Source organism: Amaranthus tricolor, chromosome 1 (assembly GCF_026212465.1).
Source record: "Amaranthus tricolor cultivar Red isolate AtriRed21 chromosome 1, ASM2621246v1, whole genome shotgun sequence".
NCBI classification, from domain to species: domain Eukaryota; kingdom Viridiplantae; phylum Streptophyta; class Magnoliopsida; order Caryophyllales; family Amaranthaceae; genus Amaranthus; species Amaranthus tricolor.
Window position 1 is genome coordinate 40,986,773 of NC_080047.1, and position 248,175 is coordinate 41,234,947.

The following is a 248,175-nucleotide window of genomic DNA, read 5'->3' on the forward strand; positions in this document are numbered from 1 at the left end:
CTGTTTTCGACTTCACATATTTGATAGTCTTTAAAAAAAGACTATTAAAATTAAAATTGCAAAGATATAAACACACTCATTAAAAATGATAAATGTGAAATTATGAAAGATAAAGAATAATGACTATAATATAAAATTTATTAGTCTATTAGGTCCTACTTGATTATATTTTTTTCTTATACATTATTCGTATTACATAAAATAAGCTTAAATGATGAAAAATGTCAATAATGAAAATGTAGCGAGTATTTCAACGGAGGAAGTATATCATATTACTAGGGGACAAAAGCCAAAATTACAAAAGATTATATTTTCAGCAAGGAGACCAGGAAAGCCCAACACTGATGTGGCTTCGCGTATAAGTATAATAAGTATTAGAGTCTCGACTATCAACTTAAATTTTAGGTTTAGTTGTACGACCTTTAACACCATCCACACTCGAAAGTCTATAAATACATACTCATCGTTCATAACTCCATACACACTTCCATTTACCTTTATCTCTTTTCCTCTCATTTTTTCTCCTCATTAATTATCTATCAATAATGGAGATTTTACCAAAACATTCCCATCCTCATTACCTCTTCTATATTTCTCTCCTTCTCCTTCTCTCTCACTTCAACTTTTCCGACGCCGATATCCCAGCGTGCAACGCCCAAGACGAAGCCGTCCTTATAAAAATAAGAGACCATTTCGGTGGCCCAAACGGCCCTCTTTCCGACTGGGATTCCGACTGCTGTTATTTCAACTATGTCGGGTGCGGCGGAGAAGGATCATCTTACGGACGGGTCACCGCCGTCACTTTCCCCCTTAACGGAATACTCTCCGGCACTATTCCTTCAGACTTCGGTGACCTCCCTTTCCTCGACTTCTTAACCATAGCTAATAACGTTAACGTCACCGGAAGTATCCCCAAATCTTTAGGGAATCTCAAGAAACTGTACCATCTTGATCTTAACTCCAACAGTTTAACGGGTCCAATTCCAAATGAAGTTTTACAGTTAACGGGTCTTAAAGAAGTTGATCTTTCTAATAATAAATTGTCGGGCCCGATTCCCCCGTCGGTATCCTCATTGAAATCGCTTACTATGTTTAATGTCTCACATAATCAGCTTTGTGGACAAATACCAAGTGGGTTGAACAAGTTTGGTAAAAGTAGCTTTGTTAGTAATAAGTGCCTTTGTGGTTCTCCTTTGCCTCCTTGCAAGTGATGCTGTTTGAATAGTTTAATTACACCCCTGTCGGTTTTCTCATCTTATAATATAATATTATCAGTAACAATTTTAAGGAGATCAGATCATAGAAATATAGAAGTAATGAATAAGGACTACTCATACATAAATTCTCCTAGGAGGCCTAGTATTGGCTATATTTTTTCGTTTTATTATACTTGTTATATTTGACTTTTTATATAATTTTATATAATTTAATTATTTATATATTAAATTATGCATAATTAAAATCATAAAAAGTTAATATTGTGAAAATATACTATTAGATAATTTAAAAAGAATCTACTTAATTATTATATTTTTTCTTACATATTAATATCGTGAAAGTTATTAAAATATGCTATTAAACAATTCAAAGAAAAATATGATATTAGCTAAATTTAAAGAAGAATATATAAAATAAATTTGAAAGATGATAAATACAGGGGTTCTTTCCAATTACATATTCTCTTGTCGTATAAATGATACCTTTATCTTTAAATAGTTGGCTTATTAATTATATTAATTTTTGTAATTTTGACCAGTCGTTTAATACAAAAATTCCTAAGCAATAACCTTAATTTGTAAATCACCACAAAAAGATAAAAAAATAATAAGAAAATTAATAAAATCAAAAAAGATAAATTAAAAAAACAAAATTTCCACCCTATCAAATCCTACCACATATAAATGATTTGTTATCTTACAAATAACCGTTATTTACTTAGACATTCTCCGTTCAATACTTCTATTTTGTTAGGGCCTTGAGTAAAAGTTAATATGAGTGTTACTCTAGCTCATGAGGTACAATTAACGTGCATATATATCCTATTATATTTATTGACAATTTATAACTACTAAAATTTCAATTTGAAAAAAGCACTAATTGCTGAATTAACTTAATTAATTAAAAAATACAATAAAATAATAATATAATTAATTAAGAATCTAGACAACGATTTTAGCTGAAAAATATAAAATGATGGCCATTAAGTAGCCACCCAAAATCAATATCTAAAAAACAAAAAAAGTCAATAATAAGGTAATAAATGGTCACTAATTATGTAAAATTATTGCGCTTGTTCCTATTGAAGGTAAAAATATACGTACATATTGCAGTTTTAATGTATAAAATGAGATATATTAAAAAATTTAGCACTTTAAAATAGTAGACTCTGAATCATCGCTCATGCCACGCTCATGCCACTATTGCAACGGAATAGAGCTGTTTATGGATGGATTATCTGTCATGTTCGATCTACTCAACTCAAAAAATGAGTGAGTTTGGACAACGCTTTTCATAAAATATTAAAATTTGAACGGGTAATACCGGCCCTCCAAAATAAATGGGCGGGTAGCGACACCAGAAAAATACTTGTTGATATACCCGCCCGCTAGCTTAGTTTAATAAATTAATTATTAGATAACATCTATTAGTTTTTAAGTTGCTCTAGTCCACTCATCTACTATAATACCAATTAAATAATAATTACCCAACTTACTTTAATACTCATATTACTAGTTTACTACTCTAGTTAGTTTACTCATCATCTACCGTCTACATTACTCCGTAGTAAGATGATGATAATCAAATGATTGCAATGCTTTGGTTGGATTATTCAACATAATGTTAATATTTATGTAACTTGAGTATTTTTGAGACTTTTTATGTATTTGGAGTATTTTAGATAATGTAATGTATTATTTTAATTGTTATTAAGACTTAATCAACTTCATAATTTGTATTGTATTTTTAATATTTTATAAGAAATGCCCGTTTACCCGCAGGTCCCACCCACTAATGAATGGGCGGGTAGCGACAAAAAAAAAGTCCACAAATGCGGGTGGACTTTAGAATATTTGAGCCCGTAGGTAGATTTTTAATGGATTATCCAGTCCGCTACCAGCCGTAACCCCCCATGAACAGCTCTACAACGGAGCTAACCCTTGCAGTTCATTATCTCAATATCATTAATTGGCCTCTTTCCAAGGTGAGATTATATTAGAGGGATCAGATTGTACCAATCTAACCCTTTTCTAATAACACAGATATTAATTCTGATTGACCGTTGGTATAAAACATCAACTACAACTTTTATATAAATAAAAAGTGCACATAATTTAATAAGCGAGTTATTTTGCTAGATATAATCCATTATAATAAATTACTAAGAAGCTATACTCCATTAAAATTAGACATTAAGTTTTTTTGATCTTATTATGTAATTATTTGAGTTATTGATAAAAAAAATCGGATTAACCTTCATAAGTAAATAAGAATAATTAAAATTCAAATATATAAAAATAATTCAAATTCTCAGGGACATCTAAAACTAATATTCTGACACAAAGTAAAATTAATTTGAAGAGAATAAGTTTAAATTGAACTCATCTCAAAAAAAAAAAAAAGTTTGAATTGAATTGAGCACAGTAGTGCATCTTAAATATATTCTATCAACTTCATCTTGAAAATATAAATTATTATCATCATCATTATATATAGTGAATCTGTTAAGGGATTTTTGAGGAGATTAGGGGTTATTATATCTTCTGTGACTTTTCATATATTTAGGTGATTAAGTGTTATCTTTTTGTATTCCATCTTCCTCTTTGTAACCTATTTATATTGATCAATGAATCAATGAGAAGGCAAGACAATCAACACCAAAATCAATTCTATCATGGTATCAAATGCTCAGGTTTTTCAAAACCTAATTTAAAAAAAAAAAAAAAATAATAATAATAAACATTACCTTACCAGCAACAACGTCTTGCCATGACCGAAAATCAGCCACCACCGCCGCCACCACCACCAAAACTTGACCTCTTTTCTCCATATTATCTTGGCCCTCATGATAGACCCGGTGATTTCATCACTCCAACTCGACTTCGTGGAGACAATTATGATGAATGGGCTAATGATGTTCAAATGGCTTTACAAGCCAGAAGGAAATTCGTCTTCTTCAATGGCACAATTACTGCTCCTTCTTCCCCTTGTACACAGGACGATTGGGATACTCTTCAAGCTATGCTTATTTCGTGGCTCATGAATACTATTGATCCCGAAATTAAGGCCACCCTTTCTCGGTACAAAGATGCGAAAAAGCTTTGGGATACCCTTCGATCTCGGTTTTCCATTGTCAATGGACCCCGGATTCAGCAGCTTAAATCATCTATTGCTCGTTGTGAACAAACGAAAACCATGTCAATTTCCACGTATTTTGGGAAATTGACAGCCTTATGGGAGGAATTGAATAATTACGAACCTTTGATTCAATGTTCTTGTTGCAATTCCTGTACGGCTGGGGAAGAACATAAGAAACGAAGAGACACTACCCGCCTTCATCAGTTTTTAATGGGTTTGTATCCTGATAATTTTTCCCAAACCCGTGCTCATATATTGTCTCAAGATCCTCTTCCTACTATCGATCGTGCTTATCAATTGCTTGTTCAAGATGAACGGGTTCGATTGACCACTCCGTTCCCGGAAGACAAACCGCCTCAAGCTGTTGGCTTTGCTGTCCGTACGCCACCAGGTCGGAACAGGTCCGATCAGCGTTCTTCTCCAGCAGGTGCGTCCTCTGACCAACGAGATAAATCTGCTTTATTTTGCTCTCACTGCCGGAAGTCCGGCCATGTCATCTCTGGGTGCTTCGAATTGCATGGCTACCCTGAATGGTGGCCGCCTGGTTCTTCAAAGCCACAATCAGCACCGTCGGGAAATTCAGGACGCGGTAGACAGCCTCCAACCACCGCCAGAGGTCGTGGTGGTTCTGTCAAAACTCACGCCGTGGGCTGCAGCAACACGAGTGGGTCTTCTCACCCGCCTATAGGACCATCCTCTACACAAGTTTTTTCTCCAGATCAATGGAAAATCCTTGCTTCTTTTATTGGTAATACTAAAGTTTCTGATGATCGATTAACGGGTGAGTTTGATTGCAATTCTTGGTTAATTGATACGGGGGCCTCTCGCCACGTTACCTGTAACGATTCATGGTTATTTAATACTCATAATGTCACTTGTTTGGTGGGTCTTCCTAATGGAAAATCTGTTGTTGCAACAAAGGAGGGATCCGTTTATTTATCTGACAATCTAACCCTTGAACATGTGCTTTTTGTTCCGGAATTATGTTGTAATTTAATTTCGGTTTCGCAAATTATTGACAATTTGAAATGTACTGTTCAATTTACTCCTACTACTTGTGTTATACAGGACCAATTGAGGGCGCCGATTGGGACGATCATTAGGAGGGATGGACTTTTTTACTTCAAGGGCGTTAATCCGGCGCCACAATTCTTGGTGAATGCGGTTTCCTCTACTTTGGATTTATGGCACAAAAGGATGGGTCACCCCTCTGAAACTGTAGTGAAGCTTCTTCCTCATGTCTCTAGTTGCAAGGGTAGTTTAAATAAAGTCTGTGATGTTTGTTTCCGTGCAAAACATTCTAGGGATAAATTTCCTTTGAGTGACAATAAGGCCTCTAGAATATTCGAAAAAGTTCATTGTGATTTGTGGGGTCCATATAGACACCCATCTTCTTGTGATGCAAGATATTTTTTGACTATTGTTGATGATTTCTCGAGAGCTGTTTGGCTTTATTTATTGATTGATAAAACCGAAGTGTTTCATATGTTTATGTCTTTTGTGGCCATGATTGATCGACAATTCTCTCAAACCATTAAAGTTGTTCAAAGTGATAATGGAACGGAATTTAAATGTTTACTGGATTACTTTACTGATAATGGGATCTTATTCCAAACTTCTTGTGTTGGGACACCACAACAGAATGGCCGGGTTGAACGCAAACATAAACATATCTTAAATGTTGCACGGGCTCTAAGGTTTCAGGCAAACTTACCAATTTATTTTTGGGGCGAAAGTGTTTTAACCGCTGCTCATCTTATTAATCGAACACCTACGCCTTTACTCCAAAATAAATCTCCCTTTGAAATTCTTTTTAACAAAACACCCTCATATGATACTATTCGTACCTTTGGGTGTCTTTGTTTTGCTCAAAACCAAAACACGAAGGGGGATAAGTTCGCTAGTCGGAGTCGTAAGTGTGTTTTTATGGGTTATCCTTTTGGTCAAAAAGGGTGGAAATTATTTGATCTAGATTCTAAGCAATTCTTTGTCTCTCGAGATGTGAAATTTTTTGAGGATGTTTTTCCCTTTCTTGATCCGGATACTACACATATTACTCCCGAACATATTGTCCCAATTCATAATCATGTTGATTACGATTTTTCTGATTGTTCAATTGATTGTCTGCCACATTCTAGCCCAAACACATCTCAGCCCAACACTACAAATGCCACTCCTTCTTCCTCATCACATTTGTCCAGCCCACCACGAATGACCCAATACCAAACTTCCCCGCCCAATTCTTCACAGTCCATTTCAGCCCAGCAGAACACTCAGCCCACTGTACCTGATCAGCCTATATGTCCATCCTCGGTGCAGCCCACTGTTGATCAAGATCAAGGAGAAATGAAATTTGGTCGTGGTTTACGACACAAGTATCCTAATGTTCGTCATAAGGATTATGTTACTCATACTATTTTACAGAAAAGTCCATCTTCTTCCACTGACTCGTCTCATGGGCATCCCTCAGGTACTTTCTATCCTATATGACATTATGTAAATTGTAACAGTTATTCTTTGCGTTATCGAAATTTTCTTGCAGCTATAATTTCTGGCAAAGAACCACGATCGTTTAAGGAGGCCATGAAAGATGAAGGGTGGAAACGCTCAATGCAGGATGAAATACAGGCTTTGAAAAAAAATGGCACCTGGACTATGGCAGATCTTCCTCCGGGTAAGAAGGCTCTTGGTAGTCAATGGGTATATCGTATCAAATATAAATCTGATGGAAGCATCGAACGCCTCAAATCTAGACTGGTTGTTTTCGGGAATCATCAAACCGAAGGCATTGACTACAATGAAACCTTTGCCCCGGTTGCTAAAATGGTAACTGTACGCGCGTTTCTTGCCATTGCCGCGTCTAAAAACTGGGAGTTGCATCAGATGGATGTTTATAATGCCTTTCTTCATGGTGATCTTGATGAGGAAGTATACATGATGCTTCCACCCGGTTTTCAATCATCATCTCCTAACAAGGTCTGTCGTCTGCGAAAATCTTTATATGGTTTAAAGCAAGCTCCTCGGTGTTGGTTTGCAAAATTAGTCTCTGCACTCAAAGACTACGGGTTTCTACAGTCTTACTCAGATTATTCCCTATTTACTTACTCACGCGGTTCCGTTCAAATAAATGTTCTTGTTTATGTTGATGATCTGATTTTATCCGGGAATGATTCTGCCGCTCTGCACACCTTTAAAGCTTATTTGTCCGACTGTTTTCATATGAAGGATCTTGGTAGTTTAAAATATTTTTTGGGCATTGACGTCGCTCGTAGTGCTTCGGGTATTTTTCTTTGTCAAAGAAAGTATACTCTTGATATTTTGTCTGAAACTGGTTTATTAGGCTCTAAGCCTATTGGGTCTCCAATTGAACAAAACCATAAACTTGGTTTGGCTACAGGCGATTTCCTTTCTGATCCTGAATCTTATAGAAGGCTTGTTGGCAGGTTGATCTATTTGGCGGTTACTAGACCAGATCTCGCTTATTCCGTCCATATTTTATCTCAATTCATGCAACAACCTAGAGTTGATCATTGGGACGCTGCCTTACGCGTGGTAAGATATTTAAAAGGTACTTCTGGACTGGGAATTTTATTAAGATCGGATAGCGATCTTACTTTGCAGGGTTGGTGTGACTCCGACTGGGCAGCCTGCCCTCTTACTCGTCGCTCTTTAACAGGGTGGTTGGTTTTCCTTGGTCACTCGCCTATTTCATGGAAGACTAAGAAGCAAAATACTGTTTCCCGTAGTTCTGCAGAAGCTGAATATCGATCCATGGCTTCTATAACTTGTGAATTGAAGTGGTTGAAAGGTCTCCTACTCAGTTTGGGTGTGCAACATCCTAAGGCAATACCGTTGTTCTGTGACAGTCAGTCTGCCTTACATATTGCTCGAAATCCGGTCTTCCACGAAAGGACAAAACATATTGAAGTTGATTGTCATTTTGTTCGTGATGCGGTTTCTACAGGTTTGATTGCTCCTTCTTATGTTCCCACTCATACTCAGCTCGCCGATATCTTTACGAAGGATCTTGTTAAGTCGCAGTTTGATACTTTATTGTCCAAGTTGGGCATCTTTAATCCAGATGCTCCACCTTGAGGGGGGGTGTTAAGGGACTTTTGAGGAGATTAGGGGTTATTATATCTTCTGTGACTTTTCATATATTTAGGTGATTAAGTGTTATCTTTTTGTATTCCATCTTCCTCTTTGTAACCTATTTATATTGATCAATGAATCAATGAGAAGGCAAGACAATCAACACCAAAATCAATTCTATCAGAACCACGCTTATAGAATCTTAAACATACAAATAAAAAAATAAAAAATAAAATCGGAGGAATTAAGTTGAATTTAATAAAAGTAAGTTTGATACATTATTAATAAGTTTAAATAAACACAATCAAAAGAATTTTATACTAGAAGTATATGATGTAAAATATTTCAAGAATTATTGTATAATCCAATTATTTTGTTTGATGTGGACATGTAGTAAACAGGACAAAGATGAAATTTTCCTCATATCAGTATCCCTACACATTGAAATTTTATGTGATCTTCTAAAACGATTCAATCTGAAATATCTAAAAAAATTCGGACGAATCGGACTAATATCTGAAATTAACTATTTTGACTTGTTTTTAGTTTCACGTCGTAATTTTTAGTTCTATATTATTGTTTTTTGTTGGGATTCACTAATCACTGTACTTATACTAGTTGTTATATTTTGAGTCAATTTTTTTTATTATAAGGTTGAAATATGTATATTAATTTTTTATAAGAACATATTTCTTTAACAATTCAAAAAATTATTATTTGTATTTTTTTTAAGAAAGTCAATGATAAGTTTTTTGAAAAAAAGTCTAAACCCATAGGGTTATCTTGAATCAATTCGAACCCCTACGATCTACCTAAAAATGACCAAATTCGATAACCCGTCCGTCCAATTATTTTGATACCGCTATGACAAACTAAGAGTTCAAAAATGTCAATAGTCAAGGGTTTACTTTTTGACCGGTGTTTTTCACAAAGGTGCCTTGCAACTTGCAAGGAATGGCATACAAATTGGACTTATTCTAATTAGATATTTAAGGGTCGTTTGGTATAAACTTAGCACATGTAACGAAATGAAAATAAATAAGAATGAAAACGGTAACGTTAAGCGTTATTGTTATTATTTGTTTGGTATAACATGAAAAATGAATCATATTTTTTTCTCTTGTTTTAAATTCGTGTTATTACCGATCTTTGCAACAATTGTTTGAAACATCATCTTCAACCTATGGTGTTCAATCTTTGACTCCATCATTTGAAACTCCTTCATCTCAAAAATTGCAGAAAATGGACAGGTATTTTAGGGCTTTATTTTGAATTAACCTTTTTAGTGGACGAATATAAGAAAGTCTCATATATTAGATTTCATTCTTGTTTTTGCAATTCTTTGTTACCGCCTGATGAGGAGTTGAAATAGAGTAATGGTATCAATTATCCTAGAATAACGGATTGAGTTAATGAAATACCGTACTAAATAGTGAGTAACGAAATGGGTTTCTTGTTTTCGTTACCAAGCCTTAATTTTTATATATCAAACGACCCCTTAGAGTGACTTGTTTATAGATAAGATAGAGAATAGAGGAAAGGAGAAATTATTTTTTTTTTGTAGCGAAAAAAATTAAATTTTTACTATAAGAATGAAGGGAACTTTTTTTAATCAACTAAATTCACTTTTTTTTTTACCAGCTTGAATACTTTTTTTTTTTTTAATTTTAAATTCTTTATCAATTTAAATAACACAAAGTATTAAATTTTTCTCCAAAAGAAAGACACTTGGTACGATCCTCTACCAAAGAAAAGTGCATTTCATTCCAAAGACAATCACCTTTGTTGACATTTAATACCGAAACTGATAGCTTAATCTTGTTGATTTTTTTGGCATAGACGTATGCTGCATTTCTACTTGTACTAATCCTCAAACAAAATATCACAACACGTACGCACATTTATTTAATACCCTCTAAGTATATCCTTACATATCACTTACCAATGAGCTAATTTTATCAAGAAATCAATTCAATTAAAACCCTAAATTGATAGTTGAGATCACATGATATAATATATACTTTAACACGTTCCCTTATTCGAGAACCCTTAAAGCTAGAAGTATATAGGCATCATAGGTCTTCTTCATATACATAACGCTAAATATTCCATTTTAAATGAGAGGTGATTGAAATATAAACTCGCTATCTCTTATGTACGCTGACTAACAAATTCCAACTATATGTGAAATGAAAAACTGTTAACTACCTAATAAAATAATTTTTCTTATAAAATTACCTACTCCCTCCGTTTTTATATGTTATTTTCAAACAGGATTTACGAATTTTAGTGTCAAACTTCGACTACGATTTTTCATCGATCTATAAGGAAAAACATATGTGAGATCATATTAGATTCGTCTCAATTTATACTTTTTAAATATTAACTTTTTAGAATTTTTAAAAACTCACAATTAAAATTATTTAATTTTAAATTTTGCATTGGGATCTGTGTCAAAAATAAATGAGAAGAACATTTAAAAATAAAGGGAGCAATAATTTTTTTTCAATGACTTTCCAATGATTTTTTTTCCTATGAAAGACTACGTAATACTCTTAACAGCTAGTTTGGTAGGTGGTATTACATGGTGATAACGGGAATGAAAATTAGTATAATTTTGGTTGAAAAATCTCTTCCTATCTTATAGATCATGCTTGTCCAACTTTAATCATCTCATTTTCTTTATAAATTTCATTCTAATACAAAGTGGCGTAACTTACGAAAGGCTAGAAGGGGCTTGCCCTCGAGATTTTGCCGAAAAGCTTTTCTATTATAGACAAAATTACTGGTTTTACAATACATTTTAATTGTCTTAGTACAATATATTCTAACTATGTCTAAAAGAAATAGAATAAAAAAAGAAAGTTCATAAAAAATCAATAATATTTAATATCTCTACAAATTTATTTTTTTTGTTAGTTCTTTTTTAGCTAATAAGGATAATGATAATAATCAGGTAAGTAATTTTAGTATGTGATATGCTTCACTTTATTTTTTATACATAGGGTATACTTATATTGAGATTAAATATTTAAAGAACAAATAAAAATTAAACTATATAAATAAAAATAAGTAGAAATCAATTTAACAGAAAAGATAAACATGATAAAGAATATAATAGTATGAAAAAAATTAGGAAAATGATCTTATTTTGGAGAGAAAGAGTAAAATATTTACCCCGCATCACACTAAGGTAACTATTAACCCCAAAGTTATGGGATTAATTCTTATATATCTTTTTCTTTATTACTTTAGAACTATTTTTTTGACCTTTGACAACAATAATAATACAATGTTTTCTTAATTTTAACTATATTTTCTCAATTACTAATCTTCATATTCATAGACTTAATCTTAAACTTGGTAGAAAAACCATTTAAAAAACATACGAATCTGTTATAGTAATCTCGCCCCCCCTAAAGTTTTATCGAAGTTCCACCACTGCTAATGCATTACCATTAAGAGATGTGATATTAGGTGGTAATGAAAATTTGTACATGATTAAAGTTTTATTACCATGAAAATGACATGAAAATTTTAATGAAAGTACACTATAAATTATTTTCATTATCACCATTTAGTATCACTGAACAAATAGACAATTAGTATTAACAACTGTCCAAATTTGTAGGGCACTCTTGAGTTTTGAGGCTTCATGATTCATCCCGAAAAAAAAACCCAATCTTTAAAGTTCGCCACCCCTTTTCATTTTTTCGCCACCCCCCTCCTAAAATTACGTATTTGCCCCTGTAATTTAAAAAATTACAAAAATGTCACTCCTTACAAATTTCTTATTTATAATAATAATAATAATAATAATAATAATAAAAACAACAATAATAAAATTAAATAATATTAATAAATAAAATTAATAATAATAATAACGTAATAATAATAATAATAATAATAATAATAATAACAATAATAATAATAATAATAATAATAATAAAAACAACAATAATAAAATTAAATAATAATAATTATTATTCAAAAAAAAAAAAAAATGAGTCGCCCAAAATTGGGCGACTGAACCATGGTCCAGTCGCCCAATTTTGGGCGACTCAATTTTTTTTTTTTCTTTTTGGAAAATAATAATAATAATAATATTAATACTAATAATAATAATTTATAGATTAATGTGGTTTATTAGTTCAGTTGGTTAAAGTGTTGTACTAATAACGTGAAGGTCATAGGTTCGAGACCTGAACAAGCCATTATTTAATAATTATTAATTTTTTATTATAAATATGATAAAAATTTAATAATTATTAAATAATGGCTTGTGCAGGTTTCGAACCTGTGACCTTCACGTTAATAGTACAACACTCTAACCAACTGAGCTAATAGACCACATTAATCTATAAATTATTATTATTAGTATTAATATTATTATTATTATTATTTTCCAAAAAAAAAAAGGGCGACTCGACCATGGTTCAGTCGCCCAATTTTGGGCGACTCAAATTTTTTTTTTTTTTTTTGAATAATAATTATTATTATTTAATTTTATTATTATTATTATTATTATTATTATAAATAAAAAATTTGAAATGAGTGGCAAAATTGTAATTTTTAAAAAATCAGAGGCAAATTCGTAATTTCATTTGGAGGGGGTGGCGAAAAAATGAAAAGGGTGACAGAAGTTTAGCAACATCCAAAAAAAAAAACCCTTCCCATATTGGAGTAAATTGGTTGCGTTAAATATCAAATGCCATAATTATTATGATCAGAATTTGAGGCTAGCTAGTCATGATTACTTTGAGAACGTTTCTATCTTATCAAAATAATGGACGTAGTCTTTCCATGTTTTATACTTTTCCGTTATAATATAAAGTATGTGTTTTATTGACTTTTTACAAACTTTAATATATTATTTTAATTATTTATACATTTACCTCTACATATCTAAAAATTTCAAATGAATTTATAAAAGTATGTGATTACACGATTTAATTAAGATTTCAATTGACTATAATTTTTCTTACATATTAGCAGCAATATATAAAATAAACTTAAAGGATGAATAGTGTCAATAACCACAATATAGTGAATATTTCACAGCAGAGGAAGTACTTCACAAAAGTATCAAAATAATCAACTTACTAGGCTGCAAAAATAAATAATCCCTCTTATTCACTATTATTATCCCATTTGGTTTTCGCACAATTGCCTACGTAATGTTTCAATTTTAAATACTTCCTCCGTTCTATAATACTTATACCATTTGACTTTTTACGCAGTTTAATGCGCTAATTTAATCATAAATATCTTTAATTATGTATATTAAAAAATTATAAAAATTTAATATTAAAAATCTTTGTATTAAGACGAATTAAACAAGATTCAAATTCACTATATATATTTTAACTTATAGATTAAAAATTAATTACAAATCAAGGGTGATGAATTAATAGTGCATTATCTTGTAACATAGCAAGTAATATGGAACGGAGGAAGTATCTCTAATTGTACTTGAGTAAAAGTTATAAAAAATTAATATTAATAATATTTACATTAAGATTAATAAAACAAGATATCACTTGACTATGTTTTAATTTATACAATAAGATCAAATCCGAATGAGACAATAATAGTGATACCTTGTAACAACAACAATCACGTATGAACACACTCCAAACCCAAACCTATTATTATCTCTTCTATCTTACCTAACATTTGTAAACCTCTCAGAATCCGCCATTGTATGCAACCCACAAGACCAACAAGCTCTTCTAAAAATAAAATCCCATTTTCAAAACCCACCATCATTCTCCAACTGGATTCCTATCACAGACTGTTGTCAATGGCGGAATGTTCAGTGTAACAACGATTTAAGGCCGGATCGTGTAAACTTTCTATTTTTGGATGGTCTAAATGATATTTCTGGTACAGTACCCGATGCTGTTGGGGATTTGGCTTACCTTAATGTTCTTCAGTTTTCTAAGTTACCCATTTTAATTGGGCCGATTCCCGATTCGGTAACTAAACTATCAAACCTTCAGGTTTTGGTTATTAAAGAGAATAAGAATGTTTCGGGGAGAATACCTGAGTTTTTAAGTAAGGTGAAGAGTGTACTACAACTTGATCTTTCTTCTAATGCTTTTTCTGGGTCTATTCCTTCTTCTTTGTCTATGCTTCCCAATGTATAAAGTCTTGATCTCTCCGGTTATGTGTTAAATTGAGCTGGATTTATTGTTGATGTCACTATATATAAGATAATCGGGGATGTTAAATTGAGCTGAATATATTGTTGATGTTAGTATATACTCTCTCCGTTCATTGAATTTGCATCATTTTTCATTTTGATTCATCTCATTTAATTTGTATTATTTCTATTCTTAAACAATATAAAATGAATAAGAGGAAAGTATATTATACAAAGATTATAATATGTATTTAAATTGTACAAAGAGTAATAGTATAAGCATACAAGCTAAGCAATCCATTTTTGGGAAATAGGGATGATCCTAGGTTCAATTATTTGTAGAGTAATAGTCTAATTAAGGTGTATGACGCTTGAACCTTCAATCCAAATTTACATCCCATTGTATTTTAAGACGACCTCTAAGTTTATAGTTAGAATTTTATCTTGTTTTTATATATTTATTTTATTAGCATATCTACCTCAAAAAAACAAGGTTAAAGTTTTAATACGTTTAACGTTTCCCCTATCGTTTATTGTTTCCACCGACAATGAACATGCTACTCAAATATCTTTTTAAGCCACATTTTCATAACTTTTGCTTCCAAAATATCTTAAATTTCAAATTTATTTCAACAATAAATTCTTATCAAACTCAAATAATTGAGTTTTCTGTTTGTTCTATTTTTTCATTAATTTTATTTTATTTGGTAATAGTTGAATCATTATTTTAATCACTATCACAAATTAACATCTATAAATATAACTAAAACAAAAGACACTCACATAATTTTTTCTAAATTGCATAAGTGTTACTTTGTCATGCAATATTCCTCTCCAAAATGGCACGATGTTATCAAAAAATTATCGTGATTAATACAATATTTTGTTAATTAATATCAACTTTTAATAAACTATAAATAACACCAACTTATGTGGTTTTTTTTCCTAGAATAATACCAACTTTAATTTAATAGCTAATTTACCAAATTATTTTGTCATATAATCTGCTACAGTTAGATTTTTAACATATAAAGGATATTCTAGGAAAAATCACCTAAATTGATATTATTTATGGTTGACATTATTAAGGAAATAAGCAAATTGTTGTACTATTATTCCTGGTAATTATTATTATTATTATTATTATTATTATTATTATTATTATTATTATTATTATTATTGTTGTTGTTGTTGTTATCATTATTATTATTATTGTTATTATTATTATTATTATTATTATTATTTTGTACCCTTAATTAGCAAATACTTATTAAAATTTTTTAAAATTAAAGATGATTCTTTAAAATTAAAGATAATAAAAACAGTAATTTATATAGTAATAATAATATTATTTTCTTAATTTTCACAAAAACTTTTTAAAAGATTATCATCACCATGTATATATCATACGAATTCAAATTAGCTGCAACATAATTTTTTAATATACTTTAATCCATAAAACCATATAATCTAACCTAATATAATCTAAGTATCTAACCTAGTATATGATAACTGCATCACTCACATTACCACATTATTTTGTTACCGTGATCGTGACTCTTACCGCATTTTTACAGTATGTGTCACTAATACTAAAACCATTTACTCAATGCAACAACAAACATAGAGGTACAATCCCAGAAAGTAATTTGCATTGCTATGAATAGTGTGACTTGAGTGCACAAATTTAATGTGTGCATTCATGAGTGGAACTAATGGGACGGAATCCTATGGCATTGGTTAATAGGAGTATTAAGTGAGTGACTTAATGTTTGTAGTGTTTAAGTGTGATTTATTTGGTGAAGTAATCATGGGAGTTATTGGTGTTTAATGAAGAAGTGCAAAGGATTTTTGGAAGATGCTTTGCTCGAGCAGAAACTGTCAGAAGGATACCGAAGGTCGCTCGACCAGCTCGCTCGACCGAGCGAGCTCTTGGGTGGGTCGAGCGAACAAACATAATGTATCCAGAAGCTACCTTTAGCCCGCTCGACCGAACGAGTTTTCTATTCTGGTCGAGCGGATCCTCTGATACGCCTAGGATGCTGTTTTTTGTCTTTTCAAATCCTTGGGGCTGTTTCAACTCATTCATTATTCCGCATTAAGCATCTATTAAGTGAGCAATTATCATTGAGTGTACTTAGTACTATAAAAAGCTCTCATACTCTTCCAAGAGTATCATCAAATACAACCCCTAAGCCAAACACATAACCTATTGTTTTATCTCTTACTCAATTGTAATACTTCATTTTTAAGAGTGTTTTACTCCATTGAAATAATATAAACAAGAAACTACACACCACGGAGGACGTAGCCATCATTGGGTGAACCTCCTTACATTATTGTGTCATTTTGCAAATTTTATTTTATCAAACAATTGTTAGTTCATTGAAATTATTATCGTTCATCAAAGTTCTTAACATCGTATCGATTTTGGCAAATATTTCATGCATCATTCAAATCAAATGTAGATCTCAAATTAGCCAACAACAAATTATCCGGTTCGATCCCTAAATCATTAGGTAATGCCAAGCTATTAGGCTTGGATGTATCAGAAAACCAGTTTACAGGAGACGTGTCATTTTTATTTGGAAAAGATAAACTTCTTGGGGATCTCACTTTAAGTAAGAATCACTTCAAGTTTGAATTTACCAACATTGAGCTTCCCCAAAGATAAAGGACACTCGACATATCTTACAATGAGATTTATGGGTCTATCCCTAAAAATATAGGGTATTCTGAAAACGATGCTATATTAGATTTCAAATGACGTGTTTCAAACTCCAATATCACCAAGATCGAGTGTATGAAGTCTTGTGATGAACAAATTGCACTTTCAATTAAAACGATGTTTGTAAGAGAAAATAATGCAATAAAAATGACACAATGATTTACGAGGTTCATCCAATTTTGGCTACTTCCTCGGAGGTATGTAGTATCTTACTTATATTATCACAAAGGAGTTCAAAGAACTCTCAAATTGGAGAATTATAATAAAGAGATATAGGCTATGTGTTTAGGCTTGGGGTATTTTATGGATGTGTTACAATGACATATGAGACCTCTATATATAGAGGTTTGTACATTAATGAGTATAGCATAATTAAGGCTAAGGATTAATGCACAATAAACAACTTCAAGGAACATTAAGAGTTAAAAACCAAATCCAATGCTCGACAAGGCAATGCTTCATTACTTGAATGCCTCATACAAGAATCTTCATCCTTTAGTCTTCTCATTAACTATCATTTATCATGCCTTAATTACCATCATAATATGTATGTTTAAGTGCCTCCATCAACACACCATTTACACCATGCATTGATCACCAACTTAAACACCATCATTAACACACAAATTAATCCACCAACTTAACTACACATTTAATCACCCATTTAATCCTTCCATAGGATTCCATCTCTATGCACACATAATACGTAGAATTTATTTGGTGCACTCAAGTCACCAATTACATCTAACAGTTGCTAGTTTTGCAATCTATTGATTTCAGCAACAATCAGCTTTGTGGGCAGATCCTCTCGGCTTTAAAGCAACAATCTATTGTTCTGTTTGTTATGTACTAATTTATATGTTCAAAGCATTTTAGACCTTAAGTCTTAATACTTATATGTCCTACATGTGAAATGTCATATTATGCTGTAAATGTCCAACATATCCAATAAAATGTACACCTGTTGTATACCTAATCCTATTAAATATAGCATTTTATAAGAAGTATGTTTTTTTGTTTGTATCAAGTGAAGTTTGGACCCTAATAAATAAGATTAGTTTGTTGTATCAATAAACGAATTTATGGGACATCATTGATCATACATGTATACTGATGTACATATTGTTGTATGAGGTTGATTCTGTTGTTAGTGTGTCTCGTATACGGGATTAAGAAAGTCGCGGCTCGAGAGTTCAGAAGCAAAAAGCTACTGTTTTTGACGCACAGACCATTCGCGGCCCGCGAGTAATGGGGCGGCTCGCGACACCACTATGCGAATTTTGCGGTTTTGTTTTTTCGTGGCATTTTGATGGTTACCATTATTTGTGGCTGGTTATTTGTGAATATTTGGAGCCCAAATTTTCTTTTAAGTTGGTTTTATAATATATACTCCTCTTATTAGTGCTAGGGTTTATTTTCACAATTAGAGAGAGATCACAAGAGAGTCATTATTATTTGTGAGAATGATTCATCTTGTAACTTCTTTGCAATCATAGTGAAATTATTTGTTCTCGGTGCCGGTGGACGTAGTTATTACATTGAGTGAACCACGTTAAATCTCTTGTGTCATTTTCTTATTGTTTGCATTGAATTTCTTTATTATTTCATTATTGTTCATTGATCCGATTTCTGTTGTCGCACAACAGTTTCAATAATGTAAGACGAGTCTTATACATAGATTATACAATCTTACTAATACAAATTATGATAATATGAATTTTCTGTTTTTAAGATGGTCTCATTAAAAATGATCTCACAAAAATAGTTATTGATCATATAAATAAAATTTTTTTTTATGAGAACATAACTATAACCGCCAATAATGAAAAATGAGAATCTCATCAAATAGGAAAAAAATAAATGTTTAATTAAAAATTGAATTGTTTTTCTAAAATAATTGAAAACATAAATGAAATAATTATATAATTACTTATATAACCTAATGTCAAAAATCATAATGTATAGATTGGAAGATTTAATATATTATAATAATAAGGGAAATTTACAAAGAAACACCTTTTAAAACCCCTTTTTTTGTAAAGAAACACCTTTTATAAATTTTTTTTGTAAAAAAACACCTTTTAAGAGACTTTTTTTTAAAAAAAAACACCTTAAATAAGTTTCCGGTGACTTTTGTCAACTTTCCGGCGTTGACTATGCCATTTGAGCTCAAAAGTCAACGTTGGTAAGTTGACAAATGGCATAGTCAATGCCGGAAAGTTGACAAAAGTCACCGGAAACTGATTTAAGGTGTTTTTTTAAATAAAAAGTCTCTTAAAAGGTGTTTTTTTACAAAAAAATTATAAAAGGTGTTTCTTTACAAAAAAGGGTTTTAAAAGGTGTTTCTTTGCAAATTTCCCTAATAATAATAATAATTAGAAAGTATTTCCACATGGTGAATTATACGATAGTCAAATAAGGCATAAACTGGATACTACCATGTGAAAAAATCTTACAAAAGTGATACCACAAGCATTTCATGAATGTTCGATACTACAATATAAAATTTTCATAATAATTATAATATATGGGCTGTTGAGAGAGAAACAAGGAGTGCGCGGGAACATGAAAAATGACCGTTAATATGAGCAGGTCGAGTTCGTTACTAAATTAACCACCAAGATCATCTCGAAATTGGTGTGAAACTCGTGTTTTTTTCATTCGCAATTTTTATTGTCTTTCATTTTTACATTTTTGGAAACTTATGTTGTAAATGCAAACCCTAAATTTTTATTGTTTTCACTTTTCATTTTTGGAAACTTATGTTGTGAATCCAAACCCTACAATTTTATTGTTTTTCAGTTTTACATTTTTATGTCTGTTACTTTAAAAACATTGCGGAATGATGAAGAGCAATGATTATATGATGAAGGGAATAGCTCTGTTTTGTTGATTTTGTGCAATATGTTAAGTCGCACACCACGCGTTTGATGAAATGCTTCTATGAAAATTTTTGGGATCTTTTGTTTTTCAGATAGCCATTTTAATGATTGCTGGCTTGCTGCAACAATACTACATTGTCTGAGGCTGTTAAAGTGGCTCTGCATAGGAGAGGTAGGGGGTCGGGTGTACAAGTTGAAAGGAAATAATTCGAGATAATTTTCTTGTTTAGATTATTAATATTATACTGTGTTTCTGTCAATTGAATCGCCATTTATATTAATTTCTCGTACAAAACACATGATGAAGAAAACCCCCACAAATCGAATCGTGGGGCAAGTTCATACAAAAGTATGTAATAAATTCATGTAATTCTGTGACAGCTACGTTGTCAATCGTTTTGTTCTCGAGAGCCCCATACTCCCATTGAAGTGATTAATGGTTGGTTATTCTGAACCACTCGTTCTTGATGATAAGGTAGAACTTATGTCCAGCTTAAGCCATTGAGGTCCAAGTGCCTGATGCTTGTAGGGGCATCAGTTTCATCTTGTGCATTCAAGTCAAGATCTCCACTAAATGAACTGAGTTTGTAGTTCAGATTATTGTGCTGAAATGTGTTTTTCTCAAGCTCATCCCGTGTATCTCCTCCAATCCCAACACTCATAGACAAATCATTGCAGGCTCCTTCCACTCGGAACATCATTTTGTCTGTGTCTTGCTGTGTTGTTGTAGGGAATAGCATGTTAGCGTGGTCTTTTAGATTTTCATTATTATCATTTCCTTTCAAGAACCCGGAATCATTATAAGGTCTTAGCCCTATCTCACTATTTTGCATATCAGGCTCTAATTGCTGAATTCCATCACAGGAGGTTAAGCAACTATCAATCGAACAATTGCCCATCAGTTTGTGGGGTTGGATTTGCTGCTTAGGGGTTATCCCCTGCTGTTCTTCTGCCATCTCTGCAAGGGCCAAGTTTAAGCACTGGTTGGATACTGTCGAAACTAATTCTGAGAGCTGCAGTTTCGCTGCTTCCAGACCAACTACGCCAATATTCTGCTTACCAAGTGTTTCCTCGGCTTTTTCCAGGACCGACTGAAGGTATTTTCCCTGAGCCTCTATACGCAGTTGTAAACGTCTCTGTACCTAATTCCACATAAATTCATAATGGATAAGTATGTCTTGATTAGTGTCTCGAATTCTTTATAATTAGCTCATTGAATCTGCGAATAATGAATATTCTCATATGCAAGCATTAAGATCTAATGAAGGAGCTAAATGTGGAAATGTTTTCTGTTTTCTTTCCTCTTTTATTACATAACATTTTTTTGTGATTTTTTTTTCAATGAGAAATGCATAGGATGCAATGGGCATGTATTGGGACAAAATATAACAAAGTTCATTCTTCATTTTTATACCCCACATCTTTGTCACGACTGTTCTTAGGATGATGTCTCTGTAAATTCTGAGCTGCTGTTGTTGTATCCGCTTTAGGTGAAAGGCCATTCTGTTTGAATTGGAAGTAGACAGGATCATGTACCTCTAGCTGCTCGTGTAGCCTTCTTTGAACCTCGATTTGCATCTGCAATGCTTCATTTATATGTAGGTTCCTGAATTTTGAAACAATCAGCACTTGCAAGTTAGTGCAAAATGTGAAGCATAGTAGTTCTTTAAAGTATCTAATTAGAAAATAGAAATCATATTTACTTGTTTGGTTGGTGAGTAATGTTGATGCTACTTGTATGGGAAGGATTTGGCTCAGGCATTTTCTCAGCTGACATGACAACTGTACATGAGTATTTTCAGTCATGAGGTGAACTTTCTTCCTAGAATATGATCAAGGAAATTGATGATTAAGTTATCATACCAGCTTTGTTGGGCCCACTAATGGTTTGTCCATGTACATTCTTGCTTAGTCTGTACTTCTAAGAAGAAGAGAAAGCGATATTAGAAATCAGACATCATGTTCATGGTTCCCCAGAAAATTTGAAAAGTTTATAATCATGTTTGTTCTTTCTTTTGATATAAGTTTAACTTGAAAATCAGGTGGTGAAACCTGAATTGTGGCTGGTACGATATGATTTTAGAGAGAGCAATCACCTGAAGATGGCTTTTTAGGTGGTATAAAGTCAGTCCTGGAATTCCCATAAGCTTCATGACTGTTTTCGGGGTAGCCTCTGCAAAAAATGATTAATACAATGGATTAGCTGACACATATTATGCTACTACATATTCCTGTTAAATATTCAATGTGATGTTAAACTATACATACTATCTGCACCCCCGAGCTGATTTACTGCTTCTACGAATCGTTCATGTAGATCATGTGTCCATTTCAATCTAGGTTTTGCATCAGTTGAGAGCACAAGGTTTGAATCTCTTGAGCCATTTCCACCTTGCAGGAAGAGCTGCCTTTCTTGGGGAGCCGACATTCTAGGAGAGGAAAACATCGTTGCTTGGTTTGGTGATGGTTCACGTCCTGTCTCGAATATCATCATTCAATCTTAATTGGACGTCAAACTATAAAATATCAATATCTCTTATCTTGTTGTGACTTTTACCTGAGAAGATAGATGTTTGCCTCTGTTGCAAAATTACAAGGCAGAGTCTTGGTTGTTCTGAACTTTGCTCGTGCTTCTTCTGCTTAATATCTTGTATAAATTCTTGAGAAATATGATTATCTTCTATTCTTTTTCACCAATCCTTATAGGGAAAAGAAAAACAAGCAATGGGAAGCTTTTATAGGGAAGAGAGGAAGAAGTGATGAAAAGTTGAGAGAACATAGAATCTTGTACACAGCCAACAACGAACGCAACCTAATCTAATTTTCGTAGCAACTCAAAAAAGATATTGTCCTTCCTGTCCTGTGGTCCACTTTCTCAACTGAGAACAAAACTTCCAGTTTGAATCCTCTGAACTGAACTTTTAAGAACATCTCACATATTGCACTAAGTACCAGAATAAATGCACAGAAATTTTATATTATATCTGCAAGTTATATTCTTTTGTTTTGGAGCGGCTCGTTTTTTCTTCCCTTGTTTATATTCTTTAATCTGGCAAATTTAGAACCTTATTCCTCAATGGTATATAGGAATCCTCTGACTTGGACAGGAGAATCCACTAACTGTATTATCCTGAAATTTTCAAAGTCTTCCCCATCTTGTACAATATATGATGAACATTGAACATTGTAACTCCTAGCCTTGTGTAGTTTCTTCTTAAAACTATTATTCAGTTCTCCATTACTTTGAACTCAATGCTTTCAGGGATGAACTTAAGCATAAAAATATTAACTGTTTACAATATTGAAATGACAGGGGAAGATTCTGTTGACTGGAGCATAATTAAACTTTAGTATTTGACATTGACAAGCAAAAATGAACAAGATGCTCAACATGGGACATTGTTTGCGGGAAAAGCATGGAATATGGAATACATACTATCATATCTCCTTCTGTAAGTATGGTACTTATTCAACTCATATATTGTAAATACATGGGTGGACCCAAATCTTTCTCCACTGCCTAGGAGAACTTGTCCCACACCGATAATATTGGAGACTAAGGGTCCTGCAAAAAGTTTGCATTTTACTTGTTTTCCTTGTTTTTTCTGGATTAGTGTAACAATGTTCGCTAGCTAATTCGCCTCAAAACCGACTATGATTTGCTTTTTTCAATTTGTGATTCATGGGGATATTAGCGAATCATTTGACATTGTTTTGGATCATAGGGTGGGCTGAGGAATGGCTAGGTGAGATTTGATCCCATGACCTTGGTTGGAAAAGATGATACTTGCTCCAACTAAGATAAGACCCAATTCTCCTGATTTAGAAGTATATGAATGCATACATTTATAAAATATAAATTTGTGTGATGTTTCTGCAAGCATGATCTTATATACTAGCATGCATTATTTGGAAATAACACATACTAATTGCATCTTGGATGGTTCAGCATGTCTGCTGCCTTTGCTAATTTCTCTGTATTTCTTTCTTCTTGATGTCTATACATGTGCTGTGTGTTTGTCTCCTCCTAGAAAAACGTAGAAGTAAACCGAAAATGTTCATTTTTATGATAAATAGTTCTTCCTCGTTCACTACACATGAAAAATACTTTCTTAAGGTGCTACAGAATGCAATGAATTGGATCATAGTACAAAAATGTGGTAATAGTCGCGACCACGATAACAATACACGATAACAATACAGTGATATGTGGCTATCGTAATGCTAAACTCTAAAATATTGTCCAAAAGCATGAGATGTTCCTTGAAACGTCCCACAACACTTTTCTTAAAACTGTGACAATACAATTCGGTTTTTTCTTTGAAAAACTCGTACAACGCAGCTCATGCGATGCAATGCGACCTTGTTTTTACACTATGATCGGATAGGTGTTTAGAGTCCTTACTGTAATTTCAAGTTATTCTCTATACTTTTTCTAAATTAATTTCTTGAGAATGTTTATTGGGTAGGAAGTCTACTTTGTAATAGTGACTAGTGACTACCCATCAATTATTAGTAGCAGTAAAAACAGATGAGTTGTGACTAATCATGATGATAATGATGATAAAAGCACTATCTAGTATTTGAACTCTATTTAGTCACAAACACGCAGATTCGCGTTTAGCTGTCGATTCCATATCAGCACATTATCTTATAATCCACATAAAATAAAAAGATACATTACTGCCTAATCAGTATTTAACAAGCCATATTTTGCATCCAAGTAGCTAAATATAGGGAGCATTTCTCTTTAATATTTGCTTGGAAATTGCAGAATTTTGAAATAATTTGATTCTGATTTGTCAGTATTTATTCGGAATCAATTGTTCTTTTCCAAAAAAAGTTTTAAAAGTGACTTTCTTCACTAGTTACTTGGCATGTGGAAATATAATGCACTTCATAAATATACTTTCAATGCATAGCGCAAAAAAAGGTCGCATTACATTGCATCAACTGTATTGTAAAGAGTTTCAAAAAAATCAAATCAATATTTCCGAGTTGTAAAGGTGTCAAAAAAACTACATTTTTGGGTGTTTCAAGAGATATCTCATATTTTTGGCTGACTTTTGGCCTTAGCAGTGTCATTTGATTTGCTAGTTAATTCGCATGTCTCGATTTGAGATTCGCTCAAAATGGAACAAAAATAGCCTAAAAACCAACCAAAATTTGCGTTTTTGATTCGCAATTCACAGAGAGATTAGCGAATCATGTGACACTGGGCATTACGATAACAACAACAATCTCGTTACCGCATCAACGTGTTTGTTATCGTTTTTTTCACCATTAATCCCTCTTTTCTTAATGTTTGCCTCATTTGACCCAAATCTCTTGTTATCATTCATACGATTGTTTAAACAAAGAGGAACTTGAGCTAGGATGAACAATGCATATAGTTGCAGTAGAATACTGGACTCATAATTGTGATGTTTTTTTATTTTCCTTTTTTATGGGACCAACATATGTGCAGGGAATAAATTCTTATTACAATCAGATGACCATTTTGTATCTTCTTTAATATTATACTCAAAATCTTCCTCTACACATTGTCATTTAGGTGACACACAAACGCTGAGATGTTTAGATGAAGAGAAGCTGGCTAATGTTTGCTCACTTTTGTTTCTATTTTCTTAGTTCTATCTATTCTTGATGGAACCAGAATTTTATAGTTTTTTGGTTTCAGATCAAATCGAGTATAGTAAGATATCTCATTAAATCATTTGCGTTTACAATTAAGTTCAATTAAAAATAACCTCGTATTATTACAAGACACCACCCTTGATGAAAGCCAATTGCCAATGGGTAATGGTTTTATTTTACCTGATATATTAATATCACAACACTTCTTTCTTTATATTATTGATTGTGACATGTTGTGTGGGAAAATATTACTTTTCAGTTGCAAGTATGATAGAACAGAGGATGTAATAGCTTGTGCAGATGTGCCCCTTGATTGCATAAGATTGATCCCCTCCCTCCCTCCCCCCAAAACTCGTTTGCTAGTCTACTCAGAGTGAGTCCGTTTCACTTGAATAGTACTCTTCCGTCCCTTTGAAATTGCTGCATCATGCAAATCGAAGTGAGCATTTTAGATTTAGTGTAGCAAATTTAAAGGGACATAAAGAGTAATGAATACCCTTAGTCTACGATGACAAAAACGAAACTGTCCCTCACATTGGTTAAGCATGCTTGGTATGACTGTAGTCTGTAGGTACTTGGCTAATTATGCTATTCAGGCCAATCATATCTGGGAAATATGCTTTGTTTCTACTTGACAAACAAGTGTCTGTCTTAATTTTAAATAAACAAACGAATGTTAAGAGGATATCAACTGTTCTTTGATGTCCCAGATTTTTTCATCTTTTCTTTTCTTACTTTCTTTACTTCCTTTGCAGGCTAGGAATATGAATGTTTCATGTACATTTGGGACCCCGCCTTCTATGGTCGTTTCGAGTTACTATGCATGGTTATCTTCCGTTAAAGCCAAACGATTCTCCACATTCGAGAAAGAAGGGAGCACATAAGGTATTGTTCGTTTGTTGTACGTTCATTTACTTTATCGACCTGTTTGGTTGTTTTTGTTGCGTAAAGACATAAAGTGCAGTAAAAAAACTAGAAGGGTCAGGGTCGTTATTACATGCTCTAACTTTAAACATGGCCTCCACCCCACTTCCCCATGATGAATGAGGAGTCCAATCCTACAACTCGTATAAATAACCAAGAGTAAATCGTGAATTCAGAATACTAGTATGGGATGGATCAACTATTTATGTTTGCATGTATATTGAACTAACTCGATTGTCATTCTTCCGAGTTACATATTACACAATTAAACACGATTCAAAACTTGCTCAATTTAGCTAGGATGAAAAGAAGCATGGTAAACGGTGATGTTTGGTACAAAAAAGTGAAATTGAACACAAACATGTGTTGAGATGCTTGATGATTGCTACTTGTTGACAACACAAGGGTGGCCTATGGTGAAAAAAGTGAGAAATGACCACGGAATGGAATTATATTCCTTAGTGTAAAGATAGTGGGGGAGAGAAGTATAAAGTGTTACAAAATTCTTTAATTAAACCGTCTCATGATTAGACTATTTCTATTGAATTGCACCATATATATTTAGTATATTAAAGTCATCATTTATAATTTTAAAGTAATTAATTATAAAAATAAATTAATTATATGAGCATGTTTCATAATAAGACAGTTTTATACAAGATGAATTGTAAAATGTTTTCTATTTTTTCTAAAATTCTCTTGAGAAAATGAGAATAGGAATATTAGAATCACGACTCAAAGTAGAGCCGGCGGGTTTTATTCTCAACTCGAGAATTTTTATTTTTTTTATTTTATTCTCGCAATTTGAAACCACTAAAAATGGGTGCGAACCTGTACTTTCATCCTTTACCTATTTTTGTTTTAATTGGATTTCTTTTCTTTTTTGAAAAATTTATCTTTTTCCTAACTGTGTTCATCATTGATAATGGAGACAACCATTGAGAATAACATCTATTATTGATAGCAAATGTACTCCTGAATGATATATGAGCAATTAGGGTCCTCACCATCCTATATTTGAAGTACTATAAAGTGCATATATAGGTGTTAGGTAAATGGTTCTTTGACTTTTTTAGTTGTCATATTTGACTAGTTAAAAGTGTTGATTAATATTGTTATTTTTCCGCTAGCTGAATAAATTAGTTGTCTAGGTAGATATTTAGTAAAATTAGGTATTCATTGTTTATTAAGACAAAAGGGAGTCAGCAAATCATAAGTCAATACATAAAACCCAACAAAAGTAAATTTTATTTTGGATTAAAAGTGAGGCTGAAAAGGTATTTATCAAATGTCGTTTTTAGCTTTTTAACCAACCAATAAATCAAAATTAATAGTCAATTAAAAAAACCATATAAAAGACATTTCCCAACATTAAAGCCAACATGAATAATGACAATCAAGAGTATGACTGAAAATTGTTTCAATTTTGGTCATGGTGTATTGGTGTTACATGATATTTGCATTTAGATGAATGTTGACCCTTAAAGGTTGGTGTAACAAGTTTAACCAAACTTTGGGCATGTGAAAACTTTGGTAAAAAAAATGTTTTGATTAAGATATGGGATTAAAAATTACGTATAGGACATGAAACAACTCTTACAAGGAATTTTGGATGAAGAGGGACAAAGAACATACGTGGAATAACAAGCTAGAACAGAAGTTTTAGCCCCATTCTACTTGAACGAACAACAATATGCTTGAACGAGCAGTTCAGTCTAGCAAAATGCATTTGTTGAATTGTTGTCCAATTACTACATAACCCTACTTTAAGCATAGTATTCCCTTGTATTTGTGAGCCAAGCCAATAGCTTGACCTCTAGTCTCTAATACTAATTAGTTCCTCACACTCAAATGCTCCATGTGATGTAATTCTTTCATGATTGCATTGAGCTTTCAAGCTCTTCTATTTTTTTAACATATAAAATAATGTGCTAGCTATAATAGTGAATGTAGCCTATAATTTGGTAAACCATTTTAAATTTTTGTTGTTTGTATTATTTTATACTTAATCACTTTATTACTTGCAAAAATAGTCTAATTTATAATTGGACTTTTCAAACTTTTTTCAACATTTCTTGGACACCTTAAGCTACCTCTTGTTAGGTCTCTCTAACAATGAATTAAATGGGACATTTAAATATGGAGGAAGTATATTTTTAGTTCAATTATTTGACTTGTATTTTTATTTATCAATATATATTGAAAGAAAATGAAAATTATAGTCTTAAGTTTAACGCAATTTAAAAATTGAAGTCAGAATTTTTTTAAATTTCTTTGAAAAAAAATGAAGTACTAGAGGGTAATTTGAAATAATTAGAATAAATTTATGGCTATTAATTGTGAATTACAATGCTACATGTATACCATTAAATAGGATAATTGTACACTACTAAATGACGGAAAGATTAAAATCAACATTTCATGAGATTTGATTGTTCAGATTTGAGAATATTACTCCATATTTTGTTAGAGGCAACAAAAAAAGCAATAAGTGTAATTATTTAAAGCGTCAAAAGAGTTTTAATAATTTCTAACTTTTTAAAAGTCTTGTTCATGAAATCTTTAAAAATTAATAGACTTTTCTCTATATGTTTTTTAGAATTTTTTATACGTTGTAGATGTTTGTATACAAGTTGAGTTTATAACTCTATCGGTTATATTTCTTCATGTTGACTTATTTATTAATTTGACCTTTATCATAAAATAACAAACATAAATTTACATTAAAGACGATATAATAATTAAAATACTTATTTTTAAAATGTGAGCTCTTTATATGAATTTGCCAAAACAATTTCATATAAGAATTGTTTAATAACCATATTTTCTTTGTGCTATTCATATGGGGCCTTTTTACTTTTTTAGTGTTGATGAATAAGAAATTAGAAGCCCATAAGCTTGACTCAAGCCGTGTAATCGGTCATATCACTATACTTCGAATAAATATTCGCTCAGGGCAATTTTTTAGATTGCCTCGACCTTTTATAATCGTATAAGGATTGTACATTAATCGGTCATATCACTATACTTCGAATAAATATTCGATCAGGGCAATTTTTTAGATTGCCTCGATCTTTTATAATCGTATTAGGATTGTACATTTGGCTACTTAGGGGACATGGCAATTAGTTGTTGACCAGTTAAAAACTTTATTTGTTGACTTGTTCAAAAATGATATCATCTTAAATTGTGTTGAAATATAATTTACAATTATAGTAAATTAATAAGTTTTGGTGTTTCTTTAGAGCAGTTAGAATTTTTTTTATTGAAGTTGTAATTTATTATATTATTTGAACTGTAAATTTTATTATAGAACATGACCTTCAAAATGTTAAATTGGCCGGTTGTCTTCATTTTTTTATATTTTGTCGTATTAATATTGTAATCTTACCGACTAAAAGTGTTTGTGGCTCAATGAATAGAGCATCTGCATGTGGAGCAAAAGATTTATGGTTCAACTCTTACTGGGCGCAGGTATCAGTTGGGTGATTTCTTTACTGTCTCTTTACTCCCTCCTTGGGAGAACATGTATGATTTATCCGCATCTTTCAGGAAAAGAAAAACCCTTCATCCGAACCTTGCTTTGTGCAGAATACTAAAAGTGCCTTTTTCTTTTCATTGCAATTATTGCCAAAATAATGCACATGATAATTGGATCTTCCTTCCCTTTCTGTTGTAATTGGTTCCCAAATTCTTGAAGGTGGGAACGTGAGGTCATGTTCATTATTGAAGTTAGGAGCCACGAGTTCCATGCTTGCCATCCATTTTAACTAAATTAATGGAAAAGAAAAAAATATTCAATTGGGGTTAGACTTTTTAGTGCCTTCACACCCAAAAAAAAAAATATTTTTAGAGTTTTTTTTCAGTGAGACGACTTAATAACAGAGTTTATATGTTAATAACTTGTATTAGTTAGTGTATTTAACCCATATACGAGGCACATTTTACGGTGAAACCATCTAATACAAAAACAAATATAAGTCCAAGTAGTTATATATCTTTTTTATAACTAGAATTGCATTATATTTTTATAATCCCTCTTAATTTGATATATAATTTTTAAAATTTCATGCACAAATTCAATCACTACTCATTTCAAAGATGAAGGTTGAAATCGGCAAGATATCAAATCGCACATGTCCCATGAATTCATTATTTTTATATTAATTTTTTCATAAATCGCTTTTAGAAATTATAGAGAATTTTTACTATACGCATCCTCATTCTATTAATACATTTCATTTATCTACTTATTTTATCTTGTTTTTCCACTTACTACTTACTATAATTAATATTACCTTCATTCTGAAATACTTACAACTAATTGTGAGATATTTTTGTGCGAAAAAATGTCACTATTAATTTCAACTATAATGGAATGGAGAAAGTAATAATAATAATAATAATAATAATAATAAAACACCATGTGTCAAAAATCAATAACATATCAATTAGTACCTCACAACTCACAAGTAAGGACTAGTGATGCCCTATATAAAAACCTTTCAAGATGACAAAAGAGCCAAAACCAAAAACAATACACAAAATTGGGATTTTTCAGCAATGGAAAATCCCATCAACCCTACCTATTATTTGTTCTTATTTTTTATTTGGTTCATTTCTATTGTTTCCATCTACCTTAAAAATCAACCCAAAACAAGCAATGTTGGTAATGGCATTCCTCAATTGCTTCAACAAGGCCAAATTATGAGTACAGCCACATTTACAGCTTTCTCAGTTCATTCCATTATCCCATCTCTTCATCATTGTCATCATTTTCCTCAATTTAGTGCTACAAATTTTAGTTAATTTATGACTTATATTTTAGTTAATAATTTTGGTTTTATTTTACATGCCTATATGAAATTATTTAGACCACCCACAAGACTTGCGGGTTCAACTACACTCATTCTCTCTCATTGGAGTAAACTCTCTATTCGGTGTCTTTCTTGAGCTGAGGGGCTCTGTGGCCGTATTTTTCTTTTGGGTTTCCGTCTTCCATCTCTTTCTAAAATTTCAGCATATATAATTTCTATAAACGGAATATACTGGATACGATAATAATGATGATATATGCAATAATGTAAAAAGTTAGGCTTCTTTACTACGTTTTTGTTACAATTAGATCAGATTTGTGCAACACTTCCTCTTCTAAACAAAAGGGATTGTTTATTGCAAATCATGGGCCACAAATATAATCATGGTTTAAAGGTTGAGCCAAGCTACTCTTCAACTTTGTATTTTTAATTTTTATTTTATTTTTCTTTTTTTTGTAATTTTTAATTTCATGATCAGTTGTACAAGTAATGTGTTGTCTGCATTAGGACTACTGGACTAGATCTTTCTATAGCACCTGGCTGTACGATGTGCAAAAATATACTACAGATGTTTAGATGCCCCTTGTAATAAAGAGGATAATAATATACTTAATTCTTACATTATATACTTTTAGAATTTTTGTTATTTATTATTTATTATTTAATGGTATAATAATTTTTTTGGAAAGGTAAAGGAGAAATTAAAATTTTTTAATCATAATAATCTAAGCTAAAAAAATCCATCCCGATTTCGGAAGCTATATTTGTTGTTTAAATTTGTATCTTTTATCGAAATAGAATTAGAATTTCTAATTAAGATGAATACTAAAAGCAAGGATATGGAGCTTGAAATTTAAATTAGGAGCACGAATATGAATCAATTTAAAATTCTATGTATTGTTATTACTTTTTAGTAGTATTTTTTATTCTTTACTTATTTATTTTTTATTTATTTATATGTATATTATTTATTTATATGTTTTTGACTTTTAAGGTTTTTATGAGGATTTGTAGGTGGATCTTTCTCAATCTGTGGGATTTATTGTCGCACTCTCTTTTACGGATATAAGTTGTCGTTTTCTTTTTCTCAGACCCTGATCATAGTTTCTATAAACGGGATGCATTGGGCATGATAATGATGTATTGTTAGTACTTTAAAATTGTAGATTTGTACATATAAAAAATCGAATCTCGTCTCAATTAGAGTCTTAAAAAACAAATCAATTATTCAAGTAAGATTCTAAATTCAATTCTCAATTAATCATACTCTTCTCTTACCTCACCATATAATAAAAAAATTGTATGAGACTTTGTATTTTTATTTTTTTTAAAAAAAACATGGCATATATAAATCGGACCCCCATGGATAATGGGCACTGGGCGAATGCCGCCTTACCCAATATGAGAGTTTTGGTTATAATTTTATTTTGGCAAAAGTTAATTGATTATTGACGAAGATCTTTGCGGCATTTAAGGATTGCACTTATGAATACTGAATATTATATTAAATTTAATTGATTATTGACGAAGTATGAAACAACGATATCAAAGAGGGTACGTAATGATATTTTATGTATATATTTGTAATTCTAATGTAAATATTATATAATATTCTTTTATATATGAATTAAAAGTACTTTCAAAAACACAAGTGTAGGATTTTAATTAATTTGACTATTTTTAAAATATATTTCTGTCTTTTAATATTTGTCCATGAGGTAAAAAGGATATAAAATTTGGAATAGTAAATCATGTATTGTAAATAGAATTTTTAATTATAAAGAGTATAGATATAAGTTAACAATAAATTATTTTTTTCCTAGCTATCCGTTATTTTTGAATAACAATCTACCTCTTTAAGCCATAAATTTGGTCTCTATTGATGACAAAAGTATGAACTATAAGAATATAATATGATAATGAAAGAAAAATAACAAAATGATATCACCGGTAGAAATTAAAAGTGGAAGAGAAATAATAAGAAGATAAGAATATTTAATAAACCCAAAATTAAATATACGGTTAATTATTACCCTTAATCTTTCAAATTGTTTTGTATTTTTTTAAGATATTCATTAAGTTTGTATAATTCTAGTATGTCTTACAATAAGTTTTTGAGCTCCAATTTTTTTGAAAAAAATCCACTTACATAATAATTTTATAAAAAACATGTAGATATTAAGTTTGATGCCTAACATACTTCCACATTTTGCACTTTTCATTCCACTTAAAGTACGTTCAATCCCCCATTTCAAGTTTTAATGTTAATTTTGACAAGATGTGTTATATCATTTTTACGGTAATGAAATTCTCATCTTTAAAAATAATAATTTTTTCTTCACAATTTCTCATTATCAACTAATACCATACCACCTTTTCAAGTGTTAACCATCTAATTAATTTTTTAGCTAAATTACTTTAAGGCAAAATTACCTAGAATAATGTTATTTCATGATTTGCCTACAATAATCTCACCTATTGATTAACTAATAAATAATACCAACTTTAGGTGTTACTTTCCTAAAGTAAACTCGGATAGTTAGATGACCTGCTATAGTAGATAATTTACCAAAAAAATAAACTGATAATTAATATAAAATTAGAGAAAAATATTTAAAATTTGCATAAAAAAATTCTAAACAATAAAAAAATTTAAAAAAAATTAATTTTTTTAAAAAATGTTAGATTATTGAAGGTAATTTTTCGTCATTTTAATACTTTAACTTTTGTTACCATTTTCACAGTATGTTATAAAAAAGTAAATGGATCATTGCTGCCCTCCCAATACAAAAACTTCATTTAGTTTTGGTAAATCATAGTGCGTGCCCAATACAAGGGTGATTTGCATATCTTTTTGGTATCTGTTTTTCAGATCAGTCTTGTTCAGATCTCTCTATCTATTGATTTTGAATCGAAATTAAATCTTTTTAGCAGATTCTTCGAAGATTTAAGGAATTAAATTATTTATAAAAATTTTAAAAATATGACTCAAATAAATCATGAAGGTTGGTGATCTGCGAGAGATGCCCACGAGCTGCACGAGTATTATCAAGCCATTGACTAAATGATCCAATGGCTGAAAATTTTCACTATTTTACCAAGTTTCATGTAGTTTTTATTATAAATATAAAGAGGTAGACACCATAATTCTATTGGAAATTTTATAATATATATTATTTTCCAACTATTTATTTTAGGATATCTTAATCCAAAAATCACACTTCAAATGGGTTCAATTTTTGATCCTAAACAATTCCTTTTTCTTTTGTTAACTTGCCTTGTTTCCTCACAAAATTATTGCAAATCCAAGGTCCAAATCCCATGTATTCATATTAGGTTGTGTGACTAAAGAAGCATGCCTCAATTGCTTCAACCAAACGTACGTTCTTAGGCTCGCGCCCACTAGTCCATTGACGAGGGTGCACGCTAGCTATTGGCTCGTTCTAACTCGAGACAACCAAGCTATGATGTACTTATTCTTAGGAAGTGCGTACACTTACCTTTGTGCAATTATATTTCCTTAGAATGTTTTTACTCTCATATAGCATTGACATACCTAATTCCTAGACAACTCTCTTATTCTCATGTGGTTTCATGCCTTCAAGAGTATATTGGATGATGTACAAGCAACAAGCCTAGTGTTGACACATACATATCCGCACATAAGCTACGCTAATACGTCAATGTTGTGTTTAGGAACTATGATTTCATTTGAAAATCTGAAATTGAGTGAAATTTAGTGTTTGACGCTTCAAAAAATTATAATTTAGATTTGAGTCAATTTTAAGCTTGCTTTTAAAATTAGTCAAAGTTAAGAATTTAAAAATAATTAATCAAACTTAGTCATACTTAAATTCTCTATTTATGATTTTGTAATTGACCATCAATAATTTAAAATGAATTACTTGTTTTCAAACACAACCTAAAAGTAGTGTATAGTGATTGAAGTTTATTTTTGGGTTAATAAAGAGTTAATCATCGGTCAAAAGCAACGTACAACTTATACCTCTAGAGCATAAGGCTAATCATCCAACCTCCCTAGTCACAATACAATATGCACATACTATCCTCTGTATCTTTTTAATGGAAAGGAAGAAAAGGAATGGAAAGGAAGGAAAGGGGTAAGGAGCGAGAATGCACATTGCTTGTTTAGAAGGGAAAAGGAAGAAAAATGATTGTTTCCTTCCAAATCTTTCCACTTTAACAGAGATTGTATTCTTAATAAGATTTGTCCATGTTTTCCCTACAAACTCCCCCTCTTCAAATACCTCCCATCCCTTTTTGTTATCCAAACGAGAGATTCTCCATCCTTCCTAAAATGAAAGCTTTATGAGGTTATCTCAATGAAAAACAGGATGAGAAATGCAACAAAAACAATATAACAATGGCACAATGAATTTATAAGGTATCTTGGATACTCAACAACGGTCTACTTATGATGATTCAACAATACAATACAATACAAATAACCCCTCCCTATCTTGAGAACAACTTCTCAAGATCACAAATACTAAAACAAATGCGTTGTTTGTGTTGTTTGTGGTAATGTTTCCATGAATAATGTATGCTTTATATAGAAGTTCTTACATCATTCTAAAACCCTCTCTTAATTCACCATCAATACACATTAACATTAAGAATAAACAAGAAGTAATGCACCATTTTAATGCCCCAAACATATGTGAAACTAACCATTGGAGTATCCTAGGCAGCAGCTTGAACGAGCTGCCCTATTGCTCGAACGAACAGCAAGATCAGAAATCTACTGTGAGCTGCAAGCCAATGTGCTCGAACGAGCACTTCTCTTTTGGTGCCTTCTGTTTTCTCGTGTTTGCCTTGTACGAGCAACCTCATTCCCATATTCCTTGCCTCGTTCAAGGCATGGCTCCTCACCCTATTGAAGTCTCATTATGCATTGTTCAAAGCCACCTTGCCCAATGCACCTCATATACTTCACATCACTTTATGTAACGTTCCAAACCTCAACACATCAAAACTCGACACATCTTCATCACTCTTCTCCTAAGTACAAGACAAAGCATGTTAAATTATATGTTCAAATTCATTATCATTATTAAGAGTTTTGGCACTTGCACTAACACTTCTAAATCCCTCCCCTTCTTTTCTCCCCATTTCTTTCTATCCAAACACATTGTAAGAGTTATTTGATAAAAGTGTAGCTATTAAAATATACGGAAAATAGTATATGTGGAGAAACAAAAAGATTAAATCCTCCTCGTTTCTCTTATTTTGGCCAGATTTAGAACTTTTGCTAAGTAGGGTCCAATGTAAATTGTTAAAAAATAAATAAGGTACATGCAGGGCCGTTCCTGATCATAGGCAAGATAGGCATTTGCTTAGGGCCCAGAGTTAGAAAGGGCCCTAAAATTAGAAAATGCTAGTTAATGGAAGTAGACACTTAAAAATTTGCAATTTGTGAATAGTTCTTTTAGCATTTAAGAATTATATGACACGTTTACATTTTTAATGCTAATTATAATATATAGGGTTCGTCTTTATTATTTTTGCAAACACTCGTTTAGTTCAAAATCGACCCTTCATAGGGAGGGCCCGTTTCTTTCAGTTTGTCTATAGCCCATACAATGCTAAGAACGGCACTGAGTACATGCAAATTAAGTAGAATTGCCTAAGTTTAATAAACAAAATTTTCAATTTCAAAAATGTAGATGGATCAAATGATCCCTGCATTGTTCATTATGTGGCTCCACCAATACCTTCACACATCATTCTATAAACAGGCCATAGCTAAATTTGTGTCAATGTTGTAAACTTGCATTGTAACAATCAAAAGAATATGCTCAAGCTAAGCCCAATACCTTAATTATTATTTAGTATTATATACATTTTTTTCATCAGCTAATATTGGTATTAAATTATCAATAAACCGAGGAGAAAACTAAAACATAAGTCCAACGGTAGCAATGGAATCAGATTTTATGAGTACTATCCAAACTGTAACCCACAAAAAGGTTCATAAGCATACTTCAATAATAAGATCGCATTGCATCATCCGCATTGTATTAGAAAAAATCAATAGTCTCATGTCGTGAAGGGGTAAAAAACCTCATTTTGAGACGTATCAAGGGATATTTTATGTTTTTTTACCTTTATTTATATATTATGATATCTATCACTCACTTTACCACATCAGCCTATTGGTTGGAATCTTTATATTTCGCACCCTTAAGAGAAGGGTTTTGTGTTGACTAAATTATACAAACTCTACCGTGTTATTGAGACCATCTTGATATTGTTTGACTCAATGTATATTTAACATTTTAAAGTGGCTAATTATAACTTTAAAGTGATAACTTATAACAGTTAGAGTATAGTATATCCTGAGACGTAGTTGAGGCTCTAAGATATATGTTATATACCTTAACATGTTAGAATACATAACATATCATGGGGCCTCAATCATCAACTTAAACTTTTGGTTGAGGTCTCAGAATATTTTATATACTCTAATAGTTTGACCAACAAGAAGTCAAAGTTATTAAAAGAAACCAATGTAAAGTTGATTGCCAAACATCCATCTAGATTATATAGCTTTAAATATAGACAATCTCACTCATAGTAAAATACTACCATGAGGCTACAATCATAACTTAAGTTTTCTTAATAGATTAGTTGCTGCATTATCAATGGTGTTCTTGGTTTTTTAAAACTCTAGATTCTATGAGAATCGAGTCTTATCTTAATGACGACAAATATCATATTGACCAAGCAAGACCTAGATTTTAGGTTCAATCATCATCATCTAGAAATTTGCAAAAGGTAAGGAGATTGATTGTAGCTTAAAAACATCATAAATAGAAAAAATGTACTCAAAAAGCTCTATTATTGAGATGCATTGTGAATCCCAAGTAGGGAAATTTTCTGGTTTGTATACAGAGTACTTAATAAGTTTCTGAGATCTCTCTTTTTCCTTCATAGCATGGGCAACAATAATTTAACAAAAATCTACACTGCTAACAAGGCATTCAAACATTCTCCTTATCCTTTGGACAAGAACAAAAAGAACCTGAAGTACACTCCACATTTCCTATATATTATGTGTGTACAAGATTGCCATATTGCTCCTGCCGCGGCTGCCTCTTAATCTACAATCTAATCACATACCCGCGTGGTAACTGATCACTATGCTAGGCTTTCGAAAGTTTCCGATCTACCTTACACATTTGCACTTGGCTCGAATATCGCTCAAAACCTGCAAAAGGGACATCAAATGTCGTAAATTTTGGATATATGATACACTTAATGAAGTATATTGATAGTTCTTTCATAAGAAAAAAGCTTTGTTTGCTAGAGGTAGTCGATCGGATTGCTAGTCGTTCGTGACATTTCTAATGAATACCCTTATTAAGAACACCGTATGAAATTTTGGGCAATGAAACGAAAGTGAATCGTTTCCAAGTCGTTGAGCATTATGGAAACAATTGTGCAAATAATATCTTCTCCAATTACCAATAGATCTTATAACATATTTTGAGACTTCAACCATTCATAACAAATTCTACGCCTTTTATCTAGACATGGTTTAGGGTCCGATATAAGAAAATATTGCCTCTGTAAAAATTCCCATTGATTCTTAGTAGCATAATAACTGCAACTCAAGTGCACATAATTAAATGAGCTAATCTTATTGAAATCAGTTATAATCTAAAATCAAAAAACTACAAATTTGTTATCGAGATTATAGATTATAGACGAAAAATTTATATACGAGCAACTAATCAAGGGGACAAACTCTTTTTACCTTGTATTGATTTTGAAGGTTTTTGATGTAATCAACAGCGAAGTCCAGCATATCTGCTGTGTTGGTTTGCTATATCAGAAAAGAGAAATTTATCAGACTTCGAAAAGTAAAAACATGTTGATTCTCGAGTTAGCATCAAGTTGTACATGATCCAACCTTGTCCATATTTGGAACTAGTTCTTGTAATTTCCTCATCCGTTCACTGATCCTGTTTCTTCTCATCTGAAATTGAACCGTAAGAGTTCATGTCACTATGAAGAAAGCAGTTTATCTGTCAAATTACGTCAAGGAACTAACTCAACCAAAAGCTTAACCTGATGGTTGAGACCCCAGGATATGTTATATAATCTGACACGCCCCCTCACACGAGAGCCTTTAGTCTAGGAGTGTGGATGCAACACACGTCTTCTTATACCTGACGCTGAATATTCCACTTTATATGAGGGGTGGTTGAGACTCGAACTCGTGACCATTTGTCACACTAGCTTCTGATACCATGTCAAGGAACCAACTCAACCAAAAGCTTAAGCTGATGATTGAGGCCCCAAGAAATGTTATATACTTTAACAAACTACGACCAAAACTCACTGAACTTACCCTCTCAGCAATACTTCTAGGATGTGTTGCACAACCCCTTTTCGCTCTGACCTTACAAGGAACCACGTCTTGAAAATGTAGCAGTTTCTCGACAGCAGCCATCTCAGCCGATGTCTTAGGCAAGCTCATATGGTGCGACAATGCAGGGCGATTTGAGAGCCCACTATTCTAATAATTCACCAGTTGTAAATTACAGTTAGAGTACTATTATAAAAATCTACTCCAGATAGGAACATTCCATGGCAAAGATATTAACCTCGGAAAGACGAGATGCATCAGATGTCGAATCATTCCAAGAAACAAAGGAGTATCCAGCTGAACTACTGTCAAACCCGGCATCTCCATCTGGACGTGAATCTTTGATATTTTCGTTCCCTAGCTCTGGAATTCTAGGCAAATGGCTCTTATTTAACCTACTCGTACGAGGACTAGATTCACCATTTACACCGTTGCCTACTCTGAAGTTCCCGAGGCCCCTCATGATGGTGTACCCTATAAGTTAAAAATAAGAAAATTTCACATTATGCTATCCATATAGTAACTCATAATAACATTTCCTTCAAAGGGTATAGCAGTGCAGAGTTTATGGTCATACTCGTCTTATGTGTTGGTTAAATTTGCGAGCTTATATGCACATTAGTTATAATTTAAGGAGTCTAATTAAGCAACTAGATGAAACTCGATTGTCTTTATGAAACAAAGAGCATCTAACAAATTCGATAAACATTATAACAACGATTCACGACAATGACAAATTGGGAAGGGAAGAGTCAGAGGAGCAAAATATTTTGTACTCCAATTCAAACAAATTTAAATACCTAATTCACATTAAAATCGATTGCCTTCATTAGAAGTTCTAAGCCAGTATCACATGATACGTCAATCTCCCCGCGAATTGCGAATCGAAAAAAAGCAAATAATGATCGGTTTTAGGCTAGTTTTCAACAATTTTTAGTTAATTCCGAATTCAAAAGACAGATTAGCTAGAAAATTATGTTACACCGTTCTGAGCTAATAACTACAGAAAAAACCTATGATAAAAATATATATACAAAACGATCATAAAAATATCAAAAAGTAAAATACTTTTTGGACCAGTGCCCTTTCATATGGGCTCCGAAAGGCACTTAGGTCCGCCCCTAGGTATGGGGCCCTCGGTTACATCCTATTCACCTTACCTTAAGTAACCATGTAAGAAGTTTGATACTCTTGGAGTCTTGGTCACTTAAAATGGACGGAATATTCAAACACTTGGACACATATCTCTATGAGACATAAATATACAAGTCCGAGCAACTAGATGGCTCCTACTTTAGAACTTAGGTTGTAAACTACTAGTATTTATTTTTATGGTTAAAAAATTTAATTTACAAAAACAGAAAAAATGGTTCTATCCATATCAATTTTCCAGGTCATATACCATTGAACAATTCAAGTCAATCACAACATCTAGAACAAATGATCATATATCCAACAGAGTTCACGTGATATAATTATGTAAATTAGACCACAAAACATAAAAAATAAATAAATAAATAAATAAATAAATAAATCCAATAGTGATCAATTGCATTATAGATTGAAATGAAAAGCAAACAATTGACATGTACACTCTCTGTCTTATTGAATTTGTCCCAATACTAATCTCGTATAAATCAAGGAAAAAAAGTGATAAAAATACTTTTTTTTAAATGGGAAAATAGTAGAATACATAAATAATATAAAAAAAGATAAATTAATTGTGTTTGATGAAAATTGAAAAAAAAAAGTCTAATAATTGGTCATGCCCAAAATAAATACTCCATAAAGCAACATTAAATGGTACAAATGTCTTAGGACAAATAGAGTTTATAAGCATAGAAAGTTCAACCAAAGATATAATGAATTTAGCCTAAATTTTTAACATAACATGATAAGAAAGGAGAGGTCTTTATGTCATTACCGAAAAATAGTAACTAAAACAAGCAACTTTTACTTTAGCCAATATTTCTACAAATAGTATCCTTAAAATTCACATCTTTCAACCTACTTTTAACTTGAGTAACCTTGAAGATTTCCTAACTTTGCAATTATGCTAAATTCATATCACTCTACAATTATCCTAAATCATACTTCATATAGCAATTTAATCTACATTTATATTTAATAATCTAATTATCTGAAAAAGGACGAATTCATAAAACTAGTATAAAATAAGTACAGATACCATTGTGGCATACTGGCCGCAGCATGTATGTTGATTCAAATCAACTACTTTTATTATATGTTATTATACGGTTTCATATTAATAATATTTTTAATCAAATAACACGAGTTAACCTAGACAATATCAATTTAAATTCCTCTTCTTATAATGATTATCATCATTCATCAACATTATCAATCAACTCAGTGAGTCTCATCCAAGACAGAGTCTAAATTAATAGAAAAGCAGACAGATTAATACCCTCGTCATGTCAACCTTCTTATAATGATTATAAATACATATTTTTATCAAAAAAAAGTAGAAAATGAAATAGAAAAAATTGTGAAAAATTACCATTTTGGGTATTAAGTTGATTGAAAAATCCAGCAGGGGAACTATTTTGGCGATTAAGATTCAAACCACAATTTCCTTGTCTCATAGAATTTGAAGTTTCGATTGATGAAGATATACTAACATGATTTTGCTTTGGATATTGAGGAGGTAAATTTAATTGGGTATTAGGAGTATTACTCTGTTCACAACCCACCATTTGAGCTGAACTTAAAAACCCACTTAAAGAATCCAATCTTTGAGGTTTTTTTTCATATGATTCACCAAATTCATCACTAATTCTCCCATTAAATTTACCAGAATCACTGGAATTTTGTGTGAATTCATTGAACAGAGAACTGGGTGCAGAACGAAATCTTAATAACCCAGAATTTTGGTGTTGTTGTGGTTGATGATTATGATTAAGAAACTGGGTTTCCATATAAGAATCCATAAGCTAAATTGGGAAAGTACAGAATCAGAATATCTTTCTATTTTGGGGAATTTTGATTCAATGATGGATCTATGAATATGGAACTGAAAAAGAGGAAGAAGAAGAAGAATTAATGGGTAAGATATTAGGATTGAAAGGTGAAAAAGAAAGAGATAGGAATAAAGAAAAGAAATGAAGGGGACATGGGGGGCTTAGATTTTGTATAAACCGAATCTAATAGTTGGATTAAGCCATTTGGGTTGGTAGTAAATATGAAAATAAGATTGGATTAAAGATGGGTAATGGTTTAATGTGCAGATGATAATGGAAAATGAGAGTAGGAGTAGGAGAAGGAAGCAGGAAAGGGGAGGGAGAGAGGCGGTAGATGAAAGCGAAGGCTGCGGGGGTGGGACTCAATAACAAAAAAATGGGGCTGCGTGGTGGGTTTCGGTCTATGAATGTCATCACACTCGCCAACAACACACCTATACAAATATGAAGTAGATTAGTGTGAAAAAGTACCTAATAATTTTTTTTTTTAAAACATATTTAATAAAAAATGTTTTGTCAACAAATGCTTAACAATATTTTTCTTTTTCAAAGAGTATTAATTAACGTTTTCCTTCGGTTAACTGTCAAATGTAACGATTGACTGGTCAAATTTTGGACAAAAATAACTTTGTCCATCCTTATTTTAATATTTTAATAATAATTATGATCCCCACATATCTTCCACCAACTTTATAAAAATATTTTTTAATTAGTTGTAGTCCTCATATTTTTTTTCCACTAACTTTCTTTTAATATTTTTTTAATATTTATAGTTCCCACTTTTCCTCCTTCAAATTTACTATTCAATGAAATAATACTTCATTCCACTATCTAAAAGATTCTATTTTTCTTAATTTCCATAAACATTCCTTATGAAACTTCATTAAGAAACGGAGAAAGTATATTAAGATGGAGAGAGATTACTTTCTTCTTTTCTCCCAAAATGACATAAAAATCTCTCTTTTTCTTCCTTCAGGTTATTATATTGTATTTGAATTATGTTCTCTTATTTTATTAAGATTTATTTACTTTATTATCATAATTTAATACTTATTTTTCCATAAATATTTATCCTTAATACTCCTTTTGTTTTTATATTTTTTTTCAAATAGAATTTACGAATTTTAGTGTCAAACATTGACTATATTTTCTCATCGATCTATATGAAAAATCATATACATGTGGTGGGATCTTAATAGATTCATCTCAATATATACTTTTTAAATATCAATTTTTAGAATTTTTATAAACTGATAATTAAAATTATTTGACTTTTAAATATACATTGTAATTCTTAAAAAAAAATGAGAAAAACAAATAAAAATAGGAATAGTACATGCCTATTAATGTAAACATCTAAGGAAGGTAATGTAAAGAGTTGAGCTGAAATTTGGTGTTTTGTTTTTTTTTTTTTTTTTTTTGAAGTAATTAATGATTTGAAGCCCAAAAATGGGTGTCTTTTAAAAAAGAGATAAAGGTTAGATCTTGTCTTTCCCAAAGAGGAAGTGTTAACTGAAATGGCGCAGGAATGCACAACAACCAACACATATACAGGCAGTAAGGCTATGTACTCTGATTCTTTAGTTTCATGTCTACCGCCGCCCTTAGCCTTATTTTCTTTAGACTTTTTGAGTGGAGTAATATTTTACTCCTATGTTTTATTATACTTTATGCTTTGAAAGAAGTGAATTAGGTAGGGCATTTATTCATTATCACCTCAAATTAGGTAGGATAGAAGTGTTTAAAATAAACTCAACAATTTAAAGTTTATTCGATTTATAATTAAGCTTGATTTAATCTAACTTTAAAATAGATTTAAAATTATATAAAAATTAATGTAGACATTAGACTTGGATTTTAATACTTTCTATTAGATGTTTGGAGTCATCGAATTAATTTCGAATTAGATATTTCGGGTCGGATAAAAATAGGTTCTTGTGTCCATGTTGATTTTTACATAAATGTTTAATATATTTTTAATGTCAGTTCAAATCGAGTTCTGTTATAAGGTCGAGTAAATATCGAGTCATCGATTCTGTTTTATACACCTATACTAATAATCTAACATCTGCTATGTATAAGTTCCCAGCATACCCAGTGATCTGAACCATAATATCCCCACCCCCCTGAACCACCACAACCCCACTCCTCACCTCACACACTAGGTATGCTAAGAGTAAATACATATTAAAGATGAGATTATTAGAAAATAATCAATTAGTAGGATTATTTATAACGAATTAGTAAAAGATTAAATCATTTTCAACAATATTTTTTAGAAAAATACCCCTCTAGTTTTTTCTAATTTGACGGAAATTGAGAAAAGACAAATTCTTTATTAAGATCGTCTCATCGTGAGACGACTTAATATGAGATGACCCAATATTTAATTTAAAAAAAACTAAAAAAAAATTTATTTTTCATTTACTTAATTAAATTTTTTTAAAAAAACATTAATTAAACTACATATGTTAACTCGTATCATGATATAGAGTATTTATTTAAAACACGTAATAAGTCACACTCAATACGTATATAAGTTAAATGAAAGAAACTATTAATCGATGATCCCTTCAACTTTATGCATGAGAAAAATCCACTTGGATTAGTATATCCTTTTTAGGAAGTAGTTTGCCTCAACGTCCTTAGACAATTTCTATAGTTTAATTCAAGTCATAATTCTAAAATTATTACAATAATTTGCATGGAAATAGGTAGGTGAAACCATGAAAGAGCCAATTTGGTCAACCTTCATTGTGGTTGGATTTGGCAACTAATTTCTTTAAGAATATGTCAAATCCTCCCAATTGACCAAGACCACATATTAATATAATATTAATAATATCAGCTCATCTTGTATGGGATCGTCTCACCATGAGATAGGCCTATATAATTAGCCTATTTTTTAATTGATTACTTTAAGATCGTAAATGATCGTTTTAAGGTTATAAGTAATCACTCTAATACTATAAAAGTGATTATTTTAAAATTGTAAGTGATCACTTTAACGTTGAAATGATCACTTTAAGACAAAAAGTGTATATTGAGCCAACCCAATAGAGATGATTTCACCGTAAGACCGTCTCATTTAAGAATTATTTATATATCAAACTTATGAATGTTATGATTAACAATATTTGTGTTGCAATTTTATTTTTAAAATAATTAACTTTTAGAATTTTGACTTTTTTTGCAAATGGCAAGAGTTATATTATACTATTTCATATTATTATTATATTTCGAATATTTTATACAAGAAAAGAGCAAGTTTGAACAAGAATTTTAATGCATATAAAATAGTTCAAATATATTCTTATCAGAACTTATTAGATTCATCTTGATATATATAGAAATATTTTTTATGATTTTTTAAAATGTGTTTATAAATACTAAAGCTTAAATTATACTTAAAACTGTATAAAAAAAGCCAAATGTGACCAGCATCTTTAAAGCTAGTATTAAACAAATTGGATATTTTGTAAATTTTGAGGAGACTTTCATTTGACTTGTTTATGTTGACTTGGAATTTGAGAGTGATTTCTTTCTAAAATTAGAAAAATTTGGGTTTTTTTTTAACATAAGATCAATTGATTAAGTTTATTTAGAATGATAATGGTTTTGAGCTATAATAATTGGATCCATTTTAAACTCGCTTCTATTTTTAGCATGATAATACAGCTAAAATAGTATGAATAAAACATAAAAGTTATGTTATTAGTTTAATACAAATTAATAACAAATTTTTATTTTCAAGACACTTACTCAACTTTTATTTCTTTATGTCCTTCTAAATTTACAAAAACTTAAACTTTGAACTTATTAATTATAGTTATATTGCTAGTGTATTAGTCTTTGCTAGTATATCTATCATTCGACTATAGTATTGTACTAATGTAGGGATCATTTAATAACAATTTTAATTATTTTTGAGGAAAATTAATAATTTTTAACTAGCATATGTGTCATTAACTATTTTTTTCCTTTGTATATCGGCTATCTAGCCCCATAATTTTAATTAATGGCTTCACCCCTAACTAATCTAAGCATTATTATTATAAATCTTTTATTTATGTCTTTATGTATAGAAGTAATAGTTTAAATTAATACTAAATGCATGCGTTATTTATTATGACACATGTTACTCATATTAATTTTTCTCCCGCTTAAACAAACAAAACAATTAACAAATAATCTGTAAATATTTGTTTCAGTTATAATAAAGTAAATAATTTATTCTTCATAGTATATTAAAAGATATAATCCATCATAAATATATATTAAGATCAATATAGAATCAATTATTTACCCCAAATATTTATCATAATAATCAAATCAAGTTAATTTATTTGTAAGGAGCGAATAGCTAGCATTCATATAATTTACCCATCTATACGGAAAGTCAAGGTAGTTTTATACTATTAGAGTAGAAAAAGTTTGACGGTCAAAGCCTTTTCTGCTTCTTGGTGAAACAGTCGTCATACTAAAAACTTATAGTTCAAATAATTAAGGCTCTTTTATGAGATTTAGGTGGTTTGAGCGAACTTAATATCAAACTTTAATATAAATACGTTTTATTATGCTAATGACGTTAAGTTTTTTCAGCTATATATACGTGCAGGAATCCCAAATAACAAATAAAATAAATTTAAATAAAAGTTAATTGATAAACTTTAAATATATCTAATTTCCTTTGATTGGTATTATAAATTTTATAAATTATAATACAGATACTTCTAGTAATATTTGTTTTCAATTTAATGCATAATCTAATTAAGTCAAGTCTATTTAAGTTTATTTAGAGGAAGATAATAAGAAGTGGTTACATCAAAATGATAACGAATATGATTTAGTTATGGCGGACAAAAGTCAAAAATGAAAAGCAAAGATGATTAAGGGTGTTGTATTTGCTTCTCTTTTGGGGATTGAAATATATAAAGTATATTATACGAAGTACATCCTCGGTATTGCACCATTGACACAAGTACTAAAAAGTTAATAGAAATTATTAAAATGTCTCTATGAAAATAAAAATGAGAAAAATTATAAATGATGTTTGAATAAAAATTAAAAAAATAATACTAATACTATTTAAAATAAAAATATTATTTCTTCTTATTCACTTTAAATGTCTTGTTTGGTTTTTTAACACTATTCATCAATCACTCTTAATCAATCACTCTTATTATTTGCTTTGTTTTTAATCTATAAATTAAAACAGTCAAGTGAGATCTTATATGAGTTGTCTTATTGTAAATTTAATTAATATTAACTTTTTATAATTTTTACTCAAACATATTTAGAGATATTTAAGATTGAAAATGTACATTGGTAATGTGTCAAAATCAAATGAGACATTTAAAGTGAATAAGAGGGAATATATAGTATAAAATTAAAAAGACGAACTAAAATAAAAAAAATAAAAGGGAAATTTCACGTGATGACGCTGAATTTTTGGCTTTTTCACAAATATTTTTTTAAATCCACGTGGTGACCTTCAACTTTCAATTGATAAAATGTTAAGTTTTTGGTTAAATTAAGTATTTAATTCGACTAAATTTCAAAATATGTGAATCAATTAGAGTGATCAAGACATTTATTTTTTGAAAAAAATGTCATTAAGTTGGCAAAATAACGTAAAATTAACAAAAAAAAAAAAACTTTCCAAATGTCTATCATGTGAAAAAATAAAAAAGATCACTATATAAATTAAAAAAATAAATTTACGTATCATATAAAAAGTCAAAAATACAAAATTACTATATAAAATTTCCCAAAATAAAATATAAGATGTTAAGAATAGATATGCTAGACTTTATTTCGAAAAGAGCAGCCAGCAGGCAATGTAAAAATAAGTGAATGAAATCAAATGATACGTGAATGAATACAAACAGAGACAGATACTCCGCATAAGGCATTAAAATGAGGATATAACCGCACACTAAATTAGATGCTTTACGTCACCGTTTTAATGCCCGTGACAATGAGAGAGAAAGAAAGAGACTGTAGGCTTTAGCGCACACATTTCAAGCTATCCCTATTCTTCCGCTACTTTTTTTAGTAAGGCCATAGCAAAAGTAACAAATCGGCCAATGTCAAAAGATACTATAAAATCACATAGAATTCCTAATCGAAATTATATACTTCAGAAAAGTCAATATTTACTTTTTATAATATCTTGCTTGATTTCTTTTAATGCAAAGATTATTAATATTTACTTTTTATAATATTTTGTTATGTATAATAAGAGATATTAAGCATTGAATAAGTACATTGAATAGTGTGAAAAAATAAATGTTCCCTTTCTATAAATTGGAGAGAGTATATCTCAAAATTCTTGTCTAAGATGATCTCACCGTGAAATTCTCTCTACATAATATATATACTACAGTCTTATAAGCTATAGCTAAAGTACTTCATTCGTTTCATTATAGTTGCTACATTTGACTTTTTACGTAATCCAATATATTATTTTGATCATTTATATATCAAACTACACACGTCTAAAAATTATAAAAATGTAATATTATGAAAGTATGCGATTAGACGATTCAAACAAGATCTCACGTGACTTTATTTTTTTACACAATAACCGCAATATATAAAATAAGCTTAAACGATGAATAAATGCCAAAAATTGTTATGTTGCGAGTATTTTAAAACGAAGGATGTAACAAATAGGCCAATGTCAAAAGAACCTTAAATTCACATACCAAAATATATGTAACACCCCAGGATTTCCGACCCCTTAACGAAACCAAAACCGTAAAGGACGGGAGGAAATTCGGGTGTTACATAAAAGAAAAGGAAAGAGAATTTAGATAAACGTTAAATATTAACTTTAAAAAGGTGAGTGGAAATTTCGACAGCATCTCTTCTAAAAATCGAACATGTGGTAGAACAATTAGCACAATAAAACATTAAACTAATCTAAGACATCATTGCCTTTAAAATCTCACACCACGGCGAGATGATTCGTCGCCGGCTTCTCAATCAACATGCCAAGCATGAATCGTGGTTCCAGTGTCGATGTTTGCGTTTTAAAAAGACTTAACTCCTTAAAACCATACAGAGTTATAAACTACGCAGCGGAAATACAAATATACAAGGGAGGACACCAGGCCTCATAACAAAACACATACAGCCAAAGTTTACAAAAGATAATAAGAGCTACAAAATCGAAAGATAGCGGTATGACACAGGTTATGCTTAGCCCTCATCACTCTCCCCCAATGCAATGCAATGCAAAAGAAGCTCCAGTACCTGCTACGCCTGTCTATGATCCTCCTGCTGCTCGACATTAGACCAAAGGCCAATGTGTCATAGCAGGACAATCATAGAAAGTCATCAACAATCAAACATAAACACAAACACGTATAGTATCAACTCGACTAAGGCATTAACAGAATACCTAACACATGACCTTATAGAGCTTGTCTATCTTAAGGTAAGTGTGATCATAGTCTGTAATACCCTTGAGGTAACTTAACTTAGGCACACTTCTCACTAGCATAAACTATTCTATCAATACGTAGATGTTCTATCAATGAGTAAATATTCTATCAAAGAGTAAACGTTCTATCAATGTGTAAGCTTTCTATCCAAGAATGAACCTTCTATCATTAATTAACTTTCGATCAATAAATAAACTTTCTATCACTGAATAACTTTCTATCAGTGGATCTTTTCTCTACTTCCTGGCATAGTGACACGGCCAAGGGCGTTATCGGCCACCCGACGCCCATGGCAAAGTATGAGCTCATGCCCCCTCCAGCTGACCCTCTCGGGTCCTACCTTCGGGAAAAACTAACACATTGGGGTACTAAACCAGTGAAGAGGCCACCATATTGGGGTTTGCAAGGCCCGCATGGTAACACCTCGGTCAAGGGGCGGTATCGGCCACCCGGCGCCCAGTGACCCAAGCATGCTCATAGCCCCCTTACGGTGGTCCCGTCGAACCTCACCTAAGGGACTACTAAATCAACCGGACATAATCCAGTTGAGTCACGCCAGCTAATCATAATCTAATACTTTATCAGATGGGAATAACTTTCGCTTTCGACTATAATGAGCGCCCTGGGATAGCAGCACGCCAAAACCCACTGAGCCACTCAACAAAATATGAAATTCACCTCTAAAGTAGTCATTCTAACTCCAAGTAAGGCATAATCCAATTCTTAAATAGATAAGGGGGTAGTTCTCGCCTTCTATTAACACTCTCATTCTCTAAAATATTCTAAGCGCAAGGATTTCATAGTCGATAGCTCTTCATATAAAGTGTACTCACTAGTACCTCATAGTTTCGATACAATGCATACTATCACAATAAACAATAATGTCTTAAAGCAAATTGCATATAAGGGTTAGTTACTGCGTGTACGTACCTGTAAGCGTCACTGCACGATCAAAGTTAAAAATCACCCGACTAAGGCTCTACTTTCCTCTTACAAAATGGGCACCTATATAAGTTATGAGTAGAACTAATAAGCTTCCTTAACTACTTTGCCATACCAAACTAAATACCAAAGTAACCGCTATCACCCATTCAACATGAGTTTCCAATTACTCTAGCACGCACACAACTCATTCAATACAAGTCAAAATCATTAACTCAACACAACATAAGTCTTTCCATCAATTTAAAGTAGAAGTATGTGTGAATCGTTTCTTTACATTAACTAATTTTGAGCATATCGGCTCGCGTTACCCAAAAATAACTAATCACAACTAAATCTTACAATTTTAATATAACATTAATATAACGATAAGGCAAATCTTAGAGTTATCGTATCGGGATATTATTTGTTACATTCTCCAAAGCTATTAAGAACCATAGTCAAAACAACACGACAATTAACTTTAGCAACCATCAACGATAAGTTGACGTTATGCTCTTGGCTTACTAATATCATGTATCTATAACTTCAATAACAACCTAATAAGGGTATTTGTAATTCACAACAATCAAAGCACAACAATTAATAGCTATTATTCTCAATTTAACCAATCAAAATCACTTTCATAGTCAACTAACATCATCACCATTACTAATTATTCACAATAATAACCAACCGACCAAATCTTAAAACAACTTTTAAAGTTATTTAATCAATCATCACGAAAATATAGTATAAAACACACATTATTTGTAATTTCATTTCTAAATTCAAACCCTAGTCATTTCGTGTTCATAGATAACATATTTAATTAGTACCCATACTAAGATTCATAGAAACTAATACAAACCAACACATCACCCATAATTTCAAATCACACTTCAAACCTTAAGTTATAAACATGTTTAATTCATCAATCAAATTCTTACCCACAAAAAAGATTCAATGAAATTAACACAACCAACCTCAAACTCAATACACTTAATAAAACTCCAATTAAAAGCTAAAAAAATAAATTAGAGAAAAGAGGAAATGGCTCACAATGTTAAAACTAACAAAAAAGGGGAAAGAGGTAAGTTAAGGTTGTGCTAGTGGTGGCACGGGACCGAACCGATTGGAGAGAGGACCCCAAACTGGCCACCGTGGCTGGCGGCACGCGTAGCAAATGCAGCACCCTAGGCTGCTGCTGTCGTGGCTATTTAAAGGGGAAGAAGCAGCTGCGTCACAGGGAGGAGAGAGGGAAGACCGGTGGTGTTGTGGGAGACCGGTTGCCGCCGCGGCTGGGCTGCTGGTTGGTGGTTTCGTGGCTCAGCAGTGAGGGAGAGGAGAGAGAAGAGAGAAGAGAGGAGGAGGAAGAGACGTGACGTTTTTGTGAGTGAGGGAAGGAATACTCACAACCCTAACACATCCTTTTATATTATTTATCTATTTATTTATTTATTTATTTATCTAGATTCATCTTTTTGCGAGGTCCAATTAAAAACTCACCTCCGTATGCTCACACATTTTAATAAAAAAAAATAATTATTTTGATTCGAACCTCTTTATTTAGAAATCGTAATTGTATTTTTAATATAAATATATGTTAATATTTAAATTCGTATATGAAAGGACTTTATTAAAACTACTTCAAAATTAATTTAATATAATTATAAAATACCCAAAAGTCATTAAAATATTAATTAATGACGTCAGAAAATCTCGGGGTGTTACAAAATACCTTTTTCTAAAACAAAACTAAAAGTAATCAATAAATATATATATATATATATATATATATATATATATATATATATATATATATATATATATATATATATATATATATATATATATATATATGAAGAAGTTTAAGTGGGAACCATCCTTATATGAAAACCAATCCATCTGACAAAAAAGTGTTACTTTTCTATTAAAAAGATCGTTACTTTTAGGCAAAAAACTCTAGAAAAACTTACAAAAAGGTGTTACTTTTTACATTAAAAAGTATTACTTTTCGGAAAAAACGTGTTATTTTGTACACCCTTCGTCTTTTAATTTCTTCCCATTAAGAATATTCTATTTTGAAGAGAGAAATTTGATTAAGATTTTTAAGACATATATAGATGATAAAATATATCCATGCCAGATCTTGTTATATTCGTCTTGAAGTATACTTTTTTATTATATATTTTTTATAATTTTTTATAATATATATTTAAAGATATTAACACTCAAAGTTTACTTTGAAAATTGTGCACAAAGTAAATGAAAAGAACATTAGAAAACTGAGGGAATATTTTTTTTTTTAATTTTTTTCTGAAAATAACACTTTTTTTTGCTATAAAGTACCAACCTTTTTTTAAAAAAAATAATATTTTTTTTGTCCGAAAGTAACATATTTTCTATAACAAGTAGTACTTTTTATCAGGTCGGTTGGTTCTCATATAAGCTTGGTACTCATTGAAACTTGACCCTATATATATATATATATATATATTTGATTAGCAGTTCTATATGATTTTATAGTATCTTTTGACATTGGCCAATTTGTTACTATCTGTGACCTATAAGAAAGCCCTTCGAAAAAGACTTATTTTCATTCAAATTTTTTAGGTTTTAAATTGATATAAAGATGTAAGTAATGGACAACATATTCAATAAACAATAGTCAAGTGCAAAGGTGTAGAACAAAAGTTCAAAAAAAACAAGAGTATTTCATAGTACCGCAATATCCTATGTACAAAGACCAATAGTGCCGATATCTTACATATCACAAAGGGTAAGTAGGCAAGCAAACTATTGCACGTCCACAAAAAACTCTACCGTGCAAACATTGAAGCAAAGCTTTACCCCTTTGATAACTTAGGAAAGACCACAGTTCACAAAGTTCCCATGAATCCTAAGAACATGCAAATTCATAAAGTACCCACTAGTATCACATGATTCGCTAATCTAATCACGAATAGAAAAAACAAATTATAATCGTTTTGGAGTATTCTTGATTCATTATGAGCAAATGGAGAAACATAAATTAGTTAGCGCATTATGTTACACTATACCTACCTACTCTCGTTAATTTATAGTGCTAAATAAGAGTCTAGGGTGCTCAACTATACCTCAATAACTGTTGAAGTTTTGAGAAAGAGAAGGTATAGGTGAAAGCCAAATATGGCGGCAAAACAAACCAATATCACCTTTCTATTGCATATACTTTTTACAATCTAAGACGGTGATCAGTTGAAGGCCTGCTTCCAGCACAATGTCGTGTATAAAAGCTTCTAATTGATTCTAGCTAGTAGTCGAGTCTGTCTTGCAAGATAAAGCAGCCACTAGCTTTCATTGCCATGTAGAGATAAAGGTTTATCAGATTTAAGTTCATTCTGCGAATTCAGAAAGCGGCATGTCATAAGATCAGAACAGAAGTCAAAGCCATTTAGATAAAAGCTTTATTTGTAGGAATGCTGTAAACAAGGGGGGGTCACTTTGCAAAGAAAAACCACGCTGCATTTCTGAGGCGAAAGTATTTTCTCTACTAGAAAAGTTATTGGAACTATATCTTCTAGACTTACCTCAATGCCAACTGTAAAGGAGCAAGAACCAACATCGAAAAAAAGACCATAAGGGATCGTAAAATGTGTCATGCAACTAAAGCACTCACAAGAGCATGGTCATACAAGTGTTCCAATTCACCCCTCCAATTAATCTTCCAGACTTAACTCAATGATGAAAGGATTCGTTTTACATAAAATGTAAAGGAATTCTCCCTTCCAATTCTCTTCCCTCCATTTCCCTTTCCTCTCCTTTTGGTATCCAAATGAAGGATGTATCATCCCTTTATTTTCCTCCCCTTTTCCCTCAATTTCCTCTCATCCAAACATAGCATAAATCATGTAGGTTTCTTTTATCTCTTTGTAATTACGAGGATAAGGTATTGTACATCTTCCCCCCCACCCCCCTCTTAACTTTGCTTAGAAGGGAGCCATTGTGGCATTGGGATAATCTCCAACATATAAACAAGAAATTGAGTGGAAAACGCAATATACTGATGACAATCTGAAGAATAAATAAATAAATAAATAACCCTCCAACTCTAAGGAACCAAGCTAATTATAATAGAAGACAGCTAAGAACTAGGGGACAAATTGAGTGTTTATGCCTTGATTGCTCAATAGAGTAAAGGTTCTAGTGCTAAATGGCATGATGTACAGTAAAAAGATAAATCAACTGATCAACAGAGTTAAACCATTAACTGAAAGGAGAAATTTCATAGGATCATCAACATCCTACATGTAGAAATTAAAGGAAAAGTAACACTACAAAATGGAAATAAACCAAACTAAATAACAACAGACATAATGAAGTTCAAATATGAGCAACAGCACAGAAAGACCATCATCGAGCAGAAAAAAGCAATGGTCGCAGAAAATCAATTAATCAGACTGAAAGTGGTTTTTAAGTTTGCTCAAACTCAGCAAAAAAAAGAAAAAGAAGGGGATGCCAAATATTAACAGAGAATACAGAGCCCTCAACTCAGATTGAAGCCCTTCAATTTTGATTATAAGAAATTAAAAAGGAGCAAAGTTTCTGTTTGTCAAATATTCCAATATGATTAATTAAAATCTTGACAAAAGTAGGAATATATTCAGATCACCTGAAGGATTAACTTCTACATACTTTACAAATTTCGTAAGTTGACATCCATCGGAGAGAACATGAAATGTGAAAATGCTACGATTTTGCTTTTGATTGAGACAGGTAGTTTATGTGAGCGAAGGAGAAAGTAAGGAGAGGAAGTATATAAATAGAAGTATGAGCTGAGAGAAGTGCATGTTTCTATCTGTATAGAGAGGGGTAAACATAGCGTTGAAGTTTGAACAGTCATGCATAAGCTATGTATCAATTTGTTAATTGTTAGACTGCAAATATGCATAACAAAATCATGACATAGTTGGAACCTGGAGTCCTGGACATAGATTAAATAATTGAATACTAAGAAAAATCACTGACCTCATATTCCATGATAATTAAACCCTTCTCCGCTTTGTTGAAGCAACACTTGTCTCTAACTTATTTGAACCACATTTCTCCACTACACCTTTACCAACTATATTTTCATGAGCATATGTACTTGAACTTTCGATAGGATCCTTGCTATGGGTGACTTGAGTATCTTTGTTCTTTCTGATCTCTTCCAACTTCATCAAAGCAGCTTGACGACATGCCTTTTCAAGCTCAGCCTCTGCTTCACCACAGTCCTGACAGCTAGAGTGCGCTGCACAAGTCTCCATTTCTTCAGATGTGATACACTCTTCGTCTCTTCTGATAGAATCATCTTTTGACAGGCCAGAATGATATAGTCTTCTCTTCTGTCCATGATGTCCCAGTCCCTCATCAATACTTCCCCTATGTCTCTTCATATCTGACTCATTCTTGGCACAATACCTTCTACTCTTCTGGGGCCTGTTCTTAGAACTTATAAGACTATCTCCATCAAATGTGTCATCTGATGACTCTGCATCAATTTTCATCTTCTTTGAGTGTGTTTTACTATGTATATGCCGTATATCCTCATCCTTATCACTCTTTGTGTCAGTGAACCCTGAGTGTCTTTTTCTTTTACTCTTTCTATCATCCTTTTGAGGCTTCTTTTTATCCTTGCCAAGCCTACCTCTACCATCAGTACTATGTTGCCTACTTCCACAACTATCTTGACTGTCCCCATTGTACTTGATTTCTGAAGTGTATGTCTTGTCCTTTGACCTTACAAGTTCTTTTCTGTTCGTGTGTCCCCTCTTCTCGACCCTCACATGGCTACTCTTATCAGAAGCACTACTGGATTCTTCTTCATCAATATTTACCTTTCTCAAGTCTTTCCTACTATGCCTGTACTGACTGTCTTCCTTGCTGTCTGGACTATCACCATAAGAGTCATTGATGGAGGACCCTGCTTCCTCCTTTTTTGGCGAGCAAAGTTCAACTTTACGTCTGTGCAGTTTATCATGATGCTTGTCTGCATAAGAACTATCTCTTTGACCCCAATTTTTTGGTTTGTGTCGATTATGGACTGAATATGCAACGCTTTTATGCCTACTTGAGCTTTTACTAGCACGTTCCACGTATCTGTCACTTGCTCTTCCCTTTGTAGACTCAGGACTGGAAGAAAGGGATTGGACTTTTCTGCTCTTGCTGTCTTGTCTTGTAGATTCTGGTTCCCTTCTTTTTCTCGAACTTCTTTTCTTGCCATGACCATCACTACTCCCATCTGACATATCATCATTACAGGTTTCTCTGTGCTTGACACTACGGTAATCTCGATAGGTACTTTTCCTTCCTTTAATCTCCCCATCAAGCTTGCTGACCTCTCTGCCATCACCTCTGTGCCTCCTGAAGTGCTTTCTTTGATGACCATCATCCTCATCAGAAAAAATTGTTCTACGAGGACTGTCCAACACCTTGGACATGGACCTTGACCTTGACCTTGACCTTGACCTTGACCTTGGCCTCGACCTCGACCTTGACCTCGACCCTGTATGATAGCTGCTACAAAAGTGAAAACATGATTAATTTGCATTGTCACAAAAGAGCTGTAAGGAGTAAGGACATTAAAACCTATACCAGGGGATAAAATACAACCAAAATTAAAAAGGATTCCTCATTCATAGTACCACCTAAGGATTCATCTCAAGCTGGAAAAGAAAACTTCTAGTCAAAAGAACAAAGGTAGAACATATGATTTACTTTTTGACATGTCCTGTTCAGTCATGAATTTAGTTTCGTCCTACTAGTGTAAAAAATATTCAAAAACATGCAAAAAGTTTGCTCAACGTCAAGTCTCGTGAGCTTAGGGCTATTCTCCTTTGCTCTTTATTTTTGTGCTTCAGGGAGAGGTGGTGGGTATTTATAACCTCGGACATAAGTGCACAATAACATGTGTCATGGTTAAAAGAAAATCTTTTGCCATGTGAAAATCATACATTTCACTAATCACTTAAAACATTTCACAGAAGCAACCTCATCCAAATGTGGATTACTCAAGGGTAATCAAAAGAAGGTCAAGAAGTATTGGATTACTAACATGACAAGTACACAACTCATACTATTGGAGATTTATCAGCACTTATCTACCAGGAGGATGCAACACGAGGCTACCTCCAACAAAGATAATAACCAAAAATCAATCGAACTGAAGATCAATATTTTCGAGTTAACCCCATTAAAAACGTTTCTTTAAATTTTATCCTTAATCACAATGTCTGTCAGTCCACATGACCAGGGAAATTAAATGATTATCAGGTCCAGGATAGGTCTCCTCATCAACATATAAGACAGCACATCCATTAGGATATAGGATGTTCTCTTGTACACTGCAACTGAAATCATTCAGCACAATACTTGAAAAAGAGCTAGTTCTTCACCTCATCATTTTACACAAAATTTTCTAATATATCTCTTAAATCCTCAATCCCCTTTTTAAGGAAGCATAATGCCATATAACTTAGTACAAATAATACAATTGCACATTTTTTAAAACAAATAGAAACAATTGTTCATTATTCACACACAAACTAATAAGCCTAGTTCAGGCAAATATATCCTCACTAGGAAACATTGAAAACAACATAATTTTGATATACACATTCATCTTCATGGAATTTCTCACATACCCTGGACTATGTTCATCTGCATATCCATCATTAGTGTATCCAAATAAAGCAGCCATCTTCTTTAGCCAATATCCGGGGGCAGGTTTATCCCAGTCAGCCCATTCATAATCCCCACCAGGATTACGAAAACAATGGATAAAATTGCAAGCAGAACCCCTAGAACAGGTCTGTTCCAGAAAATTCAAATTTATCAAGGAAAAATAGCATAGTTAATTATAAGACATTGAAGACCAGAGTAAATGATGATTAAGGTATTAAATATCGGCCATATCACTGAATTATGACCGCAGTGTAAAGGATCAGGTCTCTGCGACTGGAGACTGGCAACTGCAATATTAGCCCTAAACCGTTATTGCGAGATTGCAATCAGATCCGAAAAGGCATTTGAGATTTAATACCCTGTGATGGAACAAGGTGAAAATTACCAACTTTTAAGCATACCTTGAGCCTTGACTTCATATACTCTCCACAAATAGCAATCCTCCATCTCGTCAAACTAACAAACTCACAGGTTAACTGTTGAGTATAATTTTCAGTTAGTACATTAAATACTTTGCTAAAGAACAGAGCCTCCACTAACACATGGATCTACTGCAAATATCAAACTAATTAATTTGAATATATTTAAAATATGTCAAAACTGCAGCATAATTAAATATTTTACAAGTGTCTTATCCTAATTCTCAACATAAATCTAATCTATGTAAAACATCAGATAGAAACAAGGCAACGCATTTTTCAATCTTCAAATAGTTACTTTGCGCAAGAAATTTCTAAGTTGCAACCCAGTCCCACATGATTTGGTCCTCAGAACCAAATGCATCAAATCCTTGGAGAAATCCAGGGGCAGATGTTTGGCAAAGAAATGCTATCAACTGACAACATCCAAGCTATGTACAATTTACAAAACCATATACCTAAAGATATCAATATGTGTGTTGGTTAAGTTGGTAGGAGTTTTCCCCTTTGACAACATTTACTATGTGCATGTTCTTTTCTTTTTTTAAAAGGGTTTTAAATCAATTTCCCCATTTTACATTATAATTCTTTGGTTCTTCAACCAAAACAGCAAAATTCACTGCCTCACTGGTCACTGCCCACCCAACCATAATTGCACCGCCACATCAGCAGCCAGCAAGCCAACATCAAACGTCACTGCCCACTGCCCGCCACTGCAATTTGCAAAGGTATTATTGTTTGGTTTTTGTTCTTCCTTCCCAAAAAAAACTATTTTTTTTCAATTGTTCTAAATTTGTTTGATTGCTTTGGCTTATGTTATACATTGTTTGTTGATTCTACAGTTGTCTATTAGCTTTTGTTAATTAATTTAGCATTTATTGGCTAGCACTTATCAAAATGAATTAGGGTGTTGGAATTTTAATTGATTAGTCAATTGATTTAGTTTGAATTTGTTGGAATAAAAGTTCAAATAATCAAACAGTTTAGGATAGCAATATCAAGTTCTATTTTTGTTTGATTGCTTTGACTTATGTTAAACATTGTTTGTTGATCCTACAGTTGCTCATTAACCTTTGTTAAACAATTAAGGGTTTTTAATTTGTTAATTTGTTGGAATTTTAGTTAATTAGTTATTTGATTTTGTTCAATTTGTTGGAATAAAAGTTCAAATAAATAATTAAAACTCCATAATTCCAGCTTTCCTTAATGAAATGGATAGGTATTTCAAAAGAGTGGCTTCTTGATCATATTTAGCATCTATTTCATCCGAAAATTCACCTACTCCTCTTGATAACACTCAACTTCAAGATTCACAAGTTCCATTTAATCATACCCCTTTACCTCGAAAGTATTTTTTGAATGACACAATTATAGGCTTGTAGCTTATTTTACATGTACTTTGTTACAAAGCTTCACAAATGATGATATTATGCATCGTTTTCAATATATGAAAACTCAAAGTGGACAATTGTCGTAATTAAAACGTTGATGAATGTAATTTTATTATTTTTATTATCTACATCATTTGATTGCATGTAGGATCCGCCCTTGGAGAATACTCCATTGTTTCTTAATTTATGTGAAAAAGTAGTCTACATTTTTCCTAGTTTTTGCAATTATTCCAGAGAATTGATTGTTTCTATTTTTAAAAACAAAACTTTTGATTCAAAGCAGAACATATCTTACAAAAATCAGAGGTTCGGGGACTGACGCAAAAACTTTCTTCCTTAATAGTTTGATATAGAAGGATAGGTATACTAGGTAGGATATACTTAACCTAACTGCTAGATATGTTGAACATTAACATTGAAAAAATACCATTTTATTCATTCTTATAAAAATTCCAACCAGTCACCTAGGTTCTTCTTTGTGTACAAACATTGGATCTCTAGAACCCGACCCAGATGTCAAGAAAAAGCTATTAACAAAATTATGTTTTTAAGAATAATAAAGGCACAAGGAGACCATCATACCAGTTTCCCAGCAAAGTAACGACCATTGATTGATTGGTAAGCAAGCGTTGCTGATTCCAATGACTTGTAATGCACATATACATTGCCCCGCAAATGGGATGAGCCATTTTTGCACACCTATATAAGGCAAGTACCCATTATTGGCTTATCGCATTTCACTGGGAAAGCAACTATATCTAAGTATTTAAAGGAACAACTGAAACATAAAAGAGTTGGAACTGGTCACTACTAATCTCAAGATACCAAATTCAAGTCCACAACTTACAAATTTACAACCGTATACACAATAATTTATGTTTAACTGAAATTTATACATGATGATGGGAAGGTCAACTGGCATACTACATTAACTATGCCAAAAGTTAACTTATCTCCAAAAATCCCTCCCACAAAAATAATGATGTCAAACAAAACCATGACTTATAAATAGATGGTATCTTCAGAAAATAAAAGATCAGTTCGAATCACCGTGGCCATTTATAAATTAAAGTACTCAAATGGAGAAATAATATAGACTGTAAGCATTCAAAACACCTTGAAGTTCACAATTTCTCCAAACTTCAAAAATTCTGTGTGAACATCCTCGTAGAAGTCTTCAAAACACCGCTCAACCTCCTCGTCCGTATGCTGACAAAGGAACAAAACATACAATAACCATTTCTAAGAACAAATGCGAATGGGGGTAGACACAGAGAGGTAGAGTGATGTACTGTAATTCAATCACTCAAAACACAGTATGGAACAAATAAAAAATAACTCCACAGAAACAAATAATTTCCCCCACCACCCCCCAACCTCCACACCCCTCGAAAAAAAACAGAAAGAAACAAACAGAGCATGAGCTGCGTCAGGTATGACAAGCAAATGAGAACATTTCTAGCGTTTGTCTCAGCTTCAAACGCTCGCATCTTTGTCTGAAAGAATTAGCTTAATCGTATCATAATTACAAGGGCAAAGAAGAATAAACCTGATGTAATTTGGAGAATAAAAGGAGTAATTCAGTTTATTTAAGACATCCACACTCCATACTCCTTTTCACACTCATAAATCTTCTTTCCTATTTCTTTTCTTAATATATGCTCGTTTTTTCTTTTTCTTGGGGGAGAAGGTGGCAGAAGAAGGCTAAAGGAAAGAAACATCCAGTCATCCAGCACAATAAGTGGAAGGGTAAAAAGGAGAACAGGAGATATTGACCAGTAGCTTCTTTAGTTTTAAATTGCAAACCAACCTTCACCAATGCCTAAACCTGAAACCTAAAAAAAATGTACTTTGTGAACAAAAATGCAGACAGTATACGGTAGAATTCATTTTTATGACTCACACTTAAGTAAAAGTCACAAAAATTAGTGGCACAGAACTAAAAGTGCATGCTAAAGATATAAGTTTTTCCTAGTCATTATGATTAAGCATGCATTACCCATAATGCATATTGGACAGCGTTGCCAACTAATAATTCCTTCTCCCTTTATAAAAGGTCAACATAGAAACCTTCAACTTCCTTAAATACACTATTAACGTCCCTCCATTGCAGCATTTGATAGAAAGCAATGGAAAGAAAACCCATCATGGCGGTAATGAGCTCAAGCTTCAGTTGTTCATCTTCAGCACCAACGGTATTTCCCAGTAGACTACTAACTGTTAAGGAAAGTACCACCCATACGAGCGGAAACAGAATCTGATTACATCAAAAATATAGGACAGAATACTTTTGTTTCACAGTCAATGCACATATTCAAAGCATAGAATCCAGACTACAGTAATCACAATAAACTAGCAAAGCAAGATGTAGACTCTCAAATTAACAATATCCAACTCATATAATGCAATTGCGAACTAGGTTGGAGCTACCTCGATAAACAGAGGGCGCCATTGTGAATAATCTTGATATTTTGCTTTCGAGTAAAAATTAACTTTTAAAAAGGTTGTTTCTTGATCAAAAAAGTCAACTTAGCAAACACACTACATAATAACTTAACCAGTAAGATTGAAATCATGCAAAAGCATAACTCAAGGCTAGCATCAGGATACGAGAACCATCCAATAGCTTCAATAACAGACCTCAAGCCCTTCATCTTGTTCCCAAGCAAGGCCAGGCCCGTTGTACATGTTCTTAATCAATATTGTACAAGCTTTATCTGGATAGAAGTGAACTCTGCTACATCGTGCTCCAAAGCGACAAACCCCGGTTTTAAGATGGAAAGGGCAATGTGCTTTATCCTGCCATCAAAACAGCAATTAGATGAAATTTGTTAACCATCCACATGGTCATCAACAGAGATTCGGGGAAGGGAAAGAAAAAAAATTATTCTTCTGTATCGAACAAAAACATTACACCAGGAAAGAACAAACAACATCAAGAGGTAATAAAAAAGGTACTAATGCAAACCTGCTCAGTTCCAAAATTAGGAACTTGTTGTGCAACACTTTCTAGAACCTCTTGAGCGCTCCTATAATCTTCATAAGCTTCAGACTGCGGAGCAAGAGGGTTTGATATAGGCCTTTCACTTTCCTGAAATGTTTCCTTAATCCTTAAACTTCAGAATTAATGCTATTCACAAACACCAAAAACACAAACTTAATTCCCAGAGATTACCTGTTTTTCCTTCTGAACGTCTAGAGATTTCTTTGGCACTCTGATTTTTTTCTTTTTAACAATAATCTCATTTCCTTTCCAAATAATTTCTGCTGGTCCTTCTTCAATATATTCCCAATCATCATCTTCGTTCACCTCTTTGTCGTTCACAGCATTAACCTAAAAACAAACATAAAATAAAGCATACTTAACAAACACACACAAATAACTTATTATCAATTAAACATTACTCAAACTTTACCCAACTAACACAATGATTTCCAAGAAACATGAAAACGGAAGTTGTGATTAAACAAATTAAACACTCATTGAGTATCAAACACGTACAGCTATCACCTTCATCTTGATCCGCTCTTCCATTATTACCAAAACGGAAACCACATTGATAAACAAGCTTCTACTACATATACTATAACTAGTCCACATTTCTGCTAAGTGTATATGATAAAACAATATAAGTAACATCATATATAAGCAAATTACTTTGTTTTTTTTTTTTTTTGAAATAATATGAGCAAATTACTTATCAATCACAATTAACACAACATCACCAACAAAAATCCACAAACATCGATTCAAAAATCCACTAACCAATTTAGTTCAGTCCATATTTCTACCAGAAGTAAATAATACAACTATACAATTAACACCATGTATGAGCAAATTGATAGAATAGATAAAATATGTAAATATTTTTCTTTCTTGTATGTTTCCCTTAATAACCCAAGGTTTAAGTTAACATTGTAAGTATATATACTCTCTCTTTGGTTAGTAAGAACCGACCAAAAACATTTCTAATATGTTATCATGAGGTTAGGTTTTGCATCCTAAAACTCTAATTTTCTTTCTTCTCTCTCATGCCTCTTTCTTCCTTCTCACGCCATTTTCCTGTTCCTCTGCATTATTCTTCATGCTCCCTTCTCATTTTCTTTTATCTTTTCTATTTGCATGATCAGAATTGATTCCTCTGCATCTTTTTTCTCATTTTTTTCTTCTCATTATTCCTCTGCAATTTTTATCTTTTTTTTTCTTCTTCTAATTGCTTTTGATAAGGACAAATTGGATCTTTTCTGTTTGATGTGGATAATTTTTTTGTGGTTTATTTGAAAATTGGTTTGTGATGATTCAAGATTTTGTTGGATATTAGAAGATTTATGAAAGTTGGTAGGGTAATTGTGTTCTTCTTTCCTGATTTGCCTAATAAGATTTCTGCAATTTTGTGTTTGATTTTTGAAATCGAGTTGAAGCAGTCGTGTTTCTGCTAGAAAAGCAAGGGTCTGCAATTGTGTTTTTTTTTTTTTTTTTCGCTGCACTTCATCATTATTTTTCAATTCCTCACTTTGACTCATTCTTCACACTACAATGACTGAATAAACTTAACTCCATCCCGCCACCTTGGTCACCAACATCATGAATTGTATTCCAGTTACTCTTGACTATGATAGTCATCATTACAACACATGGTCCGCCCTCTTCCAACTCCATTGACGTAATTATCTCGTTCTTGAACATATCATCACAGATGACTTCTCTACAACCCCGGTTTTCGAGGACACTTCATGGCAACGTCTTGATGACAGTGTTCGTACATGGATTTACGGTACTATATGAGTTGATCTCATCAAAACAGTAATTGAACCGAAAGATACCACGCTTGATGCTTGAAACTGTCTCTTTAATTCGTTCCATAATAACAAATCGGTGAGAATTCTGAATCTTGAGGGACAATTTATAATCGTCATCCCTCCAACTTTCCCCATGTGAAAGCATATTGTACTGAATTGAAAATTATTGCTGATGATCTCAAGAATTCGGGTGCTGCGGTATCCGACACTCGTATGTCTTTACCGTTGTTACAAGGTTTGATTGAGGATTTTAAGTCTTTTCGCTCTACAGTACAACACATGTCTCCATTACCTGTTTTGAAACCATGAGATCTATGATTGAACTAGAAGAGCAAACAAATGGAAAATCCACTCCCTCCAACAGACTCAGCTTTGGCCACACATGTTTAGAACGTGTCTTAAACTTCTTCCCTATGCATTCTTCCACCGTATCTTCTCAGCAGCAACAATCATGGTTTTAACCTCCCTTGGGAATATTGGGCTCCTCCATTGGGCCTCTCCACCTTGTCCTTATCCTACCAACACCATTCCCTGGCAACTTCAAACCTGTGGGGCTTCATCAGCTTCTTCTTCTGATCAATCCAGCATCTTAGGACCTAGACCAGCACAAAATTTCTATATGGGCCATACCACCTTAACTCCTTCTCATTGTTATGTTCTCATTGATGTTGATCAAGCAATGCACACTCTCTCCATGTATTCTCCTGATTCTCAATATTACATGGATACAAGCGCAACATCACACATGACCAATTCCCAAGGTGAACATACAAAGAAGATAAAGATTTACTATTTTATCCATTCTATCACAAATGACTGATCAATCACCATTAACACACCGTCAACACAATTCACACAAACAATAAACCAGATTTGATTAAAATAGTTGATATTATGCTAAAATAATTCAATTTCAGAGGATCACTCCAATTCTGTTCGGTCTATATTTCTGCAAGCAATATAGAATACAACTACATAGGTAACATCATATATGAGCAAATTATTAATAAATCGTCATTAACACAAGATCACCACAAAAAATCCACTAAATTTCAATTAAAATATTTAAAATCATGCTAAAACAATTCAAGTTCAAAAAATTACTAACCAAATCAGTTCGAGACTCTTCTTCAAGACGTTTTAGCCGCTCTTCTTCTTCCTCCTCTTCTTTCTTCTTCTTCTTAACCTCTAAGTCTAGAAGAAACTGCCGCTCTCGTTCCTCAAACTCTAAACGATCTCTCTCCATTCTCTCAGCTTCTTCTTGCTCAAATCGCAGCAACTTCATCTGCTCCTCAGGATTATTCAATCGAGCTTCTTCTTCTTCTTTTTCCTTCAATGCAATCTCTCTTCTGATTTGCTTCCTTTTCATCTTCTTCAACGCTTTTCTCTTATCCTTTCGGCTCATTGATGATGATGAGTTGCCATTGTTGTTGGAGCTGCTTGTTGTCATTGTTGTAAGCGTGTTTTCTTTGAGTTCTCTCTCCTCCTGCTGACGGTGTTGATTGTCTACCGCCTCCGCCATTGTACAAATTGAGAAGGGCGGAGCGAGGTACCTAGGGCTTGTTTGTATAATTGGAATTGTTGATATGGAAGGGGTAAATTTTATTTTATTTTTTTTAATAATGAGAGGAGATTGTATTGTTAACACTTAGCAATATGATTTTTCTCAATCCTAAAACTCATCTTTTAGCCTATTTTTATAAACAATAATCTTTTGTAAAAGTTTATTCTCTACCCCCATATTTTATTTTTCTTTATTTATCTATTATTTATAATTATTTTCTCAAATATACTATATTTTTATCGAAAAAAAAAATTTTTTTTTGTCAAAATTAAGCTATTTTTTATTAAAGGCGCATTTAAAGTAAAATTTAATTATTTCTGTTAAAGTCAAATTTTTTAGTTGGGTTTATAATTTAGAAAAAAATAGAAAATAGCAAAGAAAATAAGAATTTTTAAAAATGTGTCAAAAATATGAAAACTAATCTTACTTTATATTTCTCGAAAAATATGACCATTGGTCTTTTAAAAATTTATTTAATTCAAAATAGTCATTTAAATAATAAGTGACCTTTTTGGATGATCTTTTGGAGACTTGCCCTCTTTTAGGTCATTGTTAATAAGCAAAAGGTGATTTATATGATTATGCAAGGGGTGTTCAAAACTGGATACTGGGTCGACACGGATTCGGAAATCCGGATATCCGATTTTTCGAATATCTAAAATGTGATCTGGTTCCAACCCTAATCAAACCGGGTCGACACGGATTCGAAAATCCGAATATCCGATTTTTCGGATACCTAAAAATGTTATTCGGTTCCAACCCTAATTAAACGGGTATCCGAATTTTGGATATCTAGTTTAAACCGGGTCGGATCCGGATACCCTGTTTTATTATAATGTTTATTTATTTATTTTTTTGTCTTTTTTTCGTTTAACCATGCGTTTTTTATCTCTATTTTTATTTATAATATTTTTTATATAAAATTCAAATACTAACTCTTTAAAAATATTTATCTTAATTAGTCATAAAAGACAAATTAAGAAAATTAAAAAATAATATTACTACACATTGGTTTAACTAAGAACAATCATAAAAAAAATTTGTAGGAGAAAAATTATATTAAAATTCAACTCACGGTTAGCTTTATAGATACCATCATTATTTTATTTACGAAAAAAATATAAATAAATAAATAAATAAATAAATAAAATCGGATACTAAATATCCAATTTCCAAAAAAATGCGAGCCGAATCTGAATTCGGTATCCGATTCGAATTATCCGATTTTGGAAATCGGATACCAGGGATATTTCACATTTTTTTCACACCCCTAGTTATACGCATGATTATATGAACATTAAAAAGTCATTGTGAACTGCTCTTATTGCACACTAAAATAAACACTACTATTAAATATGAAGCTATTTTTCTATAAAAATTACGCTAAATTTGTAATATCATTTTCACTACTTTAACATATCAAATATCAAATAGAATTTTACTCCTATTCACGGAGAAAGTAATTCACATCAAATGTATAGTTGTTTGGAAGTTTCTTTCCTTATCAAATTTAGAAAATAAGTTTTTCTCGTTTTATTCTAAACATAAAATTATAATTAACACAAAAATTTAGAGTTATTATTAAATCCCTACACTTTGTAGAAGATTTTATAATTCTTATGCGTACTAAAATATTCTCAACCAACTAATTGTTAACATAAGCAATTATCAAAAAATTAAAATTTTAGGAAAATTAAAAGGCAACCAAACAACCTCAAAATCTCAATTATAGATATGTGCTTCCTTAATGATAATGTAGATTGATCAAAAGGATTTGATACTCTTTCTTTTAATTCTCATTCTCTTAACCCTAACATCTTATGTTATATACCCCATAAATAATGCTAATAATAAATTTTTTCATAATAATACCAAAAAAAAAATTAATTCCTAAAATATCCTTTTCATAAATTCATGTTTGGAGACAACAACAAAGTTAAGAAAATTGATGATAACATTATCATTTTTAATGATATCGTTAAGACTATTATAATGTCGTCGTTTCTTATAAATAAAACAACTAGCAGTATTAGCTATTTACCGATCATTTTTAATAGTAATTAAAAAAATTTGGTTGAAATAATAAAAACCCAATATAAACATTAGTGGAAAATGTAGATAAACAACCCTAGGTAATATGGGTTTCATGCATCATGAAATTATTTACTCCCCTTTACTTTCAAGAAAACATCAAATTGTTATCTCCACACAAATGGAAGGTTCTTCAAACCATTGCTTAGCCGCTCTATATGGGTTTCAACCTTAGATTTGATTTCATCTTTAAGGAGTCACTATTGTGAAAGAATATCCTTCAATAAGACTACTAAGTCCTTATTCTCATAAAATATATATTAGACGAGCTATTTAACTCATATACCTTTCCTAAAATCTCGTTAATTAGAGTAACACTGCGTCGATGTAATCTAAAGACGGAGTGTAATGTGCAATTAGAAGATTGCTAAAAAAAACCCTATGGCTCAAGAAGAAAGACCGAAAATCAGCACATTATTACTTATATACTTCCTCCGTTTCATACAACATTGATAAAAATGACAATATTTATTTATCACTTTTAATTTGTGATTAGTTTTTAATCTATAGGTTAAAATATAGTCAAGTGAGATCTTGTTTGATTCGTCTCATTGCAAAGATTATAAATATTAAATTTTTATAATTTTTTATTATATATAATTAGAGATATTAAAAATTGAATTATTGCATTGGACTGCGTGAAAAAGCAAATAAATTAAAACGGAAGAAGTAACAGGGAAAAAGCAGAGCTTACGAAAGATGGTTGCATATTTGCATTGCAATTAATCGAAATCAACACATGGAACCCAAAAAAGGGAGCATGGTAAAATGTATAGCCTCTTGTCTATATTTAACAATTACCCGAAACTATTCACAATTCAAAGAGAGTCTGCTAGAACCAGCAATGGGTTAAAACCGACATGATAATTATGACGCACATTGTTTCTTCTCGACAGCCTCTTTGAGCTTCCTACCCAATGCAAATGCCAATGGTGGCGGAACTGCATTGCCAATTTGCCTGTGCCTGTGTTGAATGTTACCCGCAAATTTGTAGTTATCCGGGAAACCCTGCAACCATAAATCATACGTATTATTATTAATTATGACTTTTTATTCACCGAAAAATTGATTAAGATAGCATTTTCTTATGTTATCAGCAACGGTGTAAATGAGACCTTGAGCCCAAACTTGACAAGTCGTGAAAACGAAAAATCAGAACAAAGAACAAAAGGTGCTGAATTTTAGGGGAAGAGACTTACTTGAGATCGAGCGCATTCACGAACTGTGACTATCCTATCTTGATCGGGATGAAAGCACATCCCAACCTTGCCCATAGGTTGGGGGTCGGTAATAGAGGTTGGGAAGTTTCCTTCCCAATCCAACCTTCCAAACAGACCCTTCCACTGGTTGTGCCTTTCTGCAGTGTTTGGCAGGCACCAAGGAACCAAATCCACCAGCTGTCCGGTGGACAGCTTAACCTGCAAAAGCCATCCGAAACAAACACCATATGACATAGTTATTAGTTTATGAAGACCGATAATCGAAACATTTTTTTGTTTTAATTACAGGGTAGGCTGAGGAAAGGAGGAAAGCTAGGTGAGAATCGAACCCAAGACATTTCTTGAAAAGTGATACTTGCACTCCAACTGAGACAAGACCCGATTTAAGGTGCAATGGAAACTTAAAATGTCGTGTTTGCGACTTTTTAGCAATCAGCTCAGTATAAAATAATTTTCATACCTTCTCATCTGGCAGGTCTCTCCAATCAGCACCTGGGCGTTTCGGAATTTTTTGACAGCGAATCAAATTTAATTCATTCATTTCTTTTGATATATGATCAGTTAAGGTCACCATATCCCTTCTGATCATCTTCTGGAACCAAGAAATAGGCTCGGACTTGTACTGTGAAATGAAAAGACAAAATTTTGATGAAATTGGTCAAACTTTTGAAAAAAAAGGCAATTCATAAAGGATAATAAGGCAGGAAGTACAGAACCATGAAGTAAGACATTTCATCTCACCTCCATAGTGGCTAAAGAAGCCCCATTTTCTACAGCAGGAAGATCACCAATAGTATCTCTGACTGTAATTGAACGGAAAGGGGCTCCGGTTGCTGTACTTCGCACTGCAGCGTACTGAGTATTGCCGTCCAGATTGATTTTAAGCTCAGAACCCGCAAAAACATGCATTGGCTCAGGCCAATCAGGCAGTATTTCTTCAGGAGACGCCGCCCAGATAAATGCACGTTTACGTGATTGTGAAACACCACAAGCTCCAGCTTCAAGAATTCCAAATCGTACCTGACAAATGATTTGACAATAGTTTCAGGAAGTTGCACGTAAGAATCATGCGAACCATAATATGATTTTTGCTGAAAGATTCTATGTTAGCAAACTGATCTCTGCTGATTACTGAATATGAATTTAAATTGAAACAAACAGGGCCTAAATGAGACCTAAGCAGATTCTCAGGAAGCCAAAAATGACAGTAAAGCCGCTACCTGATAACCCATCTCAAGAAGGGATGCCAATGTTAAGCGAAACGTCTGGCATTTGTTGAATGACACGAAATTTCTCACGTTTTCCAAAAGAAAATATTTAGGCCGAAAATAATCAGCAAATGACAGAAAAGCCAGGATCATTTCACATTGAACCTTACTCCAAGCACTTTTGTTAAACCGGTTCATTCCTGAAAATCCCTGCAACATAAGCAAGTTCAAATTATTACTCACTTTTAAAACTCAAACAATGTCGGGAAAAAGGTTTGCATATACCTGACATGGTGGTCCCCCATTAATGAAATCCACTTGACCAGGTCTAGGTAAATCACTGATAGCTTTATCATCAAGCTTCTTCGCCTCTTCTAGAGCGTCAGAGGTTGATATACAATCATCTTCATCTCCACAAGCAGACATAATTGCGCTGTTCAAGGTGTCCAATGAGTACAGATAAATATAATGCCACAATCCACAATCCCAAATTTTTTAGATAAATTTTCCATTTGCATATTTTGGTATAGAAACAACGCTACGCAGAAGCAAAAAGCGTAAAATTCGATCAGCGTTTTAGAACGTGTGCACACCTGAGGATCACATTGCAGTTGTTTATAAACACTGAAGCTCCTGGGTGATTAAGCTTAAACGCTTCACCAGCAGGTTCTTCGTATTCGATTGCCCATTTGGTCTGTGACACACCTGCCGACAATTGCCAATAGAAATAATTACATAAAACACACAACGGCGAAACAACAATGAGCGAAAAGTGTGCCCTCGAGCAAGTTTTAGTGCGGATAGCAATCGAGTATTCAAGTTACCTGATTGCTCCAAACCTTCAGAGAGTCCACCACAGCCAGCAAAAATATCAAGAGTGGCCAACTGAGTCTTTGGAGTATCATCTTCTGACTTGATTAGTTCATCATCCTCAATTTGTTTACCTTTTCCCTTCTTTCTAGACAATGACTCATCGTCCGTTGAGCCAAGCTTGACATTTCCAGGCAGCTGCAACGATATATCATACATGTAACAGAAAGTTAGGACTTAAGAAGGTGCAAATTACCCAGCCTTTTGAAACTACTGATTTATAATTATAATTTGATGTATATATTGACCAAGACGGTGCCAAAATAATCTAGCCAATGTGTAAAAGGAGACACCTGTTTGGTAGCTCCACTATCCGGGTCATAAAGATGTTCGCAAAAGAAGACATGCTCGTAAAAAGCAGGGTAATTTGAAGATGGCATATCATGTTTTCTTCTCACTTGACACTTCCCCTGGACAACAGCTACACTCAACAATTGAGTTTGCTCACTGAAGTAAACCTGAAAATTAAGAGTTGATGACTTATTGCAAAGAATTTCGGAATCAATGAAAAATGCCATGGAGCATAAAAGAAAATACAATTTGGCAAGTGAAGACGAATCAATTCATGACATGCTTATGCGTACCTCACGAACATCAGATCGATATGCTTTTTCTGCTGAAATGTCTTCGGGTCTAAAAAATCTCCGTGCTTTAATTTTTATGGACTCGGGATCGGATTTTCGAGAAGACTTGGCCGGCTCAATTCCCAAGAGCTGACAAATAACAAAGGGTTTTAGACCCACATTCCTACTACTCTTGAATGTTTCACTCTCTTTCTCGTCTTCAGCAAAATACCGTGGGCCAACATAGAAAAAATCCCCAATATTGTACTCAACTCCTTCATAACTAAAGCAAGTTTTTGATGGATTAACCTTTAATGACTTGTGTTCCTTCTCAGTTAGTCTGGTTTCGCAAGCATGACAAATACCATTTCCATCTCCCATTGAATTGTGAGGAAGACAAAAGAATGCTCCTTTATCAGGCTGATAGAAGCTTTTGCAGTAATATTCTAATGGTAACCCTTTACTTTTTTTCTCCGCATTTGATCGATCAATCTTATCCTTTACAGCATTAGCTTTCCGATGTTGATATCCCCATTCCACCCGGAAGAATTCAACATGTACACTACGTTGAATACCCCCCAATTCAAAGTCCATACAGTTTTCGGTCAAGAATACCTCACTCTCATTGGCAGCATTACCAAGAACTGTTTGAGATCCTCTCAGCAACAGCCGTCCATGAACCATTTTTTTACCACCTGATTTCTCATACAAATACTCCACAAAATAGATAGGCGGCAGTTCTTCTGACTCGTCCGTTTCAACAAGGACACAGCCTCCAACAGCAATTGATTCTCCAAAAACATTAGCCTGTTTGTATAAGGACTCACTGGAACCAGCTTTCTGAATAACCTCTCCTTCCCATTTAACGTCCTGAGATGAGCTGAGCTTTCTCTTTTCACTTGTCCGACATTTTTTGTTAGATTTCTCAACCGAGACTTTCTCTTCTTGCTCCTCTTCAACGTCTTCTTCCTGCTCTTCCTCCTCTTCCAGAATCTCCTCCTCTTTGATTTCCGCAACAACCTCTTCTTTCAACTCCTCTGGTGCATACTTTGAATAAAACTCACCCCATATTCTGTTGATCAATCTAGTGGTTGTGGCGGGCATCAGTTTCCTTTTAGCGATAGGAACCAGTTTAGCCACTGGATTCAAGTTTGCGCCTCTCCTTGTCACAGCCTTTTTCTTGACTATCCATTTTGTGTGATGCCTTGTCAACATTTTATCATAAAGCCCACTAACAAAAGGACTGTTCCGAATGCTATTATCAGGATATTCCGCAAACTGTTGGAGTAGTATCTGGCCATGGACCACCACATACTTTTCTACCATAGCTGGATTTGATGATATAAAAGCAGGGTGGGTTTTGTCGAATTCTGCCACTCTTTTGATGATTTCGGAAAAGGACAGACGTGCAACACGACTCTGCTCCTTTAATAGTGTAATGATGCCAGTTGCGAGCCTTGCTGTTTTTATAACTGTTTCATACCATGGAGCATATTGCTTCGATGGTTTGCCGAGCCTATACCTGTAGAGAAAAGTTAATAAAATATATAACCACAATCAGTGGCGAATTTAGAAAATTTGTTAAGTGGGGTAAAGATACAATTGTTAGAAAATAATTAGTTAATTTGCATCTTTTATTAGTAAATTTGGTTGTCAAATTTAATAAGCAAAAATCTAATTTTTTTAAATTCAAGTGGAGTCAAATAACCTCTTTGTTCACTACGTGGCTCCGCCAATGACCACAATGATAACTAACAAGAGAACATAAAACTAAGAAAAAGTGTTTGCAAAGACAATAGGAATATGCTATCTAATTGTCAAACCATATCAAATACAATACTTCCAAATAAATGCAACATTAATAAACCCTCAAGTAAATCAAGTAAACTTGATTTTAAAGGGAAAACGAGTTTAAAAGGAAAAGAGATCCACATAAAGGCTTTAGATCATACACAGGGAATCACAATAAGCTGAAATTAGGATTCAAAAACGTTAAACTTCAAGTAATGATGGCGTAAATTAAGTCGAATATGCCATCCTTATCGTAAATTTTGGCCCGAAAAAATTATCAGTCTTACCCCAATTAGACCCCTCCGACAAAAAACATGTTAAAAAAACGGCATCCATCGTCAGTTTTTACGATAACGTTAAATCTAAGCAATCAGAATATGAGCTAAATCTTAAAAAGTTAAGTTTGTATATACCAGGCCATGTCGGTTCTGATAGATATGAAGGCCATGGAAGCTCCGATTTCGATCATCCATTCCTTTATTGCACTCAAATAAACAGGGATTCCACCCACATCCTGTGCCTCAGAAGAAGCTGATGAAGATTGAATATCAGCATCGAGACAAAATCCACTTCCGTCATCATCGGTAACAATCCCAGACCCGAAAATAGCAACATCAATGTCATCACAAGGTTTCATAGGAAGAAGTTCCAAAGAGACCAATCGTGAATCGGAGTTATAAAGTGACCAATTATGAAGCATGCTTCTCGGCAGCAGATCTGGATCAGTGACATCCATGTCATTATCAAAGATAATATACTCGTCAGTCTCTTCACTGTTGGGTTTGTAGTATGCAGGGAGGGGATAGTCGATGGCAATTTCATCTTCATTAATCTTGACATAGTACTTATTTGCAACTTGGCGTCTTCCTTTCCTCTGATTCATAGACCGCCATTCTTCTTCTTCCTGTAACAATCTAGCCAATTTGGCATCCTCATCCTCTTCTGCGGCAAGCATAGATGAATCCGAGTTGTTTTTCTTTTCGACATCCCCGATTTTAAGACTCCCACCAGTAGCCAGATTCATGGGAGCGGCAGTGTCTTGCGCATATGCAACATTCTTTTTACACTCATCACGGAGGGACACGAGCACAGGGAGATCAGAAAATTTCTGGTCTTTCTTGTTGGATGTAATGTCCAATCCAATTAACTGATTGTAGATGAACTCACCCCGTGAAATGATGAACTCTTTGATTGATGCACCAGGAGGGAAATTTTTACTTCCACTCATAGATCGAACTAGTAAAGCGATCAATTCATCAAGAGCTATGTCAGGGTTACCCCCCGAAGACCTTGACAATTTCTTGTAGACTTCAGTGCACGCACGTGCCTTCTCATAGAAAAGTCCATATATTTTCTTGTACGAAGCAGCGGGCTTCCAACAATCGTAATCACCTATATCGGTGGATATCCAAATAGTTGGTTCACCATCTTCATAGCCCGATATATCCCATGTCTCAATCCGACCAAAGCCCTCGCATCTTACTCCCTTGTCTTTGCTTGGATCACCACTAGGCTCTAGCGGCAAAATTACACCCGTAATAAACAAATCAGTAACTTCAAGAATCTCCACTGGTTGTGCTTTTCCATCCTCATCATGAAAAATAAAATCAATGAGGCGTCGATTGGGTCTAGGATCATCATGGCCTGTAGTTAAGCCAATCGCAGCTATCTCACTTTCAACAGTGGGCACCCTTTTTGCATCCACAAGGTGATCTTTTTCCGATAGAGGGACATTCTTTTCCTTAAAGTCCAAACATGCTGCAGCTCGCTTGGGCATTCTCCGAGAACCCAAAGCATTTTCCCCATTGGCCTCGTTTCTATCTCTCTTTTTCTTCTTTCCTTTCAAGGTTTCAGTATTAGGTCCATTTGCTTCGGCGTTACTAGAAGGCACTACTTCCGCACAAGCATTTTCCCCATTGGCCTCATTTCTATCTCTCTTTTTCTTCTTTCCTTTCAAAGTTTCAGTACCAGGTCCATTTGCTTCGGCGTTATTAGAAGCCACTACTTCCACACTAGCATTCTTTTTTGTCCCCATTCCTGAAGATACCAGAAAATCAAAACCGATACACATCAATTAAGGAAAAAGCACTCAAAAGGCAAGTAATGAATTCAATGTTAAGACATGATTAAAAACAATACTTTTCACTTCTATAACAATTTACAATTCCCCCATTGCACATGAAAAGTGAGTTGGGAAAACCTTCCTCGAAAGTGGGCCCTTTCTTCATACTAATGCATAATCCAGGTGGCTGATGCTCTACTTCTTAGTGTTTGTATATGTCTTTGTTTGGTGCAATGGAAAAATTTTTCATTCTTCTAAAAACAGACAATTTACAATTCGCAATTACCTAATTATTAGGTATTAACTCCGCTCATTTTGCATTCACTTCTAAGAACAATCAATTCACTCCAACTTTCTCTAAACATCTAGCTTGAAAGTCAGGGTGATTCGAGCAGAAAACCCGACCAGTCATGTGAGTTCATTTTGCAAAGCAGGCTAATTCAGACATTCTACAAGATACTATAAAAAGAAAAACCAATTTAAGGAATAACATATACATATATATAGACCACCATTACCTCATTAACAACCCTCAATACCACAAAGGTACAATAAATTTTTGAAAAAACAAATCAAACCCAGAAATCACTATATCAAAAAATATACACAACAAACCCTTTATTCAGAAAACAACCCAAATCAAGTAAACAAAAGGAATCAAATCCAAAACTCAAAATTCAACAATCATAAAAGTTCAACAATAACAATTAATTTTAGGGTCTCACGACAAGGGCAAAACATCAAAATAAAAATCTTTGATTTTCTCATACTAAAGGAACAAATTACTTGGAAAAACAAATCAAACTCACAAATCACAACATCAAATAATCTACAAAACATCTACAAAACACACCCTTTGTTCGTAAAACAATCAAAATCTAGTAAACGAAAGGGATCAAACCCAAAACTCAAAATTCAACATTCATGCAAATTTTAAAAATAAAAATTAATTTGAGGGTATTTGAAAAAGATATAAAAAAGAAGTCGTGTTATAACTTAACAGACGGAATACCCAACAACTTCAACAGTGAAAAACTCACAGACTGTTATGTAGGCGGGTCTTGAGAATGACGGTGGCTATTGCGACAGCAATCGGCTTTGTGGGTAGTTTTGTTAGGGCAAGGACTGAGGAACAAATGGGGAGATTTATATGAAATGCATCCCTAAAATTTCAACTTCCCGCCATTTTAAGTAGATATACTTTGTGAGGGAAGCAAATATCGGAAATGGAGGGAAATTTGGCTTGTTTCAGAATTTAGGGCTTACTCCTAAAATTACTGCCTTTTTGGTGAGTTTATCTTACCATTAGAGCTAAGAGAAGTTAATCAGAGAATGGAGATCAAAAGGGTTTATTTTGCTATTCTTTTAACACCCAAATGACAAAAGTTAAGGGTTCCTTCTACTTTACAAAAGGTTTTTGACATCCTTAATTTTTAACATTATTATAATAAAATTTGTTAGGTTGATATGAAATTCAACTAACATGGAAAATTTTATTTCATAGGAATTCGTAAATTCGTTCAGCACCCTATGAAAATTTTGATCTGCTATCTCGGCCGCCGTAAAATGACATGCCATGATAATCAAGTCTAATGAATGTCATGTTTGACATCTGGGGATGGGAATTATTGCGACACATATGTGGGATTCTAAATTGGTGATCCCTTAACCTTGTAAAAGTTGATGATGTATATGATTTTTTCTTCTTTGTCTCCGGTTTATCTACCTTGGAGAATTCATTGTCTCTTTTGGAGTCGTTGCTTTCTCACTTGTCCCATTTATGATATTCTTGGAAATAACCCATATGAATAAGGTATTAGATGTTATTTCTCACAGCCCACACTTTTCCATCCAGTAGCCTAGACATTTGTAGAACTCACAATATATCCTCGAATCATGCCCAACTTTGTCCTGGTGCATAGACTTATTCCAATTGTCATCATTTTTATACAATTGGGAATTTTTGGCTCTAGGCTATGTCAACGAGGTGTATTCTATATGAACGTCAAGGTCTTCTTCACTATGGATGTTTTTGAAGTCCTTCCCATAAACATGGTACTAGGCATATTCCTATATGTTCGACATGGTCTTCAGATGAGATCGTTGGCTGTTAAATTTTAAGGCCTCACTCTCCAACCTATCAGCATTTAGACTATGTCCCAAGGCGAAGGTCAATATATTCTCCTTAAGATACAAGTCATAGAGACTCTCCTTGTCAAAGCGAGATATGTAGGCCTATTTTGCCTTGAATGGGGGTTTGACTCCCCATGACTATGGGCTTGGTTAGTGTTTTGCCCATAAGGAGTTGCTCGTTGGTTCTTGACATTTATATAAATAACCATTTATCTTTTCATCCAATCTATCACAAACACCGTAACAACATTGCTCAATTAACCATGCATTTGATGTTACGCCCTTACGAATATTTGAGGTGATTGTCGCATTACCCAAGATAGGAGACACATACAATACATTATTCTATAAGTTTGAAGTTTATATTGTCTAATAAAAGTAATGTCGATGGAATTTAAAACTTTTCTTAGAACATAATTAATTAGTTTCAAGTAATCTTACAAAATTAGTAAAGATATAAATGATTTTGTGATCATAAATATGCCTTATTGAGCGGTAACCAGATTATATTCATTGCAATCATTTTATCTACTTCTGTTTTAGTTATCAACAAAAAAAAATTAGTACCACAACAATTACTACAAATTTCCTTCTTTTTTATCGATTTGTTACCAAATTAATTTTCTAGATGAATTAAAATAGTATATACTCCATCCATTCGTTAATGATGTTTACACATATTATTTGGATCATTTTATTTATTGTTCTCGTGAAGAATATTTTGATTTATATTATATTTTTTGGACATATATAAATAAACTTGTTCATCATAATTTAAATATTTTATTAATGCTTATGGTTTTCTATCTTGCACCAACTTTATTTTATCATTTTTATATTGCTTACGGTCTCCACATATTTTCCATTAAAACTGTAATCTTCATAATTTTTCCTTTAATTATATACATTTTAATAACTTCTAATGTTTATGGTCCTCGATTTTAAGATTTGATTTTTCTTAATTTATGTGAAATATTTGTTGTTATTCAATAAAATAATAAAAAATAATATATACAATCCTAAAAGCTGTATATTAGAAAGAATCTGGTATTTTATTTATATAATTTAATATTATTTTACTTTGGAAACATAAGAATTTAATTATACTTTATTTTAACTTGAGAAATTAAAATAATTATATAAAATATTGATTGTTTTTCACTTTTTGGATTAGATTCACTTGAAAAATTAAAATTATTAATAACAAAAAAAAATTGTAAATTTTTATGTAAAGTTCTAAGGGCGGTAAATTAATATCATTACCCTAAAATAATATATCTAGTTATGTACTATATACAAAATTAAATTTTTCTTGATTTTATCATATATCAGTGTATTAAATTGATCACTTTAAATTTTAGGAAAATTTCACGTGTTAACCCTGAGGTTTTGGGGTTTCCACGTGGTAACCAAAACTTTTAAAAAGTCCATGCGGTAACCCTGAGGTTTAGCAAATCGTTCCACCGTTACCTTTTTGCACATAAAACGTTAGCAAACGTATATTTCGAAGCTTTAAGGTTACTGTACGCCTATTTATGTGACTCACCATTTTAAATGTCATCAGTCTCAATCTTTTCCTTCAAAACATAAACCCTAACTCTACCATCTTTAATCTAAATATATGTTTAGGGTTTCTGTTTTTGGGAAAAATGTTGAAAATAATGACATTTGAAACAGTCACATAAATAGGCGTACAACAACCTTAAAGTTTCGAAATTAATATTTACTAATGTTTTATGTGCAAAAAGGTTGCGGTGGAACAATTTGATAAACTTCAGAGTTACACGTGAAATTTTTAAAAATTTTGATTATCAGGTGAAATTTCATAAATTTTAAAATGATCAAGTAAATAAATTTGACTAATTATATAAGTTTATTCCATAAGCAGGGTATCAATGAAATGAATGAATGAATGTTCATGAAAGTACTCGAACCTCGCCAACGGTATTTACCACCGTTTTGTAAAACGCCCGACTTGAATTTATACTTGGGTCTGTGTGGTTGGTATTTGGCAACCCATTTCATCATCAAATCAAATTCAGAAATCTTATTCAACAATCCGCCATTGAATACTCATCAAGCTACCTTTTGAATTCTTACATTATACAGCAAGGAACACACAGGTATTCTTTGCGTCCCTTCCTTCCTTTATTCATTCATCTCTTTCCCCTTTTGTATGTAATATTTTCTTTTCCTTTCCTTTTATGCTATTTCTGGGATTTTACTTTTTTTATGATACGAGATACCATTAACTTTTTCGAGCTTCCTTATCTTAATTTTGTGACAGTTGGGAATAATTTTAGTCCCTTTTTCTCTTGATTGAACATCGCCATTGTATCGGAATTCATGTTAAGTTTGGATTTTGATTGCTCTTGTTGATTCATTTTTTCTTCTTCTGCATTAGTTATACCTTGCTTGATTTTCTTTGATTTCTATCACTGATTGAAATGCCTGCACTTTGAAATAAGAATTTCGTAGCTTTATTGAATCATTTTTAGTTGGCGAAATTTGAAGGAGGAATTAGATTTCATGCAGACTACAAGGTGGACTGATCTATTGGTTCATATAATGATTCTAATCTTTTGGGATTAAGGCTTTTAACATTGTTATTGTTGCAACTTGCAATTTGAATTTCCTATTAAATTAAGCATAAGGTTTATGTACATCAGAACTAAGGTACTTGTTCGGATTCCAGATAGGTGTAGAGGCGACGCAGAGATTTTTTAGAACCATTTTATTTTATAATTTTACTAATTGTTGGGCCTAAAAAGAAATAATTGTATTTAAATTATGAAAAGGCAATGCAAACTGATATGAACTAATATTTGAGGTCTTTAATTTAGAAGGCTTTGACCTATTGGGCATCTTGCACATGCGCAAAACCGCTGTTCATAAGTGCACTTATCATTGAAAGTATTTCCTTGTTCTTATAAACTTACAGGTCAAATCAAGGGTTTTGTGCCCCTTTTGTAACACCACTTTATCTCATCATATTGGCCCATAACCTGTGAGCTTTATTGATCAATGGACGAAAGGGATACATTTGCAGGAGAACAGATCATAGTTTTTTGTTTTTGTAAGATATATTTGTTCACTTGTTCTTAGACTACTTGTCCCCCTAGTTACGACAACCTTATGTCATGGAAACGAGTAAAGATGATTGATTGTAACTCTTACAGACAATTCTACACTATTTGAGGGTACTCACTAGTCACAGCTTTCAGGACAAAATGATTTTTCCAGGAAATGTGTCAAGCTTATTCCATATGTGATATTTTAATTTACCTTATCTGAATTTGTAGTCCTTGTTTGTCCAGCTGGGAACTTATTGTTTGAACATATCACTCCTTGTCTATTGTGGTCAGTCTCCTGGTCAATCCTTGTCAGTTTCGAAAACTAATTTTACAAAGTGAATTATCTATCTCATTAGTGATACTTCATCATGTAGCTTGGGTGGTTGTTATTTTCATATCACTCAAATTTTCTGTGTTTGTGCATATTTCTGTAAACTAAATGGACCAATGTGCACATCATAGTATTCTATTTTGTACTTGTAAAAAAATTGGCGAAAGGCATGAATTAAATTTCTCTTTTTTCGTTCTTGTCACATTTTGTGCATAAGATCAGCCTCATTTTGATCTAATTTGTTGTCATTGGTATCTCTTGCTTGTTATGCCTGCCAGTATCCAGACCTTATGAGCGCCACTGACATAAATGTCCTGATGTTTAGCCGAGAACTCCTTGTGGTTTCGTAACTGCTGGTGATTCCATATTCTAATTTCTACCGGTGTTTTGTGACATTGACTAAAGGTGTGTGTGACCTTACATAATTAGCTTGGAAATAAAGTTAATATTATTAACCATAAAGTCTTAGCGTAAGGGTATCTCCTAGCATATCATTGGAGCCATAAAGCTCAAACACCTCAGGAAAAGCAATAGCAAAGAGCTTATGTCTTGCTTGCTTCCTCTAGCACTTTGAACTACCTAGAACCAAGCTACAGATTGGTAAGTAATTCTTCAAGGAGAAAGGCCATACCATCATCATCAGTTTACCGAAGTTTTATGTTGGGGATCATAGTCATAGTCATAGTCATCAACCCAGTATCCCTCCTAAGTCGGGTCCGGAGATAGAGGAAGGTAATGGACATACCCGTACCCCTCCAAGGAGAGGGCAAATAGGAAAGCGCGCATTGAGATACTCCCCAAATAGATGAGCCTTGCAAAAAAGAGAGGTGAGTGACATACAATTCTCCTGGGGAGGCACTTGAAATTGCGGCTAAAATTGAAAAAACTACATTAGACTTGTAACTGGGCAATAATAAAAAGTAAATGCATAGCACAAAAAGGTAACTAAAAAGATGAAGAAATAGCTAGGGTTAAAACGGGAAAAGGGACAGGAACTAACAAAAGTCTATGACACGAATATTACATCTCCAGCTCTTCCTATGTCTGGTCAGGTCCTCCGATAGATGCAACTTTCGCATGTCAATTATTATTTGCTCCTCCCAAATAAAATTTAAGAATTAGCTTTTGGATGATGCCTATATGTCAAGCGACCACTTTAACATTACAAGTCAGTCATATCAACCAATATCAAAGCCTTGCCTTTCTTGTGTAGCTCAACATGCTTTTATTTTTTAGCTGAACTGAAAACTTAGAAACTACTTGATACATATGTAGTGTCTGAGGTTGAGTTAGTATCAACCTTACCAACCCACTAAATGCACCGATACAAGTTGTATATGCTCTACTATTTTTAAAAAGAAAAAGTCCAAAGAGATTATGATTGTTGAACACCTTTTGATACTTCCTTTATTTGTTGGAAAATCAAGTCCAATATAAGAAAGTAGTGTTGATGTTTCTCCTGAATGGCTTATATGTACATTGTACATAACTTTCATTAGGATACAAAAATGTTGTTAATCTTGAGTCTCATTGTAATTCACGTCTGACTAAGAATTTAGTTCAAATTGAGTGCACCCTGGCGTTTCTAAGGTCATATGGCTCTGGTTAATAGTAACTTTTTTGTGGTGGGGAAAGGGAATTCCATTAATTTCATTATGCTAGATGAATAAAACCATGTATAATCAAGTCTACAGAACATGAAATGAACAACTTTTGTTGTGAAAAGCGTCTCTGAGGCATGTAATGTAAATATGCTCACATTTATGTATGAAGACTAAGTAGTTCGCTCTGTTGCTTAGCTGGCCTGGAGTACTTGTTGGGCTGCTGAAGTTGTGCTTTACTAGGATTCTTTCTTAGCTGTCCACAGGTTGTTAGCATCCAAGTTATTTAACTGTAGCAATTTTCCTCATTATGGTGAAATGAGAATGTAGGGGGAATAATAGTAACACTGTTCATTAATGAGCTGCTTTCTGCTTTCTGGTGATGATCAGGTGGTATTGCTATGAGGCATTTCTGGAATTAGTTTTGCAAAATTGTAACTTATGGTAGAGAACAACTCACGATGATGATAGTATGCTCTCCAATTAAAACTTGCACCAAAAATGTGCTTCCGATAAGTGGGTATTTTCAAAAGCAAATGAGAGTCCATGTAAATAATATTGCTTCCCCTACCACATCCAGGTCATGTTGTCACATTCCGAAACAAGGGATCTCCAGGATTAGATATCCTCGAATTTCAGCCTCTAGCAGTTCTTCATGGTTTTCCAATTGTAGCATCCGTGCATTTCAATGGGTTCAGTACAGATCTGGTTTGTGCAGTAAGAAGAAACCATGTCCTTTGTTAATGGTCAAAAGTAGTTCTCACAAGACATCGATTGGTTTCTCATCTTGGCCTCAAGATGTAAGCATTAAAATTTTGGTGCCAAAACGAAGAATGCTTTCTGATTTCAAATTTGATGCTGGACTATTCTCTTGGTTGAAAGGATATGGCGCTGCTGGTTTGATTTCCGGATTATTAGTTTGTTATTCGACTTCAAATTCAGCACATTCTGAAGCACTGGAGGAAAAAGGAGCCAAAAAGGAATGCACTGATTCTTCAGTCGACCATTTTGCACATGGAAAGAAAGTCTACACTGATTATTCTGTCATAGGTAAGAGTAAGAACTTGTTTCTATTTATAATGCACGTAACCCTATATATTAGAACATACTCCCTGTGTCTCGTAAAGTTGGTTTTACTTAACAAATTTAAAAAGGAAGCAAACATTTTTTCATTCTTTCGCTTACCATATGTGGTCTTGACATATGCAATATTTGAGCATTATTTATCTGCATTTAGGGGCAACAAACGATAGAACTTTTGTTAACTTTAGAAGACCGAGGGAGAAATTGATACCGTATTGCAGATTGCTCTAAGATGTGTATGTCTTCCTCACATGTATACTGATAGTTGATATAGTTGCAGGTATATTTCTGTATGTCTGCTGTGTATAGAGAAGTTCCATACACATCTTCCATGCCTATTGTTTCTTTGTTTCTTTTTGCTCTTCATGTTATGTTGTTATTAAATTTCCAAAACAAAGCATACGAATGCAGACAACTTATGTCTTAAAAGAGTTGTTATTATATTTCTTTTGAAAGGCTTAACATGATTATACTTCTATACGCATTGCCAATTTCAAAATATATTTTTAGACAAAAAAAAGGCCTACTTGTTGCCTCAAAATGACACTAAGAGATTGTTATGTTTTTTTATCTCGATTAGTTTCTTAGCATGGCTAACATGTACCACTGCTTGTGATGCAGGCATACCTGGAGACGGAAGGTGTTTATTTCGTTCTGTTGCTCATGGGGCTTGTTTAAGGAATGGCAAACCTGCTCCAAATGAAAGCCTTCAGAAACAATTAGCTGACGAGTTACGGGCTATGGTATGTCTATCAAGTATATTATTGACTATATGTTATTTTATTTTATTTTTTTTTTGAGATAGACTATATATGTTACTAGCAAGTAGCAATTATCTGTTTGGATAGAACTGAAATGCAGTTTCTTTACATTACATATTGATGAAGAAAACCTCACCTAAAATAGTGTGTGAAATTCTATGTAGTAACCCTGAACTTTTCGACTTTTTCACGTGGTAGACAAATATTTTTTTTTAATTCACGTGGTGACCTTGACCTTTCAACTTTTTCATGTGGTAGATAAAAGAAAAGTCTTTTTGTTAACTTTACGCTATTTTTATTTTTTACCCAATGTAACGACATTTTTTCAGAAAAACAAACGTCTTGATCACTTTGATTGACCACATATTTCGAAATTCAGTCGAAATAAATACTGTTCAACCAAAAACATAACATTTTGTATACGACATAGAAAACTTGAAAGCTCAAGGTCACCACGCGGATTTAAAAAACATTTGTGGAAAAGTCAAAAATTCAGGGTCACCACATGAAATTTCCCAAATAGTATTCTTACCTTGTCAATCACCGGGCCCTCAAGCTTTAAGCTAAGCGGAATTGCCCGTATTAATATACTGCATGTGGCAGGAGAGACTATTCACGTTGTTCCCTTGTATGGCGATAGATTTCATTTTCAATTAAAATAATTCTCAGTCCTACTTCAATTGGAAACAACTCCTTAGTTATCATATAGGTACGCTTGCATAAATCCAACCCCCTTGAACCCCTTTTAGGTGGGACTTGGGAGTCACTTGACATTGGGGTAATGACAATGTAGGGTTACTCCCTGCCATCATATAAACCCTTCAATTTTTCCATTGTCAATTGTCATCCATTGCATGAAGTTCTTTCTATTTTAACTTTAATTTTTGTTTGTTAAAGTTTTCTCCTTTCCTACCCTCCATGGCCTCACTTGTTTGTTCCATTTAAATTCCTTCTCTAAACGACATTCTCTCTCCTATGAGCCTATCTTAAAAGCAAAAGATGGCCCACATTTATGCTGTACAATGGCTTCTTTCACTTGGTTAGCTACTGTACCTGGAAGATACTCAAGGAACATAGGGAATGAAAGAGGGATACTTTAATTAATATACTTACTCTTTTGATCCAAAATACTCCGTCCAATTTACTACAATTGTCCCATACTCATTTACTTTGTTGCACTCGATCTAATGTACTAATTCAATCCCAAATATCTCTAAATGTTTATAGCTAAAAATTATAAAAAGTTGGATATTATTAAAATTTACATTAAGATGAATCAAACAAGTTCCTACCTGACTATGTTTTAACTTATAGACTTAAGAATAAATCAGAGATTAATAGTGATCTATAAATACTGTCAAAAAATCAAATGAGACAAGTAATTTGATTCTTCTGGCACATAAAGATTTAAGAAGATTCCAGTTGACCAGGCTGAAGTTCCCTTTTATGTTAACGAATAGAGTTTTAACAATGCATCTCTTACTTCAAGCCGTTCTTGCTAGACTTAGCCGGAATCGTGTTTGGTAATTGGATATGAGAGCTCTTATACAATCTATGTGTGAATAACAGTGACTGGTTTCAGGTTGCTGAAGAATTCATCAGAAGGCGGCAAGAAACTGAGTGGTAAGCTTTATTAATCAAGCGACCTTTTGTTTTATGCTTTTTGGTCATTCTGGTTGAATATTAAGCTATATCTAGTGGACATTTAGTGGCTAAATCTTAAGAAATCAGAATTATTGATATATTTTTATTGTTATTTGACAACTTTCTTTGGGTTATTTTTGACCTTTGAAATCGACCTTAATGTCGTATAAAAATGTGTGGCCCATATGCACCCTGCTCCCCTTCACCTCTCTTCCATGCAGACCGATTTTATACTTATCAATGCTATACATGTAGAATTGTAGATTCTATGGGTTGGATTGTTGGACTATGACAAATTGCGAGAGTGCCTCACTATATATTACCTATGTTTGTATTTATTGTGAAATATTGGATAAGCGTTCGGCTTCATGTGAAGAATTAATGAGAACCAAATTCTTTGTAGTCCGGGGCTTTGATTGAACTGTGTATACCCTGTCACTACTAGACCTGTCAAATCGGCTTGTTGGGTCGGTTGGGTTTGACTTAACAGGTCATAGATTTATTATTATTTTATTTTTATCGCTATAAATTAGCTAAAGAATTCCATATAATTTTTTCTTCAAAAATAGTTTTCCTTATAATGGGGCAAAAAAAGTTTTGAAGTTATAAAATTGATGAAAAAAAAAGGTTATAACTAGAAAATATTGATGTAAAACTAAAAATTCACTAAGTTTTAAAAATACGAGTCAGTCGGGTCATATTTGTTCCGATTTCCAGGTTGAGTGGTCTACTCACTGCTCTTCCTAAAATAACGAAAAATATATTTTTTTTGTCAGAAAGTCTTTTGAGTAATGGGGTTGATGATGTTCTTATACGTCAAGCTTACATTTTTAAGTACGAAGTTTCATCATCTGGAAAAGCATTGCTTTATGAATTCTTTTTCGTTTGAATCTTCACTTTGGATCAAAGCTTCATTCTTAGTGAAAGTTCTTGGTGATTCCATGATGACTAACAGGTTTATTGAAGGCGACTTTGACACTTATGTTTCACGGATAAGGAAGCCTCATGTTTGGGGAGGTGAACCCGAGTTACTGATGCTTTCACATGTTTTAAGGTGATCTTGGACATTGCTTTGTTGCATTGTTTTTCTTTTCGATTGTTCGTTCGAGCGCATTTAACTAGAAACTTAATGCCCGGCAGGATGCCAATTACAGTTTACATGCATGATAACAAATATGGTGGATTAATATCCATTGCCGAGTATGGTCAAGAATACGGAAAAGATAATCCAATACAAGTTCTGTATCATGGTTATGGTCATTATGATGCATTACAAATTCCCGGAAAGAAAGGTAGCAAATCAAGGTTGTAATTTCTTTATATCGACCGTTTGTTCGAGTTCCAGTTGCAAGTCCACAAGCAACACGGGATTACATCTTAGCCAGCTCACTGCTCGTGGCTACGTAAATTGTAAAACAACCCCAAAAAAACCCATGTGTTAACTTGCTGGTGATGCGTGATTTAATATCGGCATTGATTCGTGAATCGATGTTGCGATTCATGAATTGACATATTACTTCATGAATAGTTGTATGCTTTTCTATAAATATAGAAGGCATGTGTAAGTTATTTCTTACATGAGATGTACATGGAAAATACATGTAATTTTTGATTTTTCTTTTCTTCTAGTACTTTACATAGAGAACTTGTAATCCTCGATTGTAAATTTTCGTTTCTTCTTCCACTTAAGTTTTCTCATGTCGTTTTAAGTTCCTTGTGCTAGGAATTTAGTGTAATTCTTTGTATCTTAGAACATATTTCCGGTTTATATTCCCAAGCACCGTAGTAGGGAGGAAATGATGTTTTAGGAAAGAACATCTCGCCTAGAATTAATATCAAGTTCACATACAAAATCTTCTTATTACTATGTTCAATATATGGTGTTCCCGATGATGAAGTTCACATTTGGTGTACGTAAAGCAAAGGTTTGAACTTGTCATATGTTTTGTAACCTACTAAGTTTACGTAACTTTATTTTATATGTTTGATTAATAAAATTAAAGTCACATTTACAACACATAAACTATTTAGTATTCACTATCCAAACACAATACTAAATAAGTGGAACAAAATCATATAGACGGAGGAAGTATATGATACATAAAAACGGTACAAGATGGAAAAAAGCATACATATGGTAGAAAGTTCATCATATAGAATAGACTTGTTCATCAATTCTTCATGAGAAGGAAAAGAACCATAAAAGACAATGAAATCACCCGAATAGTACATTTAGTTATTATATAATACTCCTATATACTACAAGTTACATGATGAAATCCCATAATATTCAAACCAATAATCACAATATCTATGAACAAAATTGCTCTTGTAAGACTTCATTGAAGTAATTGACAATCAAATAATTTTATGCAATAGTTTTGTCGATAGTTACTATTCATTGATGCAAGAAGCTGGCATCAGTGGGTGTATTTAGTCCTTGAGAAGTGTAATTACTTGTAGAGGAATAACCGACTTTCGAATACTCGGAAGCTTCACTGGTCATAAAACTGGAGTCGTCAAATCCAAAGTCGGCCAAGTATGTAGGCTTTGATGGTATGCTTCCCACTTCAACATCCCCGGATAACATGGCTAGCACTCGTGACATTATAGGACGTTGGGCTGATGATGTTTGTGTGCATAAAAATGCTACTGCAATCACTCTTTTCACCTCGTCCTGGTTGAAATCTTTTAGTCTTTTATCCGCAAATTGCAGTTCTCGACCATTCTCAAATAGATGCCATGCCTATGTCAAGGTAGATTAAAATATATTAGTTCAGATACCGAACTGTGAAACATTAGGAAGCGTCAAGGACAATGATGAATGCGATACTTGATTTACGGTCACACTGCAGAAATTATAACTCAAACGAATAAATATAGTCAAACAAGTAGCATCTTACCCAATCAACAAGATACATTTGTTCTCTCCCCAAGGAAGCGTCACAATTGGATCTTCCACTAACAAGTTCTAGAGCAACAACTCCAAACGCAAACACATCGACCTTCTCCGTAAGATGGCCACGCATGGCATACTCCGGCGCAAGGTATCCACTATAAGAAATATCGTACAAAAACATTAGGAAGGAGCAAAGCTAAAAGAACAAAAACTAAAGAACGGAAATGAATGTTGATCGGAAGTTGGAAGCTATCTAATTCTTACACTGTCCCAGCAACACCAGTGCTCATGTGAGTCATTTTGTTATCATATAATTTGGCAAGACCAAAATCTGAAATTTTGGGGTTAAGATCAGCATCGAGCAGAATATTGCTGGATTTAACATCTCTATGCACAATCCTAAGGCGTGATTCTTGATGGAGATATGTCAAGCCTCTCGCCACTCCCAAGCACACCTCAAAACGTTGAGCCCAATTAAGTTCTACTTTACTGTCTCCTGTTCCATATATAAGAAAAAGGTTTACATCACGTTTGAGATGCGAGTTTGATGGAAACAGAAAAAATAGAAACGTCATACCAAACAAGACTTTATCAAGACTCTTGTTCACTAAATACTCATAAACAAGCAGATGTTTTTGCCCATCAATGCAGCATCCATATAGTGTTACAAGGTTTCGATGCTGTACTGCAGATATAGTAGCTATTTCCGCTAAAAATTGACTCTTCCCTTGTTTAGATGCTATTGAAAGTTGTTTAACCGCAACAACTCTGCCATCACTTAAGGTTCCCTGTAATTGCAGATATAAGATGAGGAAATAAAAGTACTGGAAGAAAAGAAACTCATTTAATTTCGATTTCGTTGAATTTGCTAAACTAACACAAGTACATAAGCACATCATAGATACAGATAGTAAATAATGAGTGGGCAGAGTGGCACTTGTAGTGTTTCAGTTTAGGCCACTCTTCAAGAATGCTTCATTTCCAGACATAACAACATTTCATTACCCCAATGCCATTAAGTGGCTCCCACCTAGAGTAAGGTTCGAGAGGGTCGGATGCACCGTGTACACAACCTTGGCCTTATTAATGATAAAACTAATAAAGAGGCTGTTTTCGTCTTTTCGATTGACCCTTGGAAGCAAACATCATATGCAAGTTCAGATAAATAAGAAGTGCACATGATTTATGAGTCATTTTACATTAGTCCATCGTAATCAGAAACTAAAATTATAAATCTTTGGCCCATCGAAATAAGCGACATTCATTTCCAGACATAAGATGAGAAGTTCAGTTAGATGCTGTTTCACAATTTACTCCAACAACAGATATAGGTTATTTTGGCACATCAAAAGGTGTTAAATTTATGAAAAAGGTACAAATTTAACTATGGATTGGGTTAATGCTTGGAGCGTTAAAATTTCTGAATATTTCTATAAATACACCAGGTTAGGAATTTGGATTTTGGGGTTAAGGAAGTATCATCTCTTTAACATAAAAATTGGCACAAATATGAATCTTGACCAAACTTGACATGAGGTACACTACAGTCTACTAACTACAAAGGGAGCATTTTGAGAAATTTAAGATTATAGTAATCAAAAACTGAAGAGAAATATACTAAGTTTTATGATGCTGAAGAACTACCTATAGCATGTCCAAAATTGTATAGAATGGATAGTATAGAAAAATCTGATAATACTATGATTCATAATATACAAATGCTGACAGAGAGACATCATCTAAAAAATGGGAAGAGACTAAACATATGTTGATTATCCTACAGAAGCCAAAATAACATAAGAAACAAGTGCAAAAGATAAATAAGCAAGAATTAATATTTATACTACTTCTATCAACTTGGCACATAAATTACCTTATAGACACTTCCAAAGCCACCTTCACCAAGCTTATTCGACGGGCTGAAATCTCCAGTAGCTGTTCTCAATTCAGCATAACTGAAAGTGTAGGCTTTCACATCAATGCCTAAGAGCTCTGGAAATGCAAAAACAATTATAAATTAAAGTAATGCTTGACGATGTTTCCTTATGCAATTAATAGCAAAATTTAAATTGTCACAGAAATTTTGACATGTAAAATTGCATTTAAAACTGGAAGACATCCCACTTTATAAGTATAAACGTCATATTATTAGGCATACCATTTTCTGCTGCACGTGCTCGCTTCCTTCTTTGAATAAACCAACATAAACCGAAAGAAAGAAGGGAAATGACCACAACAGGTACAACTACTCCGACAATTATAGCTGTCTTTTGAGAGTTTGATGGTAGATTTGAAGGCCTTGCTTGAAATACTGTACCAAAAAATGAAATTGGTTGGTAGCATTAGCAAGAAAACAACTTTGTAGTAAACAAGCTATAGCAAAAAAATAGATATTATATTACATGGGACGACGCTGACAGCTGATATAGAAGGTCCATATGTTCCCTGGAATGGTATGCAGCAAGTTCCTTTTCCATTCCAAAAAAGGTGTATTTCGAGATAGTTTGCAGTCACCTGAACAGTATAGTTTTTCTGGACAGGTCTATATGACTGACCACCTGCTGCCTTTCTTATGTCAAAATCTCTTTCCACCGGAATACCCTATTACAAAAAAATATCGAAAGGTTAGGCAAAAGGGAGAAATAAGCAGCAGACAGCAATGAAAAGATGTAAAGGAATTAGTCATACAGTTCCACTCAGATATATAATCACATAAATTATTTTAAATATGACAAATTTCCTAACATTAATCTTTCATATTTTAAAGTTTTGAATAGACAAAACTATGAGGCAATTTGTAAAACATTAAAGAGAAAAATGAAAAAAAATTAAAGACGTTTCTATTGAGTAATCAATTTCAGTTCTAACTAGTCACATTTTTTGCTATCTCAAATAAGACTTTTGATTTATTGGATTTGGACATATCAATAAATATTAGATCATAAAACAAGCACAATAATTCTTGTCAACAGTACACGACATGGGGATTTCAAGGAAAATAGGTCAACAGAGTTGTTACTGTTATCTCAAGAAGAGTAACATTATGAAAGACTGAAAGTGCTTGCAAGGTTCAACAAGGTAGATTCCAAGCCTCGGTGTTCTCCGATGCTGAGTGATCCCAAATTGTCAAATGAGGATTCACCAAAAGTGGAGAAAGGGAGAGAGAAAATGAGCGGTGTTTCTTATGCTTCAGCCAATGGTATGTAATGTATGCAATAGTTAGAACATGACACGATAATGCTCATGCCGTGATGGTGGTCACTCAGTAGTCAGTACATCCATATCAAATCTGGGTCAGAAATGTTGGGAAGTGAGGAATGGCCTTGGGATACTCGAAGGGACCGTCTTTTATGTAACTTCGCTATGAAAGAAAGGATGTTCTCTAGAGAGCTTCATTGATTCATGCGACTAGCCAGGGATTTCAATTCAATCAGAAGCACTTTTGGATTTCGTTTGAACTATTGGTGGAGCAGCCGTGAGTTGGATGTCAAACCTCCAAAAGTGTGTCTCCATGTCTATGACGAAGTCTGATGTGATGTCAGAGGAGGGAAAAGAAATGGGACGATTTGAAATTTCCTTGAAGAGATGAGAAAGTGGTAACAACAATAGTGTTGCTTAGTGACAGCCAAAGTGCTCCACAATTGACAAAGAATGCAAACAATTGACTTTAGGACCAAGCATATAACCGAAAAAGCAGTATCACCATCACTACAAATAGAGGAGAAGGGAGGGTTCTGAGAATCAGTCAACTATGCTTAGTAAGATGATGGTTACTGAGTGGGGACAAATTGATATTGTGCAAAACCCGAATATGGGCTCCGTGGTGAGGTGATGGAGGTAAACGCCTATGGTTGCGAGGTTGAGTCATTGGTGACGGCATAGTACAATGTGTATATGGACATTAGCATTACCATTTGCACATGATCTCCAAGTGGGATATTGTTACAGAGATGGTAGCAAATATGAAGCTACACAATAATACAAATTGAAGAATGAACACAAAATCTGGCAGAATACTCTAGTTCGTCCAAACTGAAAAATTTGATAATTTTCAGCACGAGAAAAGACACAACTCGTCATACTGATAAACTTGATTAATTGCATTATCTCAAGTCATACCTGGATTAATATATCAAACACACGCCTTCCAAGACTTTTCCAGGTTTTACCATTATTAATTTCAATCTCAGCAAATTGTAGCAGCACACTGTAATTACCATTCTGAAGCCCAAGCCCATAGTACCGAAGGGATCCAGCTGACAATCTTGCGGTTTGGAACAGTTCAGACACCAGACTTACAAACTGGCTTAGTGAGTTAGGTACGTAAGACACATTGTTTTTATTGGTGAACAATCCAACATTGCTAACAGCCCACTTATCACTACTAGCCACAAAATAAGTGGCCGGACCAAGGGGTTCATTTTCACTTTCATAAACGACTTGATTAGATGCTCTGATCTGCGAACCACCGCACTTAATTGCAAAGTCAGAATCTGCAGAGTTTGAACAGAATGTTGAAATTTGTAAAGGTACTCTATAACATCAAAATAAGTAAAGGGTTGATCTCATAGTTATTTATACAAAGTTCCTTTGAAGTTAAATAGTTATGCAAGAGAATTTAAAAGTTAAGCAAAAACATCTAACAATTTAACACAGTTTTATTAAAAAAAAAAAACCCCTCTCATACAATACCCAAAATTTTATGGGTTTTCTCAATGCTTGAAGTCAAACACTAATAGATATAGGTGAAAGAAGCAGTTTATCTCATTCAGCAATAAAAAGACTATTACAAGATGCTGTTCTTAATATAAGTTCTCTGGATGACAACAGATGTCAGAGATATATACTTATCCGCCTAGTTTGGCGATAAACTAATCGCTAGTTGTGCATATTGGATTATATTAATTGATAATTAATAGTGCATTGAAATAACAGGTTTAACTATCTTATTGGATTAATATTTGGTATAAAAGTGTTTAGTAAAGTTAACTGATAGCGTATTTGAACAGATAGACTGACATGTACGAACATGATTATCCTATAAGGTTTGAGTGGGCTCATGCTCTAAATTTGGCTCAGTCTTCTCTTCACCAAACGGGACAAAATACATTTGATAAAACTCAAATCCCAAGCCCACAGGCATACTAATAATTGACATTTCTTACCAAACAATGGAAAAACAAAAGGTACAATAAATAGATATACTAACAACGTCCTAGACCAGAGTTGCAAGGAAATCCATTCTCCAAACAGTTCAACCCTGACGGCAAAGATCTGCAACAAAAAAACAGCTTATACTTCAAATATAACAAAATAAGCAAGCTATTATTCAGATCCTCATCAGAAATAGTGAAGTTCAAAACTATGACTATTCCGTCTACTATATAATTGGTCAAAGATTTAATTGATTGCAAAAATTGGAAATCTTCAACTTTAAACACAACTGAATAATATTCTCGAGCTGAGGGTCTCAATGTCCGCAAGCTCTGTATCTCTATTGATAAGGGTATGGTATGTCGTCTTACAACCCTCCCCAGACCTTGATCATAGCACCTATGAGTGGGACATACCAGGTATGATGATGATGAAGGTTTGAGGGGGGAAACTTTCCATAATCAAATTACTCGTTAAAAATTCTACCATTAGAATTTTCATTTCATGTTTTTCCCTACTAGAATCTGGAAGGGTAAAACGTGTTTTATAGTTTCAGTTGGCATGTAAATCATTTGTTACCCAAAGGAGCATAACCAGGCAAGAACTCATTGAAAACAAGATACAATTATTCGAGAGAGGAGCATAACCTGCTGTTTAAATTTGTTACAGAGAAATTGTTTGCTACAAAGTTACTGCATCCAAAGAGAATTATGAAGAAAATTAGGTAATAAAATGGGAAAGTTAATAAAATTTAACAGATTGGTAGTAGTGAGAAGATAACAATAAGCAAAATATTCACCAAACAATCATAACTATATAATGGAACATACAGCTGTAGATTCGGTTGGCTGACCCAAGACGGGAGGCTCCCAGATAACTGATTATACGATACATCTCTGCAAAAATCAAGTCAAAAGAGGAGCCTATAACTTACATATCAAAACAGAAACTCTAACAAATTCAGAATGTAAACCAAAGAAATGGGAAAAAAAATGACATCAGATTTTTTTCCAAGTACTTGGGATGTTCTTGATTTTAATGATTTTTACTACTTATTAGAAGGTATATGTAATGTTTAAAGAGTTGACTTTAAGTTGGAGTATTCTTATATAATGTACATGATTGAGTTCAAGTTCCTTCGAACTTTTTATGTTGGTTCTTTTTGCTAAAAGGATTCAAAAAAAGAAATCCTTACTCCATTATTCTGCTACCAAAGCAACTTAAGTCGGATGCGCTTTCGTCCATTTCAGATAGCCAATGCCTAAGTCCTAAATAAGGTATGATGCCCTTTCCTCCGATCTTTTAAATTCTTTGAAAGTTGCATATATAGTTGATCTCGTCAAGTTGATAGAGATGAGGTTAAGTGATAGTGTAAAAGACTATGATTTTCTAGCACTATGATTTTTCCCCACCCCTCCTGTAGCAGTAGAGGAAAGAGCTTTGTGCAGCATCTTTCTTTTAAAATAAACCAATCAAATTGAAGCAGAATGCTTTGACAAGTACTTTATAGTTCAAATATCTCAGAACAAACACAAAACTTTGCTTAAGTATGATTGTAACTTACATATTAGTCAGAGATGGGCTTTTTTTTCCTGGAAGAGCACCCGTAAGCCTATTATTTCCAAGAAACCTAAGAACAGTGAAACAATCCTCATGAGTAAGTCCCTGAGCTACACGCCTACATATATTGGTAAAAATAACATAAAGTAGAAGCTGGATTTCTATAAATAGAGTAAAAACGGCAATACTACTCACAAATTAGAAAGAGAATTGAGATTAAAGACTGAGTCTGGGATTTTTCCTGTTATCTTGTTGAAACTTAGGTCCCTGTTGCAGGTCACTTTTTATTAGTACAGAAGAAATGAGAAACCAGGCAAACAAGAAAACACAAAATAATTAAATCCATAGTCGGACAAAGTTGCTTGTGCTTCTGACTAGTGATTCGAATTATAAAAATAGAGTGATGCTAAACTTTGATAAGCATCAAACACTATGGAAATTCGCTCAGTAGGCAAACTACAACATCATATCCTATCTACAAAGAAACGAAAAATCCTAGATACAATATATTATCTTACATCATATTACTAGAAGTTTAGCCATATATAGCATGGCCATATTCTACACAGATCTTAGGGAAATATAGAATATTACAAAAATGAGAAAAATATAAATCGGAAAGGAATAAGCTGTGTGCTTCTACATAAGACAAGGTGGCACTGGCAATAGGCAGCTTTTTAGACGACCACAAAATAGAACTCCTAGAGGACATAAATAAATGTGCTTCTCCTAACTTTATACTGGGTCCATTTATGAGTGTGTAGGTCGTCGGAAAGAACCGCTCTGATATCCCGTTGTAATATATTGGATTAGGCGGGATTAAGGATGTTAAGAAAGAGAGAAAATTTAGAAATAAAAGCAAAGAAAGAAAAGATAGTAGCAGATTTTGAGCAACTACTAGGAACCCAAAGAAAGTCTAGTTCATGAAATTTCATAAGCTCAAAAACATTATTACATCATTGGTATTTATTGTAATATTTGGGAAATTAATAATTTAAGACGAGTGAATTTAAGAAGATTATTAATACGTGTATGACCTTAAATATACATAATATAATATAAATATATAGTCTGAATTTAATTTCTTTTTCCTTTCTTTTTTCTTAAATTTGATTGAAATACCCAAAATCCTTCTTCTTTCTCTCATTTCGAATGAACCCAATGAACCAGCAAAAGCATGCTTCACAATTGAACAAATCAGAACTCCAAAAACACCTTCCTCCTTCTCTTGCCATTTCCCTCTGAAAATGGCAGATTTTTACTAAAATTCTGCAAGCAAGAAGTCGATCTTTCCTCTCTTGGTCCCTGAGATCGTGTGCCCAAGAACCATCGCTATTTCTCGGTGGTTACTTCTCCTCAAAACAGGCGACAATAGCCCGCGGCAGCAGGCCCATTTCCGGTCGATTTTGGTGTCCTTTTTCTGGGAAAATCGTAGTCAATCAACCTATATCTCCTTCACAAAATCAGTCGGTATAACACCTCTTCTTCTCTTGAAATTGTGCCTTTCCCTTGCCATTTTATGATACTCTATTGAATCAATTTTCTATTGTTCTTTCCTTGAACCTTATTATTGTATTAATACATTCAAGAATCTTGTCACCATGAAAATAATGGAAACCTCAAGTATAATTATATGTGTGTGTTTACTTTTAATTAAAAAAAAAAAAAATCTAGTGATGGTTGATGTGTGATTATAGGAGATTGTGATTGAGGAATATCGGAAAGAATTCTAAAATTAAATGTAATTTAGGTTTTACGATGTATAAATGGTAAATTGTGGAATATTGAAATAATTTGTTGGAATTATTAATTAGTACGTAATTTACAAAGATTAGAATATCGATAGGATGTTAAATGTAGAAAGATTATGGAAATTTGATGTTCTTGAATATTAGGAGATTCTTGTGAAATTACTAATGGTGGATAAATCTTCTTGTTGTTATTAATCGAATAGTTGGGTAAATGTAAGTGTTGGATATAACCCTTGATTATATATGATTCTTGAGAGCATCTAGGGTTTGTGTGGGAATTATTAGTTGAATGGATAAACTAGCTGAATCTTTCTTTTGGATAATATGTTAATCTTTCTTTTGGATAAAAGGGTCTGGCCAGACTACATTCTTGAAAATAAACTTTTTACTAAAGCTCTTTGAAACTGAAAACTGTTGAGACAAATGTTGCTGTGAATGCTTATGTTGATATTATGATATGGTCAATGGATCGGACTTGCGAGCTGGCCATTGACGGAGTTGAGGAACATTGTTCCCTACTCCCTGTTTTTGAAGCGAATTGTCATTCAGATATCGACTAGCTTCACCCGAGAGTGACATAGCCTTAGAGCTATGGATGCTCCTCTCAACTAGACTCCCTGTGCGCACATAGATCTAGGAAACTGATGTTGCTTTTAAACCTATGATTTGAATTACTGTGTTTTATTGTTTTGGATTGCTACTTCTCATTCAGTTTAATCTGACTTTCTGTTGTTTCCAACTTTTAGTTTGTCCACAGATCGGAACCAGTCGGGAATAATGGATTAGCGGAGGTGATTAGTGGTTCCAAGGATGTATATTGAGCTGAGCACTTAGGAATTTGTAGTTTTGTATTAGGATTTGGGATAAATGTAAATTTGATTTGGCTGTGTTGGATATATCGGACTTGTAGAGAATTGTATGATTATCCTTTGTTTTAGTTAGATGTTTGTTTTGAGATATAGCATAGTTAGTTACGTTAAAGAGCTGGTGATCCCTTTACTTAAGTTTTGGAAGTGTGATTTCAGTTTCTTGGGAAAATAAACCCCGTGATGACCCTGTTTACTCAGTCAACGGTAAGTCGGGTTGTTACAGTAGGTATCAGAGCTGAAAGGTGAATTGAGGACCTTTGGATGGGTAATAAAGTTATAGGATCAATGTGAGGAGGAGAAAAGACATTAGGTGTGACATTAGAGATTTGGGTTGAAGTTAGTTGATGGGGTAACGTGAAGCGGACGTTTTATTCAAGTATCGTTTTATGGTGTTTCATACGCTCATGTTTGTATGTATCTTCATAAGTTATGTATTGCTGTTAAAACGTAAGATCTTTATTTGTTTGTGCACGTGCAGAAATGGATGAGTATCGTATGCCACGACCCGAGAGTCATGGGGATAGAGTAGAATCTGGGAACTCCCATGACTCTAAGCATACGGTCACGTCACGTGAGGCATCTCATGCGCGATCTGACCCTACCGAGACCTCTACACCTGTCATTCCGGCTGCCATCACAGTCGAACAGTTTGAGACTATGTTGAAGATGTTCTACACGCAGCAGCAACAAAACCTGCTTCTACAACAGTAAGTGCTTTAGACTCTTAGCGCCGGTTCTTCAAAGGGTAGTTCTGGGCACGATCTAGGGGCGTCACAGGCAGAGGGTGTTCACAGGAAGTATGACGGTAAGGGTCCTCCTACTAGACTAGACGATTGGATTCGAGAAATGGAGAAGATATTCACGATACTGAAGACTCCCGAGGATATGAGGGTAGATCTAGCGGTACATTACTTGACCGGTGACGCCAATACTTGGTGGGTCACCCATAGAGACGCTCTTTTACCAGTTTCTTCCGCCATTACATCGGAGCATCCATCTACCGTACCTCCTCTTCCTTGGAGCTTGTTTGTGTCAGCACTCCGTGAAGAGTATTTCCCTCTACATCTTCAACGGAAGATGTTCGATGAGTATTCTCGGCTTACACAGGGAACCCAGACCGTTCACCAGTACTACGTTCGATTTATGGAATTAGCTAAGTACGTGGACGACATAAAGATTGGGGAGAGATTTAGGGCTCAGAGGTTCTTATTAGGATTGAGTCTGGATATCCGAGAACGTATGAGGAACTTGGGGCACGAACATGTTAGAGATGTGTACCATGATGCATGTGAGTCTGAACGCCTATGGGATGAGCGGAAGGCCACTCAAGGGCTGAAGCGACGTAGGGAGGACACCCACGAGATATCACAGAGTGTTGGGGGTCGAAGATATTCAGCACCTACTCAGTCACACCGGGAGCACCGATCTAGTTTTGGGAAATCGACATCGAGTACACCCCAGGGTAGCAGAGTCATAAAATGTTACCATTGTGGGAAGAAAGGACACAAGAGGGCTGACTGTTTTACGTTTTTACGAGAGCAAGGATTGATGAGGACTTCTCAGGGTTCAGAGACCGACCGGTAGTCATGCTAGTGTGGCTCAGGATAGACGGCAGGGTCGACCGCAAGCATCTCTTGGGCACAGTTCGCAGAGTCAGGGGTCCGCTATGGGAGGCTCTTCCAGATCATCTATTGGTGCACCAGTCAGTGGCACCAAGGTTACAGGGAAGCTTATGGCTCTCAAGAGAGATGAAGCCAAGGTTACACCAGGAGTTGTGACGGGTACGTTCTTGGTCAATAACAAACCAGCATATGTTTTATTTGATTCTGGAGCATCTCATTCATTCGTTGCATCTTCGTGTATATCAAAGTTGTTTCTGACTAGTTCGCTTGAGATAAGTAGTGAGTTTGCCCAACCATCGGGCGAGAGAATCTTATGTCAGTGAGTGTATAGGGATATACCCTTAGACTTTATGGGAATAGATTTACGCTTAGATTTGATAGAGTTTCTTCTGGATAATTTTGATGTCATCTTGGGAATGGATTGGTTGAGGAAGTACAAGGCGAGCATTGATTGTTGGTTGAAGAAAGTGTCTGTACGAGGGTCTAAAGGGCAGAGAGTGACCTTTAAGGGTTTTGTGCCAAAGAATCACACTAAGATCATATCTGTTATCAAGCTGAAAACATATTTGAGAAGGAATTTACCCTATGATTCTATGTCACGTGGTAGACACGACGATGAGCACACCCGAGATAGGAGAAATACGTGTAGTATGTGAGTTCGAGGATGTCTTTCCTTTTGAGATACCTGGATTACCACCTCCGAGAGCAGTTGATCTGACGATTGATCTTGTACCGGGCACGAGTCCTATATCGAAGGCTCCCTATCGCATGGCACCTTGAGAGACAACAAAGTTAAAGGTGCAATAGCAAGAGTTGTTAGATAAGGGTTATATACGCCCAAGCGTGTCTCCTTGGGGCGCACCCGTTCTCTTCGTCAAGAAGAAAGATGGGACCTTTAGACTATGTGTAGATTATTGAGAGCTTAATCGTGCGACAGTGAAGAACAAATATCCGCTTCCTAGAATTGATGACTTGTTCGATCAGCTTAGAGGTGCATCGGTGTTCTCTAAGATCGATTTGAGGTCTGGCTTTCATCAGTTGAACATCTCGCCAGAGGACATTCCTAAGACAGCCTTCAGGACACGATATGGGCATTATGAGTTTATGGTCATGCCCTTTGGTTTGACCAATGCACCAGCGGCGTTCATGGCTCTCATGAATAACATCTTTACCCCGTATCTTGACCAGTTCGTTGTAGTTTTCATCGACGACATCTTTGTTTATTCCAAAGATGAGGATCAACATGCCGAACATTTGAGAGTCGTACTACAGACTTTGAGAGAGCATAAGTTATACGCCAAATTCACAAAGTGCGAATTTTGGCTACGCAAGGTTTCCTTTCTTGGGCACATAGTGTCTAGTGAAGGTATATCGGTAGATCTGCGAAGGTGGAGGCGATCTCGACTTGGGCCATTCCGAGGAACGCGTCTGAAGTTCGAAGTTTCTTAGGTTTGGCGGGGTATTATCGGAGGTTTGTATGCGACTTTTCCAAGATTGCGCGACCATTAACTCAGTTGACCAGAAAAGACATACGGTTTGTTTGGGATGATCAGTGCGATGAAGCTTTTAGGATTTTGAAGACACGACTCACTACCGCACCTATCTTAGCTCTTCCAGATGGAGAATCAGAGTTCGAGCTGTACACTGATGCGTCGAAGAATGGTTTGGGGTGTGTGTTGATGCAGAATGGGCGCGTCATTGCTTATGCTTCACGGCAACTAAAGACCCATGAGATCAACTATCCGACGCATTACATGGAGTTAGCGACGGTAGTCTTCGCTCTCAAGATATGGAGGCACTATCTGTATGGTACTAATTTTGAGGTCTTGTCTGATCACAAGAGCCTGAAGTACATATTCACCCTGAGGGAGTTGAATATGAGGCAACGACGATGGCTAGAGCTGATTTCAGATTATGACTTAGAGATCCGATATCATGAGGGGAAAGCTAATGTCGTTGCTGACGCTTTGAGCCGGAAAACTGTGCATGGTTTGTGTAATGCTTTGGCTAGAGTACGTTTAAGAGAGGAAATCGAGGAAATGGGTATCGAAATAGTAGAGCATGGAACAGTGGCGTCGATGATGGAGGTGACATCTGATTTGTTTGAGGAGATAAGGATGAAACAAACTGAAGATATACATCTGATTGAGAAGGCTTCCCTAATGGTAGAAACACCTGACCCACATTTTAGCATACATGAGGATGGCAGTTTGCGATACGACGATAGATGGTGCGCGCCTAATGACTCAGTCTTACGTACTCGCATTCTTAAAGAGGCGCATAGTTCATGTTTTTCCATACATCCGGGCACTGACAAGTTGTACCAAGACCTCAAGAGAACGTTTTGGTGGCATGGTATGAAAAAGGATGTTGCTAATTTTGTTGCCAAATGCCTGACCTGCCAGAAGGTCAAGATAGATCATCGGCGACCTCAAGGTTTGCTTCACCTATTGCCGATACCCGAGTGGAAATGGGAATCGATATCTATGGATTTTGTGTGTGGGCTACCGAGAACCACGAAGGGCAATAATATGATCTGGGTCATAGTTGATTGACTGACCAAATCGGCGCATTTCATTCCGATGAAGGATACTTGGAACAAGCATCAGTTGGCTTTAGCTTATCGACAGCAAGTGGTGAGACATCACGGAGTCCCACAAGACATAGTTTCAGATAGAGATGCTAGGTTTTTGTCTAATTTTTGGCAAAAGCTACAGGATTCTTTGGGTATTGAATTAAGAATGAGCACAACGTTTCACCCGGCTACAGACGGACAGACAGAGCAGACTATACAGACACTTGAGGATATGCTACGAGCTTGTGTCTTAGATTTTGGTGGTTCATGGGACGATAAGTTGGATATGATAGAGTTCTCATACAATAACAGTTATCATTCGAGTATCGGGATCGACGGGATGGCACCATTTGAGGCACTATATGGTCGTAGTTGTCGTAGCCCCGTATGTTGGGATGATAGCTCGGATACGGTAGCTGTGGGACCGCCTTTGATTTAGGAGATGATCCAGCAAGTTCAGTTGATACGCAAGAGGATGAAAGCAGCTCAGGATAGGCAAAAGAGCTATGCAGATCAACGCGTCGACCTCTTGAATTTCAAGTTGGAGATAAAGTCTTTCTTCGAGTTTCACCAACTAGAGGTGTGATGAGGTTTGGGAAGAAGGGTAAGCTCAGTCCAAGATTCATTGGACCTCACGAGATCCTTGAGCGCATAGGCGAGGTAGCATATCGACTTGCGTTACCTGCGTCTATTGATTGAGTGCATGATGTGTTTCACGTATCCCAGCTGAGACAATACATCAGGGATGATTCACACGTTCTTCAGCCCGAGCAGTTGACCTTGGATGACACCTTACAGTATGAGGAGACTCCCGTTCAGATCCTAGATAGGAAGACGCGTGATACACGTTGGGGTAGTGTAGCGCTTGTGAAGGTGCTATGGTCTAATCACGTTACCGAAGAAGCCACGTGGGAGGCAGAAGATGCCATGAGACGTGATTATCCCTGGTTGTTTGCTCAGGTATTTCTATGTTTATCGCTTTATAGCTATTGCATCTCCTTAGTCTTAGTGAGTTAAGTTCGAGGACGAACTTCATTCTAAGTTGGGTAGATTCATAAGATTTCGGAATAATCTAAGTTTTAACGATGCTAAGCCTTAAAATTTTGGTTAGTTCACATAGTTAGTACGAGTAATATAGATTCTTACAATGCATAAAGTATGAGTAATTGGGTAACATAGCCCTATGATATGTAGGATAGCTGGATATTTGAATATGTGCTTGAGACTTAGTTTAACTTCGAGGACGAAGTTCATTTCAAGTTGGGTAGAATGTAACATTTGGGAAATTAATAATTTAAGACGAGTGAATTTAAGAGAATTATTAATACGTGTATGACCTTAAATATACATAATATAAATATATAGTCTTGAATTTAATTTCTTTCTTCCTTTCTTTTTTCTTAAATTTGATTGAAATACCCAAAATCCTTCTTCTTTCTCTCATTTCGAATGAACCCAATGAACCAGCAAAAGCATGCTTCACAATTGAACAAATCAGAACTCCAAAAACACCTTCCTCCTTCTCTTGTCATTTCCCTCTGAAAATGGCAGATTTTTACTAAAATTCTGCAAGCAAGAAGTTGATCTTTCCTCTCTTGGTCCCTGAGATCGTGTGCCCAAGAACCATCACTATTTCTCGGTGGTTACTTCTCCTCAAAACAGGCGACAATAGCCCGCGGCAGCAGGCCCATTTCCGGTCGATTTTGGTGTCCTTTTTCTGGGAAAATCGTAGTCAATCAACCTATATCTCCTTCACAAAATCAGTCGGGTATAACACCTCTTCTTCTCTTGAAATTGTGCCTTTCCCTTGCCATTTTATGATACTCTATTGAATCAATTTTCTATTGTTCTTTCCTTGAACCTTATTATTGTGTCAATACATTCAAGAATCTTGTCACCATGAAAATAATGGGAACCTAAGTATAATTATATGTGTGCGTTTACTTTTAATTATAAAAAAAAATCTAGTGATGGTTGATGTGTGATTATAGGAGATTGTGATTGAGGAATTTTTGGAAAGAATTCTAAAATTAAATGTAATTTGGGTTTTACAATGTATAAATGGTAAATTGTGGAATATTGAAACAATTTGTTGGAATTATTAATTAGTACGTAATTTACAAAGATTAGAATATCGATAGGATGTTAGATGTAGAAAGATTATGGAAATTTGATGTTCTTGAATATTAGGAGATTCTTGTGAAATTACTAATGGTGGATAAATCTTGTTGTTGTTAATCGAATAGTTGGGTAAATGTAAGTGTTGGATATAACCCTTGATTATATATGATTGGTTGTTCTTGAGAGCATCTAGGGTTTGTGTGGGAATTATTAGTTGAATGGATAAACTAGCTAAATCTTTCTTTTGGATAATTTGTTAATCTTGTTTAGTTTCTTGGTTTTGAGTTTAGATGAACATGGAAGTGTTTGAATTGGTATACAAAGGGAATTGTGGAGATGTATAATCTTTACAAGAATATAAGCTAGACTAAAGCAAGGTTATTTATTTTGATGATATTGAGGGTTGGAGTTAGGACTTGCACAATCTCTAAAACGAGAAATATTGGAATAGAAGATGGAACTAAGATGCATTCTTAGGATGAGATGCAATGAGCTATATGGACCTAGTTGTAGTATTGTATGCTTTGTTGTGATGCTATATTTGTTATGCTTTAGGAGGCGACATTATTGAGGAGCCCTTCTAGTGATCGCGGAGTACCAGACTTAGCTTCTTGAAGCGTTCTTTTTGGTGAGTAGTAGCAGTCTCTTAAAGGGTCTGGCCAGACTACATTCTTGAAAATAAACTTTTTACTAAAGCTCTTTGAAACTGGAAACTATTGAGACAAATGTTGTTGTGAATGCTTATGTTGATATTATGATATGGTCAATGAATCAGACTTGCGAGCTGGTCATTGACGGAGTTGAGGAACATTGTTCCCTACTCCCTGTTTTTGAAGCGAATTGTCATTCAGATATCGACTAGCTTCACCCGAGAGTGACATAGCCTTAGAGCTATGGATGCTCCTCTCAACTAGACTCCCTGTGCGCACATAGATCTAGGAAACTGATGTTGCTTTTAAACCTATGATTTGAATTACTGTGTTTTATTGTTTTGGATTGTTACTTCTCTTTCAGCTTAATCTGACCTTCTGTTGTTTCCAACTTTTAGTTTGTCCACAGATCGGAACCAGTCGGGAATAATGGATTAGCGGAGGTGATTAGTGGTTCCAAGGATGTATATTGAGCTGAGCACTTAGGAATTTGTAGTTTTGTATTAGGATTTGGGATAAATGTAAATATGATTTGGCTGTGTTGGATATATCGGACTTGTAGAGAATTGTATGATTATGCTTTGTTTTAGTTAGATGCTTGTTTTGAGATATAGCATAGTTAGTTACGTTAAACAGCTGGTGATCCCTTTACTCAAGTTTTGGAAGTGTGATTTTAGTTTCTTAGGAAAATAAACCACGTGATGACCCTATTTACTCAGTCAATGGTAAGTCGGGTTGTTACATTTATAGTCATAATGGCTAAACAACTTGATATTGGATTCCCTTCTAGAAAGACATATTCTAACAGATTTGCTAACAAACTATTACTCCTTTGTTGAGTCAGCTTTACGCTGTTGTTCATTCATCACATATTGTATGTTGTCTGTCAATAAATTGGGTTTATCAAGATAATATAACGTAGCAGTTGCTTTAAGTTGGTATTGAGATATAATAACTGCTGAAACTTGATTTTATTCAAATGCTCTCTTCATCAGAAAATATTACTCTATATGGTAAAGAGCAGCTTTCGGCAAGCATGTATGAGGCTTGACAAATTAAAAGGCTAGTTTCTTATTTGGTAACTAGCAGCTTCAAATAAAAAATAAATTAGTTTGAAAGAAAAGCTCCTTATATCAGCTTCCAGATTATTATTCTAGTTAAAATAAGCAAACTACTATCAGTAAATTTTTCCAAACACTACTACACTATTCATTCAATCAATACAATTTTCTATTCAAATCAGCCAAAAAATTTGTCATATCAATTACTCAATTGGTTATCAGTTGTTAGATATTCATTAATTGCAAAACTGACTCACTCAACCAAGAACAAAAGATTTTGGACATGTTTCATGTTTTCTGAAGTGATGTGATTTGGTTTTTCCCACACTAAGCCTCTTCAGAGATTCCCTACACCTAAATTGAGTTTTCTTGTGTTGTTTTTCAAAATCTCAAGTTTACATTGAGGGAAGTAAATGTAGTTCATATACCATTGATACATCATTTAACAAAATCTCACCCCATTTTAAGCATAATGGTAATAATTTCATATTATTAGGTTTGTCTAATCTCGGCCAATATATATGGATGACAACTACAACGTTACTTCACCCAATGCCATTAAGTGGGTCTACCTAGGCGAGATTTGAAGGGATTGAAGTACTCAACCTTACCTTTGGAAAAAAACAAAGTTGTTATTTTCAAATGACCCATGATAGCAAACACCATCTATAACTTCACATACAAAAGACCACATGATTTAATGAGTTATTTTACTATACTTCATTATGATCCAAAACCAGAAAACTACATATTTTTGATCCATAACCAAGCAATGAAAATCTAATAAACAAACTCCACTAAAACAACTTACAGCTGAGTTAAACTTTGCAATTCTCCTATACCACTGGGTATGGGACTGGTGATGTTGTTATTCTTCAGAACCCTTTAGTGAAACACAATATTGTTCGATTAGTCAAAGATAATCCAAGATATGAAACATCCAAAGCATAGAAATGATATGTAAGAAAAAATCATGTAGCCTCACAAGATTTGTAAGGAGGTAAGTTTAGTAATAAAATCTAGCGAAGAGCTGCCATTTGACAAGCCAATTATCCTCCTGCATGTCATGTACAAAAAGGAAATTATTTTTGAATGTAATCAAAGAAAGCAGCAGTGTGAGTGCCTAGAGTCCTAGGAATTTACGGATCACATAATAAGGAAACAATAACCAAGAAAGTAACTCACAATTCGGTCAAAGAGGTTAGTTTGGAAAGTGATGATGGTATCGGTCCCACAAATGAGTTCCCTTCAAGCCTCCTACATAAATACAATCACACAAAATATGCAGCTTTTGAGTAAATATTAACAGGGAACCTCTGTGTAAGACCATGAACGCCCAAATAAAAAAATTTAAGATGAAGAAAAGAGGAAAAGATCAAAAGAATGCTCACAGCGTCTCAAGCTGGCTCCAATTCCCTATAAAATCAGGTATCTGACCCGTGAATTCCACATCTGATGCCCAACTAGATAATAAAACAGCAACAACTCAGCATTGGGGTTATGATTTGTTGTGTGGGTGGGGGGGGGACAAAAGTCACACTAACCAAAACAAGGCAAGAAGTGAATAAGGACAGTAGAGATGTCAAGAAAATGAAGAGAGTTGTTACATTCACTTGGGGAAGTGGGTAATGTTAGGCCGTGACAATTTGTCACATAATCTCACCGTGGCTCACTCGTGTAGACACAGGACACCTCGGGCCCACAAACCCATGGGTCAAGAGCGTCGACTTGCACATACACTTGGTGAGGTTCATTGTTTCCCAAAACTATATGGTAGTAGGAAGATCAGCTCACCCAATATATATGCAAGTCAACAACCCACTATTTTATCGATGTGGGATCTTATCTCACGTGTGAAGTATTTCCAACACTCCCCCTCACATGTGAGCCACATCATACTAGTAACCACCTTCGGCTCCGATGCCATGAAAAGATTAACAATGCGGAAATAAAGATTAAGACAAAGGTTTGGGGTTTTGAATACTTGATTTGTATTAATCATCAAAAGAGAAAACAACCTATATTTATACATGAATAATGAGACTAATCTAGGAAACAAAAATATAAACAGAATATTTATTAATTACACAGAATAACCTATTATTCCCTAAATATAATACTTTCCTGCAGGTAATACATTGCTCTAGGAGCTGATGGGTAGTCTATTATCTAATGGGAGTAATAACTCTCATTTTTCTTAATAATATCACTACATATTGTCCCTTTAAGCTCATCTCATCCCCATATTATCTCAAATCATCTTAATTTCTACAGTATCACTTTTATCACCCTCTTAATGCATCAATCTTAATCCAAACATGTCCCAAAATGTGAAAGAAAACTTCAAGTGTGGAACACTTTTGAGCCCAATGGAGGTTTCATCACTAAACCAAATATAAAAATTAGTTCCTCAATCTTATAATTAATATAGTTAAATACATTTGGAAGCAGTTTGACCAGAAGTCCTTGAGGAACTTATTGAAATGTAAAAGATGAGAGAATTTCAGGTCTCACATGATCTTTAGGTTTTCCAAATTAGCAAATGATGGAGGGATTGCGCCACTAACTCCCGAGCTGTCAATGTACCTGTCAAGGAAACCCACATACATGAGCTGAATAAGAAACAATTTCATATACTTCCTCCGTATTTAAATTGCATCATATTCTCTTTTGCAATATTTTTATGGACAATAGTGAAATGTAAAAAATAATGTTACTCATGCTCACACTATACACCCACATGGAGGACCTCACAAGACACGCGTTCCTTTCAAATGATCATTTAGGTACAATAATACCTCTCGTCATTTCTTAGCTTATGCGCTCATAAGAAATGGTGCAATTTAAAAAAACAGTGGATGTAGAAATAATGACTTTTCATCGACATTTTGTACTTAGATGCCCCTAATTTCTGATCAAAACCTGAAATTGTGACAGATATATATAATTAATGCTCAAAATTGGCACCAAAAGATGACTTTTCATGGACATTTTTGTACTTAGATGCCCCTTATTTCTGAACCAATCTAATAGATCCAGACTTTTAAAAATTCAGGCCTTATATTTTTGGCTGATTATAAGTTCTAACTACATCGTCCAGAGCACTTGGTGCAATTTCTCTTCGAAAACCAGATAACATTGTTTTGGTAGCAGGTAATATTGGGCCCCAACCCTCTGCAAATCTATGCCTCAATGTACTTTAAATAGTCAAATAAAAGGGTGCCTAATTGAAAGTACATCAAGCCTTAGCTTATCTATGTGAGATCACTGAGATGTTCCACTAAGTCATATATTTAACATACCTTGATAAACACCTTACATTTTAAAACTTGTTAATCTACAAAATTAAAATAACACATGAACCATACTTGAGCTTCAGGAGTTAGGATTGTCAATATCCTAGAAGCAAGATATTCAATCAAACATTGAATAGTTTGAGAAGAACACCATCAAAGCTTGATACAGGTCTTTAATGGAGAGCCAAGATTTTTGATAATGCAGCTCCTTAAATATTGTGATACTTGTGCAGTTAACAGAAAACAGTAGAGAATTCTCTTGTATGCAGAGTATTATTGTGCATCATTTGGAAGTCGAATCTGCAAAAATTAAATACAAGATCCACATATAAGAACTTACAGTTGCTCTAAAGTTTTTATGTTGCCAAGCTCTGATGGTAGGGGGCCAGAGAAATTGTTGCCACCAAGTCCCCTACAATAGTAGAACACATAGGTAGGTAAGAGCAACTCAACTAAGGAAATAAGAAAAAGAAAAGCTAGAGGGAAACTAAATAAATACATAGCACTCATTTTTCTTGACTAAATGCTATTTTCTATATAGTAAATTTGACTAACATTTTGACTGACTTTCCAATGATGTCTACGAAAATCCATCAGCAATAAGAGTATGTAGTGTTTCACCTTTTTTGTTTAATCAAATTCATTTTATTATTTTACTTGCAACATAGAATTGTGAGAATGCAATTGGTACATTTAAGAAGCATCAATTGATTGCATGTTTATGATCAAAATTCGATGTTAATTTATGTAAGCGTTGAGTACAATTTTAAATATAGTAATACACTTGGAGTGATGTATATCAGTATATGCATTTCATTGTTTTTTATGATTTGATGTCAAGTGTTACAAACTTACTACTTGGGTGATCATAAATAGACATTAAGATACAATGTACTCTTAAAACTTCAATAGTTCCTATCGTGATGTACTCCTTGCTTCCTTTTTCTTTACTCTTGTTGAATAGCCTTCTTGGTCAAATGAGCAAACAAAAAGTCAATGAAGAGTATGTCCGATCAAAGGCAACATTTTATATATTTATTAAATTATTTACCACTGTAATCAACAAATTTGTAGATTGTGATACTTCAAACATAAGAAATATCTAATATTTTGATAAATAAATTGTATTTAAAAAAAAGAACCTAAGAAACAACCTAGATCATATCTTTATTTAAGATCAACAAATCTTGTTAAAATATGACTTAACGTCTCCTAATACTTGCTACATTATGTATTGTATCTGCTCATGAGGTTATGTTGTGCAAACAGTAAGTCACTGGCTAGGGGGGCACGTTGTCCCTTGGTGATGGCGTTGGTACTCCGTTTATGGGGTTTACTGACAGAAACAAATCCATACATTATGTTCTCTTTTGGTATTTGGGGTACTAAAACCTCGCTATTGTACCAAGCCCCAATTTCGTATTATGCCATCTCAAAAGCATCAATACATTATGTTCTCCCTCTATGTGGACGTAGTTAACAGCCTAACACATTTTTAGTGAACCACGTTGTGTTTATATGCATTCTTTGATTATTGGTCAGTTTGTTTTCTCCCACCCCATTTTAACAACTCTATATTTTTCCACACGACGTTGTAACAAATCTATACTTGAGTTTTAACAGGAAACCAGTTATTATTTCACTACTCTTAAATCAGCAATCTTAAGCTATAAATATTATAAAACCCCAATAAGATATGTTATTCCCTGAATTCCTAGTTAGTTTAATTCAAAGTTTGATTCGAGAAAGCGCCCATTAGTGCTTTAAGTATGATTTTCCAAAATTGCGAATGAGTTCAATAAAATAAAATTCAAGATGTTCTCCTTCTCCGTCAATGTTCCGATTATTATTTTTATCGATGTGAGAATCATAATCAGTCAAAGGAGAGTTTACAAATCATTTATTCATACTACGAAGTACAAAGTAATCAATTAAATATGTAACAAATATATTTGGCAGGTGAAGAAAACTCACAGTGAGATCAGACTTGTTAGTTTACCGAATTCTCGCGGGAGTGGCCCAGATAATGCATTAATACCAAAATCCCTTGATGTAAATTCAAAATAAAATTAGACAAGACAAAAAACCAATAGTGGAGTATCAAAATACTCTAAGATAATATCTGATGTTCATACAGGTATTGAAGACGAGTTAGGTTTCCAATGCCTGAAGATATAGGGCCTGACAAGTAATTTTGTCCCAGTTTCCTACAAAGGATATCAAAACTTAGATATAAGACTCTAAAGAAGGTTAATTGCTCGTGTTAAGAGTATAATAATGGAGATGATATCGACACTTGACTCTTAAGAGAGTATAAGAATTAGAGAAGCATACAAATTAGTCAGGTAAACCAAATTCCATAGCTCATCTGGTAGCACGCCTATCGCATCGATTGCATAGACCTTCCTGTCAAAAACTCAGAATTGCAATTAAATATTTCAGTACCTCATAATAATCTTTTTTTATAAATCAACACAATTGCACCCCTCAATTTCTACTTGGAAACAATTTTCATATCTCATAGAAGTACCAACAGATTTTTAAAAATAATCAATGCACAGACACCCTTCAAGTTCTTAATTGAAAAGAACTTAATATATACACGGGTGAAGTTTGGTAAGAACGATGATGCATAAACTGTGAATACATACTCGACTAATGGCACATAAATAGGTGATTTGACGCTACACTAATGGTTGAGACCTCAAGATATGTTTTATATTATATCACGCCTATTCACGTGAGAGCTCACCGGGCTAAAAGTGAGTTGCAACGCTGATGGATAAGAGGTGGATTAGATAAATATTACACTTAAAAGGAGAGGTGGATCGGTGGATGAATTCAAACCCATAACCTGATTTGTTATGTATTAAAGAACCAACTCAACAAAAAGCTCAAGTTTATGACTAATGCTCCAATATATACTCTATCAAAAGCAATTTAAGCTATATTCTATAATCTATTTTTAGAGATTTTTCTTACCACCCCAAATGCAATTCAGTTTCTATTGTATTTGAAACCAATGTCTAGTCTCAACCTAAAAAGGCACTAAAGCATGAAAAAAGATGCTAATCACATTATCTAAACATATCATAATGAAAGAAATAGCAAAGCTAAAAGATGCGGCCTGATTGAAGTGCCGATATGGAGTTTTAGAGACTTACAGAGCGGTGATATGGCAGGTAGTGTTGCCATTATAGGTACAATCACATTTGATGAAGGGATTATAAGCAGGATTTTCCATTGGCATAGAATCAACAAGGGCTGCTCCAGAGCATGGATCTGCTTCAGTCCATTGTTCTGTGCCTGCAGGCTCGTTCCATTGCGCTAGAATTGCATTTAACGCTTGCGCTACACGTCCAAATATTCATATACAATGTCAATTTCTCCTAATTCCTCAATGTGGTCACAAGGATTGCTACTAAAAGTGCTCTCTTCATTTATATACACATCCAAATATTCAAATACAATTGCCAACTGTTGTCACTTACTCTTAAAGTCCCTTTGCGAGATTGCTAAGATATTTCTTCTCATAATATGTCACTATTAATAGCAATCTCAAAAGGACCTAGAGGCCTTCTATATTCATTGATCACTTTTAGTATTTTATTCTTAATTTACAAATTAAAACATAGATGTTATTTGATTCGTAGATTATAATTTTTAGTTAAGAATAAGTGAAACATCAAGAATTCAAATAATATATTGACAAGCGTGCAAACTCAAATGATTGATGTTAAAACATTAAAAATAATAAAAAAAAACATATCGATCAGAGAAATGATACTATTAAGTACGCGCAATCTCACGAGGTCATAAGAGGTATGTTCATTAGCGTTGTTCATTGGAGCACCAAACTCGACCAACACGCCTCTCGAAAAACGAGTGGGTTTGGACAATATTTTTTTAAAAAATTATTATTTAGATGGGTGATATCTGCTGTAACACCCCGAGATTTTAATGGCGTAATTATTTAATATTTTAATAACTTTTGGGGATTTATAATTATGTTTAATTAATTTAGAAGTAGTTTTAATAAATTCCTTTCATATACGAATTTAAATATTAACATATATTTATATTATAAATATAGTTACGACTTCTAAAATGAAGAGGTTCGAATCAAAATTATTATTTTATTAAAATGTGTGAGCATACGATGGTGAGTTCTTAATTGGGCCTCGAAAGAAGATGAATGTAGGGAAATAAATAAATAAATAAATAAATAAGTAAAATATATAGGATGGGTTAGGGTTTAAGTGAGTATTACTCTTTGTTCCTTTCAAAAAACGTCACGCCTCCTCCTCCTCCTCCTCTCTTATCTCTTCTCTCCCCTTTCCCTCACTGCTGAGCCACGAAACCACCAACCAGCAGCCAAGCCGCGGCGGCAACCGGTCTCCCACAACACCACCGGTCTTCCCTCTCTCTTCCCCGTGACGTAGCTGCTTCTTCCCCTTTAAACAGCCACGGCAGCAGCAGCCTAGCTAGGGTGCTGCATTTGCTGCGCGTGCCGCCAGCCACGGTGGCCAGTTTGGGGTCCTCTCTCCAACCGGTTCGGTCCCGTGCCCCCACTACCGCAACCTTAACTTACCTCTTCCCGTTTTTGCTAGTTTTAACTTTGTAAGCCATCTCCTCTTCTTCTATTTGATTCTTGTTGTTTTCAATTAAAAGTTTTATAAAGTTTATGAGTGTGATGTTGATTTTTGTGTTATTTTTATTGAATCTTTTGTGGGTAAGAGTTTGATTGATGAATTGAACATATTCATGATTTAAGGTTTGAAGTGTGATTAGAAATTATGGGATGTGTGTTGATTGTGTATTAGTTTGGTTTAATCTTATCACAGGTAATAGAAATAGTGTTATCTTTGAACATGAAATAATTAGAGTTTGATTTAGAAATGAGATTACTAATAGTGTGTGTTGTATGCTACTTTGGTGGTGTGGTGATTAATTAAATAACCTTATAAGTTGTTTTAAGACTTGGTTGATTATGGTTGTGATAATTAGTAATGATTTTGATTGTAGTTGACTATAGTTATGGTTTAGGTTGTTAATTGGGAGTAATAGTTGTTAATTATTGTGACTTGATTGTAGTGAATTGCAAGTACTCTTAGTAAGTCATCATTGAAGTTATACATACATAATTTTAGTAAAGCCAAGAGTATAATGTCAACTTATCGTCGAGGATTGCCAAAGTTACTCGTCATGTTGTTTTGATTATAGTTCTCTCTAGCTTGGAGAATGTAACAAATGATATCGCGATTCGATAACTCTAAGATTTGCCTTATTGTTGTATAAGTGTTATATTAAAATTCTAAGGCTTAGTTGTAATTAGTTATTTTTGGGTAACGCGAACCGATATACTCAAAATTAATTGATGAAAAGGAACGATTCACATATGCTTTTACTTGAAAATTGATGAAAAGACTTATGTTGTGTTGAGTTAATGATTTTGACTTGTATGGAATGAGTTGTGTACGTGCAAGAGTAATCGAAAAACTCATGTTGAATAGGTGATAGTGGTTACTTGGTATTTAGTTGGTATGACAAAGTAGTTAAGGGGATTTATTAGTTTTATTCCTAACTTGTATAGGTTTCCATTTCATAAGAGGAAAGTAGAACCTTAGTTGGGTGAATTTTGTAACTTTTGGTCGTGCAGTGACGCTTACAGGTACGTACACGCAGTAACTAACCCTTATATGCAATTTGCTTTAAGACATTATTGTTTATTGTGATAATATGCATTGTATTGAAACTATGAGGTACTAGTGAGTGCACTTTATATGAAGAACTATCGATTATGAAATCCTTGCGCTTAGAATAATTTAGAGAATAAGAGTGTTAGTAGAAGGCGGGTACCAACCCCTTATTTATGTAAGAGTTGGATAATGCCTTACTTGGAGTTAGAATGACTCCTTTATAGGTGAATTTCATATTTTGTTTGAGTTGCTCAGTGGGTTTCGGCGTTCTGCTATCCCAGGGCACTCATTAATAGTCGAAGGTGGGAGCTACTCCCATTTGATAAAGTATTGGATTATGATTAGCTGACGTGACTAACTGGATTATGTCCGGTTGATTTAATGGTCCCCTAGGTGAGGTCCAATAGGATCACCGTAAGGGGGGTATGAGCATGCTTTTGTCACTGGGCGCCGGATGGCCGATACCACCCCTTGACCGAGGTGTTACCATGCAGGCCTTGCAAACCCCAATATGGTGGCCTCTTCACTGGTTTAGTACCCCAGTGTGTTAGTTTTTCCCGAAGGTAGGACCCGAGAGGGTCAGCTGGAGGGGGCATGAGCTCATACTTTGCCATGGGTGCCGGATGACCGATAACGCCCTTGGTTGCGTCACTATGCCAGGAAGTAGAGAAAAGATCCACTGATAGAAAGTTATTCAGTGATAGAAAGTTTATTCATTGATCGAGAGTTATTTAATGATAGAAGATTCATTCTTTGATAGAAAGCTTACACATTGATAGAACGTTTACTCATTGATAGAAAATTTACTCATTGATAGAATAGTTTATGCTAGTGAGAAGTGTGCCTAAGTTAAGTGACCTCAAGGGTATTACACACTATGATCACACTTACCTTAAGATAGACAAGCTCTATAAGGTCATGTGTTAGGTATTCTGTTAATGCCTTGGTTGAGTTGATACTACGCGTGTTTTGCAAGAGTTTATGTTTTGGGAAGAGGAGTGTGAAGACCTGCATTCTACTCCAAGAACACATGGTTCGGGTTGGAAAGAACGTAATGAGATTAAGAAGTAAAAGTGGCCGATAAACGGTTACTATCTGTGCTTGTGTCTTATGAAATCATCTTATGTTGTTGTATAATATAATGTTATCTATTAGTTGGCCTTATTATATTTGATGCTAGTTACTGACGTGTACGTGTTTGTGTTTATGTTTGATTGTTTGATGACTTTGTATGATTGTCCTGCTATGACACATTGGCCTTTGGTCTGATGTCGAGAAGCAGGAGGATCATAGACAGGCGTGGCAAGTATTGGAGCTTCTTTTGCATTACATTGCATTGGGGGAGAGTGATGAGGGCGAAGCATAACCTGTGTCATACCGCTATCTTTTGACTTTGTAGTTCTTATTTATCTTTAGTAAACTTTGGTTGTATACGTTTTGTCATGAGGCCTTGTGTCATCCTTTGTATATTTTTATTTCCGCTGCGTAGTTTATAACTTCGTATGGTTTTAAATAAGTCATCTTAAAACGCAAGCATCGACACTGGAACCACGATCCATGCTTGGCATGTTGATTTGAGAAGCCGGCGACGAATCATTCCGCCGTGGTGTGAGATTTTAAAGGCAATGATGCCTTAGATTAGTTTAATCTTTTTATTGTGCTAATTGCTTTACCATATGTTCAATTTTTAGAAGAGATGCTGCCGAAACTTCCACTCACCTTTTTAAAGTTAATATTTAACATTTATCTAAATTCTTTTCCTTTTCTTTTATGTAACACCCGAATTTTCTCCCGTCCTATACGACTGTGGTTTCGTACAAGGGGTCGGAAATTCAGGGGTGTCACATCTGCTCGCTAAGATTAATGGGTGGGTGACGGCACAAAAAATAATACTCGCGGGTAAACCTGTCCCCCCGCTTAATTTATAATTATATAATTTTTAAAATTTTTTAATTATATGAGAGATACAATACTCCAAGAGTCCAAACTCTAAGTCTAGAGAATGATTACTTTGATAGTCCAGCAGTGTAGACAATTAGAGTTTTAACTTCATTGCCTTATGTATTCCTCTTGCGTCGTCAAGTGCCTCGTCTATTTAGAATAATTTTGTATTTAGGAGCGTTTTGGACAGTGCTTTTTATATTGGTCCCATGTATCCGTGAGTCCCGTCCGCAAATTAGGTCCGCAATGGCAGACAGGCTTTTGAAGACTCGAGCTAGCGGATAAATTTTTACAGGCATGCCGCTAACCGCTCAAATCCGCCCATGAACACCTCTAAAGTTTATAGTCTTTTCGATCTTGTCACTTCATTCTTTAATATATATTCTTATCTTCCTTGGATATGTCGAAATCTACTCTTCCTTTAAGGTCGTATATCTTTCCTTTTTAGAATAGTAGAAATTATCAAAGATAAACCGACTTTTATCGATCCGCTGAAAATAGACTCAACTATTATTTATTTTTGAATAAAATCACTAATTTTGTGTAACTGCTGAAAATAAATTCAACTATTGTTTATACCTATTTGCTCGACTTACAAAAAAGGTTTGAAGATTGTTATAAACAATATGTGTGATTATTTTAACAAATATAACTAATAGGTGGGTTTATAAAAAGATATAAAAAATAAATAATAGATGATTTTTTTTCAACGGATCAAGTAAATATTAGTTTATTATTAGTACTTCCTCCTTTATAATATACATTTATCAAAAGTAAATTAGATAACGGTAACAAAATTTTGATGGTTACTTCATTTGTCTATAACTCCATATGAGATTGACAGATTGTCAACATATATCTTTTTTGATCCATCTCGTTTACTTTGCAACAAATCTATTTTAAGTAAAATTTCCACTAATTTCTTTACTTCTTATCCACACCTCTTCTCTTATTTTATCTATTTTAAGTCTATCTCTATTCTAGATAAGGTTTTCACTATTTTCTTGAATTCTTATTCACCCATCTTCTATCATTTTCTCTCACTTTTAAGTTTATTCACATAATTTAATTATGCAATTGTGAATTGTTGTATACTTGTATTATCAAGTCGACGAAGGGAGTACAATCATACAAAGTGAATTTAATATGGAAGCTTTATGAATTTTGAAGTTAATACTTTAATCTAAGCATCAATGGGAAGACAACATGCATAAAAACCATAAGCGAAGCTAAATGGGGTCAGGGGAGACTCAGCCCCCCTTGTCGAAAATGGATCCTTTATATTTTTGGCTTTAGCCTCCTTACCAATGATATATAGTTTCAAGAGTGCAAAAATCAATATTACTATAACTCAATCGTACGAGTAACACATTTGTAATCTAAGGTCAAGGGACGCAACCATGATATAAACTATTATTTTTTAAAAGACTAATAAATTTATATCATAATGGCATTACTCTTTATCTTTTATAATTTCACCTTTATCCTTTTTAGTGTGTGTTAGCTATCTTAATTTTAATAGTGTTTTTTTAGAGACTTACTAAACAAATATATGGAGTCAAAACACTTAGTTTTTTTTTCAAAAAAATAATATAGAGAAGCTTCAACTCCATCTGTTAAAAATAATTTTTGCTATGATTCAAGTTCATTATTTCAGTTTACATAATTTTAAATTTTTCACAGTATAACTAGTTTTATATAGTAAATAATATGCTAGTATATCGACAATTTTCCCCTCATAATTCAAAATCCTGGCTTCACCTCTGATAAAAATAAATAGCAATTGCACTACTATGCAAAGTTGGGGTGTTTAAAAATATCCAACCTGAATTATCCGATCGAGAATATATGGTATATGATTCTAGAAACAGGTTATTTTATCCGATTATTGAAACCAGATATTTGATTTGTAAACCGAATTCCAAATTTGGATCCAGATCAAAATATTGGTAAACCGGATATCTTCATATTTTTTAAATATCTATAATTTTTTATTAAAAATTTTGTTTGGGTTGTTGAATTAATAATATGTACAATTATCAATAATTAAGTTGCATAACTAATTTATTATTAATTAATTTAGACTTTGAAAATTCCAACCATATAACAAAATGATTTGTTTTCAAAATTTAAAAAATAAGTTTGATAAAAGAAAAAAAAAGCAAAGTGAACTTAAATATTTGTGTGTAAAAAAATGTAATTTAAAAAGAAACAGAAAAATATAAGAATATAAAAATTGGATATCCGGTATCCGATTTGGTTAAACCAGATATCCGGTATTCGACCTGAATTAAGGATATCCGGTTTAACCCAGATCGGATCATGATTTCACTATCCAAATAATCTGATATTTAGATCCGGTATCCGATTTTGAACATCCCTAATGCAAAGTCACCACTTGGTGAGGTATCAAGTGACATGTATATGAGTGTCTTTGGTATCGATCCTTTTCTCTCAAGATAAGGAAGGACGTATCTTATACTTCTATTGGAAAAAAAACTCACATGTAATTCCAGATGAAAGAATTTAGAAAGAGGTTAACTAAGATATAAGGTTGATGGGCTACTCCTCTTATTACCAATTAGTTTTAGGACGAAAATTTATCGGTTTGCGTGCAGTCAACTCGAAATACATTACACTTATACATAAGAAAAAATTTATTCAAGTGAAATCTTATTTGAATCGTCTATCAGATACTTTTATAATATTAACTCTTTATTAATTAGTTATGCATAATTCAACACACAAAAAATCAAAACGCATTAAATTTTGTAAAAAGTCAATTCTTTTAGCAAATACGATGAAATGGAGAAATTATGTTTTTGTAAATCCATGTTCTCTCTCATGTTGAGATTGCTAAAACATTAGTAGTTTCTTCGTTCCAGATGTTGTTTCCACAAAGAATTTTTAAAGAGATTAAGGAAAAGAGAATATTGACTAATCTTGTGGCATATGTATTAACACTAATTAATAAGACTGATATTGGGAATTTTTATAAAAGAAAAATAATGTTTGTGATCATTAAAGAAATGTATTAAAAAAAACAAGTATATTACCAAGGTCAATTTAATGCTTAAAGGTGTGCTATACAGGACAAAACGAAGGAGTTAATTGGAACGGAAGCTAGGAGGGACGGATTGTATTATTTCAGCAAATCGAATTCGATGCATCAGGTGAGTGCTATTGCTGCAAAGTCTGACTTGGAGTTGTGGCATCGTCGTATGGGTCATCCTTCCGAGAAAGTAGTTAAGTTGCTTCCCACCGTAAATAGCAAAGATAAAGGATTTGAAGTGTGCATGCGTGCTAAGCATCCAAGAGATAGGTTTCCTTCGAGTGACAATAAAGCATCTAGAATTTTTGAAAAAATTCATTGTGATTTGTGGGGCCCGTATAGACATGTTTCGTCGTGCGGAGCTCGTTATTTTTGGACGATAGTTGATGACTATTCTAGAGTTGTTTGGATTTATTTGTTGAATGATAAAACGGAGGTCTTTCGTATGTTTTTGATGTTTGTTGCTATGGTAGAAAGATAATTCTCTCAAACCATAAAAATTGTGCAAAGTGATAACGGTACGGAGTTTAATTGTTTACGTGATTTTTTCCATACTACTGGTATTATTTTCCAAACCTTATGCGTGAGTACTCCGCAACAAAACGGAAGGGTTGAGAGAAAGCATAAACATATTTTGTCAGTTGGGCGAGCTTTGAGATTCCAAGCCAAATCACCAATTTATAATTGGAGTGAGTGTGTTCTTGCTGCGGCTCACCTAATTAATCGAACTCCTACTCCATTGCTACAAAATAAAACTCCATTTGAAATCCTCTTTAATAAACCTCCTATGTTTGGTGCCATTCGTACTTTTGGGTGTTTATGTTTTGCACATAATCAGATTACTCATGTAGATAAGTTTGCGAATCGGAGTCGAAAATGTGTCTTCGTGGGCTATCCGTTTGGGAAGAAAGGGTGGAGATTATATGACCTTGAATCCAAAGCTTTTTTTGTGTCTCGGAATGTCAAATTTATTGAGGATGTGTTCCCTTTTGCTACATCGGAAGATGTTCATATTGAGTCTCATGGTTTTGAATTGCCTTATGATATACATGATGATTTTGTGGAGTATGAGGAGTAATTGACAATGTGGTGCATGATGTGCACAATGGTGAAAGTGAGGACATAAGTAGTGTTGATGACCCTGCTACTACCTCCCCGCCGGATGATGCCGCCTCTACCCAACTGCATCACCCCGAAGCTGCCACAGTGCACCGGGACCAGCCCACTGACACCGACAAAAAAGCAGCAGGTCAGCCTTTGGGGCGTGGGTTTTGGGAAAAAGTTCCCTCGGTTCTTCTTCGTGATTATGTGACTCACTCAGTGTTTGCTAAAATCCCGTCCCCCTCCACTCCATCTTCCAATACTTCTTCAGCTATGCCTTATCCTTTAACATATTATATAAAATGTGACAAGTTTTCTGTGAATTATTATAAGTTTCTGGCAGCTGTTGTTAGTGGTCATGATCCAAAATCCTTTAAAGAAGCAATGAAACATGAAGGTTGGCGACAATCTATACAGGAAGAAATTAAAGCCTTGGAGGATAATGGGACTTGGACCTTAGAGCACCTTCTTCCCGGTAAACGTGCTCTAGGGAGTCAATGGTTGTACAAGACAAAATATTTGTCTAATGGTGATATTGAACGTCTCAAGTCTTGTTTGGTCGTTTTTGGTAATCATTGGCAGGAAGGCATAGATTATGGTGAAACGTTTGCTCCAGTCGCAAAGATGACTCATTTTAGGGCATTTCTTGCTATTGCAGCTTCAAAAAACTGAAAACTTCATCAAATGGATGTTCATAACGCCTTTTTGCATGGTGATCTTGATGAGGTGTACATGAAATTACCTCCCGAGTTTGAGAGTTCATGTAACACCCCGAGATTTTAATGACATAATTATTTAATATTTTAATAGTTTTTAAAGATTTTACAATTATATTTAATTATTTCCGAATTAGTTTTGATAAATTTCTTTCATATAAGGATTTAAATGTTATATATATATATATATATATATATATATATATATATATATATATATATATATATATATATATATATATATATATATATATATATATATATATATATATATATATATATATATATATATATATATATATACACATATACATATGCATATATATATATATATATATATATATATATATATATATATATATATATATATATATAGTTACGATTTCTCAAATAAAGAGGTTCGAATCAAAATGACTATTTTATTAAAATGTCTGAGCCCACGAAGGTGAGTCTCTTAGTTGGGTCTCGCAAGAAAATGAATCGAGATAAAAAAAATAAAAAAATAAATAAACCTAATAATAAATAAACATAATAATAATAATAATAATAATAATAATAATAATAATAATAATAATAATAATAATAATAATAGCAATAACAAGTATAAAACCCGTGAAAACCCTAATGCCCAAGCATAGCCATCACTCCCAATCTATTCTCTTCTTCTCCCTTTCTTCCTCACTCCCCGCGTCCCATTCTCTTCCCGCACCACCAGCCACCCTTTTTTTTTTTTTCTCTTCCTCCACCACGCGCACAGCAGCAGCCGGCTGCTGCCCACCAACAGCGACCACAGCCGCGCGTCAGGGACCAATCGTGTGCGCACCACCAGCAAGCAGCCGATCTGGGCCTATTTCCAGCCGGTTCTGGGCTTTTCCACCACCTCCACAAGGTTCATTCTCCTCTTCCCTTATTTGATTCCTCCTTGTTCCAATTGAAATTTATAAAGTTTGTGAGGAAAGTGTTGAACTTTGTATGATTGTTATTGAATCTTGTTATGAGTGAGAATTGGATTGATGATTTGAATGTACTTATGAATTAGGTTTTAGAAATATGAATAAAAAGTGTAGAGCTTTGTATTATTTTCATTGAATCTTTTTGTGGGTAAGAGTATGTTTGATGAACTGAAAATATTTATGACTTAGAGTTTGAAGTATGAATGAAAATAATGGTTGTGTGCTATTTTGATGGTGTCTTAGTTCATGAGTAACTTTATTTGTGTTGAATGTAGGAGTTTTGTTAGACATGGTAGTCTTAATTGGCCTTGTTGAAGTAAAAGAAATTATTAATGTGGATTACAAAATACTCTCGTTAGGTTATCGAAGTTATAATTAAATGATATTAGTAAGGCTATGAACATAGTGTCAACTTGTTGAGAATTATTAAAGTTACTTGTATGACGTCTTGATTTTAGTTCTTTCTAACCTTGGAGAATATAATAAATGATATTGCGATGTGATAACTTTAAGACTCGTCCTTGTCGTCATATTAGCACTACATCAACATTAAGTGTGAATCGTCGCTTTATATTAATATGATGTGAACCGTTATAACTTAAAGTTAGTTGGTGTAATGAAACAGTCGAAATAATCCTTTTATTCTTTGCCGATGGAAAAACTTGTGTTATTGTTGAATTGACGATTATGTTTGGTGTTGAATGAGATGCATACGTGCTAGAAGTAATTGAAAACTTGTCGTGAATGAATGATAGTGGTCTTGGTTTCTAGCTGGTATGACAAAGTAGTTAAGAGAACTTATAAGCTTTATTCCTAACTTGTATAGGTTCCCAGTTTATAAGAGGAAAGTAGACCCTTAATTGGGTGATTTTTGTAACTTGTGGTCGTGCAGTGACGCTTGCAGGTACGTACACGCAGTAATTTATTATCATGTTTATCGTTACAAAGTATTCAATATTTCATGATTATATACATCGTATTAGAATTATAGAGCGCCAGAAAGTAAACTATGCTAGCGTATAGTCATAATAGTGATATAGGCAAGTAGAATGAAAATATTAGGAGACTGTGAGAACAGATTTCTAAATAGTAGAGAACGCACCATGGTTGTGTGTGGTATCGAAGTGATTTCCTACTTATTGAGCCTTGATGTATGATTAGTTGGCGTGAATCAACTGGATTATGTTCGGTTGATTTAATAGTCCCCTAGGTGAGGTTCGACGGGACCATCGTAAGGGGGGTATGAGCATGCTTGGGTCACTGGGCGCCGGATGGCCGATACCGCCCCTTGACCGAGGTGATACCATGCGGGCCTTGCAAACCCCAATATGGTGGCCTCTTCACTGGTTTAGTACCCCAGTGTGTTAGTTTTTCTCGAAGGTAGGACCCGAGAGGGTTAGCTGGAGGGGGCATGAGCTCATACTTTGCCATGGGCGCCGGATGGCCGATAACACCCTTGGCCGTGTCACTATGCCATGAATAGAGAAATGATCCACTACCTTTGAATATACTCGAGAGATTAGTAATTTGAAAGAGAAATTATGAGTAAATAGAGGTGTTTAGACAGATGAGTAGACTCGCTATTGCCATACTATATCGTTGTCTATAGTTTTGTTCAATGACTCAAATTGTTATAAGTTCATTAATTACTGACGTGTATGTGTTTGTTGTTGTTTGCTCATGACTCTCTATGATGTTCCTGCTATGACACATCTGACTATGGTCATTATGTTGAGCAGTAGGAGGATCATAGCTTGACATGACAGGTATAGGAGCTTCCTTTGCTTTGCATTAGGGGGAAAGAGCGGAGTACGGTCGTAACAATTGTGTACAAATTGTCTAATGCTTGTAGCTTCTATATTACTTGTAAAGTTTTCCTTTGGGATTGTATAATTTCTTTTTTATGGAGCCATGTGACTCCTTGTATGATCCATAATTCCGCTGCGTAGTTTTTGGATGTACAGTAGTGAGAATACTCCTTTAGTATCTGTCAGATCGATGCGTTAACACTGGAACCACGATCCTCACTAAAGTTGATAATTTGAGAAGCCGACAATGATTCTTTCCGTCGTGACGTATTCTTGAAGGCATTGAAGGCCTTAGATTATTTTAGTTATGTTATCCATTTATATATTCTTGTCACATCCTTAGTTTTCAGCAGAGATGCTGCCGAAATTTCCACTTACTCACCTTTTCAATTAATCTTTAGCGTTTATTTTAATTATGTTCCCTTTTCTTTTTATGTAACACCCGAATTTCCTCCCTTCCTTCACGATTCTGGTTTCATTTAAGGGGTTGGAAATTCAGGGGTGTTACAGTTCAGATCCATCATTGTTGTGTCGTCTGAAAAAGTACTTGTATGGGTTGAAACAAGCCCCGAGGTGTTTGTTTTCCAAGCTTGTAGCAGCCTTGAAAGGGTACGGCTTCTTACAATCTTACTCTGATTATTCTCTCTTTACTTATACTAAAGGCATTGTTCGGATTAGTGTCTTAGTATATGTTGATGATCTTATTATTTCTAGGAATCATTCCACTGCACTTGTTGGTTTCAAGGCTTATCTCGGGGATTGTTTCAAAATGAAGGATCTTGGTCCTTTAAAGTATTTCTTAGGTATAGAAGTTGCTCGTAATGCTTCAGGCCGTTTTTTGTGCCAACGGAAGTATACTTTGGATATCATTTCTGAAGCAGGTTTATGGGGCAAAGCCGAGTGGTTTTCCAATGGAGCAAAATCACAAGCTTGGTCGTGCCGCAGGCAAACATCTTGCGGATCCGGCGATGTATCGTTGGCTTATTGGCCGTTTGATTTACCTTGCGATCACTAGACCCGATTTAGCATACTCCGTACATATCTTGTCCCAGTTTATGCAAGAACCTCGCAGTGAACATTGGGAAGCAGCTCTGTGTGTAGTTCGTTATTTGAAAGGTACATCGGGTCAGGGTATCTTATTGAGTGCTGATAGTGATCTCAGCTTGCAAGGTTGGTATGATTCGGATTGGGCGGCTTGTCCTCTTACTCGTCGCTCTATCACAGGTTGGTTGGTGTTTCTCGGGTATTCTCCTATCTCTTGGAAAACTAAAAAGCAACCCACTGTGTCGACGTCTTCTGCAGAGGCCGAATACCGCTCCATGGCGGCAGTTACTTGTGAGCTTAAGGGTTTATTGTTGAGTTTGGGCGTGCACCACCCAAAGGCAATCAAATTGTTTTGTGATAGTCATTCTGCTTTGCACATTGCAAAGAATTCGGTTTTTCATGAACAAACCAAACACATTGAAGTTGATTGTCATTTTGTTCGAGATGCGATTGTTGAAGGCTTGATTTCTCCATCGTATGTCCCCACTACTTCTCAATTGGCTGACATCTTCACAAAGGCTCTTGGGAAGTCACAGTTTGACTATCTTCTCTCCAAGTTGGGCATTTTCGACACTCATGCTCCAACTTGAGGGGGTATTGGAATAATATATTTTGTGGGTATAATATATTTTGGGAATAATATATTGCGTGGGAATATTTTTGGTTGTTATCTTTTATATTTTGTTTCCAAAAATTCTAGTTGCCTAAGTTAAGGTAATTTTAGGGTTAGCTTTGTATATATATTGGAGTTGATTGATTAATAAAGGTAAAAAAGCCATAAATTTATACTAATTCTACATTCTTATATACAGGAAGAACTTTTATAATTGATCGTCATTATAGCAGATAAATAAAAACATTATTTAAAGAGAGATCATAACATAAAAGTCCATTGTAAATTATATAAACATTTGACATTTTTTTGGCAAGTATGTAAATTATACTAGAAACATTAGACATTAGATTCAGTACTTATTCAAATTTTTTAATACTTCCTTCCAAAACTATGTCCAAAACATTTTTTATCCCATTTGACAAAAGCTCTCACAAGAATAGCAATAATTATATTTTATCACATTAAAAAGTCACTAATAAAATATCCATTTATTTTTTTTTAGTTTTACTTTTTTATAAAAATTAAAAACAACTTTTTAGTTTTCAGTTTCAAAATCATCATATTATTGCTAAATCCTATTATTTTTATTCATTATTATAAAATATATAAAACATAACTTTAAAAATAGAAAAGCAAAAACTAAAAATACATGTTAATACCAAACAAATCTTTTTTTTTTTTTTTGAGTAGATGCCAAACAAACCTTAAACAAACGAGTAGTTTTGTGTTGATTAGAGAGCGATACAATTATTTTAGGTACTCGATGCACCTCGATAGATATAAACACTCAGCATGGTCAGCAAGGAGTGTAATGTACAATGTAATGACTGTATTTCCTTAAAATTACGTTTTTGTCCTCTGTAAGTCTGAAATAGAGTCATTGAACTTAAAAAATCATGTATTTAAAATAATACGTTTCACATATTACATATTCTAATTAATTTACAACATTTAAATTTTTTATATTAAAACTTTTAGAAAAGTTTATTGCAAATTCAATGAGATAGAGGTAGTACTTCCTCCATTCCTCAAAGAAGTTCGCACTTGTCATTTTAAAATGTTTTATTAGTTGTTCCCATAAAAAAATTTCTATTTATATCACAAATTTTGAATAAAAATAACATTAATTATCCTCATTTTAATATTTTAAATAATGCAATAATGCTGATGGTACCTACATATTTGTCACCAACTTCAATTTGACATTTTTTCATTAACTTTATATTGCTTATAGTAACTTTATAAAACACCTTTTTATTAGTCATTATATCCATATTTTTTTCAATAACTTTTTTAATGATTATGATCTCAATTTTCCCTCATCAAATTATTATTTAATAAAATAATACATTCTATTTTTATAATTCTTGTAAAATGAACATTACTCGTCAAAACTAACAAATAGTGGTAGGCTTAAAAAACTAGTCTAAAAAAATCATATTTAAATTTTTATCTGGTCAAATATATTTTAAAATTGAATCAACAAAATAGTGGGTAGGCTTAACGTTTTAAATAAAAAGTGCTCAAGTACTTAAGCAGGTGCGAGCACTATGTGACAAAATAAGTGAAGAATCTACAGACTATAATCATCATTCATCAAGATCATCATCATCTCTTAAATAAATCAAAACAAAAACAAACGATCAATTGCAATTATCACCGACTTAAACGCAACATTAGTAATCACTAATATCTTAAAAATCAAGAATCCAGTAATTAATCTAAGTGTTCATCAAATTTCATGTAAAATTTAAGAGAAAATCAAAAAGATTACCTTCCGATGGAGCAGTGGTTGCGCCGCCAGTAGTGCGCGTAGCACTTTTTTGAGCTTGAACACAATATGATGCGCCCGAAAAAAACATTACCACTACCACCACCACAATTAAGCGGCGGCGGCACAAATAGCTTCCGATAATACTCATTAATGGCGGCCGCTGAATAGAGAAGCTGTTATTAGTCCCACCGTTTCCAAATGTTCTTCCTACTTACTTTTTGCACAGTTTTCAAAGTAAATTTTGAGTCTTATTATCTCTAAATATGCATCAAAAAAATTATAAAAAAATATATAATAAAAAATACACACTAAGACGAATTTAACAATATCTCACACGGATATATTTTATAATAGATATATGTTTTAAAAATCTTAATTAAATTTCTTTCTCCAAAATAGATTATTCTGAACGAAAAGAGTAATAGAAAATAGAGAGTATATATTAATAAAAGTGTGATTATTAATGGTCTGAAATATCCATTCCCACAGTTAGTCAATTGGTCAATAGCCTAGCTTTGTGGGGAAAGGTTCCCTGTTTTTTTTTTGACTTTTCTTTTTCTCATTTCATTATCCGTTGAGGTGTTCATTCGGGTGATCGAGTTGGTTTCGGACAGGTGTCATTCGGTCCAGTTGTATTTCAGATCGGTCATTTTTCGGATGCGTATTACGGCGGGTCACACTCGGGTCAGGTCGGTTAGTCATGGTTCAGTTGAAGATCGGTTATTTGAGCTATCGGGTTAGCATCGGTTCAGTGTCGATTGAAGTTCGTGTCGAGTAGTCAATCGGTCTCAGACTGTCATCGGTTAATAATTGGTTCGGTTTTACCGGGTACAGATCGGATTCGGGTATTATTTTCCAATAGAATTCGGCTACGAATTAATAATTACTATAGATCGAGTCAATATCAGATTAAGTTGTTCGCATTTTTTAATTGCTGATAAGATTTCCCTTAGTTAAGGCAAAATAGTTAAAATGCAAATCAGTTAATGATTATTACTTTGTTACTTTTACTTGTTTGACTGTAAATTAAAATTAAAGTTTTATCATTTTTCATCTAAATTGATTAAAAATAGTTAAATAAACATTGACCATTGATTATTAACTCTAAATATATGAAACCATGTATGTATAAAATTTAATTTATTAAAATTTCTATTACTTTATTAGATTAACTAATAGGATGATTGAATATTAGTCGATCATACCTCTATGTTAAAAATTGGTTCAGGTTTATGGCATTTCGATTAAAAATTCGTTCGAGTTAAGTCGGTTTTAGCTGGATCAAGTTCGGTTTTGAGCATGATTCGGGACGGGTATGACTCGGGTCGGTCACTATTAGTTTCGGTAATCTCGGTTAACGGTTATATGTCGATTATAAAAATCGGTCGCAGTTTGGGTTCGATTTTACAATTTTCGGTCGTAAATCGGTTTGGGCACAACTTCGGTTCGGATAATATCGGTTCGATAAACCTAAAAAAGAAACATATTTTCGGGTCGATTAACTTTCGATTTCGGTTCGAATTTTCGAGTCGGGTCACATTTGAACAGCTCTAATTATCCGTATCCCTACCTGTATAAAAAGTGGCGTGGAGATGTGTTGGCTTATTCCAACATGTAATTGCATTTCTCATTTATTGTTTGTCGTAATATGTACGTAACTACGTATCACAATCAATTCTAACGTGTTTAACAATTCCGATTCGAGCATTCTAAAGCTTAGTGGTTGACTTAAGACTTGGAGAGCGTTTTTACTATTATTGAAAAAATTAAATTGATTCGGTAGATATATATAGGTATATAAAATATATTTGTTATTGATGAGTTGCATATTATTATTTTTTGATATGATTAGTAGCGAGTAATTTATTCGATGGGTAAATATTAGGGAAATTATCAATTGTTGGGCCTAAAAAGAAATAATTATATTTAAATTATGAAAAGGCAATGCAAATTGATATGAACTAATATTTGAGGTCTTTAATTTAGAAGGCTTTGACCTATTGGGCATCTTGCACATGCGCAAAACCGCTGTTCATAAGTGCACTTATCATTGAAAGTATTTCCTTGTTCTTATAAACTTACAGGTCAAATCAAGGGTTTTGTGCCCCTTTTGTAACACCACTTTATCTCATCATATTGGCCCATAACCTGTGAGCTTTATTGATCAATGGACGAAAGGGATACATTTGCAGGAGAACAGATCATAGTTTTTTGTTTTTGTAAGATATATTTGTTCACTTGTTCTTAGACTACTTGTCCCCCTAGTTACGACAACCTTATGTCATGGAAACGAGTAAAGATGATTGATTGTAACTCTTACAGACAATTCTACACTATTTGAGGGTACTCACTAGTCACAGCTTTCAGGACAAAATGATTTTTCCAGGAAATGTGTCAAGCTTATTCCATATGTGATATTTTAATTTACCTTATCTGAATTTGTAGTCCTTGTTTGTCCAGCTGGGAACTTATTGTTTGAACATATCACTCCTTGTCTATTGTGGTCAGTCTCCTGGTCAATCCTTGTCAGTTTCGAAAACTAATTTTACAAAGTGAATTATCTATCTCATTAGTGATACTTCATCATGTAGCTTGGGTGGTTGTTATTTTCATATCACTCAAATTTTCTGTGTTTGTGCATATTTCTGTAAACTAAATGGACCAATGTGCACATCATAGTATTCTATTTTGTACTTGTAAAAAGGTTGGCGAAAGACATGAATTAAATTTCTCTTTTTTCATTCTTGTCACATTTTGTGCATAAGATCAGCCTCATTTTGATCTAATTTGTTGTCATTGGTATCTCTTGCTTGTTATGCCTGCCAGTATCCAGACCTTATGAGCGCCACTGACACAAATGTCCTGATGTTTAGCTGAGAACTCCTTGTGGTTTCGTAACTGCTGGTGATTCCATATTCTAATTTCTACCGGTGTTTTGTGACATTGACTAAAGGTGTGTGTGACCTTACATAATTAGCTTGGAAATAAAGTTAATATTATTAACCATAAAGTCTTAGCGTAAGGGTATCTCCTAGCATATCATTGGAGCCATAAAGCTCAAACACCTCAGGAAAAGCCATAGCAAAGAGCTTATGTCTTGCTTGCTTCCTCTAGCACTTTGAACTACCTAGAACCAAGCTACAGATTGGTAAGTACTTCTTCAAGGAGAAAGGCCATACCATCATCATCAGTTTACCGAAGTGTTATGTTGGGGATCATAGTCATAGTCATAGTCATCAACCCAGTATCCCTCCTAAGTCGGGTCCAGAGATAGAGGAAAGTAATGGACATACCCGTACCCCTCCAAGGAGAGGGCAAAGAGGAAAGCGCGCATTGAGATACTCCCCAAATAGATGGGCCCTGCAAAAAAGAGAGGTGAGTGGCATACAATTCTCCTGGGGAGGCACTTGAAATTGCGGCTAAAACTGAACAAACTACATTAGACTTGTAACTGGGCAATAATAAAAAGTAAATGCATAGCACAAAAAGGTAACTAAAAAGATGAAGAAATAGCTAGGGTAAAAAGGGGAAAAGGGACAGGAACTAACAAAAGTCTATGACACGAATATTACATCTCCAGCTCTTCCTATGTCTGGTCAGGTCCTCCGATAGATGCAACTTTCGCATGTCAATTATTATTTGCTCCTCCCAAATAAATTTTAAGAATTAGCTTTTGGATGATGCCTATATGTCAAGCGACCACTTTAACATTACAATCAGTCATATCAACCAATATCAAAGCCTTGCCTTTCTTGTGTAGCTCAACATGCTTTTATTTTTTAGCTGAACTGAAAACTTAGAAACTACTTGATACATATGTAGTGTCTGAGGTTGAGTTAGTATCAACCTTACCAACCCACTAAATGCACCGATACAAGTTGTATATGCTCTACTATTTTTAAAAAGAAAAAGTCCAAAGAGATTATGATTGTTGAACACCCTTTGATACTTCCTTTATTTGTTGGAAAATCAAGTCCAATATAAGAAAGTAGTGTTGTTTCTCCTGAATGGCTTATATGTACATTGTACATAACTTTCATTAGGATACAAAAATGTTGTTAATCTTGAGTCTCATTGTAATTCACGTCTGACTAAGAATTTAGTTCAAATTGAGTGCACCCTGGAGTTTCTAAGGTCATATGGCTCTGGTTAATAGTAACTTTTTTGTGGTGGGGAAAGGGAATTCCATTAATTTCATTATGCTAGATGAATAAAACCATGTATAATCAAGTCTACAGAACATGAAATGAACAACTTTTGTTGCGAAAAGTGTCTCTGAGGCATGTAATGTAAATATGCTCACATTTATATATGAAGACTAAGTAGTTCGCTCTGTTGCTTAGCTGGCCTGGAGTACTTGTTGGGCTGCTGAAGTTGTGCTTTACTAGGATTCTTTCTTAGCTGTCCACAGGTTGTTATCATCCAAGTTATCTAACTGTAGCAATTTTCCTCATTATGGTGAAATGAGAATGTAGGGGGAATAATAGTAACACTGTTCATTAATGAGCTGTTTTCTGCTTTCTGGTGATGATCAGGTGGTATTGATATGAGGCATTTCTGGAATTAGTTTTGCAAAATTGTAACTTATGGTAGAGAACAACTCACGATGATGATAGTATGCTCTCCAATTAAAACTTGCCCCAAAAATGTGCTTCCGATAAGTGGGTATTTTCAAAAGCAAATGAGAGTCCATATAAATAATATTGCTTCCCCTACCACATCCAGGTCATGTTGTCACATTCTGAAACAAGGGATCTCCAGGATTAGATATCCTCGAATTTCAGCCTCTAGCAGTTCTTCATGGTTTTCCAATTGTAGCATCCGTGCATTTCAATGGGTTCGGTACAGATCTGGTTTGTGCAGTAAGAAGAAACCATGTCCTTTGTTAATGGTCAAAAGTAGTTCTCACGAGACATCGATTGGTTTCTCATCTTGGCCTCAAGATGTAAGCATTAAAATTTTGGTGCCAAAACGAAGAATGCTTTCTGATTTCAAATTTGATGCTGGACTATTCTCTTGGTTGAAAGGATATGGCGCTGCTGGTTTGATTTCCGGATTATTAGTTTGTTATTCGACTTCAAATTCAGCACATTCTGAAGCACTGGAGGAAAAAGGAGCCAAAAAGAAATGCACTGATCCTTCAGTCGACCATTTTGCACATGGAAAGAAAGTCTACACTGATTATTCTGTCATAGGTAAGAGAAGAACTTGTTTCTGTTTATAATGCATGTAACCCTATATATTAGAACATACTCCCTGTGTCTCGTAAAGTTGGTTTTACTTAACAAATTTAAAAAGGAAGCAAACATTTTTTCATTCTTTCGCTTACCATATGTGGTCTTGACATATGCAATATTTGAGCATTATTTATCTCCATTTAGGGGCAACAAACGATAGAACTTTTGTTAACTTTAGAAGACCGAGGGAGAAATTGATACCGTATTGCAGATTGCTCTAAGATGTGTATGTCTTCCTCACATGTATACTGATAGTTGATATAGTTGCAGGTATATTTCTGTATGTCTGCTGTGTATAGAGAAGTTCCATACACATCTTCCATGCCTATTGTTTCTTTGTCTCTTTTTGCTCTTCATGTTATGTTGTTTTTAACTTTCCAAAACAAAGCATACGAATGCAGACAACTTATGTCTTAAAAGAGTTGTAATTATATTTCTTTTGAAAGGCTTAACATGATTATACTTCTATACTCATTGCCAATTTCAAAATATATTTACTGACAAAAAAAAAGGGCCTACTTGTTGCCTCAAAATGACACTAAGAGATTGTTATGTTTTTTTATCTCGATTAGTTTCTTAGCATGGCTAACATGTACCACTGCTTGTGATGCAGGCATACCTGGAGACGGAAGGTGTTTATTTCGTTCTGTTGCTCATGGGGCTTGTTTAAGGAATGGCAAACCTGCTCCAAATGAAAGCCTACAGAAACAATTAGCTGACGAGTTACGGGCTATGGTATGTCTATCAAGTATATGAATATTCATGATTGACTATATGTGGTAACCTCACGAGTTTCTTTACAATCTATGTGTGAATAACAGTGACTGGTTTCAGGTTGCTGAAGAATTGATCAGAAGGCGGCAAGAAACTGAGTGGTAAGCTTTATTAATCAAGCGACCTTTTGTTTTATGCTTTTTGGTCATTCTGGTTGAATATTAAGCTATATCTAGTGGACATTTAGTGGCTAAATCTTAAGAAATCAGAATTATTGATATATTTTTATTGTTATTTGACAACTTTCTTTGGGTTATTTTTGACCCTTTGAAATCAACCTTAATGTCGTATAAAAATGTGTGGCCCATATGCACCCTGCTCCCCTTCACCTCTCTTCCATGCAGACCGATTTTATACTTATCAATGCTATACATGTAGAATTGTAGATTCTATGGGTTGGATTGTTGGACTATAACAAATTGTGAGAGTGCCTCACTATATATTACCTATGTTTGTATTTATTGTGAAATATTGGATAAGCGTTCGGCTTCATGTGAAGACTTAATGAGAACCAAATTCTTTGTAGTCCGGGGCTTTGATTGAACTGTGTATACCCTGTCACTACTAGACCTGTCAAATCGGCCTGTTGGGTCGGTTGGGTTTGGTTGGGTTTGACTTAACAGGTCATAGATTTATTATTATTTTATTTTTATCGCTATAAATTAGCTAAAGAATTCCATATAATTTTTTCTTCAAAAATAGTTTTCCTTATAATGGGGCAAAAAAAGTTTTGAAGTTATAAAATTGATGAAAAAAAAAGGTTATAACTAGAAAATATTGATGTAAAACTAAAAATTCACTAAGTTTTAAAAATACGAGTCAGTCGGGTCATATTTGTTCCGATTTCCAGGTTGAGTGGTCTACTCACTGCTCTTCCTAAAATAACGAAAAATATATTTTTTTTGTCAGAAAGTCTTTTGAGTAATGGGGTTGATGATGTTCTTATACGTCAAGCTTACATTTACGAAGTTTCATCATCTGGAAAAGCATTGCTTTATGAATTCTTTTTCGTTTGAATCTTCACTTTGGATCAAAGCTTCATTCTTAGTGAAAGTTCTTGGTGATTCCATGATGACTAACAGGTTTATTGAAGGCGACTTTGACACTTATGTTTCACGGATAAGGAAGCCTCATGTTTGGGGAGGTGAACCCGAGTTACTGATGCTTCAACATGTTTTAAGGTGATCTTGGACATTGCTTTGTTGCATTGTTTTTCTTTTCGATTGTTCCTTCGAGTGCATTTAACTAGAAACTTAATGCCCGGCAGGATGCCAATTACAGTTTACATGCATGATAACAAATATGGTGGATTAATATCCATTGCCGAGTATGGCCAAGTGAAAACGATCGCCAAATACTTACGATGTTAAGAACAAACAACAATGAGCAAAAATAAGTTTGACAAAGTAACAAACAAGGACACAAAGATTTAAGGAGGTTCACCCAATGATGGCTACGTCCTCCGTGGTGTGTAGTTATGTTTATATTATATCAAATGAATACAAACAACACTTCAATATGAAGAATTACAATTGAGATAGAGATAACAACAATAGGCTATGTGTTTGGCTTAAGGGTTGTGTTTGATGTGTTTTTACATACTTGAAGTGTGGGTATGAGAGCCCTATTTATAGTGCTAGGTACTTGAAGATGAATGGCTCACATAAATACATAGTTAATTTAGGGTAATGAATACTATGAAATAACTCTAAGAACTTGAAAAGGCATTATCTCAAGAGTCACACACATGAGACTCTTCACCTTAATCTTCATTAACACCAATAATTCCCATGAATACTCTTCACCTTATTACACCCTTTTGGATTCCACAACTCAAGAGTCACACACATGAATTCAACCCTTTAATGTGCACTCAAGTCACACATTAGTATACTATCATTTATAATCACATTAGTATACTACCATTCATAACACCAAGAATACGGAAAAGATAATCCAATACAAGTTCTGTATCATGGTTATGGTCATTATGATGCATTACAAATTCCCGGAAAGAAAGGTAGCGAATCAAGGTTGTAATTTTTTTATATCGACCGTTTGTTCGAGTTCCAGTTGCACGTCCACAAGCAACACGGGATTACATCTTAGGCAGCTCACTGCTCGTGGCTACGTAAATTATAAAACAACCCCAAAAAAACCCATGTGTTAACTTGCTGGTGATGCAGCATATAGAGCTTAGATGAGTTGGTACACTCCGAGCAAAGATCTTTAGCTTTTGCACTCAACATATTTTGAAAATATGAACTTTGAATTATTGTATAATTGTGAATTCTGAGTTGAATTGTGATATCTGAGGGTCTCAATGTCAATAAAAAATCAGAAGTTTATTTGTGGTATTTCGATCGATCAAAAATCAGTGAAAATGTATATCTATTAGAACCTTACTTATACTTATGAAGAACCCTAATCAGATTGCTCCATTACCATACAACGTTTTATTTTTTTGATCTTATTAAGTGATTTGAGTGGCTTTTTAAATATTATTTACAATTTCAAACTTAAAAAATACGAAATATATGGCAAATTTTTTTAATAAAGTCTATAATTCCAAATAAAAAACTAAATCTTTGAATTAATACATACCTATCATAATGGGGCGGAGTAAAAATATACTATAAACTTTAAGGTCTAGTTTGTTTTAACATTATTTTTTTTTTTGAAAATTTGAGGCCTAGAAATAAATAATTAAATTAAAGAAAAAATAATGTAAATTAATATCAACTAATATTTAAGATTCTTAAATTTAATAGGTCCTGTACAATTGAATATCTTACCCATACTTAGAGCCACCGCTAAATAAATGGCGAAAACAATCCACTTATCCTGTTTGTCTCCATTTTTCCTTGTCTCCACAATTTTGCTTTCTTAATTATCTTAAGGCAACAAGGAAATATCAAGTTGGATTGAAAAGTAGTTAAAGTTCCTACAAAGAATTTATGCATGTGATTTTGCCCAATTAGGAATTATTTTTTATATTCTTTACAAATATAGGTGGAAGTAGAAGGATAGAGTAAAAACACGAAATAATTATTAAAAGAGAAAATATAGCAACATTTATTTATAGCATATAATGGTCATCTGAAATTATAATTAATTAAATCAAATAAATTAATTAAATTAATTATTAATTGGAAATATTTTAATATTGCAAAATTATTGTTTTGTGCAAAAGTTTTTTCGCGGATTTTAAGACAAAGTTTCTGTTTTGGAAATTGCTCAGGTCGCGGCTCGCAACTTTCGTGCTGGTTTTTGCAATGTTCGTTTTATTCGGTTTTGTTAGTTATGCAATAACTACCTACAGTTAATATGGTTATATTAACCGAATTATTGGGATGAATTGATTTAATATCGGCATTGATTCGTGAATCGATGTTGCAATTCATGAATTGACATATTACTTCATGAATAATTGTATGGTTTTCTATAAATATAGAAGGCATGTGTAAGTTATTTCTTACATGAGATGTATATGGAAAATACATGTTATTTTTGATTTTTCTTTTCTTCTAGTACTTTACATTGAGAACTTGCAATCCTCGATTGTAAATTTCCGTTTCTTCTTCCACTTAAGTTTTCTCATGTCGTTCTAAGTTCCTTGTGCTAGGAATTTAGTGTAATTCTTTGTATCTTAGAACATATTTCCGGTTTATATTCCCAAGCACTGTAGTAGGGATGAAATGATGTTTTAGGAAAGAACATCTCGCCTAGAATTAATATCAAGTTCACATACAAAATCTTCTTATTACTATGTTCAATATATGGTGTTCCCGATGATGAAGTTCACATTTGGTGTACGTAACGCAAAGGTTTGAACTTGTCATATGTTTTGTAACCTACTAAGTTTATATAACTTTATTTTATATGTTTGATTAATAAAATTGAAGTCACATTTACAACACATAAACTATTTAGTATTCACTATCCAAACACAATACTAAATAAGTGGAACAAAATCATATAGACGGAGGAAGTAAATAATACATAAAAACGGTACAAGATGGAAAAGAGCATACATATGGTAGAAAGTTCATCATATAGAATAGACTTGTTCATCAATTCTTCATGAGAAGGAAAAGAACCATAAAAGACAATGAAATCACCCAAATAGTACATTTAGTTATTATATAATATATACAAGTTACATGATGAACTCCCATAATATTCAAACCAATAATCACAATATCTATGAACAAAATTGCACTTGTAAGACTTCATTGAAGTAATTGACAATCAAATAATTTTATGCAATAGTTTTGTCGATAGTTACTATTCATTGATGCAAGAAGCTGGCATCAGTGGGTGTATTTAGTCCTTGAGAAGTGTAATTACTTGTAGAGGAATAACCGACTTTCGAATACTCGGAAGCTTCACTGGTCATAAAACTGGAGTCGTCAAATCCAAAGTCGGCCAAGTATGTAGGCTTTGATGGTATGCTTCCCACTTCAACATCCCCGGATAACATGGCTAGCACTCGTGACATTATAGGACGTTGGGCTGATGATGTTTGTGTGCATAAAAATGCTACTGCAATCACTCTTTTCACCTCGTCCTGGTTGAAATCTTTTAGTCTTTTATCCGCAAGTTGCAGTTCTCGACCATTCTCAAATAGATGCCATGCCTATGTCAAGGTAGATTAAAATATATTAGTTCAGATACCGAACTCTGAAACACTAGGAAGCGTCAAGGACAATGATGAATGCGATACTTGATTTACGGTCACACTGCAGAAATTATAACTCAAACGAATAAATATAGTCAAACAAGTAGCATCTTACCCAATCAACAAGATACATTTGTTCCCTCCCCAAGGAAGCGTCACAATTGGATCTTCCACTAACAAGTTCTAGAGCAACAACTCCAAACGCAAACACATCGACCTTCTCCGTAAGATGGCCACGCATGGCATACTCCGGCGCTAGGTATCCACTATAAGAAATATCGTACAAAAACATTAGGAAGGAGCAAAGCTAAAAGAACAAAAACTAAAGAACAGAAATGAATGTTGATCGGAAGTTGGAAGCTATCTAATTCTTACACTGTCCCAGCAACACCAGTGCTCATGTGAGTCATTTTGTTATCATATAATTTGGCAAGACCAAAATCTGAAATTTTGGGGTTAAGATCAGCATCCAGCAGAATATTGCTGGATTTAACATCTCTATGCACAATCCTAAGGCGTGATTCTTGATGGAGATATGTCAAGCCTCTCGCCACTCCCAAGCACACGTCAAAGCGTTGAGCCCAATTAAGTTCTACTTTACTGTCTCCTGTTCCATATATAAGAAAAAGGTTTACATCACGTTTGAGATGCAAGTTTGATGGAAACAGAAAAAATAGAAACGTCATACCAAACAAGACTTTATCAAGACTCTTGTTCACTAAATACTCATAAACAAGCAGATGTTTTTGCCCATCAATGCAGCATCCATATAGTGTTACAAGGTTTCGATGCTGTACTGCAGATATAGTAGCTATTTCCGCTAAAAATTGACTCTTCCCTTGTTTAGATGCTATTGAAAGTTGTTTGACCGCAACAACTCTGCCATCACTTAGGGTTCCCTGTAATTGCAGATATAAGATGAGGAAATAAAAGTACTGGAAGAAAAGAAACTCATTTAATTTCAATTTCGTTGAATTTGCTAAACTAACACAAGTACATTAGCACATCATAGATACAGATAGTAAATAATGAGTGGGCAGAGTGGCACTTGTAGTGTTTCAGTTTAGGCCACTCTTCAAGAATGCTTCATTTCCGGACATAACAACATTTCATTACCCCAATGCCATTAAGTGGCTCCCACCTAGAGTAAGGTTCGAGAGGGTCGGATGCACCGTGTACAGAATCTTGGCCTTATTAATGATAAAACCAATAAAGAGGTTGTTTTCGTCTTTTCAATTGACCCTTGAAAGCAAACATCATATGCAAGTTCAGATAAATAAAATGAGTCATTTTACATTAGTCCATCGTAATCAGAAACTAAAACTATAAATCTTTGGCCCATCGAAATAAGCGACATTCATTTCCAGACATAAGATGAGAAGTTCAGTTAGATGCTGTTTCACAATTTACCCCAACAACAGATATAGGTTATTTTGGCACATCAAAAGGTGCTAAATTTATGAAAAAGATACAAATTTAACTATGGATTGGGTTAATGTTTGGAGCGTTAAAATTTCTGAATATTTCTATAAATACACCAGGTTAGGAATTTGGATTTTGGGGTTAAGGAAGTATCATCTCTTTAACATAAAAATTGGCACAAATATGAATCTTGACCAAACTTGACATGAGGTACACTACAGTCTACTAACTACAAAGGGAGCATTTTGAGAAATTTAAGATTATAGTAATCAAAAACTGAAGAGAAATATACTAAGTTTTATGATGCTGAAGAAATACCTATAGCATGTCCAAAATTGTATAGAATGGATAGTATAGAAAAATCTGATAATACTATGATTCATAATATACAAATGCTGACAGAGAGACATCATCTAAAAAATGGGAAGAGACGAAACATATGTTGATAATCCTACAGAAGCCAAAATAACATAAGAAACAAGTGCAAAAGATAAATAAGCAAGAATTAATATTTATACTACTTCTATCAACTTGGCACATAAATTACCTTATAGACACTTCCAAAGCCACCTTCACCAAGCTTATTCGACGGGCTGAAATCTCCAGTAGCTGTTCTCAATTCAGCATAACTGAAAGTGTAGGCTTTCACATCAATGCCTAAGAGCTCTGGAAATGCAAAAACAATTGTAAATTAAAGTAATGCTTGACGATGTTTCCTTATGCAATTAATAGCAAAATTCAAATTGTCACAGAAATATTGACATGTAAAATTGCATTTAAAACTGGAAGACATCCCACTTTGTAAGTATGAACGTCATATTATTAGGCATACCATTTTCTGCTGCACGTGCTCGCTTCCTTCTTTGAATAAACCAACATAAACCGAAAGAAAGAAGGGAAATGACCACAACAGGTACAACTACTCCGACAATTATAGCTGTCTTTTGAGAGTTTGATCGTAGATTTGAAGGCCTTGCTTGAAATACTGTACCAAAAAATGAAATTGGTTGGTAGCATTAGCAAGAAAACAACTTTGTAGTAAACAAGCTATAGCAAAACAATAGATATTATATTACATGGGACGACGCTGACAGCTGATATAGAAGGTCCATATGTTCCCTGGAATGGTATGCAGCAAGTTCCTTTTCCATTCCAAAAAAGGTGTATTTCGAGATAGTTTGCAGTCACCTGAACAGTATAGTTTTTCTGGACAGGTCTAAATGACTGACCACCTGCTGCCTTTCTTATGTCAAAATCTCTTTCCACCGGAATACCCTATTACAAAAAATATCGAAAGGTTAGGCAAAAGGGAGAAATAAGCAGCAGACAGCAATGAAAAGATGTAAAGGAATTAGTCATACAGTTCCACTCAGATATATAATCACATAAATTATTTTAAATATGACAAATTTCCTAACATTAATCTTTCATATTTTAAAGTTTTGAATAGACAAAACAATGAGGCAATTTGTAAAACATTAAAGAGAAAAATGAAAAAAAATTAAAGACGTTTCTACTGAGTAATCAATTTAAGTTCTAACTAGTCACATTTTCTGCTATCTCAAATAAGACTTTTGATTTATTGGATTTGGACATATCAATAAATATTAGATCATAAAACAAGCACAATAATTCTTGCCAACAGTACACGACATGGGGATTTCAAGATTAACAGAGTTGTTAAGGTTATCTCAAGAAGAGTAACATTATGAAAGACTGAAATTGCTTGCAAGGTTCAACAAGGTAGATTCCAAGCCTCGGTGTTCTCCAATGCTGAGTGATCCCAAATTGTCAAATGAGGATTCACCAAAAGTGGAGAAAGGGCGAGAGAAAATGAGCAGTGTTTCTTATGCTTCAGCGAATGGTATGTAATGTATGCAATAGTTAGAACATGACACGATAATGCTCATGCCGTGATGGTGGTCACTCAGTAGTCAGTACATCCATATCAAATCTGGGTCAGAAATATTGGGAAGTGAGGAATGGTCTTGAGATACTCGAAGGGACCGTCTTTTATGTAACTTCGCTATGAAAGAAAGGATGTTCTCTAGAGAGCTTCATTGATTCATGCGACTAGCCAGGGATTTCAATTCAATCAGACGCACTTTTGGATTTCGTTTGAACTATTGTTGGAGCAGCCGTGAGTTGGATGTCAAACCTCCAAAAGTGTGTCTCCATGTCTATGACGAAGTCTGATGTGATGTCAGAGGAGGGAAAAGAAATGGAACGATTTGAAATTTCCTTGAAGAGATGAGAAAGTGGTAACAACAATGTGTGTTGCTTAGTGACAGCCAAAGTGCTCCATAATTAACAAAGAATGCAAATATTTCACTTTAGGACCAAGCATATAACCGAAAAAGCAGTATCACCATCACTACAAATAGAGGAGAAGGGAGGGTTCTGAGAATCAGTCAACTATGCTTAGTAAGATGATGGTTACTGAGTGGGGACAAATTGATATTGTGCAAAACCCGAATATGGGCTCCGTGGTGAGGTGATGGAGGTAAACGCCTATGGTTGCGAGGTTGAGTCATTGGTGACGGCATAGTACAATGTGTATATGGACATTAGCATTACCATTTGCACATGATCTCCAAGTGGGATATTGTTACAGAGATGGTAGCAAATATGAAGCTACACAATAATACAAATTGAAGAATGAACACAAAATCTGGCAGAATACTCTAGTTCGTCCAAACTGAAAATTTTGATAATTTTCAGCACGAGAAAAGACACAACTCGTCATAGTGATAAACTTGATTAATTGCATTATCTCAAGTCATACCTGGATTAATATATCAAACACACGCCTTCCAAGACTTTTCCAGGTTTTACCATTATTAATTTCAATCTCAGCAAATTGTAGCAGCACACTGTAATTACCATTCTGAAGCCCAAGCCCATAGTACCGAAGGGATCCAGCTGACACTCTTGCGGTTTGGAACAGTTCAGAGTCCAGACTTACAAACTGGCTTAGCGAGTTAGCTACGTAAGACACATTGTTTTTATTGGTGAACAATCCAACATTGCTAACAGCCCACTTATCACTACTAGCCACAAAATAAGTGGCCGGACCAAGGGGTTCATTTTCACTTTCATAAACGACTTGATTAGATGCTCTGATCTGCGAACCACCGCACTTAATTGCAAAGTCAGAATCTGCATAGAGTTTGAACAGAACGTTGAAATTTGTAAAGGTACTCTATAACATCAAAATAAGTAAAGGGTTGATCTCATAGTTATTTATACAAAGTTCCTTTGAAGTTAAATAGTTATGCTAGAGAATTTAAAAGTTAAGCAAAAACGTGTAACAATTTAACACAGTTTTATTAAAAAAAAAAAAAAACCCTCTCATACAATACCCAAAATTTTATTGATTTTCTCAATGCTTGAAGTCAAACACTAATAGATATAGGTGAAAGAAGCAGTTTATCTCATTCAGCAATGAAAAGACTATTACAAGATGCTGTTCTTAATATAAGTTCTCTGGATGACAACAGATGTCAGAGATATATACTTATCCGCCTAGTTTGGCGATAAACTAATCGCTAGTTGTGCATATTGGATTACATTAATTGATAATTAATAGTGCATTGAAATAACAGGTTTAACTATCTTATTGGATTAATATTTGGTATAAAAGTGTTTAGTAAAGTTAACTGATAGCGTGTTTGAACAGATAGACTGACATGTACGAACATGATTATCCTATAAGGTTTGAGTAGTATATTAATCAGATGTCCTAATTGTCTTTTTAACTCCAAAAGTATAATCTCATATCTAAAAATGATTCTTTATTTGCAGCGGATTTGAAAGGAGGTAATTAGCCCAAGCCTCCATTTTAATCTTCTTTTTACCAAATACCTTAATTTGTGGAATTGATTAATAAAACCTCTAAAGTGGGCTCATGCTCTAAATTTGGCTCAGTCTTCTCTTCACCAAACGGCACAAAATACATTTGATAAAACTCTAATCCCAAGCCCACAGGCATACTAATAATTGACATTTCTTACCAAACAATGGAAAAACAAAAGGTACAATAAATAGATATACTAACAACGTCCTAGACCAGAGTTGCAAGGAAATCCATTCTCCAAACAGTTCAACCCTGACGGCAAAGATCTGCAACAAAAAAACAGCTTATACTTCAAATATAACAAAATAAGCTATTATCCAGATCTTCATCAGAAATAGTGCGCGAAGTTCAAAACTATGGCTATTCCGTCTACTATATAATTGGTCAAAGATTTAATTGATTGCAAAAATTGGAAATCTTCAACTTTAAACACAACTGAATAATGTTCTCGAGCTGAGGGTCTCAATGTCCGCAAGCTCTGTAACTCTATTGATAAGGGTATGGTATGTCGTCTTACGACCCTCCCCAGACCTTGATCATAGCACCTATGAGTGGGACATACCAGGTATGATGATGATGAAGGTTTGAGGGGGGAAACTTTCCATAATCAAATTACTCGTTAAAAATTCTACCATTAGAATTTTCATTTCATGTTTTTCCCTACTAGAATCTGGAAGGGTAAAACGTGTTTTATAGTTTCAGTTGGCATGTAAATCATTTATTACCCAAAGGAGCATAATCAGGCAAGAACTCATTGAAAACAAGATACAATTATTCTCGAGAGGATCATAACCTGCTGTTTAAATTTGTTACAGAGAAATTGTTTGCTACAAAGTTACTGCATCCAAAGAGAATTATGAAGAAAAATTAGGTAATAAAATGGGAAAGTTAATAAAATTTAACAGATTGGTAGTAGTGAGAAGATAACAATAAGCAAAATATTCACCAAACAATCATAACTATATAATGGAACATACAGCTGTAGATTCGGTTGGCTGACCCAAGACGGGAGGCTCCCAGATAACTGATTATACGATACATCTCTGCAAAAATCAAGTCAAAAGAGGAGCCTATAACTTACATATCAAAACAGAAACTCTAACAAATTCAGAATGTAAACCAAAGAAATGGGAAAAAAAATGACATCAGATTTTATTCAAGGTACTTGGGATGTTCTTGATTTTAATGATTTTTACTACTTATTAGAAGGTATATGTAATGTTTAAAGAGTTGAATTTAAGTTGGAGTATTCTTATATAAAGTACATGATTGAGTTCAAGTTCCTTCAAACTTTTTATGTTGGTTCTTTTTGCTAAAAGGATTCAAAAAAAGAAATCCTTACTCCATTATTCTGCTATCAAAGCAACTTAAGTCGGATGCGCTTTCGTCCAAATTTCAGATAGCCTATGCCTCAGTCCTAAATAAGGTATGATGCCCTTTCCTCCGATCTTTTAAATTCTTTGAAAGTTGCATATACAGTTGATCTCGTCAAGTTGATAGAGATGAGGTTAAGTGATAGTGTAAAAGACTATGATTTTCTAGCACTATGATTTTTCCCCACCCCTCCTGTAGCAGTAGAGGAAAGAGCTTTGTGCAGCATATTTCTTTTAAAATAAACCAATCAAATTGAAGCAAAATGCTTTGACAAGTACTTTATAGTTCAAATATCTCAGAACAAACACAAAACTTTGCTTAAGCATGATTGTAACTTACATATTAGTCAGAGATGGGCTTTTTTTTCCTGGAAGAGCACCCGTAAGCCTATTATTTCCAAGAAACCTAAGAACAGTGAAACAATCCTCATGAGTAAGTCCCTGAGCTACATGCCTACATATATTGGTAAAAATAACATAAAGTAGAAGCTGGATTTCTATAAATAGAGTAAAAACGGCAATACTACTCACAAATTAGAAAGAGAATTGAGATTAAAGACTGAGTCTGGGATTTTTCCTGTTATCTTGTTGAAACTAAGGTCCCTGTTGCAGGTCACTTTTTATTAGTACAGAAGAAATGAGAAACCAGGCAAACAAGAAAACACAAAATAATTAAATCCATAGTCGGACAAAGTTGCTTGTGCTTCTGACTAGTGATTCGAATTATAAAAATAGAGTGATGCTGAACTTTGATAAGCATTAAACACTATGGAAATTCGCACAGTAGGCAAACTACAACATCATATCCTATCTACAAAGAAACGAAAATCCTAGATACAATATATTATCTTACATCATATTACTAGAAGTTTAGCCATATATAGCATGGCCGTATTCTACACAGATCTTAGGGAAATATAGAATATTACAAAAATGAGAAAAATATAAATCGGAAAGGAATAAGCTGTGTGCTTCTACATAAGACAAGGTGGCACTGGCAACAGGCAGCTTCTTAGACGACCACAAAATAGAACTCCTAGAGGACATAAATAAATGTGCTTCTCCTAACTTTATACTGGGTCCATTTATGAGTGTGTAGGTCGTCGGAAAGAACCGCTCTGATACCCGTTGTAATATATTGGATTAGGCGGGATTAGGGATGTTAAGAAAGAGAGAAAATTTAGACATAAAAGCAAAGAAAGAAAAGATAGTAGCAGATTTTGAGCAACTACTAGGAACCCAAAGAAAGTCTAGTTCATGAAATTTCATAAGCTCATAAACATTATTACATCATAGGTATTTATAGTCATAATGGCCAAACAACCTGATATTGGATTCCCTTCTAGAAAGACATATTCTAACAGATTTGCAAACAAACTATTACTCCTTTGTTGAGTCAGCTTTACGCTGTTGTTCATTCATCACATATTCTTGTATGTTGTCTGTCAATAAATTGGGTTTATCAAGATAATATAACATAGCAGTTGCTTTAAGTTGGTATTGAGATATAATAACTGCTGAAACTTGATTTTATTCATCACCATTATATCCTAATATATTATTTAGGCTGCTAATTATTCAAATTGCAAATGCTCTCTTCATCAGAAAATATTGCTCTATATGGTAAAGAGCAGCTTTCGGCAAGCATGTATGAGGCTTGACAAATTAAAAGGCTAGTTTCTTATTTGGTAACTAGCAGCTTCAAATACAAAATAAATTAGTTTGAAAGAAAAGCTCCTTCTATCAGCTTCTTGGCAGTCCTCAGATTATTATTGTAGTTAAAATAAGCAAACTACTATCAGTAAATTTTTCCAAACACTAGTACACTATTGATTCAATTAATACAATTTACTATTCAAATCAGCCAAAAAATTTGTCATATCAATTACTCAATTGGTTATCAGTTGTTAGCTATTCATTAATTGCAAAACTGACTCACTCAACCAAGAATAAAAGATTTTGGACATGTTTCATGTTTTCTGAAGTGATGTGATTTGGTTTTTCCCACACTAAGCCTCTTCAGAGATTCCCTACACCTAAATTGAGTTTTCTTGTGTTGTTTTCCAAAATCTCAAGTTTACATTGAGGGAAGTAAATGTAGTTCATACATCATTTAACAAAATCTCACCCCATTTTAAGCATAATGGTAATAATTTTCATATTATCAGGTTTGTCTAATCTCGGCCAATATATATGGATGACAACTACAACGTTACTTCACCCAATGCCATTAAGTGGGTCTACCTAGGCCAGATTTGAAGGGATTGAAGTACTCAACCTTACCTTTGCAAAAAAACAAAGTTGTTATTTTCAAATGACCCATGATAGCAAACACCATCTAAAACTTCACATATAAAAGACTACATGATTTAATGAGTTATTTTACCATACTTCATTATGATCCAAAACCAGAAAACTACATATTTTTGATCCATAACCAAGCAATGAAAATGTAATAAACAAACTCCACTAAAACAACTTACAGCTGAGTTAAAATTTGCAATTCTCCTATACCACTGGGTATGGGACTGGTGATGTTGTTATTCTTCAGAACCCTTTAGTGAAACACAATATTTTTCTATTAGTCAAAGATAATCCAAGATATGAAACATCCAAAGCATAGAAATGATAAGTAAGAAAAAATCATATAGCCTCACAAGATTTTTAAGGAGGTAAGATTAGTAATAAAATCTAGCGAAGAGCTGCCATTTGACAAGCCAATTATCCTCCTGCATGTCATGTACAAAAAGGAAATTATTTTTGAATGTAATCAAAGAAAGCAGCAGTGTGAGTGCCTAGAGTCCAAGGAATTTACGGATCACATAAACAAAGCAAATAAGGAAACAATAACCAAGAAAGTAACTCACAATTCGGTCAAAGAGGTTAGTTTGGAAAGTGATGATGGTATCGGTCCCACAAATGAGTTCCCTTCAAGCCTCCTACATAAATACAATCACACAATATATGCAGCTTCTGAGTAATATTAACAGGGAACCTCTGTGTAAGACCATGAACGCCTAAATAAAAAAATTTAAGATGAAGAAAAGAGGAAAAGATCAAAAGAATTCTCACAGCGTCTCAAGCTGGCTCCAATTCCCTATAAAATCAGGCATCTGACCCGTGAATTCCACATCTGATGCCCAACTAGATAATAAAACAGCAACAACTCAGCATTGGGGTTATGATTTGTTGTGTGGGTGGGGGGGGGGGGGGGGGGGGACAAAAGTCACACTGACCAAAACAAGGCAAGAAGTGAATAAGAACAGTAGAGATGTCAAGAAAATGAAGAGAGTTGTTACATTCACTTGGGGAAGTGGGTAATGTTAGGCCGTGACAATTTGTCACATAATCTCACCGTGGCCCACTCGTGTGGACACAAGACACCTCGGGCCCACAAACCCACGGGTCAAGAGCGTCGACTTGCACATACACTTGGTGAGGTTCATTGTTTCCCAAAACTATATGGAAGTAGGAAGATCAGCTCACCCAATATATATGCAAGTCAACAACCCACTATTTTATCGATGTGGGATCTTATCTCACGTGTGAAGTATTTCCAACACTCCCCCTCACATGTGAGCCAATCATACGAGTAACCACCTTCGGCTCTGATACTATGAAAAGATTAACAATGCGGAAATAAAGATTAAGACAAAGGTTTGGGGTTTTGAATACTTGATTTGTATTAATCATCAAAAGAGAAAACAACCTATATTTATACATGAATAATGAGACTAATCTAGGAAACAAAAATATAAACAGAATATTTATTAATTACACAGAATAACCTATTATTCCCTAAATATAATACTTTCCTGCAGGTAATACATTGCTCTAGCAGCTGATGGGTAGTCTATTATCTAATGGGAGTAATAACTCTCATTTTTCTTAATAATATCACTACATATTGTCCCTTTAAGCTCATCTCATCCCCATATTATCTCAAATCATCTTAATTTCTACAGTATCACTTTTATCACCCTCTTAATGCATCAATCTTAATCCAAACATGTCCCAAAATGTGAAAGAAAACTTCAAGTGTGGAACACTTTTGAGCCCAATGGAGGTTTCATCACTAAACCAAATATAAAAATTAGTTCCTCAATCTTATAATTAATATAGTTAAATACATTTGGAAGCAGTTTAACCAGAAGTCCTTGAGGAACTTATTGAAATGTAAAAGATGAGAGAATTTCAGGTCTCACATGATCTTTAGGTTTTCCAAATTAGCAAATGATGGAGGGATTGCGCCACTAACTCCCGAGCTGTCAATGTACCTGTCAAGGAAACCCACATACATGAGCTGAATAAGAAACAATTTCATATACTTCCTCCGTATTTAAATTGCATCATATTCTCTTTTGCAATATTTTTATGGACAATTTTGACATGTAAAAAATAATGTTACTCATGCTCACACTATACACCCACATGGAGGACCTCACAGGACACGCGTTCCTTTCAAATGATCATTTAGGTACAATAATACCTCTCGTCATTTCTTAGCTTATGCGCTCATAAGAAATGGTGCAATTTAAAAAAACAGTGGATGTAGAAATAATGACTTTTCATCGACATTTTGTACTTAGATGCCCCTAATGTCTGATCAAAACCTGAAATTGTGACAGATATATATAATTAATGCTCAAAATTGGTACCAAAAGATGACTTTTCATCGACATTTTTGTACTTAGATGCCCCTTATTTCTGAACCAATCTAATAGATCCAGACTTTTAAAAATTCAGGCCTTATATTTTTGGCTGATTATAAGTTCTAACTACATCGTCCAGAACACTTGGTGCAATTTCTCTTCCAAAACCAGATAACACTGTTTTGGTAGCAGGTAATATTGGGCCCCAACCCTCTGCAAATCTATGCCTCAATGTACATTAAATAGTCAAATAAAAGGGTGCCTAATTGAAAGTACATCAAGCCTTAGCTTATCTATGTGAGATCACTGAGATGTTCCACTAAGTCATATATTTAACATACCTTGATAAACACCTTACATTTTAAAACTTGTTAAGCTACAAAATTAAAATAACACATGAACCATACTTGAGCTTCAGGAGTTAGGATCGTTAATATCCTAGAAGCAAGATATTCAATCAAACATTGAATAGTTTGAGAAGAACACCATCAAAGCTTGATACAGGTCTTTAATGGATAGCCAAGATTTTTGATAATGCAGCTCCTTAAATATTGTGATGCTTGTGCAGTTAACAGAAAACAGTAGAGAATTCTCTTGTATGCAGAGTATTATTATGCATCATTTGGAAGTAGAATCTGCAAAATTTAAATACAAGATCCACATATAAGAACTTACAGTTGCTCTAAAGTTTTTATGTTGCCAAGCTCTGATGGTAGGGGGCCAGAGAAATTGTTGCCACCAAGTCCCCTACAATAGTAGAACAAATAGGTAGGTAAGAGCAACTCAACTAAGGAAATAAGAAAGAAAAGCTAGAGGGAAACTAAATAAATACATAGCACTCATTTTTCTTGACTAAATGCTATTTTCTATATAGTAAACTAACATTTTGACTGACTTTCCAATGATGTCTACGAAAATCCATCCGCAATAAGAGTATGTAGTGTTTCACCTTTTTTGTCTAATCAAATTCATATTATTATTTTACTTGCAACATAGAATTGTGAGAATGCAATTGGTACATTTAAGAAGCATCAATTGATTGCATGTTTATGATCAAAATTCGATGTTAATTTATGTAAGCGTTGAGTACAATTTTAAATATAGTAATACACTTGGAGTGATGTATATCAGTATATGCATTTCATTGTTTTTTAAGATTTGATGTCAAGTGTTACAAACTTACTACTTGGGTGATCATAAATAGACATTAAGATACAATGTACTCTTAAAACTTCAATAGTTCCTATGGTGATGTACTCCTTGGTTCCTTTTTCTTTGCTCTTGTTGAATAGCCTTCTTGGTCAAATGAGCAAACAAAAAGTCAATGAAGAGTATGTCCGATCAAAGGCAACATTTTATATATTTATTAAATTATTTACCACTGTAATCAACAAATTTGTAGATTGTGATACTTCAAACATAAGAAATATCTTATATTTTGATAAATAAATTGTAGTTAGAAAAATAGAACCTAAGAAACAACCTAGATCATTTCTTTATTTAAGATCAACAAATCTTGTTAAAATATGACTTAACGTCTCCTAATACTTGCTACATTATGTATTGTATCTGCTCATGAGGTCATGTTGTGCAAACAGTAAATCACTGGCTAGGGGGGCACGTTGTCCCTTGGTGATGGCGTTGGTACTCCGTCGATGGGGTTTACTGACAGAAACAATCCACACATTATGTTCTCTTTTGGTATTTGGGGTACTAAAGCCTCGCTATTGTACCAAGCCCCAATTTCGTATTATGCCATCTCAAAAGCATAAATACATTATGTTCTCCCTCTATGTGGACGTAGTTAACAGCCTAACACATTTTTAGTGAACCACGTTGTGTTTATATGCATTCTTTGATTATTGGTCAGTTTGTTTTCTCCCACCCCATTTTAACAACTCTATATTTTCCCACACGACGTTGTAACAAATCTATACTTGAGTTTTAACAGGAAACCAGTTATTATTTCACTATTCTTAAATCAGCAATCTTAAGCTATAAATATTATAAAACCCCAAATAAGATATGTTATTCCCTGAATTCCTAGTTAGTTTAATTCAAAGTTTTGATTCGAGAAAGCGCCCATTAGTGCTTTAAATATGATTTTCCAAACTTACGAATGAGTTCGATAAAATAAAATTCAAGATGTTCTCCTTCTCTGTCAATGTTCCGATTATTATTTTTATCGATGTGAGAATCATAATCAGTCAAAGGAGAGTTTACAAATCATTTATTCATACTACGAAGTACAAAGTAATCAATTAAATATGTAACAAATATATTTGGCAGGTGAAGAAAACTCACAGTGAGATCAGACTTGTTAGTTTACCGAATTCTCGCGGGAGTGGCCCAGATAATGCATTAATACCAAAATCCCTTGATGTAAATTCAAAATAAAATTAGACAAGACAAAAAACCAATAGTGGAGTATCAAAATACTCTAAGATAATATCTGATGTTCATACAGGTATTGAAGACGAGTTAGGTTTCCAATGCCTGAAGATATAGGGCCTGACAAGTAATTTTGTCCCAGTTTCCTACAAAGGATATCAAAACTTAGATATAAGACTCTAAAGAAGGTTAATTGCTCGTGTTAAGAGTATAATAATGGAGATGATATCGACACTTGACTCTTAAGAGAGTATAAGAATTAGAGAAGCATACAAATTAGTCAGGTAAACCAAATTCCATAGCTCATCTGGTAGCACGCCTATCGCATCGATTGCATAGACCTTCCTGTCAAAAACTCAGAATTGCAATTAAATATTTCAGTACCTCATAATAATCTTTTTTTATAAATCAACACAATTGCACCCCTCAATTTCTACTTGGAAACAATTTTCATATCTCATAGAAGTACCAACAGATTTTTAAAAATAATCAATGCACAGACACCCTTCAAGTTCTTAATTGAAAAGAACTTAATATATACACGGGTGAAGTTTGGTAAGAAACGATGATGCATAAACTATGAATACATACTCGACTAATGGCACATAAATAGGTGATTTGACGCTACACTAATGGTTGAGACCTCAAGATATGTTTTATATTATATCACGCCTATTCACGTGAGAGCTCACCGGGCTAAAAGTGAGTTGCAACGCTGATGGATAAGAGGTGGATTAGATAAATATTACACTTAAAAGGAGAGGTGGATCGTTGGATGAAATTCAAACCCATAACCTGATTTGATAGGTATTAAAGAACCAACTCAACAAAAAGCTCAAGTTTATGACTAACGCTCCAATATATACTCTATCAAAAGCAATTTAAGCTATATTCTATAATCTATTTTTAGAGATTTTTCTTACCACCCCAAATGCAATTCAGTTTCTATTGTATTTGAAAACAATGTCTAGTCTCAACCTAAAAAGGCACTGAAGCATGAAAAAAGATACTAATCACATTATCTAAACATATCATAATGAAAGAAATAGCAAAGCCAAAAGATGCGGCCTGATTGAAGTGCCAATATGGAGTTTTAGAGACTTACAGAGCGGTGATATGGCAGGTAGTGTTGCCATTATAGGTACAATCACATTTGATGAAGGGATTATAAGCAGGATTTTCCATTGTTATAGAATCAACAAGGGCTGCTCCAGAGCATGGATCTCCTGTTGTATTCCATTGTTCTGTGTTTGCAGGCTTCTTCCATTGTGCTAGAATTGCATTTAACGCTCGCGCTACACGTCCAAATATTCATGTACAATGTCAATTTCTCCTAATTCCTCAATGTGGTCACAAGGATTGCTACTAAAATTGCTCTCTTCATTCATATACACATCCAAATATTCATATACAATTGCCAACTGTTGTCACTTACTCTTAAAGTGCCTTTGAGATTGCTAGAGACATTTCTTCTTACAATATGTCACTATTAATAGCAATCTTAAAAGGATCTAAAGAACTTCTATATTCATTGATCACTCTTAGTATTTTATTTTTAATTTACAAATTAAAACATAGATCTTATTTAATTCGTAGTTTATAATTTTTAGTTAAGCATACGTGAAACATCAAGCATTCAAATAATATATTGACAAGCGTGCAAACTTAAATGATTGATGTTAAAACATTAAAAATAATAATAAAAAAAAAAACATATCGATCAGAGAAATGATACTATTAAGTACGCGCAATCTCACAAGGTCATAAGAGGTATGTTTATTAGCGTTGTTCATTGGCGGGCTATCCACCAGACTCGACCAACACGCCTCTCGAAAAACGGGTGGGTTTGGACAATATTTTTTTAAAAAATTATTATTTAGACAGGTACCACGGTAAGTACATTTTATATGAAGAACTATCGATTATGAAATCCTTGCGCTTAGAATAATTTAGAGAATAAGAGTGTTAGTAGAAGGCGGGTACCACCACCTTATTTATTTAAGAGTTGGATTATGCCTTACTTGGAGTTAGAATGGCTCCTTTATAGGTGAATTTCATATTTTGTTTGAGTTGCTCAGTGGGTTTCGGCGTTCTCCTAACCCAGGGCGCTCATTAATAGTCGAAGGTGGGAGTTGGATTATGATTAGCTGGCGTGACTAACTGGATTATATCCGGTTGATTTAATAGTCCCCTAGGTGAGATCCAACGGGATCACCGTAAGGGACGGTATGAGCATGCTTTCGTCACTGGGCGCCGGATGGCCGATACCACCCCTTGACCGAGGTGTTACCATGCGGGCCTTCCAAACCCCAATATGGTGGCCTCTTCATTGGTTTAATACCCCAATGTGTTAGTTTTTCCCGAAGGTAGGACCCGAGAGGGTCAGCTGTAGGGGGCATGAGCTCATACTTTGCCATGGGCGCCGGATGGCCGATAACGCCCTTGGGCCGTGTCACTATGCCAAGAAGTAGAGAAAAGATCCACTGATAGAAGTTATTCAGTGATAAAAAGTTTATTCATTGATCGAGAGTTATTTAATGATAGAAGGTTCATTCTTTGATAGAAAGCTTACACATTGATAGAACGTTTACTCATTGATAGAAAATTTACTCATTGATAGAATAGTTTATGCTAGTGAGAAGTGTGCCTAAGTTAAATGACCTCAAGGGTATTGCACACTATGATCACACTTACCTTAAGATAGACAAGCTCTATAAGGTCATGTGTTAGGTATTCTGCTAATGCCTTGGTTGAGTTGATACTACGCGTGTTTTGCAAGAGTTTATGTTTTGAGAAGAGGAGTGTGAAGACCTGCATTCTACCCCAAGAACACATGGTTCAGGTTGGAAAGAACATAATGAGATTAAGAAGTATAAGTGGCCGATAAACGATTACTATCTGTGCTTGTGTCTTATGAAATCATCTTATGTTGTTGTATAATATAATGTTATCTAATAGTTGGCCTTATTATATTTGATGCTAGTTATTGACGTGTACATGTTTGTGTTTATGTTTGATTGTTTGATGACTTTCTATGATTGTGCTGCTATGACACATTGGCCTTTGGTCTGGTGTCGAGCAACAGGAGGATCATATTGGAGTTTCTTTTGCATTGCATTGCATTGGGGGAGAGTGATGGGGGCGAAGCATAACCTGTGTCATACCGCTATCTTTTGACTTTGTAGTTCTTATTTATCTTTAGTAAACTTTGGTTGTATACGTTTTGTCATGAGGCCTTGTGTCCTCCTTTGTATATTTTTATTTCCGCTGCGTAGTTTATAACTTCGTATGGTTTTAAATAAGTCATCTTAAAACGCAAGCGTCGACACTGGAACCACGATCCATGCTTGGCATGTTAATTTGAGAAGCCGGCGACGAATCATTCCGTCGTAGTGTGAGATTTTAAAGGCAATGATGCCTTAGATTAGTTTAATGTTTTTATTGTGCTAATTGCTTTACCACATGTTCAATTTTTAGAAGAGATGCTGTGCTGCCGAAATTTCCACTCACCTTTTTAAAGTTAATATTTAACATTTATCTAAATTCTTTTCCTTTTCTTTTATGTAACACCCGAATTTCCTCCCATCCTATACGGTTGTGGTTTCGTACAAGGGGTCGGAAATTCAGGGGTGTTACATCTGCTCGCTAAGATTAATGGGCGGGTGACGGCACAAAAAATAATACTCGCGGGTAAACCTGTCCCCCTGCTTAATTTATAATTATATAATTTTTAAAATTTTTTAATTATATGAGAGATACAATACTCCAAGAGTCCAAACTCTAAATCTAGAGAATGATTACTTTGATAGTCCAGCAATGTAGACAATTTGAGTTTTAACTTCACTGCCTTATATATTCCTCTTGCGTCGTCAAGTGCCTCGTCTATTTAGAATAATTTTGTATTTAGGAACGTTTTGGACAGTGCTTTTTATATTGGTCCCATGTATCCGTGAGTCCCGTCCGCAAATTAGGTCCGCAATGGCAGACAGGCTTTTGAAGATTCGAGCCAGCGGATAAATTTTTACAGGCATGCCGCTAACCGCTCAAATCCACACATGAACACCTCTAAAGTTTATAGTCTTTTCGATCTTGTCACTTCACTCTTTAATATATACTCTTATCTTCCTTGGATATGTTGAAGCCTACTCTTCCTTTAAGGTCGTATATCTTCCCTTTTTATAATAGTAGAAATTATCAAAGATAAACCGACCTTTATCGATCCGCTGAAAATAGACTCAACTATTATTTATTTTTAAATAAAATCACTAATTTTGTGTAACTGCTGAAAATAAATTCAACTATTGTTTATACCTATTTGCTCGACTTACAAAAAAGGTTTGAAGATTGTTATAAACAATATGTGTGATTATTTTAACAAATATAACTAATAGGTGGGTTTATAAAAAGATATAAAAAATAAACAATAGATGATTTTTTTTCAACGGATCGAGTAAATATTAGTTTATTATTAGTACTTCCTCCTTTATAATATACATTTATCAAAAGTAAATTAGATAACGGTAACAAAATTTTGATGGTTACTTCATTTGTCTATAACTCCATATGAGATTGACAGATTGTCAACATATACCTTTTTTGATCCATCTCGTTTACTTTGCAACAAATCTATTTTAAGTAAAATTTCCACTAATTTCTTTAATTCTAATCCACACCTCTTCTCTTATTTTATCTATTTTAAGTCTATCTCTATTCTAGATAAGGTTTTCCCAATATTATCCGATCGAGAATACATGGTATCTAATTCTAGAAACAGGTTATTTTATCCGATTATTGAAACCAGATATTTGATTTGTAAACCGAATTCCAAATTTGAATCCAGATCGAAATATTGGCAAACCGGATATCTTCATACTTTTAAAATATCTATAATTTTTTATTAAAAATTTTGTTTAGGTTTTTGAATTAATAATATGTACAATTATCAATTATAATTAAGTTGCATAACTAATTTATTATTAATTAATTTAGACTTTGAAAATTCCAACCATATTAACAAAATGATTTGTTTTCAAAATTTAAAAAATAAGTTTGATAAAAGAAAAAAAGTGAAGTGAACTTAAATATTTGTGTGTAAAAAAATGTAATTTAAAAAGAAACAGAAAAATATAAGAATATAAAAATCGAATATCCGGTATCCGATTTGGTTAAACCAGATATCCGGTATTCGACCTGAATTAAGAATATCCGGTTTAACCCTGATTGGATCATGATTTCACTATCCGAATAATCTGATATTTGGATCCGGTATCCGATTTTGAACATCCCTAATGCAAAGTCACCACTTGGTGAGGTATCAAGGGACATGTATATGACTGTCTTTGGTATCGATCCTTTTCTCTCAAGATAAGGAAGGACGTATCTTATACTTCTATTGGAAAAAAACTCACATGTAATTCCAAATGAAAGAATTTAGAAAGAGGTTAACTAAGATATAAGGTTGATCTGCTACTCCTCTTATTACCAATTAGTTTTAGGATGAAAATTTATCGGTTTGCGTGCAGTCAACTCGAAATACATTACACTTATACATAAGAAAAAATTTATTCAAGTGAAATCTTATTTGAATCGTCTATCAGATACTTTTATAATATTAACTCTTTATTAATTAGCTATGCATAATTCAATACACAAAAAATCAGAACGCATTAAATTTTGTAAAAAGTCAATTCTTTTAGCAAATACGATGAAACGGAGAAATTATGTTTTTGTAAATCCATGTTCTCTCTCATGTTGAGATTGCTAAAACATTAGTAGTTTCTTCGTTCCAGATGTTGTTTCCACAAAGAATTTTTAAAGAAATTAAGGAAAAGAGAACATTGACTAATCTTGTGGCATATGTATTAACACTAATTAATAAGACTGATGTTGGGAATTTTTATAAAAGAAAATTAATGTTTGTGATCATTAAAGAAATGTATTAAAAAAATAAGTATATTACCAAGGTCAATTTGTTTCAACTATTTTTATGTAGTAAGATACTAAGATAAGATTCTTTATTGGAATAATATATTTTGTGGGTATAATATATTTTGGGAATAATATATTGTGTGGGAATATTTTTGGTTGTTATCTTTTATATTTTGTTTCCTAAAATTCTAGTTGCCTAAGTTAAGGTAATTCTAGGGTTAGCTTTGTATATATATTGGAGTTGATTGATTAATAAAGTTAAAAAGCCATAAGTTTATACTAATTCTACATGGTATCAAAGCCTTGTTAATTTTTTTTACACCATGATTGGCGGTGAGAGATCACCTCCACCACCACCAAAAATAGGTAATGCTACAATTTTCGATAATCATTTGAACAGTAAGTTTGATGATAACGCTTGGATTATTGACACGGGAGCTACTCATCACGTAACCGGAGAAAAATCTTGGCTTTTTGACACCAAAAACTTTGAGTGTCCAATTGGGTTGCCTAATGGTGAAACGGTGTCGTCTTCTCTTGTTGGCTCTATTTGTTTGTCAGATAAAATCACCCTCACTGGGGTGCTCTATGTTCCTAATTTGCATTGTAATTTACTTTCAGTTTCACAACTTATTGATGACCTTCATTATATTGTCCAATTTAATGCTTATAGGTGTGCTATACAGGACAAAACGAAGGAGTTAATTGGAACGGGAGCTAGGAGGGACGGATTGTATTATTTCAGCAAATCGAATTCGGTGCATCAGGTGAGTGCTATTGCTGCAAAGTCTGACTTGGAGTTGTGGCATCGTCGTATGGGTCATCTTTCCGAGAAAGTAGTTAAGTTGCTTCCCACCGTAAATAGCAAAGATTATTTAGATAAAGGATGTGAAGTGTGCATGCGCGCTAAGCATCCAAGAGATAGGTTTCCTTTGAGTGACAATAAAGCATCTAGAATTTTTGAAAAAATTCATTGTGATTTGTGGGGCCCGTATAGACATGTTTCGTCGTGCGGAGCTCGTTATTTTTTGACGATAGTTGATGACTATTCTAGAGCTGTTTGGATTTATTTGTTGAATGATAAAACGGAGGTCTTTCGAATGTTTTTGATGTTTGTTGTTATGGTAAAAAGATAATTCTCTCAAACCATAAAAATTGTGCAAAGTGATAATGATACGGAGTTTAATTGTTTACGTGATTTTTTTCATACTACTGGTATTATTTTCCAAACCTCATGCGTGAGTACTCCGCAACAAAACGGAAGGGTTGAGAGAAAGCATAAACATATTTTGTCAGTTGGGCGAGCTTTGAGATTCCAAGCCAAATTACCAATTTATAATTGGGGTGAGTGTTTTCTTGCTGCGGCTCACCTAATTAATTGAACTCCTACTCCATTGCTACAAAATAAAACTCCATTTGAAATCCTCTTTAATAAACCTCCTATGTTTGGTGCCATTCGTACTTTTGGGTGTTTATGTTTTGCACATAATCAGATTACTCATGGAGATAAGTTTGCAAGTCGGAGTCGAAAATGTGTCTTTGTGGGCTATCCGTTTGGGAAGAAAGGGTGGAGATTATATGACCTTGAATCCAAAGCTTTTTTTGTGTCTCGGAATGTCAAATTTATTGAGGATGTGTTCCCTTTTGCTACACCAGAAGATGTTCATATTGAGTCTCATGGTTTTGAATTGCCTTATGATATACACGATGATTTTGTGGAGTACAAGGAGTAATTGACAATGTGGTGCATGATGTGCACAATGGTGACAGTGAGGACACAAGTAGTGTTTGTGACCCTGCTACTACCTCCCCGCCGGATGATGCCGGCTCTACCCAACAGCATTAGCCCGAAGCTGCCACAGTGCACCGAGACCAGCCCACTGACACCGGCAAAGAAGCAGCAGGTCAGCCTTTGGGGCGTGGGTTTCGGGAAAAAGTTCCCTCGGTTCTTCTTCGTGATTATGTGACTCACTCAATGTTTGCTAAAATCCCGTCCCCCTCCACTCCATCTTCCAATACTTCTTCAGCTATGCCTTATCCTTTAGCATATTATATAAAATGTGACAAGTTCTCTGTGAATTATTGTAAGTTTCTGGCAGTTGTTGTTAGTGGTCATGATCCAAAATCCTTTAAAGAAGCAATGAAACATGAAGGTTGGCGACAATCTATGCAGGAAGAAATTAAAGCCTTGGAGGATAATGGGACTTGGACCTTAGAGCACCTTCTTCCCGGTAAATGTGCTCTGGGGAGTCGATGGTTGTACAAGACAAAATATTTGTCTAATGATGATATTGAACGTCTCAAGTCTTGTTTGGTCATTTTTGGTAATCATCGACAGGAAGGCATAGATTATGGTGAAACGTTTGCTCCAGTCGCAAAGATGACTACTTTTAGGGCATTTCTTGCTATTGCAGCTTCCAAAAACTGGAAACTTCATCAAATGGATGTTCATAACGCCTTTTTGCATGTTGATCTTGATGAGGTGTACATGAAATTACCTCCCGGGTTTGAGAGTTCAAATCCATCATTGTTGTGTCGTCTGAAAAAGTCCTTGTATGGGTTGAAACAAGCTTCGAGGTGTTGGTTTTCCAAGCTCGTAGCAGCCTTGAAAGGGTACGGCTTCTTACAATCTTACTCTGATTATTCTCTCTTTACTTATACTAAAGGCATCGTTTGGATTAATGTCTTAGTATATGTTGATGATCTTATTATTTCTGGGAATCATTCCGCTGCACTTGTTCGTTTCAAGGCTTATCTCGATGATTGTTTCAAAATGAAGGATCTTGGTCCTTTAAAGTATTTCTTAGGTATAGAAGTTGCTCGTAATGCTTCAGGCCTTTTTTTGTGCCAACGGAAGTATACTTTGGATATCATTTCTGAAGCAGGTTTATTAGGGGAAAAGTCGAGTGGTTTTCCAATGGAGCAAAATCACAAGCTTGGTCGTGCCACAGGCAAACATCTTGCGGATCCGGAGGTGTATCGTCGGCTTATTGGCCGTTTGATTTACCTTGCGGTCACTAGACCCGATTTAGCATACTCCGTACATATCTTGTCCTAGTTTATGCAAGAACCTCGCAATGAACATTGGGAAGCAGCTCTGCGTGTAGTTCGTTATTTGAAAGGTACATCGGGTCAAGGTATCTTATTGAGTGCTGATAGTGATCTCAGCTTGCAAGGTTGGTATGATTCGGATTGGGCGGCTTGTCCTCTTACTCGTCGCTCTATCACAGGTTGGTTGGTGTTTCTCAGGTATTTTCCTATCTCTTGGAAAACTAAAAAGCAACCCACTGTGTCGACATCTTCTGCAGAGGCTGAATACCGCTCCATGGCGGCAGTTACTTGTGAGCTTAAGTGGCTTAAGGGCTTATTGTTGAGTTTGGGCGTGCACCACCCAAAGGCAATCAAATTGTTTTGTGATAGTCAATCTGCTTTGCACATTGCAAAGAATTCGGTTTTTCATGAACGAACCAAACACATTGAAGTTGATTGTCATTTTGTTCGAGATGCGATTGTTGAAGGCTTGATTTCTCCATCGTATGTCCCCACTACTTCTCAATTGGCTGACATCTTCACAAAGGCTCTTGGAAAGTCACAGTTTGACTATCTTCTCTCCAAGTTGGGCATTTTCGACACTCATGCTCCAACTTGAGAGGGGTATTGGAATAATATATTGTGTGGGAATATTTTTGGTTGTTATCTTTTATATTTTGTTTCCAAAAATTCTAGTTGCCTAAGTTAAGGTAATTTTAGGGTTAGCTTTGTATATATATTGGAGTTGATTGATTAATAAAGGTAAAAAAGCCATAAATTTATACTAATTCTACATTCTTATATACAGGAAGAACTTTTATAATTGATCGTCATTATAGCAGATAAATAAAAACATTATTTAAAGAGAGATCATAACATAAAAGTCCATTGTAAATTATATAAACATTTGACATTTTTTTGGCAAGTATGTAAATTATACTAGAAACATTAGACATTAGATTCAGTACTTATTCAAATTTTTTAATACTTCCTTCCAAAACTATGTCCAAAACATTTTTTATCCCATTTGACAAAAGCTCTCACAAGAATAGCAATAATTATATTTTATCACATTAAAAAGTCACTAATAAAATATCCATTTATTTTTTTTTAGTTTTACTTTTTTATAAAAATTAAAAACAACTTTTTAGTTTTCAGTTTCAAAATCATCATATTATTGCTAAATCCTATTATTTTTATTCATTATTATAAAATATATAAAACATAACTTTAAAAATAGAAAAGCAAAAACTAAAAATACATGTTAATACCAAACAAATCTTTTTTTTTTTTTTTGAGTAGATGCCAAACAAACCTTAAACAAACGAGTAGTTTTGTGTTGATTAGAGAGCGATACAATTATTTTAGGTACTCGATGCACCTCGATAGATATAAACACTCAGCATGGTCAGCAAGGAGTGTAATGTACAATGTAATGACTGTATTTCCTTAAAATTACGTTTTTGTCCTCTGTAAGTCTGAAATAGAGTCATTGAACTTAAAAAATCATGTATTTAAAATAATACGTTTCACATATTACATATTCTAATTAATTTACAACATTTAAATTTTTTATATTAAAACTTTTAGAAAAGTTTATTGCAAATTCAATGAGATAGAGGTAGTACTTCCTCCATTCCTCAAAGAAGTTCGCACTTGTCATTTTAAAATGTTTTATTAGTTGTTCCCATAAAAAAATTTCTATTTATATCACAAATTTTGAATAAAAAGATTATCCATCTTCATTTTAATATTTTAAATAATGCAATAATGTTGATGGTACCTACATACTTGTCACCAACTTCAATTTGACATTTTTTCACTAACTTTATATTGCTTGTAGTCCCTACGTATTTTTCACTACCTTTAGTCATTGAATCCATATTTTTTCACTAACTTTTTTAATGATTATAATCTCACCTTTCCCTCATCAAATTATTATTTAATAAAATAATACATCCATTATCTAATAAATTCTATTTTTATGATTCTCGTAAAATGAACATTATTCGTCAAAACTAACAAATAGTGGGTAGGCTTAAAAAACTAGCCTTAAAAAATCATATTTAAATTTTTATCTGATCAAATATATTTTTAAATTGAATCAACAAAATAGTGGGTAGGCTTAACGTTTTAAATAAAAAGTGCTCAAGTACTTAAGCAGGTGCGAGCACTATGGGACAAAAAAAGTGAAGAATCTACAGACTATAATCATCATTCATCATCATCTATCATCATTCATCAAGATCATCATCATCTCTTAAAAAAATCAAAACAAAAACAAACGATCAATTGCAATTATCACCGACTTAAACGCAACATTAGTAATCACTAATATCTTAAAAATCAAGAATCCAGTAATTAATCTAAGTGTTCATCAAATTTCAAGTAAAATTTAAGAGAAAACCAAAAAGATTACCTTCCGATGGAGCAGTGGTTGCGCCGCCAGTAGCGCGCGTAGCACTTTTTTGAGCTTGAACACAATATGATGCGCCCGAAAAAAACATTACCACTACCACCACCACAATTAAGCGGCGGCGGCACAAATAGCTTCCGATAATACTCATTAATGGCGGCCGCTGAATAGAGAAGCTGTTTCTACGGCTGCTAAGCATGGAAACCAACCGATTTTGAACAAGAGATGGAAAGGGAGGTTGGTATAATTTAAGTAAGGAATTGGGGAGGTAATAAAAATAGTTCGGTGGAAGTACTAGAAAGTAGAAAGTAAGAATTGTTTATGCTAAATGCTAATGCTGTATAAATAATCCTATAAAATACTCTACTTGTCTACCCCTTCCTTTCATCTTGAATACCTTTATTCGTCTGTTCATCTTAAAATTTTTTATTTTAAAAATAAAAATATAAATTAAAGTTTTAGAGATATAATCATCACATCCGGTATATCCTAGGTCATAAAAAATTATGGGCAGAGTTTGGAAAGAAAAAGGAAGACAACAACTCATATCCATAAAAAAAAGCGCAAACACAGAGTTTCTTAAGAGAAATTCCAACAACGATTAGGACCGAGTAAAACTGAAGTTAACTCTGCAAGCCTGCATTTTATCACACAAACATGACCCTTAAACATAAAATAAAAACATAAAATAGAAATAAATAAAATGCATAATTAATAATAATAATAATAACAATAATAATAATAATAATAATAATAATAATTTGTTGTTGTCCCTCTTATTTACTCTCTCTCTTATTTACGGTTGTTGTTCCTTTTGATTTTTTTATAATATTTTATAACACTTTGAGATTTTCTGACGTCATTAATTAATATTTTAATAACTTTTGAGGATTTTATAATTATATTAAAAATACAATTACGATATCTAAAATAAAGAAGTTCGAATCAAAATTTTTATTTTATTAAAATATGTGAGTACACAAAGGTGAGTCTCGCAAGAAAATGAATCTAGATTAAATAAATAAACATGATAATAATAATAATAATAATAATAATAATAACCATGATAAAAAGGCATGAAACCCTTGTTGGTCAAACTAGCCGTCACTCCCATCCTTCTCCTCTTTTTTTCTCTCTTTTCTCCTTGCACCGCCAGTGAGCAGCTCTGTCGCCACCAGCGACTGGCCAGCCTGCTGCACGGCCCACAGCAACATTAGTTTCTCTTCCCTCCTCCACGACAGCAACCAGCAGCCACCACAGCAAGGCAGGTCTTCTTCCTCTCCACGAACAACCACAAGCAGCAGCGGGCTACGAAGCCTGTTCCCAGCAGCGAGTAGGGTTGCGTGTTGCTCTCACAATAGCTGACTGCCCCCTAGTGCCGCCAACTCCCCACCTTGGTCCTCCACCACCACAACAACCGCCTGAAATCTTACCCTTTACTAGTTCCCCCATTGTAAGCCATCTTCCTCCCTTGATTTCTTTTTATCATTGTTCTAACTAGAATCTCATTAAGTTTACGAGTTTTGTAGTGATTTTTCATCATTCCTTATTAAATCTTCTTATGGGTAAGAACTTGATTAATGAATTGAATATAATCATGAGATAGGGTTTAGAGTAGGAATGAAAATGATAATAGTTGTACCGCTTTGTGTTTGAGGATGTTTTATAATTTAATAGATTAGTAGAAGCTTTGAAAATGTGATTTGATTGTGAATAGGTGATAATAATTGTTATAATTGAAAGTATTAGTCACAAAAAGTGGTGTTAATTGTCACTTGTATTATAAAGATGATGGTGGATATTGTTGTTATAATTGAGTATTATTGTTAGTCGATTGTGGTATGGTCGTGGTTATTAAAATCATCATTGTTGAAGTAGGAAGAAACCATTGTTGCCATTTTTGTTTCAAATTATATTGGGGAACTACTCCTTTTCATGCCATTTTGTCATCATGAGTAATCTTGTACATTGTAGTAAACTATATCACAAGGCTATCACTAACATCAATATCATTATAAGTTGCTGGTATTGATTTTGTTATGCAAGTGCTAGTAGCCTAGGGCATTTCATAGTGATGAGGCCTCAAACTTTGAGTGTCATTGGTTTAAAGAAAATTGCCATAAATTGTTGTGAAAGCTTACTTGATTGTTGGTTTAGTGGATGGAAATGTCTTATGTTGTGTTGAGTTAATGATTTTGACTTGTATTGAATGAGTTGTGTGCGTGCTAGAGTAATCGGAAACTCATGTTGAATGGGTGATAGCGGTTACTTTGGTATTTAGTTTGGTATGGCAAAGTAGTTAAGGGAACTTATTAGTTCTACTCATAACTTATATAGGTGTCCATTTCGTAAAAGGAATGTAGAGCCTTAGTTCGGTGATTTTGTGACTTTTGATCGTGTAGTGACGCTTACAGGTACGTACACGGAGTAACTAACCCTTATATGCAATTTGCTTTAAGACATTATTGTTTATTGTGATAGTATGCATTGTATCGAAACTATGAGGTTTTAGTGAGTACACTTTATATGAAGAGTGTTAATAGAAGGCGGGAACCACCCCCTTATTTATTTAAGAATTAGATTATGCCTTAATTTGAGTTAGAATGACTCCTTTATAGGTGAATTTCATATTTTGTTGAGTGGCTCAGTGGGTTTTGACGTGCTGCTATACCAGGGCGCTCATTAATAGTCGAAAGTGAAAGCTGTTCCCATCTGATAAAGTATTAGATTATGATTAGCTGGCGTGACTCAACGGGATTACGTCCGATTGATTTAGTAGTTCCCTAGGTGAGGTTCGACGGGACCACCGTAAGGGGGGTATGAGCATGCTTGGGTCATTGGACGCCAAGTAGACGATACCGCCCCTTGACCGAGGTGTTATCATGTGAGCCTTGCAAACCCCAATATGGTGGCCTCTTCACTGGTTTAGTACCCCAGTGTGTTAGTTTTTCCCGAAGGTAGGACCCAAGAGGGTCAGCTGGAGGGAGCATGAGCTCATACTTTGTCATGGGCGCCGGATGGCCGATAACGCCCTTGGCCGTGTCACTATGCCAGGAAGTAGAGAAAAGATCCACTGATAGAAAGTTATTCAGTGATAGAAAGTTTATTCATTGATCGAGAGTTATTTAATGATAGAAGGTTCATTCTTTGATAGAAAGCTTACACATTGATAGAACGTTTACTCATTGATAGAAAATTTACTCATTGATAGAATAGTTTATGCTAGTGAGAAGTGTGCCTAAGTTAAGTGACCTCAAGGGTATTACACACTATGATCACACTTACCTTAAGATAGACAAGCTCTATAAGGTCAGGTGTTAGGTATTCTGTTAATGCCTTGGTTGAGTTGATACGACGCGTGTTTTGCAAGAGTTTATGTTTTGAGAAGAGGAGTGTGAAGACCTGGATTCTACCCCAAGAACACATGGTTCGGGTTGGAAAGAACGTAATGAGATTAAGAAGTATAAGTGGCCGATAAACAGTTACTATCTGTGCTTGTGTCTTATGAAATCATCTTATGTTGTTGTATAATATAATGTTATCTAGTAGTTGGCTTTATCATATTTGATGCTAGTTACTAACGTGTACGTGTTTGTGTTTATGTTTGATTGTTTGATGACTTTCTATGATCGTCCTGCTATGACACATTGGCCTTTGGTCCAATGTCGAGCAGCAGGAGGATCATAGACAGACATGGCAGGTATTGGAGCTTCTTTTGCATTGCATTGCATTGGGGGAGAGTGATGAGGGCGAAGCATAACCTGTGTCATACTGCTATCTTTTGACTTTGTAGTTCTTATTTATCTTTAGTAAACTTTGGTTGTATACGTTTTGTCATGAGGCCTTGTGTCCTCCTTTGTATATTTTTATTTCCGCTGCGTAGTTTATGGTTTTAAATAAGTCATCTTAAAACGCAAGCATCGACACTGGAACCACGATCCATGCTTGGCATGTTGATTTGAGAAGCCGGCGACGAATCATTCCGCCGTGGTGTGAGATTTTAAAGGCAATGATGCCTTAGATTAGTTTAATGTTTTTTTTGTGCTAATTGCTCTACCAAATGTTCGATTTTTAGAAGAGATGCTGCCGAAATTTTCACTCACCCTTTTAAAGTTAATATTTAACGTTTATCTAAATTCTTTTCCTTTTCTTTTATGTAACACCCGAATTTTCCTGCCGTCCTTCACGATTTTGTTTTCGTAAAAGGGGTTGGAAATTCAAGGGTGTTACATATACACTCTTAATTTATATTTTATTCTTAATCTTTAAATTGAAACATAGTCAAGTGGAAATTTGTTTGATTCGTTTCGATGTAAATTTTTATTAAAATCAACATTTTATGAATTTTAATTAAACACAATTTGGGATATTTACGATTGAATATTTGCATTGACAAACGTACAAATATCAAATGGGACAATAATATTTAATAGAAGGGAGTATTTATGTGGGATCTTATTAGATTCTTGTAAAGTTTTTTTATTTAATAATTTTTATAATTTTTTTGATGTGTATTAACTTTTTAGAGATATAAAGCTCAAAAGTTACTTTCAAAAGAGTGCAAAGAGCAAAGTGGATAAACAAAAAGTAACAAACAAAATATAACGTTTGGAATATCTTATATAGTAAAAGTAAAAGAGAAATTTAAATAATTGATGCTTAAAAGTTAAAATAAATTCAAATGCCATCTTATTAGATTTGTTTTGATATACTACATCCGTTCGGAAATATTTATTACATAAGGTTATCGGAATTGTTCATCATTCAATCTTATTTTATATTTTGCGGCTAATGTGTAAAAAATATTATAGTGAAGTGAGATCTTGTTTTAATCGTCTAATCGCATATTTTTAACATATTAACTTTTTATAATTTTTTTTATGAATAACTCAATATTTAAATGATCAAAATTACATATTAAATTGCTTAAGGATTAAAATGTAGTAATGGAGAAGTATATACTAACTTTCCCTTTGAATTAAAATCAAAGAAAAATTTAGTTCGTATATGTATCTTTAATATTCCATGTGAGATTTAGTTCATGTAGATTCATAATACTCCATGTATTTTCTTATAATTTTTTATAAAGGCTTTTTTTTTTGGAAATGATCACATTTTTAAACATATTTATAAATATTAAAATTTTATTATACTTAAAAAATTTACAAAGAGTAAATATATATAACTAACAAAACAAAACACAGATAATATTATAATAATTAAAAGAGCCATTATTATACCTTCAAAATCACGTTACAACTTGCGACAAAAGGGCCCAACAATTATATCCCTGTCAAACAAACAACTACATCGGCGTAGTCTTTTTCTAGTATCGTAATCATCAATAGTGATTCGTACAAGGATGATGTCTACTTTGAATTGAAATTAATATACCACCTTCATTTCTTTTTTTTTTTTTTTTTTAATATATTGTATACATCATAACAAAATATAAAAAATATATTATAAAAATTTTAAATAAAGACGAATTCAACATTATCTGATGAATATATATTTTCTTTTATATATCTTTAAAAAAATTTTTATTTAATTATTCTCTTCTAAAATTAAATATTTAAAAGTAGAAAAAAAATAACAAAAAGAGAATAGTTTGTTTTTATAATCCTTCAAGGCTTTTAAACCTATTTGAGTTTAGCTAATTTTGGGTTAATTTGTTTTAAGCTAGAAGATGATGATAATTTCTTTTTAAAATTATCATTATCATCATATCTAATGTATTTCACTCATATAAACTATCTTTATATAAGCTAGTAATTTTAATTGTCTAAACAAAAAATCATACAATATAGATAATGGCAATTATATGATATGATACTCCCTACTATTGGATCATTGTTATTGCCCCATTAATTATTTTTCATAATATGCATATATCACTCTTTATTTGTAGTATATTCTTAAGTAATTCGTATAATAAATGAACTCATATACATATTGTAAAAAAAACATGATCTCATATACAACATATGAAATTTCACTTCATGACAATTCTCCTATCATTGTTAATTATTTTATTATATTAGATGTTATTGTTAGCAGTATAATTGTATTTGTTAGATATTTAAATGTTTAATTAGTTGTGTAAATTTAAACTGTTAAATAAAGGTATCATTTATAAAGATAGCTGTTGGAGTATAGATTGTTGAGAAAAATTGCACCGCTATTTTTTGATTTTGAAAATCCATAACTTTGTAATGTTCTGAAAACAGGTACATCCATTTACTAAACACTACTTAAACTGCTACGTTATCGAATAATGACATTATTTAAACAACGTTCTAACTTGATTATGGGGTGTTTGGTAAAATGGATTATTGAGTAATTTTAGCTTATTTTGATACAAATAGAGGATTGAATGGTCAAACTAGTCAATTCTAATGTTAGGTAAATAGCTGGTTGATACAACTTATTGATATAAATAAGCTGTTTTTAAACAAGTTGCTCATAGTAGCGGGTTCAAAATCAGTTGGTTAAGAAAATTAATAAAAGAATTAGCTAGTCAAATCAATTATTGTAATCAACTATCAACTGTTTGTCAAACACCTCCTATATAACAAACAACTACTTAAACTACAACCACCAAGCCCTATTTAAACATATAAAAGAACAAAGTTATTGAATATGAATTTGTTATTACTCCCTCCGTTTCCAAATGTTCTTCCTACTTACTTTTTGCACGGTTTTCAAAGTAACTTTTGAGTTTTATTATCTCTAAATATGCATAAAAAAATTATAAAAAAAATATATAATAAAAAAGTATACACTAAGACGAATTTAACAAGATCTCATATGGATATATTTTATAATAGATATATATTTTAAAAATCTTAATCAAATTTCTCTCTCTAAAATAAATTATTCTGAACGAGACGAGTAATAGAAAACAGAGAGAGTATATGTTAATAAAGTGTGATTATTAAATGGTCTCAAATATCCATTCCCACAGTTAGTCAATTAGTCAATAGCCTAGCTTTGTGGGGAAAGGTTCCCTGTTTTTTTTGACTTTTCTTTTTCTCATTTCATTATCTCTATCCCTACCTCACCTGTATAAAAAGTGGCGTGGAGATGTGTTGGCTTATTCCAACATGTAATTGCATTTCTCATTTATTGTTTGTCGTCATATGTACGTAACTACGTATCACAATCAATTCTATCGTGTTTAACAATTCCGATTCGACGATTCTAAAGCTTAGTGGTTGACTTAAGACTTGGAGAGCGTTTTTACTATTATTGAAAAAGTAGATATATATAGATATATAAAACATATTGTTATTGATGAGTTGCATATTAATATTTTTTTATATGATTAGTAGCGAGTAATTTATTCGATGGGTAGATATTAGGGAAATTATCAATGATATCTTGTGTTTTTACACTTTATCTTTGATACACGATGCATATGTGTTTTTCTGATTATTGGTGGTACCTCAGTATTTCATGCTAATTACAACCATGATATTAACTTTTTGCCGTTATTTTACCGTTTATTTTTGAATTTGACCTAACTATGGTTAGTTTATATTTCCCTTATAAACCTACCATGTTCAGTTTTCAAAATACACGTTTCTTTTTCTTCCCTTTTCCCTTTCCTCTTCCTTCTCTCCATCCATGGCTGCGCCTTTAGGATACTCTTCATTTTGCGGTACGATTTATTCCAAAATTTCTAGAAGACCACTTAGAAGCTTTATTGGAGCTTTAGCAATAGAGTACTTAACTCAGGTCCTTGATGAAGAGACAGAGCAACCAGGTATGAGTGAGGAGGGAAATAGAAGAGCCAAAGAAAATAAATAACAACTGACCGTAGTTTGTTTTTAAAAAGATTTAACGGCAAGATAACGGTAAAAACGTAATTAATGTCACGTTTGTAATTAGTATTAAAAAGTTGGGGGTACCATTAATAATAAAAAAAAAAAAACATAAGGGTACCAAAGATAAAGTGCAAAAACACATGGATACCAATATACCATTGATAAATTCCCTAGATATTATTAATATGACACGAAGTCGCTTTTTATAAGATTGTTTCGTTTATTTTTGGGCTCCTAAAAGTCTCTAAAAAGTTAAGGCGTTAAATTATTATAATACTATTGTTGATGATATTTGAATTAATTTATAAAAAAATACTATTAACTTGTATTACTTGGCAAAGATATAAATTGTATCTAAATTTAATTCAAGTTAATATCAATCTTGTACATAAAATATAATTTTTTATAACCTAAAAAATTTAAAACCTTAATCGATAGCCATAACTTTTTACCAGTATAAGGATTAAAATTCTTCTCCTCTATGTCGGTTGGATTTTTCATTCAATCCCAAATAATAAGAAAATATATATTTGAAAAACAAACCAAAAGTCTAAAACAAATCCTATTCCAACCTATATGCTATTGACCTATTGTCACGGTGATTATAAGGGGGACAAAAATTGTAAAAAAGTTGCATAAAAGTATCCAATATTGAAAAGTCAAAATTAGAGGAGGATTTGGTGTTAAAAGAGTTTTATAAATTATAAGTGTATGATTTTATATATTATTATCGATGTTATGCAAAATCATAAACTTAATTTATGAAACACTTTTAAGGGGACTGGACGTTGTGTTTGGATCGTAAGGTGGTGTTAGGCACAACAATATCAGCTCAATATCGACTGTTAATGACAGTTTTAAAATGAAAAAAAAAAAGTAATAGCATAGAGGATAGTTTCAGCATGGGATTCCATGGGGTAGACTAAAAGGCGATATGTAACAACCCGACTTACCGTTGACTAAGTAAATAGGGTCATCACGGGTTTTATTTCTCAATAACTTGAATTACTCTTCCAAAACATGAGCAAAAGAGTCACCAGCTTCATAACATATCTAACTCAGCTAATTCTCAGACCAAACATCTAACTACAACTCAAGGTAATCATACAATACACTTTATGTCCAATATAACCAACACAACCAAAAACCTAATACAAAACTGCAAATTCCTACGTGCTCAGCTCAATATACATCCTTGGAGCTTTAACTAACACCGCTAACCCATCGTTCCCGTTCTGGTTTCGATCTATAACAATCTAAAAATTGAAAACAACAAACTGTTAGATTAAACTGAATGAGAAGTAACAATCCAAAACAACAAAACACAATAGTTTCCAAACAAAGGTTTAAAAGCAACATCAATGTCCTAGATCTATGTGCGCACAGGGAGTCTAGTTGAGAGAAACATCCATATAGCTCTAAGGCTATGTCACTCTCGGGTGAGGCTAGTCAATATTTTAATGACAATTCACCTCAAAATAGGGAATAAAGGAGATTTTCCCTCTATTCCGTTAATGACCAGCTCGTGAGCCCGATCCATTGACCATATCAATATCAGCATAATCATTCATAACAAATTTATCTCAACAATATAATTTCACAAACTTTAGTATAACAATTTTTCAAAACTGTAGTCTGGCCAGACCCTTTAAGGGACTTCTACTACTCACCAAGGACGCTTCAAGAAGCTAAGCCCGTTTCTCCGCGATCATTAGAAAGGTTCCTCGATGACGTCACATCCTGAAGTATAACAAACATAACATCACAACAAAACGTTCGATTCTACAAACTAGGTTCATATAACTCATTGCATCTCCTCCTATGACCGCATCTTAGTTCCAACTTCTATTCTAATATTTCTAGTTTTCAAAGATTGCGCAAGTTTCTAACTCCAACCCCCTATATCATCAAAATATATATAACTATGCTTTAGACTAGCTTATATTCTTGTAAAGATCATATGTCTCCACAATTCCTTTGATATTTCCAATTCAAAACACTTCTATGTTCTTCTAAACTCAAAACCAAGAATATTTAAAAGAATCCAAGAAACCAAAACAAGAATAACAAAATATCCAATTAGAAAAACACTGCTAATTTATCCAATCAACCAATGATTTCCACACGCACTCTAAATTCTTTCAAGACCATCCAATCTTTCAACATTTTCCCATTGCCAAAATTTTCTAAACTAATATCATGATTTCCAACAATATATCCCAAGGTCTTCATATTCACTATTCTAGTATCTACTACAAGAGCCTTATCTTCAAATTAATCAACATATCCAAGAACACTTACTAATCAAAACCAAGTCGTTAAAGTAATCTCCTACTAAAATTATAATCCACACTAAAATTCTCATCATCACATAACTTACTAGTAACACATTTTCCATAAGTTTTCCAAATAAGAACTCATCTAATTAACTCATATAAATTTCAAGATTCAACAACATTTAGGGTTTAACACATGAATAAAAGATTATACAAGTGGATATATGCCAAAGAAACTTAACCTAATATGAATGAGAACATAAATATTAAGGAAAAGAAAAGGGAATCAAGAAGGATTCACCTTCTGTTTGACGGGAGCAAAGAAAATACCACAAAACAGATTTTGAAAATTGTGTTTGACTTGGATTTCAATGCTTAAACGCACAAGACCAAATTTCACTTGTTTTCCCCCATTTCGGCAGAACAGGGGCTTGGGAAGGGGAGAATCTGGCTGCTGTTTTGGTGATTTCTACAACAATGGAGGAAAAATCCTACAATATGATAATATTACTTAAAAAAAAACAAGCAAAGATGGCTAGGGTTCGGTTCTTGAGAGGAACATCAAAGAATGAGAAAATAATGCAGTAAAATAACACATAGAGATTGAGAAATTCAAACCTTAATTTTGTTTACACCAATTATCAATCAAGGAGAAAAGAACATTCATGGAGTGTCTAAGTTTATCTGAAAATGGCGACATGAGAGGAGAGCTTGCAATGGATCTTGTGAGAACTTGAGGTAGAAGATGACTGAAATTTTGTTGCCTTAATTCCATAGGGAATGTTTACAAGAAGAGGAAGAAGATCGATTCACTTGTGATTGCTGCTACTTGTTCGAACGTTTGGAGAAGAAGATGATGTTCGTTGCTGTGTGTGTGCCAGAAGCTAGGAGAGAACGCGGGAAAGAAAGAATGAAGAAGGAAGGTGTTGCGTGTTTGTGGTTTGGCTGGTTTCTGGGTTTGTCGAAGTGAGAGAGGGAGAAAGAGTTTTTTTTTTTTTTTTTTTTTTTTTTTTTTTCAATTTAAAAGAAAAGGAAAAGAGAAGAGGAATTAAATCGATAATGTTTTATGTCATGTGTATTTAAGGTCATTCTCGTACTAGCAATTCCCTTAAACTCACTCATCTTAAATTATTAATTTCTCAAATGTTACACGATATGACCTCAATATTGGTAGAAAATATTAATGAGATAGGGTATGTGAGGCAGGCATTTGGATGATGCTAATCTCATGTAAGAAACCCTAGGGGAGTGATAAGAAACCTGAGGTGTATAAGGAGTCGTGATGGTGGAATAAGGAGTTGTGGTGGTGGAATAAGAAGGTGCATATAAAGATTAAGCCAAATAATAAAAAGTTTTAAGGATCTAATGGCTTGCACGGAAGACTGGGGCATAAAGTCCAGCATTTGATGATAAGCCAACAGACTCATCATTAAGCAAAGCTTTGGCTTTATCCTTCAAACTGAAAAGGAAAAGCCACATGTGCACCGCTTCCTTGAATAAATCCTTGATGATCTATATGAGATGTGGGCTTTTGGCTTTATCCTTCAAAAAATCAGCAATATGGTTGTATGGGCTTTTGGAAGCGTGCCCACCGAACTGATTCCTTTTAATCATCTGTATGAGGTGAGGTTTCAGTTTGAAATTCTCCACACTGAAATGGGGTTTAACGAAGTAGGGAGTAGAGGTATGAGTGACCGAAGGCACACACATCTGGCTAGAAGATTGTTTGTTTGGGTTGGCCTTTTGGTCTTGTTGTTGCCTAATCCTTCTTAATTGTTCGACATTCAATCTTCGTGCGGTGGCTTCGATTTCTGAATCAAAATGTTCTAGAGATTGTACTCTTCTACGCATTCAGGGTACCATAAGCACATGTAAGATCTTGGAGAGGGGACAACACAAAAAGTATCATGTAAATTAAAAAAATGAGCATATAGGTAGTGGCAAGACACAACCCTTGGCATGAAAATGGTCACCGGACACATTGGTTAGTCCACTTCAACATGACCTATGACACGAGACAATTGAAATAAGATCCCATATGATAATATAATAGTCATATTTTGTTCATGAATAGTGCACAATGGTCATTAGAACAAGATTTAAAGAACGGAGGAAGTAGGATTTAATTAGAAGACTACTTAAATTAAAAAGATAAGAATGGTTTTTGGATTAAATGATAAGTAGAACATTATTCGCGACACAACTTGACACGATACAATCTGACACGAAAAATGACACACACGACAATGGGACATGATTTTCATGGTTAATTTTGATTTTTAATACATAGGTTGTGGAAAAGAAAAAACAAATAACAATCGAACCCAGGGACACCTTAAATAAATTCATTACCGTGCTATTTGTCTCAAGCTCTACTATCTTCCCGCCATCACAATTATTGAACTCTTCAACATCAATTCACCATTGTTATCATTGTTCTCTTCTTAAACCATGCAATGGGACTTAATCTTATGGCTCATTGCTCTCATCTCTAACATCGGCCTTCTCATTCTTCTCATTTACCAGGTTCATTTACTTACTCCCTGATTTCTCCAAACCCTAATTTCTGTTCATTACTTTACTTTTCCGATTCCAATTCTTTGTTACAATTTTGTGACCTAATTTCTTTTTCAATAAGATTCAATTTAAAGTTTTTTTTTAGTAATTTTGTGAATTTATGCCTGTTATAGATTATATGTTTATCGGATTTGGAGGCTGATCATATGAATCCCTACGAATCGTCGGCGAATATCAATTCTATGGTTTTACCAGAGTTTGGATTGCAGGCAGTTTTTTGTGCTCTTTTTCTTTTCACAGGTCATTGGTTCATGTTTCTGATAATGTTACCGGTTACTATTTTTCATGCAAGATCGTAAGTTCAATTTTTGTTAGCCATTTTTTCCGTATTTCATTTGAGTTATTCCTATTAATCCTATGGTTATGTATGTTTGTGTCATTGTGTGTAGTTGATAGTTGCGCTTTTGGTTTTGTTTTTCTATCGATTGAGAAATGTAACAATATTTTGTTAGGATTAGATTCACTTGTTTATTGCATTGAATTAAGGAATTTTCTTCTGGAATTAGATTATAGTCATTGAATGATTTGAAAGGATTAAAGCTGGGGTTTAGGGTTTTGGAATACTGATTTGTATTAAATGTGAAATGGTTACCCATGATCCTTATATACAGAGTTAAGTAAGCTAAATAAGGTAATAAGACCAATATAAGTAAAAAGTTGCTAACAAACATTCCTAAGATAGCTATACTGTTTTTCTATATTTCTACACTCCCCCTCAAGTTAGGTCTTCGGGTCACAAATACCTAACTTGCATAAAGTCTGCTCGAATGCTTCTGAGGTAACGGCCTTTGTAAGGATGTTTGCTAGTTGATCCTTTGATCTCACAAAGGGAAGACTTGTTATCTGCTTCACGAGTTTCTCCTTTATGAAATGCCTATCAATCTCTACATGCTTGGTTCGATCATGTTGAACTGGATTCTCTGATATGTTGATTGCGGCTTTGTTATTGCAGAACAACTTGCATGGTTTCGTCTGCGAAAAGTGAAGTTCGCTCAGGAGCTTCCTCAGCCATATAATCTCTGTGATTCCTTTTGCGATATCCCTAAATTCGGCTTCTGCACTTGATAAGGCCACCACTTTCTGCTTCTTACTTTTCCATGTAACCAAGTTTCCCCCAACTAGGGTAATGTAACCTGAAGTGGACCTCCTATCATCTCTATCTCTTGCCTAATCTGCATCTGTGTAGGTGAGAAGATCTAAGTGATTATTTTTCTTAAATAGGATCCCATTGCTGCTTGTACCTTTTAGATACCTTAGAATCCTCATCACAGCTGTCATGTGATGTATTTGTGGTCAATGCATAAACCTACTCACTACTCCAACTGCATATGCAATATCTGGGCGTGTGTGAGAAAGGTATATGAGCTTGCCAACCATTCTCTGATATTGTCCCCTGTCAACTAGTTTTTCTCCTTCAATCATCTGGAGGCCATGGTTTGCAATAATTGGTGTCTCTGCAGGTTTACAATTGACCATGCCGATTTCTGCTAACAAATCGAGAATATATTTTCTTTGACTAATGAAAATACCTCCTTTCGACCTCAGTACTTCAATTCCAAGGAAATACTTAAGTCGCCCCAAGTCTTTCATTTCAAATTCGTGAGACCGTTGTTCCTTTAGAGTACAGATCTCTTCCTTATCATCCCCTGTAATAATCATATCATCCACGTAGATGATCAGACAAGTAATACGATCATTTTGTCTCTTAAGGAATAGAGTGTGATCATAGTTGCTCTGCTTGTAGCCAAACTTTGTCATTGCTGCGGTGAATCTTCCAAACCAAGCTCTAGGAGATTGTTTTAGGCCATAAAGAGTTTCATTCAACTTGCAGCCTTCTTCTGTATTATAGTCATCTGAGAAACCTAGAGGAGCCTTCATGTACACCTCTTCTTCAATTTTCCCGTGTAGGAAGACATTCTTCACATCAAACTCGTGTAGAGGCCAGTCTTTGTTTGCTGTAATAGAGAACAGAACTCGGATTATATCATTTTTTGCCACTGGAGAGAAAGTCTTAGAGTAATCCACTCCATAAGTCTGAGTGTACCCTTGTGCTACTAATCTGGCTTTGTACCGCTCAATAGTGCCATCCGCCAGATATTTGATGGTATATACCCATTTGCATCCAACTGTCCTCTTCCCTTTTGGTATCTCACACTTCTCCCATGTTTCATTTTTGTCAAGAGTTGAGATTTCTTCTTCCATTGCCCTTTTCTAGTTTGGATCCCGAAGAGCTTCTTCAACCGTACGAGGTACATTATTGGAATAGAGAGAAGTATTGAAGGCAACAGCTGTCTGTGAGATTCTCATTGCTTTCTTTATTCACTGGGTATCTCGACCTTTGTGCTTCATATTCCGGATCTTATCTCCTTTGAGGAATTCCTCTTGTGCTCCTAGGAGGTGACTCATATCTGTCTGGGACATTGACATTGACAACACTGTCATGGTTATTAGAAACAATTTGGGGAACTTTAGAATTTACCTCTTCTGGATCAAGATGCTCATCAGGTAAGACAGGAATGAGCTGAACAGGAGATACTATGATATCAGAATCAGTGTTGGTAGCCTCACCTACTTGCTCTTTTGGATCCGTAGCGTCACTCACAACTTGATCAGGCATAACAGGATAAACAAGCCAGCTTAGGTCATCACTAGTCACAGTCATCTCCCCCTGAGGGTCAGGCTGGGTGTATGAAATAGCCCAAACCAGCGAAAACAGTATAATAATACTGTCCACTAAATACAGCAGAAGACTTACAGATGTTTGGACTGAATCTGACCTATGATCCGATGATCATAGCGAACTAATATCAAAGTTAATGAAAACTTTTTACATAATTAAAGTAAATACTATTTACAAAACATTATGAAATTGTTACAAAACACTTGGTTATATAAATATATTATATGATTTTAATTTACAGTCTCAAAATACAAATGAAGTCCTCGCTGCGCACAATACACATGACAAATAGTGTACATCCATCCATTTAATGCAGCTAACCTGAAAGTGGATCTATTCCCCGAAAGGAATAGGCCCCATCAAAAGCAATTAACAAATAAAATTTGTTGTGTAACCCGACAAACAATGCAACATTTAAATAAGAAAATCATTTGAAAGTTTATATTTTAATCCTTTGCTCATTTAGGTAAACCCCTTTTTTTCAATCAAATTCTTTAAATCAACTTTTGTTTGGCGACACATAAAACTATATTACATCACAGTGTAATATTTAACGTTAAAGAACACATTCTTTAATAAACCAAATATGGCTAAGAACTACGTAAGTTCAAAGCTTAACAATTTGAGGTAAATTCCTCACAAAAGACACAATATTTGTCAACCATCAAAACAATACTTAAGATAGTATTTTAAAACATGATATAAAAATAATACGAAAACAGGGAATATTCAGTGTCCGCCAGAAGTAGGCTTGATCTAACATTCTGGTAAACGGGTGATTGTCATCACCTAAAACGGCTCTTGCAAGAACTAAACGGGATCAGGGGCTCGAGGCCGATCCTAAAAGGGTACCTGGAATCAAGCTCTAGGGTTTTCACACAAAACCGGATACATATTATCCGTTGTCTAATTCCCAAAACGACAAACATTTGTAATGTTTAATACTTTATACAAAACTTTAGGTAAAACATGCTTTTGTAATCTCTAAATATAACGTTAACATACTTTATTTCATTAAACATAATTTCCGTAACATGGTAAAATTTGTTAAAATCATGTCACAAAACTAATAATATTATTACGTAAAACAAAATAATCAATGATTAGCTATAATACCAATCGACTCATCATCAACAACACATGTAGGAGCTGGAGTTACTATCAATGGAGTTTAACCAATCTTCATCCCAATCTTAAGTTCCAATACCCATTTTGATTTAAACCCAAATAATATCAACTAATCAAATAAGAACCCGGAACTCAGCAATACCTATCCATAAAACTCAATTGAAGAATGAATAATAACTCTAGACACATTATAAAAGGAATACTCAATTACTTTCCAAACTGGATCAATTTCAAAATCAGTCTTTCATCACAGAAACAACATAAGTACTTTTGCACCTATAACCTTTCTTAATTTCACGAACTTATAACTAACCTCTAAATCATAACTTATGTACTCCATAACCGATTCCTGAGTCAATTTGAATGCAGTACTTATAACACTTTCTCATATTAAACCCAAATCCAAGAATCCATCACTAAACTAAAGTAATCACATCTATTATAGGTTTAAAGATCAATCCCAAGTTAATACTAATGTTTACACATCCACCAGAGCAATATCCAAGCTTAGTAACAACATTGAATTCTTTTAACCACTTTTATGAAGATACAAGCTCACTCAAAGGCTTATAGATAAAATTCCAATAAATATTTTTGAGTAATTCCAATTGGATGATAAACTAGACTTCCGTACGGTCGTAACAGCTGTAAATTTGCCTAAATCCGAGTGCAGACGAAGAAGATATCGCATTTTCAAAATGAGGCAGAAAACTGCTAGCTACTCGTGAGCCGCGACCAAACTCGCGAGGCGCGAGCTGCACTATTCTAGTTTCCAGAAACTTTTCTAAAAAGAATACAGAAGCTAAAACAAAGGGCCTCGCGAGCCGCGACAAAACTCGCGAGCTGCGAAATACCCAATTCTGATTCTGTTTTTTTGTTCAACCGCACAACCCAGAAACTCAACGCAACAAATCCAAATGCAATTTCAACACCAAAAACACTTCTAATCCAACCTATAACAACAATCAAACCCAACAAATAAAACCTTATTCTACTTAAATCAAAGCTTGAAAATCACCTAACTTCAAAATAACATGAAATGCTCAAATTTCAAATTACAACAAAATCAATTTAAATTAAAAGCTTAGATGAACAACTTAAATTACTAAAAATCAAATTGTAAAACAACTTTTAAACACTTTAAAAGAATCATTGAATTGTGTCTTACCAGTAAATGGATAATCCACCATGAAAAGCTTGAGAAATCATGAAAATACCATTGTTAATATCAGAAAGCTTCATGCATATGGATGACCAACCTTCAACTTAGGACAACTTCAACACCCCACACATGAATTGTTGATTTTCAAATCATCATCAACCCAAACATTTGATCACAACTCTATACTCAAACATGCTCTTAACATCAAATACAATCCAAGGTTAACTTCAATTAAGCTCCATACTCCATATAAATTCTGCAGAGATTGAAATTGAACTTCAAGAAGCTTTTTATGAGATAAGGGTTACCTATAGTAAGGGGATACTACTAATCTCTTCATGATTTATGAAATTATGAGAGAAAAAGGTGGAATTCAGATTTTTAGTTTCTTGCTCACTTGGGAAAAGATGAAATTTAGGATTTTGCTTTACTTGTTCAGTTGGAGAAGGCAAAATTCTGAACTTGGATTTGCTTGTATACTTGGATTCAGAAATTTGTTTTAGAAGTGGTGAGAATGATGGTGGGTATGGCTTCTTGCATTACACGTGTATAAGAAGAAGGAAAGGGTAGAGTGTTGGGTGAGTATTAGGTTGAGGTGGCATCATAAGAGGACTTCTTGCCTTCTTACCCATTCAATAAGCTTAAGGTGTATAAAAATACCCATATATTCGTCGTGCAATTTATTTTGTTCCCAAATTAATACAACTGATACCCAAAGATAATATTAGATTATACTTAGTCTCAATAAAATGACACAATTAAAATTTTATAATTCCAAATTTATTCAATCGATCACAATGAATTAAGCCGCTAAAATTAGGGCTATTTCAGTGTAGTAGTAGGAGTGCTCAAAGAAATCACAATCCATAGTAGTGTACATCCTGTTATGTATAGGATCAAAACATCGATACCCTTTCTGATTTACCCCATAGCCAAGAAAGATACACTTAATTGCTCGTGCTTCAAGTTTGGTCCTAGCCTGTTTGGGAAGATTTACAAAGACAACACAACCAAAGATGCGAGGGGGTAGGGAATGAGCAGAAGGAAGGGAGACAAAGGAACCCAGGGTGGTAAGAGGAGTCTTGTACTTTAGAGGGTGGGATGGAAGACGGTTTGTAAGGTATGTGGCAGTAGCAATGGCTTCAGGCCAATAGGACGGTGGGGAATAAGACTCGATGAGAAGGGCTCGAGTGATCTCTAGCAAGGTACAATTTTTGCGTTCTGCTATCCCATTTTGTTGTGGGTGTCAGGGCACGAGGTTTGATGAAGCATCCCATGGTCATAGATAAATTGTTTCATGGCTAAATTGATATACTCCCCCCATTGTCAGAGTGCAATATTTGTGGTTTAACATGAAATTGAGTGCACAACATATTATAAAAGGTGACAAACACAGAGAAAACTTCAGATTTATGTTTCAAAAAATACACCCAACTCATGCGAGTACAATCATCCACAAACAAAACATAATATGAGTAGTTATGAGTGGCAAAAACAGGAGCTGGACCCCAAACATCTGAATGTATTAGAGTAAAAGGGGGAGTACCACGAGAGCTACTAGGCAAATAAGAATGTTTCTGGCTCTTCTCCAAAACACAAGATGCACAATATAAAGACATAACAGTGTTTATGAGGGAAGGGAATAAATGTTTCAAATAAGATAAAGAGAGATGACCCAAACGTCGATGCCAAAGCTAGAGGTGATGATCGGAATATTCGCGAGTAAGCATAGCTTGACTTTGTTGCACCGTCTCATCCACATAATATAAACCTCCTCGTTCAGTATCACATCCAATGATTGTCCCGCTCTGAGCATCCTGCACAATACAACCATCAGATTTCATCAGAACAATACAATTAAGCTCTTTAGTCAATTGACTAACAGACTAGAGTTTATGAGTTAAACTAGGAATCAAGAGACAATTTTGCAAATTAATTTTCGGAGAGATTTCAACAGTTCCAGCTCGAGTAACATCAACCCGTTCCCTATTAGCGGTCTGAATTTGTGTGCGGGAAGAGGTAACAGTGTTGAGAAGGTTGGCGGAGTCATAGGTCATGCTATCAGTGGCCCCACAGTCAAAAATCCAAGAGGAGGAGGGCACGGTACCTGTGAGACGTATGGATGAATGGGAATTTTGTGTTTGTGGTTTGTGAGGTGGGTCGTGAGAGATAAAAAGCACAAGAGGAGAGGTAGCAAATTTATTAAGTGGGGTTTTAGGATTTGGGCCGTGTGAAGTGAGAGGTCCACATGGAGAGTGGGAAGGAATTTGTGGGTAAATGAAGAAGTATTAGGTAGGGATGCTTGATTTGGGCCGTGGGAAGGGGTAGACCCACACGGATAATGGGAAGGGGTTTTATAGGTAAAAAAAGAAGTATTTTCCTTGGTTTGTGGGCTGGGTTATCGGTTGGGTAGGGGGGTAGGTTTAGGGTTAAGGCAACGGCTAAAAATAGCCTTAATTGGGGAAATTTCAACTCCCCATTCCCGTTTCCTAATTTGTTTGTTTCTCTCTCTTCTGAGTGGGTTCTTTCACCTTTTTCTAATGGCCTTTCCCTCTCCCCTTTTTCGACTGCTGTGAGGCCGTCCCTTTCACCATTTTGCCCGTGACCTTGCCTCCCATGCATGGTAGTGGTCTCTTACCATCATCTTTGTGGTCCTCTTGTGGTGGTTGAACGTTGGTTGCAGGGGTCGCAAGGTTTGCCTTGCCGCCTGTCCGAGAAGCCGTGGCCTTGTTGGCGGCTCTCCTTTGCTTGGCTTTCTCCCACCACTCCGGGTACCCGATTAATTTAAAGCACCCATTTTTAGTGTGTCGTGAGCCTCCACAATGACTACACTTAAGATGGTTTCCATCCTCTCGCCGGGATGAAGAATTGTCCGGCCGGTGTGCTGCCAAACCACTACCAATTCCTGAGGGACCATGTCACGATGATGAATCGTCGACCATAATTCCTCGGCCAGTTATTTCCCGTCGGATTGTAGCATAGGCTGCATTGATGGTAGGTAATGGCTCTTGATTAAGGATTTCCCTTTTTTCTTTATCTAGAGAGTCATTAATACCTGCCAAGAATTGATATAATCTTTGCCTTTAAATTAAAGTGTTAAAAATGGTGATATCCTCTGCACACTTCATAGGATTATGCATCCTTCTATCTATCTCTTTCTAGAGTATATTTAGTTTTCCAAAAAAGTCTTCAATGGAGTCTTTTCCTTGTACGAGGGTGGCGGCTTTGGTACTCAGATCGAAGATCTGAAGTTCGTCTCTGCCACTACTAAGGAGGGTTTCAATCCCTTTCCAAAGGTCCCTAGCAGTGGTATAATCTAAGAACTGGTTCACTAGATCGGCATCAATATTCTCTAGAAGCGACGGGGGCGGCGGTGATGTGACTGAGCCGTCCCCTACCACCAATGGCAATTTGCATTAGCTTGCACCACTTTGTGTAATTGTTATAAGTCAGTTTTTCAGTGATTTTGACCATTGATGTGGGATTTTCTGTGGAAGTTGATTGTTTGTTTGGGTTTTGGAATAGCTGGAACGTTTGCTCCACTTGGTCCATGGAGATCATTTGAGTGTTTGTGATTTCACCAGAAGGTTCGGCCATTACTGGTAGATGATGAGACCAACAAGGTAGTCGAATTTTCCCGGTTCGAACCTTACGGCTTTGATACTATGAAAGAAGGATTAAAGCTAGGGTTTAGGGTTTTGGAATACTGATTTGTATTAAATATCAAATGGTTACACATGATCCTTATATATAGAGTTAAGTAAGCTAAATAAGGTAATAAGACCAGTATAAGTAAAAAGTTGCTAACAAACATTCGTAAGATAGCTATACTGTTTTTCTATATTTCTACATGATTGAAATTGAAGACGTTTTTATTTTGATTTGCTAGGTGTTTCTGAGTTGGGTTTGTCATTGCTTTTCAATTTTCATTATAAGCTTGTTAATTGTATTGTGCTAAAACCAAACTGGAGCAACTACTTTATTGTTGATAATGAAGCTCTGTGTTGTAATTAATTCAGAAATTCTTAGTTTCATCATCTTGGACTTAATTTAGGTTGTTAATGGTCCATCACAGGCTCACAGTGTTAACTATCATATTTAAAACATAAGAGATATACAAAGGACTTGGAGTAGGAAATCTCGTTTTTCAAGGTTCTTTTCAGTCTACTTCCTTGCATAATCTTGGTGTGAGAAATTGTTAAATATTACTGGTTTGTCGTGCTGTGCAACACTTTCTAATTTCTACAAGTACTCTTGAGAAGATCTTTCCTTGCCTACAACTCGTTTACTCTGGTTTTCTAAGCTAAATATGAAGTTCCAAAGAAGCTGAATTTGTGAACAGTTAACTTTGATTGACCTTTATGTAGAAGCTCCACAACAATAGCAAAACCACATCTAGAATCTATTACTTCCTCCCTTTATTCTTAGCTGCAACACTTCCCAATTTTGGTATATGTTATATAGTTGCATCTTGCATCGTTACTATTAGGTATGTTTTCACACCTACTTTTTTCACTTTTTAATCTTCTATTTCCCACTTGATTTCTCACATTTTCTTCTCCCATGTTAACCAAAAAAAGTTCCATTCAAATAAGTATGTTTTAAATTATTGTCTTGTCGAGTTCAAATTTCGAATCAGACACTTCAAAAGTGTAGTAGAGTCTTGAATATTAAAAAATAACGAGGTTGACACTACTCGAAACCATATTGGCATCAAGGCCGTCTTAAACATTTCGGAGGTCTTGGTCTAATCTTAAAATTGGGCCCAAAAAAAAGTAAGTTTATTTCAAAATCCCATATTACTTTATTATAATTTTAATGTATGCTCCAATACAATTCAAGTTAATACTAACCTTCTAGTTTATAAAACACAAATTCTTGTATGAGATTGTCTCACCGTGAGACATGACTCATACTTGAGTTAAATAGCCAAATAATAGAAACTTTTAGTTGATGCGTTTGTTTTAAAGGTCGTCTCATCGTGAGACGGTCTCATACAAGACAACCTGTTTATAAAACGGATAAATAAACCATGTACAATATTTAGTTAACAAAATAAAATAAAAAACATGCAAGATTATTGAATTGCATAAGAAATAATTGCAAATTCATATAAAAAATTATAGACAAAGACAAAATTTGACTTGAAGCAGATTATAAGTACCCATGTAAATGACGCCATTTTTGAAGCCTTTTAATTTTTTTAATTCAGAAGAGTAAGAGTCAAAGTTGTTTTTCCTTAATTGGAATGTGTTATTGCATTAGTTGGGAAAGTTTACTTCAATGGGTCATTTACAAATTGTAAGATAATAATCTTTTGTTGTTTGGGCTATATGTTTATAATTTTTTGGGCCCTAAATATTATCAGAAATTATTGGGCTCTGTGCTGAGGACCTGGTTGCACAGGTGAATAACCGGCCCTGATTGGCATACTTGAGTTGGTCACCCATATCATAGTCTAAGCATCACCGTTCCTCAAAATATTTGAATACCTAAGACTTACGCACACCTCTAGTTAACTCGAAATTCTTGTTCAACATAATGGAAAGAACATTTCATTGATGTATAGCTAACCACACATGCCTTTACGTTCACATAGTTTGAGGAGCTACAAGAGCTGAAGCTTCCCCTAAAACCTTGCCACTGCAAGGCATTGTCCTTTTTAGTCCATCTTTAGACATGAGCACCTTGATTACTACTAGTTAATAAGAAGACCAAATAGGAGTTATAATGGCAGTGTACTGTATAGGTAAAGTCAGAAAAGAAGAAGAAACATAGAGTCTTATAAGTTATAACCTCTTTGAAAAATGTTGTTGCTACTGATTTGGTTGTGAATGAATGTTTTAGACCAATGAATAGAGCAAATTTTGTGAGCCTATCAACCACAACCGTGACTGTATCGAACCCTTTCCATAGCATGCGCAAAAAGTCAAAAACACTATATCACAATCTAAAACAGTGGATGATTGTAAACCATGGAGTCTTATAAGTTATAACCTCTTTGAAAAATGTTGTTGCTACTGATTTGGTTGTGAATGGATGTTTTAGACCAATGAATAGAGCAAATTTTGTGAGCCTATCAACCACAACCGTGACTGTATCGAACCCTTTAGACTGAAGTAAGGCTTCCACAAAATCTATAAAATATTTTTTCAAACATGTGATGGAATTGGTAATGGCTGTAACAAGCCCACTGGCATATGATGCACTCTCTTACTAAGTGAGTCTTTTTGTCATGCCCTCCAAACACCAATACAATGTAACCAACATAAACCTTATATTTCCAAACTCACACTTGCTAACATTAGCATACATTGATTTTGTGCCAAGAGCTCTAAGATGATATAGAGGTGCATATCAATCAAAGAAGACTAGTACAAAACATCGGAGGAAAAGCTTGAAAACCTGATTTATTAGAGATTGGAAGGTAGCAAGTTCGTTTTTTAGACCAAAACAACATAATTAAAAGCTCATAATGATCCGCATTAGTCCGGATTGCGGAAAGACGCTTATGAGTATCCTGCCTTTTTACCCTTATTAGATAGTGTCCAGATTTAAATTCCAACTTCGAAAATATCGCAGATCCATTTATTACGTCTAACACTCGATTAAATTTCTTTAGCCTATCCCTACTATGGACGTCAAATTAGCCATAAGAGAAGATAGTGAGAATATGATGCTCAAACAAATCCGTCTTGGGTATGGATTCGGGAGATTGACTTGTTGAAGTCCTATTTTACACTGATAAAATAGCTCTTAATTAAGTTGATTTACCTTGTGATGGCTGCAAAGCTTTTTGTAATGCCCATGAGTTGCGGCTCCTTGGACTATGAGACTGTTACCACACTCACAACCATTGTATGCAGCTTTATATTTGTATTGATGTCTTATTAAAGAGGACTTTAAACACGGGCACCATTTTTTGAGCCTAAGCAGTGAACCATGATGTTGAACGGTTTTAATATATGTCATAGTTAGGTGGATATGGACAAAGAGTCACTGCTCAGTCTGCAGTCCCACTGTCCCATATAGGATTATCAACTCAGTGATTTGAGTTTCCATTTTGAAATTTGGAGGAATGAAAGAGGAGTTTTATATTCATTTTATTCCATGCTCCATTTTTTAACTTTATTTTCAAGAAAGCCATTTTGATTCTCTATGTAATACATCTAATGAAGCTTCGATTTCACATCAATGACATCACATCATAGATTATGGAATTTAATTACTTTGTTTGGATAGGAGGAAAAGGAAGGGGAAGGAAATGGAGAATTTGTATTTTCCTCAGTGGAAGGAAGGGAAGTAGAGGGAAGGGCATTGGAAGGAAGAACTCTTTCACATTTTAAACAAAACATATCCTTCCAACATTGGAAAGATTTAGATAAAAACATGCCAATCTCCCCTCTCCTCCCACCCCTTCCCTTCCTTTCTTTCCAAAATGTTATCCAAACATAGAATCTTGCTCGAGAACAAGTTCTCTGCTAGAGAGTTATTGTCCAACGTAGAATGGCTTGTCTTCTAAGAAAATGATAATTGAACTCTGATAAAGTTGATATGGTAAGTTTGAAATGGCTTACACATTGTAAATTGTGATGTTATATGTCCGATGTAGCCTTGACTTGATGCTGTCATTTATCATATCAACTCATATGCTCCTGTTAATTTGCAGGTTTTCCCGGAGAGAACATCTTGTAGATGTTACAGAGATTTTTAGAGCACTTAGTTCTGAAAAGAAACATCGGTTTATCAAGATGGGCCTTTATTTGTTGTTTTTGTTCTTGGTCATCTTTAGGTATTTTTCATAATATACTTCCATATGCATATAAATGTATCATATATGAGTTCATCTATTACAATAATAAGGACATAAACAAGACAAGAGTTTTAAGGTGGTTCATCAATCAAAGGGCTACATCCACCATCTAGCCTAGGATTATATTAATGTGTTTAAATGGGATAAACAAACTTGAGAGGTATTACAATGGAGGTTTAATGTAAGAAAGAGAGGAGCTAATTAGGGAGAATACTTAAGCAAGGGATAAAACCTTTACAAGATGAGATTTTGGTGCACTCAAATAAGCTAGCATATGTAGGATATATATAGGAGAAGTAAGACCAAAGAGAAGGCAAAAACATAACAAAACAGAAACGTGGCTGCCAAGGTCAGAATGGCCCCTGTAAAGGCTGCTCGTCCGAGCACCTGTGCTCGCTCATTTGAGCGGCTGTAGGCCAGCACACTGCTGGTTGGTTCTTGGCTCTTCCACCCGTCCAAATGGTCCCTTTGGTCCCCAACATCATCAATATTCATGGTACTACTTGTCCTAGCTCAGAATTGGAACCTTGGTGCCCAAGGTTTGCTTCATCCAAACACCCACTAACACTTAGTAGTTAGTACAATCTACTGGTGTACTTGTTTGGTTCTCCATCATCCAACTATAGAATGGTACTACTGTCCTCTTCTTACTTAACACTAACACACATGATTAAGACTCTTAATCATGTTTTAATTACTTGGTGAACAAAAATCATCAATAATCCTAACAATATACATATACATTTATCTACCTTCATAACACACATGCACATACATTGATGGATATGTATGAATCTTAGTTTAATTAATGTCTATTTTTAGCCACTTAAAATCCATTAATTCATTCTGAAGTGCTTTTATTTTCCGCACCCCTATGCTTGAATTCTGGATTTGTGCTGCTTGGCATAAACCAGTTTAATGCATAATAAATTCTGACAATCCTGGTTGGCTTGAGTTCTATATTTTGTCCAGTCCTAGGGATTTTGCTCACCTTCTTTCTTTATGAAGCATTATACTTAAGCTTTTTTCTACCCAAATGGTTTCCAGTGTCTACTGCATAGATGACAATTTTAGGTTGAATAAAATTTCACAATTGGCTTATGTACTTGATGATACCACCTCCTATCAATGCCCTTTGATATGCCTATTTTATATCCAATACTCTTTTGTGAATCTTAGTCACCACTTTAGTCTACTTCTCACCACATCAAGGGTTGCCAGCTTGCCATAGTCATCAAAAATTTTCACAATGCATAGATAGTTCATAGTTTGAGAAATATCTAGCAACCTGGACTTTGGTTAAATTAAGATCATTAATACATTTTTGTAATCAAATTTTTTGTTGTTCTTTCGTTTCATGTTCTGTTTTGTTTCTCTAATAACCTTAATTTGTTTCTTAGGTGTTGGTAGTGGGTGCCAGGGATGAGGGCTGGGTAGGGTCATGGCATACAGTGTATATATTTTTCTCCGTGTTGCTATCAAATGATAATAGTAACCTGTGATTCTGCAGGCTTGTAATAGCTATTCATAATGCCTTGGCTGATGAAGATGAAGCATTGCATGGATTTTGGCTGTTCTAAATTCTCACGTTGAGATCTATAAATGTCTTTCTCAAGTCTGCCTAACTGCATATCGCTGGATTTTGAACATGAAGGAGATCCTTCCATAGTTCCATTCGTCAGACCTGTGAAGGAAAGATGTGACTGTAAGTGAATTTTCTTGAACAGCATTTAACCAATCAAATTTTTGGCTTCACCATTATCTCATCAGGTGAAAGCAGACGCTTTAAGCAGATATGCTGCGTGTCAATGATCATAGCCATTGAAACTGTTGAGAGTGATGTCTTTTCATATCATGTTATGCCTTGTGGTGATGATTGACACTGCAGAATCTATCTCTTTACACTATGTTTGGATAACAAATTAAGAGAGAAAAAAAAGTAAGGGATGAGGAAGGGAACGAAGGGAACAAAGGGGAGGAGTAAGGACTAAGGAGGGACTCAGCATGGAATAAAAACTCCCCCGTTACGTTACCTAATGCCCGTTATATAATCTGTTTGAAAATGGTCGCGACGTTAAATCCCGTTATATAACGGTGCATGAAATTTCACAATCAAAACGCCGCGTTGACTGTTACGTAACGTGTAACGCCCGTTATTTTACCGTCATAACGATATTTCACCGTTACAACGTTATTTGTCTTTTCGTTAAAATTTCATTGATACCCATTAACTTTAATTATTATGATCACTTTTATTATAGTTACTCATAGTTCAAGTTTATAAACAAAATAATTAACTAATAACTAATAAGTTAATTAATTATACACTAATAGAATCTCAAATATTGCAATTATAATAGCTAGTTGCATATTATTGCATAATAATATTAATTCAACAACAAAATATGCAATTTTAAGTTCAAAACTCCCCTTATATGATTTTTTTTCAAAAATCACACTGCATCGGTCACAATTCGCGTTAATTCTCCGTTATAGCCGTTTTCCGTGACACCGCGACCGTTTCCGCAAACGCGTCCTCGACCATGATTTTTTTCCATGGGAGGGAGAGCGCTCCTTGTTTGTTTAGACGGAAAGGGAAAGGAACATGAAGGAAAATAAATATTTTCCCTCTAAATTTCTCCGCTTTACAAAAGATTATATCCTTAACAAAATTAGTCCATGTTTTCTTTTCAAACTCCCCTCCAATTCCCTCCCTTTTTATTATCTAAATATAGAAGCATCCATCCGTCAAATCCCTTCTCTTTCTTTTTCCCTATTTCTTTTCATTCAAACACAGTGTCAGTTGCTTATGCTTATCTAAGATGCCTCTATTTTGTCAGTTTGAACCAAAGGGTTGTATCAAGTATGCGAAAGGGTGTCATTTTAGTTGTACCATAAGTAGTGATTTCAGTGAGACACGTGTTTCGTGCTCTTGTTGACTAGGATGCAAAAGAATTCTAGTCTAGACTAGTTACAAATGAGGTCAAGGCCTAACTACATGAAGTTAGGGGCGTGAAAGTAGGAAAGGTTTCATGGAAGTTGTAGGGTGTGCTGTTGTGGTGGGGACCAAATAAGCAATTTTGTTATCTTAAGCGTTTTTAGGCTGTTTGTTGAATCTAAGGTTGAGGGAAAAAAACGACAGGCAGTGTTGAGTGGATGTGACATTCCTATGCTATTCCCATGTGCTGCTGTGTCCAATTCCTTACCATTACCAATAATAGATGATTGATCTCTCTCCCCATCCACAATAAAATTAAAAAAAATAATGAACATAATTTTTTTATATATAAAATAAATGGTGATGATAATCTTGTTTCATTAATGTAATAATATTGGTAATGTACTGTCGACCATATCATTATTGTGATCTTTTTTTCATAGAAGAGATTATCTTTACTTATTACATTACATAACTATATTTAATAAATTACGTAAATTTTTTATAATAATTTTTTTTGTAGATAATCCATGTGGGTAATTTTGAGTTGATTGATTAGTGTTTAATATTTTTTAAATTTTTCATTGTGTAAATATTTAATTTGAAGGAAAAATTAACTAGAATAATACAACCTTTCACTGATTTTTCTAAAATAATCTTAACTATCCGTTAATTATGAATAATCCCATGTATTAGTTCATTTAACTTGTGGTGTTGTTTGTTTACTTGCAACTTGTTAACAAAAATGAAATTGAATTTCCTTTTTTAATTTATATTTTTCATTAAACCTTAATAAACAAATTTTCTAAGTTCACCTCCCCACTTAGTGTCTTCCTTATCTCATTTCACTCTTCAATAACAAAAGACAAAGTTCTCCATTAAAGACAAAGACATAGCTTGCTTGACGTCACTAAGTTTAATCAATTGATTTAGATGAGGGTATTGATGTAGTTAATGAAGATGGTGCTGAAGTTTCTGAATATGGTGATGATAGCAATTGAACTTCAACTGCTTGACGCTTGTTAATGCATTTCGCTGCCTGTACATCTTTCACTACTTTTTCAGAGGATAAATCTGTTTTATTTAATTAAGCTTCTAGTCAATACATTCATTAGTTTAGTCTTTATGGGATATTATAAGTACTTGTGGAGGGCGGTATGGCGATAGGGAAGGAGTGGATGGCGGTGAATGAGCTTGGAGGCCATGGAGGGTTGGCGGTCTGTGGGAGAGGAAAGGGGAAGGGGAGGAAGTGATTTTCCTTTTTCATTTTTTATTTTTTATTATATATTTATATTTTTCCTTTTAATTGAGGCATAACATTCTTGGTTAAGTGATTTAAAAGTTAAGATTATTCATGGTTAATTAAAAGGTGGGATTATTGTAGGAAAATAAGAAAAAAATTGGATTATTGTGGGTAATTTTTTCTAATTTTAATTGCTTATTAAATGACTTTGTATAGAGAATTCCTTTTTTAAATCTATTTTCAATACTACTGACATCACTTTACATTTATTCATTATAATAATAATAATATCCTACTTACTCTTAAGATCCAATTTTTATTAATGTATGGTTATCTTATTGTATATAAATATATGATAGGAGTAGTAAGGAGTTGATCTTACTTGGCCATTAGAATTCGTAGTTTTAACTGCCAAAACCAAATAAGTTACTTGCTTACCTTTCTGTGAAAGAAAGAAAAACTAGTTAGAGTTTTATTTGATGTTTAAGATTCATTCATTTATGTTTAATTATTGTAACTCTCAATTGGAGTAAATTGTTGAAAATTAATGGTATCAAATAATACATCGTATTATAGATTGTTTGTTCAATTGGCGTTCTGAATATTTTTCTTTGCTTACAATTATCTTACATATGATTATATTAATATTAGATGATATTTATCTTCTTTTATCACTAAATTAGTACTTCAATCTTAGTTGGTTTGCTATTTAGATTTCTTCACTTTATTAAAGCGAGAGATGGGAGGTGAGGGAACTGAAAGGTAAAGTTTTTACAATGTAGCAGAACTACTTTTTATATTATGTTTTTGGTGCAAGAGAATGCAAGATTTTATCTAAAGAATGAAAAGGTAGAAATTTAAAATAGATTATAAGATAAAATGTTTAGTACTTTTTAAGAAATAGAGGTGTTATTGTCCGGGGTTGGATACAATAAATTTGTTGACTAATTTTGATTAGTCTTTTGGGATTTTGTCTTAAGAAAGATTAATGTTGGTTTTATGGGGGTTGTTTTTTCTAACTAGCCAACTTGCAGTACGATCACTTCAAATGCCGGTGAATCTAATGCTAAAGTCAGTAAGTATTTCAAATGTGTGCCTAATAAATCCTTACTCAAGTACACAGTGACTCTTAACTTGGAAGATTGATATTAGGACTTGTTTGTAGCATGAGGCTTAAGTTATCATAGTTGTTCTTTGTCTTATAGATTAAATGCAAATAATTGAGAAAGAGAATGTCCTTAGTTCAATCACTTAGTTCTCATTGTTTGAAATTCAATAAATACTAGAGAGTAAATGTTTGCATTATTGAAGATTAGGTACCTGGAAGTCTGAGTTTATTATTTTTACTCAGAGGATATCTTTTTGTTATTTGCCCATTAAATGTCCTTTTTGACCTTATAATATTATCGTTATTGACATTAGGACATACCCTTAAGGTTTCTTTTGAAGATGGCTATAAGTCTCCATGTGTGCTCCTTATATTCGCTTAAACCCATGCATTAAATGCCAACCTCCACTTTTCTCAAAAAGGTGAAATCTCTTTCTTTTCCCACTGACTGCGTATGTTAGAAACACAGTGATTATACAGGATACATTTTCGTGTTAGTGTGATTTCTCTACTTTTCATTATTCATCCGAATCCTAGTAATTTCATATCTTTTAACTGTTCTAATAAGTTAAACCATTCATCTTCTACACCTCAGCATCCAAAACTAAAGACTTCCTTCCAGAGAACAGTCCAGACTAGGGTCTGCAGACCAGACCATTCAAATCACCTTTTGGTCCAGACCACCCATGGTCCAACTTCCTTTCCTCCAGATGTCTCACGACCCAGACCGCATAGGGTCCAGTTTAGACTCTGAATTCATCTTTGGTGCAGATGACATGACATTTGATCTAGACACATACAAGAGGAGTTAATAAATTAAATGTGATAGCTAAACTACTTAATAGAAAAGACTAACTGATTCGTCCCTTTGAGTTTGTCCTCTTAATTATTTTTAATATAAACTTTTTTGTTAAATAATACAAATTTGAATTTTAAAGGATGAAAGGAGTATATATTTAAAAATTACAATCCTTTAGCCACAACCACCGGGCCCCACACTATTCCTTCTCATATACTCCCTCCGTTCTCTAATGTTCTTTTCATTTGGAATATTCTATCTTAAGGAGAGAGAAATTTAAATAATGTTTTTGACATATATTTAGAAGATAAAATATATACATGTGAGATATCGTTAAATTCGTCTTAATGTATACTTTTTTATTATGTATTTTTTATAAATTTTTATTATGTGTATTTAGAGATATTTAGATTTAAAATTTACATTAAAAACTATAAAAAAAGTAAATGAAAAAAATAAAGAGTGTACTTCACGTCATTAAATGTTGGGTTATCAAGTGTATCAACAATCCCAAGCTCATAGAGGTCTCCCTGTCGAGTACGGAAGGCTCTTCTTGCAAGGGTCTAAGTGTTTATTTTAACTTTTAAGGCGGTAAGAATTAAATTTTTATAATATGAGTAAAAGTAAAAGTTTCAGTCAGTATGTTAATTTTAAGTTTTAAGTGCCTATTTTAATATATTTGTGCTTAGCTTGAGGTTCAAGCTAGTACTAAATTAACTTGTTCTAGGCCATCTATGCAGAAAATGTAACTAAGTAAAGTAGTTGTTTTAAAATAAAAAAACATATTGGCTTCTGTTCACTTTATTTATCCCATTTACTTTTTATCACTGTTTACTAATCACTTTAAATAGTATTTTATTTTTTTTAATAAGTTAATATATAGTCAAGTGAGATCTTCTTTAATTCGTCTCAATGTAAGGGTTATTAATATTAATTTTTTTATAATTTTTAATCATGCATAGTTAAAGATATTAAGGTTAAAATGTTACCTCGACAAGTGTGAGAAAGTAAATGGGGCACCTAAAATAAATAGGAAGAAGTATAATATAACAAGTCATACATTCTTTTTTATTTAAAAGTTGGATGGAGAATAATGGCCTAATTGCAAGTTGCAAAGGTGAGAGAGAAGTAATTTTTTTTATAGATGGTCAGAATTAAATCGGTCTTAACTATGAGTACTAGACTAATCCATAATTTTCAACTATTGAAACATTTATGTACACTAATTTGTTACATTTATAATATCAATTGAGGTTTTTTAAATACATAAATATAGCAAATTTAATAAAACATGAGTGATAGAGTATTACACTAAAAAGCAAAGGGTTGATCCAAAATCTTAATTCTAAGTAGTATAGTTATAGTATAGTTGTGAGCCGACCATTGAAGAAAATTTGAAATAGATAAGATTAATTATTAAAAAAAGCATCAAACAAGAGCAAAATCAACTTATTTTCAAATAAAAGCGCCTAATTTTCAAACTTGAGGCATGGGTCTGTTCGCACTTACTAACTGCGAACAAAGGGTTTGATTCAAAAAAAAGCCAAAAGAGCTGTTTGCACTTACTAACTGCGAACAGAGCTGTTGACTTTTTTTTGACCAAATATCCTGTTTGCAGTTAGTAACTGCGAACACCATCGTGCCTAAATACAACAGCTTCTTTCTTCCTTCCCCATTTCAGTAAAAATTAAAAACCCTAAGCCCTAAAAGTTGACTTCCTCTTTTAAAAACCACTCTTAAACTACCTTCAATCCATCAATTCTTGCATTCCTCTTTCAATTTAGTCTGGGATAATCTAGCTTGCACAAAGGTAAAGTTTTATGCGTTTTTTTGAGTTTTTATTTCGTTTTTTAGGGTTTTATTGAAGTTTGCTTATATACTCAAATGTAGGTCACTAGTTCTAAAATCAACACTCTTCTAAGTCATCCACAACTGATCAAGGTAATGTTTAATTGTTTCAATAGCTTTATTTTGTTGTTTTTGAAGTATTGTTGTTGATGAGCAATAGAATTTTATGTACATTATATGTTATTAGATTTTTTGATGCTCTTATTAGAAATATTATTTATGAACTTATTAATTGATTTATTAGTTGAATTTTATGTACATTATATATTATTAGAAATTTTGATGTTGTTAGTTATTAATTGATTTAGTTACATTATATGTTAGAAATACTATTTATTGTTTATTATTATTTTAATACTATACATGACTTTATTACTTTATATATTAGAAAGATTATAATCAAATGAATATAATGTACTTGTATTGGCATGAAGTTGATAATGATGTTTATTTTGTTTGTATTCATGTAGAAATGGCATCATTTCGTGTGACTATAGTATGTTTTTGGAATGGTTCTATTCGAGAAAGTAGTGGCAATTTCATTATGTTGGGGGTAGACGTAGGTTGTTTGCATGCAACTCGAACATAGATTTGAATGAGTTTAAACGTCTTGTACGTTCTAAGATTAGATTGGACTCCACTAGAAGTACCGTTAATATAAGTTTTAAATATGCCATGAGTGGACAATTGATAGTCTTTCTGGTTGAGGATGATGAGGCTATAGATGCTATGTGGGAGCATTCAAAGTCTATCCAAATTTCCTCTTTGGAGTTATACGTAGAAGAAGTACCCTTAGGGAACTTCTAATCCTAATCCTACTACTACGCCTATGCCTATATCAACTCAAGAAACTCAAAATTCTTTTGTTCCTTCCCCATCTTGTACTCCTTAACCCCCTCCGAATCAAGTTCCAATTGATTCAATGGTTAACTTAGGAGAAAGTAATGAGATGGGACCGTGGGATGATGGTAATGAGAGCAATGAACTTGTTGACGATCCTTCTAAAAATGATGTGGATGTGGATGAGGATGCCCTAGCAAATGACATGACTCTAGGAAACATTCCTACAATCGTTGCTCCTACACCTTATGCCCTATGTTCACTTCTAGATGAACACGTGAAGGACTACTCTTGGAGGACCTGGGCTTGTGATACCACTTACACCGAAGAAGAGGAGTTGGGGAAGGGTATGATGTTTGATAGTAAGGAAGCGTTGTTGAAAGTTATTAGAGTGTATCATCTTGTAAGTGGGGTTGTTCGTGGAGACTTAGGGCTAGGCTTGATGCATATTTATCTTCATGGCGTATTGTTACATACAATGGTAAGCATGGGTCTTGTGTTTTGGGTAGTGACACTGTCTCGGCTGGACACATTCACTTGACATCTTTTGTTATTAACAATGTGATTAGAAACTGTGTTGCCAAAGACCCATTAATTAAGGTATCTGTCGTTCGGCAGATGGTTAAAGATCGTTTTGGTATAGAGATGAATTATAAGCGAGCGTGGTGTGCTAAGCAACAAGCCTTGTTGTCCATATATGAAACTTGGGAAGGTTCTTACTCTCTCCTTCCACGCATTTTAAAAGCTTTGCAACATTCTAATCCGGGCCTAGTAGTTGAGTGGTTTTTTAAGGAACACGATGACACGAGTGTATATGTGCCACCTAATATTAGAACCTTCCAACGTGTCTTTTGGGCTTTTAAACCTTGTATTGAGGGCTTCAATCATTATAAACGTCTTATCGCCATTGACCGCACACACTTGTATGGTAAGTATCGTCATCCTTATTGACTGCCATTGCCCAAGATGGCCGCGAGAGTTGTTTGTTTCGACTTCTATCTTTCTGCCAGTACTAGGTATTGGAGTTTACCCAGATTTCGTTCTCTCACTATCAGTTGAGAAAGTGGAAGCTATTGTATCGAATTTTTTTTATAGATAGATTTCTTTTCATTTGATTAAATCAAATGAAAAGGAAGTTTTCTTTACATAACAAAGAAACAAAACTAAATCGCAATTCGAATCAGGCATGTTTAACGTTTGTGAGAACCGTTTAAATCATGATTTAAACGGTTCTCACCTGCTTATAATAAACTTGCTTATGTCTTGTCCTATATTTGTATTTGTAAGGTCTTTTCTTCCATTTAATTAAGCGTTAATGGAAATGAACCATAACTATGTAGCCCTATTCCTAATAGATTGACCCCAAAATAGCATATCCAAATTATAAGAAAACCTATAAACGCCACAATTGCAGAACTTGCACTCCGAAAATTTCTATTTGTTCGGATATGTAAATAAATTGCAAATACGGTCCAAGTGATAAATGCCCAAGTTTCTTTGGGGTCCCAATTCCAATACGATCCCCACGCCTCATTGGCCCATACTGCTCCTGAAAGAATACCCATAGTTAAAAAGATAAAGCCTAGACTAATAACACGATAACTCCAATGATCCAGCTGTTCAATCAATTGGGATCTGTAATAATTTCGAACATAAAAGGGCGAAGTGTTTTGGACACTATTGGTTTTTTCATTCATGTATTGAATCTCAGCGAAGAAAAATGACTTATTTAATACATATTTTCGTTTATCAAAAATATATTTTTGAAATGTAATCGTTAGAAGTGTTACTGATAATAATGATCCACATAAAAGAGCTGCATAACCTAATACCATCATACTTACATGCATCATTAACCATTGAGATTGGAGAGCGGGTACTAATATTGCGGATTGATGCATTTCTGTTAAAAAGCCCGACGTAGCAAATCCTTGAGTCAAAATAGCACTTGGCGCAGTTATTGCACTTAACGAATTTTTATCTTTTTTTAAAAAATATGTAATCAAATGACTAAGGTAGAAACTCCAGGAAAGGAAGATTAATGATTCATATAGATCACTTAATGGTAAATGTTTCCAATAAACCCAACGAGTAATTAATAATCCTGTTAGACAGAAAAAAGTAACTATCATGCCGTTTTCGAATGAATTATATAGTCCTACTTTTTCATTGACTAATAAAGTGATCAAATGGAGTATAATTACAACGGAAACCATTGAAAAGGAAATATGAGTTAAAATATGCTCTAAAGTGGAAAAAATCATAATATAAAATTAAAAAAAAAATGCATTTTCATTATTTATTATAGGTTATAGGACTGTTGAAATTTTTTAAGAATTTCAACAATGTCATGCCGCCACTCGGACTCGAACCGAGATGCTCTCGCACTGCTTCCTAAGAGCAGCGTGTCTACCGATTTCACCATAGCGGCTTGTTTGAAATCATAATAACCCATTTTTATTTATTCGTCGAGATTAATTCAATATAATATTTTATTTTTTGAACCATTTCAATTAAATCAAAATGACTACAAAAGTATTTGCAAACCAAAATTGAAATGGTTCATATTCATGATAATAATAACTTTTTTCGTTATTTTTTTTGTATTTTAAATCAATTTTTAATTTAATTTTATAGTACTCTTTTAATTTGTCAACGGACTTTTGTATAGTTTATGTTTTCTTGAAATAAAACCTTGTAACTAGAAGATTCTTCGTTTCAGCCCAGGATAGACCTCAATAAAGGTCTTTCTCACTTTCTTTTTTTGATAAAAAAAAATAATTTTTTAGCTGATTTCAAAACTAACAAATAACAAATACATAGATTATTGCACTACATAAAAAAATCGAATAGTTTGGATCCAAAATTCAACACGGCATCGAAAGGATTTTTTCTTTAAATAGATAGTTTTTTATCCAAAATAAACAAAATAAACAAATTGGTAGAATTTTTACGGGTAAGTATTGAACCGGATATAGCATATAAAAAAATCCGGATCTCTATTGAAACGTTTTTCAAAAACAAAAAAAAAAAAAATTCTTTCCACATATATATAATATTCAAGTAAAACTAAAATATAGTCTTAAATTTAAAGGGCTTTTTATTTATTTTCAACGGGGGAATATAGAGAATATAGCAACTTCAAGAAATAATGCTTCCGTAAGTTAAAGTGGAACCACTTTCTATTTGTCTTTTTTTACAAAATAGATAGAAAAAACTTTTCTGAGTTTTGTTATTGTATTGTGACAAAATAAATATATATAAATATATTAAAGGGTTGATTAAGGGTTGATGGGGAAAAAAATCCCCATCTTATATCTTATAAATAACAAAAATAGACTCAAAAAAAAGGTGATGAAATATTCTCTATATATAGTTTTTCAAACAATAAGGGAATCTTTTCATTAGTGTTTGCCTTGGTTGAGAAGGAGTGTATAGGTGCATGGTCATGGTTCATGGCTTGTATTCGTAAGCATGTCACACAGAGGATGGGTTTATGCATTATTTCTGATAGACATGCGGGTATTTTAGCAACCATGGAAGAGCCGGAGTGGCAACCACTTTATGCCCATTAAAGGTTTTGCTTACGTCACTTGCTTAGCAACTTTAATCGTGCTATGGGTAATGTTCAACTGAAGAAGTTGTTTGGTAGAACTATTGAGCAAAGATAACAAGCTAAGTTAATGAATGGCTTGAAGGCAATTGGAACTGCAAAACGAGAGGCAATTTTCTGGATTGATGACGTAGGTGAGATGTATAAGTGGTCGTTGTGTCATGATGGAGATCATAGGTATGGCGTTACTAACACGAACTTAGCTGAAGTTTTCAACTATGTGATGAAGGGTTGTGCGTTTCTTACCTTTGATAACACGAGTTGAATTCACCTTCTATCGGGTAAACGATTATTTTGTTCAAAGACGTGAACGTGCTAGTGCATGGTTATTTGGAGGACACATGTACACATCGCATGCCACCAAGATTATCAATATAAACACCCGAGAAGGCAAACCTTACAGAAGTGTGGGCGTGGGAGCATATTCAGATCGGCCAACCTTACAGAAGTGTTGGTCGTGGTGAAGTTGCTCATCGCAGCAACCCTCACTCGATGTTGCATATGGATTGCGGTGGAATTTTGCGCGCCGAACGCGCAAACACACAGGGACCTGTCTAGGATTCTACTGGGATCAGTTAGACCTGCTGTGACCCAACCAGGTAAAGATTTCACTACTCATTAACATTACTGCAATTTAATTAACACATCATTTACATTTTCATAACATATATTACAGTTTTTGTGGGACCCGTACCCTGCCGAAGCCTACGCAGCTGTGCCTGAGCACTCGGGGATTCAGTCAAGTGCGTGGAGGGCTTCTGTGCCACTCATATGCTTCGATATTGTTGAAGTACATCTACCGGAGCGCGTACTGCGCCAATATGGGTTGGTATAGGGCATTCCACCACCTTGCGACACTGAACCCGAGTTGCACCTTATTTCGTGCAAGATTTAGAGTACGACGAATGGGACGGAGATCAACGGGCGCCACATCGCTCGTTGGGATCAGAGATTGGAGCTGCTAGCCCAAGGTGTGCCAATCGATGCTGTTGGCGCACCTACTACACCTGACTACATGTCGTAGTTCCTCTCTATCACTCGCCGATGGATGACACCACGTGGCATCATTGCAGCGGCATAGTATGCTCCTGCTGCGCCTATAATGACCCAATTTGTAAGTTTTCATTTGCATTTAAATAATTAAGTTGCCAAATACATAATATAATATTACATTAACTAACTATTAATTGCAGCCACAAGGTGTGGCAGCCGAAGCCAGCCGTGATCCGGTCTAGCCACGAGGAGTCGGTACGGGAGATTGTGCAAGGCATGCTCCTCGGCACGCAGTTCCAGCACTTTATACCGGAAGTCGCTGCGGAGTCATCACCGGCTACCGCTGATGTGCACGTCTCATCTCCTCCTCATGACGTTCATTTGAAGGAGATGGACTTGTCATACCCCGGTGACGTTGCGGGGACCTCGCAGGCTGGGCTATCCCAACCATCACAGTACCAGTCCCCTCCGCTACCAAAGTGACACACGAACGCTTCTTACCGTAAGAGGCATAGGAGACCAACTCAGTTGGATAAGATAGATGAGGGTGATGAGCGTTAGGTTTTGATTGACTATATATATATATATATATATATATATATATATATATATATATATATATATATATATATATATATATATATATATATATATATATATATATATATATATATATATATATATATATATATATATATATATATATATGTTTATTTAGTTGTATATGTTAAACATTTGTATATATTTAGTTGTATATGTATGTTTATTTAGTTTATCATAAACTCCAAGCTTTGATAAAATTACCTTAACTTAGGATGATAAATTTGTGAATGAATGAATGAATTGAGTTATAAGGTTTTAGTATTTATAGAAGATTGGTTTAACGGCTAGTTTGACAATATAACGACTAGTTTGAACAAGTCAAAAAATAGTCAAACAGGCTGTTTCCACTTACTAAATGCGAACAGAGGAGCCTGGTCAAATAGGGTCAACCCCCTGTTCACAGTTACTTGGGTTGACCTTATTTGACCAGGTTTTTCTCTGTTCGCACTTAGTAAGTGAGAACAGCTTCGTTGACTTTTTTTAACCAGTCTGCCTCTGTTTGAAGCACCGAACCTGATCTCTAGGACTGGAGGCGCTTACATTTAGAAATAAGTTGATTTTACTCTTATTCTATGTTTTTTTTTAATAATTAGTTTTATCCATTTTAACTTTTCATTACATGTTGGTCATATTCCGGTCCAGAACTGACTGCCACTGTCTTAATGTTTGGTTTGTACAAGTTGTGGACCCTAAATTATATGAATTGGAGTTAACAGTTAGAGGGTCCAATCTTGTACTATGCACTGTGGCCCACCACTTTTCTGGCCGGACAAATTCTGATCGTGATTGCATTGATGATTGAGGAGTTATGATGAAAATGGGGGTGTATTAATGGTAGTATGGTAGTACTTGCTTGTAGACTATGAAGGCCTGAGCTTCTTCAGGGAAGTAACATTGCGCTGGCTGTCTTCATGCTTTGCGGCCGTCACTTTGCGGTTTTTTTGTGATAGGGTAGATCGAGAGAACAGAAGGGTTTACTTGAGATTCGATCTCATGAACTTGTATGGGAAGACGATACTTGATTCAATTGAGATAAGACTCAATTCTCGTTCGCTGATTTTTTTATTACTAGGCTAGAAGTGTAGATTCAGCATAACTCTCTTCATATATGGAGCTACATATTTCATTTAAAACGAGGGATGATTGAGATTTGAACCATGATCACTTTGTCACGTTGGCTTTTGATATCATGTTGGAACCATCTCAACCAAAAGCTTTAACTTTTGGTTGAATTGATCATTAACATTATCTTAACATAGTATCAGAAGCTAATGTGACAACTAACAATAGAGTACATGTTCAAATTTTATCATCTCATTCAAAGTTTAATATTTAGCACACACAATTTTTGGCGAATGTAAAGGCGTTCGAGGTGTTTAATCGCACATGACTTCAAAACTAGAGGTCTCATATATAAAAATCATATTAAAATAAATAGTTATAACGTAGAGTAAGCGAATGAAGTTTACATAATTGCCTTAGTGAAATGGAAGAAGTAAAAACATAATAATAAATTCACATTTGACTAGTTTGAGACTTTGAGTGATATAGTGAATTAATTGAAAATAGTGAATTAATTGAAAATAATCTCATGCTCATTAAAAGTATACCTAAAATAACAATGTACATAATTAAGAGTGTACACTATACACAAGTCCAATTATAGCATTTTCAATTCAAATTGAGAATATATCAATTTATAGTCTAAACCATAAAATTAACGAGCTAAAACAAATTGAGAGCAATTATAGGCTGTCCATGGGCAAACCACACCCTAGTCCTACGTGTATTGTAATTTGGGTTATAAAATGATATTCACTTTAACTTTTCATTTAGTTTTTCCGCTTTTATTATGTATTTTGTTTTAAACTATAAGTTAAAATATAGTTAAATAGGATCTTGTTTGATTCGTTTTATTATGAATTTTATTAATATTATTTTTTTATAATTATTAATTAACTACAATTAAAAATATTTAAAATTAAAAAGTGCATTGATAAATATGCTAAAATCAAATGAGACATTTAGAATAAATAGAAGGGAGTAAAAAATTTTAGTCTCACAAATCTATCTTTATCGATTCTAAGATCATTGTTCTAATTTCTCATATAATTATATGAATTTATACAATTATAAAGTTGCCCTGATATCATTTTGTAAATATTGGTTGAACTTTCAATATAGATTCAAGTTAGCATTAAAAATAGGAGTAATATTAAAAAATAAAAATGGATGTCAAAATCACTGACATTAATACACAGAAAAAGACGGGTCATACCCACTTACAATCATGGTCTGTTGTACCGGATTGGCCTGTACCCGTACCCGTACCCCGTACCCCGTACCCGTAACCCGACCCCTCCACTTTCTTTCCCTTTCTCTTTACGTTACTTTCTCACCACCTCTTTATATCTTTCTCGAGTACTCCACCAAACTTAAAACAAAATCCAAATATTAAAATCAAATTCAGAAAACAAATGTAATTAATAAAATAAATAAACCACCATTTTCACATAAAATATTCCCTTTTCTACTGGGAATTGAGAAACTTTTACTACTAAAATTAAATTCCATTTCAAGGGGTACATTTTGTTTTAATTTTTCTACTTACAAGCTGAAATACAATTTGGGCATACAGAAAAGGTTGAATTGAATTGCAAAGGTTGAATTGAATTGCTAACTGTAAGCTTTAATTTGTGAATTACTCTGAAAATATGGAGAATTATCAATTTGGGGAAGAATTTCAGAAGTTAATGATTGCGCCAGAAAATGGTAATGGTAATGGAAATTCGTTTACGGCACTTTTAGGGTTACCTCCTAATCAAGCAATGGAGCTATTAACTGAAGATTCTGCTGGAATTGGTGGAGGCGGTGATGTGGTTAAACGACATCGTATTAGTGCTTTCAATCATTCTCTTTCTTCTCTTCCTGCTTTTCCTTCGAATCAAGCTTTGATTGAACGAGCTGCTAAGTACTCTGTATTTGCTACTGAGAAAGATTCATTGGAGTTGAAAGTCAAATCTGAGCCGCTGGATAGTGGTTCTAACCCTAATTGTTCTGATCCGACAGGTGGTAGTGAGAGTGAGAAAGAGAAGCCATTAAAGCGCAAGGAGAGAGAAAAGAAGGTAGGCATTTTAGATTTGTGAAATAGTTGTATGTTATTTAGTTAGAATTCATCAATTTGTTGAACGAATTTTGGGGATTTTTTAGGGTAAGAGTTCTGCTAAGAAGAATAAGACGACGACGTCGGAAGATGCAGAGAAGCTTCCGTATGTACATGTTCGTGCGCGGCGAGGTCAAGCTACTGATAGCCATAGCTTAGCTGAACGAGTAACTATTATTTACTAATTGCTTCTTTGAAGTTAATGGATTATGGATTTTGATTATTGATATGATGTTAATTTTGTTTTTTAGGCAAGAAGAGAAAAAATTAATGCCAGAATGAAGCTGTTGCAGGAGCTGGTGCCTGGCTGCAATAAGGTATGGTGTTTAGTGTTTACTATTGTGATTAAGTAAATTTTTTGCTTTGATTTAATGTCCAACGAGTATTCCTTGTCTCAAAGTGATTGGTACATTTTAATACTTGTTAATGCGAGAGCTTTTTGAGTTAAATGTAACGAGTGGGTTGATAACCCTTAGGACGTTGGTGTTTACTAGATTTATGATGCATCCACACAATACTTAATGATTTGATGGTGATTTTGAGAGGTTGATTAAGATTTAGAGACTAATGGTTGTGATTATGACTAACTGGATAAATAAACAAAAGTCATTAGTTAACAGGTGTTATTATTAGGCAATGAGTTGAGTTTGATATTAGTTTTAGTCTTTGTCACCTTTTTCATATAACAACAGTTGCTTTTTAGGCTAGGAAAGCTTCTTCTGTTGTAGTATTCCCGGTTTGCTGTAATTTTCTCCTTTTCACCTTTCATCTTTCACTTTGCCATTTCCAGAGGGTTTGTTATGTGTCACTATTCAGCACTATGATATTGTTGTCTTTTAACTACTGGTTATTTATCAATTTGGTATTGATGTGGCCTTTTGGTAACCTCAATTTTAGTTGCAAGTGGCTAGGAAAAGTTGTGGAATCTTTTCATACTTCTATGGTTTCATATTGGAGTGTTTGAGATCACCTAATTAGAGTTGTAGGAGTTGTATGAATTATGGACATCAACGAAATTATGCAGGTGATGATATGAAGTAATGGAAAATTACAAAAACAAGTGATTTCGAATTTTAGTTGGTTGAATAGAAAATATTAAGTGTTAGTGTTGTACTTATTACGTCCTTTAATATATGCAAGTTGCAAGGTCGCGCTTTAGTACACAAAATAAGGGTTTTGGCCGAAGTTTCCATTTGGGTCATTGGGTAAATTGTATCCCCACTTGTGGGACATTTAGAGCAATAAGGGACAACATTGTAAACTTCAGCAAAAACAGCTACCAAGAAAAGAAATGTTGCAAGTAATTTGAGCTTTTTTGAAATGGTAAGTGTTGCGTCTTGTTAGAGGTGGAAAAAGTAAATCCTAATTTGTCATGCTCCCCTATGATTCAGAGTAACTGTCATTGCCAATTTGATGCCACAGTTTTGATAATTTTATCTCTAAACTTGATGAGAAATTTTTAAAGAAGTGAATTGTAAAATTGCATCATAATATACGCGAATTTAACAACATAATATTCTATTTACATATTTCTATTATTAGAGTAATATTTCCTAAAATATGGGAAAAAAAGTGCTCTAGTTAGCTTGTTCATAAACAACTCTTTTGGGCTAAAGAGAAAAGTATTTCTCTCATTAGATGTGCTCTTTTACTCCTAGCCATAAGCTAATCTGAAAGCGTGATCTTTTCATTTGAGTAGACACATTAGGAATTTATGCACTACTGATCAATTTTGCTTTTGTGTTGGTTATATGTCCTTGTCATAACAGAGGGGGGATGGGGAGAGGAGTAGTGTGAATTTTTTTTTGAACATTTTAGGTGTTCCTACGGTTGTGAGGACAAAGTGAAGGACAACACAGGCCGTAATTTTCTGCTGAATGCCCAAGTTGAAACACATGCCTGGAGGAGTACAAAATAGATGGCGCATTTATCGACTTTGTAATCGAACCCAACTTTGACCCAACCCAAAACACTTGACCCGATATGAAATCAATGATTAGAATGAACACCTCTAAGCACATCTATAATGGTAGGTTGTCCCAGTGCTAAAGATTATTTAATGAAAGTAAATCAGTGGGTTCAGATTGAATTCTGTCTCCCCAGTCTGGCAAAATTAGACTGTAGAGGTCAGTTTTTTTGGGACCATCAATGTGGATTTATTTACTGAGGAATTGCCCATGCTAAATTTATCTTTTTTATATTTTCAAGGTTCAATCAAGTCACAACAATAACGTTTTTCTTTTGGATATGAGTTACTTGAGATATTGTATAAGGAAATGATCCAAGTATGATGTATAGTGGATATGCTTAATACTCTAATACTACATTATTTGATGTTGTGTTGACTGTGTTTGCTAAACTTCGGTATAAGTGAGGAGACCTGACATTTCTATTTTATAATTCTTTTATCTTTTGAATGCAAATGCAGATTTCGGGTACTGCATTGGTGCTGGATGAGATAATCAATCATGTGCAGTATTTGCAACGTCAAGTAGAGGTACTTATCTATGGCTTAGTATCATCTGTCTACTCGATGAGAGACATTGAATGTCTGAACAAATACTAGTATCATTTTTTGGTTGAGTAGATAGCTTATATCATGCAAGAATCGTGTGGTAAACCTGCCTCAACATTCATTGAGCTTTTTACCTTGTTTTTGATGTTTTTAGTAATTACTCTCACTGTTCCTAATGATGTTCCCATTTGCTATTTTAGGCCGTCCCTTTAGTAATTACTATAATGGTAGGGTTATATTTTCTTCTAACTTCAATTTAACATTGTTATATTGTTTATATCCTATATGTTTAGAAATATCTTTATTTAAACATTTTTTTAAAAATTGTGGCCCCATATTTTTTCCACAAACTTTATTTTAATAATTTTTAATGCTCATGTCCCTACTTTTTCTCTATTAACTTAATTAATCAGTAAAATATTATATCTATCATCTAAAAGATTCAACTTTTCTTGATTTCCGTGAACATTTTTTATGGCAACATCAATAGGGAACAAAAGGAGTAGTATTGTATCACTTAAACTTAATCAAGTACCAAGATTCTAATTTCAATATCCTAAATGGAGCCATCTGTGTGTCACATTAATTTTGGGGGTGAAAAACAATCTGAATGGGGAATTAGATAGCGGATTATGGCTGACAAATTCTGGATTTACTAAATCAATTAGGTTGTTGCTAGGTTTCTTTTCTTTTTTCTTCCCCCACCTAACTTGAAGTTGCTTATTTCTACTTGGAGTTGCAGTATTTGTCAATGAGACTTGCAGCAGTTAATCCAAGAGTAGATTTCAATCTAGACAGCTTGATTTCAAGCGGGGTGAGTGATAACTCTTAGTTTTAAACAATTGTCTTTGTTGGAAGTATCAAGTTTGTTGCAATAGCTGATATGCCCTGTTGGATAGAATATTGTAGAAATTGTCCTTCATTTGGAGATGAGTATGCTTGTGGTTGAAAATATTTGCATACAAGCAGTTGTTTCTTTGTTAACTAAGTAGCATATGACTTATTTAAACGATGCTCTTGGACCCATATCTTAAAGCAATGATGCAGACTACTTTGAATTTTTGTCCTTGTGCTAAACTCCTTCCTTCATATGGAATTTCAACATACATTGGATTTGCTTCATTTTTATCAAAGTGTGTCATTACTTCATGATAATAATTATGAGGAAAGACAAGGGTGGTGACTGGTGACTGGTACCCATTGTGTGAGAATTTTGAAATCTTATAGTTTAAAATATTAGTTTAGCAAGAACCAAGAGGAGCGACACCTGTGGGCATCCCAAGGGTTAAAAATTAAGCTGTTAGTTTAGTGTTTTTTGTAAGAGGCATAACATCACTTTCAAGCACCAAATATGATTGACGTGTTTTGACCTGTATTGCTATGCTATCGGCTTCTTTTATGAGATATAAAGATAAACTGCCGGTGAATATTGTCCTACAATAGCACCCACTTATGCTATATTTTCCTGCATTTGCACTGTGGCAAAGCTGGTAATGCATTTGAGAATTGCCATGGTAACTCTAAGCATTATTGGCATGTGTATATTGGTCGCAGTTCTGGTGTAAATGTTGCCCTGAGGTTAAAAAGTTGCACTTCCTACACCTCAAACAGCTCAATATTAAAATCTTGGACAATGTATATATTCAGCAAGGATATTCTCTGTGATCTTAGTTACTGGTGTACTTGGTAGTGTTCAGCATATGATTGTTGGCTTCAATATGCAATGGCTGCTGCATATAGCCTATCCTGTTGAGCCTTGATTACTCATATGTTCTGATATATCTGTAGGTTGAATCTGCAATGGACTGCAATTTTCCGAATGTGGCAATGCCAATAATGTGGCCAGAAGTCCATCTGAATGCAGATAGACAACAATTTCAACAGCAATGGCATGCTGATTCTTCAAGTCATCAAGTTTGGGTTAAGGAAGAGAACCACCGTAATTTGGTTCCATCAGAAAATTCACATATGTCCTATGACTCACCTGCAAATTCAGGTAAAGTGATTCAAATTATTAGAAAGCTTTTCACACCTCCTCTAGTTATTTTTTCCAACATAACCTTAGGTAATGTTCTGGATTTTTCCAGAATTCTTTGGTTTCATAATATAATGTAGTATGGACTATATATTAAATAGGCTCATTAGAACATGTGCACTTTTTAGTTATGCAAAGTTGTTTGTGATGTTATTTGTTACCAAGGTTGGATTGAAAACGACCTTTTTGTTATCATTCAAGAATTAGTTGTGTTCCTCCGACCTCCCAACCTTTGCCTAGGTGGGAGCCACGTAATAACATTGGAGTAATGGGATGTATAATGGAATGTAACCGTAGATACGCAGGCATGCGTGGACCACTTGTCATTATTTTCTTTTGATACCGCCGAAAAAAGCGATGTGGATTTGATATATTACTTTGTACAGAATTTCTTGTTATCGATTACCAATATTAGACGATTGAATTCTGATATAGTTAGAATTGATGCCTTATCCTGCTTCTTATCCTCTTCTCGACCAATTAATATTCAATCATTTATGTTTACTTGCAGCATCGTTGCCCTCAAGCCAGCTAAAAATGGAACTGTGAGGCCGAAGTAAAGTATTTGGACTTTGGAGTGTAGCGAACTTGTGTATATACAGCAGCAAATATGATTACATTAGAAGGTTAGCCGCGAAGTAGAGAAGATTTTAGGCTTCAGTATTTCAGGTTTGGGGTTTCCATGTCTCTTCGATAATTCAGTAATGGACTGGTGACCCTTGGAATAGATCTAGCTCGCTAGTTGATTCTACTTATTTACCTGTCTACATAGACATATATATAAATGTGTGTGTGTAATTCATATATAATACCAGCATGATGTGTAATTCAGTCCAGAATCTGATGTGAGACAGCTGATTGATTCTGCTGTCGAAGGGGTGTATAAATACAGTCAATCGTCTGAATCTGAACGTGGGTGTATCATCGTGTGAATAAAGTCAATTGTGACGCTTTCATCTTTTTTGCGAAAATTTATGTGCTCCATAATAGACATAAAACAGAGGCTGAAGGATACAGCATATACCTATTTTTGGTATGGATGTTGATTGAATATTTGATATATAGTTTGCCTGTATTCTGCTTTTGCATCTCTTTCTGACCTTTAGTGTTATTACAATGGAATCTTGTCTTGTTGGGCCAACCATGTAACATGCTAACTGCTGAATCGTGCTGTGAACAATGTTGTGTATGTGTTGTGTTGTCAATTGTGCCTCGAGTCAAATTGTGTCATCAGTTATGCCAAGCCGTGTGTGTATTGTCGTGTGTCAGGCGGGCCGGCTTGGCCTGCTTCCATCTCTAGGCTCAACTATCATATAAATAGAGGGAGTAGTATCTATGGTCATATGGTTGTGCACGAATGAGTGGGTTTTCTCAAAATGAGAGAAGGTGATTATGGGAATGAATCATATTGTTGGTGATCATGGAAAAACTAATGAAATGAAATAAAGATATTCATTCGAGTCATCATACCAGGTGTTTTGAATCGGGTTTAAATTAGGTTTTATATTATATTAATTTTACATCATTGTAAATATGTTTAAGAAATCATATTAAAGTTGAATTTGATTATTTAAGGTGGAATACATGTCATATTAGATATATTTCAAACATCACACCATAATGGAGGAATTTTGTTGTGCTTGCGCATGATCAAAGCGAAAGTAATTCTATATTATGAGTCTTAGACTTTTCTTCTTTCAATCTTGCTTTAAATATCATAGCTAATAATTAACATTTTCGAAAGTAGAATAATGAGTAATACTTTCTTGTGTATGGATATGTGAAGAACTCTTATGAATTCAATTTCATATACTTATTTGCTGCACACAATTAAGAAAAAGTGTAGCAATTTTTTTTTTTTTCATTTGACAAAAAAAATTCTACACTTAAAAAAAAATTTAAATTTAAATATTACTATATTATTTTATTTTTAATGATAGCTCACATTTTCTCTTACTTATTCGTGTTTAATCCATTGCTAGACACAACCAAGGATGTTTAACCATGATCCAAAGGAAAAAAAAAGGAGTAGCTTCTTTTAGTTAAGTTAGAATGAATGTTCGCGTGTTTGGCAATTTACAGTTAGTAGTTAACCAATTAAGTTGACTTGATTGACCAGTTTATAATATTGATTTTTTTTAGTTGTTAAATCGACTATTAAGTAGATCAGAAGATATTTTGTAAAATTAATTATTATCTATTTATTAGAGGAAAAATAAATCAAAATCCATTAACAAAGATTCTCAAATTTTTTATGTTGACTTTAATTAAAAATATTTACTAAATGATAATTTTTATTATTTGACAACTAAAAACTAAAAGCCAAAAAATAAAGCTAAAAAATCAACTAATTTTTTTTATTATAACATACCAAAACTAAATACTCTCATCTATTCTAGTTGCTAGTTATATTTACTTTTTAATCACTATATACTTATCATTTTTAATTTATACTTCAATTTTATTCTAAATTTATAAATTAAAACATAATCAAGTGGGATATTATTTAATTAATATCAAGTATTAAATTATTAATATTAAATTTAATTTTAATTTGCACTATTAGAATTATTAAAGATTAAAATATCACCTTAATAAGTGTCAAAAAATAAATAAAACTATGAGACAGGGGATTACTTTTTTAGCTATAGCTGAATCAAATCAGAATATATAAAATAAAATCATATTTTGATTTTATTTTACACATTAAGGAATTAAAAATCATCCAATAAATAATACTCATCCTCCTCCAACTTTCTGTCCTCTATATACAACTAACTAAATTTTTTTCCCCAATCCCAAACATGCCATTAACTCATCTTTCCGATCTTCAATTTACCCTTCTTTTCTCTTTCCTAATCATCACTCCCACCAGATCACACTTCACCACGTCATCCATCCAACTCCCATCAACTCCCCCTTCTTTTTCCGTCACAGACTTCGGCGCCGTCGCCGACGGCCGTCAATACGACACAAAACCAATACAATCAGCGATCGACGCGTGTCCTAGTCCAAAAACATGCCACGTGGTGTTCCCATCACCTGGGACCTACCTAACAGCCACAATCCACCTCAAATCCGGCGTCGTTTTAGTGGTGGAAGAAGGGGCGGTTATTTTAGGAGGAACGAAACAGGAAGATTATCCGACAGAGTATGAGAGATGGTATGTTGTGTTGGCGGAGCAGGCTGATAACGTGGGGATAACTGGTGGAGGGGAAATCAACGGTCAAGGATTAGAGTTTGTGATGAGATATGATGAAAGGAAAAATGTGATGGTGAGTTGGAATCATACTGGGGCTTGTTTAGGGGATGAGTGCAGGCCTAGACTTGTGGGATTTATTGCTTGCACAAATGTTACTATTTCTAATATCAACCTCATTGAGCCTGCTTATTGGTGGTATCTTACTTTTAACCTTTTTTTTTTTTTCTAATTTTATGGTTAAGTTCTCTAAATATATTTTTATATTTAATAATTATGAGTTTACAACGTCTTATTTTTCCTTAATCTTTAAGTTCGCTGTCTACAAAATATTTAATGCCCTCTTTTTTTGTGGATAGGATTTGTTAAACTATTCAAATAATTTTTTGTATATTTATAATATTTACAAAGTCAATGGATAAACAGTAAAGTTGGAAAATAAATATTCGTAAAATTAATTTTTTAAACGGAAAATAAAAAAAAATTCCTTCCGTTTTCTATTAATGTTCTCGTAAAAAAATGTTAAAACAGAAATATAAAAAAGTTAAATTTTGTTTATGGTATGGTAAATATATTATTTATTGAATAATAGAGAAAAAGTGGAGAATATAAGCAATTAAAAAATATTTAACAATTGGTAAAAAGAATTATCCATAATTATTAAAAAAAATATTTAAATAAAAGTGAGAAATATTTAGCGACTATAAATAATATGAAATGCTAAAATGAATTAGTAGAAAATATGTACAGACTATAGACTATAAGCATTACTAACATATTAAAATAAAGATAAATTAGGTTAATTAATTGTGTCTGAAATTTGTGATAAAAACAAAAAAGTTATAGGAAAATAACAAATACAACGACGTAAAATGGCAAATGGGAACATTATTTTGAAATAGAGGTGTAACATAAAACAATTTTCCAAAAATATTAGTCCATTTCAAAATTTTATATCCTCATAAAACCTTCAATGCTTGTATTTGATTGCTGGTGGTTGAATTTTGAAGTACTAATATATCCTGCAGCTTGCACATAGTGGAGTGTAACAACACATATATCCATGACATATCCATATATGGGAACTTCAACTCACCAAACAATGATGGAATTGACATTACAGATTCTAATAACACATTCATCACTCACTGCCATATTGATACTGGAGATGATGCTATTTGTCCCAAGACATATACAACACCTCTTTATAACTTAACTGTTAAAGATTGTTGGATCAGAACCAAATCATCAGCTATCAAGCTTGGTAGTGCTAGTTATTTCGATTTCGTGCACTTATGGTTCGAAAACATCACCATCTTTCAGTCTCATAGAGGGCTTGGATTTCAAATTCGCGATGGAGGTATGGTAGCTCACTCGCTTATATGTTTGTCATACTCTCAAATTCTTCGGTGTGGGGTTATTTGTCGGTAGTTTGTCAATTCAACTCAATCAGAAGTTTAAGCTGATGGTTGCAGTTATGCCTCCCTCACACGAGAACTCTTTAGGTTAGAACTGTAGATGTGGATGCACCACAAACTTGACGAGGTTTCTTATACTAAATTGGACAATTTAGGTGAGGGGTGGACGAGATTTAAACACGTGATCTAGTTATCATGTTGCTCTGATACCATGACAAAAAACCAACATAACCAAAAGTTTAAGCGGATGGTTGTAGTCTATCATAGTTTTCTAGCAATGCTTAAAATCCTAATAATATGAAGGTTGGATTCATCATAATTGAGCTTTGCTTTGATTAGTAGTTTGAGTTTGCATATCTGTAGGGAATGCCAAAGACATTACCTTCTCTAACATAAACATCAGTACTAGATTCTACTATCCATCATGGTGGGGAAGAGCAGAGCCGATCTACATAACAAGCTGCCCACGATACGCAGATTCGAATGAAGGGTCAATCTCAAACATTCAGCTGATCAATATTACATCAGTTTCGGAAAATGGCGTGTTTTTATCAGGCTGTAAAGGTGGGCTTATACGGAATCTGATATTCAGCAATGTCGATCTCAGTTTCAGAAGATGGACAAATTATGTTGGCGGATTGGTCGATTATAGGCCGGGATGTTCAGGGCTTGTTAATCATAGCATGGCTGGGATGATTATGGAGTATGTAGATGGTTTAGTACTTCAAAATGTGAGCATGAAATGGTCTCAAAATGGATCAGTTGGATGGGATAGACCCTTGGATTTCAGGGCTTCAACTGTGAATAACATTACCATTACTGATTTTCATTCTGGTTCCTTTTCTGATCAATAGATACAATTCTGCACAATTTTTGTGACATTACTTGCACTACGACACTGGCATAGGGTGGGTTGAACACCTTTCTCTATACGTGTGCTTCAACGAGTTTGTTGTTATTCTTCTGTTTATGTATACACAGTTTAATGTTAGTTAATCGAATGACTCGGGTCTAGTCGTCTAGATTCATGCTAACCTAATGAATATCATCTTACTCGGGTCATATATCTTATCAAACTCTCTCGATGTCATCAATAATCATTATTCAATTGCATTTACTGTCACCTGCAATCTAAATCAAAATTAGAGTGTCAACCTCGAAAAGGCCAAGTGGGGTCAACTCAATAATAATTAATTTAACTTTTTATCTACCACGTAGATAAGTTGAGATCTTGGAGTCACTATTCAGATTAAAATTTTTTTTATTTACTATATAAAAAAGTCGAAAAATTGGAGTTATAACATAAAATTTCCACTAGAAAACTATTAAATTTTAACTCTTTAATAAAAAAATAAAAAATAAACACTAATTTTCTATAGAGGCGTCTTTCTATGAGACAACCTCAATTGGGTCAACCTAATCTCTCTGAAACAAACTGCTTTATTTACAAGTATAAATTCAAATTTTATTATTTTATTTTTATTTTTTAATAATAAGGTGCTTGTACGAGTTCCTCTCACGGTAATAGATCTCATACAAGACTTGTTGAAAAATAAAAGGTTTGTCTTCATCAGACTTCAGTACTTCACTGAACAAACGACACCGTATTAAAAAATCAATAACCATGAACCAAGAAAACACCTAGAAAAATTACATCTCACTTCTTTCATCACTCCGATTCCATTCCAACGCAAAAAATGGTGGCGAACCCCAAACCCTTAGCCACAGCCGGCGGGACAATCCGATCCAGATTAAGTCAAGCCCTCCGAACCCGCGGCGGCGGAAGCTCCGGCAGATGGACAAGTCCGGGTCACCAAGACCGACCCAACGGGTACCTCTTCAACCGAACTCCACCTCCGCCGGGTCAATCTCGCAAATGGGAAGATTGGGAATTACCTTGCTACATCACCAGTTTCCTCACCATTGTTATCCTTGGTGTAGGGCTCAATGCTAAGCCCGATCTTACTCTCGAGACTTGGGCCCATGAGAAAGCCCTTGAACGCCTCCAGGCCGAGCAGATTGACTCCTCTGAGTAACTTCGAACCCCTTTAAACTATTCTCTATTCTTGTTTTATAATCGGATATTTAGGGTTTTTGTTTTGTTGATGTATGTATGACGGGGTTGTAGTGGAGAAAAAAAAAAAGGGTTTCTGAACTATTGACCCTTTTTTCATTAGTTTGTTCAAAGTATATTTTGATATATGATTTGCTTTACTTTCATGTCTTTTCAGTTGATGATTGAATCCATTGCTGATTGTTATTGAGTTTTCGAGATGGGTTGTTTAAAGCCGCTTTGATTTTGACCTTTCCTGATTTTTAATATTATAGGTGAATTGTATATTTTGCATTTTGATTGGGATGTATAATTGATACTGAGTTTTAGGAATATTTATGTGATTGGTAGGTATAGGTTGATGTCTAGTGGTTCTCGTTACTTATCAATTTTAAATGTGGTTGGGTGATGATACTGTTAAGCGGCTGGAGGTAGCGTTTTAGCTTGCCAATGACAAGGTATAGGCTTTTTAGGTGTTGTTAGCAATGTCTGTTCTACAGAACTACCCCTAATTCAAACACCCCACACCACGTCGATCAATGTATTTGGCATTATGGCCCTATCTTAGCCTTTATCGGATCGAATAAATTATCATTTCTCATGTTTCATATTGAATTGAATTTAGTGTTTTTTTTGTTAGGCGTTAGCTGCTTCACTTGGAATTGTGATCGTCGTGAGATCAAGTGGGGGCTTTTTGTTTATGTGCATTGTGCCTTTTTGAGGGTGAACATGAATAATTATATATATAGTTCCATTGATGTTATATAATGTGTATTTCATCTCCACCTACTTTTATTAATGCCTACAATAAGTTATAGTGCAGTCTTAGACTTAAAATCTTGATAATATTGGGTGTTTTATGCTGATATCAATCGGTTAGGGCTGAGATAGATTGGGGTCACACCATATGCTATTGGACTCTACTTAGAGATTGACCAATTCACTATTTTAAGGTCTTTGTACTTTGAATTTGATTTAGGATTATGTCAGTATGTCCTGTCTCTTTTCTGTTGTGTATGACTTTGTCAAGTCATGAATATTGGTTGTATGTGATGAAGTGTTCTAAATATTTAATGTGTGTTTGAATGAGAGAATTTGGAGGGGAAAGAAGAGGTATGATATGTTTCATTTTCTCTTGTAAGAATGTTGAATGGGATGGAAGGTTGTTTATTGATGTGGTCCTTTGTCCTTCCCTTCTAACTTATCGATTCTTCTACTAGTGTGACAACACCCCATTGTGAAAGTAAACCTTGGAAGAAAATAATAGAATGTCCAAAACCAAAAGTGGAAAGCACACTTAGGAATGAATGTATAGTAACATGGAGCTCTTTACCTCCATTTTTGATTGCATTATCTCCCAAAAACTCTTGCATAAAAAGTAAGGAATTTTGTAATTAATAAAAATGTAGGAAGTTAATTTCAACATGTGATGTGAAGCTTGGCAATGTATGGTCTTGCTATCTCTTATTTAATGAAGATATGTACTCTTATATCTAGTGAATTTGCTACATTCACATGTAGTATATAAATGGTATAGAAAGAAAAAAAAAGTGTGGATGAGAAATAGAGAAAACTCTTGAGAAATTTCATATTGGAAAATGTAGCAAATTGAGAGATAAAGGGAGTATGCGTAATATAGTACTTATCTAAGAACTTAGGTTTCCTTTTTTTGTCTTTAGCTATTTCCAGTTTGAACATTTGATTCTGTTGCTTGTACTTTCTTAAAGGAAAAATAAGTCAGTTTTACTTGGAGAGAATAGCTCTCTGTTGTTAGGAGTGAGTTGGTGAAGTTGATATTTTTGTCTGGAAAACCTGTTATACAGATTTGTTGTTCATTTTAATTCTGATAAGCTTCTATTATTTGTTCAGTTGATGTTACTTATAATAAACACTTGGAAGACTTCTCATTTGAGACATGGGGCAGATGGTGTTTCTAAAAGAGGGAAGATGGATCCTTCCTTCTCCTTCTCTTTCCTTTTCCTCCTTCCTTCTCCTAACCCTTTGTCCGAGTGAGCAAAAATTCCTTATTGTGTATTCAGTAAATATCAACCACTAGACTATAAAGAATCGGTGGTAGAAGTTAAATTATTGCTCCACATCTAGTGTGATGAGTTGAACTTAAATTTGAACTAGAAGGAGGCCCTCATCCAATTTCCACTTGAGAAACAACGATGCTGGAAAATTACACAACCAATACTGAGATTACACCTTCCAATATACTCTTAGTAAACTGAAAAATAGACTTAACTTTTCTCATCACCCTCATTCAACGCAAAAATGGTGGCAAACCCGGTCAAGATCCTTAGGTCTGCTGCTGGAACACTATGTTCTCAATCAATCCAAATCCACGACTGAGGAACCAGATGGACAAGCACAAGTCACCGAGATCAAGCCATCGACTACCTCTTCAACTAAACTCCCAACTCCGCCTGGTTGGAGCTCACAAATGGGATTAGTGGAAATTGCCTTGCTTCATCACCAACTACTGTACTAACATCATCCATGCTGTTGAGCTCAATGCTAAGCCCCATCATTTTCTTGAGACTCAATGCACTATCATCATCTCTAAAATATTTTCAATTCTCGTCTCTTTCTCTGATACTAGAGTTTTTTCTATTTTCCATTAAATATTTTGAGAGAAAATGTTTGGAATTTGACCTTTACACTCAAACTTTATAACCTTCCTTTACCTTTGGAAAGAGATCTCCTGAATACATAAAGGTTGTATGAGCTCCGTTGCTGCAATCGAGTTTATAAGAAATCCAACTCTTGAGCGTTTTGTGTTGCTTAAAGTTTCCTTTTAATCATTGGGAATTTGATCTCCCCCTTATTTTTATCTTTGATCTTACATTGGGATAAAATAGGAGTGTCTTTCTTTACACTTTGTGTGGAAAGTAACATTATAGGATAGGAATGGAAGAGGATGGGGAGGGTGTAAGATGGAGCTCTGCTTCTCCTTCCTTTTCCCTCTCTAATTCAAACAAAGTGTTTAGAATTGATGTTTCAGAGTAGTAGAACAACCCTCAATTGAACTCTTTTTCTCAGTTGTAGTCTGATGAGTATGTTCGTTCCGACCAGTTGTCCACCAAACATGCCAATTTGTTCTCGGCACCTTGCCGGATTGTGTATTCAGTACATTCTCACTCGAGTATTCTAGAACGCGTCCTAAACTTGGTAGGATAATTCCCTGATAGCTACTTGTGCTTGTGTTTTGATACTATTCAGACTTCTAGTTTTCAGATTATCTTACAAAAGCAGTTCATATGAATTTAATGGTCCGTTTGGTAGCTGGTAATAAATTGTGGTAATGGAAAAAACTAGTGTAATTTTGGTTGAAAAAGCTCTTGGGTACCTTTATGGTCATATGCTTGTCCAACTGCAATCATATCATTTTCTTCATGAAATTCATTCCAATGCATTACCATTGGGAGAGGTGATATTAAATGCTAATGGAAATTTTTAAACAAATATACTGTTTTGTGATCAAAGTTTCATTACCATGGGAATGATGTGGAACTTTTGATGAAATTTTACATTATAAATCATTCTCATTACCACCATTTAATACCACAAACTAAACAAGCCGTATAGAGTGCACCGAAACCTGTTTCCTGTCAATTGATTTCTTCTTATTTGTCTGTTAAGTGTTTTAGTTGATCTTTTGGAGAACATGATCTTTCAGGTTATCTTTCTATGTTGTGCCAAATGCAGGTCATGCATGCTATGGGCTGGGTACTTTAGTTAATTTAGGGTGGGCTGCATAAAGGGTATCCATTTGTTGTTGACCATGCCAAGAAATTGGTATTAAGATGCTTTCTATTACTTTTCTCTATTATTCATTAGGATTTTTACACCAGTTTTAAAATAAAAAATAAATTGTTAAAATCACCTCTATTAAACTCCATCAAGCAATTTTAGCCATTAAATTGAATAATGGATCCTTCATTACATTTTAAGTAATAGACCCTTCATTACATTTTAAATAATGAAGAGGATTCTAATCCAAGAAATTGTCTCATGCCTCAGGGGCTACTAGTCTGTTTTGTTCTTATTATTTATTTTTCATAGTTTTAAAATTAATTTTTGAATCTAAGTAAACGAATCAACGTTATCTTTTGGATAATTTTTCGGTGTATTGAATCTCACAACTATGGCTTTCATACTAATAGACGATTGCTAAACCTAAGTTGCCAAACAATTTATGTCACAAATTTTGAATAAAAATAACATTGTTTATTCTCATTTTAATATTTTAATAATATATATGTTCCGTACATATATTTCACTAATTTTATTTTAATATTTTTATATTGCTTATGGTCTCTATATGTTTCTCACTAACTTTATAAAAATATTATTTATTAGTTATGGTCCTTATATTTTTCTACTTGCTTTTTAAATATTTATGTTTCTAACTTTTTCCTTCATATAATACTTCCTCTGTTCCATTATACTTGCTATATTTAACTTTTTACGCAATTCAATGTGATATTTTAATCATTTATATATTAAACTATATATCTAAAAATTATAAGAAGTTAATATTATGAAAGTATGCGATTAGACGATTCAAACAAGATCTCACATGACTATATTTTTTCTTACACATTAATCGCAATACATAAAATAAGTTTGAACAATAAATAGTGTAAATAACAGAAATGTAACGACTATTTCAGAATGGCAAAAATATATTATTTAATAAAATAATATATTAATTTTATTTTTTTAATTTTCGTAAATATTTCATGAGGAGACTTCATGAAAGAACTAATGGAGTAATATCATTTTACCACTTGAAGTATTATATATATATATATATATATATATATATATATATATATATATATATATATATATATATATATATATATATATATATATATATATATATATATATATATATATATATATATATATATATATATATATATTGTTTAGGACAAAGGGAGTGTTACATGCATTTTGAGATATTGATTGATTTTTTCTTTTATTAAAACTAGCAGCAGTTGTACATAGAAACTCGCGATTGAAATAAACGTTTTAACGTAAAATTAAGAAAATTATTAAAAATAAATTAATTTTTACTCGATCCGCTGAAAATAATTATAATTGACAAAAATAAATTCTATTCTTTATTCTTAATTCTTGACTTACAAGAAAGCTTAGAAAATGTTTATGAATAATAGGTAAGCATACTCTACTTAATAAATGGTTTTATTTAAAAATAAATAATAAATGAGTTTATTTTCAATTTGGTTCATAATTTCATTTAGCATTTGTTATTTTGTTCCATCTTACTCATTACATGCCAAATTTATTTTTTTCGGCAATAACACATCATCTTTGTTCAATTTTAATCACACGTTATAATTCTTTTTTATTTTATTCATGAAATTCACTTTTATTTTATTTATTACTACATATTACTCTCTCCGTTCTTTTTTGATCTTCCACTTTGGGTTTTTCACACATATTAAAGAAGATAGAATCTTTGGGTTGTAGTGGATATTATTTTAATTAAATAGTAGTGTGAAGTAATGATTGTATTGGAAGTATGAGGTTATAGTGGGTATTATTTTAATTAAATAGTAGTGTAGAGTAATAATTGTATTAAAAGTATGAGAGAGAAAATAATTATAAATAAAAAACCAAATCCTTATAATTCGCCACCCTTTTTATTTTTTCGCCACCCCCCCTAGTAAATTACCATATTGCCCTTGGTTTTTGAAAAAATTACAATTATGCCATTGAAGCTAAAATTTTCTATATAAACCACAATCACACTAAAAATACTCTCACTACAACTAAAAACCAACATACAAAAGCAAAATTTGGGAGCAAAAATTAAGTTCAATCCGGAATTTATCAATCGAGGTAAGTTATTTGTAATTAAATTTAATCACGGAAAAAAAAAAATATATTATAGGAGTCGCCCAGATCTGGGCGACTGGACCCCGGTTCAGTCGCCTAATTTTAGGCGACTGAACCGGGGTCGAGCCGCCCAGATTTGGGCGACTCCTATTATTTTTTTTTTATTTTTATTTTTATTTATTATTAAATAAATGTTTATGTTTTGTATATATAAAAATTTTTGTTTTTTAATTTTTTCCTTATATTTAGGAAAAATATATTTAAAGTTTGAAATTTTAAAAAAAAACCTGATTTTTATTAATAAATTAAGTTATTTGTAATTAAATTTAATCACGAAAAAAAAAAAAAAAAAAATTAAAGGAGTCGCCCAGATCTGGGCGACTGGACCCCGGCTCAGTCGCCTAATTTTAGGCGACTGAACCGGGGTCGAGCCGCCCAGATCTAAGCGACTCCTATAATTTTTTTTATTTTTTATTTTTTCCGTATGTATTTTATTAATTTTATTATTATTAATTTAATTATTATTATTATTGTATTGTTATTTTTGTTAATATTAAATATATGTTAATGTTATTATTATTAATATTATTATTATTATTATTGTGATTGTTAATTTTGTATTATTAAATATATGTTAATGTTGTTATTATTAATTTTATTATTATTATTGTTATTGTTATTTTTATTTATTATTAAATATATGTTTATGTTTTGTATATATTTTTTTTAATTAAATGTTAATAATTTTTTGTTTTTTTTTTTGTTTTTTTTTTCCATATTTTATTTATGATTATTATGTATTTAGAAATATTATTATTTATAATATTGAATGAAACCGTAAAAAATTGTAGAAAATGGCTGGTAATCAAGGAAAAGGAAAGGGTTTTTTTAGGCAATTGTTGAGAGGTAATAGTTCTAGGCCTACCTTACTCAGAGGGGACCCGCATGAGAGAGGGGTCACGGGTTCTGCTAGGAGGGCTAGGCAGGAAGAGGCGGCCAGACACAGTGAGGCCCAAAGGTCGAGTACGCTGAACCAAGTGCGTACTCATTTTGATGACCAGGCTGATAGCCTCCAGAGTAGTTGGGGGGTTTATAGTGATGATGATAATGATGCTGATGATGTTCAGTTCCAAGGTCCTGAGCCTGCCCCATTGGACTGGACTATAGTTCGTGGCCACCAAGGCAGATTTGCCCGTGGCGGCCCTAGTTCTTCCGCCGCATCTGAGCGTGCAGGAGGAAGTTTTGTCGATAATGAGCCGCCACGGGGCAGGCCCTCACAGTCCACTAACACAGACTGGTTAGTGACATCACCCCAGCCCGGGGGGCCGACAGATACGCGACTGATCCCTAGCTATGGCGGGCACATAGCTAAACTTATTTATGACGGATCCGAGCGTACGCCTCCGATTCTGGAGTGCCGTATTAGGAAGAGACCGGTGGAGTCCATCATCGGATTGAGGGATTTGTCCGTTGAGCTAGTCGATTTTCTACCTTACACTTCCCTCGGTCGACTACCGGTCATTATGCACCAGCACATCGACTCTGCTTTGATATCGGCGTTCGTCGAGAGGTGGCAGCCGGATACGAACACCTTTCACATGCCCTGGGGAGAGATGACGATTATGTTGCACGACGTGCAACGCATATTGGGCATTTCTATTGATGGTTCTCTGCCGGCTGAGCCTTCGGAGGCGGAGTGGGAGGTTGGTATCACCAATCTGGTCGGCGAGCCTCTGTCTGAGCTTCGACGTAAAGGTTCATTCACCAGCGGATGCATAAGCGTTGCTGAACTGATGCGGCTGTGTCATAGGTCGCATGCCTTGGATACCCAGACCACAGCGTACTACATGGCTGTCATTGGCTCTACCTTGTTGGCGGATAAGACCAGGACTGGCATGCGACCTCACCCGATAGTTGTCGTCAACGACGATGAACAGGACGTGGCTTGGGGTGCGGTGACTTTGGCGTTCTTGTACAGGCAGCTCGGAATGGCATCTAGGGCTGGTTGCAAGACCATTGCTGGATGCCTCACATTGCTCCAGACATGGATCTATGAGTACTTCCCCGCTTTCCGCCCTCATCCTCGCCGAGATGATGTGCCAAACACGACTAGGGCGGAGATGTGGACGCCGAAGAAAGTAGGTCGTGAGCTGGACAGGTTGATATCATTCCGCAAGGTTCTGGACTCAATGACAGAGACTCAGGTATTTTACATTACATTTTGTCATGCATGTTGTTTTTTATGTGTAGGAAATTTGTTTTTTAACTTGGCCTGTAAGCAGGTTGAATGGACTCCCTACAATTGTGGAGCTGCTGCGTTGCTGCATGAGCACCCACGCACCACAGTCATCGGGGGTATCACCTGCTTTGATGTTGTGGAGGTGTATTTGCCGGAGCGGGCATTGCGACAGATTGGGTTCGTGCAGTCTATTCCTCCAGCTCCTATGAGACCAGCCAAGGCTCTTCGACCGGCACACGGAACCTACTCCGTGACCTTTCCTTCTTCTGCTGCTGCATTTGTGGAGGCGTGGAGTAGGTTCCCCTACAGTGGCCGCCTTGTTGAGCAGGGACTTCGACGGGCTACTGTTCCTTCAGAGACTGAACCTAATTACGTTGAATGGTTCAGAGTTTGCTCGCACCCGTACATATCCCGAGACGAATTGCTGGCTTCCGGTCCTGGTCCTGGTCAGAGCAGATCTGATTACGTGAGTTTTATTATAAATTTTTTTTCAAGTTTCTTTTATTTAATGATTTAATAACGCACATTGTACTGTTGTGTTTTCAGTTCGCGAAAGAATGGGCCAGTCGATTCTCTCCAGTGGCAAGACTACCTACGCAGCTTGCGGATTTGAACTCCCGTCAACGACATGCGTTAGAAATATACCTTAATGATTGTAGAGAATTATATGATCAATGGCATACTGAATAGTCTGTACTGAAACTATTTTACATTATTTATTGCATTTAATTTCGTCAATGATTGCATTTAATTTACATAAATATATACACTAACCCACATCACACAAATACATGTATATTTGTCTACCAGCATTATAAATTCCTCCTATTAATCAAAGAAATAAATAAATTGTTAACAGCACACACTGTAGTATAATTATGGATTATATACAACTTTTAATGAATGTCGTGTATAAATTCTATGGAGTATCTAAATTTACAGCATCGTCAGCGGTGTTATTTGTTGGTGGGGGTGCCCCGCGTAGATTATTCCACAGCATAATCCTCGTAGTGAAATTTGTGTCAAGATCTTTCGCGAAATTGTCAGCTGCTTGTTTCCAACGTGGGTGGATCGGCGGCAGAGGGGATGAATCGTCGTTCATAAAAAGTTGAACAAAATGATTTCGATTAACCCAAAGTATATGTATTAGTTTATTTACACTTCTCGCGGCCTGTGATTTTCTTAAAGGAAGAATCAAACAGTTGTTTAATGAATCACCGTTAGCAGAACCATAAAAAGCAATGGCAATGTTAAGAAACGTTGCTGCAGAGTAGAAAGCCATCGGTGCATCGAACCAGTGCATGAAAGGAGCAGGTCCATCGGTGTGTGAACCTACTCTGAATATTGACTCGTCTAGTGACTCATGAGATAGATACAAAGTTAGGTATTGCGCTCTGTTCATTTGCATTTCCATACTCATAGCACGTCTTAAAATAGGCCATGCTTCCTCGCCTCCCAGCTCTGTGACGGCAATTGCTCTAAATCCACAGTTACCATCACCTAACACATCAATCCAGTCGAACAAATAAGGAGGAAGCATGAATGGGATGTAATCAGGCCATGGAAACTGTGAGAAATCACGACCTCCTGGATCATCTACAATAAATGTAAATTAAGTTAATATAACCACAATAACAAATAATTAATGAAAAAAACTAAAAATTAATTCAATTACCGGATAAGTTGAAACTGAACTTAATTCCTACTGAAGATTGCGTCTCTCGGCCACTAGATCTGCCACTTGATCTCCCGCGGGAAGAAGATCTAGACCCTCGACCACGAGAAGATGATCGGCTATATTCAAATGAACTTTTTCTCCTTCTCATGGTTTTAGTAGTGCTTGGTCTTCCCTTTCTCGGTGGACTAGCGTAAGGCTCAGGTATATCTGCACCATCTGGGTGTAATTCATATTCAAGTACCTCAGCCATTCGGCGAACAAAAGCGGGATCAGATTTAAGGACTTCATCGACCAGAGATTGAAAGTACTCTTTGTCATTGGCGTTCGCGTTTCGTACTTCTTCATTGGGTTCGTCTCCTACCTCTGTGTACCTCAAAGTACTCCAGAATTCATGAATGTCATCCAAGTACAAAGCACCATGTGATCCAATTTTTATTTGTAAATAACATACACACGGCAATCCATGGGTTTTTAGAAGTACACAACCGCATTTGTTCAATGCAAAATCACCCAGTTCTAACATGCGGTTAAACTCATTCTGGATCTGCTCCAAGGCATAGAGAGACACGTGGCGATATAGAGGTCTAAAGAAATACTGTCGTAGCGTTCTTGGTACAGAAGTCATGGATTCCTGTAGCGATTGTCGGATTTTAGCTTGTTGATTTGTAATCTGTGCGTGCGCCCTTTTGAAAAGGGTATCGAATGAGCTAGTACCGCTACCAAGGTAATACTTAAAAGACGAGTGTTGGCTTTCCACTCTGCTGGTAGTATGGTTACCCAAGTGTAAACAATCATTCGTCCACGCACGCACAAATTTCTCTCTAAGTGGAATCCATGTTCCAGTCAAATACCGAACGACCCTTCGGTTCCTAACCGACCACGTACTGACGATCCCTTCCCATCTCTTTTCATATTCCCGGATTGTAGCACTTTTAACCAAGGGGTTCCATCTACTTTTCCTAAATAACTGCCCTTGTTGATTTTTCTTGCCGCCGCACAACTTGTCCACCATGTTCTCAACATCGTTGCCAATATGCCAGGTGCATAACAAATGACGTACATCTACATTAAACAAAACAGTGAACGTAATTAAGACATTATCAATAGATATAACCACAATAATGAACTCACAAAGCGTTTTTACCTGGGAAGACGTCACGAATAGCTGCAGATAAACCTTCGTCACGATCGGTTACAATGACGCTAGGAGTCTGAGCACTGCCGAAAATATCTCTCAATCCCTGCAGCACCCACGAGTACGACACAGCCGCCTCATCTCGCATCAAACAAAACGCAACCAAGAAGTTGTGATTTGTTGGCGTCATTCCGATGACTTCACATAGTGGCCACTTTGATTTGTTCGTTTTGTACGTTGTATCTATCAGCACAACATACGGCCACGTACGTATCATTTGGATTGAAGTAGGATTTGCAATTAAAAGTCTGCTCAAGTGCCCGTCATTATCCAACTCTGTCCAGACCACATAATTATGTTCTGTGGCCATATGAAGACAGTGTTGAAGGGGAGTCCTGCCCTCCATTTCATCTCTCCTTATTGATTGCCTAATATTATATATCTGATTCATACTAGCATAAAAACCAGGAAAATTATCTCTAATAGAATTCATAATAAAGGCCGGTTGCATTCCGGTTGCACTAAGCTGTCGTATGTGCTCCCGAATATCTATATTAATCCTCGCCCTTACATGACCATCTCTGTACACCAAGAACGGGTGGTTATGTTTTCCCTTTACACCAGGATACACCCTTACCGTCCAAGGTCTTTCTCCTGGTTTATGACTACTTCCTACAATCATAAATTTACACCCACAACTCCTACTTTTAGAACCAGGTCGGGCAGCATTATCTACATTATCTACATCACCCCTAAGTTTACCATAGCGGTGACATCTTAAATAACAACTAACTCTGGAACGTCCTTCTTTCTTTTTATAAGAAGCACGTGTAAATAGAAAACCGATTGTAATTGCTATTGCATCGGCCCAACTATGTAACTCATCTATGGAGATAAATTCCCTATCCGTAACAAAGCGACCGGAGTAGTCTACGTTGTCTTCAAAATTTTCAAACTCCTGCACATTTGAAATGATATAAATTAAGTACATTAATGACTACAATAATAATATTTGGATTAATAATAACAACAACAACAACAATAATAATAATAATAATAATAATAATAATTTTAATAATAATAAAAATATTACGTTAACAAAAAAAATTTAAAAACATTTAAAATAAATAAATAATGACAAGAAAAATTATAACAATAATAATAATAGTTATAACAATAATAAATAAATAAATAATTATAACAATAATAAATAAATAAATAAATAATAGTTATAACAATAATAATAATAACAATAATAATAATAATAATAACAACAAATACAACAATAATAATAATAATTATAACAATAATAAATAAATAAATTACGTAAATTAAAATATTAAAAAATTTAAAAAATAAAAATATCAACAATAAAAATTAAAATAATGACAACAACAATAATAATACTAACAATAATTATAAAAATAATTTAAAAATACATTAATACGTAAATTTCAAAAAAAAAAAAAAAAAAAAAAAAAAAAAAAAAAAAGCAGTCGCCCAGTTTTGTGCGACTGGACCATGGTTCAGTCGCCCAGATCTGTGCGACTAGACCATGGTTCAGTCGCCCAGATTTGTGCGACTTGTTTTTTTTTTTTTTTTTTTTTTTCCTTCGAACGGCAATTTTACGTACCGCATCCGACTCATAGTCGCTTTCGTTAGCCATATTCAACCAACTACGCCTTACAACTTCATTAACACTTTTTAGAGAGATAGTACCAGTTTTTAGTGAGATAGTACCGTGTTTCAATTCGTATTTCAAACGCATCTCAGAGTTCGATATATATAGACAAATCATCCTCATTAAATTCTTAATAGTGTTATTAAGCGTGATTTACATTTATTAAGCGTGATTTACATTTATTAATTATTTTTCAACTCCAATGGCATTTTTGTAATTCTTTTAAATCCAGGGGCAATTAAGTAATTTTGGAGGGGGGGTGGCGAAAAAATGAAAAGGGGTGGCGAAAAATAGCAACACCCATAAAAAAAAGGATACATTAAAAGAAAAGGGGGATTTTAAGGGGTAAAAGTGGGATAAAAAATTTCTAAAAATATAAAGTATTCTAAAGTGGAAAAACTTTTGAAACTACCCGTTATAGTAATATGGAAGATCAAAAAAAGAACGGAGGGAGTATAATTTATCTGTGCTACTGATTCAGAGAAACGGATTAGTCCGGAGTTTCCAGAAGCCGGAGCACTGGTATTGTCAGATAGGAGCGGAAATTGGAATCCCGTGATGTAATTACTGGCTCTGTTCCATATAATTTGGATTAAAGATAAAATTTTTATTTTTAAGAAAAAGGTGAATAATAGTATAAATGAAAATAGAAAATAAATTATATGAATAAAAATAAAAAAAATTAAAATATATGAATGAGATTAAAAGAAAATAATAGACTATAATCCAAAAATTAAAACAATATAAATTATATGAGACGAACCAAAATAAAAAATACTCCAAAAGTCCGCCAACTCTGAACAGGACTTTCATTTCCCATTTAAAATTTATTTTTTTTCTTTTTCTAATTTGAGTGTAGAGTAAGCTTGTCAGATAATTTTCAGGTTATGATCGTGCATGGAGCATGCTTATTAATCTTTGGGAAGTAGCACCGGTGTCACTCTTCCGTTTGAGTTCCCACTTTTAAACTCATAATTTTGACGTTTCACTATATCCGTTAAAGTTAACTTTTTACACAATTTAATATGTTATTATGATTATTTTATATATTGAATTATATATACACATCTAAAAATTATAAAAAGTTAACATTATGAAATTATGCGATTAGATGATTCAAACAAGATCTCATTTGAATATATTTTTTCTTACAAATTAGCTGCAATATATAAAATAAGTTTGAAAGATGAATAGTGTCAATAAGAGTAATATAGTGAGTATTTCAAAATTGAGGAAGTATATGAGAGCTTTTTGAGTCTTAGAATACAAACTCAGATAGAGGGAGTATTTCTGTTCACAAATGCTTACAATTAATAGTGACATATATGTTCTTTAAAAAATATCACTATACCCAGTGTATCCCGCTCATAGAAAACTATGATCGGGGTCTGGGGAGGAAAAAACAACGGCAGCTCATACCCATAGAGGAAAGTACGGTCAAAGAGTTCCTCGGCTTGAGAAAAGTCTACAAAGAGAGAGAAACCTGCAACTTACAAATAGAATAAATAGTATACGTACACGTAACTAAAAATAAAGATAAAAGTAATGAAGAAGGTAAAGAGCAATAATTAAGGCAATAACAATAACAAACGATGGGTAAAAGGGACGGGTTTAGTAATCTAAGACGTGGATAAGGCGCCGCCAACTGCCCCAATCCCTGGTCAGGGACTTGGAGAGGTGAAGTTCATGCATGTCACTTTTAATCTGTTCCTCCCACGTTCTCCTAAGTCTTCCTCGACTTCTCTTGCCATCCACTATGATGCATTCGATCTTTCTTACTAGGGCGTCATGTGTCTTTCTCTACACATGCCCAAACCAGCTCAACCTGTTCTCCCGCATCTTTGCGGAGAGAGGTGCAACCCTTAACCTCTCCGTGAACTTCTGGTTTCTTATCCTATCCATCATAGTATTACCACACATCCACCTCAGCATACGCATTTCTGTTACATCCATCCTCTATTCGAAAACCTTCTTTACGGACCAACATTATGTCCCATATAACAACGTCTGCCTAATCGCAACGCGGTAAAATTTACCTTTTAATCTTCTCAGGAACTTTTTATCACAAAGCACCCCGGTTGCTGCTCGCCACTTAAGCAAACCTGCTTGTATACGATTACTAATGTCTCCATCAATCTCCCCATTACTCTGAATCATCGATCCCAAATATTTGAACTTGGACGTACATGCAATAACTTCTCCCCTTATGGTCACCTCTGGCTCCCCTATCCATTCTGTCCCACTGAAATTGCATCGCAAATATTCTGTCTACGTACGGCTTATGCGCAACCCTTACCCTCCAAGGCTTCCCTCCACTCTTCCAATTTACTATTAGCCTCCTCTTTGTTTTCTGCGACCAAAACTATGTCGTCTGCGAAAAGCATGCACCATGGTATGGTTTTCCAGATGGATTAAGAGATTTCCTCCATAATAACCGTAAAAACGAAAGGACTTAGTGTTGATCCCTGATGTAGTCCCACTTTAATTGGGAAAGACTATGTCATACCCACCGGTGTATATATGTTAGTCCACTCTGTCTTACATGTTCTGTATTACCTCAATGTACCTTCGTGAAATACCTCTATTCTTGAGGCTATCCCAAACGATGCTTCATGGTATGCTATCGTATGCTTTCTCTAGGTCAATGAACACTAGATGCAAATCCTTGTTTCGCTCCTTATACTTTTCCATGACGCTCCTCAAAAGATGGATTGCCTCGGTGGTTGATCTTCCCGACATGAATCCGAATTGGTTCTCCCTAATTACCGTCTCTCGTCTAATTCTTTTCTGATCACTCTTTCCCACAGTTTCATAGTATGACTTAGAAGTTTGATCCCTCTATAGTTCCCGCATACTTGTGCATCACCCTTGTTTTTAAAGAGTGGGATAAGTGTGCTAACCCTCCATTCTTCTGGCATTTTACGAGACCTCAAGATGATATTAAAGAGGTTAGTAAGCCAACGAATTCCCACCTCCCCTAAACCCCTCCACACCTCAATCAGAGTGTTATCAGGTCCAACTGCCTTTGATCCCCATATTTTTTTGAGAGCTTTTCCTACTTCCACCGTGGTGATATCAATAATCGACTCATGATCCTGTGTACTTTGGAAGTCTGAAGTTTGTCGAATATCTTCCTTTAGACCCCTAGTCTCATTGAGCAGTTGAGAAAAATATTGATGCCATCTCATCTTGACGTCCTCTTGTCTAAGGAGTACTCGTCCACCTTCATCCTTAATGAACTTCACTGTCCCTAAGTCCTTCTTTTGCCTAGATCTTGCTTTTGCCAATTTACGAATATATTTTTCCCCCTCTTTGGTATCAAGCTTTTGATAAAAGGCTTCAAACGCACGATCTTTTGCCTTCATTACTGCTTTCTTTTCCGCCTGTTTTGATTCTTTATACCTCTCCTTCTTATATGTCCTATCCTCCTCCTCCGTGCAAGCCATGAGCTCCTTGAATCTCATGTTTTTGTCCTTTATCTTCTTTTGCACTTCTTCGTTCCACCAACACGACTCTTTGTACACCTTTGGTTTCCCCGTCGACACCCATAATGTCTCCTTTGCCACCTTTCGAATGGTTTCCGCCATAGTCGCCCACATTTAATTTGCATCGTCTGATATAATTTGGAAACCCAACATCTTGATCTTGTTTGACACGGTTGCGACCATATCCCCTTTAAGTTTGCCCCACATGATCGTTTGTCTTACCTTTATCTTCTTCTCGACAATCTTTCTCCTCATACGAAATACTAGTACTAATAACCTATGTTGGGTGGGCATCTCTGTACCCAGCACAACCTTACAGTCCAGACACAAGCTCCAATCAACCTTCCGTACTAAACAGTAGTCAATTTGGGTTGCATGCCCACCACTCCTGTACGTAATCAAGTGCTCATCCTTCTTTCTAAAGATCGAGTTTGCTGTAACCAACTCCTTTGCCAATGCAAACTTAAGCAAGATCTCTCCACTCTCGTTCTTTACACCATAACCAAACCCCCCATGAACTGAGTTATAATTAACTCCCTCCTTACCTATGTGTTGATGCGTAACCGGGGCTGGTTAAGGCCTTGGTTATGCAAGGATGAATGTCGCGCAGAAGCTTTAATGATTACTACAAACAATACTACGAAATGATCATGCAAAGAACACGAAACAACCACAAACAGAATCAAGAAATCCTTTCTTGATTTTCTGATGGTGATCCCCTGTGACCCTCCTCTATGATCGATTCTAAACTGATATGTACAAAGCCTTCCAGACCTTGCACTCGAGGTTTCCTTAAAGTATGAAGGTTGCTCCACAACTCTTAACACTCCAAGGATCAAAGGTTACTCCGTAGCCTTTGATGAAGTTGCCTCCAACTTCGAAGAAGAAAACAGAAAACTCTTTTGTGAATACCTCTATTACTTTGATTAATCTCAAATACAAGTTGTTGAACGTCTATTATATGGGGGAGGCCCTCCTTATATAGAGTCCTCAACTAATCATAACAGCTATAAAGTCACGAGCCTAATTAAAATGCACGTGCTAATACATGGGTACTTAAAACAGAAACAAAACACTTAGACAAATTCTGATCTGCAAATCCTTCGAGCAGCCCTCCTTCACCTTAGCTTCTAGGACTCCACGTGGCTTTTTAGAGTGGTTTTAGGACTTTGATAGCAAGTTCCTAGTGTAGAGATTCTATTTCAACCCTTGGTGGCACAAGATACCATGAAACACAATCTACACAACGCGTGCTAGGTGAGCTGGTCAGAACAAGCTTGCTGTTCTGATTTGTACTTCTTGTTGAGTGGCTGACCTTCACGTCTCATTTCAGTGGGTTTTACATGATGTATAATGATGTTCTTGGGCCAAGGCATGAAGTTCCAAGTACCAAGATTCCATTTCCACTTTATCCCAGGTCATGGATGCATAGGTTTGGTCTCCACGTGTCGTGCAAGGTGACCTCGTCGCTAGTTCGCTGCTGTGTTGTTTTGAAACCATGAGCTGTTCCCTGAGGCAGCCTTGTGTACCATGAGCTGTTCCCTTTGCTATCTGTACTTGATGCAACCACATTTGCATCAATTCCTCCCTCTTTAAAAATAATTGTCCTCAATTCTAAGTACTCCATGGCTTGCTGGACTAACGCCCAATAAAAACTACTCCTTGTTGGTTGCTCTTGATCTAAATGCTGAATTGCTATTGAACTACTGTTTGCTGAACCATGCATCTGCTACTATTTGCTGCTGTGCTGGACTATTGTATTGATCCTCCTGCTGTGCTTTCCAGGTTCCCCATGATCATAGCACATGTAAGCATGAATGCCCTTGTTCTCACTTGCATAATGAACCATACCCATATGTTAAACAAGCTTACCAAGAAGATTAGCTTGCTTGTATTGCCAATAACACAATGAACTTGTATCATTCTCCCCTTCTTAGAAAAAATTCGACCCCGAATTTTTGTAGGGTTGAATTCCACAAATCTCTCCATATGAACATAATCCATTAAAGGTGATTCTTCAACCACAAAATCAACCTTTACAAATTCATGCTTCTTAGCTAGCTCTATTTGTGAATCATCTTCAAAACTTGCATGAACATTGGCCTTATGAAATACCTCTTGTCTAGTACAACGCAAATCATCACAAGATGTCTCCACAACTTCTTTAAGATCATCGACCATCTCTACACAAGAAGCTTCAACAACCTCTCCAAGATCTCTAATGCTTTCAACCGTAGGTGTTTCAACCATGCTTTCAAGATCATGAACAACTACTACACAAGGTGTTTCAACCACCTCCTCAAGAGCTTCAACAAACTCTTCACAATCCGATTCCGGATATTCATCGTAGATAGGAATCACATTTGCATACAAGTCAAGTTCCTCTTGTTTAGAAGCAATATCATCACCTTTATGCTCATCAATCATCTCTTCACAAGATTCTTCAATGACTACTTCGTTATTTGATTTTGAAATATCATCATGAGAAGGAGCCAATGATGTTTGTTCTTCAACATGCTTTGAAGCGATGTTATATATAGCCCTATACTTACCATTAGGGTCATACTTAAGAACAGTTACCACTTTCGAATCCCCATATCTCCCTTGCAATTCCTGTTGAAATCTCAACTTTTCTTGTTGAAGATGAAGCTTTCTCTTCAAACCTTGCACTTGCCTCCTAACTAGCACCAATTGTTTCTGAGAGAGATCAACATTCTTCCAATATCCAAAGTTTTCATAAAACTTTATTAACTCTCCAAGATATTCTTCCCTAATCTCCAATGATTGCAGCTTATCCCTCAATGCATGTTCATAATCTGCTTCATCCAATGTTCCATATTTGTTCACGTTTAACCTTGATAATGTCATCTTCTCGACTCAATGAAGGGTGAAAAAGGAAAAAAAAGAAAGAAAAAAAGACACGAGGTTTGGAATTTTCTGTGCGCACAAAACAGAATGCAACAGAAACAAACAGAAACAAACAGCACAATTTCAGAATTCTGTATGAAATGTTTGCTATTGAAAACCCAACCAAAACAACTCCAAGTATGATGAAACTTGGTGACAACACACCTCACGATGTCTACAAACACCCCAAATTGAAATTACTCAAAAATGTTGAGTGGTTTGATCACAAATCAAATTTTACTACACACATACAGTTTGAATTATTTCTGTGACCTTTGGTCAAAAACACTTGCGCATCTTTTTTTCCACAACCCCACTAACTACAAAACAAGGCTTACCAAAAACTAGACTCAAAATGTGAAAAAAAGAAACAATGAAAAAGACTCAAAAATGAAAGAGAAATGATGAAAATACAGAAGACACAAAAAAAAATGAAGCCCCTTGTACTTTTTCAAAACAACACTGAAATGGGTCAATCAAGAAGCCTATGAAACGTAAGAAAAAATGCACACATGATGTGGTTTGATGAATATAGGATGTTAATTGATAATTTGATGGAAAATGAAGGCCAAAGGATAGAATCTTGGTAGGTTTTCGAAGACAACTTACCACAGTGCACAAAACTGATCACTTGTGCGCAGTCTAATGAATCATGCATATCTCCTTCACTAATCCACCAAATCCAATAATTCCAAAGCAAAAAGTTCACCAACTCAATGAAGAATGTCGTGCAAAAACAGTTTTGAAAAATAACCTCAAACGTTCCTCCAAATCGATCACGTTTCAAACCCCAAAAACTGACAGAACTGAACAATGGTTCCTCTGTGCGTACCTTGTCCCCTTCGTGAACCGTGCTCTGATACCAAGTTGATGCGTAACCGGGGCTGGTTAAGGCCTTGGTTATGCAAGGATGAATGTCGCGCAGAAGCTTTAATGATTACTACAAACAATACTACGAAATGATCATGCAAAGAACACGAAACAACCACAAACAGAATCAAGAAATCCTTTCTTGATTTTCTGATGGTGATCCCCTGTGACCCTCCTCTATGATCGATTCTAAACTGATATGTACAAAGCCTTCCAGACCTTGCACTCGAGGTTTCCTTAAAGTATGAAGGTTGCTCCACAACTCTTAACACTCCAAGGATCAAAGGTTACTCCGTAGCCTTTGATGAAGTTGCCTCCAACTTCGAAGAAGAAAACAGAAAACTCTTTTGTGAATACCTCTATTACTTTGATTAATCTCAAATACAAGTTGTTGAACGTCTATTATATGGGGGAGGCCCTCCTTATATAGAGTCCTCAACTAATCATAACAGCTATAAAGTCACGAGCCTAATTAAAATGCACGTGCTAATACATGGGTACTTAAAACAGAAACAAAACACTTAGACAAATTCTGATCTGCAAATCCTTCGAGCAGCCCTCCTTCACCTTAGCTTCTAGGACTCCACGTGGCTTTTTAGAGTGGTTTTAGGACTTTGATAGCAAGTTCCTAGTGTAGAGATTCTATTTCAACCCTTGGTGGCACAAGATACCATGAAACACAATCTACACAACGCGTGCTAGGTGAGCTGGTCAGAACAAGCTTGCTGTTCTGATTTGTACTTCTTGTTGAGTGGCTGACCTTCACGTCTCATTTCAGTGGGTTTTACATGATGTATAATGATGTTCTTGGGCCAAGGCATGAAGTTCCAAGTACCAAGATTCCATTTCCACTTTATCCCAGGTCATGGATGCATAGGTTTGGTCTCCACGTGTCGTGCAAGGTGACCTCGTCGCTAGTTCGCTGCTGTGTTGTTTTGAAACCATGAGCTGTTCCCTGAGGCAGCCTTGTGTACCATGAGCTGTTCCCTTTGCTATCTGTACTTGATGCAACCACATTTGCATCAATTCCTCCCTCTTTAAAAATAATTGTCCTCAATTCTAAGTACTCCATGGCTTGCTGGACTAACGCCCAATAAAAACTACTCCTTGTTGGTTGCTCTTGATCTAAATGCTGAATTGCTATTGAACTACTGTTTGCTGAACCATGCATCTGCTACTATTTGCTGCTGTGCTGGACTATTGTATTGATCCTCCTGCTGTGCTTTCCAGGTTCCCCATGATCATAGCACATGTAAGCATGAATGCCCTTGTTCTCACTTGCATAATGAACCATACCCATATGTTAAACAAGCTTACCAAGAAGATTAGCTTGCTTGTATTGCCAATAACACAATGAACTTGTATCATTCTCCCCTTCTTAGAAAAAATTCGACCCCGAATTTTTGTAGGGTTGAATTCCACAAATCTCTCCATATGAACATAATCCATTAAAGGTGATTCTTCAACCACAAAATCAACCTTTACAAATTCATGCTTCTTAGCTAGCTCTATTTGTGAATCATCTTCAAAACTTGCATGAACATTGGCCTTATGAAATACCTCTTGTCTAGTACAACGCAAATCATCACAAGATGTCTCCACAACTTCTTTAAGATCATCGACCATCTCTACACAAGAAGCTTCAACAACCTCTCCAAGATCTCTAATGCTTTCAACCGTAGGTGTTTCAACCATGCTTTCAAGATCATGAACAACTACTACACAAGGTGTTTCAACCACCTCCTCAAGAGCTTCAACAAACTCTTCACAATCCGATTCCGGATATTCATCGTAGATAGGAATCACATTTGCATACAAGTCAAGTTCCTCTTGTTTAGAAGCAATATCATCACCTTTATGCTCATCAATCATCTCTTCACAAGATTCTTCAATGACTACTTCGTTATTTGATTTTGAAATATCATCATGAGAAGGAGCCAATGATGTTTGTTCTTCAACATGCTTTGAAGCGATGTTATATATAGCCCTATACTTACCATTAGGGTCATACTTAAGAACAGTTACCACTTTCGAATCCCCATATCTCCCTTGCAATTCCTGTTGAAATCTCAACTTTTCTTGTTGAAGATGAAGCTTTCTCTTCAAACCTTGCACTTGCCTCCTAACTAGCACCAATTGTTTCTGAGAGAGATCAACATTCTTCCAATATCCAAAGTTTTCATAAAACTTTATTAACTCTCCAAGATATTCTTCCCTAATCTCCAATGATTGCAGCTTATCCCTCAATGCATGTTCATAATCTGCTTCATCCAATGTTCCATATTTGTTCACGTTTAACCTTGATAATGTCATCTTCTCGACTCAATGAAGGGTGAAAAAGGAAAAAAAAGAAAGAAAAAAAGACACGAGGTTTGGAATTTTCTGTGCGCACAAAACAGAATGCAACAGAAACAAACAGAAACAAACAGCACAATTTCAGAATTCTGTATGAAATGTTTGCTATTGAAAACCCAACCAAAACAACTCCAAGTATGATGAAACTTGGTGACAACACACCTCACGATGTCTACAAACACCCCAAATTGAAATTACTCAAAAATGTTGAGTGGTTTGATCACAAATCAAATTTTACTACACACATACAGTTTGAATTATTTCTGTGACCTTTGGTCAAAAACACTTGCGCATCTTTTTTTCCACAACCCCACTAACTACAAAACAAGGCTTACCAAAAACTAGACTCAAAATGTGAAAAAAAGAAACAATGAAAAAGACTCAAAAATGAAAGAGAAATGATGAAAATACAGAAGACACAAAAAAAAATGAAGCCCCTTGTACTTTTTCAAAACAACACTGAAATGGGTCAATCAAGAAGCCTATGAAACGTAAGAAAAAATGCACACATGATGTGGTTTGATGAATATAGGATGTTAATTGATAATTTGATGGAAAATGAAGGCCAAAGGATAGAATCTTGGTAGGTTTTCGAAGACAACTTACCACAGTGCACAAAACTGATCACTTGTGCGCAGTCTAATGAATCATGCATATCTCCTTCACTAATCCACCAAATCCAATAATTCCAAAGCAAAAAGTTCACCAACTCAATGAAGAATGTCGTGCAAAAACAGTTTTGAAAAATAACCTCAAACGTTCCTCCAAATCGATCACGTTTCAAACCCCAAAAACTGACAGAACTGAACAATGGTTCCTCTGTGCGTACCTTGTCCCCTTCGTGAACCGTGCTCTGATACCAAGTTGATGCGTAACCGGGGCTGGTTAAGGCCTTGGTTATGCAAGGATGAATGTCGCGCAGAAGCTTTAATGATTACTACAAACAATACTACGAAATGATCATGCAAAGAACACGAAACAACCACAAACAGAATCAAGAAATCCTTTCTTGATTTTCTGATGGTGATCCCCTGTGACCCTCCTCTATGATCGATTCTAAACTGATATGTACAAAGCCTTCCAGACCTTGCACTCGAGGTTTCCTTAAAGTATGAAGGTTGCTCCACAACTCTTAACACTCCAAGGATCAAAGGTTACTCCGTAGCCTTTGATGAAGTTGCCTCCAACTTCGAAGAAGAAAACAGAAAACTCTTTTGTGAATACCTCTATTACTTTGATTAATCTCAAATACAAGTTGTTGAACGTCTATTATATGGGGGAGGCCCTCCTTATATAGAGTCCTCAACTAATCATAACAGCTATAAAGTCACGAGCCTAATTAAAATGCACGTGCTAATACATGGGTACTTAAAACAGAAACAAAACACTTAGACAAATTCTGATCTGCAAATCCTTCGAGCAGCCCTCCTTCACCTTAGCTTCTAGGACTCCACGTGGCTTTTTAGAGTGGTTTTAGGACTTTGATAGCAAGTTCCTAGTGTAGAGATTCTATTTCAACCCTTGGTGGCACAAGATACCATGAAACACGATCTACACAACGCGTGCTAGGTGAGCTGGTCAGAACAAGCTTGCTGTTCTGATTTGTACTTCTTGTTGAGTGGCTGACCTTCACATCTCATTTCAGTGGGTTTTACATGATGTATAATGATGTTCTTGGGCCAAGGCATGAAGTTCCAAGTACCAAGATTCCATTTCCACTTTATCCCAGGTCATGGATGCATAGGTTTGGTCTCCACGTGTCGTGCAAGGTGACCTCGTCGCTAGTTCGCTGCTGTGTTGTTTTGAAACCATGAGCTGTTCCCTGAGGCAGCCTTGTGTACCATGAGCTGTTCCCTTTGCTATCTGTACTTGATGCAACCACATTTGCATCAATTCCTCCCTCTTTAAAAATAATTGTCCTCAATTCTAAGTACTCCATGGCTTGCTGGACTAACGCCCAATAAAAACTACTCCTTGTTGGTTGCTCTTGATCTAAATGCTGAATTGCTATTGAACTACTGTTTGCTGAACCATGCATCTGCTACTATTTGCTGCTGTGCTGGACTATTGTATTGATCCTCCTGCTGTGCTTTCCAGGTTCCCCATGATCATAGCACATGTAAGCATGAATGCCCTTGTTCTCACTTGCATAATGAACCATACCCATATGTTAAACAAGCTTACCAAGAAGATTAGCTTGCTTGTATTGCCAATAACACAATGAACTTGTATCATTCTCCCCTTCTTAGAAAAAATTCGACCCCGAATTTTTGTAGGGTTGAATTCCACAAATCTCTCCATATGAACATAATCCATTAAAGGTGATTCTTCAACCACAAAATCAACCTTTACAAATTCATGCTTCTTAGCTAGCTCTATTTGTGAATCATCTTCAAAACTTGCATGAACATTGGCCTTATGAAATACCTCTTGTCTAGTACAACGCAAATCATCACAAGATGTCTCCACAACTTCTTTAAGATCATCGACCATCTCTACACAAGAAGCTTCAACAACCTCTCCAAGATCTCTAATGCTTTCAACCGTAGGTGTTTCAACCATGCTTTCAAGATCATGAACAACTACTACACAAGGTGTTTCAACCACCTCCTCAAGAGCTTCAACAAACTCTTCACAATCCGATTCCGGATATTCATCGTAGATAGGAATCACATTTGCATACAAGTCAAGTTCCTCTTGTTTAGAAGCAATATCATCACCTTTATGCTCATCAATCATCTCTTCACAAGATTCTTCAATGACTACTTCGTTATTTGATTTTGAAATATCATCATGAGAAGGAGCCAATGATGTTTGTTCTTCAACATGCTTTGAAGCGATGTTTATTGGAAATATAATGCAAATACAAATAAAACAAACCGATTTGTATTTTCCTTGTGTGGATGGCAATGGAACTCCTTGCTTTGTAAATCACCAAATGGACACCATGAAGATAAGGTTGCGACAATCAAAGAAGTCGCTCGGAAACTTGATATGAGTAGAAGGCGTTCATACACTTTCCTATTGTGATATTTCTCCCACAAAGGTGCTTGGGATGATAAATGAAATTCACAATGAGATACAATCTACACAACAAAATCCTAGCACAAGGAAATCGCAATAGTAAATACAAGTGTTGTAGTGAATTATGAACTTTGATGATATTAAGAGTTAATTACTCTCTCAATATTATCTCATGAAAGGAAGAACAAGAATGGAAGTATTCTTAAGAGAGAAATCATAAATCATATGAAATTGGGATGGAATGTCCCTTGTCATGCAACCTCTATTTATAGAGCTATGCATCAAACAATACCTCCTTTTGAAACAGAAGTGTTTCACCAAACAAAGCTTTTTCACCAAGCAAAGCTTATGAAACAATGTAATGTTTCACCAAGCAAAGCTTATGAAACAATGTAATGTTTCACTAAGCAAAGCTTATGAAACAAAGTAATGTTTCATCAAATTCTTTGAGGCATTTAATTTGGACTTATAATATATTTATTTAGTCCCACTACTATACTAGGTATGTAGTATATACAAATCTTGGTCTATATACTCTAAATGTTCAACAATCCTCCCCCATTTAGAGTATAAGAAACCTCCTTCTTCCTTTACACATTAAGTATATAATTTCGTTTCATGCATCAACGCTAATGTCCCTACGGATTGAATTAACGCCTAGTATAAAACACTTCACAAGCGATCGAACTAGAATGATGTCCCTACGGATTGAATCAACTAGCCCATCGAACCACTTGAAGGTTAAATACGCACAAAACCAATAACACATTGTCATTTACCTTGACACATTATATAGGGCCGTGTCCATATCTATTCATAAGTTTATCATAGTCGGATATGCCAATCTTGACTACTTGAAGCGGCCAAAACTTCAAACTTATATAGGTAGGTTCTCACTACGTAAAACATATCCCCGTGATAGGATACCACCAAGAGCTCTTCAACCCTTGACCTTGAGAACTTGAGCGACTACCTTGTCATCACGATCTAAAGCAACTATGGGTCATTCATCCTTGTTGCTTTCAAAGACTTTAAAGGACTTTACCACATTGAATTCAAGACACAATGCTACTTGTGTGTGAATTGGGACTTTCCTTTAAACTTTATTGACATAAACCGATCTCAATTGACGCTTGTTCAATTGAAACCTTACTCATGGCTTTAGTGAAAAAATCCGCCAAATTGAACTTGGTGTTCACATAGTCAAGAGTTATGACCCCATGAATGATAAGATCTTGCACTAGACTGTGTCTTAGAGCAATGTGACTCGACTTACCATTATACACTTGACTATAAGCTCTTCCCAAAGCCGTTGTGCAATCCGAATAAATTGCCACCGGTGAAATTGGCTTTGGCAACAAAGGTATCTCAAACATGAGATTCCTTAACCACTCCGCTTCATTTGCCGCCGAGGCGAGTGCAATGAATTCCGCAGACATAGTGGAATCTGCTATTACCATTTGTTTCTTGGAAGCCCATGAAATGGCACCTCCCCCATAAACAAATACCCAACCACTAGTTGAAGAATTATCCTCTTCATTAGTGATCCAACTAGCATCGGAATAACCTTCCAAAATAGGAGGTTCACCGCTATAAGTTATACCATAATTTATGGTTCCTTTCAAGTATCGTAATACTCTTCTTATCGCCAACCAATGTTGAGGACCCGGGTTACTAGTAAATCTACTCAATTTACCAACCGCAAATGCTATGTCCGGCCTTGTACAAGTCATAGCATACATCAATGATCCAATAATCTTTGCATACTCTAATTGAGAAATTGGTTTCCCGGTATGCTTGGTAAATTTCATACCTTGCTCCATGGGACTTGAGATTGGTGTCAAATCTTGCAATTTAAACCTATTAAGCACTTTATCAATATAATGAGATTGACCAAGCTTAATACGACCACCATCTCTTTTGATCTTTATGCCTAAGATCACATCGGCCTCCCCCATATCCTTCATTTGGAAGGATTTAGACAAAAAATCCTTTGTCTCTTGGATATGTACTATATTAGTACCAAAGATGAGCATGTCATCCACGTATAAGCAAATGATAACTCCATTGCCATGGTTATCAAATTTGCTATAAACGCATTTATCCGCTTGATTCAACTTGAATCCAAAGGACAATATAGTTTCATCAAACTTTTGATACCATTGTTTTGGTGCTTGTTTAAGTCTATATAGTGACTTAACAAGTTTACAAACCTTATTTTCTTGTCCTTTCAAAACAAACCCTTCGGGTTGTTTCATGTAAACTTCCTCATCTAGCTCACCGTATAAGAATGATGTTTTCACATCTATTTGATGGACCCCTAGATGATAAATTGTAGCCAACGCTACCAACAACCTAATGGTGGTTATCCTTGCAACGAGTGCATATGTATCGAAGTGACCGATACACTGCTTTTGTCTAATGCTTTGTGCCACTAAACGGGCCTTGAACTTATCAATAGTTCCATCAATTTTCATCTTCTTGCGGAAGATCCACTTGCAACCAATTGGTTTACAAGTCGGTGGGAGATCTACTAATACCCAAATATTATTCCCCATGATGGATTGCATCTCATCATCTATGCCTATTTCCAAAAGGCACTATCTTGTGATGTCATAGCATCACTAAAAGTCAATGGATCTATTTCCACATTAAATAAATATGGAACACTAGAAGTAACATTATTCTAGTACCTTTGACCAATCATCAAGCATTTTTTTTTTTTTTTTTTTTTTTTGAAAAAAGACTTTTTATTAAACATCTCAAACAAGAGATTATTGACTTTTTAATTAACATCTCAAACAAGAGATAATTTAATCTTTTTGTCTAAAACTAAGACAAATGTTTATGGATAAAATACTATCTTTATTAGTTTACACGTGGAAGTTTAAAATTACCTCCCCTATTTGTAAACGTTCAATCACAAATAGAAATGACAATTCTTTGTGATCCAATTCAAAATTGAATTTCATACATATAATTATGTATAATTTGAGAAAATTTCTTACATTATTACAAACTAGTAATAATAAATTAATTATTAAACATTATGGAATTTATTTGCCATAATATACATTTTATGCTTAAGGCATAAAATACATTATCATACCACTTGATAATTCACATGTCTTAAAGGACACAATTTTATAAGTAAATACTTATAAATAATAATCACTTTATTAGTTTTAAAACAAATCAACTTGTCACATATAATTTATGAATAAATTATATACCATCCATTTACTTATATGGATCAAATAAACGTACCAAAATTATTATTACAAACTAGTAATAATAATTTAATTTATAAACATTATGGAATTTTAATCACTATAAAACATAATTTGCAAAATCTATGCAAATTAATTTATTCTCTTATATAGAATAACATTTATTTCATAACTATTTTCATAAGTAATGATAAACACAA

General features: G+C 34.2%; 16 protein-coding genes and 4 long non-coding RNA genes across 42 annotated transcripts; 13 read left to right on the forward strand and 7 right to left on the reverse strand.

The window, feature by feature from the left end:
* The first annotated feature begins 468 nt into the window (after positions 1 to 468).
* Positions 469 to 1,446, forward strand: LOC130813107 (LRR receptor-like serine/threonine-protein kinase ERECTA). The gene has a single exon (XM_057678841.1). The coding sequence runs from the start codon at positions 546 to 548 to the stop codon at positions 1,209 to 1,211; it is 666 nt and encodes a 221-aa protein (XP_057534824.1). The 5' UTR covers positions 469 to 545; the 3' UTR covers positions 1,212 to 1,446.
* A 9,119-nt stretch (positions 1,447 to 10,565) lies between these two features.
* Positions 10,566 to 14,597, forward strand: LOC130810830 (polygalacturonase inhibitor 2-like). The gene is made up of 2 exons (XM_057676958.1): positions 10,566 to 10,572; positions 14,140 to 14,597. The coding sequence occupies exons 1-2, from the start codon at positions 10,566 to 10,568 to the stop codon at positions 14,595 to 14,597; spliced, it is 465 nt and encodes a 154-aa protein (XP_057532941.1).
* A 5,260-nt stretch (positions 14,598 to 19,857) lies between these two features.
* LOC130819499 (uncharacterized) lies at positions 19,858 to 33,233 on the forward strand. Of its 4 annotated transcripts, XR_009044557.1 has the most exons (7): positions 19,865 to 19,958; positions 20,296 to 20,375; positions 21,068 to 21,300; positions 23,517 to 23,655; positions 26,596 to 26,725; positions 30,187 to 30,238; positions 32,596 to 33,233. It is a non-coding gene; the product is annotated as an uncharacterized LOC130819499 (long non-coding RNA). The 4 variants fall into 4 exon arrangements; XR_009044551.1 differs by lacking the exon at positions 32,596 to 33,233 and having other exon boundaries at positions 19,858 to 19,913; positions 30,187 to 32,215; XR_009044539.1 differs by lacking the exon at positions 32,596 to 33,233 and having other exon boundaries at positions 30,187 to 32,215.
* On the reverse strand, positions 19,981 to 23,395 carry LOC130819443 (myb-related protein 1-like). 5 transcript variants are annotated; one of them, XM_057685325.1, is made up of 7 exons: positions 22,761 to 23,395; positions 22,472 to 22,678; positions 22,300 to 22,376; positions 22,067 to 22,124; positions 21,907 to 21,985; positions 21,740 to 21,809; positions 19,981 to 21,345 (listed from the first exon to the last, which is right to left on the reverse strand). In XM_057685325.1, exons 2-7 carry the CDS (start codon positions 22,647 to 22,649, stop codon positions 20,686 to 20,688), a joined length of 1,122 nt encoding a protein of 373 aa, XP_057541308.1. In that variant the 5' UTR covers positions 22,650 to 22,678; positions 22,761 to 23,395; the 3' UTR covers positions 19,981 to 20,685. The 5 variants fall into 5 exon arrangements, with proteins under 5 accessions (XP_057541308.1, XP_057541304.1, XP_057541303.1 ...); XM_057685323.1 differs by having other exon boundaries at positions 20,394 to 21,345; positions 21,623 to 21,809; positions 22,761 to 22,919; XM_057685321.1 differs by having other exon boundaries at positions 20,391 to 21,345; positions 21,623 to 21,809; positions 21,907 to 21,973; positions 22,472 to 22,919.
* Positions 33,234 to 38,415: 5,182 nt separating the features above from the next.
* LOC130825663 (transcription factor bHLH130-like) lies at positions 38,416 to 43,411 on the reverse strand. Its single transcript, XM_057691000.1, has 6 exons — positions 42,498 to 43,411; positions 40,215 to 40,450; positions 39,959 to 40,126; positions 39,518 to 39,583; positions 39,362 to 39,430; positions 38,416 to 38,812 (listed from the first exon to the last, which is right to left on the reverse strand). Exons 1-6 carry the CDS (start codon positions 42,925 to 42,927, stop codon positions 38,771 to 38,773), a joined length of 1,011 nt encoding a protein of 336 aa, XP_057546983.1. The 5' UTR covers positions 42,928 to 43,411; the 3' UTR covers positions 38,416 to 38,770.
* A 10,475-nt stretch (positions 43,412 to 53,886) lies between these two features.
* Positions 53,887 to 67,296, reverse strand: LOC130826068 (zinc finger CCCH domain-containing protein 5). Of its 4 annotated transcripts, none has more exons than XM_057691589.1 (10): positions 66,755 to 67,296; positions 64,022 to 64,180; positions 63,815 to 63,949; positions 63,487 to 63,645; positions 61,963 to 62,055; positions 61,429 to 61,545; positions 59,438 to 59,512; positions 58,997 to 59,163; positions 56,340 to 57,872; positions 53,887 to 54,712 (listed from the first exon to the last, which is right to left on the reverse strand). In XM_057691589.1, exons 1-9 carry the CDS (start codon positions 67,166 to 67,168, stop codon positions 56,357 to 56,359), a joined length of 2,835 nt encoding a protein of 944 aa, XP_057547572.1. In that variant the 5' UTR covers positions 67,169 to 67,296; the 3' UTR covers positions 53,887 to 54,712; positions 56,340 to 56,356. The 4 variants fall into 4 exon arrangements, with proteins under 4 accessions (XP_057547572.1, XP_057547596.1, XP_057547588.1 ...); XM_057691613.1 differs by having other exon boundaries at positions 56,340 to 57,869; positions 63,815 to 63,937; positions 66,755 to 67,295; XM_057691605.1 differs by having other exon boundaries at positions 53,889 to 54,712; positions 63,815 to 63,937.
* A 2,688-nt stretch (positions 67,297 to 69,984) lies between these two features.
* LOC130826062 (DNA (cytosine-5)-methyltransferase 1A-like) lies at positions 69,985 to 78,355 on the reverse strand. Of its 2 annotated transcripts, none has more exons than XM_057691572.1 (12): positions 78,056 to 78,355; positions 75,367 to 76,990; positions 73,184 to 74,684; positions 72,893 to 73,057; positions 72,554 to 72,737; positions 72,323 to 72,434; positions 72,015 to 72,162; positions 71,742 to 71,939; positions 71,263 to 71,541; positions 70,982 to 71,143; positions 70,501 to 70,719; positions 69,985 to 70,309 (listed from the first exon to the last, which is right to left on the reverse strand). In XM_057691572.1, exons 2-12 carry the CDS (start codon positions 76,986 to 76,988, stop codon positions 70,169 to 70,171), a joined length of 4,731 nt encoding a protein of 1,576 aa, XP_057547555.1. In that variant the 5' UTR covers positions 76,989 to 76,990; positions 78,056 to 78,355; the 3' UTR covers positions 69,985 to 70,168. The 2 variants fall into 2 exon arrangements, with proteins under 2 accessions (XP_057547555.1, XP_057547561.1); XM_057691578.1 differs by lacking the exon at positions 78,056 to 78,355 and adding an exon at positions 77,093 to 77,995.
* A 2,688-nt stretch (positions 78,356 to 81,043) lies between these two features.
* LOC130819964 (OVARIAN TUMOR DOMAIN-containing deubiquitinating enzyme 4) lies at positions 81,044 to 89,351 on the forward strand. Of its 3 annotated transcripts, none has more exons than XM_057685357.1 (7): positions 81,069 to 81,271; positions 82,832 to 82,958; positions 84,545 to 85,204; positions 85,859 to 85,980; positions 87,581 to 87,621; positions 88,598 to 88,696; positions 88,783 to 89,351. In XM_057685357.1, the coding sequence occupies exons 3-7, from the start codon at positions 84,616 to 84,618 to the stop codon at positions 88,952 to 88,954; spliced, it is 1,023 nt and encodes a 340-aa protein (XP_057541340.1). In that variant the 5' UTR covers positions 81,069 to 81,271; positions 82,832 to 82,958; positions 84,545 to 84,615; the 3' UTR covers positions 88,955 to 89,351. The 3 variants fall into 3 exon arrangements, with proteins under 3 accessions (XP_057541339.1, XP_057541340.1, XP_057541342.1); XM_057685359.1 differs by lacking the exon at positions 82,832 to 82,958 and adding an exon at positions 84,353 to 84,420; XM_057685356.1 differs by lacking the exon at positions 82,832 to 82,958 and having other exon boundaries at positions 81,044 to 81,271.
* Positions 89,352 to 89,778: 427 nt separating this feature from the next.
* LOC130819948 (probable LRR receptor-like serine/threonine-protein kinase At1g56140) lies at positions 89,779 to 130,330 on the reverse strand. Its single transcript, XM_057685355.1, has 24 exons — positions 129,905 to 130,330; positions 114,365 to 114,551; positions 113,535 to 113,606; positions 113,336 to 113,407; positions 113,175 to 113,246; positions 111,541 to 111,612; positions 110,419 to 110,490; positions 109,296 to 109,367; positions 109,090 to 109,161; positions 108,890 to 108,961; positions 108,716 to 108,787; positions 97,451 to 97,522; positions 97,260 to 97,325; positions 96,526 to 96,591; positions 96,343 to 96,387; positions 95,751 to 95,815; positions 94,661 to 95,034; positions 92,944 to 93,142; positions 92,700 to 92,852; positions 92,415 to 92,533; positions 91,119 to 91,329; positions 90,806 to 91,037; positions 90,546 to 90,696; positions 89,779 to 90,388 (listed from the first exon to the last, which is right to left on the reverse strand). Exons 1-24 carry the CDS (start codon positions 130,050 to 130,052, stop codon positions 90,041 to 90,043), a joined length of 3,084 nt encoding a protein of 1,027 aa, XP_057541338.1. The 5' UTR covers positions 130,053 to 130,330; the 3' UTR covers positions 89,779 to 90,040.
* Positions 115,455 to 118,600, forward strand: LOC130820056 (uncharacterized). Of its 2 annotated transcripts, XR_009045090.1 has the most exons (3): positions 115,455 to 115,820; positions 116,794 to 116,871; positions 118,179 to 118,600. It is a non-coding gene; the product is annotated as an uncharacterized LOC130820056 (long non-coding RNA). The 2 variants fall into 2 exon arrangements; XR_009045084.1 differs by having other exon boundaries at positions 116,794 to 118,600.
* Positions 130,331 to 131,867: 1,537 nt separating the features above from the next.
* On the forward strand, positions 131,868 to 139,427 carry LOC130820000 (OVARIAN TUMOR DOMAIN-containing deubiquitinating enzyme 4-like). 5 transcript variants are annotated; one of them, XM_057685364.1, is made up of 8 exons: positions 131,868 to 134,315; positions 134,440 to 135,099; positions 135,755 to 135,876; positions 135,976 to 136,016; positions 136,998 to 137,096; positions 137,183 to 137,252; position 137,491; positions 137,855 to 137,955. In XM_057685364.1, exons 2-8 carry the CDS (start codon positions 134,511 to 134,513, stop codon positions 137,953 to 137,955), a joined length of 1,023 nt encoding a protein of 340 aa, XP_057541347.1. In that variant the 5' UTR covers positions 131,868 to 134,315; positions 134,440 to 134,510. The 5 variants fall into 5 exon arrangements, with proteins under 5 accessions (XP_057541347.1, XP_057541344.1, XP_057541346.1 ...); XM_057685361.1 differs by lacking the exon at positions 137,855 to 137,955 and having other exon boundaries at positions 131,868 to 133,279; positions 134,248 to 134,315; positions 137,183 to 137,807; XM_057685363.1 differs by lacking the exons at positions 137,183 to 137,252; position 137,491; positions 137,855 to 137,955 and adding an exon at positions 139,157 to 139,427.
* A 605-nt stretch (positions 139,428 to 140,032) lies between these two features.
* Positions 140,033 to 166,044, reverse strand: LOC130819932 (probable LRR receptor-like serine/threonine-protein kinase At1g56130). Its single transcript, XM_057685354.1, has 24 exons — positions 165,668 to 166,044; positions 155,396 to 155,585; positions 154,564 to 154,635; positions 154,365 to 154,436; positions 154,204 to 154,275; positions 152,575 to 152,646; positions 151,453 to 151,524; positions 150,320 to 150,391; positions 150,115 to 150,186; positions 149,905 to 149,976; positions 149,731 to 149,802; positions 147,779 to 147,850; positions 147,588 to 147,653; positions 146,852 to 146,917; positions 146,668 to 146,712; positions 146,076 to 146,140; positions 144,804 to 145,177; positions 143,095 to 143,293; positions 142,851 to 143,003; positions 142,566 to 142,684; positions 141,285 to 141,495; positions 140,972 to 141,203; positions 140,712 to 140,862; positions 140,033 to 140,554 (listed from the first exon to the last, which is right to left on the reverse strand). Exons 1-24 carry the CDS (start codon positions 165,861 to 165,863, stop codon positions 140,207 to 140,209), a joined length of 3,135 nt encoding a protein of 1,044 aa, XP_057541337.1. The 5' UTR covers positions 165,864 to 166,044; the 3' UTR covers positions 140,033 to 140,206.
* A 772-nt stretch (positions 166,045 to 166,816) lies between these two features.
* Positions 166,817 to 169,704, forward strand: LOC130821581 (uncharacterized). The gene is made up of 3 exons (XR_009045369.1): positions 166,817 to 167,117; positions 168,002 to 168,078; positions 169,338 to 169,704. It is a non-coding gene; the product is annotated as an uncharacterized LOC130821581 (long non-coding RNA).
* Positions 169,705 to 178,096: 8,392 nt separating this feature from the next.
* LOC130826983 (protein cornichon homolog 1-like) lies at positions 178,097 to 199,220 on the forward strand. 2 transcript variants are annotated; one of them, XR_009047156.1, is made up of 5 exons: positions 178,097 to 178,295; positions 178,460 to 178,641; positions 190,986 to 191,108; positions 192,640 to 192,834; positions 199,108 to 199,220. XR_009047156.1 is itself a non-coding variant. In XM_057692625.1 (4 exons), the coding sequence occupies exons 1-4, from the start codon at positions 178,221 to 178,223 to the stop codon at positions 192,707 to 192,709; spliced, it is 450 nt and encodes a 149-aa protein (XP_057548608.1). In that variant the 5' UTR covers positions 178,097 to 178,220; the 3' UTR covers positions 192,710 to 192,960. The 2 variants fall into 2 exon arrangements, 1 of the variants encoding a protein (XP_057548608.1); XM_057692625.1 differs by lacking the exon at positions 199,108 to 199,220 and having other exon boundaries at positions 192,640 to 192,960.
* Positions 199,221 to 201,105: 1,885 nt separating this feature from the next.
* LOC130826972 (cytochrome c biogenesis protein CcsA-like) lies at positions 201,106 to 202,120 on the reverse strand. Its single transcript, XM_057692614.1, has one exon. The coding sequence runs from the start codon at positions 202,035 to 202,037 to the stop codon at positions 201,207 to 201,209; it is 831 nt and encodes a 276-aa protein (XP_057548597.1). The 5' UTR covers positions 202,038 to 202,120; the 3' UTR covers positions 201,106 to 201,206.
* A 966-nt stretch (positions 202,121 to 203,086) lies between these two features.
* On the forward strand, positions 203,087 to 205,067 carry LOC130826997 (uncharacterized). Its single transcript, XR_009047157.1, has 3 exons — positions 203,087 to 204,117; positions 204,195 to 204,632; positions 204,712 to 205,067. It is a non-coding gene; the product is annotated as an uncharacterized LOC130826997 (long non-coding RNA).
* A 2,474-nt stretch (positions 205,068 to 207,541) lies between these two features.
* LOC130821602 (transcription factor bHLH48-like) lies at positions 207,542 to 213,915 on the forward strand. 4 transcript variants are annotated; one of them, XM_057687394.1, is made up of 7 exons: positions 207,543 to 208,239; positions 208,325 to 208,444; positions 208,529 to 208,594; positions 210,706 to 210,774; positions 211,535 to 211,606; positions 212,581 to 212,788; positions 213,339 to 213,915. In XM_057687394.1, the coding sequence occupies exons 1-7, from the start codon at positions 207,829 to 207,831 to the stop codon at positions 213,374 to 213,376; spliced, it is 984 nt and encodes a 327-aa protein (XP_057543377.1). In that variant the 5' UTR covers positions 207,543 to 207,828; the 3' UTR covers positions 213,377 to 213,915. The 4 variants fall into 4 exon arrangements, with proteins under 4 accessions (XP_057543380.1, XP_057543377.1, XP_057543374.1 ...); XM_057687391.1 differs by having other exon boundaries at positions 208,529 to 208,593; positions 210,696 to 210,774; XM_057687397.1 differs by lacking the exon at positions 211,535 to 211,606 and having other exon boundaries at positions 207,542 to 208,239; positions 208,529 to 208,593; positions 210,696 to 210,774.
* Positions 213,916 to 215,339: 1,424 nt separating this feature from the next.
* Positions 215,340 to 219,679, forward strand: LOC130820437 (probable polygalacturonase At3g15720). Its single transcript, XM_057685811.1, has 3 exons — positions 215,340 to 216,224; positions 217,055 to 217,386; positions 217,808 to 219,679. Exons 1-3 carry the CDS (start codon positions 215,632 to 215,634, stop codon positions 218,296 to 218,298), a joined length of 1,416 nt encoding a protein of 471 aa, XP_057541794.1. The 5' UTR covers positions 215,340 to 215,631; the 3' UTR covers positions 218,299 to 219,679.
* Positions 219,048 to 219,679, forward strand: LOC130820441 (uncharacterized). Its single transcript, XM_057685822.1, has one exon. The coding sequence runs from the start codon at positions 219,142 to 219,144 to the stop codon at positions 219,478 to 219,480; it is 339 nt and encodes a 112-aa protein (XP_057541805.1). The 5' UTR covers positions 219,048 to 219,141; the 3' UTR covers positions 219,481 to 219,679.
* A 3,125-nt stretch (positions 219,680 to 222,804) lies between these two features.
* Positions 222,805 to 228,300, forward strand: LOC130810835 (protein MAINTENANCE OF MERISTEMS-like). The gene is made up of 5 exons (XM_057676961.1): positions 222,805 to 222,930; positions 223,209 to 223,229; positions 226,499 to 227,575; positions 227,654 to 228,076; positions 228,157 to 228,300. The coding sequence occupies exons 1-5, from the start codon at positions 222,805 to 222,807 to the stop codon at positions 228,298 to 228,300; spliced, it is 1,791 nt and encodes a 596-aa protein (XP_057532944.1).
* The last annotated feature ends 19,875 nt before the right edge of the window (positions 228,301 to 248,175 follow it).

Coding starts and splice junctions, on each gene's coding strand:
- LOC130813107 (XM_057678841.1), top strand. CDS start 546: ATGGAGATTTTACCAAAACATTCCCATCCTCATTACCTCTTCTATATT.
- LOC130819443 (XM_057685320.1), bottom strand. CDS start 22,697: ATGATGATATTCGAGACAGGACGTGAACCATCACCAAACCAAGCAACG. Junction 22,377..22,471: donor TCAGCTCGGGGGTGCAGATA/GTATGTATAGTT, acceptor CATTTTTTGCAG/AGGCTACCCCGAAAACAGTC. Junction 21,986..22,066: donor TAGTGGGCCCAACAAAGCTG/GTATGATAACTT, acceptor ACTCATGTACAG/TTGTCATGTCAGCTGAGAAA.
- LOC130825663 (XM_057691000.1), bottom strand. CDS start 42,927: ATGGATTCTTATATGGAAACCCAGTTTCTTAATCATAATCATCAACCA. Junction 40,127..40,214: donor ATGCATCTCGTCTTTCCGAG/GTTAATATCTTT, acceptor GTGAATTATTAG/AATAGTGGGCTCTCAAATCG. Junction 39,584..39,958: donor CTAGAAGTATTGCTGAGAGG/GTAAGTTCAGTG, acceptor GTTCAATTTCAG/ATGAGAAGAAACAGGATCAG.
- LOC130826068 (XM_057691589.1), bottom strand. CDS start 67,168: ATGGCGGAGGCGGTAGACAATCAACACCGTCAGCAGGAGGAGAGAGAA. Junction 63,646..63,814: donor CTAATTTTGGAACTGAGCAG/GTTTGCATTAGT, acceptor TTTTGATGGCAG/GATAAAGCACATTGCCCTTT. Junction 61,546..61,962: donor GAGAAATTGTGAACTTCAAG/GTGTTTTGAATG, acceptor TGCCTTATATAG/GTGTGCAAAAATGGCTCATC.
- LOC130826062 (XM_057691572.1), bottom strand. CDS start 76,988: ATGGGGACAAAAAAGAATGCTAGTGTGGAAGTAGTGGCTTCTAATAAC. Junction 73,058..73,183: donor ATCGATCTGATGTTCGTGAG/GTACGCATAAGC, acceptor CTTAATTTTCAG/GTTTACTTCAGTGAGCAAAC. Junction 71,144..71,262: donor CTTCTTTAGCCACTATGGAG/GTGAGATGAAAT, acceptor TTCATTTCACAG/TACAAGTCCGAGCCTATTTC.
- LOC130819964 (XM_057685356.1), top strand. CDS start 84,616: ATGATGATAGTATGCTCTCCAATTAAAACTTGCACCAAAAATGTGCTT. Junction 85,205..85,858: donor CACTGATTATTCTGTCATAG/GTAAGAGTAAGA, acceptor CTTGTGATGCAG/GCATACCTGGAGACGGAAGG. Junction 88,697..88,782: donor ATGCTTTCACATGTTTTAAG/GTGATCTTGGAC, acceptor AATGCCCGGCAG/GATGCCAATTACAGTTTACA.
- LOC130819948 (XM_057685355.1), bottom strand. CDS start 130,052: ATGAGTATTATCGGAAGCTATTTGTGCCGCCGCCGCTTAATTGTGGTG. Junction 113,408..113,534: donor TTGGTTTACCTGACTAATTT/GTATGCTTCTCT, acceptor TATCCTTTGTAG/GAAACTGGGACAAAATTACT. Junction 109,368..110,418: donor TTGGAAAACCTAAAGATCAT/GTGAGACCTGAA, acceptor TTTATTATCTAG/TTGGGCATCAGATGTGGAAT.
- LOC130820000 (XM_057685364.1), top strand. CDS start 134,511: ATGATGATAGTATGCTCTCCAATTAAAACTTGCCCCAAAAATGTGCTT. Junction 135,877..135,975: donor CTGACGAGTTACGGGCTATG/GTATGTCTATCA, acceptor GACTGGTTTCAG/GTTGCTGAAGAATTGATCAG. Junction 137,097..137,182: donor ATGCTTCAACATGTTTTAAG/GTGATCTTGGAC, acceptor AATGCCCGGCAG/GATGCCAATTACAGTTTACA.
- LOC130819932 (XM_057685354.1), bottom strand. CDS start 165,863: ATGCTTAGCAGCCGTAGAAACAGCTTCTCTATTCAGCGGCCGCCATTA. Junction 154,276..154,364: donor CTAACTCGTCTTCAATACCT/GTATGAACATCA, acceptor ATTTACATCAAG/GGATTTTGGTATTAATGCAT. Junction 147,654..147,778: donor CTCAATTCTCTTTCTAATTT/GTGAGTAGTATT, acceptor CACTGTTCTTAG/GTTTCTTGGAAATAATAGGC.
- LOC130826983 (XM_057692625.1), top strand. CDS start 178,221: ATGCAATGGGACTTAATCTTATGGCTCATTGCTCTCATCTCTAACATC. Junction 178,296..178,459: donor TCATTCTTCTCATTTACCAG/GTTCATTTACTT, acceptor TGCCTGTTATAG/ATTATATGTTTATCGGATTT. Junction 178,642..190,985: donor ACTATTTTTCATGCAAGATC/GTAAGTTCAATT, acceptor GTTAATTTGCAG/GTTTTCCCGGAGAGAACATC.
- LOC130826972 (XM_057692614.1), bottom strand. CDS start 202,037: ATGATAGTTACTTTTTTCTGTCTAACAGGATTATTAATTACTCGTTGG.
- LOC130821602 (XM_057687391.1), top strand. CDS start 207,829: ATGGAGAATTATCAATTTGGGGAAGAATTTCAGAAGTTAATGATTGCG. Junction 208,445..208,528: donor GCCATAGCTTAGCTGAACGA/GTAACTATTATT, acceptor TTTGTTTTTTAG/GCAAGAAGAGAAAAAATTAA. Junction 212,789..213,338: donor TGACTCACCTGCAAATTCAG/GTAAAGTGATTC, acceptor GTTTACTTGCAG/CATCGTTGCCCTCAAGCCAG.
- LOC130820437 (XM_057685811.1), top strand. CDS start 215,632: ATGCCATTAACTCATCTTTCCGATCTTCAATTTACCCTTCTTTTCTCT. Junction 216,225..217,054: donor ATTGAGCCTGCTTATTGGTG/GTATCTTACTTT, acceptor TATATCCTGCAG/CTTGCACATAGTGGAGTGTA. Junction 217,387..217,807: donor ATTTCAAATTCGCGATGGAG/GTATGGTAGCTC, acceptor GCATATCTGTAG/GGAATGCCAAAGACATTACC.
- LOC130820441 (XM_057685822.1), top strand. CDS start 219,142: ATGGTGGCGAACCCCAAACCCTTAGCCACAGCCGGCGGGACAATCCGA.
- LOC130810835 (XM_057676961.1), top strand. CDS start 222,805: ATGGAAAAAACTAGTGTAATTTTGGTTGAAAAAGCTCTTGGGTACCTT. Junction 222,931..223,208: donor ATGCATTACCATTGGGAGAG/GTGATATTAAAT, acceptor TGCCAAATGCAG/GTCATGCATGCTATGGGCTG. Junction 223,230..226,498: donor TCATGCATGCTATGGGCTGG/GTACTTTAGTTA, acceptor GATGATGTTCAG/TTCCAAGGTCCTGAGCCTGC.